Source organism: Phalacrocorax carbo, chromosome Z, assembly GCF_963921805.1.
Source record: "Phalacrocorax carbo chromosome Z, bPhaCar2.1, whole genome shotgun sequence".
In the NCBI taxonomy this organism is placed as follows: Eukaryota; Metazoa; Chordata; class Aves; order Suliformes; family Phalacrocoracidae; genus Phalacrocorax; species Phalacrocorax carbo.
Window position 1 is genome coordinate 16,380,495 of NC_087548.1, and position 276,524 is coordinate 16,657,018.

The following is a 276,524-nucleotide window of genomic DNA, read 5'->3' on the forward strand; positions in this document are numbered from 1 at the left end:
AAAGAGCATGAGTGACAAACAGCAAAAATCAGAACGGATGTTTCTGGGTGTGTGAGCAGTACAACTGCAGTTTCTCTTTAGAAACACATCCATCAGAGGCTCATTTACCATAAGCTGAGCCAGCCAATTGGAAATCTCTATAATAATTCATTTTTGTTTTTCTCATGAAGTGGACAATACAGGACAACCTCCAAACTTATATGTTTTTTCAAAAGATTCCCTTCAGTTTTTCAGTCTGAGGTGACTGGATCACAACTTTTGAAGAAAGTGTGTTTTCTGAAACAAGAGATAAACCAAAGGCCATTCAGAATCCTTTTCTTCATGGAAACCATTCTATTTCTGTTAAATTTGATAACAGCTTGTTTTTACAAAATAAGACATTGATGCCAAATTGGAGCTAGCAATATCATTTAAAGAAGTGTCACTCTGGATATAAACAGGAAATGTTTAGAGTGCTGATCCAGTGATTAATGAATGTTTCCACGTCTATATAGCAGCCAATTTTCCCTTTCCTTGGAGATTACTCTATTACATAAGCTACAGAAGGGCCAGAACTTTGGTCCCACGTATTGAAGTATATGAAAAATAGCTTTTCTGTGCAAATGCTGGCATGGTTTTCTCTCTTTGAAATCAATTACAGGCATTCTCACTTACTCCAGTGGGAGTGGGAAGGAAGCCAATGTCTGAAAGGTTTTTTGCTCACACCTTTTTTTTAGGACCAAAGCAGTTTTCTTTTGTAAGAATTCTCAGCCTTCCCTAAATTCATTCATAGACACCACTCCTTAATAGTCTGGCTATAGCTTAGTGAGAAACCCCTTACTTTCCTCTCTCTCAGACACCCTAATATTTTTTCTGGCTGGGGAAAGAAGGTGAATTTGGCTGAGTAGCTCTGAACCCTATTGTATGGATCTAGCCAGACATCCACAGTAGTCTTTTTCAGCTGCCCATAATCTAAATACATGTTAAAAGGGAGCCTAACAACACAGCCCTCTAATTGTCTCATCTAATTGTCTGACCAAAAAGTACCAATTTATGATAACAATAGCACAGGACAGAACTTGTTAGCTAGTACATGCTGTCCCCAGATCAGCAAACCATTGAAAAGAGAAAAATAAAGGAGTGTGTATTTATGTCGCCTTCTCTATTCTTTTTGCAAGGACATAGAAACCTCAGGGACCTAAGGGAGACCAAGACCTTCAGGACAGCTGCTTAACTTGGCACTTTAAGTTGCAAGCCAAGCGTATCAGCATTTGTTTGGTGGAGTTTCTGAGAAACAGAAACTGCACTGACCAGAGCCTGTCTAGGCAAACTGAGAAGAAAAATCAGGTGGAAAAAGAAAAACATGCTAGTGCTTTTCTAGTGAACTCATAGACAAGTTTAGACTTACCCTTGAGAGCCAGCCATCTATTCCTGAGCTTCTGCAAGGTGTCAAGAGATCTCTGCTTTAGCTGGAAGCAGCAGGAGTGAGGAGGACTCCAGAGGAGACAGGTTTACAATTCAGCATTTGGTTTCCTTTCCTCTGTTCTTTTTGGAGAGGTTTTTCTTTAGTTTTATCAAGCACAAGGCTTCCTTCTTCCTGCATTTGCCATATGCTGGGCATCCAAGCCTTCCAGTAGCCCTTCGTTGTGTGAGGAGGAGAAATCTCTGTAAAAACATTCACCTATAACATAAAGACCATCTGAGGTAATAACTTGGCAGAAAGACTCTCTTATGTAAGAGGAGTTGCCCCAACCTAAAATGTCTTTACCACATAGCTTTCACAAATGAAGGGTGTTTAAAGTTAATAACTCACTGTGTAATAGTTAACTTGCAAAAACGGGATTGTTCATATCTGAAACAGGTTGCCTTAGGGGAAAAAAAATAAAAGGTGTGGCATACTTAACCTTCTTACCTAATGTTTAGTAGACAGGGAAAAGCAATATGTAATATATAGCTTTATTCTGTGGAAATACGTGATCATGTATATATTGTGTATTTATTGTGTATATGTACATATCAACTAAATACTTTCATTAAGGATATGATCTCAAGTTTGCTAAAGTCCATGAAACTGCTATTGACCTAAATGACTTTGGATAATTACTAGACCCAAACACTTAAATTTAGAAGTCTCTAGTAATGCCCATACTATAAGGACTTAATTAAGGCTTCAGGCTTAAGTGAGGCACAAGCACTCTGAAAGTCTGGCTTATTTCTTAAGACTCATTGTCTCAAACCACTACTTCTCTTCTAGTTCTAACCAAAAGAGTACCTCACCTATTTGAAAACAATCCAAGGCCTATGTTGTTCTTTGCTGTGACACTGACTTTCATTCACAACCAAGTAAATAAACTGAACTCAGTGTTTACCCCCTTCTTTTTTCCCTCATTCTGCTTGTGTGTGTGTGGAATGTGTGTGTTTTTAATTTCTTTACTTATTTTCTGATCACTTTGTACTCCCTGAAGCCACAGCTTTCAGACACAAACCTGTGTATTTCCATTATAGTCAGACACTATACAGGGAACAGGCAAACTTTTGCTCTCCCTGTTCAAAGAGATTAGCTATGTTGTCATGTTCTGTATCATAATATGTTTTTGAAGTACAGACAGTAGTTTGCTCAACCACTTGCCAGTAGATAGCCAACAGTTTAATCTTGCCCTTCTCATTTGAGCAACTTGTGCTATCCTGCCAGCATAGTTCTTAGTATCACAGATGTAGGAAAGACTACAACTGTAAGAGTCTGACTATAAGAATATGGCTGCATTACTCTATATACAGACACACATAGAGTAATATATTTGGAAAAAACAATAAAGATAAGTCTAGACATCTGTGCAAAATTTACAACCAAGCCCCAACATCTCAATATAATTAGGTATTTAGGTATCAGTTATTTCCTTAATAGTGCCAAATATGGGCAAATGATATATATATATTAAGATTGGATGCATTTATTTGGGTCCTTTCACAGTCTAATTGTAGCTTGATGAAACTTGAAGCATAGACTATAGAGGAATGGCATAGACTGTAATGGAAACAATTTTATTTTTGAAAATCAAAACACTACAAACTGTCTGCAGTCCCAGAAGTCTGTTTGAGGTCTAATCGAACTTAAGAAGGTCTTTATCCTGTCATTCCTTAAAACAATGCTAAAGTGGATTTTGGGTTTTTTTCAGGCCTCTGATTCAACTATTTAACTTTCCTTTCTTACAAGAGGTTTTGGAAATCTTTCTCCATTAACAGATCTAACTTTTAACGTGAACAGAGGCAATAATGTCTCTAAAGTTACATTCTTTGGGAGAAATGAATGAAATTTCCATTCACTCATGAGGAGTGAACGAGGATCATTCATTCACAACCCACACTTCATGAAGATCTATGCAGGTCACTCTTCACTGCAGGAAGTCATTCATGTACAACTCTACATCAGATCTGTTAGCAAAGAACGTACATCTCAGCAAGTACGTCCTCCCTGTGACTGCCTTTGGTAAACACATGCATTAATATAACTGTGTAGAGAGATCTTCACACTAAAATACTGATCTGACACCTATATCTATTTGTAATATGGAAGACCTGGGATGTCGAGTTTGCCTAATGCAACATACTGCTAGAGACCTAAGCTAGTTCCATTGAGCTGATACATGAAGTCTATGTAAAATCATTTTGGGAAACAGATTTGCCAATTTCATACCTCCTAGCAGAGTACTCAGCCCAAGTTGGGATGTACTGGTTTTAGCTCCATACGAGTTAATAAAAATACAGAAGTATTCTGTGTTGGAGTATTTGAATATATTACGAAGCATTAAAATATTCCACAATTAAGTCTTTACAGTACTTTATGCAGAAAAGAGATTGAAAGCACATCCTTTTAGAGGGTCTTTGAAATGTATTATAGGTATTTTGAGCTTTCCTGTAATTTGAACAGTAATTTAGAAAAGCAAAGTGGTAACAGTGCTTTGGACATATTTTTCAGGGTACAGTGAGGGTTGCCTGATCCCTAAGGGAAGGGGATTCAGGACCTGAGCACAATAAAAGGATGACAGAGCAGAGGCCTCATTAGCCAGAGCCCAGACCCTACATTGCAAGCTGAGCAGGAGAGGCTCAGGGATGGTAACCAACTTCAACAAAAGATCCAGATTGTCACGTGAGTTCATGGTGATATGGAAGATCTGAGGTTAAGCCAGGAAGTAAATCCACAGGTCAGGACCAGGATTGGACGTGCTGAAGGCAACCCAAGGCAAGACACAGATCACAGAGCAGGTCCACAGTGACAAGACAGGTCTGAGAACAAACAAGGGAGTCAATCTGCAGATCAGGATCAATGGGATCCACTGCTAGGCTGGGCTGTGGCTGAGTCAGTATTCCTGCAACATACCTCCAGCAGGGACTAAATCCCTGACATTAGCTTAAATGAGGCACTTGGTTCCAAGGGCAGGGTGTGGGTGGACGCCCCAGGTGAGGCAATTAAGGCCTATGAGTACACCCTGAGGACTGACAAGATCCAGTCTCTGTAGCCACAGCCTTGAAGATTAACTGAGTAATTCAGTCTGTTACTCCTGAATCTGCATGTATGAAGAGATGGTTCCTCCTAAATCCACCATCTGCTAGTATGGTATATATTATATGTATAATATTTAAAATCTGTATATTATCAGTACTTATATAAAGAAATTATAATGTAATTTTAATATAATAAAGGCCTAATCTAATTTTTCCTTAATTGTTTTTGTACTGAAGCTTTACTAACTGCTGCTCACTCTGCCTTCTCCTCAGCCTTCATTCACTCTCATACTGACACTATTGGAAGACAATTAATTTTCAGTAGCAAAAGAAAACATTTTTTTCTCTGTGCCCTTAGAACACTGTTCTTAGACCATACCATTGTTACCAGTGCATTAAGCTTATCTGATATATTACTGTTCATGGTCAATCAGCCATGCATCGCACAAGAAAGCTCTTCCATCAGTGAATACTTGGATGGAGGCTCCAGCCAAAAACCGTTTCAGAAATAGAGGTGGTACAACTGGTCACAGCTATTGCATGCTCTGGTTTTGCTGTATGCTCTAAAGAAGTGGGTTATGAAGGTATTCAGCCATGACCCCGATAATGAAACAGGTTCTCCAAGACAGAAGCACCACATGTAACACTACAGCATGGATGAACAGACAAGAAAATGAAGGCTCAGAAATAAAAAATTTCAATGAAATATTATTTTAGCTTTCTCTAAAGTTCAAAGAATTTAAGAACATGTTTTGTGTGTATACAGCTTTGTAACCCTTGGTCCTGTGTTCTTTCTAGCATGTCTGGTTTGAGTCTCCAAATAATTAAACACCCTGCTACTTCACAGTAGGATTTACAGTCAGCACTCTCATTTCAGGCTCTCTTTCAGATTTAAACTGAGTACCACGAATGTAGAGTCCTACTTTGGAACTGTTAGAAAGATTCCATATATATTGACATACAGATACACACCAAGATGCTTCCAGTTATACCAAGCACCATCTCTCTTTAGGCCACGTGTTTCTCTGATACACACACATTAGTCTAGAAGGCTCTGTGCCATGCCAGTATGCACGCAGGCTGAAGGTTCTAGGAATAGGAAAACTTGCAGATTTATAACACTAAGAAAACTTTTTCACAAGATAAATGGTGGAATTGAGGAACTACTATATTCTTCTGCATGCTAAACCACTCAGAAGGGGCACTGCGGAAAGGTTACTGACCTAAATACCTATAATAGTGTTGATTTCCACTTACACCACAAACAGCTGAAGAAGGATAAGCAGAATAGTGTAAGTGCACCTTTGTTAGCTATAGTCACCCATTTTTCCTGCTGAATAGGACCATCATTTTCAGTGGATGGTTTCAACTCTGGAAGCTGGTGGCATTTTGTATGACACGGAGATCACAGCAGCCTTCTGTTGTTAATATGTCTCTGAAGTAAAATGATATTCCTGATTCCTTGTTAGGAAATGATCCAGAAAGCTTGTTTGTTCTGGCAGTGCTTTGCATGCAAGTTAAAACTTAGCTACCCATCTCCTCACCTTCCTGTCTCAGCAGATTTGGTATCTGGAAAGAACAATAGACCATCAGTGGCTACAGTCTGACGCTCTTTTCTGATCTGGAGAAATTAGACTTAAACCCACCAGCAGAATGCTTTTGCCACAGTTATGCCTTTTATTTCTGTACTTGGTTAGTCTGGTGATTACGTTTTGAGCATGCCCAATTTTATTAAGTACAGTTAGTCATGCTTTGTCTGTGCTTAGTACCCCAAAGTTATGTGAACAGTTTCATCTATGTGTATACCTCAGTTTCCTATCAGTATAAAATAAAAAGGAATTAGACAAAGACAGGTTGTCAGCTAACACCTATACTCCACATAGAGGTTAAAAAAGAGACCAAATACTTATGCTTCTTTGCATTTCTATGAAACAAGTGGAGAGGAGAAAAGTTAAGTTTTTCCTGTATATGCTGTTGAGAAAACCACTACTGTTCCATACTCTGAGAGCGGAAGACTACAGAGGCAGTAATAATGGACTTTAAATTGCAGCTGCAACAATGAAGCTTAAATCTTAAGGAAAACTTTCCTCTAAGAAAAACAGTGAAGCTCTAGCATGACTTGGTTACAGAATCCAAAAGTGGAATCTCCACCTTTGTAGGCTTGTAAAAACAGGCTATGCAAATATCTGTTAGGAATGATAAATGTTCTGTCTTGAGGAGGAGATGATCTTACCCTGGGAAAAGGAGAGGGACTAAACAACCTCTAAGGGTCTTTTTGCAGGTTTATTTTCTGATTCTTTGTATTTCAGCAGAGATTATTCATGTCCTGGAAAATATGGTGTATTAATGGAGATTAAAAAGAAGTTGATCTACTAAATTTGTGAAAGAGATTAGAAACTCCACAGGGTCACTGTCTTTTAGGATATAGCACAAGGAGGAGAGTTCACATTTACCTAACTGTCGGTTTAATCTATCAAGGGTCCTGGCAAGTATTTGTAGTGGGAAGATATACGTAGAAAAAATTAAAGATAAAATGTGGTATGGAAACATTAGTCATTAGAGAGCTGATGGCATATCTCCACACCAGCACTTAGGGTGGCATTTACTTTACTATTATTCCATATGAAAATCTGACCTCAGCTGATGTGTAGGTCCCCTCTATAGCCAGTGGGAGAAACAGATGGCTCTTGGGGGTGACAGAGACCATCATTCTTAGACATGTCACACTGCTATGACTACTCCTCTGTTGACTGGAGAGGAAACCGACAGAAACACCGACGACTATAGCCGAAATTATGTAAGACGAATTTCACCCTTGAGTTCTTTACATTGATGTGTTTTCTGAAGATCAGGGTATAGTTAACTGCAGCGAAGAGTCTTTGTCCTTCTTTAACTGTATGAATCAAAATAAATTCCCCCTGGTCTTGGAGAGCTCCATGTATCAGTCAGTCTTCTCCAAAATATCAGATTAAATAATTACCGTGGTCCCATCCAGACTTGAATTCTATTAATAAAAAAAATTTGCAGAGGCCAATTAGGTCTCATAGTTTCTACAAATGGGAACTAATGCACAGAGATATTAAAGATCAGATTTTCAAATGTAAGGGCATACATTGGCAGTAAAATATTTTTCATAACCTTATAATTTGTGTGTGGTAATACATACACAAAAGACTGAATGTATATTCAAATTTCCGGGGGTTGATTCAGATAACACATTCTTTGAAAGACTTGTTATTCGTACTGCCTTCTTGTACAGATAATAAGCTGAGCAGGGATGCAAGATATTATAAATTTACAGGAAGAACTTAAAGTGGCTAAAAATGCCCAAAAGATAAAATTAAAGAATATAGAGCATTCATATTAAAAAAAAAAATTCTATTAAAATAAGCTCATGAGGAGAAGTCTCAGCTTTTTTTCATTAAACAAATGATCCAAAAGGCATTTAGGGAAGAGCTGCTGTAATGGTTCTGACTTACAAACACATGAAAATTAACTTAAACTTTGCATGTTCATTTATGACTTCCATTTGTTCCATTTTGCTTGTTTCTTTGCTTGTGGGTATTGATATGTAAGCTTGGAAACAAATGCTTTTAAAATAAACTTTTGTCATTTTTTATGGACTACAATCATAGCACTGGAAGGAGGATAGAAAGAACTAAAATGATACAAATCCCATGCAGAAAGCTGCTGAGAAATGCTCTGTGATAGTGAACTCCAGCACCTTTGGCTCCCTCTTTCTGTATTAATGAGTTACATGAGATTGTAAGTACAGCCAGTGCCTGTAAGCCACTGACAGTAAGCTGTCGGTGAACCCTCTCTCATCATTCTTCACATCCCTGTCTCACAAGTGCACCAGCTAATGATTTATGAGATTAAATCAGCTGAGACTGAAAAGATGTCTACCCCCAAGAAGAATCTAGCAGGTACTTGGCTGAAGTTAGTATCACCAGCTTGACTGGCCAGAATGTGTTTGTTTAAAAGTATATTTGAAAAGACCTAATATGCAGCTCACCATTTTGTAGCATCTGAATGAAAAAGACTTCATACACTATGTTTTGTCCTCTCAGAGCCAGATGTGCTGTAGTTATGATTAAAACCCATCTGGAATTAAATGCTACCCAAGACAATACGGCAGTGACACAGAAGTGGATGCCTTTGTAAAAACCCTACCAAAACACTGCTCATATGTTCTAAGTAATGCCTCCAAAGTAACAAACACTTTTGCCTCTAGGTTGGTATTGTCTACACGTTTCCTGGCCCTGAAGATGCAGGTATCTGGATAGGGAGTACAACACAGTGGAGGCTGTGGGCATAAGGCCAGAGTGGAGGAAGCTTCCCAACATTTCCCAGCCAGCTAGCCTCAATTGACATTTCCAGTGCCAGGCCACAACGCTGCCTTTCATTCACCCTATGAGCAATAGTTTGTTCAGAGTACAGTTTCCTTTTTGCACTGTTTGAGGCCAGCACAGGACAGAATTGGCAGAACGTACTGTCTGTATGGGTGGACAGGCTGCCTTTACAACCTGTCCACCCAGGCACACTGAGAATAACTAGAAACAGCAAGGCACACGTGCTATAGTGTGCCAGGAGGTCAACAGAAGTTCACGTGATACAATGCAGAAACAGGACAGATTTCTTGTGAATCATGCTTTTATTTCCCTTCATGGTGTGGCACATGCCTTACTAGAATGTGGACTGCTTCCCTTCCAGCAACCAGTGCTTCTTTAGACTTGCTGATGAGAGCAAGTTTCTGTTGCTTTGGAAGAAATGGGTAAGAAAGATGACAAGGTAGCATGTTAACTTATCTCAGCATTTTATTTGGCTTCATTTTCCATGGGAGACCTGTTGTACTCAAACATTCAGAGATGAAAATGAAGTGCCTTGCTTTTTTGTTGTTGTTGTTGTTGTTAATTGTGGTATCTCAAGAGAGCTGCACTACAGACAGAAACCAGCTAGCAAAGGGCAGAGACAGCAATCAGGAATGATTACACCATACAGAAATGTCCGTGGCATAACATGACTTAACTGTGATTCCACAAATTACAGATGAATACAGAGGCAGAAAAATCAAAAGCAGAAAATACACTGTACCCTTTATACTCAAATCCCCCAAATTTTACCAAATTCCTCAGACCAATTCCAGATGTTTACAGAAACTAGCTGCTGCTTTTTGCACTTCATCCCCTGAGAAATGGGTTTAGGGTAGAAAAGCTGACTGGAGAACTTGAGATTAAACATACACTCGCCTTAAAAGTTCAGATAGGTCATATTTACTGAGACTCAGAAACCAGATTCCTACACCAAATGTGCTGATGGAAACAGGTTGGCAGGTGTGTGTAATGAAGAACAGAACATTTCAAAGGATGTACAGAACATTGAGGTTCAAAGGGCTGGAACAAAATGACCTCTAAAACTCTGCTCCTACTGAAAAGGGTCATGTATGCAAAGGCCTGGAGGAGGAAAAGGGAGGCAGGGAATTTTGCTCTCAGTGTTTTATTAGCTGACTCTTCTTAGTGATGGACTATCAGCATGTGCTTGACCTGAGACCCACCCGAGTGCTAGACACAGTACCAGAAATACAGGGTGTCCTGCACCTTCATGCATTTCCCAAAGGCTAGGGAGAGCTGGAGGCTCTCTGCCTTTGCTGTGAAGCAAGCTTATGTAAGACAGGAAAAAAGTTTGCTCTTGAATTAATGAAAAGAGCATCCAGACACAACTTGCCTAGTCTGTTGTACATGTCGGACACAGTTTCTGTTTGGAGAAAAAATCCTGGAGGTTTCATCATTTGTGTTTGATCCATCTAAGAAGGAGAACTAGACTGTCATATTTTTCTTATAAAAATAATCAAAACCAGCAAACAGCCCAACTGAAACACTAGTGAATTTGCTTTACCTCCTCATTTTGCTTTAACTTTCCTGATAGATTTGCTTTATGTTAGTTCTGCAAGCAAAGCAAGAACATGCCTGGACACCTCACGGCCTGGGGTAGGGTGCTGAGGTGGGAGCCCACAGTGCACACCCATAGTCAAAGTCAGGCAAGACAAGCAAATGCTCTCTCAGGCTTTCCCTGTTTCAGGTTAGGATTGTGCCTGGCTTCAACCTGGACTGTGGCAGTTTTGTCAGTTCAGAAAAAAGGCAATCTTTGCCTTTAAACCCTGCTATTGCCCATCCAAAACCATTTACTACTGCTTGAGAGAGCCAAGAGTCAATCCTGTTTTAACATTTTCCCAGGATCCTGCACTGGCATGTTGCAAAGCATTTACGTAAAAGGAACAGATGATTCTTCATACTATTGAAAGGTAGAAAAGCATTGCAAACTTTTGTGTACAGACAGTGAAGGATGGGGTATCTCAAGTAGTAGCATCACTCTAGAGTATATACACATCTAGAGTATATACATATCACCTCTAGAGTATACACATTAGGTACTACAAGAGGCTTAGAAATCTTGCTCTGAGGGCAGCTGGGTACTACTGCTGCAAGTATCTTCCTATACACCATCTCATGTAAGTGTTGACACTCAGAGGTACGTTGCCTCCTTCACCTTCTCCATGTCTTACTGAAACCAGCCTAAGTACAAAGTCACGTCCTTGCCAGAAAACTCTCCAAGCTCAAGGGCTTGAGGTTCTCATGTAAAGGACAAATCCCAGACAAATCTGGTCCCTGAAAGGTAGTTGCAGGTTTCTTTCAACTCTGTTTTGTTATGGAAACAATTCTGAAATTGTACTTCTGGAATTCCCCAGAAAATGAAGAAAGCTGTTCCCACTCAACAGCAGGGCACATAGAACGTCTAGTAAAATACTTTGCAATCCCTCACAGCCTACACAAAAAGCAAATACATGATGTGTCTCTCAACAACTGGTAAGGAGCATAACATGAAAACATATTATGATTACACAGCTGGACATGACAGGGCCATAGTTTCCTAAGCAAGCTATTAAAATTGTAAGGTCAATGCTTCTCTCTTCATCCTGTCATACTGTTCTTACACCCCAGTGTTTTGTCAACTGAGCCTTTTTTTTCTCTTGAATAATCTTATTGAAAATAAAATGCAATAAATCTAGGTGTAGCCTTGTCTGCAGTTTAAGAAAACCTTTGAAGAGGTCACAGAATCGTATCTGCTTAAGAACTGCATGAAGTATCAAGACCAAAAAACCTTGGCCAGCCCAACAAACCCTGCAAACAAGCCCGATGCCACCTGCCAGGAAATACATAGTGGCCAATTAGGTTGCTACAGTAACTGCTGGATTTTCAGCACTTGGCTCCCATACTTGTTTTCAAAACAACCACAGCAACTGCATGACACTGTTAGTCTCCCCAGTGACACATAAACTTCTCTCAGTCTGCAAATCCCGCAGTTTTTCCTCAGAGGTTCAGAGCTGATTGTAACTGGGCCCTTTCAGCAGCAGCAGGGTGTGATAGACAAATGGCCTAATTCTCACTTATACCAAAGTGCTTATGCTGATATAGGCCCTAATATAAGTGTGATGATAAAGCTACTTACAATGGTATAACATTGCCCTCTTCTAATACTGAAACAAGCCTTAATGATACAGCTGCATTCACACTACAGCAGTCTAAACTTGGAAGTTTTACTGGCAGAGACATGCTGGTTAAGAGAGTGGGGAAAAATCATCACACACCTCTCTGAGAACTGTGCTGGCAGACACCCCAGAGGTGTCCCTAGAGAGACGAAACAAGTTTCTGCAGGATAACTGTAGCTGCCTGTGTATGCTCTCCCCACATGAGAAGCCAGGTAGTTGAGTTTAGCTCACTTTCACTGAGATTCACCCAAGGCCTGAAGCCACAGTCGTACCAGCCTAAAAGTCAGTAAAGCTATTGAATTCCAGGAACCGGGAAAGGCAGTAACAGCAGAACAACTCTTGCCAGTGTACATGTCTTTTCCCCAAGGAAGGAAGCGTACCACTATACTATAAATAAGGCCTGAAGACCCTGGGTTATACCTCTTTGATTATAACAGGAAAGTTAAAATAGTCCAGAAGTTGGGGTAGTCTGTCGCTTTACTCTCTGAGTAAAAGTGATTGCAGTAAGAGGTGCAGTAAAAGATCAAAAAGATCAAAACAGTTGTTAAGCAGATCACTTGGATATATTAAGCCATAGGGATTTATTAGGTGGTAGCAACAACACTATTGTAGGAGAGAGTAAAATTTCAGATTCAGGCCATGTCAGGGAACCTGTCCTCGAACAAGGAAGGGGACTTTGAAAATTGGAAAATTTGGACACCCCTTTGTGACTCAGAATCTGGGGAGGCTGCAAAAGCCTCCCTACTGCCTCACGTACAATACTCTGTCATGTACATTTTTCCTCCCTTTGTTTTACAGGGCTAAAATTAGTGCAGAGAGTGACTGTGGAAAACATGTATGGAAATAAGGAAACTTGGCTGAATATGAACAAGTTGTTTGCCCACTTGTCTGTTGCACTCTCAATGAAACAAAATCAGAAACCATTAACTTTAGGCTTTGATCATCCTACTAGACACTCTATTTCTGCAGTATCTCTTGGCACAGAGGAGGGATAACTTTTACCGACCAAAGTCAGGCAAATAAGACGTCCAGTGTGGAATAGCCATAAACTTTATGGTGGTGTTTCATTTAGTATTTCACTGATGCTTTTTTATAACAAGAAGTTGAGCATCTGAAGATTGCAAGATCTCAGCATAGGATTATGTTTTCCACCCAGTTCCCCCTTGTCTTCCTACTGCCTGCCCTCCACAGCACTTCCCAAACACATCACTTTCCTCTCTTCCCAACTCACTCTTTGCCTTCACTGCTGCAACAGTCTTGCATGGCTCCTTTCTCTTCAGCACTCCCTATTACCATAATATTCCTAGAGAGCTTTCAGGGCCATGAGTGCACAAATAGGCCTTAATTAGCCTGATCAAGGCTTTATTCACTTCCTAACAGATATTTTCTTCCCTTCCACTCCACCTTTTCTGTTCCTCTGAAATGGTCTTCATCATCAGATCCCTTCTTTTTCCACCTATCCCAGTGTCCTCAAATTCAATGTTTCCTTCTCCTTCCCAATCCCAGAGCATCCAAAAGCTGAAAAGCCATGTTTTCCCCACAAATGCATGCAGCTTAGATTGCCTGGCCAACCTTGGGCTAAAGTTAAGACTCTTAAGATCTTTTGTGGACTTCAGAAGCACTACTTGGAAGACACTTGCTGTTGCATACTCCCACAGTAACAGCTGTACTACCATTTGCTTCTTTTTTTCTCTGTCTTGGCAGATCTTATAAAACCTGCAGACAGGAGCAGCTTAGTTCTTCCTACTTATTTTTTCCTCACATACATCAGAATGATAATAGAGCAGGCCAGCTTTCTTTCAGCTGCCTCTGGCATTAAACACAGCAGCAATCTATGACAGCATTTGTCATTGAAGACACCTGTGCAACTAGAAACACATGAGAAGCAGGTATGAGAAGACAGCCATCACAGAGCATTTATTCAGAGGATTGGAATCTTGCCTTCTTCTAGAAGTGCCTAGACTATATACAGGGTGCTCTACCCTGTCTTCAGTAGAACAGAGTTGAACGTAAATTTCTGATCAAAACCAACCAAACAAAAACTGAGTAGTACCTTTGCAACAAACATTTTTGTTTTTGAAATTTGCCAGGTTTAAAGCTACCAAACTGACTATTACCAAAAAAGCTGGAGGGTTAGAGGAGGAGATATGGTTACTGAAATGCTCTCTGGCACCAGCAAAAGAGGGGAAAATCCCTACATTGTTGGTTTTACTTTCCTCCTCCTTAGTCAGTTCCTTCTTGCTTTCCACAATGAGAAAAAAAGGAATTTATTTGGTGGTCTCTTATCAGGACTGGGATAAAAAATAAAAACAAGAGCTGAATAGTCTAACTAATATACTGCAAGCCATTCTTGGACAACCTAGGTATGGCAGTCCAACAGTAGCCTACAATATACTAGTTCTTGGGAACTCTTCTACAGTTCACAAGAAAGTGACAGGACAATGCTCTTAGTGATATGAGTTAGTTTTAGGTAGTCTTGAGAGGTGCAGGGAGTTGGACTCAATGATCCTTATGGGCCCTTTCCAACTTGAGATCTGCTATGATTCTATGAAACATAGGAGCCTAGAAGTTAAACACTACATTACAGAAACCACATAGGCTAAAAGGCTTTGTGCAGCCTCTTATCAGTTCTGGTACTTGTGGATTGGGAAAAGAAAAGGAGGAAATTAATGACTGCACAATCAATCAAAAGGTGCCAGACAAGGTTTCAGGGCAAATACACGTCTGTGTTACAGCTCTGGGCACACAAACCAGTGGAGACAGGGAATGTTTGTGCAGTGTTTCACTCCCCACCAGCCCACAGCTCCCAAAGGCAAGCTCCACTGGGGAAAAGCTGTTTAACAAAGGACACGGATTGACCCTGTTTCAGCACAGATTTCCGTGAAACTGTCTGCAGCAGTCAAAGGAAAAACATGCAAGGCAGAAGCCCAGGAAAAGAATGCAAAGCCAACATGTGGGTTAATTTACTGGGGGGTGGAATGGGTGGTTTATGAAGTCCCAATATACTGAAGTTTGCACTTAACTGCTCAACAAACACAGCAGTGCAGTGCTTTTGCATGCTTGTTTGCCAGTAAGTGTCACAACCAGGATGCCATATCTCAGAAGGGAGGCTGAATATATATTCTTTTCTTTATATCTAGCTGATGGCTCTCCTGCAAATTACGAGAAATGCGGCACTTTCCTTTAAAAGCAAAGATGGAAATAGGCTTCTTGTCAGCAGAGAGACACTAGAACTCCCATTAATCTCACTTTCTTGCCACTAAAAAGCAGAGTTCAAACATCCTGCAACCTCTACTGATAGCTAATAACTTGGCTTTCAGAGAGCTGAGAATAAAAAAAAATAGAATTCTTACTGGAAAAATCAATGTGGCCCTTCCCCTTGATTGTAGCTTCTGTGCAGTGTATATATTGAATGTAAAGACTTGCACCCTATTTTGACAGCACTCTATAAATTAAAAAGCCCACTATAGGCATTTGCAGTATCTACTGCTTAGAAAGTAGACAAGATTCTATTTTTCTGTACTGCAAGTTCTTAGAGAAGAGTGTCTCTACTGCTCCATACATAACAGTGCTTTATTAAAAAAAAAAAAAAGAATAGCGTATATATTACATAACATTATATATAAAGAATATATACAAAACTATGTTATGTATATGAAACTATAAAACTATAAAAAGCTATAAATAGCTTTCATGTGCCTGTCCAGTTGTTGAACATTAGTCATTCACACTGAGTATTTGCGAAACTGATCCAGTGACAGAAGAAAATCCTTCAGTCCCACTGTTAAAAGTGTTCCTGATTACTTTTGTATGTACTTTCTCTAACACGAAATCATGTCAGTTAACCTGAAAAATGCACTTCTGCTCTAATTATGTAGGAAGAGAAACTATACCAGTAATTATTTATAATTCATATAGTATGTTTAGCTTTACAAGTGTAACACAGCACTCTAAATACACACATAATTCTTCAAAAAATAGATCAAAGGATGATGGTAGTGATACATGAGAACAATAATAAATGTAAATGCTGACAACTACATCTATAAAAACAAGTGGTGAAATGCTCATAGGAAACAAGCATAAAAGTCATGGGAAGGTGGCCTGACCAAAGCAAAATTATTACAACCTGGAAAACCCTGGATTTTTGTTAATTATTCTTTAAGCCTTACTGTCAGTTCAGAAAAGGCGGGTTTTTTGAAAGCATGATTTGATACTGACTTGTAATATGTGCTGTGACCCACAGGGTAAAGATTGATTTATAACTCTGGCTTCAATTTTGCTAGCCCTTCACAGAGGAATAGGTCTGACTGCCACCAGTGGGACAATAGCATTCAGTCAGGAACACCCCAAAAAAGGTCTGTACACCCAGAGCATCAGATCCACTGATCTGTGTCTGTGGTAGCTTTCATTCCTGCCAGATGGGAATAAAGTGCATTTGCTGAACAGGATCGATAATCTTTCAAATACACACACCTGTATGTGCTTACACACATTTACCATGCTTTCTCCAAGGTATCAAATCTGAGCCTTGAACTGAAGGCAGCTACAAAGAACCAAAATAAATATCAGAAATTAAATTTGTGGCATTTATACAAAAGCATTAACACCTCTGGCCCAGAGTACAGTCAGCTTCTCCATGCTACACAATGCACCCTTTCCATATGATCTCCTACAGCCCCACAGCTGCCTGGTCCATTAGCTTAGGCATGTTGTTTCCCCATCACACAGCCACTGGTCATAGGGTGTTTCTGGAGGAGCAACATTTGCATCAGCTCTACACTTGACCTGGATTGAAGAAGTGCTCCTGGTACCATGCTAAATCCTTTCAACCTCCTGGCTGTCATCTGCATAGCTTGAGAGGACACCTTTTTTAGAGGCACACCCTGGAAATCCCACCCGGGCACAAGCTGCCAAAGCAGGTCCTAGCCCCTCAGTGGGAACCATGGGGCTGGACGGGGCCAGCTGGTTCAGGTCTCCAGAAGGTACATTGGGACCCTTTAGAGGGTCACAGAATAATTCCACATTTGGAACATATTCCATAAATACTAGGAAAACAAAATTATTTTCCTTTATTTCTAGGCTGCTGTGGTACCTTGTGCATCCTCTTGCCAGTGTACACTGAACGGCCCTACCCGACTGCTCTAGTGGTTGGATTATGTAAAAAGGGTTATGCAAATTCTTAGCCTGAGCCATTGCCTCACCATCCATTTAAAATTGGGGTTTAAAATTTTTTCCTTTTAGCCAGACTTACCTAAAAATCAAAGTCATGTTGATGCAAGTTTGATTTTGGAAACCTGCCTTATTATCAGACATCTTTTTCATGCAGACAGCTGTAAACTTTAATGTAAATGTCAATGGAAAGTTCATTCTGGTGCATAGTTACTTGTTTCATGTACTTTTAATTTTATTTATCTGCATAAGGTTCATATTTTCCTTTATGCACTTAAGAAATAGGCATTTCCTTGTTTTCTTTCCCTTCACACGAAGTTATACATACATTTGTACAAATAATTTTTTTTGTAATAGCTCTTCTTTTTCCCATAAAATTCAATGATTTCCACTTTAAAAATTAGGGAAAAAAAACCCACTGAAAACAAGCTTTAAAATATTTGGAAATAAGTGATTCTTTTATTAGGTAAAAGCATTAGGGTGTCTCCAAGGTACTACAAATAAAATAATTTATAGTAAATGAGATTATTATTGCTGGGAAAAGGACCACTTAATGCCATTCTTCTGTGGGAAAAACCAAATCAGAGTAACCCAATAGGGGTGCTCAGAAACATACAGCAAATACTTAAAAGCATCAAGGATCCAAAACAACAAGTGAAAAATACATGGTGAGGCAGCATTTTGGAACAGGATATGTGTGTTCAACCTTATCTTAAGGAGGTAGTCTCAGTGTCCTGAAAAATGACAATGGGAAGCCTGTTTTATCATTGGGTTCTTCCAGTTTTATACCAACTTGTCCAAAGGAGTTCTACTAGCATAAATGTGGAGTAATGCAGTGTTGAGCTAAGCCTGGATACACAGACCTGAAATAGAAAGTATTCAGCATTAGGAGGATGTGAATTGCTGTCTGGAAATCCCATAAACAGACCTGTGTGGCTGCCCTGAGCAAAGCAGTTGTGTCAGGGTAAATTTGGCTCAACATACTTCTGTAGCAATCAGCTAGTGATTGCTCACCTTCCAAAGATAGCACTACTACAAAATTAGTAACTCAGCTATACAGCCACATAGCTGAACTGTTAAAAATCCAAAATGAGCCTTGAAAATTACAAACAGGTGCATAATATTCACTAGATACAGACATCAAGGAATAAGGTTGATCGGTATTCCCTTTCCTTTTTGCTTTCAAAGTATGACAGTCTCCTCCTCCCACATATGTCCTCTTGATGCCCTGCCAAATGTCTCAGCTGCAGTTCTCAAGTCAAAGGGGATGATGGCATTTGGAATTTGCAAGATCAATAGTGCAATAGGTTCTGTCCCCTGGACGTTGAGGACCAGTCCCTACCTATTACAAAGTACATTCAGTCTGAACTCAGTCCCATCTCATATCTGTGCTTTCATGTGCTCTCTTCTGGCTGTCTTGGATGGTTCATGAGGCACTGTGTAGATTCAGGCTATTTATTACAAAAAACTACAGATCTGTCAAGCTTCACACATCTGAGGTTCATGCTTCCTTGCCATTGCTCCTCTGTCTCACCTACTGAAGCATTAGATGGAAACTTCTCTGGTTTTGACTTTCCACATGCTTGTTAGTGCAGAACAAACTGATCAAAGCACAAGAACATGGAGGTGGAGAAGTCTGAATGGGTTCTGCTGGATCTCTTCTATTATTCAGCTTATATTGTGTGAATACCTATTCTAATGTTAGGATTAGCATAAAAGTTTCAGTTTGCAGAAATTTTTGCTCTTTGCATGCAATACAGAAGTGAGCTAACTAATCCCCATGAGAACACCATCTTAAAGACAACAAAGCTAAGAGACAGAGGGATTAAAACTAAAATGCAATACAAACATTCGCTGACTAAATAAATGGCCTTACTGACTTCAGGGATGCGCTTGAAAGCTTCTCAGGTGTCTAACAGCTAAGTATCATTTGCACTTATAGCTGGGTTTCTAAAGTCATTTAAACAGATCATTCGATTCTAATTTTGAGGTTAGGTAGGGTAAGGATTAGATGGAACAGTTGAAAAATCTGGCACTAAGAAATTAATCCAAGACCACACTATCAGGACTGTGAGTGTACAAACAGGTCTTAATTGCTCTGACCAGGCTCACCTGGGACCTCTACCCTTTGCCCAAGACCCAGGAGCTCCATGTAAGCTCAGACCTGGGCCTTTCACTCCCTGCCTGAGCTATGATGTTAGTGTACCTACCTTCAGCCCTACCTCCTAGATGACTCTTGGACCTATGCTGTAGCCTGGTTTACAGTCTTGTCTCTGGTTCTATCTCCTGCAGCTCCTGACTTGACTCCCTGGATGGACCCTGGGGGTCCACCCCCACTGTGGAGCTGTGTTGAGCTGCTGATGGAACCAGTTATCAGCAGCCTTATTCTGCCCAGCCTGTTCATCTGTGATGGACCTGTGCTCTGGTGAGAGCACAGTCTGTGTTGTGGTTGCTCTTGGTTTGTCCTACCTTGCAGAGTGGCCTACTCTTCACAGAATCACAGAATGGCAGGGGTTGGAAGGGACCTCTGGAGATCATCTCATACAACCCCCCTGCTTGAGCAGGCACACCCAGAGCAGGGGGCACAGGAACGTGTCCAGGTGGGTTTTGAATGTCTCCGGGGAAGGGACTACACAATCTCCCTGGGCAGCCTGTTCCGCTGCTCTGTCACCCTCTGTCTTGCTGATCCTTGACACACAAGACAGAGCCAGATTTTAGGGATCCTTCCCCTACTAAAACAAGTGCATGTAAGATCAAAACCAAGACTAGTCTTTTTTATAAATGTTTGCTCATTTCTGTTCAATGCATTGGGCCAAACTGCAATCTCAGCATCTGCATTGTAAAAGCAGAGAAATTTCCTGAAATTCTCCTGTATGTAATGATACTCACATGAAGTCAGAATTTGTCCAGAATAGCATATAATCTTATGTAAATAATTAAATGAACAAGGAATATGTCACTGATAAAATAAAAAGTAACAGCTCTATTTTGAAGGCCTGTGATATGGCTTCCCCACACATTTTTTTCAGGTAAAAAGAATTGATACAAGCTTTGGGAACATGCAGGCCACTAAAATATAATGAGAAAATACTCTCTGTTGGTTATACAGTTGAGAAGAAAATCAAGATAGTACGTAGAAAGGAGGGAAAAGAAAAGAACTTACAGAAAACCAAGATGCAAAAGATGATCAGAAAAAGTGAAGGCAGTAAGTAAATTAATAGAACCTGCCACAAATTAACAAAGTCAGGATCTGATTTGGCAGGTGGAGACAGTAGTGGAGATCAACGCAGTATGATAACACTTTCTGCCCTGTGCATCAGAGCATGCAGAGTAATTGTGCTGAAATTCAGCTGATGAAGAAAAACACACAGAATATGTGGACATAGTGACTGCAAAACATGCAAATTGTGCCACAGTTCTTTCCAACATAAAAGGTAAAAAACTTATAGAGAAAAGCAAGTTTAAACACTATTAGAAGTACATTTTCAGCTGAGGGCATGTGGGAATTCAGCTATAGAACTTTCATTAAGTTTAATTGGTGTCATGGTGTTAAGTCTTTGTGCATCAGGTTACTAATGCACTCTATGAAGAGTGGATTTATGCTTCTGAAGGTGCATTGAGGAAGAGAGTAAAACCAGTGAATTCACCAGTAAATTCATATCATAGGCTCTGAACACCTAAAATCTTTTTTCTTGGAGCATATATTATTACTGTCACTCAGCTTTGACCTACATGTTACCAAATGCCATTTACAAGACAGAAACATATTCTGTATGTTGTTAATAACTCTGAACCAGGAAATTAGTCAAGAAGAAAATTCTGTTGTTTTCCCCTTTCATTTTTTACTCAGAGGATTCTTTTTGCCTTTTCTTGTCATGCTCATGAATTTTATTAATGTTCTCCCAATGAATATTCCCCATGTGGAGTAAGAACTCAGCTGAACACTTCAAATTAGGCCCCAGTTTGTCTAGCTAAGTTCAATATGTTGACTCCTCCACTGTGACAACCTAGGGGGCTAGTGATTTACTGGCTCCAGAGGATGCCAGTGGAAAAAAAGGAACCTTCCCAAGTTAGCATTCCATTTCATTCTCCACAACAAATTGATGAAGTGTTGGAAAGCACTTTGACAGGGTTGTAGCTTCAGAGAAAGAGCCATCTGAAGTGATTTATAGGGTGAATATATTTAGCACCATCAAGACTTCTTGTTTTTCTCAGGTTACATATCTGTCTTTATCCTGGCTGTCTTCATCTATCCTTTGCAGGAAGGAAGTGTCTACTGAGCAGATGAACGAGAAAGTGTGAATATGCGTTATGCATATGCCCAATATGCAGTGTTTTCAGCAAATGTCTCTTCTCCTTTTAAATGCTTGTATGTTTCTTGTGTTCTGATCTGAATATTTCCTTTTAAAAAGCTGAGAAGTCAACTTTTATGAAATGAATTATGAAACAAAGTATGTGAATTCAGTGACAGAAGACCATATTGTTACAGGAATCTGTCTGCTGAGAGATAACTTTTCCATTTCCAGAAAAAACATCTTCAGATTTCTGAAAACAAGAAACTGTGAAAAACAACATAATTTTAACCACATGTAGTTAGTGCTAGCCAGTGGGAACAGTCTGGAAGATATGTAGTTAAATTCAGTGTGTCAGACTGAGTTGTCTGAAAATGGTACTTGGCACAGCTCGGTTGAATCAGGATTATGATGAGAGATAATTTGGAAGATCAATGCCCTTTTGAGGAGAAATTTATGCAAGCCCCTTTATGGTTGATATACCATCAGCCTTCAAGACTGCATTACTGAGGTTGTGTGGCACAGACACTATTGCCGAGGCCCATGCTATATAAGTTTAATGATGACTAAAAAGAAGTAGTATAGATGACAATTTACACACAGGAGACACTGTAAAATTTTACTGATAATTATTTTCTGTGGGACAAGGTGAATGTCCTGTTCAGGATTGCTGAAATGTAGAGCTCAAATCAGTGTTTTATGAGCGTGTCAGAGCAAGGGTCTAATGGAGACTTCAAGATGCCTCTGTGGAGGCTTCAGGAGTTTGAGTTTGGCTAAGCTTTAACATTTTTAAGATGAAAGGACATAAACTAGGAGAATAAAATTGTTTTAAAGTAGATAACATCATATTGATACAGAATAGTTATTAAGAAGGTTTATAAGCCTTCTAATTATCTTGATGTTGGATTCAGGCTTACTGTTACTCCAGCAGCGTAGTGGATTTCTGACATGCAACCAGTTCCACACAACTCCTCAGATTCATAAAAATGCACTCTCTCTACCATCTGTGAGGTCTAGCTGGGGGTGTGCTTCCTCCTTTTGTCATCAGCTTTCTAGTCTCTCTGGATCCCTTTGTTCTGTAGTGACATAAGGGCAGGAACTGGTCCCATGCCCTGGGCCAAATGGCAGTGTCCACACTGTACAGAGCTGGCTCTGGGTCTCCTTTGTGTTCCATGTGGTGATTATGTGGTTCTACAACATTTTCTGCATGTTTTTTCTTTCAATTTAAGATATCTAAGAATAGAAAAAGGTCTGTGTTTAGGGGTAGGGCTTCAGCATACAAATGCCTATTGAGAATAGCCTGGCACATGCTGTCGCCTGAACCATAGCCAGGCACTATTTCAGAGGTGGCTAGCTGGCACAGGCCAAAACTGTACCAGAGTGTGCTAGCAACTAAGCAGCAGCTCAGTGTTTGAGCTCCTCTCCTAAGCCTGTCTCGTTTAGAACAGAAATACAGTCTTAAACCCTCTCTTTTGCCTGCTCCACCCCATACTGCACTATTTCCCCACCTTTCTGTCCTGCTCCTGGCAAGCACATTCAGGTGCTTTTTGAGGGGGGGGGGCCATCAAAAGCAGACGTTATTTCTGTTACCTGACCTACTTCTCCCAGGAGAATGCTCTGACAAGACATAGTAACTGCAACCCATGTAGGCTCAAGAATGGACTGAAGTATATTACATTGAATCTGTCAGTGGCTGTTAGGCACTGTCCAGATGCAATGACAGGCTCAGGAAGTCATTAAGCTGCCAAAGACCAACAAATAGGACAGTATACCAGGCAGCAAGTCACGTTGTTCTAGCTCTTGCTAGGCATCTGTTACCAGCCCCTGTCAGAGACAGGATACTGGGCAAGAGGTCTTGTCTGCTTAACAGGCTTGTCAGCATGACAGTTTGTATTGAGAAGTCAGAGTAATGATTTGACCTTCAAGGGAGGAGGAAGAATGGGAAAATATATTCTTCATCTCGCATACCACGTTGGTTTTGGGTAGCAGAATGCTGAAGAGATGTCTTGGGAAAGCTTGGCTCCCAATTTCACCCAGTGGATAAAAAATTAAGCTTTTTAAGTCTTATTATCAGGCACATTCTTGGGATTTTCATATGTTTATAGACACTGGCCTCTTAGGAAACAAAAGGGTTTTAAATACATGAGAGCCGTAATCTTAAATTCTCTGTTATAATCTAATTATTTCTAGGTGTTTTGCATACAAAGGATGACTAATTTCTAGAAAATCATAACCTTTTTACAGACAATCCTTCCCCAAAGGCAAAATACATCAAAGAAATTACATGTCATAATTTTTTACTTGCATGCACTCATGCAATGATTCTAAGATATTCACTTGGTACTGGGGCACAGCAGAAAAGTGTGCATACAATAATCTTTCACCTTATAATAATCTATGCATTTATATTTCTGCAGAAATAATCTACATTTTTTACCTGAGATATTTAAAAAAAACTTGTCACTTAAAAAAAAAGACATGAGATCCACCCAAAGTGACATATTGCTATTAATTTATAATAATTTTGCCAATACAGACTTAAGAAAACCTACATGAGAGTAAGCTGAGGTTTATTTATTCTTCACTAGGTAGTTGTACTTCTTTAGCTGCATAACGTCAGGCTGCAGAGCCACAAGTAACATATGTGGCTGACATGGCCCATGAAGCTCATATTTAATATGGGAACTTAGCCCAATATACAACTGACTTTGCAAAGTCAGATACTGGTCTTATTTTAAACTGTCTGAGAAAAGAAAGGAAAGACTCAATATTTAAGAAAAACAGCTGTTCATTATAGGCCATTTGCAGACCTTGCAGGTGACTTTATCTTCAATATTGACAAATGGAGGCATGCTATGACACATGATGGGGAGTATTTACTTTAAAAACAGGGGTCAACATGTGGCACAGTGGGACAGGGACTGGGTGCAGACCTGGAGTGTGCCTCTGGCAGGGCTCTGTTATTTCAAAGGCAATGCTATGAGGTACAAATACTCCCTTCTTGCCCTGGCTGCAATAATGTAGGATGACCACTATCCTGCTCAGGGCCACATGTGCAGATGCTGGTGATTAAGGGAGCACAAATGAGACCAACTGGCTGTGTGTGGTGTGTGGAGCAGGAGAGAGGCCACAGTGCTAAGCCCAGTTTTATGAGAATCTGTTGTATAAAACTCATGTATTTCTGTAGTTGGGGGACAGAAAGGTAACTGTGTCCTTGATGGGACTAGATAGCCTTGATCCTGCAGTGTAAACCAAAAATGGAAGAAACTGGGGCTAGATTTTTAAAAACATTTTGGTGTCTTACTTTCATGGTCTTCTGTATTTTTCAGAAGGCATCCATGCACTGAAGGTATTTACCATGCTCCAATTCTTGTGCATTTTAAGAGTCTAGCAGCAAATGTCACTGTCCCTTTGGTTTACACTCTTTCCTTCTTTCCCATCTCTGAGTCACATTGTCATAGGAGTTGCTTTAGGTTTTGAATTACCAGCTGCAAAAAAGGTAAAAGGAACTGCACTTAACCTTTTCCTTTAACTAAATTCTTAACAGGGCTAATGATTAGGGAGGAATAAAAAGCAAGTTAGAACCACAAATAGTATAGGCAGGTGTTTGCTGGATATCGTGCCTGTCTATCTCCAACACTGCCAGCTACCCTGCTCTTGTCCCCAGATTATCAGCCAGAGGTCTCCAAGCGTGCCAGCTATTTAATTCCCTAAGAATGTATGCAGGAGAGAGCCAACTGATAACACACTGCACACCACTTGTCAGCCCAGAACTAGAACAATGTTTCCAAATACTTTGTTATTAATAACTTGGGGTTACCTGGCTGTTATAAGAAATGCAAAGGTCACACAATGTTCAGAGCTTAGTTTTCAACAAAGCAAGATTTAAACTTCAAGTTAAAAGTTATCAACTTTTCTAACACCCAGAAATTGATTGATTCATCACTGTCTTTTCTCTATGAAATAAAGATGATAAATGATACTGATCATAAGCAAGATATCTGGCAATTTTAAGTTGTTTCAGTTAAACTATTACACACCTTCATTTTCATTTGCTGAACATTAACCATTCAAGGAGTGTTGCCACACCGCTGTGGTTTGTTCCTAGTTTTGGCGAAATGCCACCTCCATTCCTGAGAGTAAAATAAGGGGAAAGCAAATTCTATTACATTCAATAACTAATTTCAAAAACTTCAAGATTTGGACTAAATCTTGCAATATGATAGTGGGACAATCCTAGAATATGAGACCTTCTATTGCTTGCGTGAAAATCTGTCCAGATTTGGCCAAATTACAAACTAATAGAAATACCATATATAGGAAAGTTTAGGAACATTTAAGCCAGGTCTGAACACAATGCAGTACCACGCAAACACAGTTATTTGGATCCCAGTGCAGACTCTGAGTGGCACTGCATTTGCTGGCACCCTTTGATTATTGCTGCCTCCATTTCTGCACAAGCTATGTAAAGCAAGCAAGCACCATCTTGTTGTCCACCTTCAAGCATTTTGCCTAATCAGTGCTGGCAGAAAGCCTCGTTCTTCAGCAAAAAGACACACCATTGATTTAAAAAGTTTCATAAACATGCATCAGAGGTTCAGAAGGGAAATGGAGAGACAGTGCCACTTGAAAGACCAGCTCAGTACTGGAGGAGGAAAAGACTACAGGGAACAGTTGAGAGAGCTATTTCTCTCTACTAAAACACTAATAAGTAGTGATAAGTAAGCTGTCTGTTCTGTACTGTTGGTATGTTACTTTACTACAGAATTAGACAGCTCTTTGGCTTCCTCACCACTCTGCTCCCTGTGAACCTCTACACATTTGGACTAGCTGCCCTTGGCTGCGCTTAGGCAAGACTTGACTATAGTAATGGCATGTTTGTTTATCACATACAGTCCTGAGAATTGGGAAAAAAAAAAATCCTTATGAACAAACTGCAGCCTATGATATGGTGTGATGAACAGCTGTCAATGTTTTACAAAGTTTATTCTGACTCTAGCTTCTCTGCTTTGAACATGGTGACAATGCAAGTTAACAAAACAAACTCAAGAGACTGGAAACAGAAGGAGGGAAACAAAACAATAAACCTCTTATCATGAGTACTAAAATTGCAAAGAGCTGCCCTCAAATATGGGACATTGAAAAAAGGTTGAGAGGGGAAAACACCGTTTTTCTGTGCAAAATGTTCAGTGCAGCTCTCTAAAATCAAGCAGCCCTAAAGATTAGGAGAGGCCCTTCACAAACAGCTTCTAAAGTACACAGCCTTCTGTGTATTTTAAGTACACAGAGATACCACAAAAATTACTGAAACTACTGCCAGAAGAAGGCATGAGGTCATCTAGGCCATTTCCCTGCCCATCTACAGTATATATGTCACTCAGTGATACTTGTCTAATTCTTTCTTCGTTTCATTGATAGGGATTCAACAGTGTCCTAAGCAACTTAATCCAGAGACAGACAAACAAAATTTTACCTAATGCTTTGTCGTGGTTTAGTGGCAGCTCAGCCCCACACAGCCGCTTGCTCACTCCCCCATCAGTAGATGGAGGAGAGAATCAGAAGGGTAACGCTCATGGGTTGGGATAAGAACAGTTTAATAATTAAAATTAAAAGAAACAACAACAGAAATGCAATGTAAAGGAGAACAACAAGAGGCGCAAAGCCCCGGGGGAGGGGGAAGGGAGGGGGGGGGGGGAGGGGGAATGAACCGCCGGAACAAACCGCACACGCCTCAGCCACCCAACTCCCCTCCCCCAGCCGCCACTGCCCCCCCTCAATATACTGGTCATGGTGTCACGTGGTATGGAATGAACCTGCCATTGGCCAGTCGGGGTCAGCCGCCCCCGCCATGGCCCCGCCCCTCCCAGCCCCCCCCCCCCCCCCCCCCCCCCCCGCCACGCTGGAAAGGCAGCCGCCCCCCCGCGGTGGGGAGAATTAACCCCTTCTCAGCCAAAACCAGCACATGCTTCTAGCACATACCTCCATTGTTGCAATTCATACCCACTACTTCACGTCCTCTGTGCAACATTTTATTCCTTTCCTCTTTTCTGCAAATTTGAAGCTGTAGCATGTCTCCCCAGAGTCTTTTCTCCTCCAGACCAAACAACCACCTTTCCTCCCATCTTTCCTAACAGGTCATGTTTCAGACCTTTTGACCTATAACTTTACTGCAGTACTAATTACTCCAGGACAATATTCCCTGAAATGATGCAACTCAGATACAAGGTTAGGCAGGTTGCCCAGTGGAAGCAACTAGTCATTACGTTAAAACCATGCTCATGTGCTGCTGACTGTCATCCCCAGCCTGCCAGTTTATTTGTTTTAGTCATCTATTGCATCTCATCAAGAACTTCTCAATCCTCAATAGATCTGAGCAGCACGTAGTATTGAGGGGCCACACACCTCCTACTGGGACTTCCCATGGTCCTTTGTGTAGACTTCTAACAGCACTCAGTTGCAGATGAAGCACTTTGCAGGCTTGACAGGTACCTAGTACATTCTGACTTTCAATGGACCTGGGTTCATATGCTGTTTGTGTAAAAGTGCTCAGCAGCAGTAAGGTGGAAAAGCTGATCAAAGGATGTGTTGTTTGTTTGGGTTTTTTTTTCATAATTTCTCCCTGACATCTTCCCAGCTCCCCAAGAGAAGAGTTGAACCTCACTGTTGTGGTTTGTCAAGTTCAACAGCTTTTCTTGCAGTCTTTGTCCTTTTCCATATTAGCACACTGACATTTTTCATTATGGACAGAGATCAGGAATGATCACTACTATAGTCTTAGGTAGTTCCAGTCATGCAAGCAATGAGTTCAAATGGGTTGAAGAGGGGAAGGAGAAACACACAGAGTTATGAGAATGAAGCATAGGTAGTGCCATGTGATAATGAAAGTAACGGATTTATGGGACATGTTGGATTTAGCCCTTTGGTTGGTCTAACAGACCAAATAGTAGAAACTATGTGCACAGAGTAGAACCAGGACCAAAACACGTGGGGGCTTTCTGCTGTTTCAAGCACCGCCTTCTGATTCATGCATTTTAGGCTGCCTGTGCATTCAGAAAATGGGAAAGCTTCTTCTGACTTCAGTGGCGGAAGACTTTGAGATCATTGGAAGAGCAGGTGGATAGAAGATATTTTTTGTTGCACAGGTGAGATCTTACTTGTGCACTTCTGTGGTCCAGTACATAACTGCAATACAAAGACAAACAAAACTGCTCTGAGACAGTCAGCTTCTTTTTCTTACCACTCAGCTGCAGTGAAACATTTTCTAGAGGGAAGCCAGACCAAAGGAAAGGAAACATGTTATTATACATTAAAACAGAGTTTGTTTTCAGTGGCTGGAACAAGTCTTTCCCAGGAGACCTTCCCACAACCTCTCTTCTCTTTTACCACACTCATTTCTTCATGACTTTCACTTGCTTTGTGTTGGAATTTCTAAGCAAATTATTACTTTCAATTTTTCAGAAAAGAAAAATTGTTTCCAAAGGTGATGCTACTTGAACCCTCAGACTCAGTTCTCTGTTAGTCCAGATGCAGAACAAAATCAGAAAACTCTAGTTATCCTAAAGGTAAATGAAGATGTTCCCATATGGTGGCTACAATGTATTAAGGATACTTAATCATATATTGTAAGGTTTCTGCACAGCAGAAAATACCCAATGTTTTATGGGCGATTTCTCCTAGAACAACAACCTATGTGTCTGAGCTTTCCAGAGGAAGGAAAGGGTATTGAGAATCTCTAGATATCCTGAGGTCAAAACTCGTCCAAGATTTACCGTGTGACAGCTCTGACAATCTTGCTTGAGAACAGTTCTGCATGTGTGGGAAAACTCCCCAAGCTTTGAGCTTTTGGAGGGGGGAATATGCTCACGGAATTGAAACAATTTTGAAGAACTGTTTCATTCTCTGAAACTTTTGAAGCTTTCTGAGGCTGGGCTGGGAGTTATGTGTCTTCTAAGCATGATCTGAATCTCTCAATTGTGGTCAGAAGTGATAAATTTAATGTTCAAGTGGGAACAAGGCAGCAATGCTTAAGGGCATTCCATTTGGGAAACAGCAAAGGTCCGAAATAGATTAGGAATCAAGTAGAGCAGAGAATTGGTACTGGAAACTGTTGGAATGTAATGCACATTTTTACTTCTAAAATAAAAATGGAAATATTGCAGGGTTAACTTTTATAGCTTCTTACTGTCTCACTCCTCAGAGTCTGTAGGAAAAGAATTTGTGAGTGTGTGAGAATCAACCGCTTTGCCTCCACCCACTGAGTGGAAAAAAGCAAGAAATATGGCTTACAGAAAACACCAGGACAAGGAAGTGAAACCTGTATTAGTAGCTGATGGGAGGGCTCTGATGTACCTTGGAGGAACCATGAAATACTACCTTTCTGTAGGATTTTCTCAGAAAGCTTCAACTCCTCCTAGGTGTTTTCTGGCCTGGGGAGAAACCTGTAGCGATAAAAGCTATGCAGGTGCCTACATGCAATGGGAGGACATGGTCCTAATTATACCTCTTCCCTGAATTTGTATGCAGGCTAGCTTCACTAGCATTATCTGGTCTGTGGTTTCCCTCTTATCGTGCACTAGGATGGAAAGTGGAATCCAACAGAAGACAAAACAGGCTCTGTTCTACGTGTCTCCCTGCAGTGAGGCATCACAAGCTCCAAACTTTTCCAAAAACAAAAAGTCCTTTAAACAAAGCCATCTCACAACAACAAAGGACTTTGATTCCTTGTTGTGACAAATTTCCTGGGATGAGTTAGTTAATGTTAGTGCCAGAGCAGCAAGAAAAAGAAAATTGTGTGGGTACCTGCACTTATCAGCTGTAGTTTAATATTCTGCAACAGTAATTGAAGAGCCTTTGACTATCTACAGCCAAAAAAGTGCTCCAAGACATAAGTATAATAATGTGATGTTTCTTTCACTTTTCAAAGGCAATATATAAAGGCTTGCATTAGTTATACTCTAACATGGGATCAGGGCTGTCATTTTGGAACAGAGTGCTCAGAAGTACTTAAGATTTGTCAACTTATACTTCAGATGTTTGAAAGATGGAAAAGGTAGTTATCCCTAAACTTTGCATTATGAAACTATCATTTAGCAAATTAAAAGTCCTCCTTCTCACATCAAACATTTAGAGAGAGATTAAGGCACTGTTATTTCACTATATCAACAGTAGCATTACTGTTAGTCACAGCAGTGCAAAACAGATTCTTCAAAGTCTCCTAATATTCCTAAAAGTGCTTAACAATCTCTCAGAAACCAAATATTCTGTGCCATCTCCTCCCTAGATTGTGCTGGTTAGCCATAACTTAGCAGGCCTGGACAATAGAGACACAGAATTGGTGTTTAGTCCACCAACTAAAAAGTCATGAGCTGAGCTCCTAGGAGTTTTGGAAGGTAAGCTGCATGGCAAACAACAGGTGTTCAATAAACTCTGAACACTCAGATGGCAGTCATGACTGTGAATATGTGGGTTCCTCCTGGCAGAATATCACACATAAGGACTCCATCCCTAGAAACATTATGTGGGAAGGCAGAAAGCATTTCTAAGCCACCAGCCTAAAAGAAAAGACTCAGTTCAGCTCTAGAACCAAATGAAATATAGACCTCAAGGTTTGTTTTAGCAAAGTCTCTGGATACAGCTTCTCAATACAGCTTCAATGGTTGATATACCTGGGCTGGTACAGTACTCTCTGCATTTCTGTGCAGGAAAAATCAGATTTCAGAAGTAATTCACATGGATATTTCTTCAATGTGCTCCACAGAACTGTGGAGCTGAAAGCCCACAGAAATCCCATGTGTATGTTGAGAACTAGCCCAATCCATAAAATGTCCCACAGAAGTCAATGGGACAAAATGGCTTCTACGTTACTGTAGCATCCTCACTGATGGCATTACTTCCCCCTGTTTATATGGGAGGCCTTCTGAATTTCAGATTGGCATCAATGGATATGGATTGTATAAACCTGGAGGTAATAGAAATGCAAGTATATTCAAAGCTCCTCAAAGCTCTAAATGAGGCCCAGGGATTTCAAGAAAACATTTAATCCTGTGTTAAAAACCTGAACTCCACCTTTTCTAAACAGCTGGGGAAATAAATTACATTCCTGCACGAAATCACTCCCTTCAAAGCCAGTCAACATTAGCCCCAAAACAGCTGAGGGATTTCAGCAGGTCCCGCTGCCATAACACTCCCTTCACTGCTTCTTCTTGGGGAAATCTAGTCAAACTCCCCCACATTTACCAGATTAGCCTTTTTTTTTTGTTGGTTTGTGTGTCTTTTTTTTTTTGTAGGCTAGTGCATAATACTTATCCTCAAATGCTCAAACAATCCTGAAGTGAACAGTAGTGTAATTTTACACTGAAATCTTAAATTGGTCCTGGTGGACAGGAAGCTCAACATGAGCGAACATTGTGCTGCTGCAGCCAGGAAGGCCAACAGGATGCTGGGTTGCATCAAAAAGGGCATTGCCAGCAGAGAGAAAGAAATCATTATCCGTCTCTACTCAGCGCTTGTCAGGCCACACCTGGAGTCCTGTGTACAGTTCTGGTCCCTGCTGTACAAAAAGGATGTGGACAGGCTGGAAGGGGTCTAGAGAAGGGCCACCAAGATGATCAAAGGACTGGGAAGCTGCCATATGAGGATAGGCTGGGAGAGCTGGGTTTGTTCAGCCTTGAGAAAAGGAGGCTTAGCGGGGATCTCATCACCATGTACCAGTACTTAAGGGGTAGCTACAAAGAAGATGGAGACTCCCTTTTTACATGGAGTCCCATGGAGAGGACAAGGGGGAATGGACACAAGTTGCTCCTGGGGAGATTTGACTGGATACCAGAGGGGAATTTTTCACAGTGAGGACAGTCAACCATTGGAATAATCTCCCCAGGGAAGTGGTTGACTCGGCCACGTTGGACACCTTCAAGAGTCGTCCAGACAGGGTGCTGGGCCATCTTGTCTAGACTCTGCTCTTCCTAGAAAGGTTGGACTAGATGATCCCTGAGGTCCTTTCCAACCTGTGATTCTGTGATTCTGTGATTATCCCCTTGTGAAGACCCAGTCTAAAGCATGAACCACTAGGTGACTGTGCCCAAAAGGCATGTCTGCTCTCATTCACAACTTTGAGGCTGATGACATTACTTCAGTTCCCAAGTAGGGCAGCCACAGCCTCCAACAAAAGACCAAGAAAAGGATAATTTTCTTCAACACTAAATAAATTTGCCACAATTAAAGAGAATTCTTATCTTTATGGACAAGAAATTTTTTGCTTCTGGATGCCAAGGCCAAATGATGAGTTATCTTACTGCCTGCAAAAGTAAAACTCCACTCACTATCACTTGCAGCCTAGCTTTGGTATCAGAACTAAGCTGTTGTATCTTCTAGATCATTTTCCCTTTTCCCCTTTGCATATCATATCCCATTCAATACTCTTCAATTCAAAATATACCATCTTCAAAGAATATCAGTAGAACTGCCTATTTTAAGTAGCATTGCTTCACTGGACACAGGCTGAGCTTCTGAAGGTCTGAAATATGGCATGTTTTACTGCCATTCAGCTAAGGCTCTACAAAAGTGATGTATGTCCTATTTCGGGCTAGCAGAGCCAATGTCAGGGATCCCACCAACCTCAGGCAGAAAAGGCACTTAGAGAACTCCCTGTTCTACCCCAGCTGTTTGCTGTACATGTACGGTACAAGCAGACTGCTCTCAGGTCCTGGAGAAGCTACACATCCCACATACAGGCTTTGCTCCTTTCCCAGGGAATCCACTGGAGTTTCTACTATCTTTCCCTAGGTCATCACTTTCTACCCACCTGTAGGGAGATCTGTGCCCAGTACGAGGCAGTGTTTTTAGCTCTGTTTAGATACATCCAGGATTCTGACCACCCCACCCCACCCCATCCCACCCCACCCCACCCCACCCCACCCCATCCCATCCCATGCATTTTTTCTACCCGTTGCCTTCTTATATGTGACAGTAAACTGTTTCTCGTCACTTCAAAGGCTGTTGCCTCCTTATTTATCATTCCTTCTCCAGAATCTAAAGGCTGACTAGTTTGAAATACCAGTTTCCATACATCTTACTCCATTTTCAGATGAGTGTTCTGAACTTACATGTGCAACTATGCAAGTCTGTTACTTTAACATCCTTTCAAATCCCTTTTAGCAAGGTCATCTGCTGCTGATGTGTTGTGAGTACTGTTCACCAGTATGGCAGAGCTTTTCAAGGGATAAGAAATCATCCATAACTATTGTGTTAGCTTATTTTACTGCTGAAAATTATATTTAATTGTCAGCAATGCAAAACTAACCCAGCTACAGAAAAAAACATTGAATTCTGTTCTGCCTCATATGTCATCAATAAAGCTGTCATCTAAAGCTTCCCTTTTTGATTTTCGTCCCTGGAGATCCTGGCTGACCTAGAAGGAACTCAGCTTGGCTTTTAGAAATACTGGTATGTTTGAAGTTGTGAAGAAGGGCAGATGGAATGAGAAGAAAATCCCACAGAGCTCTTTTTATAAAGACTTTTCTAGTGACAGCTGGATTTAAAGCAAGCCATTGTCCCTGTTTCTGAATGTTGACAGCAGCAACACTTAGCACGTACCTGTATCTGCTCAGATGATAATCTGCAGAACAAATGCTATTAAATTCAGATTCAGGATCAGAAAAAATACTGTTAGGTAGTTATTACTCCTTTTTGAGACTAATGTCTGTGCTTCACTTCAGCAACAAAATAAAAAACATATTAGAAAAAAATAAAGCTGTATTTGAAGGAAAGAATGTAGGGAAAGGAGGATGTGCTCATGATGTAAACACAAGAGACTATTCTATAAAGAAGATTTTGTTATAAAGGAATGTTACAAAGAAGATGAGATTTTGTTTAAAACCTACATTTTCAACACTTATTTATAGACACTTGGCTACTCCCATGCAGGCATCTTTCCTGCTGCCTTCATATGAAAGGAACAAGGCTTGGGTCAGGCAACGTCTAAATTTATTTTTTTCTTTTGGAATCACAAGCATTCTTAATCTCTTCAGACTTGAATGGCTTTGTCTTTGGAGCCATTTTCCCTCCTCTTCCCTACTAATGAGTGCCCTCCTGCTTTTAGATTTTGCAATAGATTTTTCAGGTCTCCTCTCCTCTCTATGCTTCTTATCAGAATGCAAAGTGTAAATCTCACTTGCTGCCAACTGAAATTTCAATTAAGCCACAGTTGGGCTTTTCTTTGAACAATTTTCTTGTATTTCTTTTCCCAAAGAGTCTCTTACCAAAAAAAAGCAGGGGATAGGATAAGGATTAAGAAACATTAGGATCTCTGCTGCTGCCCCTACATTTCATTGACTCTTTGTCCTTTGCTTGAGCCTTGTGTGTTACTCTTCAGGAGAGTGCTGGTTCCTTGAAATCAGTCCAAACTGAGAGATACAAGAACACTATCAGAGTGTCTGTGGAAAGCTATTTTGTCAAGATCTTTGTATAAACTTCATTTTCATTATATTATTTAGATGTCCTGAGTGTTATAAAAGATCTTTAAAAAACCTAAGGATCTCAGGAACCTCATTTATTTCAGTTGGGTTTCTCCTGGTTGTCTCTTTGGACAACGAGAATGATTTGATTTTGCTGTTCCATAGAAAGTTTGTAGCCATTTAAAGGTGTTCCCACATTTCTTTTTTGCAATTACACTGATGAATAAGGAAGGCCATCTCCTTCACAGAACAATTTGAGAAAAACGGAACTATGACACAGTCTGAACAAGTCTACCCAGCTCTAGTTAAGAGGAAACTGAATGGTGCTCATTATATCAAGAGTAAATTGGCAAGACTACAGCAAAGTAGTTCCATTAACGAGTTTAGCCTTGCAACACAGTTAAGCTGCTGGAATGTGCATTTGTGCTATGTTGCCAAAACAAATTACACTCTGGTATAAAAGTGACTATTGTTTTTTCTGGTACTGAAAAAGATTTAAAGACTTCAAAGCTTAATGATCACAGTCCTTTTCAGATAAACCTGTCTTACAACAAAAGAGAGAGAACGAACTTGGTTGCTGGTCAGAGAAAAGGTCCGGATCAATCAACAACTTTCTTTGAAACCTGTACTAAGTCATTTGATCTCTTCCAGTGAATTTGACTGCAAAAACCAAATGGCTAAAGCCTGGTATTTAGAATATTTCTAAATCCTGGCTGCTCCAGTGTAGCAAAGTTTCTTCAGTATAAATAGAAGATTAATTTGTAAATTTGTAAGAATCAGAAGCTGGAGGCTATTTGTCAGAAATAAACATTTCTCATGCTGAGAAGAACATAACTGAGCCTTCATGTTCATAATACAGACAGCCAGTGAAGGAATGCTGAAGAAAGCAGAGCTTGCAGAGACATTCATTAGCTGGAAGCTCAATGTCAGGTCTTGCAGTAAAACCTACACTCAGTGCTTGTCTGATCTGGTATGAATGTTGTTTTCCAAGAACCTTAGGTCCCACAGACCTTAGTACTTTATAGAGATTTTGTTGGTAAGTTACAAAAACTTCTTATCTACAAAGATTAAAATTGAGAAGGAAGGCAACTTGCTCAGGGTCATGTAAGAAAGCCTAGAGTTCTCCTAGAGTTGAAGCAAATCCAAAAACCATCAATCCTTAAATATAACCCTGATTTCTCCCTCTATCCATAAGAAAACACAGGCAATAAGGTGAAAATCAAAACACCTGCACAAGGATAATTGAAATTAGACCATATTTGCTTATTCAAATATCAGAAAGGTATTGTGTATAGTAGTCAGCACTCAAAAAGGGTTAATAGGTACATTAAAGGAATGATAGAAATATTTGGTGAATGAAGACCACGATTCCACTGCAGAGAGATTTATGCTGCATACTTAGGTGTATTATTTTCATGTTGGTACAGGCAAGGAAATTAAGACCTAGGAAAAGGGAAAGTTTTAGTAATGCTGACTACCAAAAAAGGTTATATTTGTATGGTTAAAAATAAAATATGAAAAAAATGCTTTTAGAATGAAGATACAAAAGAAACTCATGTTTCTAAGGAAAAAATGGAAAATAAACATGACAGACTTGTATCTTTATAATGGGGCAAGGAAGTTATATGGCTTTACCTAATACATAGGCCTTACTGCATAGAAATAGTGTCTGCCTAATGCTGTAAAATTAGAAATAAACTTCAAGTCAATTTCTTACAGGAAGCATTTTTAAAAGTAAATGCTGGCAGTATAATTTAAAAATTAGCTTACCTTTTGCCTTCTCCTATAGATTAAAATATTTCCTATATGTATTTTCTGTTTTTTTCCAGAAAAAAAAACATGAAAAGAAAAACAAACACTTGTCATCAGTATGTTTGCACTTTTCTCATTCAAGCCCCACATACTAGTCCTGAGCCTCCTAGCTGAATGCCATGTACTGCCCTTCAGGAGTGCTCACTTATGACTGGCTTACAAGTACTAGCGCAAAACCAGGAAATTAATTCATTCTACTATGGTTTGATGTGTAAATGACTTTCCTTTTTTCTTTAAAAATCTCACACTTACTCTTTTATCAGGTTTTAAGAGGTTCATAGCATCATAAATCTCTTCTACTCTATGGCAAGTGGGGAGAGTGGCTAGCAGAAGGATTTTGTGACTAATTAAACAAAAGCAGATAATGCCACACCAGCCAAAGTTTGTCTTGGGTTCTGCTGCTTTAAAGACAGCCCGTGGTTATAACAAGGCTGCAGGCTGCATTTCTTAAATAGTGGCATTGACTCATGCTGAAAAAAATCTCCATTCTCAGCTCAGCCTCAGAAGAGAGAACAATGGAGTGATCTCACATCTGTTTATGGCAAGAAATTCTGCATCTTAGTGTGCAGCATGCTTAGAAGCAAAAGCAAGCTCAGTAACTATAAGGCTACCATCAGAACAGGGCTTTGAGAAGACTTTGCCCCACTGCAACCTCAGATCTGACACACAAGTCCCAACTATTACATGTATTTCTCTTCCACATGCTCCTAAAAGAGAGGTCCAGGTACTACAGTGAAGAAAAAGTCTTTACAGAAATCATAATTCTCAAAGCTATTTTCCAAGCATAAAGATTGGACCAATTAAGAACAAGACAAAGCTGGGTCTATGCCACATGGGACTTTGAGAACTTGGGCAGTTTCTCCCTGTTCCACCTTAACCATCCCTGGACCTGGCAAGACCTGATTATGTAGAAAGAGGCTGCAACCATTTTGTCTTGTGCTGAAAATAGATGACAGCAGATATATCTTTCATGGCTGTACATTGGCCTTCTACCTCTGGCTTTCCTGTCTGCCTGTGACTGAACCTTGCAAGGAAAAATTGTGTAGGCTTCTGCCTATTTCTAGAGAGTTTTGTGCTGCCCTACATATGAAACTGTGATTTCATGTGTACAAATGCATTTTCTCATAAAGCAGAAATTCTAAATTTGGGTAGATGCTGAGCTAGGTAGCCAAAGAGCTGCTGTGAAGGTGCAAAGTCTGAGAGTTACTGAGGAAATCTTATTGCAGAGGGCAAGGGATCCATTCCTGCTTGATCTTGATTCTTGTGTGACTGCATTGAGTTGCATTTTTCTTAGATAAAAGGAGAGAAAGGCTACATTGTCCCTGTTGGACTGAGATAAAGACCTGAACACAATTGTCAGAAGGCTTCAGAAGCTTGGTCAAATGCACAGAAATCCTGCTGTGACTGGACAATTTGTGACAACTCTGCTGAATACACAAATGTCATGCAAGATCCACAACTTTTGGCAGCACTGCTCTTCTCTCTTAATGTTTTCAGTTTAGAAACAGTCATATCCTGTAGCGTCTTCAGGTTCATTTTTATCTCTCCTACTCACTCAGGCACGTGCAGATAAAGATGAGACTTGACATTTGTGTAGAGGAGTTTTACTGCAGACAGAAAATTCAATCATTTCTGGCAGGCCTTACTATTCCTAGCTTCTCATAAGATTTGCAGGTGACCTGTTACACTTCCTTCAACCCTACTGTGGCAAATAAACTGATACAATACTTCCCGCTTTAGCCTGGGATTACTAAATGCTTGCAGTGCTGATTTGTGGAGACAGACCTGCAGTTATTAAAGTTCAAATTAATACCTTTTTTGAGAAGCACGATCAACATGCTCTCTGTATAGGTTTGGATTTTCAACTCTTAAAGAAAGCTGATCAGCTCTAGTATCACTTTCCTTCACTATTACCAAGCTGCGTCTGTGTCAAAGCACAATATGGCCATTGGAAAACTCTGCTTGCCTTGTCACTTCATCTGTGTACTAACAGGAAGAAACTGCAGTGTCTTTTGCAATTTAGCATCTCTAATCTCACACAGTACAATCAGACTATTGTTTATACAGTTTTGACTGTGGGTATTTTTTGTTCGTGCTTGAGTTTATAATTACAGACAGAACTGGCTTCCCTGTGCTTTAATGTTCCAAATGCCTTCAATGAAATCCAAACACAGCTGCCTTGTTCCAGTGTGCTTAAAAATCCTTCTGGTCCAAACTGCTGGTAGCATCTGATACATTTGTTAAGCACTGAAAAGGGCAGAGATATGGAGAATGGGGAAAGAGAATCAGGTGCTGTACAAGCTAAAAATCCTTATTTAATAGGCTGAATCTATGTGGAAAATTATATAAAGGAAGTCCTTTATTGCTCACATGATAAAGCAGGCACTCCAGGTAACTAATAAACAGGACTGGAAATTCTCCTGGATAAGAGGGAACAATCCAATCTCTGATGTTCATTCATAAAACTGAAATATAAAATGACCCTATAACTGGTAGAGCAAATTGAAAAGGCCTGTGCAGAAGAGATCAGCCACTCTGGAATTATTGAAACCTCACACACCAAGGAAAAGACATATGAGAACATTCACTATATAACACCATAGAAGGTACTAGTGAAGGTCCATAAGGAGTACTCATCTTGGAAAATTATAATGAAACACTTTGTAAACATTCAACCTAATAAGAGATTATTTTAATGGTTAGGAGATGTATTCTGTGTTAGAAGTTACACGCTGGATGCCTTTTGCAGATGCAGAGAAAACATTGTCAGAATTTCCAAAACTTACACCAAATTGTTTTCACCATGAACTAAGTCCTTTTATTTTAAACAACAGAGAAGATTAATCACTAAATTAGAAGCAGAAAATACAAGCCTTTATCGGACCTGCTTATTTTCCAGTATGACAAGCATTTGTCTGTCAAGATGAGTTTTATACCTATAGACATACATAGAGCAATACATCACAAGTACTATTTTACCAAACTTAAAGAAGTTATTATTAGAAAAAGAATATAGAAGACTAAAGATTAGAATGCAAATGATAAAGTTTCCAGGAGCTATTTATTATGTAGCAAAACCCCCCATGCTCCCATAACGATGAAGGATGAACTACTTTGCTAAAAGTCTGGTTTAACACAAGAAATAAATGAAGAATGATAATAAACTTTAAAAGGGGACTAATTAATATCAATTAGAAGTTAGCAAATACATACAACTGATAAGGAAAGCAGAAGACTATAGAGATATCTGTAGCTACCAGGATGAATAACATGGAAAAGAATTCATAACTGTATTTGAAAGAGAAGAAACTCTCTCAGTGTAATAGTTCTAGTTCTGGAGACTGGTTGAGGAGAAATCCTGCCTCCTGGTACTTGTTTCTAATAAAGCTTGGAAGAATAGGGGAATTTCAGAAACTGGAAGAGAGACAATGTTGAGCCAAAACCACCAATAAAATACATACTTACTAGAGATAAGAACTAGCCACTTCCTAGGTTTCTAAAAGCTGCAGTCAATAGGAATCATAACTGGTTGAGGACTTTTTGATGGAAAATCGTCAGTCATCAGTTTTCCAGGACTGGATGCTATCTCCTACTTTCAGAAAGAGTTTTCATTTAAAAATAAATATAAAATCACCTTTGTGGGTTACACAGAATTAGGGGTGTGGCAAGTAAAAATGAAGGTAAGCAGAGAACAGCCACAAATCACTTGGGTGAGCTGTATTCCTTCAAACAAGAAATAGAAGTGGGTTCAGATGAAGAAAAGCAGGGAGAGTTTCTTAGAAACAGCAAGTTTGAAATGAACACGGGGACAAGTAGACAAGGAACTCCATAGAAATGTCAGAGTCATATAGTGACAGGGCAGTAAAGCTGATGTGACAAGGAGAAGAAATTCAAACAGAGGGAAGTAAATAGTAGTACTGCCTCTAGGTGCAAACTGCTGAGATCAATGTCAAAATAATACAGTTCTACTGTCCACATTTTCAAGAGATTTTGAGGGACTGACAGGCTATAGAAAGGTAGCTCAAAAAGCCTTTGACTGGTGGTGGAAATACCTCATACTGAGGGAGTTATTACACCATGATAGGGCAATTCAAAGCAGCCCAGAGCATGGATCCGTTCACTTCTTACTCCCAAAGGATTTGAATGTAGCGTACAAGTCATTTACAGATGTCCTGAATACCCATGGTCATAATTACAGCCTAATGGTTCATTCGCACTGAAGGGGATTAAAATGACATAGAAAAAGAAACAGAGATGACATCTTTTAATATCCTAAATTTGTGATTGGTGATTGTGACAGCTGAAGACGTATTTTAGCCAAAATACAAATCATGCAACAGCGAAACCTGGATCACACAAAATTAAGAAATTTAAGATTTTTTAACCCATTAGTTAATACATATTTTGAAGTTTGAATATAATCCTGCAGATTAAAATCTTTCCTGATATAATGATACTCTTTACAATTGTTAGTTCAGATACCCCAGATGTTGTTCTCACTGTTTGCTGGTCATCTTAAAACATCTTTATTTCTCCTGTCTCTCATCCATAGCTTCCTCCTTGTCCAACATTCACACAACTACACTCCATTTTCACTGCTATATGGTGAAACATCCACCATTAGGTATGCCATTGGGCAAATTTCATAGTAGCTTTCAAGGCATTTGATTACTGCACATTACCACAAAGAAAATGTGCAGCCATGGGCAACCACAACAGAGTTATCATGATCCTCTGATCCCTTCCTGTGAGTCAAAATGAGCCAAACCCAGTGCAACCACAAAATCTTCAAAGTACATCTAAGCATCTAATAGATGCTCAAAGGATTAACAACATCAACTACACAAGAAAGAAATAATTTGTCTCTCACCATTTCTTTTCTCCTCTCACATAGGATGCTTGGGATAGCTACAGGATAACATGCACCGAGGCCAAAACAGAAAACTGATATCATCAAGTTGTCACTCATGTATTTTCATGTTGGATTTCTGCATCCTTCAGAAGATTTTTTGGTGAACAGAATTGTGTGAAATCAGATGAAGTGGCATTATGGTCAGAAACAGTAGATAACACAGGTTTACCGAGCAGTACTTTCCTTTTATGTGGACTGATCAAATGAGGAGTTCTCATTTCTCCTTCTGGGATAATGCCTCACAAGCATGAGTAAGCAAAAGACACATTTTTTGTGTGGTTTTTTTTAATTTATTTTTTTGCTGTTGTTCTGTTTTTTTTAATACAAAAGCTATCACTTGCAATGGTGTAAAAAGGAAATTACATGAATTTGAGGGTACTTCTTGTTTTCTTTTCTATGGCTGCTAGGAATAAGAACAAACTATTATACATATAAAGTTATAAGCTGGTAATTGGAAGGTCATTCAGTGTCTGGGACAGGAGACAGAAGTTGATAGTGAAGCAGTGGATCAGTAATAATACACAAAGGATTGCCTAGCTGATCAGAAAATCATATGGAGTATCAAAGAAAAGAGGGGGAAGATGTTGAGGAGAAATGAAAGAAGAGCATCTTCCACATGGTTGTGTCATCAGTGAGTAAGACTTGGTGTTTCAGTGATATCAATGGGTTTAACAGGTAAGTTTTGAGTCATAAACCACGGTAGCAGCAATCATGAGCTCCTTGGCACAATCTTGATGCTACCATGTACCACAGAATATGAACAATTTCTAGTGGAGATAAAGACCCACTACCCAATCAGTAAAAACAAGCTCACTGTGTGACCCATTCAGTAGAAAAAACTCAGCTAAACTAGTAATTTGTCCAGTTCTTTTAACTGATATTTAATTCACCATATTACTCATACATTTTCCCAACCTTAAAACATTTGTTGGTAAATTTGATGGCACTCTTAACCTTCTCAGAAATTCACTACACTTGCCATACTCTCTTTTTCTGAGATAACATCACCTAGTCTTTCAAGTCAATGACCTACGAATTATCATTGACTACATTCTCCTATTTCTTTACCTGGAGGTTATGTCTAAATTTTAAGCATCATCTCCACATGACATTTCTACAACTTAGCCTATTCTAGCTAAAACTCTTCTGAAGACTGCTGTCTCCCATGTTAGCCACTAAGAAATTCCCTTTCCAGCCTTGCCCAGCTTGGCCTGCTCATATCTATGCAGTACACTATTGCCAGCATTTTGTCTTTGTCTTTCATTTTGACTGGTTACCTTTCTTTCTGTATCACAGCACTGACTTCCCTTCTTTGTGATATCAAATATCTTTTCTTTCAAGGCCTTTCAGGGACTAACCCAAGCATAGACAACCTTGCTGACCCTTAAACTAGAGGGCTAGGAACCACAAGACACTTACCATATCCCTCAGAGAGCTAAGTGGAGAAAGAGTATAGTTCTAAAAGATGACAGTGGCTCCCAAGGAGATCCACTATTCTGTCTGTGGTTTGGGGTTAAGTTGGGTCCTAGTATTATCTCACAGTGCCAGCTTCAGAAACCCTTGCTGGCTTTCTTTCTCCCACACAGAGGAGCCAAGACTACTCAGCAGCCTGTTTCAGCCCAACCCTGATGACATGATATAGACCGAGAATGGAAGCCACGCTTGAGCAGCTTGAGAAATGCATCTGGTGTGTTTACTTCCCCAGAGCACCTTTACACTCAATATCATAAGATCGTTGACATTTCAACCATAGCTAGACTGTCATATAATCCTGCTACTGCTATTTATCATGTAACAAATATTGTTTCTTCATGCTTCCCTTTCTGCATATACTCATCAGCTGTCTTTCACTTTAAATTTCCATGGCTCTTTGGAGTTTACATTTATTTTGTCTAATATTTGTGCAGGACCTGGCTTAGAGGAGATTGAGGTTCCAGGAGAGAGATTCCACAATAATTTAAATACTTACCTATTGCTGACTTTTTCATCAGGGTGTCTTACCACTCAAACTCCAGAGTACTTCCTTATGCAGCTTTCTGCATGCATCTCTTGTGATTACACTGCACAACATGTGTGGACACTGGCTCAGTAAAACTGGCTTAATAAAAAAGCTGAAGTAGGAGTTATTTGCTGTTCTAAAGCAACATCATCTTGGTTCACACTGGTATATCCACCCAGTTCCTTTCAGTTGCCATTACTTTCTTGCGGAATACTACTGTTACCTTTCTTCTGGTCTAAACATACCAGGAACAGTTTTGTAGGGGTTGAAAACACCATAAAAAGCTGGCATAGCTCTGGCAATTTTAAGAGTAGGAACCCTAACAGAACACTACCAAAGTAGATCTAAACCAGCTCCTTGCTTAACCCCGTGATGGGACAAGCAGATTATCCTGGAACAAGTTACACATATGAGCTGTGAATGCTGATATGAGCTGTGTGCTGTGATTCTTGGGATTTGGGCAGAATGAGCTTGCTAAGCGATTGCACTTCTAGCTCAGGGCAGAGCCTGGCAGCAGCAAGCTAACACAAACGTTCCTGCACACAAAGGAGTAGGCTGCATCACACTGAGATGCCTGAAGCTGCCCTTCACTATAGAAATAGATTGTAGTAAAGGGCTTAAATCTACTACATAAAGGTTTTCATGGCCTCTCACTCTCTTCAATTTCCCTCTGTTGTCTTCAGCTTTTGTGCTTACCCTGTGTCTCAGAGCAGACAGGAGGTGTTTCGCTTGCAGGCACTCAGCTCTCAGCTGGTGTTTACAGAGCACTGGTAACTTCTGCAAGCCATTCAAGGAGTCGAAATCTACAAAAAAATAAAAAATTAAATAATTGAAAGAAGGAAATGGATTTTTCCTACTATCCATTACTGCCTGGATGCTAATAGCTTTATTCTGCCAGTGGCTGAGAATCTCCTGGAAGGAAGTGAGTTCCCTCATTATTTTAATGTAATTTGAGTGCACTCAGTGCTTTGCAAAGGCACTTGACACCTCACAGGAGCAGATGCTAAATGCTCAGTACATTAACCATCTGACTGTTACCCTCAACCTTTTTGATAATTGGGGTTATTTAAAATGGCACATCCTGCTGCCCAAATATTGATAACTCCTCTCCTGACCTCTTCTAAAGAATATAAATAACTTATTAATCATCACTTAGTTATCTTCTGCAAATAACAATACATGAGACAGACACTTATCTTGAGCTTTTTATGTAAACAATGTTCTCTGTCTGAGAAACTAGCAGTCTGCTACAACCTAATTTGGTAACAAGAAATTATTCCATTTAACACTTACTAAGTAGCTTCACAAAATTGTCCAGGTAGTTCTGAGTTTTTCCAAGTGGAACAGCAATTTTTCACTACTAGACTCAGCTTTCTTTTTTATGGTAGATGGAAGAAGGAATGAGGGCACATTAATCATGTATTTTCAGAAATTTTTCTTTTTCCATGGAAGAAAAAAGCTGACGTTGAGGATTTCTTTAATGTTTGGTAAGTATTTGGAGACAGTGGTTTATTGGTATACAAAACATCTATAAACACACCCCTGTGGTATTCAAGAGTGCAGTAAGAATGAAATAAACTCTAATTTTCCCAAATTAGAAGCAGCCAAACTCTGTTTACCCTCAGCTACGCTTCTGAGGGCAAGGCAATGTACAAAAAATAAGAAAAGTATTTATGTTGTTTTGTCCAGAAAGTACCTTGGAAGCTTTTCTATGTTGACTTTTACTTGGTTGAGTATGAAAAGTCATGAATCGGAAAAGCCACAAAAAGCAATGAGATTTTCCCACATTAATCAATGCATCAATGTGTCAATAAACATATGAGGCTGTGGAAATTTACAGGAATTTGCAGACCTCAAAGTCTGAAAAACTTTGATGTATTAACCTACTGCGCCACCTAGCCTTGCCTGGAGGACATTATCCCCTGGAATCTGTTGTCATGGAATAGTGTATCAAGTGTATTTAAATATTGGTTATGCACTGAAATACTGCCCTGGTTAAAACACTCTAGTATGAGGGTGACATTTTTCTAGCTTGTGTTTCTTGTCTTGGAAAGCTTTATAGCTGAATCAGAAAAGCTACCCTTGTAGAAAAAGACTTGATCTGCAAGCTGCTTATATCAGCAGAGAAAAAAAACTTCATACTGCTAGGTGATACAAGTCCAACCTTGTGTGTGGCCTACAGCCCAGGGCAGGCACACCCTACATCAGCAGAAAAGCCACCGGTTGGCAGCACTTATTTTCCTCAGGGAAGCAGTGTGCACAGTGAAGACGACAGACCTTTCTCTAGTATAACTTGTATCATCATCAGAGGCTTGCAGATACAACACTAGGGCTGGAAGAGCTGGTGTATAAATACCCATAATCCCCTGAAGCATGGAAAATGCTTGTGAGTATGCTGACAAACAGCCCTAATGACGTATTTTTTTGGCTGTTCCTTCCACAGAATGCCTCCTCCCTAGATAATGGTCATTATCTGGCACTATCAGCCACAGAGATCCCAACTGCTGGCACTCCACAGAGCATCTGATTGCTGGGTGCTCTCAGTCAACTACTACAGAATGTGCTTCTAATGCCTCCCTTCCACAAGATAGCCTTCCTCAGCCTTGCCTAGATGCACTGCTCAATGCAACACTGGCTTTGCCACGGGGATTCTTTTATTCAGCATGGCAAGTAGGAAACACTGCCCTAAACGTCAGTCATCAAACCACTGAGCCTAATGGTCCAAAGAATCCAAGCTACAATCATCTTTAAGTAATATAGTCAATCTTTTATACTTTACATCGTGCATTCACATTATATTCACCCTGAAAATGTGTGCAAACCAAATAATTCTTTTATGGGTTAGAATAGCATAACAATAATTTGGGAAAGTGGAAGACCTGTGGAAAGACTACTTTTTTTTTTTTTTTTAGGAAGCCAACTCATCCTGTGGGAAACAGTCCTTTGCCTCAGTCTCATTTGTGTAACATTCTGGCAGAAAAGCACGCCTGTATGCTATTATGTCCTGTTGGTGGCTTATTGTGTCCCAGAACTCAGGAATGGCCTTAGGCTAGTCCCATGCCACAAGAGGGACTTTTGTAGACGGGTAACCTATGTGTCAGCTCTTGCTATCTGCTATCTCCAACTGGAATGCTGGATTTTGCACCTGGAAGTGTTACTGTCCATACACTGATATGGCCCCAGAGTTCATTCTTACATTCTTGATTTTTGCTCTGCAAATGCTGGGCAAAAGGAACCTCATCCTACTCTATTACTGTATTCTTGCACTAGTGCCTTGTCTGGTTCTCCTCTGGTTACCTCAGTTTCATCTGTGATGAATAATAATAGGTATAAGCTAGAGGTCCTTTACTGTTAATGACTTCAGTGGGAAATACCCATGATTTCTCCATCAGATACTTGACAGAAGAGTTTACATCTGCTCTTACACCAGAGTGAAGGTCCATAGCACAGCAAGAATCCACAGGCAACCTCCTTCTTCTGGATATGCCAAATTCCCTTATACAGCCACTCAAAACAGGCTCCTGTATCTGGACATGAGAGACAGTGTTGTATATATGGCTGGAATAAGTGCAATCTTTATGTAACCATAAAGGTCACCAAGTAGCCTCGCTACCATTATAGCTGATGTTCTGATCACACAGACAGAAATCCTGAGCCCCTTTTTTCATCCTAGCAAACTTTCTCACAGAAAAAAAGCACGTATCCAGGATATTTGAGCACAAATCTCAGTGTGTGACAGTGGAACAACTACTTTGTTCCAGCACACTGGAACTGTGTTCCATCCTATCCTAGGATGTCCCACCACACTCTCAATATTTTATTAGTCCAACACTCGAAATACGGAATGAATTTTAACCTGTGATTCCCACGTAAGTAAAAATGTTTGCTCTTACTGTCTCTTCCTCCAGTTTACCACAAGAGGGTAGCAGAGAGTTTCTCGTAAGTAAAACTAATCCGAAACTAAACCCCAAACTGTCTCAAATTTGGGACCCAAAGAGTGGATGTTTTTGACCTTAATCTCTATGGGATGAGCCAGTAAATCACACATTCATCTAAAGAAGCTCTTAGGCAGAAACTAATTCCCCCTCTGGATTCCCATCTAGCTATCCATTAATCTGAAAGACTGAATAGACTTGGCATCTCTTCAAATTCCCTGAGCACCTAGACTTCATATGCACAGAATTGTTTCAGTGTGATGAGCATACAGCCTGCACAAATGCTTCTGAGGTCAAAAACTGGGTGGGTGAATTGCCTGGAAGTTCATTTCTCAGGGTACGACCACTGCATGTTGCACATATTTTTCCCTCATGGGAAGATGTTGAAGACACCCTCTTTTAAAATATGAAGCCACACAATCCTTTTACAGCCTAGTGACCAGAGTGCTCAATCCTAAAGTAAAGAGAAGGATTCAATTCTCTCTTCAGCTGAAACAAGTTCAAATGCATGCTTGGAACCACCCCAAAGAATGACTAAAGGCACAGATTTAAGGACGGCGTAAACGGACACAGCCAGAGTTAAGACTATGTCATTGTACAGAAAGACACAGGAGCTCATGAGAGTTGGAGTGGCAGCCTTCTTGCGCCTTGTGCAATCTGGCAGGAAAGAATAGTTCTGGGAGATGAGCAGGTCAGAATTTATCTATTCAGAGGAGAAACTAGGACTTTTAAATGTATTTGGAAGACGCTGGTCTCTAGATGCCAAACCACCTCACAGGTTAAGTGCCTAAATGGCGTAAGCAGTCATTAGAGATTAATTTATTACTGTGCTCAGCTGAACCCAACTGCATTTCTAATACCACTAGAAAATTTTGGTAGCATTGGCATCTTTAGTTTCCAAGTAATTTAGGTGGGGGAAAGAAGAGAGATTGTTATTAAGATTAAATTGATGTACATAAATTTGGATTATATGACATCATGGATAAGGACCATAAGCAAAAAGATTATAGAGAAAAAATTTGCTAGCTTCTGAGCTGGACTTGAATACTGCAGAAAAACTAAGCAGCCTTTCCACTTGATAACTGGGAGAAAATAAATATAGATGATCTACAGAAAAAGTGAACTTTCATGTATCTCAGTGTTCACTGGGGAAATGGGCCTTGTGAATAAAACCAAACTGAAATAATGAAGCGCTACATAACAGTGTATATAAATTAAAAAGTGACTTGAAGTTACATATTATTCCTAATGTTGATATTTCCTTACATTTCACTGCTTTTTCATCTTAGTAATAATTGTTTAACATTTGGATTTCTATGCAATTATTAGTTAATGGCAAATAACCAATAACTTTTTCTTCAGTTATCCCATAATTTATTTATGCTACTGTGCTTTTAATTGTCTAGAATGAACCTACACTGTTATATATTAGGCGAGATCATATCAGATTATACATATACAACACCTGCACCATCTCTTCTTAGGAACTACAATTATTTCTTGATCAAAGAGATATGCCTGGAGAAGAGACTGTTGCTGGAACCACACAAGTTTGTGTACAATACAGTGCAATTCAATACAAGCTCAAGCCTTGCCCTTTACAGTGACCTACCACAGGCACAACAGAAATGTCTAGAAAAAACTCAAAGCTTATTTGTGTAGGACATTCAGGATGCACCCACAAAACAAGTGTGGACAATTATGCCATTCCTCCCTCCTACATTTCATGAGACATTTTAGGCTGGCAGTGAGGAATCCTTGCTTGACTCCAAGCTGAGAAGCCTATTGAGAAGCAAAGGATTTTAGCTCAGTGCAACACTAACATGGCTGTACATTTTCAATTATTTTCCTCTGCAGCTGTGGGATGACCAAAAGTATTCTGAGAGGAACTCTATGGATACTGCTGAAAACCTCTTGTCATTCTGGTTGCACTAAAAAGTACACCTGAAATTGTTCAGTCCAGTGCAGTTCAGCTCAAGAACACTTGACTATCCTTTGCTCTGAAAGAGTATTTCTGCAACTACTGACTCTAAATAAAAATTGTTCCTGGCTGGAAATTAAATCTTGCATGAGGAACACTGTTTTTGGAAAACAATGGTTTGCTTTACTTTGGGTTTGGAAGTTGCCACTGTGCAGTCAGAAAGCAGTTTGAGTTAAGAAGGCGCAATATCTTGAGTGGAGTTGGAAAGATCTGTCCTGGCTGCTAGCAGTCAACGATCTGTCTGAAAGAACAGAAGATGCCTAGGATTTCCAAATTACATGAAGCTTGAGAGACAGCACATCAGAAAACAGGATTAAGATTGAAAAGCATCTTGACAAATTAGAGAAATGGTGTCTTAATAGGGAAAGTACAAGGCTGTTATCTTAAGCAGAAATAATTGAATACGCAGGAAAGAGAAGAGCTGGCAAGATAAAATGATCTGTGGCTTGCAGTCCATCACAGGTGGATCTGAAATAATGTTCTGCTTCTGAGGAGATGGCAAATACACAGACCAGTAAGAACAGAAGTGTCATCTGTAAATAAATAAAGGCTCCTGTTGGGAGTGCCGTGTCCTCCATTTCTTTAAACGACTGAGAGAATTGAGCTTGTTTAGCCTAGAGAGAGCTGACCGGGTCCTGTTATTAACCTTCAATATTTCAAAGGCTACTGCAAGACAGAAAAGAATAATTTGGTCTCAATTAGTTTGTAGGCAGACAGTAGTGGGTACAAAAAGCTAGTAAGTATTTTTTGTTTACATATGAGCAAACTTTTTACCACTAGGGATAGTTAGTTAGGTCCTAGCCAGAGACTGCCTTAGAAGGCAGTGGAAGTTTTTCAGAAAAAAATCTGAGAATCAGGATATGGATGTGATTCATCCTGCTATGGGAGTAAGGATGGCCTCTTTCACACTATGTTAAATATAAATTTACGACTGAAAGGACTTCAGGCTTTTTAATACAAATTATTGTCTTTTAATAAAAGAGTCAACATCTCTGGACAAACTGTCCAGAAACTAATGCGTATGATGACTAACTGGTACCCGAATCTCTTGAAATACAGAATAATACTTCTGCTTCTACTTTAAATAACATAGTAAAGGAAAGTCTTTCATTGCATTGGTTAATGAGTAACTTTTAACTACCCCATTTCTGTTGTTTCAAGTCTTTAATTCAGTGCCCGACAATGGGAATTCCCTTTCGTACACTGTTTCCAGATTTTTTTTGTTTTCCTTTGAAATGGTCCTGTTAATGTAGATTGCATTGTTCCAATGGCTTAGTTTCTTCCTGGAAGGATGGAGAAAACAGAAAATTACCCTTTTATTACACATAAGGGACACATTTATTGCAACACATAAGTCAGTATGGGTAAAAATTACTAGTATACCAACATCAGTGGTAGATTTTCTAAATGCTGGAAGTAGATTATGTAATGTTACAAGCATATGGTTGAATACAGATCTCAATAGAGAGAAATTAGTTTTATATGCCAAGAGGCTACAAAAACCTGACCTGTGAAAGGAGAAATATTCTATTTTATGTACAGGTGACACTAAAATATTGAAAATATGTAATTTAAATAACTTCTAAAATTAGTATGGCTAAAATGGAGAAAATTTAAATATAACTTCAAGCTTAACATTACAAGCAGCAGCCTCTCTCTTCTCTGCTAGTCAATTTTTTAATTCATTTATCCCTTATTTATTTAAAATAAACAAATAAATTAATTAATAAAGTTGGGACTAAAATATCCTACTGGGTTTCATGTCCAGTTATATTATATAGCGCAGCAGCAAAAGCTAGAGACAGTCTTTGGTCTGAAAACTGACAAGAAAAAATAGAAAAAAGCAAAAAGGAAACATTATTACTTCCAATTAATGAAGGAAAACTGGCTCACAGAGATTACGTGACATGACTTTTCTTCCATTCAGAACACTAACCAAGCTATTCCTCCCTCTTAGGCCAGGTTATTTTCTCTGTCTAGCCAAGTATCAGCAAATAGGATTTGCAAAATATGCAAAAAATCTTAATATTTTCCCAACTTGTTTAATTTTTTTATCCCAGAATTCTGCACATGTGAATTCTTAGTGAGTATAATCCTACTGAATTGTTGCCTGAATTATAGGCTCCAGCTGATGATGGAGGATGCTATGGAGAGGCCTAGTTTAGTGTAGCTTACCAGAACGCCAAGATTCTACAGATACAGAAGCTTGAAACCACAACTGTGCTGAAGCGGGAACACTGGGTTGGGAAATGGAGAATCCCATGATAGTGAAGGCTGGAATTTTGTGAATTCTGCTACCAGGAGCATGCCTCCTTCTCTGCCTGCAGATCTGCAACTACAGAGTAGATTCTCTGTCCTGGAAGCAGATGAGGGCCTGGGAACTGTTTAACAAAGCATCAAAAGAGCCAGCTAAGCCTAAGCATGCAGATGGTAAATCATACTGGGAGGGTCCCTGTTATGGGGGACAAAGGCTCTTATCCACTGACCTACTGCCTAGGAAGGTCTTCTGCTTGCTGGGGACTTGGATCCAGGGTATTGTGGAGAGACTACTTAGGCTTGCCTGCCACTAAGACTAGTATCCCACGCTGATCTTCCATGTGGGCACCAATGATACTGTGAGGGGAGACCCTGAACATATTACATGTGACCACCTGGCTCTGGAGGTTAGATCCAAGGGCAAGGGAGCTCAGGTGGACTCTTCTCAATCCTGCCAGTGAAGGGGAAAGGTGCTCTCAGTGAGTGGAGAATTTTGTGGGTCAATACATGTTTGCACAGCTAGTGTCAAAGTAAGGAATCAGCTTTCATGACCAAGGGGCACTTGCTGAGCATTGACTGCTAGGAGGAGATGAGAGCAACCTGACTAAGTGGAGCAAAAGAATCTTTGCCAACAGGTTGGCCATTCTGACAAGGGCTTTAAACTAGGAATGATGAGGAGAGAGATGATGACTGACAATGAAGTGAGGGAAGGTGGACTGGGTTGGCAATCAAAGGGTGCCCACCCCAAGCTTATGCACATGAATAAGGCAGCTGAAAGGACAGCGTTAGAGGGGAACCTCTCATATTTTGGGGGGGTAGTTTTCACACCCAGTGTCCACCTGAAGTGATGCTATGCTAATGAACAAACAGGAGGCATTAGAGAGCTCTGATTGCTGATGCAGCACTGTGATACTGCCTTTAATTAGCAGCAAGGAGACCGTAATACTGTGTCTAGTTTTGGGCACCCCAGTTTAAGAGAGGTGTTGAGAAACAGAAGATACAGCAAAGGGGTACCAAGATTGTCAGTGGCCTAGAGAACATGAACCAGAAGCCTGGTTAATTTTTGAAAGAGGAGGTCAAGGGACCACCTAAGGGCAACCTACAGCTACCTGAAAGACAGTTACAAAGCAGACAGGCAACTCTTCTTGGTAGTGGCAGATGGCACAGGATAACATGAGGCAACAGTCACAAATTGTGGTTTGGGATGCTCAGGCTGGCTATTAGGAAAGCTTTTCCCCTAGGAAGGAAGTGCAGCACTAAAACAGGTCACCTAGGAAGCTTCTGAGATTGCCTTTCTTGGAGGGTCTCAAGACTTACCAGACAGGTTAAGTCCTCCTTTGGATGGGAGGTCTGTTATGGCCCCTCTTTGTGTTGCGGATGGATGATTCAGACCACTTAAAGAACCACCCTCAAAAGTATCAGCAAAAGTGGATTACTGAAATATGATGTTGTAAAAGTGAAACTTAAAATTCAATGGCCAGGTTCATTCTACCACTTCCTGCACAGAGGACAAAACAATGATTCAAAGTTACCACGACAGAATTAAAGTTACCAATATAAAAATCTTCGTGCACTACAATACCAGGTTATGCACAGTACTGGTCACTCACCAAAGATCTGCAGTTGGTGGGAGGTCTCTCTGCCCAGAGGAGCAACCTTGAAAGGTGTCCTAGCTTGAGGGGAGATTGCCATGCAGTCATCTACTTAGCAGGGAGAGCTCAAAGAAAGCTCACCTAGGCTGTCCTACTTATGGCATAAAGCGGGTGGCTTGTAGTCAAATTACACAGATGGGGAAAATTACACGAGACTCCTTGTACGCAAAACTTTCTTTGTTCCATGATAAATGAGTCTTGGAAAAGTTACTTACTATTCATGTGTTAATCACATGATCAGTGTTCTGAGTTCCCATGCATTGATACTCACCATGTCACTCTGTTCCTTTGTGGGTTTTCAGAGAACAGATTGGAACTAGAGAAGTTCTTGGCCTAATTACAGCTTAGGCCTTCACCTCATCTGGAGCCTGTACCCAGCTACCACTAGTTTGGTTAAGGAGTTGAGTGCTCTGCCACACTTGGTCATTTTGTTCAGGTACTTCTAGCCAGGCACAGAGACTCTGCAAGAATATACATAATTCAAAATAAAGCAGTTAATTATTGTTTAACCCACAGAGGAGCTAGCTAGGGTTTAATGAGCTATTAGGCTAAGTATTAGTATACTTGCCACTCATGTTAAGCTACTCAACAAGTATTTGCTGGGCAGGCAGGCATGAGTCAAAAGGGTAAGGGTCACTTCCCATGGATCTCTGGAAAGGATTCCCAGCACCACCAAGTTGCCATCCTTGACCAGCTCCACCACACTGATAACATGACACAGCGATTCCCAGCTAGTCCCCAACTAGACTGGCTAGCTAAGCTTCCCCAGGTGATTTTTTCCTTTAGGATTTTGTAGCTTTATATGCTGGTACTTTCCCTCTGAAATCCTCGAACTACCAATGGTTCATGTCAACAGCCCTACTGTCTGTATGTTCGACTTTCTTATCTCTCTAGAGATGTTCTCACAGCTCTCACAGCAGTCTGGATCAAAGTTATGCAGCTGTGCCTTGGATATATGTACACAGACAACTAAGCACATAGGAGAGGTAGAGCAAAATTCAGAGCTATGGTTACAGAGAAAAAGGGTCTCAGGTTGGATTAGATGTCTTCTTCTAGGCCTTTCCAATCTACATTGCTATGATTTGGTATATCATAGAATCATAGAATGTCCTAAGTTGGAAGGAACCCACAAGGATCATCAAGTCCAACTCCTGTCCCTGTACAGGACAACCCTAAAATTCACACCACGTCTCTGATGGTGTTGTCCAAGTGCTTCTTGAATATTGCCAGGCTTGACGCTGTGACTGCCTCCCTGGGCAGCCTGTCCCAGTGCTCCACCACCCTCTGGGTGAAGAACCTTTTTTCCCCAATATCCAACCTAACCCTCCCCTGACACAACTTCCTGCCATTCCCGCAGGTCCTATCATTGGTCACCAGAGAGGAGACATCAGCGCCTGCCCCTCCTCCTCCCCTTGTGAGGAAGCTGCAGACCGCAGTGAGGTCTGTCCTCAGTCTCTTCTCCAGGCTGAGCAAACCAAGTGACTTCAGCTGCTCCTCATACAGTTTTCTCCTCTAAACTCTTCACCAACTTCATGGCCCTCCTTTGGACACTCTCTAGAAGCTTTATATCCTTAATGTACTGTGGAGCCCCAAACTGAACACAGGTGAGGCTGCACCAGTGCAGAGCAGAGCAGGACAATCCCCTCTCTTGACTGGCTGCAATGCAGGGCTTGATGCACCCCAGGACATGGTTGGCCCTCTTGGCTGCCAGGGCACGCTGTTGGCTCATGTTCAACTTGCCGTTGACCAGAACTCCCAGGTCCTTCTCCACGGGGCTGCTCTCCAGCCTCTCATTGCCCAGTCTGTCTGTACATTTAGGGTTGCTGGGCCCAGGTGTAAAATCCAGCATGTGCCCTTGTTAAACTTCATGCAGTTGGTGATTGCCCAGCTCTCCAGTTTGTCTAGAGAGTGTCAACAGCTCCTCCCAGCTTTGTGTCACCAGTAAACTTAATTAGTATTCCTTCCAGTCCTGCATCCAAGTCATTTATGAGGACATTAAAGAGTACTGGCCTTAAGATGGATCCCTGCAGAACCGAACTTTCGCACCTGACTTAGGACTTTAATTTCTGTAGACACTGTGACACTCAATACATTGCAGTGCCAAATTTTTTTTGTGGATTTACCTTTGTTCTTTTCTTTCTGTTTCAGTTCTCCTGCCTCAAATGAGAAATCTTATAATTTGCTTTTTGAAACCCCTTCTGACTAGGTATGAAAATTCCTTCTAGACATTATGCAGTACCTTGTTAGGTTTTTGGGTATTAATTAGTAACCTGAACATTTTTTCTAGATAGCAGTGCTAGCACACTAGCTAGATACCACACTTCATCATATGTTCTTAAATCTGGAGCATTCAAAGGATAAGCTATTACATTGTTCACTCTGGAACTTCTGGATTATGTGGATCAGCGTGCAAAAGCAGCGTCAGAGATTATTGCTGCTACCCAAATAGAGAGGCAAGAGAGGGCTAAACATCTATAATCCACAGCCAAGTTGAAATGATTCAGAAAATGTTAAATATATTGACAGATTTTAACAGGTATCTCCAGTAGAGGCCTAAAAGAAGAAGCATTTTCAAACACAGATGAGGGAGCTTAAAGTAGAAAAAAGACTTAATATATTACCTTTAAAATAGTATATGCAAAAAGTTTCCACCTCTACATTAAAAGTCAAAAAGGAATGCAATGACACCCGTTCAAAATTTTAAAAGTGCTAGAACTAAGCTGTCTTAATTTATTCCCTTTAGTTTTCATTACATTATATGACATTTTTCCTGTCAGATCCCTTAATGTACAACCCCCCTTGTTTAATTTATTGCATATTATTCAAATTCCACTCTCAAACATAAAATTGATAAATTTCCAGTAAGCTTTTCTAATTATACTGTCTAAAAAAATTAGAGGTAAGAACTTATCAGCCTATTAAAGAGAACTGTTAATAAGCATAGGGGGGAGAAAAAAACCCAAAACAACAAAAAAACACTATGCCAAAATTTTGGCATCCAATTTTAGATATCTGTGATTTGCATTTTCAGTAAAAGCAAGCAGTTAGATGACGTTTCATGTACATACTCCTCTGAGTTCTGACACAACACTAAACATCTGGTTCTAGTGCCTACAGACTGGCGTGCAGGCAATGAAAAATGAGTAACTGGTGACCCTTTGTGAAAAGTTCAGTTTACATGACTCACAAAACATGCACAGGAACTCTGTGGAAGAAACAGATGTAATTCTCAGAATAAGGTCTCGAAGAATAAAATTATCCTTTGACTAGAAATTGTTTGCTTGACTAGAAAGCAAAAGCATCATAAGAAAATGGAAAACCTGACTAAAGAAGCAGGATGTTACTCAACACTGGGAAGCATGAGATACCACTGCAATACAAAGAGGCAGGGAACAACTGGCTAGACAGCAATTCAGAAGAAAAGGATCAAGGCACTGAAGGGGATCACAGGCAAAGTGAAAGTCAGCAACACTATGCTGTTACAACAAAAAGCAAACTATATATCATAAGGTATAAAAAGTAACATAGCCTGTAAGACAGAACACTTCCCAGCCCACATTCTTTCGAGGAAAAGCAAACAAGCTTTGATAATTTGAGAAAATCCAAAGGACAGCAAGGGAAACAGTGTCTTAATAGATATGCTAAATTTAACCTACACATGTAGCTTAGGAGAAAGACAAGAGGCAGAAGACCTCTTTCATGTAAAAGTGCTATAAACTGGAGAAACCTTAGCCACAAACACCCTGAAAAGAATAAGTAACAGTTCAAACCAAACTTTGTCACAGCTTCTGATGGAAGCAGTGACTGAGGCAGAGCTTGCAGCACATGGCACCTCTCTGAATGTCTCACCGAGGCCTGTCAGATGGGGCCCCACAAGCCTGCAGGGCAGGGCAACAGACGCAGCGAACTCCTCATCTCCCTTCCTGCCTTACGGTCCTACGACTTTGGGAGCGGAGAGTTTGACTTTGTGAACCATAACCTTCCTTAACATAGTTTCTGAGTGGGATTTCGTTGGACAGCTGCATCAGAGATGCTGGTGCAGCACCAGGCCGGTTATGGCCTTGACCCTGAGCCCTCCTGCAAGCAGCAGGCCATGTCCTCGCTGCGTCTGCCTTGGTGGCCAGAGCGACCCTCCCGTCCCCCAGAGCCACGCCGAGGAGAGGCGGGAACCCCGGGGCCACAGCACCAGGCGGAGAGGCGTCTTGGAGACATCACGCCTAGGTGCTCTTTTTGACCAGCGTGGGACTGGGAGGAACGGGAAAGCGTCTGTTTGAACAAAGTGCCCGTTCTCTGCTCCTCACGGTCCTCTCAGGCAAACCCTGACTGTCCTCCCTGCTTGGCCACCCCAGGGTCGCCCCCTCTCCCCGGCTGATCCCCGGCCCCGCAGCCCCTTCTCGCCCTGGGAGCACCGAACCGGCCCGGCCTCTGCCGCCAGATCCCTCCTCGGCGGGCACCGGCTCCTCCTCAGACGGGGCAGATGGCGGCAAGAGCCGCGGGAGGGCGGAGAGGCAGCCCGCGCCCTGCCTTCGGGAGGGCTGCCAAGGGAGCCGGCCACGCTTCCCGGAGCTGGGGAGAACGAAATTCCCGAGACGCTGCTCCGCGAGGTGGGAGGAGGCACCGCCCTGCCCGGGGAAGAGACGGCCGAGGAGCAGCTGTAGCTCTTCCCGGCACTGGCGGCAAGTCCCGCTGGCCGCCAGGCGGGACCCGTTTCCCTCCTGTTCCTGAGGGAGCTCCCTGCTCGGCGGCTGCAGGTGAGTTACGCCCGTCTCTCCCCGTCGCGGCAGCCCCTCGTTCCCTCAGTAATCCCCCCTTCCCCTATCCTCCCGCGGGGGAACCCCGGCCGCCCTCCCCGAGAGGAGCTTAGCCTGCTCCGCTGCGGAAAAGCCCTCTCCTCCACCCCGGCGCCTTTTCTGAAACGCTCTGTGGAGTTTTTACTTTGCATTTATGCCTTCTGGCGCCCGTAAAGCCCTCCTCACCCTTTGCCTGCCCTTCAACCCCTTTTTTTTGCAGGCATCCGTCGGCACGGCGGGTGCGGGAGCGCTGCGGGAGGGGAAAGAGCCGGCGCCTCAGCACCGGCGTCCTCGTACTACTCCCTCACGCTGCAGAAACAGATTGCCGCGGCAGCGCCATCACTTACTGTTGAATTTAGCGCGTTTTATGACACACCCACACGCCTACACACACACCCACACCCCCCCAACCTTCCCTGCTATCAGGGTGTCACTGCTTAACTACAGCGTAAAAGCTGCTGGTTTGACCTGAGCAAAAATTACCGAGGTGAGGTACATCGTGGGATGAGGATGCTGCTCCTGCCAGTGATTAGGTTTAGTTTTAATGTCTCCTGTTCATGCTACTTCGAGAGGTGTTGACTTGCTCTGAAATGCAAGCCCAGACCTTTAAATCCAGCATCATAGAGAGAAAAAGTGTCACTCTTGCTTTCTTTTAAGAAGTTGAAATCTGTTTTTTAATCTCAAAACCGTTGGAGTAAATGAGAAAACATGGTAAGTTCCAGCGTGGTTCCTGCATTCTTTGGAGTTTGACTGGTTTTTTTTGGCATAACCTTTTAATCTCTCTTTTCATCTAAATATTGCATGCCTGGACCAGTCCCTACTCCAGCGGAGTAAACCAAATCCTAACAGCATTACAAATAGATCATGCCTGAAAACATGGTAAGATTGTTCTTCCTGTTGGAATGAGTCATGCCACCATGCTATGTGATTCCTTCCCTACAATGGTTAGCATTTGCTTTCAGATGGAACAGGAGTAGTCTTACACAGTTTGTTGAGTACTTCACATTTTTAGACCCCATTTTTTTTGTTTAATTGCTTTTTTGTTTGGACTGCAGCCTTCATGGGGCCATGAAATGAATGTTTTCCTGTTTTGGCAAAGCTTTTTAGAAAACCAACAGCATGCATCAAAGAGCTTTCTATTTATCAAAAAAAAAAAAAAAAAAAAAAGGATAAAGCTATCCCTAAGTGATCAAATGATTACATGCCTATCAGACCTTAATTATAGAAATTCCTTTCTTCCATGTGCAGCTTTTTAAACTTGTTGCTCACCCATTAGATCGTAAAGGCTTATTAGGAGCTTTCAGTGTTTTATATATACAGACTTATTTTTTGTGCTAAGTGTAATTGAAACTATCTTTAAAACTGCTTGGGAGAAGAAGGCCTGAGTACAAGGACTGGAGGAAGGGTGCATCCGCTTTAGAATTTGGTGTCTCAGCTATTCATTTTTTTCAGAATTCAGAATTGTTGCAAATTAAATTTTCTATAAGGTGTGATGTTATTTTAAAGAGGGATATATTTAGGTGTAGGATGCTTTGACAGATGCTACTTTACCAACATTCAATAGATTTCCGATGGCTTGGTGCTGTTCCTTGTTTCAAGTAAAGCTGCCTCAGTTGGATGTCAGCTCTGCAAGGTGATTTTGCAAGGGATGTCATATCGGGAACTGCATTAATCAGGAGAATGGAGGCACGCTTCAGTGCAGAGGTTTTGTACAAATCATTGACTTAGGGCATCCTAGCTCATTTTGGCACTTACCTAGTTATCTGTTTGCTTAAGAGATAAAAACACCTCCAGAGGATGAATTAGTCCACCTATGGTCTGGCTTACCTTCTAGGGGTGCCTCTTTCACGTTGGTGGCTGTGGAAGGGGTTTATTAGGTTTTGACACCAAACACAGCAGTTATGTTAGCGAACTTGTACTGTGTGGTATAAACTTGAATTGTGATTACTACCCTCAGTCTGTCTATGAAGCAGAGGGCATGAGAACATAGGATGAAAGATGTGATATAGTAGTATTATTACTGCACTTGCCTCTCTGACAGTCCGCTTCCACATTTGGTTTAGGAAAACTGGTTCAGTCAGAAATGTTTATGATTTGGTGTCCTACGTAATACTCTGCTTTAAATGGATAAAGTCATCTGCATCCTAGCAGCTGAAAAAAATTCTTTTCTTAGCCTGTGTACAGGCTCTCACTCATTTGAGGATGTGGATTGCAACTGGCAGTTGTTTTAAATAAGCAAAGCAAAGGGCACTGAGAAAGGAAAGTTGTATGAAGTATGATTTGAAATATGTTGCTTTAGGAGGGTTGATACAAAACAGATTGACTCTGTGGTCAACTAATTCTAGATGTTCATAGCAAGGGCTTTTGTTATTTTTTTTTTTTTTAGTATTCCAGGTACTGCAGCAGTATGTGCACTGTATAGCTCCAGCTCCCAGTCAATGACTCCTGAATACTGTGAGCCTGATCTTGAAATAGGTTTCAGTTGAATTTTGGTGCTTTAATGCCTTTGAAGAGATGTTGTATGAAAAGTTTATCTTAGGCATATTTAACAGATGAATAATGGGATTTTCTTTTTCCTCTCATCTACGGCGTCACAAATGCATTGGCCTGGATGGGACTTCAGAGATCATCTAAGCCAGCCTTTAGCTCTGCAGGAGAAATAGTTTACCTGGAGATATTTATTTAGACTATTCACAAACTACCTACTAAAGGAGATTTCATCTCTTCCCAAGGTAATTTGCTCCTGTGATGTCTCCACTGCTTGAGTAATTGCTTTTAATTGTCATGTCTCTGAACAATTCCTGTTGCTGCTGAATATTATTGCAATTGCTGTCATGTGTCTAAAATGGTCTGTTCTATTGATGTATCTATCAGTACTGATTAATTTCAAGTTAGGTTTGGGAATCCACTTGTATGTGTTTTGTCATACCCCAGGTTACATTTTTCCAACAGGAAGAATTACAGGTAGACTATATATTAATGAATTAAAAAAATCCTATCAGTGATTCATGCTACAGACTGACAAGAGTAAGCAAGTCTAATTTATTTCCCCCATAGATGCTGAATTTTTAGAAGGGGGAAGAATATAGGGAAAAATGAAAAACTGCTTGCTTAGCTAAATTCTGTAGCTCTGACAGATCATTTTGTGTCCAATCATCCTCAATTTGCTGCTTAGTATTATCCTCCATTTTATAGATCGTTTCACAGTGTGCCCTAATAACCAGATTCATCCCAGAAATTAGAACTGTAACTACTGTTGTTAATGATGGCAAAGAACTAGTGCTTAGGGGAGCGATTATTTCCTTCTATTTGGCACTTATGAGGCCAAATCTAAATTACTGTGTCCAGTTTGGGCTCACAGTATAAAGAACGCTGTCAGACTGGACTGATTCCAGCAGAAAGACACCAGGAGGCTTTGGATGCTGGAGCACATGTAAGAGTCACTGAAGGAGCTAAGTTTGCTTAGCCTTGAAAACAGAAAGGTAAGAGCAGCTTTAACTGCAATCCTTACCTGACTAATGGGAAGTAACTGAGAAGACAGAGCTAAGCTTTTTGCAGAGGTGTACAGGAAAAAGGGCAAAAGGAAATGGGTGCAAATTATAGCAAGGAAAATATAAGAGAATAATATAAGGCAAAAAAAGAATATATTCATATAAGGAGAATATAAGGAGAAAAAAACCTTCACAGTGAAGATGGTTAAGCACTGGAACAAGTTGCCTAGAGAAGGTGTGGAATCTCTATCCTTGGAGTTCTTCAGAACTCAGGTGGGCAGACGGCTCTGTGATTCTGTGATAGACCAGAGAAATGCCACTGCAAAATTATCTTAATGACAAAAGTAACTAGAAACGGAAAAGTACTCAAATTACATGTCTGCAGTCCATATTCAAAATCACTGGCACAAGAGCCTCTTGTTCTTACCTGCAATTCATGGAAACAAAGTACACAAGTGTTCCAGGCTAGAGCATGGTGACAAAACATGACTTCTCTTAGGCTTAAAAAAAGAGCAGGGATTCATCCTCAGATAAAGAATTTTGGCATATCTAAACCAAGCTATTCACCAGAGCAACGGTCGCGATTGTCACTTTTCTTGTGGCATTTGATGGTTGCTTACTATTTTACAGAGGTAGTACTTTGCCTCTTTTGGGTCATGAATTATTTAGATACCTAAAAACCTTCTCTGGCTTCCTGTCTTTGATCCCTTTGTTGTTCAATTATTTCACTTTTGGCAAAGCTATAATTAATCTATTACCATCATGGGATTTTTTTTTAGATTAAATTGATATTGTATTTTGTACAACTGTTTTGATTCTCTTTTAATCTTTGTAACCAAGACAGAGATTTTTAAATTATGATTTTACAAAAGTACTTAATTATTGATAATACAGCATAAGTGCTTGATGTTAGTTGGTAGTAATTACTCTATGTGATTAATTTGTTAGTCATAGGCAGACATTTCTGCATAAGGATGATTTAAGTAAAAATATTACTTGTGTATTAAGGACAGTATTTTTTTTTTATACAATGTTTCATTAATTTAAGTTTACTTTATATTCTCTTTTATTAGAGAATTCCAGAACTTTTCCCATGAAAACTGGTTCGATGCAGTTGTGATACATTTATCACAGTTTATTTTACAGTATTAAACTAGATCATTAACATACTGAATAATGAAAAGCTTTGTAGCTGTCCAAAATATGTTTCTATTCTGATGGTCATTTATTATATTATACTGCCCTTTAGTAGCCACGTCATTTGTACTGTGCATCAATAAAAATTATCTAGGCTGTGCCATTAGTGAGTTGACAATGTAAATGACTAGAGAGAGAGAATTAAGTTAGACTTTTTTTTCAATACAATAGTTGAAATTGCCTCTTTGGAGCAGTAGAGAGTTTAGATTTGTTTTCCAAATAGGAAGTAATTTAAACAAAGTCATGACTTCCACAATACTTTCCCACTGTATTTAATGTTGGATTTAAGTGATACATGACAAATGAGGCAAATAGCTTTGTGTCCAACCCCAAAGATGTTTACAAACTCAGGAGTCCTGTGGGACCAGGTTTTCATCACGCTGATATAATTAAGTCAGGAGGTATTCCACTGAACCTAACTGGCCACCCTTGTATTAAATTGGTGTTAGAGAGTCAACTCCTTTGACTTTAAAGGCAGTTTTATTTTAACTTTTTTTTTCTGAAAAAGGGTATGCAAGATTTGGCTTTGTGTCTCAATATTAATTTCATATCATTCAAAAGAATAACAGTCTACTAAAGAGTTACCAGAAGTTTTAACATAATCTGCGTTCGAAGGATGTCTTTTTGTGACACTCACTTGCCACTCGCTGCTCTACAACAAAGAGCCATTCTATCATGTTTGTTCCAGACAAAATATATAAAATTATTTTCACTTTTAGATATTAAATTTGATTGGGTGATTTAAAAAGTATAAACTTAGAAAATCTATAAAGAAGCAGGTTTCGCCAAGTCAGTTCTTGGAACAGTCTATTAGTTGCATGTGAATTATGCCTAGGTTCTCAAAAATATTTTGATTCTTTATTCATGTTGATTTTAGTGTTCTCCAGATACTTTTGAGGATATTGGTCTAATGGCAAGGAAGACTGCAGAAGCCTATGTTAGGCAAGGCAATGCTTACCTTCTAAATACGGGGCCCTCCATGTGAAGCATTGGTGCTCACAAGGAAAGAGTTGGTATACACTGCCACAAGGGTAGTTGTTGTGAGCGTTGAACCCTGGGTTGCAGTGCTGTACGCAGGACTTTTCTACATTTCCCATGTGACCTTTAGAAACATGAAAAAAGAAAAGGTTGAAATATTATCTTTTGAAATTTCATTGGAGAAATTCAGAGCTTCTGAAACCCAATGAATTTAAGGCAGAGTCATTCAACTTACACATCTGTAGCTCTGAGGTATTATATTTGAGGCTTTCTGCTAGGAATAAATTCTGGAGTGAATTCCTGGCCCTTCTGAAATCAGTAAATGTTCTGTCCTTGGCTTTAGTGGGGACAGAAGGTCATCCTGGTTATCTGTCCTGCTAAGCAGTTTCAACTTCTGTTTTTGAAGCAGTAGAAGACTCCCTTTGTCAGTATTCCACACGATCTGCAAATTTAAAAAGTGGAAATTAAAAGTTAAAGCTAGTTTTATCAATAGTCCTTTTCCTGTTGTTTGGACTCTTGTACCCTCTGTGCCTGAGTGCTTTTAAACATTCTGCTGCTGAATGTTTAGGTTTCCCGTCTACACAGAGGAGTTTGCAGGTGATTCCTGTCTTATGAGATCTGACATAGGATCAGCCCCTTGGGACTAGGCTGTTAAGTCAAATGGAGTTTTATCCTGTGACAATGTGAGTGTAAAAGCTGTAAAAGGAATGCTACATAGAGCTATGTCGTGCTTGAAATGACAGTCCTAGGAATGGAACTTGCTAAGACTTCGATATGTGTATTTCAACTCCAGTCTAACTAAAGCCCTCCATCCATATAGCTTCCTGAGTGCTGGCAAAGGGCAAGACCATGCTTGCCAAAGTTTGCTGGATTAGTCAGTCAGGCTCCAGGTGGAGCAGAAACCACAATGCCTTTTGCATCTTCAATGCTTCCCCCCCCCCCCCCCCCCCCACCTTGTTAGGATGGATATCGAGTTACTTGAGCAGGAGGAAAGCCAAAATATATCAAGACAAACTTTTGTTTAAATATTCCTAACTTTTGTTAAAATATTCCTTAGAAATAAGTGGAGGGAGAACTTTAAAGACAATGTGTGTTGTTTAGATTAAACTGAACTTTTTAAGTGTGGTGTATTTTTCGCTATGCTGTATTCAGGTCCTAAAAACAAAAGAGTTTTTTCATTCCTTATCTTTCTTTGTCTGTTCTTCCTGAATTTCTCTTAAACTGCCTGGAGTCTCTGTGGTTGGGTTTTTATTTATTAATTCTTCAATACAGTAATATTATCTGGACTATTGTCTGACATGCATTTCTCATAAAAGAAACAAATAAATAGAAATGTCTTCTTTCCTGGTAAGTCTTGTGCAGGAAAAGGCGGACGAATGATGAATCACCTCATGCTTCTGGCAGTACTGCTTCTCCTGAGGACTTGCTACACTACATACTCACAGCAAGGTAAATGTCTGAATATTTGCTTTTTTATTTGGAAGCAATCTACAACAACTGAAGCTTTGGACTTGCTCATTTATAAGTCTCCTGTGATTAAGCAACATGTTACACTCTTAATCAAATGATTCTCTTTGGTAAGGTGATGAAGCAACTTGTATAATTACCTTTTGTAACCCCATCATGCAAAATTGCCTATTGAATCAATAACTTGCAATGATGTGAAGCCAGAGTGTGTTTATTTATCTGCTCCCCCTCTGTCTCATATGTTTTTGATCTATAATCTGTTGTCTTCAACTGGTTTATTTCTTCTTTGATAACTTTTATGCTTTTCTACCTCTTCCCTTCACTTTCTCTTTTTTGTCTCATCTATGAAAACTTTAGCACTTCAGTTGTCTCTTCTGGAACCACAAGGTTCCAGGACCAGTTTTCTATTTCTTACACTTCACATATGTATCCAATATAAAGAAAAAAGCAAATATGCATACTTGGAAGGATCAAAGTTGAATATAAGGATAACTTTCCAGAAGGCTGTGTATTTCAAGGTGAATGTACTGCTTGCGCGCTTGCTGCTCGCAATAGCATTGGGCATGACTCCATTAAAAGAAAAAAAAGGAATTAATTTTTTAAATTTACTTTTCTGTGACCACTGTTAAGAAGGCAGAATTTACTGGACTATAGTCTGTGTTATAGAAGTTGTATTGCCTTAATTAAATTGGTGAGGGAAGGAGAGGGGTGGCGTTTTGTATAAATGTGCTTGTTACCATACTGAAGGTATATCTGTTTCAGACTTTTTTGCCTCTCTTCAACCTTGAAATTAATGTATTGACACTCTGTTGCCTCAAGGTGCCTGTTCCTGAGTTTTGAGACTCTATATACCAATGCCCCTAGAGTGGCAAAACTTTCTAATGCAGGCAAGTCCGAACAGTTACTGCTTTACAGTAACTTGGTCACTTGTTTTCACATGCAGTTGTTCAGGAATAAAATTAGTTTCTCTTGAGTTAGCTTTCAAGTTAAAACAAGTCTTGAGATGCCTTGATTATTTAACTTTGCTAGGAGCAGAAGATTTCTACATTAGGAAATTATACTATATTGTTTCTTCTGTTTGTTGATACTGTGTGTAAGCCTTAACTGGTAATCAAGACTGTCTTATGCCAGGCTGTGAGGAAAACAAAATTGTGTGAGTTGTGAAGTGATATGTCATTCAAGTAAAAGGAGATAGTGGAGGGCCACTTGTACAGATGGAGAAAAAACAGAAACTAATGAGATCTTTGGGTTTTTTGTCACGTTAATTAAATGTAGCAGGAGAAACATTCTCCATGGTGGGAAAAGGGATGAGATTTTAGCTTGGACAAAAAGAGGTAGATGTAGAGAAGAGAAACAAGTTCATCACCAATGCAACAGGCATAGTAGTGACACTTGCAATTAGAATTGGCTAGGGAAGGAGCAGAAAAGAGGATAGGGAAATTTGGAAGATACACGGGGGTTTCTTCTAATGATGCACCCTGAAAAAGGAATGGGTTTCTGACAACTGGCTGGCTTTTCTTTTAGGCTTATTTATTTCCTTTCCCTGGGACTCTTACTTTGTGCCTGTGAGTTTCTTTGAGAGACTAGCTGGGTCCCTTCCTTTAGGTTTGTTTATTTGTGATGGGCCCATCTGTCTCCCCCAGTTGCTTCAGCACTGTAGAAGGAAAACAGAAGAACGGCAAGGGTCAGAGCTTTAGATCAGCCACCTATTTGCATATGTGAAATGAGATCCCCTCAGAGGCTTGATACATGGTGCTTCAGGTAAAAGGATGGAACATACAGGTAAGGTTGACCAGAAAATGAGCAGCTAAGATTAGATACTGGAGAGGAACAACAATACAGTCAATTCCTTAGCATAACTGGGATTTTAACAGCCTTTATCATGTTGTGTTGGTGAAAGTTGGTAGAATGTGGGGAGATGAAGTGTGTCTTACCTTCCCAAAATAACATGAGGTACTCAGCTGGCACATTTAATTTTATGGCTCACTTTGTTGCTTTGGTTGTTCTGGCTCCTTGCCAGGTCAGTCCTTGGCAGTGAAGCTAACAATATTTCTGTTTTCCAGTAAAACCTAAAATTGCTTCTCCCTCATCGTTTACGCAAGTGAAATTTATCCCAGGCCTCCCACTTTGTTTATTCAGTTCCAGACATCTACTAGTTGTCATAGGTACTGGATTTCTTTCTGGTAGTATAAAACTGATGGCCATTATTTTTCAAAAGCAGCAGGTATGGTTTTTAAGGACCATGTCATAACCATAGTTAAAAAGGAAATTTTACTTCTGCACTTGAAACATTTTTCCATTTACCTTACAGAAGACACTAACACTGTCAAATTCTGCTTTCATGTAATTTACACATGAAGGTGATTTTCTGAAAGAGAAAACAATCCTTTCTTTTAGCAGTTTTTTGTAAGTTGTTATTAATGGTATGATATGTACTTTCCTCCATTTATTCTTTAATAGGTTGGACTTGTATAAACAACTAAGCTGCTCATAATTAATAAATATGCTTATAAAGTATTATTTGCTTCCTTTGATCAGGGATTGTTATAACTGCTGCTTATCTTGAGCCTTTCATTTCCTACAGTTAATATAAAGATTCATGCATAGGGAAACTGCTGCACAGAAGTTAGTGAAGAGTAGGAACCATAGGATAAATTGCAAAACGGTTTGGATATCTGATTGGTGCCAGAAGCATCAATCAAAATGTAGACTCTCAAACTGAATTTCCTGAATGCTTGCATTCTGCCAGTAATATTCTGTAAAAGTCGCATATAATCATTGGGTCAGTGGGTGAAGCACATCTGGGAGAAATGACTGGAGGTAGCAGTGTTGTGAGAAGGAGGTGCTGAGGTATCTTAATCCAGAATGTCCCTGAGGACTGTGGCTGTAGTGGGGCTGGAATGCCCAGAATGAGTTCTGTGTTATTAGAACATTCAGTTATTTCTGTGATTTCTATATTCTGCTCAGTGTAAGCATTCTGGCCATTTAACAAGCAGAAGCATCTTGGAAAGCAACTGTGGCAAAAGCAAAAGCCTCAGTAGTTGGCCATTTCAGTTCCCTGACTTCATTAACAACCAGACAAGTTTAAGGCATTTTCTGTTGTTTGTTTGTTTATTTTTAGGAGAGAGAGAAGGTACAGATCAGCGAGTGACATATTTCACCTCTTCCAATAGTTAGTTTTTTTCTGAGAGGGGTGACAGCTAACATCTGAAACGAGGGACCACTTGTAAGGTGGTCTGTAGTTTTCAGCAGGCTAGTCTTCTTAAGGGGCCTTTCCTTTCCTGACACCAAAATGGACTTCAGTCTGACTTTTAATTTTATTTTGAGTATTAACTCCAGACACACAAAAGGATGGAGGTGCCATTAAAACTAGGTGTCTAATTCCAGAAGAATCCACAGCCCTGACTAAAGTACCTAAGCTGTGTAGAGCAACCAGAAATGTGCATAATACTAGACTGTCTTCTGAGCCAGCTAGTGGAGGGAAACTACTAACCTATCCTGTTCAAATATGTAATTTGCATTAACTAATTTAATCTTAATTAGGTGATTTGCATTAACTAATTTAATCTTAATTAGGTCAGAGAGCAAAACTGATCCAAGATTTTTCTGCCTTGATGATGAGGCAGCTTGCTGGGGTAGGGGTTTCTTGGGATTCAGTCTCTGTTAATACATTATGTTGTCCCTCTTCATAAGACTATGAAGGGATGGATCAATATTCACATAAAGTAGCTAGCAAATTGAGGGCGTAAAGAAATTAAATAGCATACCCAATGTCATGGTGGGGTGCTATTGAGTAGATACAGGAACCTCATTTTAGCCTGCTGATGCCTTAAGATGAAAGATTGTCTTTACTTTTGATATCAACAGCATGGGTCTTGATTGCTTTTTTTTTCCCCCTTCAGAACTGTCTGGTGTGGAACCTATCATACCTCTAACCACTGTTGTTTCAGATCTGCTTTGTAGCTTCACTAAACATTAATATTTTTGTGTCCTTTTTGTGCTCCTAGAATCCACTGTGTTTCCAGTAACATACCTTAACATTACCAAGGATTTGGCTCTTCAGCGGCTACTGGTGGAATGGGATGTTGGCAAGCCAGCACATGATGCTGGGCTGGCAATGTCTTTTGAAATACAAGTCCGTCGAACAGATGAAAATACTACTGTGTGGACAGTAAGTGTATCTTAAAAAAAAGTATATTAGTTATTCACAGTATAAAGGAAGCTAAAGGAAAAGAAAATATTCAAATGGATATGCATCTTTGCTGTATAGGCTTACGACGTACAACATAGGCTTTACAAAACTATGATAGAAATACCTCTGTATTTCGCCATATGCCGGACTTGGTCTAATGTTATGCCCAGTTTTTGTGCAAAAAAAATATTGGCTCAGATGAAGTAATTTCTACCCATGCAGAATGTAGATATGCCTTGCATATCCTTATTGAGGGATTGTGGTGGGCAGACTTAAGAGATCTGATTTTGAAGGCCTGTTTCCCTTTCAAGGTGCAGGTCCCCTAAGCAGCGTCCCAGAAACATCCCTTCCATTGCACCTAAAGGCAGTCTTTTTTGTAGCACGATTACTGCGCTTCACTAAGCATGAGTCATGTTGCTGCAACTCCTCTCACCTTATTGTCTCATTGTGACTGAACCCTTTTAAGCCCTGTGCTTGGCCCTTGTTAACAGTTACCTTATACCCACCTCTTCCAGTTAAAAAAGAAGTGATGACTCTTTTGCAAAGTGCCTATCCTGTTAGTTTTCCTTAATACCTAAACCAGGCAAATTTTCTGAAGAGGTGGAGATTAACTAAACCATAGACTTAGGCCTGCTCTTGATGTTTTCATCAGTTTGTGACTTCAGTGTGAGAACTTTTGTCTCTAAAGAAGTCTCCAAATACTCCTTTGGGTCTGACAAAATCTTTTGGGAACTAAATGCATGTTTTAGGCATATTATAACTTATTCTGAGTCATCTGCTGATTGAACTATGGAAGACTGTGAAATTCACATGCTAAAACTTAGTAAAACTGGAAAACTTCTCTAGCTCATTTAAAGCTGCTATTTGTGAAAAACACATAAAGCACAGAAAGGCTTACTTTTCTCAAACCAGAAGTCAATAAAATAAGATGGGTACTGTTAAGAATCGCAACTTACTCTGATCAGCCAAGTAGACATTATTTTGTCTCTAAGTTTGAAGAACTGTGTCTTCACTGCAGATGAGGTCTATGTGTTCAGATTTTGACCACTTCAATATGTGGGGTAGGATTTTTAGCACTCCATGGGTAGACCTAACACTGAAGTCAGAAACAGGGGCCATATAGCTAGAAATAATTAAGTTGTTTTTTGCAGTATCCTTCTAACAACCTCTTACTAACTTGTTGGAAGAGAGGAGGTGTTTCTTGAATCCAAGGATATAGTCTGTCCTGTTACTCATAGTAAACACAACAAGGAAAACAAACAGGGTACTTGGGATGCCACTACCACACAGGAATGTATTTGCTTCTGTGTTTTTCTGAAGAATGTGTACTATTACAGAAACTCTGTGAGTCTGCTCATACCAAAGCACGGATTATATAACTTGCAAAGCAGGGCATGATCAGTTGCTATAAGTAAGAAATTAAACTGTAAACTGATTGCAAAGATTTTGTTAGAGTGGTGGTATTATGAAAGTGCAGGTGCTGCTGATGGAAAGCAGTAATAGAGAGCAGTTCTCCGGTTGTCAGTGTGAGCCAGGGCTCTGGTACAGCTCATACAAGCAGCATGGATCTATATGCTAAGAACCTGGTACAGTTGCTTTAAGTAGTACTGAAATATATGTTCTGATCTAAAATGTATTCATAATTACAGGTCATTAACAGAATTTTTTGAGCCATTTTTTTTCCTGCTCCTTACAGACCCTCAAGCCAGGGGGTGTTCACACATAGGGTACACTTTCATCTGTCTGTCTGTGTGACTACATGGTACCCTAGTTAGTTTGAGCTGCTGTGCCTTGTATTGCTGCAGCTCATTTAGTGCCCAGGTGGGCCTTAGTAGGTATATGTTGAGGGAAATTTGTAGGGTATCTTCTCTTAGAAAGCAGCAGAACACTTCCTATTTTTTGCTGTTTGTCTGCATTTATATAATTCAATATAAAAATATCTGCCAAATTACAGAGCATTTAGGTCTGTATTTAGCATTTTTGAACTCCATTTTATATTTTAGGCTGTCCTTCCATTACCTTCCTGGAGCTTTAACAATTTTGGATGTATTTTTTCATGTTTCTTCCATGTGCATATTACAGCAGTCAAGCATTTTTGGGAAATCAGCAGATATTTCCTACTATGCCTGTCACTAATGGTAGTACTGTCCTCAGATGCTGTGCCTCAGAGCTACAATGAGATATCTGCATAAATCCTTACTGTCCAGTGCAGATTCTTGCTGTAACTCAGAGCCAGGGATAGGTAACCCAGACCGTTAGGCAAGGTGCACTGGCAGGCAGCAGCAGCTCTGCATGCTATTACTCATGTAATAGCAGGCAAAATAACCCACTGAAACTCTCTGAGAGGGAATCCATTTCATGAGAGGCAGGGCCTGACTCACAGATATGTGGTCAGAATCAAGTAGTCTTGCCAGCACATCAGTCACTCCACCACTGCTAATACAGATTGGTAAGCAGTTACTTAGCTTTTTTACTTACTGTGAGATCACATGTATCCTGTAGGATTTCAGTGATTCATTTTTCAAAAGCATTTTCCTCCTTTGAGCTTTCTCTCTCACTTGCTGCTTTTGATTGTACTTTCAAAAAGACTACACATCGCTGTGTTTTCAATACTTTGCCTTACTGGCCTTTGTTTGTAGGGGTTTCATAATGTGACACTTGGTAAATCAGCAAAACCTCTTCATTGGATATGGGATTCAGACTTACCTTTGGAGTGTATGTCACACTTGGTGAGAATCAGGAGCAAAGCAGAAGTGTCAAAAATCTGGAGTCAGTGGAGTCTGTGGGAGGCTGTCCTGGGTAAGCAAAACAAGACTTTGCAATATTGGTTTTATTTTTGCCAGTACAAAGCTAGATTGTAATTCACCGGTGACTGTAATAGTGAAGTCCAGTTCAGGAGAGATGGCATCAAATCAAGAATCCATTTTGAACTCTCTCATCTCTAAGCACTAACCAACTCTTTTTTTTTTTTTGTTCTGACAGTAATAGCAATGCTTCAGCCATTGTTTTAATTTGCAGACCACCTTCCTAAGCTAGTAGATCAAAAGTTTTAGAGGTTTTCTTGCTCACACATTAAAACAATGGAGTACACAGAGTGGCATGGGATTTTAGATGGGCTCTAGCACAGACTATCACCAGGTCAGATGCAGCCCTGGCACAGACTTGGGGAGAGGAGGGGAAGTGCATAGCTATGGCTACATCATCCAACACATGTGTTGTTTTTGTCTGGGGTTCAGAGCTTTGGTTACTATTAAAGAAGCAGAAAGAGAGAAGCAGGTCAGCTCCTTATCTCACTTGGAATGAACTTATGTGAATTGTATGAGAGTAAACAGGGAGTAAATCAATAATGTAATTAATGATATCACAAAAACCTTTTCTTTTTTTTAGGTTACAATGTCTTACTAGAACAGTTTGGTTTCCAGATAATTTGGTTTAAACAAAATATGTAACTGCTTTAACAAAAATTACTACAGGGGTTTTGTAAAGAAACACTTTTCTTGTTTGGAGCAGCAAGTGCTTTTAGTTATGGGAGATATAATGGGTTCTGGGAGAAGTATCACAGGTCTGTGTACTTCGATTGTGGCACATAAATTTCTCAAGCCCCCACATTATGTAATGGGAGATGGGTGCAAGACTCTCTTCCTCACTAACATCACTTTTGGAGATTTTTTTTTCAACTGAAATTGAATAGGGATCAAAGATATTTCTGTGTCCAAACTGATCCTGCATTACAGACCTGATGTAGAGCTCTCTGAAAGATAGTGACTCTAGATTTTTGGATCAGATTCTTGAAAGCAGTTTTTATCCAACCTATCCAAAAGCCTGTGAGCCACTTAAATCCCACTAATTTTTGCATCAGGCAAGGAGTCCAACATTGAAAGCCATAGGGGTGTCATTCCAAGCTGAGTATCCCCTTACTGATCTGATTCATTCAATGTTGACTCCTCTTAGCAAAGCTCCGCATGAACTTCAGAACATGGCTTTTTTAGCCCCCTGCTCATAATCTTCAAGAGCAGGCATTTTGGCTGTAAGCATCAACCTGTTCATAGGTGCAGGAGGTAGTGTTAACCTGTAAAGGCAGTTCTTGAATGCACACTCTTTGTTTCCCTTAAGTGAAAGGCAGTGAGGTGGATTTAGTCTCTTAGGTAGTTCATTGGACTGCATTATATGATTCTGGGTTTAAAAGAAATATAGGTATGATTATATGTGAAGTTGATCTGTGTATGGGGAAAAATACCAGAAAAAAGTCCAGGAATGGAAAATGTAATGTTAGCAGATTCTTCTATAAATGCTTAGTCATGTGTTCTGGTTGAAGACTGCTGCCATGAGCAGATTTGGAATGTTTTATTATGTATTAATTTGCAGGCATGGACACTTCAAATAACAGTGAACCACAGATCTTTCCAAATGAAAAAATTGTAGAGGAAGGCTCTGACATTACTCTTTGTTGCATTGGAAGAAAAGGTCGAATCATAAAGGAATTCTTTCTAGTCCCAGCTGTTCATGTTTTCAGTCACACAAACAGTCAAGTTGGACTTCTCACTGTGAAAAATGTGTCACATCAAGGGGTGCCTCACATCAGTGTGTACTGTCAAGAGTCTTGCAATGAAGAGCAATGCTATGCTCATTCAGTTTTCTTTGTGGGTAGTAAGTGAATGATTTCTTACGGTTCTATTTTTCCTGTTGTTATGAAGTCAAGAATGGCTGTGGGGAATGGGGGGAGAAAAAACCAAAAGCTTGCTGTAAATTGTCATCGTCCTGTTACATCCAGCTGAACTCTGTTTAATATCTGACTTCAGATCTGTACACTTGCATATACAAAGCATTAAAGAATAACATTAAATATGTTCAGATTAGTTTCATTAATTGATCCTAGGACAAGTGACTCATTTTTTAAATATACCTACTCATTTAGGAATTCAGCTTCATTGGTAAAATTCATGTGGTAAAAACTCAGCACAGTCCTTCTTTTGAAGGCTAGTAGCAATTTTTACAGATATAAAACAACACAGATTAAATTAATGAATGTAGGAATACAACAAAAAATAAAAACATACAGAAGTGTTTGGTTTGCAATTAATTTATGGTGTTATCCTGATTTTATCTGCAGGGTGGTCATTGAATAAGTATAATTGAAATAATATCTGTAGTAAACCAGACTTTGTACATATCCATTATTTCTAGTTTGTTAACCTAGTAAAATGTTGATGACTTTTGTCTTCACTGCTATGCTGTTGGTGTTTTTTTGTTGTTTGTTTTCTCTGACAAGAACAACCTGATACACCTAATGATTTTTCCTGCCAAACTCAAGACATGAGAATAGTAACGTGTACTTGGAGCAAAGGAGGAGAGACCTATCTTTATGGACATCGTTTACCAAAATACACATTGTTTGAAGAGTAAGTCTCCTCATTGTTATATTAACTCTGCCCTGTGCTGTACAGAACAGTCAAGTTCTTTCCTTTAAAATCTGTGGAAATGTTTTTTTATCCTTGTTGCAATTAGCTGCCTGCCTCTTTCCAGTTTACTGGTCAGCTTATTTAACAAAGTTTAAGCAGTGCATAACTGCTCTGAATTAGACTACCTATAACAAAGTTGTGGGTCCATCAGACCAGGTTCTGCTTGATAAAGCTTGTTCTAACCATTCTTTTGGGTTAATTTGTTTGGATAGCTTTAGTAGGTGTGAAGACACCTTGGCAATCAGGGTTTAGGTAACTTAAAAGTATCATGTAATTAATGGGTAACACACACAACAGATAACTAGGATTTAATCAGCTGGTAGGCTGAGCATTAGTGTGTTCACAATCCATTGACACTAATGCTGACTAGAACTGATGATTCCCTGCTAACCCTCCATTAGCATGATTAACCTCCCCAGTTCTTTTTTTTCGGGTTTTATAAATTTACATGCTGGTGTTTTTCCTTCTTGAGTCCTGGAGCTACTGAATCCTATCTCAAAAATCCTACTTCTGTCTATAGTTTCTATAATTTCAGCTTTTTTTTTTTTCTTTTTCATAAAATCTCTCTGAAGACTTTCGCACAGCTTTTTCTTGGCAGTCTGAGCCATGGTTACACAACTGCGGCATATCAGATCTGGCCCTGGACTCCTTGCTACAGAGGCATCTAAATGGAAAGGAGAGGGGCTTTATGGCAGGGCCTGCAGAGAAGGGGGAACTCATAAAACATGACAGATGCCTCATCTTCACAACAAACTTTCATCGAAAGATCTCAGCAGAAGGCAGATTATTGTTGTGTATACCGTTATGGTCTCTGCATCATTCACTTCCATTAAGACATTATGATGGTGATTTAAAAATGGAAGGTTAGAAGATGCACTTGAAGTTACTGCTTCATTTAAAAGCATAATGGTAGACATGTGAATGGCTTAATTCTCGGCAAATAAGTCCCTAGTTTAGAGTTTCCATGAGGAAATCACTAAAAGCACTTTATCTGTATCTTGAAAGGATAAAGTAAACTTAGACTTTGAAGAAAACTTTCTTCTAATTTTAGAATGCCTATATTCATCCTACTTCAGACTAGGGGAAAGAACTGGTTGGCTTCTTATAGTCCCCCTCAACCTTATTTTTTATGAGGCTTTATTGTAGTTGGCCATCAAAAATTTCTACATCTATGTCAATTGTACTTTATGGAAAAATGTAATTTGCTCTTTTTTCCCCTCTTCTCCCCCCTCTTCTTTGACAGGTTTTCCCAAAAAATGGTTCCATGCACAGTAAGTTGTTCTGAGCAGTGCTCGTGTTCTTGGAATATAGGCCAGCAGAGGATATATAATATCACAGTGACTGTGGAAAACCCACTGGGAAAGAAAACTGCCATGGATGTTTTTGATGTAACTCACAGAAGTAAGGTCTTTTCTATGTCTTTGTTGAGAGTTTTTGTTGCAGGCCTTGTCCTCCTTTTGATCTTAATACTTGAGTGCCCCAGTTTAAAGTATGGAAGTCCTTGATTTTTACCTTCACAGTTGGTATTAGTTATCTGTCCCAGTGCTATAGTTATCTGCTGTCTCTTCAGTTTCAGCTTTGCAAAGTTGTATTAATGGCATAAAACTGCTCCACTCTAAAGGTCAGATTTGGTCATTGAAATGACCCCTTAACGTTTCAAAATCTGCTGCTTTGCTGAAGCTGGTTCCCGTATAGGAAGCAACATGATACAAGGATATAAAATGGGGCATTCAACAAAAAGGTTGTAGGTTACTTGGGAATTCAGTCCTTTCTCCAAAATATTATTGCTGATGTTACTGTCTTTCCAAAATAAAATAGAAATGCACATTTTGAAAAGTGGGTAAATAAAACTATTAACACCACTCCAAATGAGATGTGATACAGGAAGAGTAGTTCATCATCAGTGAAATAAAACAGGTTATTCTGTGAGCAGTAACTGATGGCTGTGGTTCCTTCTTCCCTATTAGTTGTGTCCTTTATCACAGTGTGCCCCAGGTCCCGTAAGTTCCTACCTACTCCTGCCTCAAAACACCTGGGTATTTCCTGTGTCTCCAACAGTATTTCCAGTTCTCCGTGTGCCCTCTAGCCCCACCACATCCTGTTCCCAAGGTCCTGTGACCACCTTACCTGTTTGAAGAAGCAAGAGATAATATGTGCTTCACATATTTCTGAAGCTGACAGGCTGATGGACAGGGAGGCTGCTGGTGTAACTGCTGCGTTCTGGCAGCGCCTCCTTCCTCAGAGGCACCGATTACAGTTTTGCTAGACATGCTTTTTCATATGACTTGTAGGAGCATATGTTAAATGTCTGTCTCTGTTAAATTTGTCCCAGAGAGGCATGAGAGATCAAAAAGTTGATTATTTGATTGTTTGGTGGTGGAAGAAACAGAGCAGGAAGAAAGTGGAGGAGTAAACTGACAGGTTGTAGTGAGATGACACAATATTATAAATGAAGTTTCATGGGAAATGAGGCTAAAGTAGGTTACATTCAATGTGCCAAGTACAGTGAAGTTTTACTACAATTTTCTTTTTCCAGTTCTAGTGATCGTTACAATTTAAAGAAATGATACATAATATTTATGACAAGTTAACCTTTTAAATAGTGATTGCTGTAAAGTCCTTTATGTTTTCTCTGATCCTGGACATACCTGAGATAGAATTTTCCTTCCTTTAATGGATGTTAGCAAGTAAAGGACAGTTGAAGTCCATCATTTCCAATTCTGCTTGTGGAGCTGGGACCTTCTGTATCAAAAACACTCCTTTGAGTCTGGAAGTCTTCAAATTGTAACTCATGGTTCATGAAGTTCTAGGATAATGGCCAAAGCTGTGAACATACCACTCACTTGCACTGCCATGTCTTTATTCCTTACAATTGGACTGATAGTATGGGAGAGTTTGAGTTCTGCTGCTCTTGCTTAACACTGCTTATGTAGCAGTAATGATCTCAGAAATCTTTTGGAAGTAGCAGCATTGGTACTGTTTAGCAGAGAGTAGCTACTGGCAGGAGTTAATGTGAGAGTTGTGAATAAAATTTTTGGTGAAGAAGCTGGATTCTGGGGTGTAGAAATGTGGCAATCGTTACTCACTGTGCTACATCAGGATCCTCCACCAGGCCCTGAATTAGAGAATTTTACTGCATTTGCAATAAAAGCCTCTGACTCTTTCTTTTGTTCTTGCTGTTCTAAAATATTTCCAAGTCAGTACAAGGGGTTTTTTTAAAATCATGTGTAACAATTACTTACATTTACATTCTGAAATTAATGTTTTACTAATTTATATCTTCTTCAAGCCCAGGTCGGATGGTGCTTTGAGCAGCCTGGTCTAGTGGAAGGTGGCCCTGCCCATGGCAGGGAGGTTGGAACTAGATGATCTTTGAGGTCCTTTCCAACCCAAACCATTCTATGATTCTATGATTCTCCTAGACTGGCAGAAATATCTGTATTTCTGATTTGCTTTTACTACTCAGCTAAAATACCTTAAAATACTTTTGCATATATTTTATGTTTTACAAGAGCTAACTCAGATTTTCCATTGGCAGTTTATCCTGCTGCACCTTTCCAGCTGTGGGAAGAATGCACAGATACAGAAATCACATTATATTGGAAACATCGAAACAAAGGAATTGAACTCTTTTGTCAGACTGAAGTGCTCCAACCCAATGGGAAAGTAGAACTGGTATGAAACCTGAATTTCATACACAAAAACATAGTGAGCATCTTTTTGACATGAGATTAAAAAATAAGTCCCCATCAGTATGAATACACTATAAATCTTTGAGCATGTTGATGTGTCTGCTGGATTTGTTTGCTCCCAAGCTCTACACTGATGATGTAGGTCATGTGGGCAGCCATTGCTGGCACGAATTCATACTCCCAACCCTTCCTATACTGATGGCTGAAGTGTACAGTGTGACTGGTCTGCATATGTGGCTCTGTCCTCTGCTGGATGGCTTCTGAGACTTGCTGAAGTAAATTAAAATACTTATGGGTCTTATCAATACTGTTAGCTATTCCTATTTTGATTTGTCATGTTTTAATACTCATAATCTTACGCACAAATGGTGAGAGGTGTATTGAGAGCCTTTTTTATATTAGTCCAGAAGGCTTCTGCATACTGTTGACTGTACTTGATGGTAGTATGTCTGGTTTCTAGTCAGGGAATCCTGAAACAGTTTTTCTTCCCATCCTCTTCCATCTCCTTGAAGATTATTTGAGTAGACTCCTTGTCTTGTTCTGCCTCTTTCACAAACGGTGAGGCTGACTAACTCTTTGCATGCACACTATAGTTTCTCTGTAGCCCTTTTCTTATGAAGGCACCACGCCTGTAGCATATTAAAAAGCATTTTGAAGGTCAGGGTCAAGCTGCATTCTGTCTTAAGTATTGCTCAAGAGCTGTTAGATCAAATGGCTGCACAGTTGACCACTGCAGGAGGCAGTTCAGAGGAGATGTTTAAAAGCATGCTACTTTTTGCCTATTACCAGAATTCACCCTGTCTCTTAGCACAGAGTGGGAGAAAGGTTGGGGAAAAATATGCACAGATCTGGAACAGCATCCTACTTACATGAACTGAGTAAGAGATCCAGACTGTAAGGAAAAGATCTCAGTAAATTCCTTCCTTGATGTAAAGAGTAGTCAGTTGACAGGTTGTGAGTGATTCCTACTCAGACTTTTATACAACAGCAGCTTGCAGACCTGCTTTTGGATCTCCCAGTCTTTTGATCTTGTGCATATCTTTTCTTTCTTTCTTTCTTTTTTTTTTTTTTTTTTGGACTGTTGTTCCATGATTATATTTTCCAAGTCAAGCTTAACTAGCTTTCATAGAATCTAGGGGAAGAACTGGTTTTTTCAGACAAAAACCTCTTGCTAACAAAGCTGAACTGAGTTCTGATTGTTCTGTTTTTGGTCTTTCAGCATAATAGTTCAGACACGCATCTCCATTATGCCAGCATCACCCTGGGTGGACTGCAGCCCTACACCGAATACACAGTTAGGGTACGCTGTGGCGCAGCTAAGCATTTCTGGAGGTGGAGTGAATGGAGCGAAGCCCTGACCATCAGAACAAAGGAAGCAAGTATGACTAGCCTATTGAGAAGGGAAGCCTGAAGCATGTTCTTTGCTTGCCACCTCTGTTTGCTATTTGTTGCTACCTATCTGCTGTGTAGCTAAAGCAGATGCCTGTTACATGCATGAAAGTAGAAATGGGCTAAGGGAACTTTAAGAAGGTGGCCTCTTAACTCTTATCCTACCTGCCAGGCTCTGCCATTTCAACCAGTGGATGCAGTGGGAAATCCAGATGAGTGGGAGGATGGACAGACATAGTTACAGTGGTCTGTGAGGGCTGGAGGAATGGTGCAGAGGTGGCAATAAACACCTGAGAACTGCAAGCAAAGGAAGATTTTCTAGAGAAATGAACCAGACATTCATTCAGAAAAAAAGAATGAAGGGAGAAAGAAGTTAAAGGATAATGTTTTGACATGACCTGGGAGTGATGGAGAAAAAGGGCTTTTGGTAGCAGAATTTCTTCAACTGGGAGGAAGCAATTAAATGTTTGTTCCTTTCTGCACCTAGAGCATCTTTGTTTTGCTATATTTATTGCAGCTCCATCAGGGAAACTGGACATTTGGAGGGAAATTACACCAGTTCTGGGGGGCCGGAATGTGACCTTGTTCTGGAAGGTAAGACAAAGGTACAGAAATTGGAACAAAACCTTTCATAAGGGGGTTGGAAGCTTCTCCTATGAACTTTGCCAAGTTTGTGGGCACTTAACAGCAATTCAGTATGAAAATGTCTTTTAAGAATCTAAGACAATTATGTATAATGTATTTCAGAATGTATGTAGCTGTATGATGGTGTGCTGTCCTGGCGTTTCAGACATATACTTCTGTTTTTCTAAGTATCGTAACAAGACAAATGCTCTTACTAAGATTTCTGCATTTCTATTTCAACCAGTGTATGTATCTGTGTATGGAAACAATTGTTTCTATTCTTACAGAAATAATATATCCAATTAATTATTTAAAGTTCTAAATGCTCTTTTCATATTTTTTTTTGCAAAATTCAATAAGTAATTGGTGTCTACCCCCATAACTTTTTCCCCAGCAAGCACCAAGTTTTCGAGCAAATGGAAAAAGTGTTTCATATGAAGTAACCTGGGAAAAAGTAGAAGGTGGCTCTAAGCGTGAAAGTATCTCCTTTTCACCAGTCCACAACAGCACAAGGATTTCCATTGATAACGATTCCTACAGAATCAGTATCATGGCAAAGAACAATGTTAATTATTCACTTCCTTCAGTAATGATCATCCCTAGAGCTACAGGTAACAGTAGGAGTATTTTCAATTAGATTTCCATTATGAGAATTTTGTTTCTATTTAATTTAAGTAAAGTGATAATTTATCATTTTGGGGGAACAAATTAACCTGGCCTGGTAACTCACATCACTGATATCTGGAAATTATTACTGTATTTTTGCCTACAGGGTTATAACTGTATGTATGTTAAGCTTAAGTGCCTTGAACCATCCCTTACAAGGGAAAGTCTGTTTTGCACAGAGTCTCTGCAGAGCAAAACACATTTAGCCTTAAATTAGGGCCTCAGACCTGCGGCAGGTGCTGTGAAGGTGCAGCTAGTACCTCACAGGGAACTCCTGTGTGTGATTAGCCTCTTGTGACTTCCTGTGTTTGACTCCAGGTTTCTGCAGCTGAGTCCTTTTTATGAATTTATAGTAATAATTACTGGATGTTTTTTGAGTTGTCAGCTTTCAGCATACAAAGAGATCAGCTTTCAGCACATGGAAGATCCCATACCTCTGATAATGAAGGAACGCAACTATTTTATTATTGTTTTAACAGCTTAGCATAGCAACTATATTGATCTTCATTTATGGATCTGAGGTCTCATGCCGGAAAATGATAGAGATTCTGTTTTGTTCATTCCTAGGCACTGAAGAGCTTAAAGAAGAACAGGTCAATGGTACAGATGATGGCATTTTTATTTCCTGGGAGCCCAGACATACATATGACAGTTATATTATCGAGTGGTGTAAAGTTCCGATGTTGCAGCCATGTGATTTGCAGTGGAAGAGATTTGGACCCAACATTTCCAGTGCTCTGATCAACTCAGGTGAAAGTCAAACAATTTTTCTTTCTGATGTATGTGCAGCAGTCTTTCCTGATGTGGGCATAAACTGAATTTAGGAAACAAATCCTATGGAATATTGAAGTCTGTGCAGTGCAGGTGTAATTCTTCAAAGGCATGTGGCATCATGTTTTGCCTAGCAAATGAATTGAAACTACAGATGTGCCAGCACCATTAAGCCTTGGAGGTCAGCATAGTATTGTAGGAAAAAACTTTTCTGAGTAGCTTGTAGTAACATCTTGAAGGAGGATGGTGACGTTAATGAAGTTAAAAATCTTTTAGCAGGAGAGATGCAAAATGGAATTCTGCCTTATCTATAACATGGGTCAGAAGTTTGGACTCAGGCTGTTTAAAGACCCACTGTCCACTGAGAGATTTAGTGCTGTTAGGGTGCCACAAATAACATGTCTCGGCACCAGTCCTTGCTTAGGACCAGTGACCAGTTGTATGATTTTTGTCCCAGTGGTGGACATTAGACTTAAATCCTTTCTGGCTCTGTGAAATTTGCTCTGATACACTTCCACAGCTGCAAGAATATAGCCTTCTTAGAGTCTCTCAAGCCAAGAGTTCACTTTGGAATGAAACATGTCTGAACAAAATGTGACTGAATGCATTTCAATATGCAGTAATAGAACTGCACTTCAATTCACACAAACACATGGGAGCCTGCGTTCTTACTGAAGGAGAGCGTGGTAACACATGGAAAAAATGTTGTCCGATTCTTCAGTGGGTGACACTTGGTTAATCCGAATGGGAGTGGATGTCAGTGAGGATAAAGTGGAATCCTGATGCATGGGTATGTGTCTACATTAAATGGCCCAAAACACAACCTTTGCCTGTACCAGGAATGGAAATGAAATTATCTTGCTCTTTGATGCATTTGGAGTCTATTGTGCAGTCATCTTGAATACTTTAGGGCAACAAAAATATATTAAAACCCATCTTTGTTTGTCTCTTTCAGACAGTAGTGTTCAGTTCACATTATGCACACTAAGAATTGGTTTACCCTGTGTCTCCTTCAGTTGCTTTAATAGCACAATAGCATACAAAGATGATTTCTAATGGATAATAGACCTCTGTAGAAAGCAGTTAAGTAAAATCAAAACCAAAAGACAAACCATAGCCTATTTTTGTAATCATTTCCACTATTTTCTAGCTGCTTTTGTTCCGGGGGTGAGATACAACTTCCACGTCTATGGATCTGTTGCTAATAGAGCCTCCTTACTGGAGAAGAAGACTGGTTATCTCAGGGAGCTACGTAAGTTGGCAACATATTTAGGGCTTGTGTATTTGCTAAATTCATCTGTCACAAACAGAAGAATGCCACAGCCTTCCTCCTGCAACTAGCTAAAAAGGTATTTTTCTGTGTTGTTTCTGTATCATTGGTGAAGCATTTAAAAGTTGTACAACAATGTACACGGCCCTACATCAGGGATGTTTGACTAGTGCAGTGACCAGGTAGAGTCCATGTTAATTAGAAGACCTAACTAAAGCTGTGATTAGCAGTCAGGGCTTTGTGTATAACGTGGGCTGTGTGAAGGCTCTGTGAAGTTGATAGTTTTTGTGGAGTTCTTTGGCTTTGTTCGGCTTTTAAATACCAATGAGATATGAACAGAAACACCACGTGGGAATTTAGACATTTTTCAAGTGAGATGATGAACACTTGTGAAGAATAATGGCATGTTTAACTTGAATTTCCTTTCTTTCAGCTCCTCTGCTTGACCCTATTGTGGAAAAAGTTGAACTCACTTTGAATGCGGTAACACTGTCTTGGGATTCTTATCCCACAGATGAGTCACAACCTGGTTTTGTAAGAGGCTACCATGTTTATGTGTCGCCTATACAAGAAGACTGCCTTTTGAAAGGATCCAAAAAACATGTTCTTCCAGGTAACTGAGCTCTGGGATTTAGGAAGTGCTGTCCCTGAGACAGGTGAAAGACTTGGTGCTGATATTGCAGCCCCTTAGAAAGCGCACATTAGGCGGGCAATTGGCTTATTAGGCAATATATAGATTTCAACACCTGCTGCTTTTGATTCCTCTCTAATGCTTGAGGTGCTAATGGGCAGAAGTGGGTCCTGGCTTTACACAGCTTTACAGCCCCTGTCCTGTTGTCTGTAGCTCCTTTAAACTCCAGCGTGAGCTCCAGAAAAGATTCTTGCAGTACTGTGGGAGGAGTCAGGTTTCTGCCTCTTGTGATCTGAGTTCTGGAAGAATTTTGAAAACATCTGTTTGTGGTCTATTTGGATGGGAGTCATAGGAAGCATGTTAGTTTTGCAAGGATTTGGGGTATTTTAGAAACAGATGGGATACAATTTATTTCCTTCAGAATTGGAGTATTGTGTAAGTTCCCCATTTGAATTCTTTTATAGTGAAAGTATTTGTGGCTGTGCTCTACAGTGGAGTTTGTTCAGCAAAACCGAGCTGTGGGGTGGCACAAAGCCATGTTTAAACTTTCATATCTGATTTTCCTGCTCCATACTCAAAACTGCTCCAGATGATTTTGCTCCATTATAATTTTCAGGTGTTTCTAACACATACAAGGATATACATTTTTTTTTTTCCCTTGCCTCTTCTTCCAGCTGGGTCACATCCTGTATCAGATCATTCTGCTGATTACACTATTACCAGGCTGAAAACCTTAATTAGAACTGAAGGAGGCTTATGTAGGAGTTCCTGTCAGAACTAAACTAACCATAGAAGCACCATAATTCTGCAAGTAATCCCAGTTAGACTTTAAAATGTTTAAATAAATACCTATAAATATCTAAAGGGTGGGTGTCAGGACGATGGGACTGGACTCTTTTCAGTGGTGCCCAACGACAGGACACGGGGCAATGGGCACAAGTTGGAACACAGGAAGCTCCAGCTAAACATGAGAAAATATCTCCATTCCTGTGCGGGTGCCAGAGCAGTGGCACAGGCTGCCCAGGGAGGCTGTGGAGTCCCTTCCCTGGAGACATTCAAAACCCGCTTGGACGTGTTCCTGTGCCCCCTGCTCTGGGTGTGCCTGCTCAAGCAGGGGGGTTGGACGAGATGATCTCTAGAGGTCCCTTCCAACCCCTGCCATTCTGTGAAATCGAAGATTTCCTGCTCCCCAGTTTGAGCTAGCAGACAAGGGGTGTGGCTGGGAACAGGAGGAATAAGTGAACCCTTTTCTCCTTGCGGTCTGGGAATTGCACAATAGAGAGGCAAAAGAGGAGTTTTTCTGGCAGAGATTTCTTGCTTTCAATTATTTTCAAAGAACTTGACCTAAGCTCAAGGGCTACACGATTCTGGTGAAAAAGGAAATGGCAAAATCCAATAATTCTGGTTAAAAAGCTCTAGTAAAAGGAAATTAAAATAAACAGTTGCAGCTTTTAACACCAAGTTGTTAGGTGGTCTGCCAGAGGGTGGGCAATGCTGTGGACATTCCAGTTAGAAGGGATGTGAGTTCAGCCCAGTGGCAATGAGTCAAGATGCATCATCCTTCTCAGAAGAAAGTATGCAAATTACAAAGAAGGCGGGTTGCAAATGTTCTGTTATTTCAGTGATCTAGCAGTCTCAATTAAGCTGATTTTTAACATTTTGAGGACACCTTTCAATTCTTAGAGGGGGTTTATAAAGGTGGAGAGAGACTTTTTACAAAGGCCTGTAGTGACATGACAAGGGGTAGCCATTTTAAATTGAAAGACGGTAGATTGAGATTAGAGATAAGGAAGAAATTTTTTTACTGTGGGGATGGTGAGGTACTGGAACAGGTTGCCCAGAGAAACTGTGGATGCCCCATCCCTGGAAGGGTTCGAGGCCAGGTTGGATGAGGCTTTGAGCAGCCTGGTCTAGTGGAAGGTGTCCCTGCCCACGGCAGGGGGGTTGGAACTAGATGGTCTTTCAGGTCCTTTCCAACCCAAACCATCTGTGGTTCTGTGATTCTATCTTATCTGTTTCATTTTAGATGATTCAGTGCTATGTAAATACACAATTGAAGACCCAGAAGAAAAGAGATACACCGTCAAACACCTGTTGTCAAACACAAAATACAAACTAGCAGTTAAAGCATACACAGGTGGAGGAGAGACTCCCATTGTTAACTTCATATACATAGATACACCATTTAACTGTGAGTATTGGCTGTGGAAAAACTCTCTTCTAGCAGAAAGATGGGATGATTTAAAGGGTTAGACTAATATTCCTTTCTCAAGGGAGAACATTTAATTCAATGTTACACACACTGGAGAAAGGATCCAACTGAGAAACGAAATGTGCATACCAACATGGCATTTTGATGCTTTTAAGTAGCTATGTGTTTTTTATTTTAGAATGAAAATAATTTTACATCCTTATTTAAGTCTTACTTCTTTCTGGGAAATAGCTTAATATATGCACATTTGCATGACTAGTGAGTCCTGTTTGCTAGAATGCGTTGTAGAATTGCATTTGGATTTAACTAGTTTTCTAATATGGGAAGAACTACAGACCTCTGTGCAAATGGGTAATTTCTGTATGGACTCTTGAACTTCTAATGTTGATTCTTATTCTCATCAGTCTTTAAATCCATTGGCAAGTTAACTCCTTCATAAGTCAGTAAGAAGGGGTTGCTGGTTTGAGCATTGTAGTTTGCTAACTGGGCAGATTTGATCATCAAAGCAGAACAGGAAATCGCTTGCCTTAGTTCTGTTCCCTTGAAAATACCACTCAGCAGTTGTGAAACTTTCAATGCAAATTGGAGGTGCTTGAAAAATGTTGGGACTGGAGATGAAGGGGGAGGAGTAGGAAGGGGTGAAGCATTGGTTCATGTAAGGAGACTCATGTTTTAGACTAACTAGCAGAACAATGTCTAAACCCTCATGCTACCCTCACAGAGGCAATTCTGCCTCTTACACTTGTGTTCCAGCTCCCACTAGCCAGCATTCTCTTGTGCAGGCACAGACATTTGTACAGCCATGCAGAGAAACAAAATTGAGGCTTCATTAACCCAGAAAAGATAAAAGGAGAATGTAACATGTGCCCCTTCCCTGCTGTTCTGTGTGGTGGGGACACAGAAACTCGCTGGCACAGGGCAAAATGGCACTGGCCAGGGCTGAGGGAGAGCGAGTACTAATTAGTGCTCCCCCTTGGCCTTGTTATAGCCTCAACTGTTTGCGAAAAAATGTAGCCCAAGGCTGTGCCTTCCAACTAGAAGTAAATGCTGAGATTCTTGTGTCAGCATAAATCCTTGGAGGGCATGAACACTTGTGTAGTGTCCCTCTCACTGTAGTCCATCCTTACTGGAGGTACAGATGTTCTGTCGAAGTCTCATGGTAAAAATCTGTTGTCTTTGGGGATCTGAGAGAAAATGTAAAACAAATAGTTAAGTAAGGTTATCATTGTCTTAACTTTGGGAAATTTGCTGTGGTAGTTAAGGTGCCAGTATGAGGGCAAATGAAAAACAATCTAGTAATAATTCAATTTTGGTAAAGGAAATGAAGGTCCAAAGACTTACAGCTACATCCCAGAGCTTCCAGCAAAACTGTCTTGCAACCATAGACTACACAGATTTACTGCTGAGTTGGTGGCAGGTGTCCCACATAGGCCTGATGTTATTTTCATACCAGAAGCTCAGGCTGTATTGACTTTAATGGGTGAGGAGTTGAAAACAAATTTTTAAAGTATTTTTCTTTCACAGCAAACTTAATGTACCTTCTAGTCCTTCTAGTGATAGTACCAGCAGTAATAGCAGCTATATGCCACTGGAAGATGAAATGGTAAGTTATAATCTATTTTTCTGTTGTAGACAGAGAACATAACTAGCGTAATTCACAAGCCACAGCTGCAGCTTGTTGCTTCCAGCCTGTTGTAAGGCCTCATTCATTTTTTTCCCTTTGGCTGTCCAGCTGTGTGGATATGTTGTAAGTATTTGGCTTGCAGCATTTCTGAGACACTCATCATCTGCTGCTGTTTCTGTACACATCTACGTGTGGCTTCTGCTGGTAGCTAATGCTTTGATGAGAGAACAAAAACATTATTTGTTTTGCTCTTTTATTTCCAGGGTGAAGGAGCGCTGCTGTCCTGTAATACCTAGTCCTAGCAAGAGCAAAGTACTGTCATTCAAAGCGTTTAAGGTAAGATCACTGAAAATCTAGTATTTTTAATTTTTCCATTCTTTGATTAGTAAAGTTTCAGAAAAATATTTTTCTTGTGTGGACTACATTTAAAAATGAGTGACACTCATTATACAGATATTAAAAAAATTTAATATCATTTAGTTGAAAATTCTCCTTTGGACATTCACCACTCTGCTGTGGTCAGTTTGTGTTTTGCAGTCTGTTACTGAAAAAAGTGAAAGCATAATCGGAGAATAAATGAAATCTTTCGATACAGTAGCTGATTCTTCCAGTATTACTGTTCAAAACCCAGCACCATCTAAACACCACAGACCAGACAATACTGCACTTCACTGCAGCCTGTGAATGGTATCCACCCATTCCTCCTGCCCCACTAGCCTCTCTGCTGTAGGGCACAGCAGAGTGATCGCTTGCTGGCCCTTGGGAGGAGGCAGGGGGTTCTGCCAGGCCTGGCTGGGAGGAACGGATTGGCAAAAGGCCTTTCACTTCTTCTGTAGGCCCTTTGACCTGTGAGCTGCTGCTTCGGTGCTGCGTGCAAGGGGGTCACAAAACTAGGAGCGTATCTTTACCCTGGCACACGTGGGGCTGCTGCTGTTTTTGCTGCTCGTGTTCACTGAACACTGGTACCAGAGGGAGGGGTCCGTACAATCTAACAGGCCATGCCGCTGCCTTCCAGATGCTAGCGGTTCAGACTAAAAACTGCACGCATCAAAAACCCAGCGAAGTCTGTAATTAGAGGGAGATGGTTCCTTCTTCAAATGTAGTGATATTGAACTTACTTTCTTAACAAAGCAAACTCAAATAGTTGGATAAATTCCACATAAAATACAGCTTCCATTGAACATTCTGTACATATGTTTTCCTTCAAATTCTGTTCACGTATTTGAAAAATCCAAACTGAAAAAAATTATATGACAACATTAAAAGTGCTTGAAGCACTCACTCCCTTTCCTTTACTCTGGACTTCTTTCATTGAGTAATTTTTTTGTTTTGTGATTCTCCTGTAGAGCGGTTCTGAGAAAGTATTGAAATTAAGTGACTGCATTCCTGACATGCTAGCCGTGGACACTAAGGCCGAAGCCCAGAAATTACATCCATGGAGCCAGTTGCCTTCAACACCAACAGAAAATAAGACTGATGATGGTCACAATTCTTCCCAGATTTGCCCTGATGAAAAAGAAGAGAGAGACTTTACACCTACACCTACAGCTCAGACTCATACTTGCTTTGAAAATTTTTCTTATTCTTCTCATCTTGCTGTTACATTTGATTCCTATCAAAGACCGGAGATGCTAGAAGCAAGCACGCCAGAAGTGTCAGTAGTGCTGTACCAGCCACACTACTACTTTGATATTTTTAATGAAGATGCTGCCTCAGCACCCAGAGAAACAGCTGGCAGAAAGGCCAGTCTGAGATACATTTCACAAACAGATGTGCATGCCTAGGGGAGAGGCTTTGGTGGACTCTTCTCCATTGAGTCCATCCAGTGTTTGGTTACACAATATAAATAAGAATTTCTAAAACCACAACAACTTCTCCTTTAGACGAAGGCTTCCACAAGCCCAGCTGCCCTACTTCTGTTAACACTGAAAAGCTCTTGCTTCAGGACTAGTTTAAAAATACTGAGTTGTGCACAGGAATGATGCTTGCTATGGTTTCATCACAACTTACTGGCATTAAATGAGATTTACAGGCTGTTTTGTGGCCTGTATTATGTAGGAGGTTAGATCACAATAGTTTCTCATAGCCTGACACAAAAAACTACCATATTTTGCAGAGATCAGAAATTTATTCAAGAAGTAGAGAAGCAAGTGTCTGCGCCACTGTGTGCTCTGGCTCCCCCAGCAGCTGTGGATGGAGCGTTACCCAGCTTCGGAGCCTGCCTCAGCTCAGCGCCCCTCAGTGGAGCGGGTGGTATTTTCTCTCTCACATGGTGTGAGGAACCCAGATGGAAGCGTTAACTGCATTCAATGTAGAGCATTACAGAAAGATTGGAAGGAACCCTCGGAGTGTAGCCTTTGCACCAAAAGCCAACCATTGCCCTGCTTTTACTTCATCTGTCTTCTAACTACTCGTGGTGGGTGAAAGCACAGAAAACAGACTGTTATAGTCCAGGCCCCTGTTGGTGGCCGGTACTGTTACCCCGTCGGTGGGCTGCCACTCCCACTTCTAGTAACTGGGGCTCCTCACACTTCTGCCTTCTCTGCCTGGAAGACTGAATAACCCTTTAAAATCTTAAACAAAATCCTCTTAACTAAACAAAAACACAGGGAGTTAAGTGGAGAGGAGTTAAGTGGAAGGCAACTGTTTTTCCAGCAGGGCAGCTGTTTGCAGTGGTGTTGCCACGGCAGCGTGTCTCAGCTTGAGTGCATGAACTTTTTTTGGCATTAACCCCTGCGCTTACGTAGCAAGCTCCAAAGAGCCAGGTAAGCAGGCAGGGTGGTCAGATGGGTAGATGGATGAATCCCTTTTTGTGAAGAACATCATATTCAGGCTGCATATCAGCTAGAGCTTCAAACAATAGTTTTGCATGTATTTAAAAAAAAAAATAATTATTGCAACACTCAGAATCCCAACTTTAGGCAGCGGTGAATTTAGCCTTCCATTTCGATTTTTAAAAATTGTACATTTGTAATGAAGCAGAAGTTGGAATTGTTTCTGAAAAAATCTCATCGGATTAACCTTAGTGCACAAGGAACCCTTTGGTTTTACCTGATTATGATGCCATCTGGAATCTTTCACAAAAAACTTCAGCTTAAGAGCATAGAATAAGCAGTTCCCAAAAGCGAAAAATGAAGTTTTTTGGGTTTTTTTTACAATTTGATATTCAGCTGATTTGTTAAAATGCAGTTAGTCATCTTCCCTATGTTTAACTAGCTGATCACACTTCTAAAAACTAAGCAACTGCAGGCAGAAATGAGTTTTGATACTGGAGTACCACATCTAGGTTTTATACTGCTGCTTACGGATAGCGTTATAATGTCTATGAGCTGCGCTGCAGCCGGAAGACCCACAAGACCGTAGGCAGACTTTGGCTGAGACAAGCATTGATTGTAGACAGAGGGAGAGCTCGTGGGGCAGGCAAAGGTGGAGCGCAGACCCTGTACTGATGAAACTTCGTTGCCCGGAAGCAAGCAAACGCTTTACCAGGTACCAGACCGCTTGGCGAGGTGATGAGAAGTTACCTCCTCTCTATCTATAAACCCTTCTGCTTGCTGGCTTTGGTGGGTGGAGTTTCATGAAGCTACCTCTGTTTTAAAAGCACACAAACAGGATTCCAAGGAGGATAACATCTTTGTGACAGTCTGGGCACTAGAACCGAAGGTTAGAAAAGTATTTTCACATGGGTGGGGAGGCATGTATGATTTTTATATATTTTTAAGTATTTTTCCATCTCCCATTAATGGTTGAATGAGTTCAAAACTGTAAAAGTTCTATCATTTTTTTGTTTATAATTCAACTTTCACAGCTGCTGTTAAAATGCTAGTACTTAAACCATCACATAATGGAAAATTATTAATTCTCAGTATCAATATGCTAAATTTTAAAAATAAAAATGGTGTACCAACTATTAAGGGGTGCCCTTCTATTTTTATAAGGCATCTTACAAAGCATTAATGTAAAATATATTTTTGACAAAGAATGCTTCAGGTTGTTTGTTCTAGTTAATTAGTAACTTATAAATAGAATTCCAACCCAGTTCTAGTGCCAAGAGGTACAGATGAGACCAGAACTACTATAAGAAGTTTAAGTACATTTTATTAACAATGCATCCCTTTGATAAGATTACGCTTCAGGAGGCTTTTAATGCCCATTGACATGAACTGTACACACTATACAAAAAAAGAAAAAAAACACACACAAAAAATCAAGGTGGGCAATACCATTTTGGGACAAGCCTCTTTAAATTATACACAGCTCAATGCAATATTCTTACGGAAAATATATAAATACTTTTTTCTTTCTATGTTACAGGTATACAATATAAATCAGATTTCAATGTCTGTTCAGTGACCTACAAACACTAGAACCTCCAAATATGTAGCAGCGTTTTACCAAATAAAAAAAGACCACGTGGGACAGGGAGAATAAGTCTTGAGATTTTCCTTGATCCCTTCCCTCCTCAGAATTATTAATTTAGATCACCTCTTGTAATGCAGTTTTAGGGATGCTGACAGCCCAGTATTGGAACAATTTTTCAATTAAATCTACAAAATGCCTGTCTTTCCCTCACCAAGACATTGCATCTTCTGCTAAAACACCCTATTCAGTGGCAAAATGGCATGTTACGCTTTTTGGCATAAATTACATGTCTCAAAACAAATAGTGTATTTTACAAAGCAACTCAAGCGAAATGTGCAATTTCTGCATGCTGTGGCATTGCTATCCATTTATGTTACAAAAATAGTCCAAATAAAATCACCATTCTTTAATGAACATACAAATCTCTTGAAAACAAAAACTATCCATAGAACCAGAGAATCAGGAGTTAAACTAAAACCAAGGAGATGGGGGGCTTCTAGTGAAATGCAGACATGGCTCCTGGCATGTTCCTGAAGCTCTTTTGCAGTTCTCAGATTTTACTCTCACCTAGCATACCTTTAATAAGCACATGATGACAGAAGCATAACTTGAAGAAAATTACAGGACCTGCTTTCAGCTGGCCCCAGTGAAGCTCCGAGTAAGTTGCCTTCTGTGCAGCACTTCCAGGAGGTGCGCAAAAACCTCAGAGATGCTCCAAAGCCTGGCAAGAATTCTACTGCGACTGCTCAGCTGGAGCTCAGGTTCACTTACAAGGTAACACCAGCTTCCTGCAGTCCAAAAAGCCAAATACCAAGTCCGGCACACAGAGTAAGAAAAAGCAACAATATCATCTCTCACTAGGCTTTGATTATTGCCTGTTTCTCAAATAGCTACCTCTTTCTCTTCAGGCACCTAGTAAAGGTCATACAGGTTTTTTCAGTCTCTCTCTGCAAATTACAACTCTCATTCAAGACTATGACATATGTTTCAAAATCAAATAATAACAAAACACAAGCAGGATTCTCACTGACACCTTTTTAAATGTTCGTAAGGGCAGTTTCCCTCAGCGTGCCACGCCACTGTGCCCTGAACTACTGAATACTTCAGCACTTCACTGGGTCTTGGGAAAAAACAACAAAACCCCATGACAGCACACTTAGGGTAAGTCTGTCAGGTAAAAGACCTGTCAGATGAGGAAAAGTGACTGTGGTTTCAAATAAAGCATGCCGAGGGCCCAACATACAGGTCAGGCACCTCAAACCTGGCCATCTCCAGCTCCAAGTGATGCCTACAACAGCTGCCAGCATTCAGCATCTCTGAATTTTACACAACTGAAAAGGCCTCTCTGACTACAAAAGGACACTCACAGCACCCAGCTTTTTCCTCCTCCCCACTCAGTGGAGAGAAACAGGCCTTCAGGGAAGTAACTGGGAGCCCTTCAGTTAGCTCTCTGCCCTCTGAGGAGGGCTATCCCCATCCACTGACTGTAAAAGCAGACTAAGAAAGTTAGCCAGCTAAGGTAGTGGACTAAATGTGATTGGCTTCACAGCTAGCCTCTCCTTCCCACACATGCTTTCACCCCAGAGGCGGTATTTTGTGTTAGCATGCTGAATCATTCAGTCTTCCTTGCCACAACAACCAAACTGTATTTGTATATAGTGTAAGTGAACCCTATCAGCTTTAGCAGTTATTCGACAGTACCGCCAGTCATTGGGACTGGAAAAATTCTAAGCAGCTGGTCTGTCAGCTTCCCTTGAAAGCCCTTCTAGGAGAACTGGAAGGATTCTTTATTAGGGTTAATATAAGCACAATTTTTATTCGCTACTGTTTTCTTTTGAAGTTTTATCATGAAGCAAAAAACCCACCAAACCCAAAATAAGAACTTTGTCTGGGGTATTAAAAAAAAAAAAAAAAGAAATTGATAGAATTAGAAATTCACAGTTTATATCTAGGCCAATATAAAACTCTTTCAGTAACAGTATCCCCTTCACTTGCCTACTAAAACAAAACATTAATGTGAGCTTTATGTAAATTAATTCTAGAAACATTGTTATGTACAGTAGACTTTACATCCTTGATGCATATTTGTTGAAATCTACTGACACTCAAACTTTCAGAATAGAAATCAGGTTTTATAACTGATTTTGCAGCCCTAATCAGTACATCAAGTTTCTGCTGTCATGGATCCCCACACAAGCAAGTCCTTCAGGACGCATACGCATTTCAGGATGGAGATTCTTTCAAAAGTATATTGACATAGTTTTTGCTTACCATTCTGTAATCAGAGGTCTTCCTATGGTGCTTTCTACATTAAGTGCTATGGGTTAAACCAGTAACAAATGAACAAAGGTGTTTTTTTTTTTTAAATACAGGTGATAAAACTTGTTTATTTTGCTTTAACTGCAGAAAAATGACATGGAGTTGTCTGAGGTAACCCCATCTAGTTATTAAAACAAATCTCCTATACTCTAGCCTAACTGAGGTAGTGTTTGAAGCTATTGTATGAGATATGCTAGCCCCATTTTTGGGAAAACTACATTATTTCCTTTGGAGTTTATACCACTATTTGGTCTACTGTGATTGACATTTTGGTTTTACAGAAGCATTTATTTCTTATGACCAGAGAAGTCCAATAGTTACTGGTGTGGTATGTTTTCAGAGCATTTCAAACATGCCTTGACACATAGATATATTATTTGTATCGCTGACCATAGAAGAGTAGAATTGGTTTCTTTTTGCTCCTTCTTTCAGTGGGAACTCATGAAAAGATGATCTTAGGAACTAAATTTGACTATGAGCGGTGACTTGCAATCTGTTTTATGAGAATCTGATGGTATGCAGTGCACACAAGAACTCAGTGAAGTGATAGCTGCAAAGCAGTGCTCATGTAGCAAGATGAAATTTTGGCTAAGAACAAATAAATTCTACTTTTCACTAGGAATCGCATTTCACTGTTCACAGGACTACTTAATGAAATCTCCAGTAGCATAGCTAGTAAGAACAGAGTTATGAGCATCAGGATAAATTTCACTTATCTTCACTTAAGTATTAATCTGACAATTATAAAAAATGGTAGAATTGAATGGATAAAAATACGTTCTACTTAGTACAGTCCAGCTGAATTATTCACCTATATCAAAATCAAAGGGTAACCCCTTCTATTACAGGCATTCTAACAAAGGTGGCCATGCTACTGTATGTACACATTTGCATATATTTGTATTACCTTTGTATAAAGGCTTCTGAATCTTTAGGTCCATGATTAAAGGTGATGGGGATTCTTGCTTTTTTCTTTTAAGCTTGCACTCATTAATCTAGAAACCTCACTAGTAAGGTGACAGAGGCAACTATTTCAGTCATTAACAGTCACTGTATCATTCAACTTTTGCAACACATCTTAAATACCAGTAGAAAATTATAGTACTGCTGCTCCAAAACTTGGTACTTAAGGCTTTTCACTACAATTATTAGTACTATCTGATGCTTGATCACTCATCCACTGGAAATTCAAATAAACCTTTGCTTTTATAAAAGGCTGTTTCCACAGAACCTGGAAAACACTCATATTATGTCTTCTCACAAAAGCAGCAATGATTAAATGTCTTCAAGTTTAGTTTATACGATATTCACTTATCTGATACAAATCATGCTTTTTAAAGGATTTTAGTTAAGAGTAAGACCAACATTTGTACTACATGAGCATGAGCGTAGAAACTGCAAACACATGCATATCATTCAGGGAAAAGAGTCTGATTTCAGCATTTTAAGTTTAAATGATTTGTTATTTTTAAAAGCAAAAACTGTAGTGAAAATCCTTAACTGGTTCAGATAAGATACATAAACATAAGTGTAATGAGATTGGAGAGACTGCTAATAGAATGACTCAATAACTACAGCAATATTAAAATAACTTAAAAGAAACCTCAGATTCAAAGAGGCTTTTCTTTCTGTCTGAAGTTACAAACCCCAAAGTAGTGTTATAAACAGTACAAAAACCAACAGAGAAGGGCTAACATTAATCCCCTGGTGCCCATGATTACAGCATGGCTCCCCATTGCTGGCAATGGAATGCACCCCCATCTCTGATTCCTGGTATCCAGGGTTTAAAAAGCAAGGCATCATTCTGCTTCTCTGGAACAGAATCGAAGTCAATCAAAAAAGATGTCTCTGCATGTTGTCCTGGCTTTTTTTTTTTTCTTTTTCTTTAATTTATGGTAGAAAATGAAATGAAAACTTGTGGAGGTGTTCAGTGCTTGGCTCTTGCATATACTGGTAATTACTATTATTAAAAGTATGGTAATGTTTCATATCTTCCCAAAGGGCTCAAAAGACTGGGGCAGTAACTGGTTGAGGAAGAAAAAGTTTTCAGTTCGGTCTTCAGGTACCAGTAGCTTCTGGAACGGTCTAGATCATGATGCTCCAAGCTTTTTATCCAGTCAGTCTGAGGTTGTCCGAGGACTTCAGAAAGTATATATGCAATGTACTGCATGAGACAGAGGTCAGGATTCAGCTGATGTATCGATTACAGGCTGTTTTGTTGGTGTTGCTAAAATAGCCTCTGCTTCTTCATGCATCTAAAAGAAAAAGACAGATTAAGTATTAACATTGTTACAGTTTCTACTAGATAGACATCACAAAATGGTTTCAAGACATAGCTGAAAGCATCTTTTATTCAGAATACGAAAGCTGCACCCAACTGGCACATTTTGGTGCATTCAACCCATCTGAGCCCTTCACTTACTTGTAAGAACTGTACATCTTGAAATAGCTCCTGAATGAACCTTCGAGATGGAAGTCGAAATGTACAATGTGCTAACAAATAGGACACCTCAGAGTAAAGGCATATGTCATCAAATGCTTGGGGATACTTCTCCTTAATTCTGAAAAACAGAAAAAAAAAATTTATAAGTCTGAACAGATTTCCATCGTATTTTAAAAAACTGTTCAATTATATTTTGTTTATCATCATAAAGTAGAACTCTTCAGTATATGCATTATAAATTCTGGATCTGACGAAGCAAAAAAAGAGTGCACTATTTATTTTGTACCAAACTGGAAGAAATCTGTATTAATGAGATGAAACAGAATTATTATTTGAAAGTTGTACAGAATTGCTGAGATCACCTTCCTAAAATAACAGATGTAGGGAGAGAACAGTATATCAAAGCATTGGCATCCACATGTATAGCAGTAATAAAAAATATGGAAAAGCTAACCTAAATAAGCATTTTTGAAACTAAAGAGCATTTCTGCATTTTCTTTTAGCAGTTGCATGTCAGTTTCCAGTATCGGTAGCCCAGAAACCTACAGGTTTTACCATAACATTTGGTCCTTGGATTTATATAAATTCCTATATTTTCACATGATTTTTTAATAAATTAATTCCAGTAGTTGTACTCTTGCTCAAAGCAGATTTGTGTTTCTCAAGAAGTTACTTTCAGTTTCTTGTTGTGTTTATCTGATATATTTGGCACAAATAACAAAAAATAATTATAATTTCTTTTTAAAAGATGCATGATATACTGGGTATGTAATGAAATATCACTACAGTTGAATTACTGATTTTAAAAAGACTGCGGAGAAGTAAGAAATTGAAGACAGAGCAAAAATATTAAAAGGAGAGTTCTTTGCTTAGCTTATACATTACATTCAATCATATCTGCTTGACAACTTCTGGAGATGTCAGAAATAAGGTTAGTCACTATCCTAGAAATCTTAGGGAATACATACAACTACATGTTTCTAAAACATCTAAATGTATTGAACTTACGTCAGGAGTCCAGTTTCATGGCCCTTAGTTCCTACTGAACTACTCAAATTGATCACTAAACGTAAGACCTCTTTCCGAAGAAGTATTCTGCACACTGGTGTATCATCTGGGATTGATTTTACTCCTGGAAAAACAAATTATGCAATATGGATTTTAAACAGTCTTTGATTGTGCTGATCTTATTCTACATAAGTCTGGTTTAGCATTCCATAAACACACACGCACATGCCTGCACATGTATTTATGTACGTGATCTGAACTATCAACAAACAATTCCACTGAAATTAAAACTTAAAACCCCACTATTTTCAAGAATTTTAACAGAAATTTAAAAAATGTAAACTACCATTTAATTGTACAGGAAAAACCTGTACAATTCAATTACAGTGCTGTCTCTACCAATAAATTATGTTGCAAAATGGGCGAGTGAATACCTGCCCTGTTTCTATCAGATGCTGAAGAAGTTATCAACCAGCTACTTTGTGATAAATTATGAAAATTCAAAATGTGAAACACAAGCCCAAAAAAGAAGTGTCTTTCTCTTTACAGAAATTTACTGATTTTTTTTAAATTTTTTTTTTAAACCAACACCAGTGTGGAAAAAAAGGCAATCGATTTGCTTGTAATGTCAGATACAGAGCTATTTAATTACCTGCAGAAATGCTGTAAAGCAAAAAAGAAGAGAGTTTAAAAGTTGTTCTCTCATCTGGAAATGGTTATTGGTTTTACTTTGTTTTTTAAATAAAGAGCATTACTTTGTTGCAGTATGTATAAATGAAGTATTATCTTTCCACAATACCTAAAAAATACTCTAAGAGTTATAGTCTTTAATAATCATAAGGCTTTCAAACTTACCTAGTACAAGCTCTGTACTCTTGGTGCTGCTAGCTGAACCATGGGATACTGCATCACTACAGCCTGAAATTCCAGAAAATTTGGAGGAATGCACATCTAAGTGGTTGTGTATGGTCTGCCCACACCAGTCAGTATATGGAATGTCTGAAAAATCTGACAAACAAGATGTTGCATCTTTGTTATTCACTATTTTCCTCACTTCAGATGCTTTTCTTATTTTTCAACGATGGCAAGCATGCAAGACACGATGCACTAAGTACTGTGCATATAAACCACCTGGAAACTAGATGTTGGATTTTGGAAAAAATCATACTCAAAATGTCTGAAAATCAGGTTTTTTTAATCTCAAAAATACTTGAGTGAAAATAAGCAACTCCTTTGGACAGTGCCGGAAGCCTGAAACCTGTCATCACACATTAGCTCTTATTGGTATGTCTGTGCTCTATTTTATATAACTTAATGAAGATGCTCTTGCATATGGGTTTTTGTTTTGTTTTGTTTTGTTTTTTCATAAAATTATCACAGGCATTGCAGAAAGGGCTCTGATTTCATCAATAGAAAGATGTGACAAGCAAGATACTTCTGGGAGGTTTCACTATCCACAGCCTTTGGCATTTTTTATTTAAAGAGAGAAATATAAAATGCAAGTTTTTAATTGCTGCACAGTTAACACAATCACAGAACAACATAGGTCTGAAGGGACTCCTGGAAATCACCTTGCTCAAAGAGAGATTAGGTTACCTGAAGAGGAAGCTAGGTTACACGGCGAAGAGTTTCCTCTTATGTTCAACTGGAATTTCTAGTCTTACAGCATATGTTTGTGGCCTCCGTTCCTTTGGCTGTGTGCCTCTGACAAAAGCTTGGCTCTGCCACACCTGTAATCCCCTTTTGCTGTTTGAAGTCTACAGCTGGGGTTTCATTCACCATCCCTTCTCGATACCGAACTCAAGCTCCAACTCTGCTCTCTAGACCATTCATTACATTTTGTGCACCACCCCCCCGCCAACAGTACTCTGTGTGTTACTACCTGTATGTAACACTGTTGTAAAATGGTGCAGATTCCTACTAAGCATCCATTATCTTGAGTTATCTTTTTATTACAGACACTGCAAAAAGGCATGTAAAACTGCAAGCTCTACAGAGGAGGTTAGTTAAAAATAATTCTGAATCTGATCTGAATCTCAAAGTATGAAGGAAGATTATTAAATCCCAGAAATTACAGCTCAACTTCAATGGACTCCTCAGATTTCCTTTGTTTGGTTTATAGTACAGACTTCCTTTGAAGTCAGACTTCTCATTAGTTTGACAGCAAGCAACAGTTTTCAGGATGTGGATTTTAAGTACTAAATAAGGTTTCAAATTTTATATTTTTATAAGCTCTCAGAAATATTAAAAAAAAAAACATGCAGGCACCTAGTCATACTAGCACCACTAGAAATCAGAAAGATGGAAACGACCAGAGAAATACCACTGGGGTGTTCAGTGAGCTTATTATGGAGAATTAATTTCAAGGTCAACAGTCAGTAAGAAAAAACCCTTACATGTTTAACAATTTTAAAGATTAACAAAATTCAATATTTTCATTCAGTTTTATCACACTTCCCCACAAGGATCACTAACCTGTACAACTATATGAAGAGTTCATTTTGTTGTTAGGCTGATAACCCAGTATTTGAACGCAGACACAGTAAAGGCAGTTCTCATCTGTGTGCTCCTGTAGCCCTGTATCCTCTGTATTTTCTAAAAACTGAGAGGCATCTGAGCGGCTGGTATTCATTATTTCTGTGAGACTGATCTGCTGTCGGAGCATCTGAAAAGGGCTTTTGACAACATCACCTGTACCTGATGGAAGACCCGTAGATAAGCGATTAGACATCAGGAAAAAACCAAACCAACAAAAAACCACAACAACCAACCAACATTATTTCAATTAAATTTCCCCTTTTAACCTTTCCAAGGCTGGGGAGGGTGCATGTGTGAAGATCTAGAAGTTTTTCTGAGTAGTTAAGCTCCCAAGGTTGTTCGCATTCAGGAAGCATACATCACTTTTTAGTCTCGGCTTATCATATTTAACAAAACATTGCAAAGGACAGAATTCAACCTCCAAACACACATACTGAAGGAAGATATGTGGTAAAACCTGGCATTATATCAACGTTAGTAATAGCAATACACATGTAACACTAATACTGTACCAATTTTCATAGTGTCAGACAAGATCAGTACAACAATATATCAGATGTTTAAATGACACATGCACCAATGCACAGAGAAACACAATTTAAAAAACTGTAACTTAGTGCCTTTAATAGGTATAAACTAGGCTCAACAATGCAGAATCAAGCTGGAGACGCTTTAGAGGCACGCTCCTCCCTCAGTGGAAAATATCAGTGAATACAATTTTGAACACAAGTTACTTCACACTGAAACTTCGTAAACTACAGAAACACACTTTCAGAAAAATCAGATTTATGTATTAGATTAACAACACAAAGGAAAAAAAGTAAAATCAGTAAGGTGTGCCTATTTGCATGTTCAAAGTGCTCGTAATAAAGTTCCAGTTAACTAGGAGGCAAGACAACAGCTACCCTCTACTACTTTAGGACCAGTTTCAATGCTGCTTTTTCAGTTGTCCTACCGGAAAGGCACATATTGGCACCCTACAGATGTCTGACTGCTCTGGAGTAAAAAGGAAGCTCATTCCAGAACAAGCCAGGCATTACAAAGCACTTGAAGCAATTCTCTTGTACTGATCAACTGTCATGGAAACATCACAGAAGACAAAATTTGTTTTCTGAAGTACACACTTAACTCCTTTATAGGTTCCTATAAGGGAAGTCAAAATATAATAGCTCAGCATGTGGCATACATATTATCTTAGCTTAAATTTTGTTACTTTCTTTAATGCATTATCACTACCAGTCATTGATTAGTGTTAGCTCATATTCTAATAAAAGAGATGTAGACTTTCCTCCTTCATTTATCAGAGCAGGAGCAAGCTTATGTTGCTTTGAAGCAACATCACATTATGTCAGAACAAATAAGACAGGGAATTAATGGTCTGCTATCTCTATCCTGAATCCAGAACATAGCTGTCAATAGTTAAAAAGCTAAAAATAACCTTTTCTATAAAGGAAGAAAATATTTTTTTTAAAAATCAACAAATAATCCAACACCTCACCCAATGTACAAATAAACAACTGAAAGGTACAGGAGAAGAACAAAATCAGTACCACCTGCATCAGGTGCAAAGACCCTAGATCCACGATCATCAAATGGAGGCGTGGTTTTCTTCTGGAAATACGGAGTTTCCTTTACCTGGAATATTCAAGTGAAAATTAAAATCAGCACAGATGATAATCATACACAAAGGAAAAACAGATTTTATGAGGAAATAAAATGTTGTCCATTTTGTACTTCAGGAAAAAGATCTAATTAGAGGATGAAATTAAGAATGGGGTCCTGAATGCTAAAGAAAAGCCAATGAGAAAAACATACATTTGTGAATGAACACTTATTAAGCAAGGCCTATGAACAGTAAGTAAATGCCAAAACGATGGTGACAGGCTGTAAGGAAACCAGTGACCCAGAAATGGCTATTAATGATCTGTCCATGATCACTATATACCACTGGAGATCTCAGGAGACATCTAAAATGTTGCCTGTAAGATATCGTAGAGTTAAGAGGTGTCTCAACTCTACAAAAAGAGTTGAGAGAGAAGAAGTGAGGCAACATAAGTATGCCACCAACACTGAATAAGGAAGAAAAAGTAGTAATTTCATAAAGGGGGAACAGAAGCAGGTATGATGGAAAAATCTCGCCTTTGTAATTTTTTGAGATTAGCAAGAAAGTACTTCAAGTTTGAAAGGCAAAAATTAAGTAAAGATAAGGTAGCCCACTTATTTACCTTTGACACAGACCATGTCCTGTTTCTGATAATTAAGCAACAGAATATTAAACCCTGTGATGCATCAGTTTGTTAGAAGGGAATGTGTTTTAACCAGGTAGAAAGATGAAGGCAATTGGTAAGACAATTAAAATAATCTGTTTTAACTTAAATATATATATCTGTGAGGCTAAGTAAAGACAATATAATTTAATGCTATGATGATATATATACAAATAAACTAGTAGTTATTCAAGATAATGGTAGCAGGGAATTAACTGTGCAATTATGCACATCATTTATGGTTGACCAATGAACACATCAATTAGTTGGCTAAAGAGGTATTAACAAATGTCCACAGGCTATGCTAATTTTAGTATAAAAAATAACTGTTAACTAAAAATCTTAGAACAGCATATTTATGCTACCATTGTTTAACACTCGCCTTACCTGGTCTGTGTCATTACTACCCTAATCATACAAAACAGACTAGCTATTTTCTGTAAAAAAGGTTAGAAAAGAAACTCTTGTTCTCTAAAATGCATTCATTGGAAGTACATCTGTTTTTTCTCATTTTTCTAATTTATTTGGATGAAAATGCAATAGCTGACTAGCTTTCATTATGAAAAATGCAAATGAACCCAATAAGTTATCACACACATACCTGAAATATTTCATTGATATCCACTGGGAGAGCAAGACCAATGTAATCATCAGAGCTACCATATGTAGCATTAGAAACCATGGAGCGAACAGAAGAGGAACGCTGAAGTGTGTTTTGGTTAATAGGACTTAATAAATCTTCTTTATCTAATGAAACATAACTTAAAGCTTTCATGAACCTGTAACATTGAAATAAAAAATCACAATCTTTGTAAAACTCTCATTCTGTCATATTAAAAGTAAAAATGACTTCTGACACAGACTATCCTCATCTTCCCATTGCAGACCCAGAGCTTTTTACTCTGTCAAATTACAGCTGTAGGCTCATTGCTTTTTTCTGTCTCATATTGTATCTTTTGCCAGTTCCTCAGGTAAAAATTTTTTATTTTCAAGTCCTGGGACAGGGAAAGGATGGAATGTCTGCTTGAAGGACTGCCAACTCTGCAAAACCACAAACTTTCTCCAACGTATCAGTCTTTGAACACTTAAAACCTAGACATGGTCAGTAAAGATTTAGGCTTTTAAACTACTAACTGCCTCATTTTGAAACGTACCTATACACTGAACATACCTTCTCTGGATATTCACAAACTCTGAGCTGAGCAGGCACATCCCTGCAAACGCAAAGCTTGAGCCTGCTAAGGTACCAGTGATGCTAGCAAGGAATATATTTTTTTTTCCTGTAATCTAAAGGAGCCACCCATTAGGTCACCCAAGAACAAAGCAAGAATTTGCTCAATGTAAATGCACAAACAACAAACCTGAACCTGCATGGTGAGCAGAGCTGACTGTGACTAGCAGCCCGAGAACAAAGAAAGAAACAGGCTGGAAAAATGAGACAGGAGAGAGGAGGCTGCAGAATAAGGCCTACGTGCTGATCAGAGTCCTGATGATGGAAATTTCACATTTGGCCAGCTGTCATTTTACCTTACATTGAAGATAAAACCCTATAAATTCTTATGTAGATGGTCTATATGCAGTAGATTAAAGCTTCCTAGTAAAAAGAGACATCGCAGGAACAGTAAATTATGTTACTGCGAATTATTATATATTGGGAGGAAAAGTACAGTAAACATGATTTCTAAAATAAAAGTCAAGAAATAAATTTCCTATCATTTTTTGATTTAGACGGGCAATTAAAATTTCTTCTTATCCACCACAGGTTAACAGGTATATACTGAGATAAATTAAATTATCAAGGTTTGACCATGTATGATTCAAGACATTATTATGCAATGGGAATGGGCAGAACACAAGTTACAGGTTGTCATTAGTTTTCTTGTTATAACTAATTCTGACCAATATTAGTGACAGAAACAGTGGTCTTAAAATAAATGTCAAGCCATACTTCAAAAGCTTGTGCCTAGGGAGGATTAGGGTGAATATTAGGAATGATTTCTTCACCAGAAGTGTTATCAAGCATTGGAACAGGCTGCCCAGTGAAGTGGTGGAGTCACTGTCCCTGGAGGTGCTCTAGGTGGTGCTCTAGGGACACGGTCTAGTGGTGGACTTGGTAGCTCTGTAGAGCTGCTCTCCCACCTCTTGTTCCCTAGTCTGTACATCCAGGGTTGCCGGGCCCCAGGTGTAAAATCTGGCACTTGCTCTTGTTAAAGTTCATGCGGCTGGTGATTGGTCAGCTCTTCAGTTTGTCTAGATTTCTCTGCCCTCAAGAGTGTCAACAGCTAGTTGCTATGAACACAACTTTGCCAATGAAGCATGAATCAAAGAACTTTTTCCAAAGACTGATAGAAAAATAGCCTTTGCAGACAAAAGGGACAGTGTATTTCCAATTTATTACTTAAAGAGCAGTTAAGGACAATATTAATCTGGAAGAGTAACATACTCTGATATTAAAAGGACCACAGTTACAGACACTCAGCTGTAATATGTTTTCTATGAAAAACGTATATACTAGTAACTTTGTAGTCTTTCCAATCAACTATATTGGTACCAACACAATCTGTAATATATACTCTTGTAATATATACTTCTGCAATTTTTTAACCTTCTCAGAGATACGAGCACTCCAGCCATTTCAGTTCAATGTTAAAGAGGTCAGCTCAAATACCTGAGCCTAACCACTGATACAAGAGACCATGACCAACTAAGCACCAGGAATACTGTTAGTATTACGTTGTACGCAGAGTCTCAGGATGCAAGTCCACTGCAGCAAGGCTGCTTTACATATCAAGGGATGACTGCAAGGAATGGTACAGCATGACTACAGCCACAACAGAACCTGTACTGCCACTGAAATGACACTGATTTGTTCCTGCATTAGCACAGGAAGCCAGTGACGGAGCAAGGAACTATCCAGGATAGTTCAGCTTAACTACTGAATCATCCTTAATTTAGTTTAGAACTAGTCTGACTGTGCTCATTAACTGAACAAAGGGAACAAGCCTTATCTTTTATGACATCTGTGCAGAATTGTGAAAATACCAACAAATGAATGTTGCTCTTAATCAGGACAAAAATGCATAGTAATAAACAGGCACTGTATACACTCAACTGGGTATGTGGAGTGCAGTTCAGCAACTGGGCATTTGCTGTTCTGCGCAGTAAGCAGATGACTAATGTACTGGTAGCTTCTTCCCTTTGTCTCATCTGAGAGAGGATATTTAGGTAAGAAGAGAGAAAGTGTCTTTTCCCTTTCAATAGTAATGTGAAAATTCAATACACTAGCTAAAAGGAGGAATTTGGTAGAAAAGCTTTTAAAATAAAGTTATTAAACACTGACTGCAGGGAACAGTGTCAATGTCATGAGCTAGCTATCTTATGTAACTGTCCCATTAGTCTTCAGAACATCTAATATTACTCAAAAATAAAGAGGTGACACTGCCATCTAAAAATAAACACTTTGAAAAAAAATCTCTGCTCTGTTGTAGCTAAGAAGCCAAACTCACATTCGTATCAGAGGTACCAGTATCTCACCACTAGCCTCAATGCCACAGTGAGCAGTAATATAGCATATTGGCATAAGTCCCTGCCCTAAAACCTCACAAAGTGGCATTGAGAAACTTCTCTTCTGAAATACAGCTCTGACTACATGGGCAATTTTGTGTGATTGCAACTTTAGTAATGTTAGCAGTGTAATTGCATTTCAAAAATAAAAAAGTTAAAATAGGAAGCAAATGTGATAAAAGGAAACATTCTCCTTTGTCACTAACAGCATTAAAGGGGCTGAGCAGAGCTATGAAAGGCTGGCTTCTCTGACAGCACTTAAAGACGAGAATTCTCATTCTAGTATACTATTCTCCTAATATCAATGCGGCTTTCAGTGAAGTTCTGAATCATCCTGCAACAACTGCCACTTTCAGGTGAAGCTGGAAAAATATTAGAAAGACACATTTCTTATTTAATTGCTCAAACAGCTTTGAAGTAAGAAATAATATTAATATTAATAATACTAATAATAATCTCTTACCGGCTTGGGGTTAGCCGAGAATCCAGGCTGCCAGACTTCATGGTAATAGTGTCAGTAAACAGCACGTCCTTTGCTGGAGATGCTAGGGCTTCTGAGTGAGACAGTGAAGGATGCATCCTCTGCTGTTGTAGGCGTTTTAGTGTAGCATAGCCAAAGGCATCTCGAGAACTTGTGTAGCTAAAGTTATAATCAGCAAGACTTTTTATTGTAGCAAGAGAAGGAGCTTTAAGAGACTGAGCTCTTCGAGGAAGTGTATGAGAAGACCCTGGCGGTACCAGGGATACAGAGTTGGATTTTGAGAGAGGCAGGTGGTTAGACTGTGGTGTTGAACAGTGACTTGGTTTAACTGTTTTTGTGCTTACCACAGTACTCAAACTTCCACAGTCAGTATCTACATTTGTAGTGTCCACACCTACAGTCTCCCTTGAAGGGCTAGAGCTCATTGAGCTTATGCCACTTGTTGTGGTATCTGTATTAAAACTTAAGCTACGACTCTTGAAATGTGTTTGTGTAGCACCATCTCCTATTAGCCTTTCTCTGCTTGTGTTTTCCCGGTGAATTTCATTTCCAAGACCTTTTGGCAGTTTCAGATCATTTTCTCCAATACTTGGGGTACTATCAGTATCTTCCATGTGCTTACTTCCAACAAAAGAAGTTTCTAATCGTAAAGTCTGGATTTTAGGAACTTTGAAAACGGGGTTGAATTCTTCCCCAGCAGGAAAGTCTATGCTACTGGAAGGTTCTGTTACTGTACGATTTCGCCTCAGGCCTGATTTACTGTCAGATGACGCCAGCTTTCCTCCTTTTGGATCACTGCTACTTCTGTGTTTTTTATTAGGTAGAGTAAGAGAGTTTAGAATACGATTTTTCACAAGTCTGCTAGAAGAAAAAAAGGGAAAGGGACTACGTTCTTTGTCCTTTGAAGGTCCAGGTCTGTCATAAAATATTTGTTCCGCATCCTCAGTAATATCTAGGAAGAACGTACTAGTGGATGTACTACCAAAACGGTCATCCTCCATGATGAACATACCTGAAATTATATGAGACTGTCACTGAAAATGGACATTCCTTTGAAGTCTATAAACTATGTTGCGAAAAAAGTAAGCAGTTCTATAGAAGCCAAAGTGGGACACTACAATTTACTGCAATTTTAATTCAACATTTTTTTCTGTAAATTAAATATCTTAAGGAACACCCAAGTTGAGGTGCTATTGCTTCAAAGAAAGCCATGCTATCTTATTTCAGTGCAAATATCCAGCTACTAGGATTACAACCAAAGCTATCCTTTAATGATATCTAAATACACTGTATTTCTGGATTTAAATTCCCAATATCCATAGCAAAGTTAAAATGTATTAGATACTCAAAATATACAAGAATTTAAATACAGCGATACTCTGTGTGTGCGTGTGTGTGTATACACATAGAATATGTGTATTTATAGTCTAGAATATTCCTTTGAGGACAACTAAGTATACCTACATACCTAAGCATGGATATTTCCGCAGGGTATAAAAACAAGCTGCCAGGACTTGATATAAAAAACTACTAACTTAGCCTGATGTTAAAAGTTCTTACTTCTACACCAAATGCAAACCTAAGACACTGTTACCTTCCCTCGCACTTGTCTACATCTCTCTGAACGCAACTGTCTCTTCTTTGTTGGCAATAACACCTCTATACCATTTGACTGAACTTCATCTGGCCAAAAGGTTGGTAAGAATACCAAAATGCTGTTTTGTCGTGGGTTTTGGGGGTGGAGGGTGGGGGTTGTTATTTGTTTTGTTGTTGTTGTTCTTACTTACTTGAAGGAGCAGATTCACTTTCACTGTTATGCCTAGAGCTGGTAGACTCAGAGGTCAAGCTAAGAGTGCTGGGTATAGAAGAAAGTTCATTGCACAGCTGCTCCATATCATCAGGGACCACTGGCCAAGGCTGTCTACGACTGTGTCTCACTGCATCCCAGTTGTGATGCTTCAAAATGTCACATCCTTGTTTAGTTTTGGCTATTAGACCAAGCACGTAGACACAGGTTCTGTATTTAATGTATATATAGAAAAAAGAGCAACAATAATAGCATCTCATTTAACTAAACTTATTTCTCTTTGGAAAGGAAACAGTTTCAAAACAGTTCAGCAGAAACTTCACAAAACTGCCAAGTAGCTTTTTGTTCATTTTTATTTGTAAAACAATGGAAGTTTAAGAAATGCACTAAAATATCTGAGAACAATGCACTATTCAAAACTAAAAACTAATTATTACAAGACCCTGGTTAATGAAGTAGAAAAGCCCTTTCAAAAAATAAAAAGGACAAACATTAATGCAGCAGCAATATTAGGCAAAAGAGCATCAGTTTATGCTTTTAAAGATTCAAAAAAATCATGGAATAGTAAACTGATTCCAACAGAGATGTAAGTAGCATATATTTTAAATTTTTTGTAAAGGAAGGAAAAAAGTAGTATGTATCTTTTTTCATAGGTTTAATTTGCTTACTGCATGTCCTTCCAGACTTCCTGTACAATTCTGTGATTATACAGGACTGAGATTATAGTCATCAATTATCTTAAACAAGTGATTTCCAAGTGAGTGCAAAACTATATTAATGAAATGACGTAAGGCTATTTGAAAACCTATGGCAACTACCATCTGTAAATTTTATGTAAAAATCAGATATACATACCCTCTAACAGAGAGAACCTCACAATGTTGGGCAAGTGCCATTATATCAGGAATTACATTCTCCTCTTGAAGCAAGTTAAGACCCCAATTTGATGATCCAATATTGCCCTGGAATAAAAGTTTGTCAAGTAAGTTTTGATTTTGATGTGGTCTGCAGCACTATCAGTGTAAAGCTTTCAACATTTTTGTTTGTTGGTAATAGTTTCAAGCCACATTTTCTCAAAGAAATTAGAGATTTGAGGACCCTTTTTGGCATTTCTAGTCATGCAAATGCAGAAAAGGAGTCAGCACACTATGTATAATACCTAAAACTGCTCACAGTTAACTACTATGTATTCCTCATTTTACCAATTCTACTACAGCCAGCAGTGTGATCTTGGTTACTCATTTTACATTCCTCTTACACAGGCTTTTTATTGCATACCTACAGTATCTTCCAATAATAGTCACCTTAGACAAATGTCTTCCCCAAAGTTTATTTTGGAACAAGAAAGAAGCAGATGAACAGTTGAGGTGGCAAAGCATATTTAGAAGTGTAACTTTGATACGCACAGACACGAGGTTTTTGCCGATCCCAAGTACCAGGGGTGTCATGACCATATATATTCACACATATCAATAGTGGCAGCTAATTTGAATTTGGGACTACTGCAGTAAATACATAAAAATCAGACCACAGTAACTTCTAACTACTGGTTCCACACTAACATCATTGTTACATGTGACAATCTGTTCTTTTTATTTGTTAAAAAAGAAAAAAAAAGAAAACAAAAAGAGCACAACTAATTAAAAAAACTCAGAACAAAAACAGTGCAGTGAACCATTTTCAACTGAAAGTCCAGTTAGAGTACAGAATGTGAACTTGGAAAAAATCACACACATTCTATGACAAAAAGCCTAATTAATGATTCTATGGGATTTTGCTTAGGTATGTCAGAATCAAAAGTAATAAAAGAACTCAAACAAGTGCAAAAAATTTGTAATTTATTACTAACCAAGGCCCAAAGGGCTGCTTTCAGCTGCTTAATTCCTTCCCACTTATCCAACATTGGGGAACGAACAGTGTAACTTAGATCTGTAACAATACTCTGAAGGAGAAAAACAGAAGAAAAAAAATCAGTTGAAAATGAAAAGGAGACCTCAGTTAAACAGGTTCTCTTGCATTTTTAATAAAAGTTAAAGTACTAATTTAAAGCATGCACCCTAAAATGAACAGTGGTAGTTCTGTAATAATAAGCATAAATTAACAGCAATGGTAATGCAACTAGAAAATTTTAATGTAACCACTGATTGCATAAATTCAATTCAGATTTTATAAAGATAACAGATTAATCAAACTAACACTGCAATATGTAAGCTTTCTATTGAATTTTCAGCTATCACATTCAATTCATCACATCACCTTGCAAACCAACATTAAAAGTGAATTCATTTAAGCAACCATGAACTGAATTAGGGTTTGTTTTCTTAGCTTTTCAGGATACTGGAAAGACTATTTTATTCCCTCATATCCACATTTTTGTATGCATAAAAAGACAGGTAGAGTTTTACTTGTCAGTATACAATTCACTCAGACTCAAAAATTATTTCTATTGGTGAGTTGCTTTCCATTCTAAGATTTTGCTAGCCATTTCAGAAAAATATTGCAAAGTATTTCTCTGATATTCCAGTGTCAGGAAGGAATTTCACGTGAGACTAGATGGCAAAGACTGTCTTCACAGCTTTTTGGCTCATATAACTTAAGACATAATCAACTTACTTTGCAATGACTGTTTAAATGCCATCTTTTTAAAAACATATTCAGAAAGGGTTACAGTACTCTTGAAAGATTTTAAAGTTATAAATAGTTGTTATCCTCACCTGAGACTCCAGTAAATGGCAGCCCGTTTTATGGTGCACCAGTTGGCCATAAAGGTGAACTGGCAGGTAGACATGTGGCCGCTGTAATCTGGCAGAAAGAGAAATCATATGCTTTCCCAGCAATTCTGACATTTCCTTTCAAAATAAAGTACACTGTAGTGTAATGCAATATGTTACTCTTGGTTTTTTTCAGACAAAGAGGATTCTTTTGGACAATTTAGAGTAGAATAGACTAGACTATTTCAGTTGGAAGGGACCTACAATGATCATCTAGTCCAACTCCCTGACCACTTCAGGGCTGACCAGAAGTTAAAGCATGTTAAGGGCATTATCCAAATGCCTCTTAAACCCTGACAGGCTCGGGGCCTTGACCACCCCTCTAGGAAGCCTGTTTCAGTGCTTGACCGCCCGCTCAGTAAAGAAATGCTTCCTAATGTCCAGTCTAAACCTCCCCTGGTGCAGCTTTGAACCACTCCCATGTGTCCTATCACTGGATCCCAGTGAGAAGATATCAGCATTTCCCTCTCCACTTCCCCTCCTCAGGAACCTGTAGAGAGTGTAGAGAGTCACCCCTCAGCCTCCTTTTCTCCAAACTAGACTAACCCAAAGTCCTTAGCCACTTCTCACAGGACATTCCTTCCAGCCCCTTCACCAGCTTTGTTGCTCTCCTCTGGAGGCATTCAAGGACCTTCATGTCCTTCTTAAACCGTGAGGCCCCGAACTGCCCACAGTGCTCAAGGTGAGGCCGCACCAATGCTGCATACAGCGGGATAGTCACCTCTCTTAACCAGCTGGTTATGATGTGCTTGATGCACCCCAGGATGCTGTTTGCCCTCCTGGCTGCCAGGGCACACTGCTGACTCACACTGAGCCTGCTCTCGACCAGCACCCCCAGATCCCTTTCTGCAGGGCTGCTCTCCAGCCACTCCTCTCCAATTTATACTTGGGCCTGATGTTACTCTGTCCTAGTTGCAGAATCCAGCATTTGGACTTGTTAAATAATTGCCCAATGCACCAACCTATCTTGATCCCTCTCTGCAAGGCCTCTTGTCCCTAAAGAGAATCAACAGCTACTCCCAGTTTGGTATCATCAGCAAACTTTCTAATGGTGCATTCAACTCCTGCATCCAGATTGTTGATAAATGTCTTGAACAGAACTGGCCCTGGAATTGAGCCCTGAGGAACACTGCTGGTGACCGGCTGCCAGCCAGATGTAGCCCCATTCACTACAACCCTTTGAGCTCTGCCCCTCAGCCAGTTCCGTACCCAGTGCCCTGTGAACCTACTCATCCCACAGCTGGACAACTTGTCCGGAAGGGTGCTGTGAGGGACATTATCAAAATCCTTACTAACACCCAGAACAACTACATCCACCGCCTTCCCTTCATCCCCTAGGTGGGTGACCTTATCATAGAAGGACATAAAATGAGCTAAACAGGACTTTCCCTTTCTGAATCCACGTTGACTGTGCCTGATGATTGCATTCTTTAAATGCCTTTCAATAGTACCCAGTATAATCTTCTCTACAATTTTTCCAGGAACTGAGGTTACACTAACAGGTCTGCAGTTTCCTGCATCTTACCTTATGCCCTTCATGGAAATTGGAATAACATTAGCTAGCTTGCAGTCAGCAAGGACCTCCCAGAATTCCAAGACCTTTGGTAGATGATCGAGAAGGGTCGTGCTGTAACATCTGCCTGCTCCTTCAGCACTCCAGAATGAGTCCCATCAGGCCCCATAGCTTTGCGAACATTCAGCTGATACAGCTGGTCCCTTACAACTTCAGTGTTCACAAATGAAAAGTCACTGTTCCCACACTTGTTCTCTGACTCTGGGGACTGGGCAGCCCAAGGTCTATCAGTATTATTATAGACGAAGGCAAAAAAAAAAAGCTTCTGCTTTTTCTTCATCCTTGTTAGTCAGGTGACCATCTTCAACAAGTATTGGTCTGATGTTTTATTTAGACCTCCTCTTGCTATTACATGCTTAAAAAAGCCCTTCTCATCTGACACAACACGGGCCAGTTTCAGCTCTATTTGAGCTTTGGCCTTTTGGGTCTTCTCCCTGCATATATGAACCACAGCTCTATAATCTTCCTGTGAAGCCTGGCCTTGCTTCCAGAGATCATACAATTTCTTTGTCCTCTTGAGCTCCATGAGGAGGTAGGTCCCTGTTCAGCCAAGCTGGTCTTCTGCCCTGTTTGCTTGACTTGTGGCACAATGGAATCACCTGCTCCTGTACTTTTAGAAGGTGGTTCTTCAACTGACCAGCACTTGTGGACTCTCAAGCCCTCAAAAGCAAATTCCCAGGGTTCTCTGCTAATAGCCCCCTGAGTTTGCTCTCCTGAAGTCCAGGGTAAGAACTCCGTTATCCTTTCTTCTCATTACACTGAAAATTTTAAACTCAATCATTTCATGATCACTGTCACCAAGTCAACCACCTACCATCACATCTGCCATGCATGAGTCCTCCTCTGTTCACAAAGAGCAAGTCTAGGAGGGCATCTTTCCTAGCTGGCTCACTGAGTACCTGTGACAAGAAGTTCTCCTACGAACTTCAAGAATTTCTAAAACCTGCTTGTCACAGCAGTATGGCGTTCCCAGCTGATGTCTGAGAAGTTTAAATCTCCCATAAGAACAAGGACTATTAATCCAGAAATTTCTCCTAATTGCCTACAGTATGATTCATCAGTGCTAACATCCTGGCTGAGCAATCAGACGTAGACACCCATTGCAACATATCCTTTTTTTCCATCTCCCTAATGCTCACCCAGAGGCTCTCAAACACATCACCACTAACTGTAAGGGCTGTACAATCAAACCTTTCCCCTGCATGGAGTGTGACACCTCCACCTTGCCTGCCCTGCCTATCCCTTCTGAATAGCCTGTAGCCCTCCATTCCCAGCACTCCAATCATGCGACTCAATCCACCAAGTCTCGCCGATACCAATGGTATCATAGCTGTGGGAACTGACCAAAGCTTCCAGATCATCCTGTTTATTTTTCATACTGTGTGCATTGGTGTACAAGCATTGCAGATATGGTCCTGAGCACGCCATGCTCCCAGAACAGTGTAAGTGCTCCCACTAGCATTGCCGCCCTCAGGCAATGCCATGCCAACCCTTGGCTTACCTAATGCAATCCTGTTGGTATTGCTTTTGACCATTGCTTCTAGTTTAAAGCTCTCTTGATCAGTCCTGCCAGCTTATGCCCAGACACACAGTTTACCAAATTTACCTTTGGTTGCTCCGACGGACATAGTTATCACCATCAACAGGTTTGCGGTATGTTGTAAGCGCTTCATTAAGTTGTTCTTCAATCAGTTCAACATACTTTAAGTTATATTCCTAAAAGACAACAAAGGTAGACACAATACATTTAGTGGTTTGTGTTTTTATAGTATGGTTCTTTACCAGGAAGGAATAATTCAAGTGATCCTTAAGGAAGGCTGGATTTCTTTATGATCTGAAGGTGGGGCTCACCAAAATTGCTGCACTTCATACACACAATGAGTCTCCAGAGTTGACAATTGTTTCCATAATTATGTAAGCAAATTAGTTAAAAAGGAAAGAAAGAAGGAAATAGTTCACATCTGATAAACAATCTCAACAGACCACCAGGCATTTCAATATTCCTAGAGAAGCGACAACTTATAAGTTAGTCAAGAAGTTGCCAGCAGGAATGAGACCAAGCACTTACAATCTATTACGAAAACAAAATAACAAATGAAGAGTCTTATTCTAGTCATGACAATGATGCATCTTTCTTAATGGTCTTGTATTCCTATTTACTTCCTAACAGCATAAAGCTAATTCTATCTTCATGAGCTCTAGATTTAACTTTAATTAGCAAAAACCAAAGGTAAAAGGTATCTTAAAAAGTAGTATTCCTTTACACACTTCTCCAGCTAAGACCTTACACAACAACCTGTTTATAAAGTCACTACACTCCTGAATTATTTGCTGAAATACCAAAATTATATAAGAGGCCTGGCTAAGTCAAAAGCACACATGTACAGAGCAACTATAGACCTGTTAGTCCCTCTTGACCTTTTTCAGCAAAATCGTAAGTCGCTGACGCAATAAATGTATTGAGATTAGTAATACACATATATGGACATGCAATATTTTTAAGAATTTTTGACCTCATAAACCTGCATATTCACCCTTCCCCCTCCTAATATCAAGCACTTTTTATTCTTAGCATTACCTTTTGCCACTTTTCCATTTGTTTGGTTACATAACCTCTTTCATTGAGATATGAAAACCCCTTTGGGATGGACAGAAATCTGTAAAGTAACATCAGACAATTAGTGCTCCACATAAACAAACCAGGTAGTTGGAATAAAAACAAACATTTATTTGTTTCCACAGTGTAAGGTCAAACAGCGTGTTCAATGTTTACCTTAGGAGTAGAAGCAAACCCTTGTCTCCAAGATGAGAAAGAGCTGGTTTCATTTGGATAAGGGCATGAAGATTGGCCTAAAATATTTAAAAATGCATAAGGAGTATCTGAGCACTATATAATTCTGAAAACTACAACAGTTAAAACAATCTGCCAGCAATGAACAAGCAAGTTTTTCACAAAAGGAGGTATCCAACAGCACTAACCTCATCCCAGTATTATCCACTTTAGGTACCTTCTGTCATTAAATATATTTTTATCTATCTATATATAAAAATATATAAAATATATAAAAATGTATTTCACAAAAAGTATAATGATCTAAGTGACTGAATTAGTCTGAATTAATATTTAAAAGTAGGCATTATCCAGTAGTCTAAATTTTCTTGTCATTAATACTGCAATATTTTCAGCAAGGGGTCTATAAACTATTACGAAGTCCATCAGTGACAATCAGGAAAGGAAACCATCAGTAGCTTCTTGCATGCTTTTAGTTTGCTACTGGGGGAGGGGGTGGGGAACAGCTCACAGAGCAGCATACCAAAAAGAGGTTGAAAAGGGAAAGGATGCTCACCTTATCTTCACATGCCTCATCTAGAATATCAAGTGCCTCGGATGAAATAGTTTTATTTTTATCATGTAACTGGGTCACCAGTAACTCAATCCCCCAGTTGCTGAAGAACTCTACATTTGCTCTCAGTAATACTCGTAAGTGTTTTGTGGCGTACAACCTGCAGCTCTGCAAAAGCAAGGAAAATGCTTTTCTGAATGGAAGAAAAATAGCTGGTGTAGTTAATGATTTATCACTTTAAGAAATACATTTAAATTATAATCTTTTACAGCAGGTAGCTGTGAATGTGCACCTTATGTATTAAAACTAGCCTATTAGAGAGCTATTTCTATCTTATCAAATGAGAAATTTAAGCCTGAGATCTCAAGTAATCCAGTTACTGCAAGTCTCCTTGAAAAGCCCTTATCAATTTGTCATTCACTGTGATGGCATCACACATTCATCAGGATTAGCAGGAAAAATACCTTGTAAATGCCCAGTGCAATTGCATTTACTTTTATGTATGCAGTGTTTTGCAAAAAAACTTTAATAAGCAAATAGTAGAACCACTGGGGAATTTATTTTAATGTATTTTAAATTGTTTCCCAGAAGTATCTGATCTTCAAAGCTTCTTAGAAAACCTTCTAGATAGAAAAATGCTATTTTCTGTAATAAGACAGTTTCCCAACACTTAGTTTACTACTACAAATTTCTCCAAGTGACAGCACAATGCAGTACTTTGTCAGTGCCTGTACTGCTGATCACAATTTGCTAAATAAACAGCATAAACTGATTAACACCATTTTCTATTCAAGAAGTACACAGAAAATAGAAGCAAACAGGCTTAATCGACAAGATTTTGCAGTGTTCTGGAGTAAGCACAGAATAACCCTGACAATGTATGCTTACTAGGAAAGGTGTTATCCATACTTAGACAAGCATAGCTGGAAGAGACAAAATCAGGTGCCCACATCTTTCTTCAAGTGTTCAGTCCCTACACCTTTAAGGCTACGATAGCTATAAATCAAGTATATTTTCTATATGTTAAAACAGAAACTATCTATGTTGGGATGCATGCGAATATCTGTGCTCCAAGAGACAGGTGAATTGGTCCAGGTTGGACAGCACTACGTAGGTTAACAAGATCTTCTGGGTTGTTTTTTTACCTCCAGAAATACTTGGTAAGCAGGACTTGGAAGAAAATATGAGGAGGAAACGTGAACATGCTTGGTTCATTTCAAAAACCTTGTCTCGTTATTTCAACTTCAAATATCGTCTGCACTTTTCTACTTATTCGATATACAGACACTTCTTTTTTGGAGAGGAGCCAGGAATGAGATAACACACGTACCAAGACAGACTGTGGAACAGTGATTTGCAACTCTGATCTAGGCTGCACAGCTGTTTTGAAATGGCTTGCATCCCATTAGTGGTATGCCTTGCATGTGGAATAGACAACTAGCAGCATATTTATTAAAGATGAGAGCAAGAGCTATTATGCTGAAATGATCACATGATCTAGATGTTAAGCCTACAGAATAACACAACAAAATGCAAGCAGAATTCAGTGCCAGGTAGTTCAAGTGTTAAATTCTATCTGTGAAGAACAGTCATCACTGCTGTAACTACACTGTGATACAGAGAACAAAAGATAATAACGGTCACTATCTGAAATACTTCCTGAACATGCATTAGTCTATGCAAATAGCTTGTACAGAACAAGAGCAATTTTTATTTTCTGTTTGGAGAAGAAGGAACTCGTGAATCTGATGGGACAATAAAATGGCAAAAAAACTCACTGCAGATAAATTTGAAACAATGAGCTAAAGTGAAAAAATAATCCCGGCTTTATACACAGAACATGCTGAGACAGCTCTTTCCACCCAGGGAAAAGATGTTGGGGCTAATATTAGTTAGTTCTGTGGAAGTGTTAGATAGAAGTTCAATAGCAAACCAAAACCACTGAAGGGAAACAGAACAAAATGCATCAGTACTGTCACTAGGTAAATCCATTGGGTGCTGACATCTTGGACACTGTGTACAGATCTGGTTTTCCTACCCTGATCAGAAAAAAGACTAACAATTAAAAGGGTGTAAAGAACAGCAGAACAGGATTTTAATTAACTGAAGGTATGGAAAAGGGTCTTTGAAACAAGGAATAACTCAGAGTAAAGACATTCAAACCTCAGACCTGGGGCTGCAAAACCACTGCATGTATTTCCAACAGTTCTAAAGTCTTCAAGCAGGGCCACAACCTTTGTACAGCAAGATCACCTGTATGCATTTTCCAGATCAGAGGGGTAAAGCCCTAGAATGTTTTTATTTTTGATGAGAACTCATCTTCTACACTGGTTTTCCTATATTTGAGGAAACAGACATTCTCTTCATGCATGAACTACATGAAAACATAGATAAAGCCCTGTACTAAACCCGTCAGAATATTCTTACTTTTACTATTAAAGGTCTTTGAGATCTTTAGAAGTGAGGAAGCAAGTCAGAGGCCAGTATGCTCAGCTGACTACATACAGCTCAGCATAGATGCTAGTAGATGTACGTCTACCCCTTAGCCACCTATAAAGATAAAATTTTAGGTCATGAGCTGCAGCAGTTGAGGACACACTGGCTACTCTGCTGTTTCCACCATAAGCTGGCAGAAAGGCAGCTGAGGCAGTATTAATTTGCTTTATTAATTTGCTTTAGCATGAATGACCAAAGCACATATGGAAGTAGGTTAAGATGTGCTTCTGCTTCATTATTTTGCAAGGCTATTGCTCTGTAAATGTTTTTGTTGTATGCAGTCACCCCAAAATGCTACTCTCCCCTTCTAACACTAGACTGGCTACAGAAATTGCTTTTTCTTGTTCAGAGACACTCATTAACAAATGGCTAACAAACCTGCTTCACAGCTCTGGGTAGCTTTAAAAGATGTATGAGGCTATAAACTCAGTTAACCCAAGAAAAAGAGCATCTTCAGCTTTTGAAAAAAACATATAAGGTATTTCATTAACAAACATTTCAGGGAATTAAAATTTCTGATTGGAAGAAGATGGAGATGGTCTTTCTCCCTTACAAAATGCAGCTTTTCAGAAATTATGTCCAGTTCTGTAAATTTTTACTGCTTTTAAACAGAATTTAGAAGACAGAAGCAGCATATAGTATCAAAATATAATTTGTCTTCTGGATTATAATTAATACAAACCCCTCCAGAGGCTCTACTCATCCTACGAGGTCCTCATCAGAAGTCCTTGAAAAGAGAAGGTAGAAGGGCTTGCAAGTGCCTTATCTGAATTGAACTGCATGTTTGTTTTTAATCTTAGGAGTCATTTGTCTAAGGTGACAGAATGTCAGTTCTGTTAATATTTAAGAATATATTCCCGTTATGGGATAGAGCAGTGGGTAGTATAAACTGCACCAAGTTTCAATTTTTTCCTATCATGCTTGCTAAATACAAAAGAGTAAATTTTGTTTTGGTGTTGCCAATGATGCTGTTTCATAACTCCAGAACATAAAACCCAGGAAGTGGCAGGTATCTTCCCCCAACATCTAAACAGAGGTACTTCCAAATCACTCCTCAGTCAGTGGGGTACTGCCTGTGCCAATATCTGTCAGTTCAGTATTTCCATATTCTTTCAGTTGTGTTATCCTCTTGGATTTGAGAACTATTTCCACCTCACATGAATATTTTGATTTCTGAAAGAAACTTGTAGTTTTGCCAGTTGCAGTTGTTCAAAAATATAACTTACACCACTAAAGATACTGTTAATACCAGAATAATCAAAAGGTTTTATTCTTTGGATTAGCTTTTTACACTCTGATCTTCTCTTGGGAGCATAAACACCAGAAACACTGATGACAAACATTTTGTCCAAGAGATGATACCAGCAGTATTGTGTACACCAAGCTCTGCCAAAGGGTTCTTCAACAGAGTCAACATCTTGTCTTTTTGTCAAGTAGTGTTAGTGAAATTTTCTCTTCAAAATCCCATCAGTTTAGTTTCCACCATAAGAACGTATGTGGTTGGGCACATGGTAACAAAAGAAAATAATTTCTTAAGGAAGCAAATAAGTTTTATCCAAGTATAATCTGTGGTTGATGCAAACACAGACCCATTTCTGCTGGTTGAGACAGCCCATTCTATTTGTGATTTTCCTTTTTTAGATGAAATACACAAAATATTACCCTATGAATTCCAAGAATTCCAAGCAGGTCAACTCATTCAGGAAACAAAACAGCCTGAAGTAGTTTTATCTATCCCTCAAGGTTCCATATGTTTCACAAATGAAGTCAAGCTCTATTTAAGAGGTTCAAACAGTAAATTTTCCTTCTTTTTTGGTACCCTGATTCATTTGGTAGAAGATTAATTTAAATTTGTGATGAACAAACAAGATTTAATTTTTTAGTATTTCTTAATATATCATAAATTCTTTTAAAAAAAGAAAATATTGAAGGGATTGTCACAGTATTGCAGCACACAAAAATCAGGGTACAGTTTCACCCAGTGCAACACTGAACTCTAAACAGTAGAACTTAAGTCACAACACATCTCAGCTATGAACTTGCCTGGAGATCACTCTGGTTAGAGACCTAGTATACCTGAATACACAACACATTAAGGACTATTGACCCAGACTGTGCATGTATGAGAAAGATTACACTTACTTATAGAGCAAGCCAGTGCTCAGTTGAGAAGACAGATCCTAGTAATTTCTATTCTTTTACATTTTGGGAGACTGCCAAAACCAGTTAATCTCTGCTGTTTCCCTAGACAATGTTGCTAGATCCATACATTGATGCGAGACTGGGAAACAGAAGCATTAGAACTTGACAGCCATAGGCTACCTATGTGGGCTCAGACCATAAAGCATCATGAAAGTATGAAGGTATCAGTGTATCTGGCAAGAAAGATCTCTAATTCTAGAACTAATTATTCAGGTTGGAGCTCCAAAATTTGCGTTCTTAAGTTTCTGAGCATGTAGGATGTCCCTTAGCTTTGCTCAAAGAGTTCAACTTCAACATCTGTCAGGGTCTGGCATTAAACAGTCACAGTAATGCCAGCAATGAGATCATGATCTCTAATCCTTTTCACAACCCCAAACAGACCAGAACTGAAATGGGTAAACTGGGGGGCTCTACAAGCATTCTTAATTTCTAAGGTGCCAGAGAGTGATGTCTATCCTATTCACATCTGAAGTGCAAGTGTTTACTACCTAGTGTTCATTAAGCTGAATTACAAATAGGTGGAAATTTTACTTTTAGTTATCATCACTAAGGGCAGCAGTAGCTCTCAACTGCTTTCTGGCTTTGTATGTGCTTGGCACAGTATGTTAAGACAATATCTGCACCCCACTTCAAGCAAGCCTGCTTACAGCTAGTGATACCTGTACCAGAGTTGAATGTTGTTGTTCCCCCCTGCCCCTGTCAGCTAAGATTAAAAAAAAAAAGTAGAAAAGCAGGTCTTTCTGAAACATTTGGCAGGAGATCAACCCATTCCTACTTACATAAAGCTTCTGGTGTAAGCAATGGATGCTTGAAAACATTTGGAAGTATCGATCTCAAAATAGAATTTAAGTCTTCATACCTTAGATATCAGAATCAAGAAAACTTCCCCAAAATCTAACCCACAAACAATAATTAATAATAAAATGCCTCAGATTATTAGTGTAACTGTATACTTCATTGAGGAGATTATGACAGCATGCCTGGACTTTTTCCTAAATGTTAACTAGCTGCATTGGCAAGAAACTGAAATGCTAGAGTGCTCTTCCCCCAGGTATGGCCCTCTTTTATGAGGTAAAAATAGTTGGGAGGCTGTGGAGGGGATAGTACCCACTGACACAAAATCTTAACAGAAACAGCTCAATTGAATTCCACAATCTAAATTGCTCGTAACTAACAGTCATCTATCAGGAGCTTAGAGGTCTAATAAAGATGCAGGCATGTGTCCTCACAATAAACTAATTTCTATTTCCTTGCTAAGACTAGGCATAAAACAACTTTGGAGAAAGGGTATCAAAGTCATCACTTTATTGAAAGATTACTCAAAAATTATTCAGTAGGGAGCTTCACCCTCTTTCAATGAGGCACTCCTTCAACCTCAACTATCTTCATTACTTTTAGACTTCACTCTTTACCCATAAGAATCATGTCTTTGATAGTCTCAGAGAAATATCCTCCATTTCTTTCCTTCTCTTTCCATTTCCAAAATACAATGACACATTTAATGCTAGCATATACCTTATTCCCACTTGTGTACACTATAGAATATATTCTGCTTTATCCAGGTGATGGAGGAATAGATCTCCCTGAAGTCACAAAAGGTCCTTCCTAGTTAAGATTTCAACTTACTGTAATTTCCCCGACTTCAATGTTTGCTTGTCTACTATGTTACCGCTGATTGATTTCTCTTTTCTTAGAAGTTCAAAAGCTTCCTTTCCCAAGTCTATGTAAGTGTGTGTTTTATTTCCACTCACCTTCTTTGATTCTGAAGTACAAATCCCAACACCTATTTCTGAATCATGCCCTTGTTCTAGGAGCTATAGCTTCTACTCAGTTCCACCACAGTAACATCAATCATTAGCAAAACAGCATCTACTGCTGGAAGGTTAACCTGTGTATTACTGCTAAAAATACACATTCTGTTTGTGAAAACAATGCCCTCACAATTGATTTACTGACCTAGACAATAACATTACACTTGGTTTATGCATTTGAAGACTTTAACTGCCTTCCTACATGACAGAAACCTCTACTTGAATGACTTAATTTCTTGAGCACAAATAACAATACACTGTGTGAAGCTCACAGCAAATTCAAAAGCTACATGAGTAGGAGTTTCATTTCTCTGGATACAAAAATAAAAACCTTTCTGGATATATAATAGCTTAAAAATAAAGTTGTAAACCTTGCATAACAAAATGAATGTCTAGTGTCAAATAGCAATGGAACGTAAGTTGAATCGAACTTACATCTGTAGCTGCTGTCAGGATTTTAGAAAGGATGACTCTTGCTAACCCATCTCTGCTGTAATCCAAACTAGAAACAGTCAATTTCAACAAGTGATCCTGGTTCTTCAAAGAACAAAGGTTAAGAAGACTGAGGGGGGGGGGAAGTGGAGAAGGGGAGAGAGAAGAAAAGAAAAATTAGTATTTATTCTATCAATAATTTAAATTTAAGTACTTTGAATTGGCCTTTAATTTAATGCAGAATAGAAAGTTCCCATATGAAACTGAGTAACTTTAAGCTGTTACAGTTGTCAAATGGGGAAAAAATAATGCACTAAATTGCAAGGGAAAATCCCCAAATGAACATTTTTATAATTTTTCCATTATAATTTTATCAGCATTTTTAATTAGTGATTGTATGAAAATTACTGTTCATAAACCTCTGTGAACTATTCCTCATTGTAAAACATTCTGTGTAGAACGCTTGCCGTAAAGTTAGTCCTATTAACTGTCTAGATTATATTGTAAGCCAAATTTTATGAAGCCAATTAAAAAGTTGCATCCTAATAATGAAAGAAAACAAATAAAAAAAACAGAGTACAACAAACCACCTGATTTTTCACTTAAAGTTTACTGTATTTAAAATAAACTTGTATTAGGCAACAGCCAATTTACTCCCACAGGAAGGCAAGTTCATTTGTACCTGAAAAAAATTTTGAACGTCATAGCTTCACTCAGAAATACTGGACTGAATTTTAGGTACAACATGTATCACCATATTTCAAAAAGATTGCCAGTTTTTGGTGGTTTTTGTGGTTTTTGGTTTGGTTCCACCTCTGTCCCCCCCGTCCCCATCCTCTTCCCTCCCCAATCTTACTATTTTGTGACACAATCGCCCTTATCTGCTCAGTAATGACAGACTAAAACACTCCTTAATAAAAAAAAAACACTGAAACCCCCCACAACTGGGGACATTTACTTGTACGTAAATCAAAAGAACTTTAAAGTTTTCAGCTTCACAGATGGTGGTCTTCATGCACAGTTTACAATTTTCATAACTATTGTATCTGTAAGCACAACTCAAGCAGAACAAAAACACTCACCACTGAAACACATTACATTTTTCAAGCATTTTCACTCCATGGGGGTGACAAGACAGAGTACCAAAAAAGAGAAAGTAGTGCTGGCTAAGGGTATTTAGTAACCCATTATTTTGAAGGCTACGTTCAGGTTTCATTCCTGATGAAGAGTTGAGCCAATGTACAATATCTTTAACCAATTCCTCCAGGTAACCTTGTCCATCCTAACAAAATGAAGAGTAATAGCATTTACTAGTAATAGAACCAGGTGTCTCCTCTTTACTGAAATCCATCATTTTAAATATCTTAAAATGTGTAAACACAATACAGACACAAAATAGAAATGCTAGCTGGCAAACACAATTCAGACTAAAGAAAAAGGTTCAAGGCAAATAAAAGAAGTTTAGCTTGGAGACATCTTAGGACCAATTCTATTCTTACCAGGAAAAGGATTATTCAGTGACATTTTCCTCTGGCCTGATGCATAACACTCTTTAGCACACAAAATGAAAGGAGGTAGAGAAAGGAAGGATATACATAGCAAAAATTTAAAAAGCTCCAAACCCTAAGTTGTATTTAATAAAGCTGCATTCTGTAAAACTTCTACTTAAACACAGTCTTCCTCAGCATCTCATCTGGACAATTCAAGGTATTAAGTTTATTTTTTAATTACACTGATCAGGTTAGATTTAACAGCCAAAGTCTACATAAGTCTTACTAAAATTAGAACTTTTCCTCAAAGCGGCATACAGCAGCACTACTCATTCTGCCTCCAGTCTTGTAGCTGAAAATTTCTTACCTCTTCTGATTCAAGAAGAAATTCGGTAAACTGACAACCCACCACAGTGAGCTGCTTAGCCTTGGCATAGTCCAGATCCAGGTTGGCATACAGTTTACTGCTAGGCTTGTAGAAATATAGCAATCTCCTCACAAACCTACGGAAAGTAAAAAAGATTTTGCTGTTTTTCAGTACAACAAGGACAGTCTCACAGTATGCAATGATGCTGGTAGAAAAGGTATGTTATCACTAAACTAGCTTATTGGCAATAACTCTTCAAAAGGTATTAGAAGAGTAGCAGGTAGCAGTAGTGAGTCTGCCCAGACACAATTTCAGAGATGCAGCAGTACTGTGCATTATAAAGGATTTTCTATGCCATGACTTAAAATAAACAAAGGAACTCAAAATCTTATCAAGTTAGAAGCTATAGCTTCCTTCTCATGCTTGCAATTTATTCTGCTGTAATTTATCCTGTGGTGAGTTTCAGAGACTATACTATCTAGACTTACAGAGAGTTAAAAAGGAATCTGTGACATAAGTTTTCTTCACCTATAATAGTTAACACTGCTGTGAAAAATACATTTTTCTGTTCTGCCAGGAAAAGGCCATATTTCTTCAGCAACAGTATTTTTTCACCTCATGTAAGCATTTCTGAAGCACAACAGAGTGACTGCAAATGCAGACTCTCATTCAGACTTTTTGAAATCATGATGAGCAATATAGCTTGAGTTTTGCACTGCAGGAATAAGTCTTCAGCAAAGAGCTTCCCCTCACCAATTCTTAGCCAAAAAATAAACACGTATTTGTGCTTTCAAATAACACAGAATGTTCTGTCTGAAGGTAGTTATGTCAAGCATTATGAAAACTTATCCCAGCACTGTGCCTTTAGTTAAAAAAGTGAGAGTAAGCCACTATCCCCAACTCCAAACGCAGGACCAATTATGAAGGAAATCTGAGGGCGTCTTTAAATTTTATCAAACAGAATGTATTTTATTCTGGGTTATTAGCAATAAATGTATATTACATACGAACACACACATTTATATGTGTGTGCATATGCGTTTATACTTACATGTGTATGTATGTATGTACATGTACACAGCTATACACACACATTGCGTTAACTGTATCTCTATGAAACGAAGGAATCTCTATCAAAACTCCATCAGAAATATCTAGAATTTCAATTTAAGAGTCATAATAGCATCAGAACAACACTAACAGTAAAAAAACCCCACAACTTATGGACAAATAAATGTACTTACACTTCAGAAACAAAGGGGCTGAAAATCTTTTTATGATCAGTAGTTAAACTAGAGAGATTCAGGACTTAGCTGTAATTAAACAAGAGCAACAGCACAAAACCAGATGTCGTGGTTCAGCCCAGCTGGCAACTAAACAACACGCAGCTGCTTGCTCACTCCCCCCACCCCTCTGGGATGGGGGAGAGAATTGGAAAAGTAAAAGCAAAAAAAAAACCACTCGTGGGTTGAGGTAAGAACAGTTTAATAATTAAAATAATAATGATAATAATTATTATTATAGGAATAACAATAACAATGATATAATAAAAAGGGAAAGGGGAAAAAGGGAAAAAACCAGAAACACAAACGATACAACCACTCACCACCCGCCAACTGACACTGCCGGTTCCCGAGCCACAGTTGCTGTTTACCCCCCCTGCCAGCTCATCCCAGTTAGCATCCTGGGCATGACGTCACATGATATGGAATATCCCTTTGGCCAGTTTGAATCCGCTCTCTTAGCTGTGCTCCCTCCCCTCCCGGCTTCTTGTGCACCCGACAGAGCATGGGAAGCTAGAAATGTCCTTGACTAGTACATCTGTGTGTTATCCACACTCTTTTCATACTAAGTCCAAAGCACAGCACTATGTCAGCTACAGTGAAGAAAATTAACTCTATCCCAGTTAAAACCATGACAGTATCCACCCCTTATTCCATATCATTTACATCATACTCAGGTCCCATACTATCCAATAAAATTTCAATAACCCCTACCTGCTTTCTCATCCTTTAATAGAATATACAGATTTCATTTATCATTCCCCTAGTCTACGGACCACCCCTGTAAAATGTCTGTGAAATGTCCATTGAGTTCATTTAGTCCGTGACTTTGGGATCCATCTATTGTAGACTCTTTCAGAGAGGTGCTGTGTGTGGTGCTGGATTGTTGCATGCTTAGGTCAGTCCTTGTTCCATCGCCACTGCACTGCTAGTCCTTGTTCTATCACTGCTGCACTTTGCTCGGTTCAATGAAAGATCATTTTTATATTAATTTGGGATATTCCCACCATTATACCATTGATAGACCATATAGCAACCATACTAGTAACAACATAAAACATTATATAGCAATTAACAACATACTATCCAGTTCATTGGCTGTTTTCACCCAAAATCAAATCCCCTAGAGGCACACATTGGATTTCTCCATCCTCCGACTCCAAAACCCTAGAGGTCAACCTCGGGTCTCCCCTGGTGCTTTCTGCCAGAGGCTCTAGGCAGGGCCATTCTCCCCGGCTGTGGTGTAGAGCACATTCTTTACATCTTGTCCTGCCCAGACTGGCCCAAGAGCTACTGCATGAACTATCTCCTGTTTAATTTGTTCGAAGGCTTGTTGTTGCTCAGGGCCCCATTTGAAATCATTCTTCTTCCGGGGCACTTGATAGAGAGGGCTTACAATCAGACTGTGATCTGGAATATGCATTCTCCCAAACCCCACAACAACCAAGAAAGCTTGTGTTTCCTTTTTGCTAGTTGGTGGAGACACGGCTGCTATTTCGTTGATCACATCCATTGTGATCTGACAACGTCTCCACCCTCCGTTAGATTTCCGCACTGGCTATATGGGACTGTTAAAGGGTGAGTGGGTCTTGCTGATCGCTGCTTGGCTCTTCAGTCAGTGAATGAGCTCATGGATGGGAATCAGGGAGTCTCGGTTGGTGCAATATTGCCGCCAATGCACCGTTGTGGTGGTGATCGGCACCCGTTGTTCTTTGACCGTCAGCAGCCCCACAACAGAGGGGTCCTTCGAGAGACTGGGCAAGGTAGACAGCTGTTTAATTTCCTCCGTCTCCAAGGCAGCTACACCAAAAGCCCACTTGTACCCTTTTGGGTCCTTGAAATACCCTCTCCTGAGGTAGTCTGTGCCAAGGATGCACAGAGCCTCCGGGCCAGTCACGACGGGGTGCTTTTGCCACTCATTCCCGGTTAGGCTCACTTTGGCCTCCAGTACAGTTAGCTCTTGGGATCCCCCTGTCACTCCAGCAATGCTGATGGGTTCTGCCCCTATATAGTTTGATGGCATTAGGGTGCATTGTGTACCGGTGTCCACTAAAGCTTTATACTTCTGTGGGTTCGATGTGCCAGGCCATCGGATCCACACAGTCCAGTAAGCCCAGTTATCCCTTTCCTCCACCTGGCTGGAGGCAGGGCCCCTCTAGTCTTGATCATGGCAGTCACAACTCACTTCCTGTAAATGTGACTCAAGAGTCTCTCTGTTAAGCTCAGGAACAAAATCAGCACTTCTACTCCTCTGTCTGGGGACCTGCTCACTGGAAATTGGAGCAGCAGCTTTCCTGGAACAACCTCCCTGAGTGATTGTTCTTCCTTGCAGCTCACGTACCTGTGCCTCTAGGGTCGAGGTAGGCTTGCCATCCCACCTCCTCATGTCCTCTCCGTGGTCACGCAGGTAGAACCATAGGGTGGCCCGTGGTGTGCATCCCCTCCTTTGAGCCAAAGGATGCTTATTCCTAACAGCTGAGACACTACTCTGTAGAGGTGGGGAGCAGGACATACCTTCTTTGAGTGGCTGGACCTCTCGGGATAGTTTCTCCACAGCAGAGACTAGCGAGGAAGAGATATTTATTTCGTAATCCCAAAGTCTGTCAATCACCGCCACCACTGTTGGTGCCTCGTCCCCTCTGCAGGACACTACTGCCAACGAGTTTACATGTGATGGTGGTGCGCTCTGTACAAACTTCTGCCACATGGGTCGTGTGCACTCGGCTTCATCTGGATCTCTGAATGACTGTTGATCGTCCAGGTCACCATAAATCACCTCAAGCACAGCTAATTCCCTTAGATACTGAATGCCTTTCTCCATGGTTGTCCATTTTCCTAGGCAACACACAATATCTTCCTTGAAGGGATACCTTTCTCTCACACCAGACAGGAGCCGCATCCAGAGGCTGGGGGCTTGTTTCCCTTTTCCAATTGCTTCGTCAATGCCCTCTTCCCCAGAGAGGGATCCCAGTTTTTTGGCTTCTTTTCCCTCTAATTCCAGACTGCTGGCCCCATTATCCCAGCATTGGAGCAGGCAGGTGACAATGTGCTCACCTGAACGACGGCCGAAATCTTTTCGCGTTATCTCACAACTCACTCAAGGATTGGGTAGTTTCTGTTTCTTGTACGAGTTCTTCCTCTTCCTCCTCCTCTACTCACGATGGCCCTGCTCTTCCATCATCTCTTTCTAAACAATTTGACTTTCTCTTCCAAGGTTTCTTCTTGTGTATGGGGGCAACTGATACTGGCACAGGTTAACCCTCTGATTCAGCTGCAACGCTTGTCACCGGAGTTGGAGTAGCTGCAGTGTCTGTCATGAGGGTTTGAGTGGCCGCAGTGCTTGCTGCTTTCCTTGTCTTTGTCTTTTTAGATCCAGGGGCCTTCTCTTCCCCTTGGGGGTACTGAATAGTGTTAAACAGGGCTCAGTAGGCATGGCCCAGGCCCCAGCACATTGCAGTGGTTTGTATCTCTCTAGAATTGCCAGGGTGACAACATACTTTCTCCAAATATTCTACTAGTTTTTCAGGATTCTGCACTTGTTGAGGGGTGAAGTCCCAATACACTGGGGGTGCCCACTGTCTTAGGCATTTGCCCATATTACCCCACATACCCTGCCACGCATAGCTACTGAGCCTTGGGGCAGATCTCTGGATGATATTCTTAAATTGCTTATTAACCTTAGACGGAGCTGAAATGGTTTGCCAAAGCAATATCAACAGATTTGTCTTAACTACCCAAGGATGTTCAAGATACTGAAAATTTGTTGTAATGAAGGAGGAGGCATTATAGAAGGTGGTAGCTAAGGTATCATTCTATATTTCCTCCATAAAAAACCTCTCAGAGGAAGAGGTATAATTGCTAATTGTCTCCATGAGGTGGTAGCCGAAGTACAGTAACGGCTTCCATGCAAGCCCCAGATATCCCATAACGCTCATGGCCAGTGTTTTAATAACAAATCTCCTAGTCAAAACATCTCTAATCACTGCAGAACACAGCAAACTACAAAAACCAGCAGCAACAGTACTTCACAATCAGCATGGTATAGACTGGACAAACTAATATTCAGAACAGATGAATCAATGCTGTGACCAGCAACTGTTATTATCTCAAACCCTTCATGCCCCACGTTGGGCACCAAAAAGGACTGTTGTGGTTCAGCCTCAGTCGGCAACTAAACACCACGCAGCCACTCGCTCACTCCCCACTAAGTCCAAAGCACAGCACTGTGCCAGCTACAGTGAAGAAAATTAACTCCATGCCAGCTACAACCATGACACCAGGGAACAGGAACACTGTTCCAGTTGGTAGGTAGAAAGGCGGGTGTGGGCATCACAGCCAAGACTGCAGACACTGCTTTAGAAAAAGCTATGCTACAAATCACCAGGTTTGGAAAATAATCCTTTACCACAAAGCACAGATTGGCAATTAATGTTCAGGGAAGAAACAAAAAACCAACCAGAAAAAATACAAATGAAAAATTAGATTATGGCTATGATTACAACAGGACTACCACTTACACTGGGAACACTTATAAAAGTAGCCTGATACTTTTTAGAAAAATTTAAAATGGAGCAGTGTGAGCCTTTCAGCATATGTTTTAGCTTTAGCTTTTTACTCAGATTCATGCAGAAGTAGCTTTTCACACCTATGCATACAGAGCTACTGTTCAAAATAATCAAACCAGTTTCTTAAATGGATGTTAAAAGGGACATCCAAGAACTAATTAGTAACACTACTACCACACACATAGAAGAGTAATATTAATGCCAGACATGAAAGGTAAGAGCGCTGTATGGTTTTCTGTTCTTTTTTTTCCAAATCATACATGCTTCCCTTGCCATTAATAGCAACTAGAAATAACTTCCTCTTGATTTTTGATGAAAGCTCTAACTATATAAACTGTGTAACTGTAGACCTGTCAAAATTTGTCAAGTGCTGACATCAAACACTACTGTACAAAATATCAAAGAGGTAATACTTTCAGGTGGGTTTTTTTGCTGCTTATCTATAGATTAAGTTTTAGAACTGTAACATATCCAAGGAATAGTTTATCACAATATTAAAAACCAGTTTTTCCAAATTTCTTTCTTCAAAAGAAGTCTAAATAATTTTTACATACCTGTGCAACTGTTCATCTTTATAGTTCCTTAGATTTACATTTGGCCACTAGAAAAAAACATCAAATATAGCATTATATGAAACTTGTACATCAGTCCTTGATTAGTCACTAAAATTAACTCATTTCTATTATAGTTATATTTACCTAATAATTAGGAGCGTAAGTTTTCTTGCATCTAATGTTACCTATGAATAAACCTTTTTTTGTTGAAAAGCCCACACTTCTTGCTCGAAGAACTGTTGAATTTTTTTCTAGAGAAGGACAAGGAATGTTGGTCACATGCTATGTGTACAAGGGCACAATTCTAACGAAAACAGCAAACTACGAAGAGCTAATAAAAAAGTTTTGCTCAGTTTCTTCTCTGCAAATGGCAAAAAAGTTTTGCTATGCATAATAGGGAAATGTACTTTTTGTCCTTTTCACTATTAATCAGTTTTGTTTTAAAAATAACCATTATTCTGTTATAGCTCACTGAATACTGTTTTAAAAAGCAGTATTTAAAACTCCTCTGTTGATACTTTGTAAGATGTTTTAAGAAAGATCAGATGAAGTCATAATACTCTCTTCCGCACATATCCTTTCTTCCTATATTTTCCTCTGGTTTTACAGCCATCTGTTGTCTCTACAGTTTCAGGTTTGTTTTTGTTGCTACTAATAATTATCTTCTTGGAAGGGAGGGAAAAAAGTGTATCAAACATTCTTCTTTCTTACCAAAGTGATAGAGTTCTAAATTTCCAGTTGGTGTACTAGTATTAAGACAGACAGAGCACTAATTAATTAGTAAAACTGACTATACCAGTAACAATGCCAGATCAAGTATGAAGTTCTACTGCCAACAACAAAAAGTCCCAGTTCCTCCATCCTAACTAGTACCACTTTTGCTGCTCTTTTAGCAACGTAGACAGTAAGCTGAGCAAGTGAAAACAGCAGTAAGGGACCACATGAGATACAAGTAGCGAGTTGGTTAGAAAGCTGATGCTCGACAGCCATGATGCTGTGACAGACATAAGAGGGAGGCGAGCAACCACATGAGAGAGTGAAGTCCAAACACTGGAATCTGGATCCTGCTCATCTGAGGACTAAAGATGGACCACTCTGATAGCATTATCTCAGTTTATGCTAGTGCTGTGTAGTTTAATAGGAATGGAAGTGGTTAGAATTAAACCAGAAAACACACAAACTTCTCATTCTGAAATACAGAAGTCCCTGATTTTGAGACGTTAGCAACCATTTGACAGGACATTAGAAAATATACTGCTGTGAAGGTCTGAAATAGCGGGAAAACTCAAGAGTTTGACCTAAATTCCAGGTAGAAAATAACAGGAACAACAACAACAAAACCACAAACAACAACAAAACCAAAACACCTCAGTGGTCAACTACATAAAACTTCCATTGTCAAAGTACTACACAGACCAATTAATAGTGCGATTCTGGAAAACAGTGTCTTGATAATACCTTTAATACTGAATGAAAAGGTAAAAATATCTATGATTAATAAACATAGGCATCCAGTAACCCAGCAAATCCAGTAATTGCAGTAAAAAGCCTGTAAACCCAAGAATTTGGTGGAGCAAAGCTACTGTCATATATATATTCAGGTCTTTATACCAGACAGATTATTGCTCTCTCAAGTTTATCGGTCCCTGAAAAAAATGCACAGAATATTTAGTTTCTTTTTTTTCTTTTAAAATAATCTTGATTATGATTGTCACCATTAATCCTTTTTTGTACTTTTACCATCTCTATAACAAGACAGTAAGAAAATGTTACTTGGGGGTAACAACAGAGGGATAGCTTTGATACACAGCATGACAGGAGCTATTCTGGTTCGAAGACTATACTGAGTACTCAGAAAGTTTTCTTACTCAGAGAAAGCAAGTTTTCTGCTTAGAAAGGAAGCAGTCTCTTAAAAGTTGTGCGTTAAACATAGTGAAGATAATACCCACCCTGCCAGAGACAGTTTCTTTATTTTGTAAGAACAAATTAATTTTGTAATGAACTTGATACTATGGGAGTATTTGTATTAGTTTAACACATACTAGCACACACTACTGAAGTTTTCCTATGTGGCTCAGTCCAAGCATCTGAAGTTTCATCTATAACATATCTCCTCCAGCCTTAATATTCAGTTCACATTATATAAAAAATTCTGCTATTAAACTGAACAAGGCAGTATCCTTGTGTAGTTTGGACTGAAGTCTAAAGTATTAGCAGCTTTAAACTCATTACAGCTAATTCTGTAAAGTCTTTTTCAATACAAATAAAGCAATACAAAATCTAATACATGCTTATTATGAAATTTGTGAATTTAACTGTAGTGTAGTTTTGCATATAGTTTAAGGGCTGTATACAAAGACTATATCAGCACATTAAACCCAAGAGATGCTAATTTTCTGAAATAAAACAGATTATGGAATGTAGCATGGAATTCATATTAGAAAGTCAAAACTCGCATGTGAAATGGAGACTTTTTTTTCAAACAATTTCATAAAAATAATGCCATGCCCTTTTTAAGCTCACCTTTAGTATGGTCCCTATTAGATTCCAATTCCAGTCAAGGTTCTCTTTATGATTGAGAACTTGGCTGTCTCGAAGATTCATTACAAGCGCTTCTTCAGTATCCTTGAATACAGACGTGAAAAACTACAGTAAGTTTCATGGCATCATTTTCTTCAGTCTTGTCACACGATATACTTACTGTTTATGTAACAATCGTTAAAAGGGCTATGGCTCCATAGTAATTTGCATTTGAAGTGAATTGCATGGTTATAATACTGCATTAAGAACGTAATAGTAAGAGATCACACTTGGTCCTAAAGAGCATTAAAAGTTATTGTAATTTCAGTCAATTTCTAGAAATGCAATATAGTATCCAGAAGTATCTAGAAGACAACTTAAATGAAAAAAATACTACAAAGAAATCAAATAAATGGGTCTGAAGTAGATGAGAGAGTAAAGCTCAGGGGGTACAGGATCTAAGTTTCCAAAATATGAAGTCAAATCCAGTTTTGGAAAAAATCAATAGTGATAATACCTTTAAAATAAAGATGTCTTTCTGCACACGGTACTGATCCCTTTTTTGGTGGGTTGAGATCGCTTTCTGAATAATATGATCTAAATGGAGGCTGTGAGGTTTAGGTCCTCTTTTCTTCATCTCATGAAAACGTTTTAGGCAGTTGAGAGCAGCACTTGCTCGCCTAATAGAAAAAATACTCTAATCAGTATTTGGCAACTGTTACCCAACTAAAGAGTGCCACTACTATATCTTAAGTAAATAAACACAGTTCGCGAAAGAACTGACCAACGATTCCAAGGCAAATAAAAAGGAAGTAATTTTCCTGATACAGAGTTTCATACATCCATAGGCCTCAGTCTTGTACTGAAATTATACAGAAAATTATCTTTCAGAATTTCTAGTACTGAAGAATGAGCCTCATTGATACTTCTACTCTGTAATTAGTGATGTCTATCACAGTTCACAGAAGACACTGTAAAGTTTAAAGTTGATAAAGTATTGTGAGATGTCACAGTAGATCAACATTCTGCAGTAAAGTTGAGTTTAGAGGGCTTGCTCCAACTTTGACTAACAAAGTACTTCTTGTAAATTCTCTTCCTCCCCAGAGGGTGGCAGGAGTATCAGTAGAATATTTCCTGCTTCCTATACCTGAACAGTTCGGCAACAGAATGTAAGAAGTTTTCCTGGAAAAGATAGGAAGCAACAGAAGTGACAGTTGACAAGGGCAGAAACAGTTAATTACAAAATAGTGGTAGCAGGAAAAACAAAACAAAACAAAACAAAAACCAACCAAAAAAAGAAAACCAACCAGCCTGCTGAGCAACTAAAATACTGAAGTGTAAAAAGGAGGCAAGTATTATGTAAATTTAATCCGTAACAGGGTTTACTGTTTTTCAGAGTATGGAACAACACAGACTGTTGACCAAAACCAAGATCCCCAAATAGAAAACCAAAACTACTTCTATAAAATCACTTTCTTCCAACAAAACCAGGAATTCTTACTGCTCTATCAGGTATGTCCACAAATGCCAAAAAGCAAAAAAACCACAGGTAATCCATAAACGTATCCCTTCTGCTCTTCATCCTTCCTCTCATCCCAGAGCTTTGACCAAACAAAATATACTGCGATGGAGTTTCAGAAAGGTCTTTTTGAAAAATAACTGTGTTTTGACATATCAAAATCTTCTACTGACATAAAAAAAATCTTCAAAACTATGAAACAGAAGAGCACTACATTCCTTGAAAGCACTCCACAAGCAGCATTTATAATTTCACAGTAGCAATTCAGAAAGATTCTGTAATTTAGCACTGACAACACAATGAAAGACAAAATAGAAAGTTATGATATATTTAGCATAATACTGATCTGATAAGACAGATAAGGAATAGCAAGCGTAATGAACAAAAACATCTCCTACAATTTACCATTAGAAAAAAACCCCAACACACTCAATTTAAATGTCTTCTACAAAGAAATGCGAGTAAGAACCCTGAGCTAAAGAAACACATTTTAGACACATGAATCAATTCAAGTATTTGATTTCTTTCCTCAGGAGGTTTAAATTGTTTGAAGTACCCAGAAGATGGTATTTTATGACAAAGCACTTCAGAGCTTAAATTGCAAGATTAGAAGTACAGAGAAATTCTAAAAAATGAATAAAATAAAATAAAAAAGCCCATAGGTTTTTAAAATATCAAAACTCAGGTATTTCTAGTTCAAAGAGGAATAAAAAGATTCTATAAACATTTTTTTCAAATCAGATGACTAAACGTGCCACATTTCATTGGTAACATGGCTGCCACACAGTTCCCTAATACTGCTTAACTACATGCCACTGCAGAATGCTGCACTAAATTTAAAATTTCTGTTTATACATTCTTATGTTTAAATGGAACTGAAAGGAACTGAAACAATTATCAATGCCAACTTCAAACAAAAGCACCAGAAAGCTTTAACATAATTACTACTCTTACAATCACCATTTTCTTCTGACGAAAAAATTTAGGAAAAAAAAAAACAGAACACCAAAACAGCTCCATGCCAATATTATATCTTTTGCTCTTGCTCATGCTAATGATGACTCACTGATTTGCTCTATTACTATTTAATTAGCTATAGATAAACAACAATAGAATAAAAAAATTGGTACAGGCTTTTTTAGTTTTGAAAGCTTAATTGTATCAAAATGCCAAAAAAAGTGTGAAAGAATGGAGAGCTCAAATACATAGAACACGTCTTGAATGTTACTTGGTCAAATGGTGCCTTAGAGTTCATTTAAGAAAAAGCCTGTGTAAAAATCTTGCAATCTATGCAAAAGTGTTCTGAAATCTATCAAAACTTTCTTTCCAATTTCTAAATTGTATTACTGTATGCACTTTTGGAATGATGCACTGGAAACTACTTCCCTAGTAGGTGTGACAGAGCATTTCTGTATGCAGGCATTTGTTTGCTTTTCAATAAAGACAGCAGGGATTCTGGCCACCAGAAAACTTGTAATGTAGGTTTTCACTCAACTGTAGGGAGTAAAAGGATATTTAACTACTTCTGCTTTTAAGTGTAACTTAGGATTCTTACAGTCTTTTCTCTTTCATGATGTCAAAAGATGCTGCCATGTTCATTAGCGTTGGTAAGCAGTGCAGGTGATGGCTGTGAGAATGAGGAAGAATTGTATTTGCCTAAAGAAAAAAAAACAACAAAACAAAAACAAAGCAACCAAAAAACCCAAAAGAGCAGTTAGAATTACTTATTACAATATTTTCAGCCATCTCTTTAGCATCAAGATTTGAGACTTTCACAAATGCATGACAACAAAACTACCTTTTAACGTCAGAGCAATAGCTACACATACTGTTTTGAATATATGATCTAACTAATCAAGCTGAAATACAATTGAAAGTAATTAAAGACAATTTTACATTTCAGAGCCTTCTATTCCATATTGCTTGCATTGGTAGCTTTTTAAGTCGTAACATGGAAAAACATGAAAAGCATCAGATATCCTTAAGTCGTGTATAAAAATAATGAAAAATATCTAAAATCAGAAATATAATTTAAGCTGATTGTTTCTATTTAAAACCTTTCTGCACAAAAAAATTGATCTGATTATTTAACATAACTTCTTAAGTTACTAGGCATTTAATTACTTTTATTTTGGGAAACATAGGTAGTTCTGCAAATATCTTTGGGGATTAAAGACTAATGAAGATAAAGAAATTACTTCAATCTTTCAAAACTAAATAAAAGAACCAATACTTGTTCGGTATTCTGACAGTCATCTCTGACACATGAAGCATCTCTGCAGAAAACCAAAAATACACCTAATGCTTTGCAGCACTCAAGAGTACTCAAGAAATCAGAAAAATAGCATACTTCAGTACAGATTCCCCTTTTTAAACTACACATCTGACTGAGTAGCAATTATTAAAAAAAAAAAAATCACAGAAGAGACTAAGAGTAGATTTGTTGTGGTTGTGACCCATGCTGCTGAGCTGAGATGTTGTAAATCACTATAGTAATAAGCAATCCTATATCTGAAGATTGTGATCTTGTTTTCTGGAGCATTAAGCACCACTGAAATGAGTCGATAGTCTGAAAATGCAGACTATGTCTTATAACCCATATTCAAATTTTTATAAGACAAAGTTGTATTTCACAATCTTACCATATCTTATAAAGTAGTTTATTTGGAAAGAAGATTAAAAAATCCACAAGAACACTGATAAAGAAGTGCTCTGCTGCATATGCTGTTTTTGTCATCAGGAGAGGATGTGAAAAATAAAAGAACTGTTTTGCAAGAAAGCTAAATCATATCACTACACATATGACTAACAGCTCCTCTGGAGGCTGAAAGTTAACACTGGAGTGTATATGAAAACGATATCATCTCTATACTAAAATCATTTAGGTTAAGAGAGATAAGCTACTGTAAAAGATGTTAGGTAGGTAAGTAGAATGAAGCAAGGTCCCTTCAGCTTCTCTATAGCAGGGGCTACCCACAGCAGTGCTGATCCATCAAGCTGGGAGCTGCCTGAACGAATAGTATCAAGAGCCCCAGCAGCATTAAGCCGAACATAAAAAGTTTCATCTGCCTAGTCGATGAGGCGGATAGCTAAACATGCTGCCAGAAGGCTATCATCATTCTAACACAAGCAAAAATCAGCAATGGTCATTCTCCCAAACAGAGTAACTGATGGGTGAGTTTGCCAGACTCCAGCTTAAAAACACAACTGGCTACTGAGGCAAGGAAATGTATTGGTGAGAGTTTGACCTGAGTGTTATCCTTCGAGCAGAATCCCTAGCACTTTCAACAACTTCCTATTGATTCATACTCTTTTAAATATATGAAGTGCCAAATGATGTAATGTAAATTAACCCATTATTCTGATTAAAAGTAGATGTTCCAAGTTCGTAACACAAATTCAAAACTAAAAAAGGAAATCACAAGAATGGCAACATTTATACACACACTTAAGTTATATATATCTAAATAGCCTTATTGGCTTTCCTGGGCCTGTTCATGTATCCAAGTGACATATTTTGAAAATTCCTGTTCATGGAGGGTGTATCATTTATAGACATTACCTAAATTCACAGAATCACAGAATGGTTGGGGTTGGAAGGGACCTCTGGAGATCATCTTGTCCAACCCTCCTGCTTGAGCAGGCACACCCAGAGCAGGGGGCACAGGAACGTCTCCAGGGAAGGGACTCCACAGCCTCCCTGGGCAGCCTGTGCCACTGCTCTGGCACCCGCACAGGAAAGGAGTTTTTTTCTCATGTTTACGTGGAACTTCCTGTGTTCCAACTTGTGCCCATTGCCCCTGGTCCTGTCATTGGGCACCACTGGAAAGAGCCCAGTCCCATCATCCTGACACCCCACCCTTTAGATATTTATAGGTATTTATGAAATCCTCCCTCAGCCTTCTCTTCTCCAGGCTGAACAAACCCAGGTGTCTCAGCCTTTCCTCATAAAATACCTACTTATAACTAGCTACTAATACTACTTACTCTCAGTGATTTTTTTTTTTTTTACTTACCATGTGCAAAAGTTCTCCTAAAAGGATAGTTGCTCTAACAGATACATGGTCATCACTACTTGTGATCACTTCAACCAGACCCTTCAAAAAAGTTAAAAAAATATTACATTTGTTATAACACCTTAATTTAATGTTTATTGGAAAAAAGTAGCAAGCATCTATTGAAACTTAAGGTATTAGTTACCTCTAGAAGTCCATTGGTAATAAAAGCTGAAAGCACTAAAGCCAAATAGTTATCCATGAGGTCAGGCCTAAGGAGGAAAAAAATATTGAAACAGTTTAGAAAGTTCATTTCTTATTGTGTCTGCAAGAACTAATTGTTGACAAATATTTTGTCAACACCACACAACAAAAACAAGGGTTTTAACTAAGTTCATTAAATGCTCACCTTGACCTGGCTCGATGGGGTAATATAGTTTTAGCTTCAGCAGCTACAAAGCCATCAGAAAGTCTCCAGCAGTCCTGAAACCTGCTTGGATCTAGAGCAAGAAAATATGGACAATGGTAATTATAAACACTGGATTTCAAAACGTTATTTTAATGGCTGTCAGAAGGTAAATAATAGTTTTTGCCAACGAATGTTATTTCAGGTTTAAAGTTGTAGGAAATTTTGTGAGAAGGGATTTTTAACAAGTCATTTAACCCACACTCCTGAACAAAGCAAGCCTAACTTCAAAGACAGTATAAAGATTTTATCTAAGTATCAACCAAAATAATGGCATTTCCAATTCATAAACACATTAAACTTGTTCAACAGAGAATACTGCAACACGTACAATTTTTAAATGTACATCCATATGTCACAAACTAGCAAGTTTGCAACAAATAATGATTTATTTACTTATAAATACAGAACAAGGATGAAGCTTTTATAACAACTGCATGACAAAACATTTATAGCCAGAGTTTGGTGAAGAGAATTGCGGGAACATTAAAGGCTGAAACTTGCTCCTTTTGGGCTCATACTCTTGCACTGTGAGACAAAGCAGAGGATACTCTTGAGTTTACAAAGGAGTAATTCTAAAGATAAAAGACTAACTCTGCTAAATATAAAGACAGGAAAAAGCATACACTTGCCCTAGGGAAAGTAGGAGTCTGCTGAAGTGCAGTGGAGATAGCCAGCAGATACATAATATATAGAAAAGACTCTGCTCTACATCAGTAATGCTTCTAATACTTCAAAGAAGTCTAAGTTGCACTAATATATGTACAGTCTTGTGTAAATGCTTCATTACACTCCACTGCTGATCTTTCATCAAACTTACAACACTTAACGGTTGATAAAGAACTTTAAACAGGACTTCAGAGTACCCAAAGAATTCAGTGATGAAACAGTTAATATTGATGTAATTTACAATATAGAGGAGTAGTGAATGGTTTAAATTTGTAGAAGAGCTTAAACTGGTTCTAAATACTTACCTACACTGAGAAGTGCCTCAATAAATTCTTCTGCGATAACCGGGAGAGGAAGGCGAAATATATCATACAGAACTTCAAGCAGACCTCGCTACCAAAAAAAAACCCACAACAAGAATTTTATAGATTTATAAAAATTGTCCTTTTTTTCACTGTTAATATTGAAGTTGAGATTTCTATAGAGTACTAAAATTGGTGTATTTATTTCAGTGTTTCCTTTTTTTGATAATGTGCTTATTTTCATAAACTGAAATAATCTGCAGGAGAGAAGGAGGGAAGGGGCTTGCTCACTTTAGAACTATGCCTTACTGTAATTTCGAATTCTACAGAAGCTCAGGCTACTTTGATAACAGATTTTTAGAATAGTTACTGTTGCCACCATCAAATTCTTGTTTGAAGAGGTAACTGAGAAGGAACATTTTATTTATCTCGGATTCAGCTCCCATTATTATGCTTTAAACTCGTAATTCCAGCTACTGTGAACTTGCTTTGACTTGTGACCAGAGTAAAAATTGATTTATGTACTTCTCTCCCACATTCCTTCCTCTCAGACATACAGGTTGTGCTTCTATTCTCACATTAATTTTATAATGCAATTATGGACTTGAACTTGGGGGTCAAATGAACTGGAGCCTGTGTTTAACCACTAAATTCTTAAAATGTTAAGAATATGTTAATTAACACATTCAATATTATTCCTATATCAGTACTAAATATTTACCACCTACCCGTATTTCCATATTTGGTATACAGAGTACCCCAATAAGAGACTGAATTCCAGAATTTCCAGGTTTGCACAGGCTGATAATACCTAGAAAACATGAAATACATAATAATATTCCCTCAACCAACCACACAAAAAGCATCAGACACATTGTTAAATTTGATTTCCAGTTTTAGTACAATCGCAGTTGACAAAAATTAGTAACCATAAGTATTTTCACCTTTATGTCATCTCCTTTCCAATCAACAATATTTAACAAAACTTTCTAATCACAAAACTTTGTTTCGTCATTAAAAGCTATAGCTACTTCTGCCTTTTCTACTATGAAAAGTATTTTCAAATTATGGGCAAAAACAACATTTACATGGAATAAAAGACAAAATTGTCAATAAAGGCTGGATCTTAAACCTGAAAGACTTGCAGCATCTTGGCAGAACTGTGAGAATTTTCTCCACCAAAAGCTGTATCTTAACAAATTATTCAGCTCCTTTTACCCTTAGGTAAATTCTAAACAACAAGTTTAAACACACTTGGAATAACATTCTCTGTGTATTTTCCCCAAAGTGACCAGCGCATACTGCCGTAAGTTTCACCACAGTAGATTTAACTTTGCATAAAATCCTTTTACACTGTATTTTTACTCAATTAGTTTAATATTTCAATATTAAGAGGGAAAATCTTTAAATTGTTTCTAAAGGTTACAGAATACCACCTAAAGCTTACACTGATTTTCAGCCTCAATTTATATACAGTCTCTCCATCAAAAATGTGGCTGCAGAGATGGTAACCTTGCTCATTTCTGTGACCACTTCTCTTCATAGTTCACAAAATAAACTAAAACTTCCAGAAACATGCTATCCAAAAAACAAGTTTCTCCAAAATGCAACTTTAAATGAACAGAAAGAATCCAGGTTTGCACACCTTTCTGTCTTACATATCACCAATAAACCTAACCTGCCATTCTTTAAAAATTACTGAAAGATAAAAAAACCCCAGCTACTCCTCTATTACAAATTCAACTTTAATGACATGGGCTTTATATGAACTTGAAGGCAGTCCTCAATTTCAAAACTTCCATGTCACAAAAACTTAAGACACACCCATATGGCCACATCCCAGTTGCAGTATAGGAATAGATTTGTGTGCATGTGGGCATTGCTGCATGCCCCAATTTTATCTCTAAGAACACGACTGCACATAAGTATAAAGGACATTTAAAAGATGTGTAGACGTGGCACTTCATGGCATGGTTTAGGAGACATGGTAGTGTTGGGTTGATGGTTGGACTTGATGATCCTAGAGGTCTTTTCCAACCTTAATGATTCTATGACTCTATGACATAGTAACCATCAGTTCTGAAGAGTAACCCAGTCCAGAAGAAAAAGAAGAGCAGAGCAGCAGAACACAGCAGATAGTACGGACAGGCAAAAAACCCACCCAAAAAGCCAAAACAAAAACCAAGAACACCCTCAAGCCTGGTTTAGCTACATCACCTTCAGGAAGACACTGTAAGGACATTTCTGTAGTAAAAACACTTAAGATGTTAGTCTCCAATGTAACAAGTAATACAAAAATGAATGAACATAACAGTGAAAGTGCCATGGCAAGTAAAATGTTGCTCGACAGTTGTTTCTTCAGACACTTGAACTTTCAGGCATATGCCTTTTTTGAGAAACAGCTGTGTTTCAGCATATCAAAATCCTCTACTGACATAAAAAAGATCTTCAAAACTGAAAAGCAGAAGAGCACTGTTTCTTGGAAGCACTTTACAAACAGCATTTATAATTTGGTTTTAAGTGTCTGAGTAAGGGAAGATTCAGCAACATTCCCATCAGAAACTGCCTCCTAGAAGTTTCAAAGTTGTCACAAACTTCCCATGCTTCCTATCCACATAAAACATCTGAGAAACTATTGAAGGATACCTGGGTATCAAATTAAGCTTACTGATCATTTTCAGAACATTAAAAAATAAAGCACAGTCTTACAATGAAAAAGGCTTTCCATACAGTCTGAATCTTTCCTAAGTACAGCCTGTGAAAATCCTACCCAGAATTTTGGTAAATGATCATATAAACTGAATTAGTTTATTTGCAAGATAGTGTCTTGAAAGAGCAGCTCCTGAGGTAGTACCTTCATGTTAGATAACATATTATTTCAAAGAAAGGATTGAGAAAAATGCAAAAACCTGTTTTTTCAATCTAGAAATGTCTTCTCTGTGAATAATCCCAAACTATGTCCATCTGCAATTTCTCTTATGGCACCTGGTAAAAGCAGGTGCTAATAAAACTATTCTGTTGCTAGCTCTTCACACAGACAAAAGTATTTCTTATTTACAATGGCAGAACCATCTCAAAGGCAGATTCTTATGATAGTGTTATTTTCAACAGCCTCCCCCCATCAAATGTCAAGTAACACCATCAAGGTACGATTTACAAGTTATTCTATAAGGGGCGGGTACCCCTGGGAGGGGAAGCTGCATCTTGTCCCTAGAGTTAGTCAAAGAAAACTATGTATGCATCCTCCAGGGTTACAGTATCAAAAACACATCTTTGTAGCCTCCTTTGTAGGAAAGTATTGATAGAAATTAGACACATCACATGAGCCAGATTCTGTGCTTAAACATTCTTTTACACTAGAAAGTAAAACTCCCCTTCCAATCATCCAGCTTCAATCAAAACCAAAAAATCTTACCTGCCCATGATCGAAATGCTGCCACTATTCCCATTTTGCTAGCCAGGAACCGTGCTTCTCTGTCTTCCCTGTCATTAAAACAACAAAGGTCACAATACAGTTAATTACTATAGACCAGTGTCATTAACACAGCAAAGAAAAAGTAGTTAACTGACAGTTTAGATGAGGAAGAAAATCCAGGGTAAAAATAATAATCTTTTACATATACATACATGTGTATATATATGTATTATGCAATGTGTATACACAGACACAAAAAGATCAGAATTTTTAAATATTGTTTTCCTTTTTCAGGGGAGTTTCCATGGTAGGAGGATAACATCACAAAGTAAACACCTATACGTGGCCAGATGAATCACTTTGCGCCTCCACTGACAGTGAGTCTACAGCAGGGACCTAAAGATTTGGACCTTATTAATTTACTCAGACTTAATTATCTAATGCCATTTGATAATTAAAAAAACCTGAATAATTCAAGTCGGAAGCATTCTCGGGAGGTCTCTAGTCGAAACTCCTGCATGAAGAAGTTGTTAGCTGTGACACTAGACCAGGTCATACTCAAGGCTTTATCCACTTGGGTCTTAAAAACTCTCAAGGATGAAGGCTGCAACACTTGACTAGCCTCACAGAAAATTCTCCCTGTGCCCTTAGATCAAGTCAGAACCTCTTGTTTCAATTTCTCTGTTGCTTCTTGTTCTCCCACGTTTCACCACTATGAAGGGCCCTCACTATGTCTTCTTGATAACATCTTCAGAGGTATTAGAAAGGCTGCTATTTGGGGCAGGGTGTCCCCCAACCTTCTCTTCTCCAAGCTAAACAAGCCCTTTTAAATCTTAAACGCTGACCAGTATTTTAGGAAGTTGCATTCTAACCTACTGTATCAAACTTCAAATGTAGTTTAGTATTAAATCATTGCTTTTATTTTCACTTTCGAAAGAAAAGTAGTTTAATTCCAATAACATGAACACAACTGGTAGCACAAGTAGCAGCACTAACACTTACTTGAGTTGTCCTTCTGCTGTGTCTGGATTATGCCTGTAGTGAAAATCTGTGTAAGGAGCTAAAATTCGCTAAACAAAAGAAAGACATGCATTACTTTCACATGAGAATACAGTTAAAAGGGTCTTGCCCTTTCCTCAGTCCCACTCCAATCTGTCATGTTATTCCTGCTTTATAAATCATTACACTCTTAGCCTAAAATGTTATATTTTAAACATTTTGCACTAACCTGGAGGGTGAAATCTGAGATGAAAATTATGCATTTTTATTAGTAATACAATGTTTAATTTCTGTTACTAAACAAGTTAAACTGAACCTACCTCTAATTCTACATCTGCTCGCACATACTGTCGCGTCTTTGGATGATTAATGAGGTGCAAAACTGTAGTTATCAGAGCCTCATTTATACGACTTAGCTGACAATCAATCACATTTTTCAAGATGGTACTTAAACCACCCCGAAGAGCCACCACCTCGGGATTCTGAAGTGCTAAATAAAGAAAAACATGTCACTTTGGCTGGTGAGAGGAAAGAAAACATTTCACAGCTTCCATATATGACAAATTTGTTGTCTCTTTAGTATATAAATCTTTTTCTTCCTGAACACTGCTGAGGCACGTGTAAAGCTTTTAATAGAATAGAATGACATTAGCAAACATGATTCCAAACATTGCTGAAGTCATTTCTCATTGACTGATTTTGGAAAAAAAACTTTAAAAATCAGCACGCATATACAAGTATAGGGAGTTAGCACAAACCACTACTCAGATAGCCTTTACTTCGGCACAAATACTGACTTCCAGAAGCCAGACAACCACAGTACCCACTGCAAAAATTTTTTAAAGGAAGATGCTTTGTAGTTTCCTGAACTCTTGTACATTTGTCAGTATCTCACGTATGGAATTCTCCCTACTTCCAATCCATTAGTTTCAGAAACACCAGCTGCAGCAACAAAACTTTAAGGTAAATAAAAAATTGGCAAGTCTTAAAGGAAAAACAGGACTTGAAATCTTCAGGTACTTCACTTAAGAGATTTTGACTTTAAGTTAAAGTGATTTTGTTTTATATCAAACTAATGATTAAAACAAAAAAAAAATGACATTATGAACATTAACACTTAATTCATTATTTAAAAATACACTTAATTATTTGAATACAATCTATTTAATACGAACCCACAGAAGAGAAACTCCTAGATAACTGATGACAAATAGGCAAATTTTTTAATTAGCTTTCGTTTTTCTTACCTAGTTCACAGATAATGGCTATACACGCTCGAACCATTCTGTCTCTTTCTTGAAGACCATCGTTTCCAACTGCTATCAAAGAATTAGTAATAGAACTCGGGAACAATGAAGCATTCACAGTGATCATCTGCCAAAAATGAAAGAAAAAGCCCTCTGGTTTCTTCATGATATTTCTCTAAGTATACTCACAGATTCACCAGCATTCTGTTTCCTAGATACAATCAGACAGAGCACTCCATATATTACTTGGTTTTATCTGGCAAATCCTCAAAACTATTTCTTTTGTTCTTGAAATTCTTCATTTGTCAATTTACTTTACCATTCCCTTTCTGCTTTGGCTTTTTATTTTTATATTATTTTATCATAACAGAAAAGCATTAAAAAGATGCCTGTTGCAGAGAGAACTATGGCCACCTTTTTCATATTTTTTTCCAAGAATTTCTTTACCGACAAAAAATGCTATTCAATGACAGAGATTCCAAACTCGTCCAGAAGATTCACTGCAGCAAATTCTTCAATACCTGTTCAACTGTTCAGTTAGCCAAGACTAAATCTCAATTTTGTAGAGATATTCTTAGATTGTTCCAGACTACAAAAATGAACAGTCAACAGAAGAAGCTGCTATAGTATTTGGAAGGGAACTGTCAGTAGCACCCCTATATCCTCTTGCATTGTACCTCATCTTCCTAGAACTGCAGCGTAGTTCAACTTTATAAGCTATATAGCTATGGCACAAAACACACATACGCACCTTAAACCAAAAAGCAAAGATGAAAATGAGACCTGCACCCATTAATCAAGTCATTCTTCAATTAAACGGGGAAAAAAAAAAAAAAAAGGAAAGAAGAACATATTTTTAATAGCCAGTGCTCATTTACAGTACTGCAAGAGTCCTGCATCGCGGAAATCCTCAGCTGCTAGTTTAAGACAAGCAGATTTTCAATTAACAATATAAATTAAGGAACAAGACCCTGTCCACACATTAAAGGCAAAAAACCCCACTCCAAAACAACCTACCAATACCACCAACTCCTTGCTTTCCCTAAAATGAGGTTTGGACTACAAAGGCTGAGTAGCTGTTTGCTCTCATTATATCATAGTTTGTGAAAATTAAATATAATATCCTCTGCTATGAACACAAGCAGCACTAAACAGATGTATTACTAAGGAGGAAGTAGGGTTTTTTGTCTGACTGCTTAAAAAGGGAACAAGGTAATGTGTTATAACCCATTCAACCATGTCACTTTTTTTCTACTAATAAAAGTGAGATGTAAAAAAATACTCAATATCTAAAGACCTAAAAACTTAAGGCTAGTTTTCCAAGGTTTTGTTTAATACCCTTTTTGTTTCCAACAAAAATAGATTATCTTCACTATTTTTCCAAAACTGTTTTGTCCTATATTCATTTTACAGCACTGTTAGATGTCTTACAGGTATCTGTTCAGACAAAGCGGATTAATTGTTCTACTCTCTTTTCAGAAGATGTTAAAATGAGAAGAGAGCAACTGTTGTGACAAATACATTGGAACACTAACAGGTTTATTTTTAAGATGTGTTTTTGAGAAACTTCTTGTCATACATAATGTTGTCACCCACAAAACAGGAAGCTTTAAGATAGGACTCTAAAGAAAAAAAACACACTCTTCCCCACCCACACGGTCTTTCACTTTTATAATGGCATGAAGTAACAAGAATTAGCCATAGAATGGGTGTACCAAACCACTCTGCAAAATTATAACCTTTTTCCTACTGATATTGACGTGTACTTAGTGTAAGGACTCAAGCAGCCTCTTACAGGTGTTCTGCTTCATTGTTTTCTTTGGTTTTAAGATATGAGAAGGCAAGATTTCTTTCTTCTAATATTAAATTACAAGTACGTTAGTACAATAAATAAAAACTTTTGCATTTGCTTTCATTCTGCTCTAGGTATTGAAATGTAGTTCCAAAGACCAAGGACAGGTATGCAAGGCTACTTAGAAGCAGCTATAATGAATTAAGTTACAAAAGACTATGAACTTGGTCTTTAAAAGAGGAAGAAAGAAGGTTGTTCATATTCTATCAAACCCTGAATTCTGCTTTGAAAATAAAACATCCTGCCTATTAAATTATGACAAAAAAAAAGGTCTTACTGACTTCTATTAGATGGAAAAATGCTTTCTTAAGAAACTTTATGCCACACTTTTCATGGCTGCTAAATTGCAAAGCTCTTACTAGGAAACGTAGAGGTGATTATAGTCAAAAGAGACAGTTAGCACTTAACGCCTTCCAAAAAAATCAGAAACCAAGTTTAAAAAATTTCAAGTTGTTTTTTCTTTTCTCCTCCTATGCTACTTCAGCCTGCACATTTTTTAAACAATTTTATCATTAAGGGCCTTTTATAAATCCATAAAACAGGATATTTTATATCTTGTTCTTCTACTCTATGAAAAGGAAGAGAAGAAAGCAAGAAGACGTTTTAATGTTAAAGTTTTATGTTATTCTATTCTATTCTATAGCATTTTTGCTATTAAAGATGAGGTTAAAGAACTGCACCCAGTGTTTGAAACTGAAAGCAATGGTTCTGTGATGCTGGTGGAACCCAACCCAGTTCAGCTCTTCTGCAGTTCACAGTAAATTATCTCCTGCAGAGATGAATTAACTCTGTTTTATTTGCCATTCATTCTCTTCTTCTGGACTTTTACATAATCTTTTAGGGATCCTGGTATCAAACCGCTGAGTCTGAGATATTGAAGGAGATGGAGAGATAGGAAAAGGGCAAGAGCAGGGTAACAGAAGGCAGCGTGAAAATACAAAATGTACCATTCAGGATGTGTCTCACAATATTACTTGCTAGAGACAGTTTCTCATGTACTGACTGCTCTATGCCAATGCATGCTTAACTGCTGTAGCCCAGACAGGACATGAAAAAGGTGTTAACTTTACTGGTAGCCAGGTTGGATGACTTTGTTTGTCTGACAGTGTCTTTTAAGAAACAAGGATGTTCCAGGTAGCAAAAGATGTTAGGAAACTTCTTTCATCAACATATTTCTCAGCACTGGAGAACCACTAGCATCCTTGTACAGCATATACATCCCACGCGTAGCATCCTTGTACAATGATGGAAAAAAAAAAAGCACTGGTGGTCACCAGTATGATTTTATAAATGCTATCTTTCAGGACATTTTTTTCAAATCAAACTAATGGATTTATTTCTCTTGCTTCCTCTTGCTTCTTTCAAGCAAGACAAGTGTCTTTCCTCAACTAGGAAATGCTCAAAAAAGCCCAGGAATAGTGAGGACAAATTTCCAGTCCAAATAGAACCAATTCATTATAAATGTGTTTCCATTCCATCTTCTGATTTAAATTATTCTGGCTCTACAATGAAGCTCTTTTTTTAAAGCAGATTAGCAAAGACCTTTTATAAATTGCGACTTCCACAGGGATATATTCCTTTATAGTTGTGGGTTTTGTTTGTTTGGGTTAGGTGGTGGTGGTGATATTTAAGCTTTAAAACTTGCTTTTTTGTTGAATTGTTAATCAAGCATACTGTCTGTTCTGTAAGACAGAACCCAAGTGAGCTCATTATAAGAAAAGAAAATGCATATTTTCAACCTAATTATATATGTAAAAAATAAGTATACACACAAAACAGATTAAACACACACCGTGCTCCTGGGGAACCATTCTTCCAACTACTTCAAACTTTACTTGCGTCTTTGGTAGTTTTTCCTAAGATGCTCAGTGGAAGTAGAAGAATATAAGCATGACAAAGAATGGGGAAGTCCAGTACAAATGGAGAATACTATGTTGCCTGAAAAAAATACCTTCCATAGCTGTACATGCCTATTGCTCTACAAAGAACTTGAAAATACAAATGCACAGCTTCAGATGTCTCATATCCAGGGGTACTTGTGTATCTGAGAAAAGAACTGTGGACAGCATCAACCTCTGTGGATAAATCAATAAGGCTAGAAGCATTCCTTCAACTGATTATTCCAGCTATAGCAATTTTCCTCATTTCTCAAACAGAAAATCTCCTATCCTTGATTCACAGATGCTTAAACACACTACACAATACAGTTAAATCATTAGATGAAACTTAATAGTATGATTCTTCTATCCTTGCATCCACTATTTGGTAAGTTTTCCCCAAATCTTGTCCAGTATAATCTCTATCAAAGGAAAATTAACAGGATTTTTCTAGCCCGCTCAAGATTCTCAGTGGCAAGAGACTAAAATTAAAACAAGTCTCAGCACTACCCTTCCTCCTCTCTTTTGAGTTATCAGCTGTAATTTCTTCTCACATGAGAAAAGAAGGTAAGGTACTAGAGAGTGTGTGAAAACTGCTGATGGGGAAAACCAGGAGTCAGCACAACTGACTGGCATAGCTGGTAAGACTGTATATAGTTAGATTTTACCTTTCTGACTAATCGAAGTGCTTGTGTTCTTTCTACTTCATTACTCTGCTGTATGTCAATGCACCTAAAATAAGTTTAAAAACAAAAAAACAAAAAACAAAAAAGTTTTGTTTATAACAACATTAACTTTCACCTCTCACATTAGTATTTATGAAATTGAATACACAGAAAAAAATAATATGACTCATTGTTTTAAAATTCTGCCTTTCAGCAGGTATACTCGTTATGATTGGTCAATTAGCTTCAGTTTATATTTTTTTCAGTTATCTCCACTTTAACAAATCCCTAGAATGTTCTCAAATACACAATGGCAACTCATAAGGGCTTCAAATATTTTCTGGGCTAGCTGCATTTGTCATTGCAAATGAGACTAAACAAAGTGTTTGTAACATTTCACACCAACACATTTTGTGTGCGTTCTCAGAACAGAAAAGTCCTTTTGCTCCAACAAAATTAAACAGCACACTGAAAGGGACTATGTGTGTCTATTTCTAAACAGAAACACACATCTACATCAGTATATTAAATCCAACAAGATTTTAACAAAGGAAGCACTAGAAATGCTAATATTTATATCTACTCATCATGCTGATCATATTATGTCATTGTTAGTTTGCCCTTTGGTATTCTCTTGTGTCACGGGTTATACTTAGATTACAAATTCTTGGGCATGAACTATGTTTTAGCTCTGACTATTCTAGGGTCTCTGAAGCACCACGATATTACAAAGAATCATAACTACTCCTAAAAACAACTTAAGATATGAAAATTACTGATGTTTTAACCTTATAACACCATAGATTAATTTATGATTAGTGGCATTTATGATTGAAAAATTCAGAAATTTTTACATTACTCATAGTATATCATATGTTAGGATAGCATTTTATTGGATTAGCTGGTGTGATGTAGTATCCTTCTATTTTTAATTGACATTATTAATATTGAAGAAAAATGGCTTTCATAAAACTATGTATCAAGAATGTAAGTGCATACGAAAACACCTTCTCTCACCTACCTTAACCATGCAAGAGCAAGTGATTTACAATTGTATAACTTAAAACAAGGAAGAGAAAAATTACCTGGCTATCAAGTAGTCCACTTTCAACTTTAGCACCTTCTGGAGAATACTGGAGTCTCGAATGAGATAGCGGAGGGCTCGCAATCCTGCTGCTCGCACCTCTTTTGCTTCATTTAGTAAAGCTAACCTCAGACTACAATGAAGAAAACAAAGGGACAAACAATTATTTAGCAGCAGGTAGACTTCACCATCTGACAGGCAGCTACTACCTACTCATTTAAAATAAAAAGTCTGATTTTTAAAAAGAAATGTTCTGCATTAATTTCTGTCTTTGAGATATTCACCTGTACAGCCTAGAAGGCAAACCTTCACCCTGCCAGCAGATGTAGACAATGTATTAATCTGAAGAAGGTACAAACCAAGTTTTTTTCCCTCCTCAAAGAACAGCTTGTACATCCATGAAATGATACACGACCAAGACCTGTACACAACTTGTTATTTGACAAAACAGCTGAGCACAATATTAGTACAGGAAAATTAGCAGGTAGGGAGGATTTCCTCCACTACTAGACTGCCAACCCGTAAGCATGCATCCTCAAAACAGTATCTTGACACCTAACAGAGACAAATTTGCACCTTAAGTAACTATATGCACCATTCACTAAAGATGTTATGGCAGCATGTTATGTTTACATGAAATATGACAGTCATAACATAAGCAGCCCCACAAAGCACAGATTTCTACAGATTTCATTTTAACATATAACCAAAACTTCTCTTTAGCCAGATTTTGAAAGCATTTTGCTCACAGCAAGGTGAGCTTTCCTAAACATAACTGTCATCATAATGTAATTTCCTAAATTCACTATCTTTACAGGTAGAAAGAAACAAGACACTGAAGGCCTCCAGAGATGGAGTTTGACAGTATTAAGTGACACACTGTCCTTTTGAAGGCCCTCAATGGATTGTCCCTTTTCCTCGACTACACAAGTCAGGGAAAAGCCCCAACCTCCCAGTGACATATTTTAGCAGGCTTCTTTCCGTGGACATCTAAGACTGTAAATACTTCAACCAGTGATACTAAATTTCTACCTATACAAATGGATTTTTTTTTTCTTTTCCTATTCTAGGATCATCATACATGGTAATCAGCTACTCTAAGGCCCAAAATCTTCTGAATCTTTCTGCAGATTATATTGAATTGTGTAAAAGCCACTATAACAGGAACTTACTTCCAGGTGATATCTAGACAAAGTAGAAAGGTTACAATACTGTATGCAAATAAAGATGACATTATTATTACTTTCAGCACCAGGTAGGGAATTACTTCAGGAAGACCATCTCTGCTGTAATGTCAAATGTGCTTCTTCACATAAAGAGTCGCCACCAGTTACCTTTATTTATTTAATTTAGGCTCAGCTAGAAGCAAATAAGAAACATATTCTCAATACTGTGAGGTTAAGAAAAATTATTCCTCTAGAAAAAGCTGTACTAGAGGAGAGATTTATTTCCAAAGTCATTCAAGAAAAGCAGACAAGTAACTCTCCAATTGTGCTGCATAGATTGGTACTCTTTAGATGCATCATGCTTTGTTTCTAGTTTTGCAGCTTTGCAGAGATGGAAGTCTGAGGGATAAGCACATAAGACTCAGTTCTACTCAAGGGTATTTTTCTATTTAGACTTTTACCTCACAGTTTACAACTGGTTTGAAAATGCCAGTTTAAGACTTCACCAGAGTTTCCTTTTAGGGCAGAAGTTATCCGTTAGTCATGCAAATGGTGTTACTATCCATGACGTTTCTTATTAAGACAGTCAAATACTGAATCTGGATATTTTCCCCCCTCATCAAGTAAAGTACATTATTTTATTAGTTTATATTTGAGGGGAAAATATTTCTTGAATGGCAGACCAAAACAATCTTTAGACTTATAGTTTCTCAAAAGCAATCAATGTGTTGAAAGCTTGTTCTACAACTCACAAGAGGAGGATATTCTTAATTTGAAGATAGAAGTTAATTCAAGAATTGGCAACAGCGAAGCCAATACAAAGTACAGAACTCTCAGGAGATTAAACACCCAAAAGCAGAATGTACCAAAAAGGAGTCTGTCAGTATCTTTAAATAGTGAGAATGCAATGAAAATATAGAGATAGCCAGCAAGATAAAACCTAAAATAAAGGCCATAAAAATCCATAAAGGTCTAATGAAAGCAGTGACATACAGAAGTGTACAGGGCTGAACAAAAAAAGTCAATTAAAAACAAAAACTAAACTGAAACACTCACCAGTCAACAACTAAGCTGCAAAAACCTGGGAGAAACTTGACCTTATAAATACAATGAAGATATGCTACAGCAGGCAGAGAAAAAAAAAATTGTAGAAAACCTATATGTATGTCTACGTGTCTACATGTTCTGACTTCTCAGCTGTACTGGAAAGGGAGAACTTGAAAAATTAAAATGGGACCCACTGGATAAGCCAAAAGGAAAAGGAGAAGCAATGAAGCAAATAAGAGACTGTGCTGGTTTTGGCTGAGAAGGCATTAATTCTCCTCACTGCAGTGCCTGTGGTGGTTGGAGACTTTTCCAGCTTCCCCCACTCTGCTGCGTCAGCGGGAGGGGCAGGGCCACGGCCAGGGCGGCTGACCCCAACTAGCCAATGGCAGGTTCATTCCATACCATGTGACACCATGACCAGTATATTAAGGGGGGCAGTGGCGGCTCAGGGAGGTGAAACATCAGTTCGGCAGGCGGTGAGCAGCTGCGTTGCCTGCGGTTTGTTTCAGCAGTTCATCCGCCTCCCTCCCACCCAACTTTCGTGCCTCTCGTTGTTTTCCTTTCCATCGCATTTCTGTTGGTTTTTTTTTTTTTTAAATTTTAATTACTAAACTCTTCTTATCTCTACCCACGAGCGTTACCCTTCTGATTCTCTCCCCCATCCCACCGGTGGGGGAGTGAGCGAGCGACTGTGTGGGGCTGAGTTGCCGGCTAAACCACAACAGTCTTTTTTGGGACCCAGCGTGGGGCTCAAGGGTTGGAGATAACAACAGCTGTTGGTTCTCGTTTTTGCAGTTTGTGTTAAAGATCAGGGTTGGTTTGTTTAGTCTGCTGTGTTCTGCTGTGATTAGTGATGTTTTGCCTAAGAGATTTGTTATGCAGACACTGGTTTTCAGTTTTATCTGGTATTTGGGGTCTTTGCTGAAACAGTTACTGTACTTTGGATACCACCTTACTGAGGCAATTAGCAATTATACCTCCTCCTCTGAGAGGTTTTATATGGACGAAATAAAGAATGGTACCTTTGCAACTTTTTACTATTATGTCTCTGCCTTTATTACAACAACCTTTTTGTATCTTGAACATCCTTGCGTGGTTAAGGTGCACTTATTGTTAGTTTTTGGGCATGTTGTTCTGGGCTTGACTGAGCAACTTAAGAATATTACCCAGAAATCTGCCCCAAGGCTTGATAGTTATGAGTGGCAGGGCATTTGAGATAGCATGGGCAAATACCTAGGGCAGTGGGCACCCCCAGTGTATTGGGACTTCACCCCTCAGCAAGTGCAGAATCCTGAAAAACTAGTAGAATATTTGGACAAAGTATGTTGTTATGCTGGGAACTTCAGAGAGGCACAGATAACTGCAACATGCTGGGGCCTGGCACGCGTGCCGAGCCCTGCTCAACAGTATTCAGTGCTCCCAAGGGGAAGAGAAGGTCGCTGGCTTGAAAGGCAAACTGACAGGCACTGCAGCCACTCAAATCCCCAAAACAAGAACTGCGGCCACTCAAACCCTCATGACAAGTACTGGAGCTGGCTCAGAGAATCAACCCATGGCAGTATCAGTTGCCCCATACACAAGAAGAAACCTTGGAAGAGAAAGTCAAATTGTTTAGAACAGGATGAAGAAGCAGGGCCATCATGAAGAGAGAGGAGAAGGAAGTCATAAATGAAACAGAGACCACCCAATCCCTATCCTTGAGTGAGTTGTGAGATAACGCGAAAAGATTTCGGCCGTCGTTCAGGTGAGCACATTGTCACCTGCCTGCTCCAATGCTGGGATAATGGGGCCAGCAGTCTGGAATTAGAGGGAAAAGAAGCCAAAAAACTGGGATCCCTCTCTGGGGAAGAGGGCATTGACGAAGCAATTGGAAAAGGGAAACAAGCCCCCAGCCTCTGGATGCGGCTCCTGTCTGGTGTGAGAGAAAGGTATCCCTTCAAGGAAGATATTGTGTGTTGCCTAGGAAAATGGACAACCATGGAGAAAGGCATCCAGTATCTAAGGGAATTAGCTGTGCTTGAGGTGATTTATGGTGACCTGGACGATCAACAGTCATTCAGAGATCCAGATGAAGCCGAGTGCACACGACCCATGTGGCAGAAGTTTGTACAGAGCGCACCACCATCACATGTAAACTCGTTGGCAGTAGTGTCCTGCAGAGGGGACGAGGCACCAACAGTGGTGGCGGTGATTGACAGACTTTGGGATTACGAAATAAATATCTCTTCCTCGCTAGTCTCTGCTGTGGAGAAACTATCCCGAGAGGTCCAGCCACTCAAAGAAGGTATGTCCTGCTCCCCACCTCTACAGAGTAGTGTCTCAGCTGTTAGGAATAAGCATCCTTTGGCTCAAAGGAGGGGATGCACACCACGGGCCACCCTATGGTTCTACCTGCGTGACCACGGAGAGGACATGAGGAGGTGGGATGGCAAGCCTACCTCGACCCTAGAGGCACAGGTACGTGAGCTGCAAGGAAGAACAATCACTCAGGGAGGTTGTTCCAGGAAAGCTGCTGCTCCAATTTCCAGTGAGCAGGTCCCCAGACAGAGGAGTAGAAGTGCTGATTTTGTTCCTGAGCTTAACAGAGAGACTCTTGAGTCACATTTACAGGAAGTGAGTTGTGACTGCCATGATCAAGACTAGAGGGGCCCTGCCTCCAGCCAGGTGGAGGAAAGGGATAACTGGGCTTACTGGACTGTGTGGATCCGATGGCCTGGCACATCGAACCCACAGAAGTATAAAGCTTTAGTGGACACCGGTACACAATGCACCCTAATGCCATCAAACTATATAGGGGCAGAACCCATCAGCATTGCTGGAGTGACAGGGGGATCCCAAGAGCTAACTGTACTGGAGGCCAAAGTGAGCCTAACCGGGAATGAGTGGCAAAAGCACCCCGTCGTGACTGGCCCGGAGGCTCCGTGCATCCTTGGCACAGACTACCTCAGGAGAGGGTATTTCAAGGACCCAAAAGGGTACAAGTGGGCTTTTGGTGTAGCTGCCTTGGAGACGGAGGAAATTAAACAGCTGTCTACCTTGCCCAGTCTCTCGAAGGACCCCTCTGTTGTGGGGCTGCTGACGGTCAAAGAACAACGGGTGCCGATCACCACCACAACGGTGCATTGGCGGCAATATTGCACCAACCGAGACTCCCTGATTCCCATCCATGAGCTCATTCACTGACTGAAGAGCCAAGCAGCGATCAGCAAGACCCACTCACCCTTTAACAGTCCCATATAGCCAGTGCGGAAATCTAACGGAGGGTGGAGACGTTGTCAGATCACAATGGATGTGATCAACTTTCGTGGTTTAGCCGCAGTCAGCAACCAAACACCACACAGCCGCTCGCTCATTCCCCATTTGTGGGATGGGGGAGAGAATAGGAAGAATAAAAGTAACTCATGGTTTGCGATAAAGACACTTCAATAGGTAAAGCAAAAGCTGCGCATCGAAGAAAAGCAAAACAAGGAATTCATTCACTGCTTCCCATGGGCAGGCAGGTGTACAGCCGCCTCCAGGAGAGCAGGGCTCCATCACGCGTAACGGTTACTTGGGAAGACAAACACCATCACTCCCAATGTCCCCCCTTCCTTATTCTTCCCCCAGCTTTATATACTGAGCATGACGTCATATGGTATGGAATATACCGTTGGTCAGTTTGGGTCAGCTGTCCCGGCTGTGACCCCACCCAGCATTTTGTGCCCCTGGCAGAGCATGGGGAGCTGAAAAAGTCCTTGACCAGTGTAACAGATACTTAGCAACAACTAAAACCTCTCTGCATTATCACCACTGTTTCCAGCAAAACTCCAAAACATAGTCCCATACTAGCTACTATGAAGAAATTTAACTCTATCCCAGCTGAAACCAGGACACCAACAAAATAGCAGCCATGTCTCCACCAACTAGCAAAAAGGAACACAAGTTTTCTTGGCTGTTGCGGGTTTTTGGAGAATGCATATTCCAGTTTACAGTCTGACTGTAAGCCCTCTCTATCAAGTGACCCAGAAAAAGAATGATTTCAAATGGGGCCCTGAGCAACAACAAGCCTTCGAACAAATTAAACAGGAGATAGTTCATGCAGTAGCTCTTGGGCCAGTCTGGGCAGGACGAGATGTAAAGAATGTGCTCTACACCACAGCCGGGGAGAATGGCCCTACCTGGAGCCTCTGGCAGAAAGTACCAGGGGAGACCCAAGGTCGACCCCTAGTGTTTTGGAGTCGTGGGTACAGAGGGTCCGAAGCCCACTATACCCCAGCTGAAAAAGAGATATTGGCAGCATATGAAGGGGTTCGAGCTGCTTCAGACGTGGTTGATGCTGAAGCACAGCTGCTCCTGGCATCCTGACTGCCAGTGCTGGGCTGGATGTTCAAAGGAAACGTCCCCTCTACACACCATGCAACCGATGCTGCATTGAGTAAATGGGTTGCACTGATCACCCAGCGGGCTCAAGTAGGAAACCCCAGTCGCCCAGGAATCATGGAAGTGATCATGGACTGGCCAGAAGACAAAGACTTTGGATTATCACCAGCGGAGGAGGTGACATGTGCTGAAGAAGCCCCACTGTATAACAAACTGCCAGAAGATGAGAAGCAATATGCCCTGTTCACTGGTGGGTCCTGTCGTCTTGTGGGAGAGCACCAGAGATGGAAGGCTGCTGTATGGACTCCTACACGACAAGTTGCAGAAACTGATGAAGGAGAAGGTGAATCGAGCCAGTTTGCAGAGGCGAAGGCCATCCAGCTGGCCTTAGACATCGCTGAACGGGAAAAGTGGCCAGTGCTTTATCTCTATACTGACTCCTGGGTGGTGGCAAATGCCCTGTGGGCCTGGTTACGGCAGTGGAACCAGAGCAACTGGCAGCACAGAGGCAAACCCATCTGGGCTGCCGCATTGTGGCAAGATACTGCTGCCCCGGTAGAGAATCTGGTTGTAAAGGTGCATCATGTGGATGCTCACGTCCCCAAGAGTCGGGCCACTGAAGAACATGGAAACAACCAGCAGGTAGATCAGGCTGCCAAGATTTAAGTGGCCCAGGCAGATCTGGACTGGCAAAATAAGGGTGAACTATTTCTAGCTCGCTGGGCCGATGACACCTCAGGCCATCAAGGGAGAGATGCAACATACAGATGAGCTCGTGATCGAGGGGTGGACTTGACCACGGATGTTATTGCACAGGTTATCCATGAATGTGAAACATGCGCTGCAATCAAGCAAGCGAAGCGCGTAAAGCCTCTTGTACGGGAGACAATGGCTGAAATATAAATACAGGGAAGCCTGGCAAATTGACTATATCACACTCCCACAAACCTGCCAAGGCCAGCGCCATGTGCTTACAATGGTAGAAACAACCACCAGCTGGCTGGAAACATATCCCATGCCCCATGCCACTCCCTGGAACACTATATTGGTTCTTGAAAAACAAGTCCTATGGTGACATGGCAGCCCAGAGAGAACTGAGTCAGGCAACAGGACTCATTTCCCAAACAACCTCATAGCCACCTGGGCCAGAGAGCACGGCACTGAGTGGGTGTATCACATCCCCTATCATGCACCAGCCTCTGGGAAAATTGAACGGTACAATGGACTGTTAAAAACTACACTGAGAGCAATGGGTGGGTGGGACATTCAGGCACGCAAATACACATTTAGCAAAAGCCACCTGGTTAGTCAACACGAGGGGACCTACCAATCGAGGTGGTCCTGCCCAGTCAGAATGCTTACGTACTGTGGAAGGGAAGAGAGTTCCTGTAGTGCATGTAAAAATATGCTGGGCAAAACAGTCTGGGTTATTCCTGCCTCAGCCAAAGGCAAACCCATTTGTGGGACTGCGTTTTGTCAAGGCCCTGGGTGCACTTGGTGGGTGATGTGGGAGGATAGAGAAGTCCAATGTGTGCCTCAAGGCAATTTGATTTTGGGCAAAACAGCCAATGAACTGAATGGCATAACGTAAATTGCTATATAATATTGTGTGTCACCTCTGTGTTGTATCAATGATATCATAGTACAAGCCCCCGAATCCATGGAAGATGAACTGTGAAACAAGCAAAGTGCAGCAGCGATGGAACGATGACTGACTCAGTATGCAGCAACCCAACGCCACACACCATCTCTTCCACTCTGAAAGACTGATACAGCAGATGGAGCCCAGAGTCATGGACTGGGTGAACTCAATGGACATTTTAATGGACAATTTACAGGGAAGGTCCATAGACTAAGGGAATGATGTCTGTGTGTTATGTTAAAGGATGGGAAGGGGAGGGGTGGTGGTTGGTAAGGTTGTATTGGGTGGTATGGGACCTGGGCATGGTGTAAATGGTATGGAATAAGGGGTGGAGAATGTGCTGGTTTTGGCTGAGAAGGCGTTAATTCTCCTTACTGCAGTGCCTGTGGTGGTTGGAGACTTTTCCAGCTTCCCCCACTCTGCTGCGTCAGCGGGAGGGGCAGGGCCACGGCCAGGGCGGCTGACCCCAACTAGCCAATGGCAGGTTCATTCCATACCATGTGACACCATGACCAGTATATTAAGGGGGGCAGTGGCGGCTCAGGGAGGTGAAATATCAGTTCGGCAGGCGGTGAGCGGCTGCGTTGCCTGCGGTTTGTTTCAGCAGTTCATCCGCCTCCCTCCCACCCAACTTTCGTGCCTCTAGTTGTTTTCCTTTCCATCGCATTTCTGTTGTTTGTTTTTTTTTTTTTTAAATTTTAATTACTAAACTCTTCTTATCTCTACCCACGAGCGTTACCCTTCTGATTCTCTCCCCCATCCCACCGGTGGGGGAGTGAGCGAGCGACTGTGTGGGGCTGAGTTGCCGGCTAAACCATGACAGAGACCAACAGAGGTACCACAGAAACAAGCGTTTTCTTCATACCAAGTCACTGCTTTGGAGGTCTGCATGAAGACTGCTATCATAAAGCCTTTTTTATTACACAAAATGTAAGTTAGCGTAAGAAGTGAAAATTATGGAAGAACTGGAGGAAATCTTTCAGTAAATATTATCAGCAGCCCACCAAGTTTCACATCTAAGTGTTTGGGAAGAACATTAACACGAACTATCTGCACATATTTGCTAGGCCCTGAATTATAAACGGTAGTGGCCAAGATGGATAAAAGGATTGCAAAGAGCATCCAAAAGACTGTTTATGATCTTAAAATAAAACTACTTTAAAATAAAACTGGTTAGTGATGTGAAGCAACCATAAGAGTTTACACAGAATGTATTCTACTAATCTTTTACAAGAAGTGATTACAATAGTGTGTAAAAAGGCATAAAGTGCTGCTGAAGGTTACATTAAGGAATATAAAGAGATTATAAAGTGATGAAAAGTAGTTTCACAAATCAAATTCTGAAAAGATTAATTCAAAGAGTAGAGGTAAATGGAAGAATTTCATCCTGATAATTTTTTGGTCCTGATTTTTATCCAGATTCACAACCCCATTTTGTAGACATTCTTTAGCACGCACTTCTTGATTTGGAAGAAGCGGGGGAGCAGAAATACAGACAGCAGAATAGTGTCTATTAATGAGAATAGGATGGCATTATGAAGAACTTCAAGGGAACTTAAAAGTTATCTATAAGCATCTAGTTAACAAGATGGCGAATAAATTTTGAGATTGTTAGATGTGACAATGCACATCAACATAAAAACTGTCATAAACCCATACATGATTCTAAAATAGCCATGAAAATTATTGAAAACTATGAAAATTTTGATACGCTTACTCCACATGCATCTGTGGCTGAAAGTGCCAAAAAGACATCATGATTGTGTAAGAGAAAAGGTAAGTGCAATACTACTTGCCCCAATATTTTTAGTGTCACTGCAGAAATGAAAATAACTTCCTAAGACAGCATTAAGGCTGATAAGCATTAAGACTAATAAAAAGTCTGGAAGAACTAACAAAGGATGGAATAAGAAAGGATATTCACTATCTATTAAATGATCATTCTTGCACCTTTTTCTAAAGCATCTCATCCATTCACTACAGAAAGATAACCATGGTTTTGACAAGTCTTTGTTTGATCCAAACAGGTAACATTCTGAATTTTGCTTTAGCGGCCAAAACCCCTTGGCACGTTACTAATAGACCTCAGAAGTTTCTGAGGCCTATCAACACTCCATTTTCTTCATGGCTCAAGGCTTCCTCTCATCTGTCAATGGTATGGTGCTCTGGGAACCGGGAAGACCCATCTACACTGGGAATGGCAACAAAAGGTGTCACTTATCTCCCTATGCTGGCAGGAAGAAACTATAATCAAGCACTTGGACTAACAAAATTCTAAAAAGAGAGTGTTCTAAAGAACACATCTCTAACTTGAGAATAATTGCAATTATTACAGATTGCAACTGTCTTTGGTTTGGGAAAAAGTCTATCAAGGTTACTGACACCAAAACGTAGAACTTTACAAGAAATCTATAATTACTCTTGAAATCATTAATCAATGTTTAATGCTTTAAGGTTAGCCATTCATACTTCACAAATGCAGAAAACTCGAAGTATTTCTTGTATACAAATAATTTTTCATGTTTTCGAAGAAAAACAATTTTGTTCTGTAGAACAAAAAGGTTTCCCTATGGAAATCTAAGATCATGTTGGGAACATCAGCAAAGCAGATTACAGAACTTGCATGTTATCTCCAAAGGAATGTATGTACTTAGCCTACCTGAAGGTCATTTCCAAAATTAATTAGTAAGTTCAGTATTTGCTAGTTAGTCAGAATGGCTGTATGTTAATAGCAAAATAATCTGTGAACAGACTACTAGTGCTGAATGGCTGTAACTCTGCAGAGCAAAATTTTTAAGTTTGGCTGAAAAGTCTGTATTTCATGAAAACTATCAACCCTATAAATACTTCCAAAGAACAACCGATCAGCACAATTATGGCTGGTAAAATGTGAATACCTGAGTGGCATCCTTGACTTTGAAAATTATCACTATAGCAGAATAACCTATATATATGCATAAAAAAATTGTTTCTTATGTACATACACAGAACCGCCATTGGAATGACCAAAGTAACAACAGTAACCAAGATTATATGCCTGCTACATGTCTTTTTGGTTTTTTTGAGAAGCCATTTTTGGCTTTTTTCTAACTAGGAGGCTATTTTTCTTCATTCGTCTGCCGAGAACATTTTTCTCTCTTCCTTATCAATATCTGTAATTGTGTTTGGATTAGCAGATCTTTCTGCAAACTTCTTCTTATAAAAACAAATGCTAGTATTTGCATAACCTTTTAGACTTATATTTTAAAATATTTGGTAAAGAACTCTGAATTGTGAAGTTATACTCTTAAGTGACGTTTAGTCCCATCATATAGTACTATAATAGGTTAGATAAATAAGATCAGAAGATAACCTATTAAAGCTTACAGCAAAATATGCATTCACAAAATTATACTATTATTTTTTTAATTTTTTGTTCTAGCAAGGAAAATCAGTTTAAGAAAACAACTCACAATATTTCCACAAGAAATTACAAAAGCTTTCCCAACATTTTAAAGAGTGACTAACTTTTTAAAGCTTGGTTTCTTAAGTCAGGTAACTAAATGGAAAGAACACAAAATCATATTAAATACTAGATCTTAGTTGTTTCTGCCACCACTGCTGAGACTCAGGACAAATTTATCAATGTCTGTGTAAAAACACAGGCTTCTGGAAATGAGCATGTAGTTACTTTTAACTGTCAGAAATGGCAACAAAATGTAGGAAAATTCCACTTGAAAGTACATATACAGGGTATTTTAGTAGCAGGGGAAGCAATGCTACAAAGACACATTTACACACCAACTTAACATATATTTATCTTTAAATCCTGACTCTACATCAAGAGTACGCTCTGAATTCTGTAGATGCACGTTTTTACTAAAACTGCTTTCTGCAAGTACTGAGATATTTACAGGTATTTTTACTTCTATGAGGAATATAATAATAATGAAGAAATCCACACTTCTAACTTGGAGGGGTTTTCCCCCTCTCTTTGCCCAAAAGCAAATAATGTATTTCTGATTTTACTCATTAAAATATTTGTAACGTGTATGTTTGCACTACGAAATCTCAGACACATTAGAAATACAAAATACTAGCTCAAAAGTACAAATAAAGTTTATTTAATCACACCTAAAACAATTAAAGCACCCCAGTATTGCTCTACTGGTCCTTACTACTTACCATATTATGATGCTGTCATATGTAAAACCTAGCTTTTCTTCAGCATGGCCAGTATTAGAAAGAAGCTGGAAATAAAAGATAACATCTGTTATTTATAACTCTCTAGAAATGACTACATAAAACTGCAAATTTCTGTCAATGCTTTAAAAGAAACATGAGAAATTTCATTCATGGCAAGGGGAAGAGTACCAACTTCAAACTTCCCCGAGAATTTCTGCTGACAGTATTCTGTTCCTATGTACACCAGACATACACAAATCTGTGCCCTCTCACACTACAGAAAAGCTTGCACAATTGTGTAAGCTGCCTACCGGTCAATTTTTCAACTCCAGATTGCTCTTCTTGTTGCCTTTAAGCTCTTTTTGGAAGAGCCACTAGTTGGACAATCAGTAACCCAGCAGAGATGAAAGACTGAAGCAAAGCACATCTCCATTCAAAAAGAGGGCTTGGGTGAGAGTTTTGAAGCAAAGATTGACGCTGATGGTCCACTGTCATGTTTTGCTACAGCAGCACAGGCATGGGGAGTGGGGGAAATCAGAAGGCACTGCCAATGGTAACTGTCCAGTAACTGCCATTTAGCCTGGCCTGCAATTGGATTCTTTAGAACTTGTACCTCTGAAATATCAGTGCAAAGGTTGATTTTATGCACACAAAAAGACACCTATAAACTGTCATAAATTCTGAACATATCAGCCATATCTATCCATTTTGAACACAAGACTGAAGATTTACAAGCACAGTTTTTATGTCCAAAACCAATCTCAAAAAGAGCAATCTAGTGTTTTCCTTAAGAGGCTAAAGTGCTGGCCTACGTCTCTTTTGTAAGAAGAGCTGATGCTGCTCTCCTTTGCAAGCATAGAAACCCCTAGTAATTTCATTTACTACCCTTAGCTAAAATTATAAAATATTTTATCACATCCAAACCCCAAAGCACTTTTCCAAGCACTTCCAAAAACTCAAGTGACTAATACTGATTGCAATAGCTTTGCACTTTGTCCTCTCTTTTTGAAACAGGCTTGTCTTCAATTCTGAGCCAGAGCAGTATTAACAGTTTCTGCTCAGTAAGGAGCTCAGGAAGTGTTTGTGCTAACTAGTGAATACCCCTGCTCTGAAAGTATTAAAATACATAAAACCCTGTGCCACATTCTTTATATGCACTTACTGCTAATGTAAGAAATTTATAATAAACTAAAACAGTTAAATTAAGGCTACTGTAAGTTGAAATAGTTAAGATGTTCCATATTCCCATTCCACTGTTCCCTTCCACCTGGAAAACCACCATATTGCACAGAAACTTTGCTTTTATGTAAACCCATTTCATTAGCATGATCATTTAAATTTAAACAATACTTAGGATTATGCTCAACAAGTACAAATTCTTCCAAGGTTCACATTACATTAAGAAATTATTTTTCACATTGTGAGAAATACACATAGTGATAATGCTGAAATAATGCTGAAATCCAATCTTGTTAAATTGGCCTAGATCAGCTCCACATTTGGGCTCAAATAATCTAAGTTGATTCAAATGTTTTGGATTTTGCAATTTTCTTAACAGTGGCTATAACAAAAGATTATTATAAAACATAAGGAAAGTTATTACATAAACTCTTTTCCCCAACCTTTCCAATTTAAGTGATAATAAAACTAGACAATTGGTGCATTAACAGGTTATGACAGTATGTCACTTCCTAGCATCAATCTATTTTTATGCCACTTTGTTGGAATGCCTAAGGCTACCACTGCTGCTTTAGCATTTCTATTGACATCTTATGAACTGTAAAAATTGGCTGGCAAAGTGTAAGCAAAACAGTGTGAGAAGCTAGTGAGTAAAACCAGTTCATTGTTCAGATAAATACATCAATAGTTGTTTAGACTCATCATCAATACATCTAAACTTCTCCCCATCATACCACCCTAGACACAAATGAGAAATCCTAATTTAACACACCGGATTATCCTCAGCAGTCTTTTTTCCTGCTTAAAAAACCCCAAATAATAGAATTCTAATTCGAATATAGGAAAAACATTTGAGAAAGCTGCTATTGTGCACATTTCTGAAGCAATTCTCCTATTATTGCACTTACCATTGGTTTGCGTCCTAAGCAGTCCCGAGATGAAACTAAAGCAGATGACATGTTTTCGGAACCCACCTAACTCACTGAAATTGCTAAAGAGCATTCAGTTCACTGGACCAGCGCTAGTCTAGTTGTCAGTAACCACTCTTACCAATTACATATAATGTTGTTATTAGCTCCTCAGTACCATTTTCCTCTATACACATTCCCACTCTGCACACCCTCACTGATATAGAAAAAGCTTGACCTTTTCCTGAAACTCAACCATAGTCACGTAACCTGATGATCGTTACAACTTGATGACAGTTTAACTGCTGCGTGGATACAAATTTCTGAATGTGATAATTATCAGAGTGTTTGATGGTGTCTGTACATACATGTTAAATATTTTTCACAAAGAATGAACAGAAAAAAATGGCTAAATAACTACAAGATTAGTTACTTTTGCTATTAGCTTACTCCTGATCCAATGGGCGACCATTACTCATTTATTGGCTTTCTTTGCCATTTACACACAGTAGTGTGCTTACAGGTTTTCCAGCTAGAAAAGGTTTTAAAAGATGAACAGCAAGATCAGAATTCAAAATGTTCCAGTGATTTGAAAGGAGTGCCCAAACTCAGTAAGAAAATTCAATTAATAAAAGGAACAGTATATAATTTCCTTCAGGGTACCACATATTAACAGACACTTAAAAACTGAAAGGAGTCCAGCAGAGAAATAAAAGATGTCCAGAAAACATTCAGAATGTTAAATACAAAAACAAATTTCAAAAGGAAAGCAAGATCTATAAGTTACAGCAATCTATAAACTAAATGAGCTAATGTGATGTAATTTAAGAAAAAATCAAACAAGCAAAATTGGGATTTTTTCCCTTTGGAAGTACTAATAGGACTGCATTACGTTTGAGACAAAAAGACCTTTTTTTCCCCCCATTTCACAGGCTGTGCTCAAAACTGCATGAAGAACAAAGTTTTGTGTGCCATGTTTTAAGAGCAGACAAACAGTATAGCAGTAAAATGTATGAGACAGCTAAAAAACACACCCATGAAGGCTAAGCTATTGGATTTATTTAGTCTAAGGGGGAAAAAAAGTGGCAAAAGTATGGCAGGATTGATATATGGGTGGGGGGGGTGGGGTGGGGAGACGGGAAGTCATGGAGGCTGCTATAAAGAAGATACTGTTCAGCTGGTCTCAATGCTTGGGGTATTTGCTTAGTTATAAGTGTCTGGTCTTAAATATATTGTAGGCAAAACTTTGCTACTTTTTTGTCATTTCACCTTCAAACTACAGTAAGCAGGTCGCTGATTCTGGCCCAAATGCACTGATTTTTGTAGATGGCTAAACTTACAAAGCCAAGTAACTGTCATATGTTTGACTAACATTTAACAATTAATTCACATGTCATTGTAGTGTAAGTTTGTAGGCAAGCAGCACCAGCATACTAAAAACTGCTTTTTTTGCCTACACATTGCTACATTTCACTGAAATGGCAAAGGATTATCCTACCATGTAAATGCCTGGAATTATGTAAATACATTTTATATTTTTAGTATGTATCTCATAACGTATATATAAAAATATATACACAATAGTTTTATATATTTACATATACACAGAAACACAGAGCATACTTGCTTGTTAAAACTGCCAAGAAGTCAACTCTAAAATTCAAAATTTGTGCAGTAATAGTCAATTAATGGGAACAGCACTGATTCTTTGAGTGTATGATTTAATATAAGGACAAAACAGTACTTATGCTAGGCCAGAGAGTGACTAACTTACAGTGAAGGTTTTTTTCATGTTTACTGTCAGCTATGAGTTTTTCATGCTACTTGGATGAGTCATAGCAATATGAGTAACACATCAACATGTCTTGGAAACAGTAGTTCAAAACAACAAAACCACAGGAGGTCAACAGCATACACAAGTTGAGTGCACACTGAGACCATTCAAATTTATATTCAACAGAATAGCCACAGCAACTATTAGGTAAAAGTATGATATTATTCTATGCATGCACAGTGTAATTATTATACTGTAATTCTGGAAACACAGTTTGAACCATCACTGGTAATATTTATTAGGCGACTACTTAGTAGGTCCTAGTCTTAAGAGAAGCCCCTACTGAAACCATGGATTTCGACCCATTAGCTCTCCAGTTTGTTCCACACCTGAGTGCCCCTAAGTAGATGTTCTGTTCCTATCTGCTACTTACTTCATGAGATTTCAAGTTTTGCACATAGTGGTATAGCTATCTGGATTAACGTTACAGTCGGTCAATACTGCATTCAGATTCTAAGATACCTGGGTTTTACAAAAGACAGCTGAGACTCTAAAATGATGGACTGTAAATCAAACAGAGACTGAATCCATAAAAGCCTCTACAGCCCCAGACTCAATCCATATCGTAGTGAAATTTAGCAGCATGGTCAAAAGCTAACAGATATACAGAGCAGAACAGCAGAGCCTCATTAAATAACAACAGAATTAGTTTTGAGCAGATTGAAAATATAACTTCCCATATCACTGATGCTATTCTGTTGCTAAATTTAAGCTGAAATTAATTGTTTCATTTTGTCCTTAAACATGCACCTTTCTTCTTGAATGAAAAATATAAATTCTTGTAACAAGATCTGTGGATCTTTTTTCCTGTCCATTATTTAAATGTTTTTAGGTTTTAAAAGGTATAAGGACCTCTCAGAAGCTAACAGTGGGATAAACCACATGTAATAAAGGATTCTAAATGAATACTTCAAATCCAGAAGTTATTTTCCACTAAGGAAATGCAATCGTACAGTTCCTTCTGGTTTTCAGTAATTTATCACTTACTAGTTCTCCTGGGGGTGGGGAAAACCCCAAAGTAGTAACCATGATGTTTTGGTATTAATCAGCAGAAGCTGGGAAACTTCAAGGTGCTTGCCTTATGTAGCTGACCTTATAAAACAAAGATGGGTATTCCTACTCAGCTTACCGAAGCCAAAGACACATACCAAGCTTGTGAACTGCTGTGACAACTGAAAGTGTCACTATGTACTAGAGGTCAAATCCTCAAACATTTTGCAGGTCAAAATTCAGGTTAGCTTAAATAGTGATACAGATGGTTTGAAAGGAAGATTATTTTTGTCTAATACAGATTAGGCAGTACATCATAAACATTTCTGCCATCTTCAGACAGCTTCACTTACTAGGTGATGAGCAGAAGGTGAGGAGAAGAATTTCTAAGTCTGCCACTGCTGCAGCTCAGAACAAACATACCTTTCAATAGCCTGAGTACCACCAGACTGGGAATGCTAATTTCTTGGAGCAGAAAATTACAGCACCTCTTGGGCAAGAACAACCCACGTTCTTCAGCCAAAGAGCCAATAACATGAATATTGAAGGTTTTTACTATGAAGATGTACTAGCTAAAATTTGATGAATGAAATGCAAGCTTTTGGAAAATATCACAGCATACTTCGCACCATAAGTATGGATGCTGTGGGGACTGGAATGATATTAGTTAATATTACTCTTGAAGGAAAAGACAAATGAAAAGGGAGTTACATCTTAGGCATGCAAGCCTCAAAAATAAAACCCCCACACACCTGCTTTATGGTATTGTGCTTGCAGATGAAGTAACAAATCCTGTGTCTGCTGACCACCATTATTTTAATACTTCAAATAAAAGTATTTAGTTTCTGCATAAAATCCTGGAGTCTAGCTCAGTACTAGTTCAGTACTTTTTAAAGGGTGAATCCTTTCCTTCTCCTTAAATAAAAGGGGGTTGGGGGAACAAATCCCATCTTAAAAACCCAGTGCTTTTTCAAGGAAAGAAATCTGAACCTAACATACCTCAGATATTTGAAGTTAATTCAAAACTCAATGCCTACCATTATTTCTGTCAGGAAAGTCTATGTTAACTTACATTGCTTGTTTCCACATGAATACAAACATTTTGCTTTCCCTGACCAAAGAAGTGGAACAGTATTTCTTCCAAATGCAAGATTTGCCCAGTCTTTGAAGGAAAAATCTGGGGCAGTAAGGAGCAACTGCTTAAACTGGTGCCGACATTTTCTTTGAAGTATAATATTCCTAGCAGGCAAGTTAAATTTTTTTACAGATTTTTCTGTATTATTTTTCAGAAATATGCTATTAAAAAAATTTCAAAAGGTCCTTTTCCTGTCCATAGGACAAATTACCCAGATAACTAGTAGCCTTTCAAAAATGAATCATAAAATGCAAACATTTATAAACAAGTCAAGTTCATCTTCAATATATTTCCAAGACAGGATACAAACATCCTCAGCTCTTAGTACATCTATCTTCCCCACACACCTACCTCACAAAGGGGAAAACCAAGACTACATTAACTCACTGTAGATGACCAGAGTGCAAAACAGAAATAAAACCATCTCCCCCAAGCTCCAGGCTTTCACCCTTAACTGCTGGAATGAGACACACAGACCTGTTCCAGCCACAAGACAGGCAATACAATTTGCATCTTCTATTCTCTTTCCATAGCTGCATTTACAGTTCAAACAAAAACAGGAAGAGTTTTCAAAATCAAATGTACAAGTTATATTAACCTCCCTGGAATATCTGCTTTATACATGCATAAGAGCAAGTGCTAAATATTAAATAAAGTAGGAAATTCCCTTATATACAGTCAGTCTGATTCAGGATCAAAACCGGGTTATGAACTACAGTCTGTCTTCAAAGGTCATATTTAATTTTAGCAAGTTGCTTTTCACAAATTCATCATTTCTTGCCAGTCTTAAGTCTAATTTATGAAAGCTTTACTTGTATTTTTGTAAGTATTTTCCAATTTTAACACCAAGTAAGTATAAAGAACAAATTCGTCAAATATGGGATTACAGAATTATTCAATTTTTCAAAACTATCTTTTAAAAAGATTTTTTGGCTCATCCAATTTCAATATGCATACTTACTAATTTAACACATTTATAGGTGTTTAACATCTGATTTTCAATAGTAAAATCAACACTGTTTTAATATCCATAAATTCAAATATTGACTTTTCATTAGGAATCATGCATCTGCAAACCTAATCCAGTTCTTTAATTCTAAGGCAACTAGAGAATTTGGAAGCACTCAAATTTAAATGTTTCCAGATCAGCACAAAAAGGAAACACAGCTATGCATGGGCATTTTCTAGCAGAATAAAGGGCTTTCTTGCAACACAACTGGAATCTCAGTAAAACCAGCAGCATTTTGTCAATGGTGGATCTCTGACAAGCTGACAGACCCAATGAGGCAATGACCCAAAGAAAAGGTTTCAGTGTAAATAAATTCAGTTCCCCAGTGATTGCTATGCACCTACATGTGTTCTGAGCCAGTTCACTGACTGAAATGCATTTTCCCTTGCCTTGACAAATGGGAAGCTGGTCCAACCACAACCATTCAGTATGCTACAAACACACACCCCTTTCCTAACTCCCTGCCCACCTGTCCTCTCTGCTCCTCTCCACAGGTTCCTCATCTACCCAAAAAGTGGTACTTGCTCTCCTTCTGAAGGCCTTTCATACCCTCTTTCTTCTGCCTACAGACTCATCCTCAGTAAGTTTTTAATTCTCTCCTCCTGCCACCTCACAATGACGGCTTCCAACACATCTATCATACTTCCAGGCAAGCACCTGTCACATTCCCATGATTTGTGAGCACATATTTGGAAAAAGCACCTCAAAGATAAGCAATACAGACCATTTCTAGAAATCACCCCTTAAATCTTTTTCACTATGAAAACTACAGTGAATGTTGACAGTTGCTATTCGCTTAGTGTGCAAACCATTGCATATCACTCTTACTGATACAGTTCTCCCCCTCACCACACTTTACCAGTTTATATCCAGAGTTGGGCATTTCACATTTTTGATTCAATTCCATGGAGCAGGAACCAATCTTTAGCTCTATTTGTACAACTTAACCCATCAATTGGGAGATATTTCAGACTTCTAAGCACTAAAATACTACAAAAGTGTAGCCAGCAGGACATCTAGACAAACTTCAGCATAACCCTGCATTCCCATATTTGCTTGTCCTTATTTGCTCCTTTCCTCTCCCATAGTATGTAGATTTCAAGTACTGTTCTATGATATTAAGCTGTTTCATTAATCTCCCAGCCAGTGTTTGACAGAGCACATATAAAACATTTTGCCTGCATCATCACTTGTTCTTTGACACCATTTGAGCTCTTACCTTAGTAAAATTATTCAAGTGACCTAGTTTCCTCATATTTGAGACGCCTTGTAATTTGGCCACATTTTGAAGAATCTCTCTCATATTATCACAGGGCTCTGAAAAAGAAAACAGGTTATTAGCAGATACAGTTGAAAAAAGTCGAAACAAGCATTCCACATGCAGTGTCCTAAATATAACACATATTCTCCTGGTCTTAATTAAGGACACAGATCATTTTTTCTCACCAAATATCAATCTGATTTATGCTTAGAACCAATACCAAGCATATCTCAGTTCTCTAGAATAAATGCTGAAGACCATGGAGGAGAGACACTCCTATTTTAAAGCAGATTTTAATCAACAACTTACACTTACAGTTGACAAAGGAATCCATTTAGTGCCTGAAACTCCTAACACCTCGTAACTGAACAGCTTTATCCTTAATCCCTTTGTAATTTAAAGACAAGTAGAAAACTTAAAGACAGAGTAAAAAGACAGCATGTTACTCCCATACCACATGACTACTTTTTTCTTTCCAGACAAAGGGTTGGTGGGATTTTGGGAAGGCAGGACTCTTTTCTGCTCTCCATATTAATGTCTGTTCACAATCACCCTAAACTTACTAGAGGATTAGGACTTTCCAGCGAGATGGACAGTGACCGACAAGGTAAATAGGGGAACTAGGAATGTCTTCTCAAGGGTTCACCATCCCAACATAAAAACCTACAAATCAGGATTCAGATACCGATTGATGACCCACCCTGCATTCTGCTAGGAAATGGGAAAGGACTACCAAACATGCTGAGAAGAGACAGTATTACCCTGCGTTTCAGAGTAACGTTGGGACTTGAGGCAGAGTGGGACAAACAACACAGAGTGGGGCTGGGCACAATGCTGCACACAGAGCTGCGGTAACAGAAACTGCAGTAAGCCCTGTACGTGCCGGTGTTTCAGCAGTACATTTTTCAAAGGGAGAGAGGCTTGACTGCAGAGTTCTCATGCAGTTTTGGATTAAACGTTGCGTGATAGGCACTATAACAACACTATCAACTGCAGTGTGGTTTGAAATAAATTAAATACCAACAGGGAGCTGGAGATTTGAGCTGCTAGAAATCATTACATCACCAAAGAAAAAAATCGCATTACATAAAATGAAGTCTTTAGAACATGCCTGCAGAGTCCAAACACCAGACAACTGAAAAGCAAAAGACGGGTTGTGTGTGTGGTGCCCCACACTAACTTCAGTGAATGAAACTTGCTTCCTTCTGCAGTATGAACAGCTACAGCTGAATTTGTGGTGTACACATAGTCTTACTTCTCTGTTCATCCTGAAAGGATATTTGTATATTTTTTCATTATACAAAGGAAATCAGGTGTCAGAGATGTAAAAAACACACCTTTTCACCACCTCGCTACAAACCAAGCTGAGGTTTTTCTTTTAATCAACTTGTGTAGTTTAAAAACTTTAAAAAGCAACAGATTTGAAAAAGCAGACATAACTAGTAATCTTATCAGGATATATTCAGACCATATTTGCAAAGACACAACCCTGTACTTGCACTATGTCCTGGTTTGCTGGCTGGGACTAAACCACAACATGCTACCATCATGAATACAAGACAGCATTTAAAGATTAAGACACCTACAGGAAGGTGCCTGAATTAAGGTGTGTAAACCTAGAAATCCATTGTAGTCAATGGAGATCTCTTCTATCAGCCAATTAAGTGGAAAACAATTACCCTGACTAGTTGCAAGATGCCTACTGAAGGGTAAACTGGATCAATTGTATTGACTATGCTGCTTACAATGAAACTCCTGCACATGTACAGACATGCTACTGCCACACCACATAATTGTGTTTTCAGACAAAACAGAGATTTTTGGGAAGACAAAGCAGTCTCCTAAACATGGGCATCAATCTCAGCCATCACCAGCTTGATGTACAGTATCCTATTTCACAAACCTAAGTCACAGCATTAAGCAAAGTCAGCTGTCAGATACACAGCCACAAGTACAGACAGAGCTACCTTGCATTGCAGAACAGTATGCACAGTGAAACCAAACATCCAATAACTTTGAATTTAAGTTGGAACATATGCATGCGGCTCTTTGAACCTCCCCAACCCAGCGGGGGGCGGGGGGGAATCTTTGATATAATGACAGAAATCAGAGACAGGAAAAACTCTTATTAGATCCATCCCAAATTTAGGATTCCCTTGCATAGTTTACCTTTCCAGGGCTTAACTCAGTTTGAGAAGTTTGCAACAGAACAAGCCATAGAAACAATGAAGACAAGTAGGCTGGGATAGTTATGGCACTACAAATAGTTTACACCACAGCATGTAATTTCAAGGGAACATAACAGGAGAGGAAAGTAACTTCCTCATAATTTGGTTTCACTGAAAAATAGAGTTTGGCTGATTTCTATGCTTTGGCCTGCCTTGGGTAATGGGTCAGAATTTCCCGGGCTCACACCACTTCTGGACCCGTTACTGTACACAAGAAAGATCCCAGGTGAGCAGCCTTAGAGCTCTCCAGACTGTCCTACTTCAATTCCCTGGAGAACAAGCAGCAACAATAAGTTTCAAAAAAGACCGGAAATATGGTCGTAAGATTTAAGTTTGAAAGTGCAGATGGCTCAAAGTTAACCTCTACCAAAACTAAGCTCACTATATGGACAGGAAAGATCGCAAGAGAGCCCAGGAAACCTCTTGTATGTCACTGGTGATGACTATTTCTCTTCAGCTACCTGATAGAGTAGGCACTAACTCAGATGTGACCAAGGTGTGCTGTGCAGAAAGGCTGCCAACTTAGGTGTGAAGAAACCAGAACATGACTGTGCTACCGCTTCCCATGTTAACAATTTTGTAGCAATGGCAGACCTTTATAACAAGGCTGCTTAATAAAAGTGTGCACTGAAAACATTTTACATGTGTATGAAAAGTTGCAGTTAAAGCAACTTCTCCTCACATGCCCTCCTCCTGCTGAGGAACACTCTCATTTCTAAAGAGACAGAAAAGTTCGAGGAAAGCCATCTTTGTAGCGCTTAGCAGAGCAGCCAGGTATTTCCCAGAAGCTTCACTAGCAGCTAAGTGATTTGAAGCGAAGTGTGGACTCCAGTTTAAGATCTACAACACTGAAAAAATTAAGAACAGACATTACCACTATCCAACGATAATACGAATACAGCAAGTTAGATGACTCACACTTCCATTATATCAACAACGCTACTGCTGTAGAAAAAACAATATAGTAAAGAAATAAATACCCTCTAATAGTACACTACCTCAGAAAAGAACTAAGATTACAGAAGCCTTTTCAGTCAAACCTTGTCAGTTCAAGCCTTGCTTAAACTTCAGAACAACCTTCTTACAAAAAATCTCTTCCAAAAAAGTTAACAAAAGAATTGTGACATATTAACTTCAAGGAAAGACTGGCTATCCTGTTTTTCCTCTTCTGGGAAAGGACCATATACTAGAAAGAAGTAGAAAATTTACTTAGCTACTCAAACATGACTCATTGTTATTACAAATAAGCTGAGTAGAGAACACAGTAAGCCCTAACAGAACTTCATGTGGCAGATATAAGAGAGTTTAAACACGGTAATGTGTAACGTGACTTCACAAATGGAGATACAGTATCTTGCTAGTCTGTCCCTTACATTAAAATGGGCTTGAAAATACACTAAATGCATTCTGGATTCTACCAGCTAAGCTTTCCTGTAATCAAATATCAGACCCAGCACTGCATATCTTCCTGCCACACAATCTCATGCAACAGCATTGAAGAACATGGATTAATGCAGAAATAGAGAAATATGACACAAAATCAGAGACTGGTCTCCCAAAACAAGAAATATCATGGCCTTACATTTCATTGTCAAGCTGAACAGCTCATGTTGGTGTTGACAAGCACTTTTGGCATTTTTTTAGGTTTTGCTGGGGTTTTGATTGTGGGAGGGTGGGGTGTTTGGTTGTTTGGTTTTTTTTTTGGGGGGGGGGGGGTAGGTTGATTGGGGTTTTTTTGGGGGGGAGAGGTGTGTGAGGGTAGTTTGTCTGTCTTTTAAGGACCCCAGTTCAGACCACTGCTGCAGAGATTTCTTAACTCTGACTAACCCTTACTCTTTAGCTTTTCCTGCTTTTCTATCTGAAAAAAAGACAAGTTACTTGTTATAATTTTAAGACCCCTCAAAAGTCTATTCTTTCCTGACTTACCTCATTCATTACTGAGATGCTGACTCATCTTGAGCTGGCCCACAGTGATAACCAAATATCTTCATGTTCTTTCCCATGGTGCTTTGGACGTGGAGTTGTGCAAAATGACTGAGCTGATCTTACGGCTTTCTTCTGCCAAAAGGTGCACAACCCCTTCCCTTATCCCTGTCCCTCTATATGATACACCCTACCCTTTACACTACTCCAGCACCCATCAGTTTCACATTGAAATAATTCCATTAACTGAGTCAGAATCCTTCTCATTCTTTTGGCTATGTTAGTTTTCTGCTGTGTTACCTAGTCAAACTCAATATTAAGGTCTTACAAAAATCCACGCAAAAGTGGCTGTGCCACTGAGCCATTCACAAGTAGAGTGGTGGAAGAAGGATGTACCCCTTCCAGAAGAAACTCATTAGAGTCAAGACTTTTTTTTTAACCTACAATTTTACATGAGGAAAATTGTCCCCATTAATGTACACAAAGCCACTTTGCCTCAAATCTCATCTAAAAACTTGTTGATACATACAAAAATTTCAAGCCAGCACACTTACGTTCTGCAACAACAGCTTAACTTGCTGATATTACCATCTCATTTTCTGTGTATCTGTCTTCTTTATTTCGACAGCAAGCACTTTGAAGTATCAGATATCTTTGTTTTGTGTACTTCTGTTACACCAGTTTCTCACCCACAACTGTTTGTAGTGAATAACACACAGTACATATAATGATAATCTTTAGCACAGCGTGAAATTGCTGTTTTTAAATCCCTAGCCTTAAGAATTCTGTGATTCTCTATGTCTTGAAGTAATTAATAGATGCATGTATATCAAAAACCTTCAAAGTTGTGTTGTTTGCTTTTAAACTCTCATGACCTTTTACAGCTTGACTCACTTTTTTCACTCCTTCAGGACTGTGACATTGTTTTTACCCAGTGAGAATCATGATGCATTCTGACAGATCCCATTCTCCAGAGAGAAAGAACACCACAGAGCTCCAGCTACACAAAACAGCTAGTGCTCCATCTAATGCAGGAATGAAACAGGAAAGGAGTTGTCACTCGTGCTAATATAGCTATTGCTGGTCCTGACAGATTTAGCAGCATTGTTTGACCACATTCAGTACGCTAGCAGCATGCCAGTTCGCTATTCTGTTACGCACATGTGAATAAAAAGCAAACACAAAGAATGGTAGGCTTTAGCACACAAATAATTCAGTAACTCAGAAGTGAGGCATAATGAGTTAAACTGAGGAGTGTATATTTTGTATGCATCACTTGGTAGATGCTAGGACAGTAGCTGTACACAGTAACCAATGTACATACAGTAAGTAAACTCTCAAGTGAGAGACTGCTCTAGCAGCTGCTATCACACCTGTTAGAATCACAGTGCCAAAAAGTGAAGTAAGAGCCTAAATACACCTAAAGACGTCTCTTTAAGGGGGAAATTGTACTTCACTACAGCTAAGCATTTCATCACTGACTAAGAACACAAGACATACCTTCCTGTTACTGAAGGAAAGAATCACAATATAGATGGATGATCCTGGTAAACTTACTATACACCTCCACATTTATTAGGGTTTTTTAAAGTCTTAAGTGCTATGCAACTGTGTATTGCAAAGCTGCTCTTAGTGGCTTGTTAAACTACCTGCTGCCAAAACGAAGGAAGTTGAGTGAAACACACACCAATTAGAAACATTAATGCACTGTTCTCCGTTTCCACTTAAACAGTAATGAGTTACTGGTTATTAAAAGCAATGAAACATCAAAAATCAGTTACTTAGGTGTCTGTGTAAGCCTAGATGACAGGTAATCAGTCTGCTAAAACACTTTTAATCAACACCTTTAATAATGAAATGAAACACCAATGAGAAGGCATATCCTGCCATTATCAACTTGCTAAAAAAAAAATCAGGATAATTATGTAATCTCTCATAACATTAAGTATTCGTAATTTACATCTAATTCAAAAATGTGGAAATTGCACAGAAGAACACCACCCAGGTTCTGAGAACAACGGAAGAAGAGAAAGCTACGTAAAAAAGCAAACTGCACAGCAGAGATCACTCCTGAATTATTTGTATTGACACATCAACTCCACTCCACCAGATTCAAAGAAATCAGCGCATGAACACTTTACATTCAGCCTATAATTTTTAAAAACACAGTAATACCTGATTAGACTGAAGGTATGTCTCAATTTATAAGGTAAAAAAATATAAATAATTGTTTATAATACCACGTTTAGGTACTTACTATTAGGTTGAAAAATGTGTTATATACTAAGACAGATACACATGATCTATAATAATTTTTAAAATTCTGTTATCACACTTGAATCAGTAAGGTGCAAAATACTTTGCACTGATATAGTGTGATGTATAAGTTTTGCCAAATAATCATCATAAATTTTAGATTTAAAAAACCCACAGTGTATAAAAACCTTAAAAGTTGAGAGCATCCCCTTGAAAAGTACAGGTGACCAAAACCAGTGATTTCTGCAGAATGTACCTACAGATTTATTTAGTTTGATTCCTATAGCTTCCATTGGCAAACCATATATAAAGCATTTCTTTTTGAATACAACAGAGAAGTTTCAGTAAGTTTCAGAAGTTCCATGAAAACAGAAAGAAAATAAAAGCTGAGAACTCAAATTTTTTTCACTCTTGCTGCTTGAGAAAGCTATAAATAGATGAAAGTGGATCAATAATATTTTAAAAATAACACCTCCTCTCTTTTATGACACTCAGCAAAGAAAGTAAAAGAACTGTTCTTCTTCCTACATCAATCAAGTAGATATTAACCTTCACAGTTACAAAAATGTCTATTAACTAGAAAGCAGTGAAAAAGACAGCGTATGCAAGGTAGGATCCAGGAATCACTGGAACCTAAGAAGAGAAGATAGTCTGGTATCAGGATTACACTTAGGAGTCTAATCCTTCCTATTTTAGTTCTGTACATCTAGACTTATACACACATCCTTCTGTAAGTAAACAGAAAACAAAAATTTAAATACCTACTGTGACTGTATAGATTTATCTTCTGCAGATGTGCATAAAATATGGTAAATTAAAGGATAATTTAAAAAATATTCCTCAGTATGGATAAAGGTGGCAGGAAATACACCTTCTGCTGTTGCAGACAGCTTGAAGCACTGACCACAGTTAAAAAAAGGACCACTTTCCAAATTACTGTTTTACAACATTATTTCTAACCAAGACACTGAGATTATACATGTATAAAGGCCATCCTTAAATCCTCACTCTTGGAATTATATTAATTATTCCCAGCGTGTGATCTTGCATAGAAATTTGTAGACAAGAGTTGCTTTACTGCTAAAACATCTGAAAAACATGTTTTGTATTTGAAACGTTAACAGCTTCCCTAGCATCTAAAAACTGTAGTAATACTATATAAACAAAAGCACAGAACAAAGCTGAAGATTGGACACATAAATTATTTTGGATTGTGAGAGACCAACTCAAAACACCTTTAAACTTCGAACACAGAAGGAGAAAACTGAAGGACCATTCCAAAGGATAACTTGTCTATTCATACAGAACAAATGTTTGATTTAGTCCTCCATTTAGATTTACAGCTAGGTCATCAACTCTCAGGAAGACATTATGCTAATGCCAAGAATCTTAGCAATCATTCTCGGTATACACAGTCTTTATGTACTACATAATTATTCCCCTACCCCCTGCCCAAGAAAAACATAATGCCATCTTTCTACAACATTACACAACTATAACCACTGCACACTAGGATGACTAAAAGCAAGCTGAGGTTATAGTCTCCTAATAAAATTTCTCTCATTACCACTTCATAGTAAAACAGAAATATAAATTATTGCAGAGTACACAGTTAAAACTCTAGAAGAACTTGCTCTAAAACTTTCAAAAGTTTAGATGTTTAAAAGAAAAAGGGAAAGAAAAAAAGATGACAAAAAGAACGGAGACTCAAAACACTGGAGGCTGGGGAACGCTCCATAGCAGCATGACATGTTTGTTTGCCCTGTATTTTACTCTCTCCTCTGCACAAATTATCAGCTACTGTCAAAGACAGGACACAAGGCTGGAGTGACCCTATACACCTGTTCTTATGCTCAAAAGCCAATAAAAGGCTGAAGGATAAGCCTTTCCCAGATTCTCAATGTTCGTTATGTTGTTATACAAATCAAATTAAACCCTTATTCACAGTTGATGTTCTGGAAAGTATTATTGTAATTTTTTAGAAAATTACCTTCAATTCCTCAAACCCATTTCTTCTTTTCTGCCACCAATTCTAGAAACAGAAAACTCAGGACAGTCACAATCTTAGATGCTCTTATAAAAGATATACTGTGACTGCTTCACATCATGCAACTACCATTTGATGAGTGTTATCAGACAAATCTCCTTTCAAAACAACCCAAAAGAGTTCTGATCATGTATTTATCTGAGTATTATTGAACTGACAGGCAAGTTAATAATATCATTGACATCAGAAGATAATTTATGAAAGGGAGAAGTGTCATCCTCTCTATTTTCCCAATTAACATTCTGATTCTTCTCTGCATCATTTTAATTCATTCAAGAACCCAAAAACATTAAAGTTGTCCAGTGAAATGGCCCCTACTGATAAACTCCAAGCTGTCAGGAGGTAGCCACCGTCCCCAGAAATTCCCTGTTACATGGAGTGTCATCTAAGAAGAAAAAGCCTAGCAACATTAGCAGATGGAGGACCACCCAGTTTGCCAATGAAGAGATGAAGGGTAGTTTGGCAAGACACAGGAAGAGCAAAGTAATAATGTCCTCAAATTCAAGTATTAATAAAGGTACACAACTATAAACTACAAGTAATTCACAAACAGCAAAAAACTGCAGCAGGAAATCTCTAAACTGTGGCAAATGTGCAATGTGGTAACTACCCCCCTTAACATGATATAACCAGAAGATTTCAAAATAGCACATGCGTTGATGATGCTTGGGATCTCCAGTCCCTTGTACTAGGGACAAGACAGATCTCATCCATCTGTAGCTATGACTGTTCAAGACTTACTTCTTCTCTTGAAAAGGTCATTTTCAGAGAAGAGATGGGAAGCACCATATTTATAAGTTTCACAACAAGACCTAAGTACAATTCTTTAAACTCAGAAATCACCTAAGTCATTGGTCAATTTCAACTTGAACGAATCTATCCCTCTGAAATAACAGGCTAACCTAAAATACTGAGCTGGAAACACAATGTTTAGGGAAACATCAAAATTTTTTCCGCTTTTTTTGGTATGTCATAAAAAAAACAGTAAGTCTATCCATGAGAATCACATATGGTTTGCATAAAGAAGGGGATGAACACATTCTAAATTCTCCAGATATGAGATTGCTAAAGCTGAATTCTGACTTCACTGATAGTCAAGAAGGTAACCAAGGAAAAAGACTACTTACAGATTTAATTTTTCAGGCAACAGCTGTTCTTGATAGTCCTCTATTTTTATGCATTAATTACTTTTAAATATATATATTGTTTTATTTATAGTCTGTGTACGCTTCAAGCAGGAAGCCAATCTTTTATGCAGGGGAAGAAACTGAATAAAATCCCTGTATTGTTCACCATACATCTCATATAAAGAGATTAACGAAGTTACTCTTTGTAATCATATTTTTCCATAAATCAAGGCCGTATTGTTTTGTTTTAAATACCTTCCCTCTATGCAGAAGTATCTCCTACTAACCATTCTGCAGTCTTAATCAACAGCTGTAGTTCATTTTGCAACAAATGTAACTTATGCAAATGGCGTATAGAGATGTACCTCTTTCATTTTAACTAAACAAGTGCTAACTGACAGTAGCAATTTCAAATATAGGTGACTAACTGTCCTAGCTCATCTTTAGCACTTTCCTGCCCATTTGGTCTTAGACTCACAACATTATTCAAAGGATCACTAATAAACAGCATGACATTTCCTTAACTACCCATTACTCCAATTGAAAGGGAGTTCAGAACCTTTGTGCTTTTCATTCTATGTCTAAAACAATTCAGCATATTTAATTCCTACAGAAATAAATAAAAAAATACGAGTTTTTAAAAGTAGCTTTCTGAAGTGTTTCCAGAGCAGCTACCTGAATAAGTGGCCAGATGTAGCCAAAACTGTTGCAATAAGTAGCACTTGGACTAAAAGGAGCTTAGAGAAGTCTAGATAGTGAAAAACAAAACCAGTAAATTTAGAAATAAATTCTCCCCTTTTAGGAAGACTTTCATAAAGGTTCTATCACTTAGACAAACTTATTAATGAAAAATGTTGACTCCAAGGATATTGCTGTTCAGGCAGAATTTGGGAGAAGACACTTCCTCACAATATTTAGTTACCCAAACCTATTCAGGCCACCGTTGAGATGCAGCTTGCTATACTAGAGTAAGGACATGAGTTCTACAGAGCTTTCAGGTATGTACTAGAAGTAAATTCAGTCACATCACAAAGAAAATACAACTGTAAGGAGAATTTTTTTTTGTTCTTTGGCATTGGGTTTTTTTTTACTGGGTTTTGTGTCTTTTTTTAAACTACATTTTGTCACTTGTACATCTTTACCAGCATTTCTTCTCTTCACCAGATGCAAGGATTTGGTGAATACACTATTCACTAATCACGCTCTGAAGTTTTGTTAACTCCTACTGTTTTCCTGATGCATTCTACCCAAATTTGCCATCACCTCAACAGACGGTTGGCAAATGAAAAAAAAAAAAAAAACACACGTCTGCTGTATACATGAATGTGCTAATAATACAGATTTTTAAACCAGAATAAAGCAAAATACATTTTGTTGTGAGCGCAAAAGTTATGAGTGCTCCAGTAAAGCAATTTGTCAGATATCAGCCAGCACTTGTGTAGCAGTGTTATGGCACCTTTCCTTCTGTGTCAGAACTTATCTCAGGAGCACAGGAGTGCTGCTCAGTGTGTGCATTCACCTGCACTATGGTATAAGCATCTGCCTACCTGCATGCAGTTAAAAAACACTTCCAGTGAAGAGCAAACCCCTTATTTTATCTAGTCTCTTGTGTACTTATCAAAGCCTCAAGTCACATTCTTATGTCTTAGTTGTAAGAAGCTAGCTGGTTTTAAGGTAGATGACTCATGCCATTCATTATTCAAAATGTCTCAGGCAGGAGCCTCAATTAGTATGAAAAAGCTTATCTGATTTTTCAGTACATTCCCCCAAACTAGTCAGCCATCGTTTCAACATCAATTCTCAAGCTGTCCTGTAACCCTCTCGAACACTGATCTTCTCTGCAGCATTTGGGTTTCTGTGGATATAAATGGTTAGAAAACAGCAGTTTTTCACTCTAACTGGATATTTCACTTCTTCCCACTTTAAAGAGAGAAACTTTATCTGATGTTGAGCATCTCTTCTACATTATTAGAGAAAAGGGAGATTGCTAGTTAATTGGTAAAGTATGCATGAAGATCATGAAACTGGGCAAATAAGTGATGTATTTCTTTCTGGGAAGGCTATTGTTGACATAGCTTCCTTATTTACTGTAATTATGATGAGGGGTGCATTTCTTTAGACAGGATCTATACTGGATAGTCTCTGACAAAAAAAATCCTGAAACTAATCATTGCATTAATCTCAAAGGGAGGGGAGGGGATGAAAGGGAGAAAAAACCTGAAGAACATTTATGACAAAGACTAAAACATTTACATCAAGAAGGCGGCAGAAACTAGAAACTGCTGCAGTACAAAAATCTCTAAGATTCAAATGACAAGGGGGGGAAGCAGAATACTATAATGTTGTGGAAACATAGCACTGCTTAAACACCTAAGAAGCTATTTATACCAATCCAAATCGCAGAACAATCTCTTCTGTCAAATATAAATAGAAACCACAAGATATTAGAACAGTCATTTTATTCTCTGCCCTTCAGAAGTGCTGACATTTGTTGACCAATCTGAACCACTGTAGCAAAAACAAAAAAACAACCCATAAAAACAAATTTAGAGATGCTGTACACAAAAACTTTAAAGACAGTTATGAATACAGATCTTGACATGGTAGTGCCCAGCTCCTACAGATCGATACCTTAACACTAGGTAAGCGCGTCGTAAGGTTTTAAAGTTGCCTTTATTAATATTTTTTCCTTCATTAAAAATGCTGCTCCTGTTTTCAAGAAATATTGTATGCGCACACCATTTTCATAGTTCTGACAAGACTTAAGATTGTAAAAGCAGTAATACCTTAGGAAGCAAAGCCAAACACCAAAGTGTTATTAATCAAACCAGGCCAGTGCACTATACAACTCCAAAACAACAGTCAACTAAAGCACAAGCGCAGACAGGAAAGCTGATCATATGCCTTAATTTTGGAGCACATATACTCAGCACCTCTAACCCTCTTACTTTTAAAACCTACTAAAAGGTTACATGTTGCCCAAGAAGTTAGCAGGCTACCATCTTTGATCACTCCTCCTTTAGTGTCCCTATATAAAAAACACCCCCACATACAAGAACAAAGCAGTCTGAGAAATGTTCTACAGCAAGACAAGAGCTTTCTCCAGTTGTTTTTAAAGTTGCTCCTTTATATCTCAGAAGAACTGAAAACAAATGTTACTAATTACCTTCTCCCTCCTATTAAGGCTTCTGTAACAGAGTCACAAAGAAGGGAGCAAAAAACCAGCTATTGCTCTGTGTGACCTGCTCTAACACAAGCATCCTGCTATAGTTATCCACTGCGATGATGGCACACTGTGGAGCAAGGGTGAAAGGACCCCATGCATTTTATTTATTTAGGTATTTTTAAAATACTGTTTCTACTATGCGGTGGAACCCCACTTCTCCCTGTTTTCAAGCCAGATCATGTATCACAAGGGTACGCAAAGAACTTAAAAGGCTTTCTGTAATGGTCTTGCCATGTGGAAGAACTGCCTTTGAGTCACCAAGTATAAACCAGCTACCATCTCTGCACAGGTTCCCCACTACCTCACTGCAAGCACTCCAAAAGGGTTTTTTTCCCTCCCCCATTACTTGAGCTCTCAGTATCAGACAGGTGTGCCACATCCCTCCCTGCTTCTTCCATACTGATGAAGGAAGCTGGAAACAGCACGGTCATCACATCTCAGGCTGCATTTGGAAACAGATTTCATCCAGCCTTACTTGACTATCCTGCAAATAACCCTTAAAAATGCCTGACATTTTTGTGGGCTGTAAACAGCAAACAGCATCTTGAGATGTTTGCCCTGCATGCAATGCATTACCATTTGCCATGAGGGCACACGGAACCAAATACAACACGGTTTACAGTGATGCAAGCACAGTAAGAAAAGTAATACAGTTCAGAACTCTTGAGGTTCAATGGAACTTCTTTATCTTTTATTTTTACCTACATGATAGAAGGAAGTGATGGAGAATGAAGGCAAAAAAGGAGAAGGTATTTTTTCAGACAACACTAGCCAATTTTGTGAAACCCTCTCTCAGGGAGAGAAATAAAGCCAGTATTCTCTGCTACTTCATTCGTATCTGTCTCATGTTGTAGCTAGAGGACTCAACATTTACAAAGTACAGAGAATTGGCTGTACAAGAAAAGCTGCTAAATCAAAGCACTATCTCGTAATGAATGTTTATGAATAATAAATGGAAGTACTGATGTTGGAGATAGGTACATTTCAGTTAAAGAGTACAGTATCAGAAAGTAAAGACTGTTACCCTTGTGAGAAACTGAACTAAGGTATTGTTTATTAAGACTTATGTTAAGCTCAATGTAAAGCATGCGAAGAATACCTCCCAGGCGTGCTTATGCAAGATAACCATCAGATGTCCAAACTTATCGACAGAGATAAGACAAGCAACCCCTTATCACCAGGAAGCAGGAAACGACCCCCTAACAACAACTGAAGCATGCGAAAAGTACCTCCACTATCTCATTGAACATGGAAGTAAAGATGTATAAAGAGAGACTGTTTGAACTGCTCAGTACGGCAGTTGGCGGAGCGCAGACTCCCCTGCCGTCCAGCGCTGTATTTGCTCATATTCTACTTGCTACAATTAATAAAATTCTAATTGGATTATGATCCATTGTGGTCTCAATTTATGACAATTTGGTGCCGTGACTCGGATAAGGAACGGTGAGCTTCTGTCCTCCGGGGAGGCGCCCCGCGGCAATCCGCGGCCCCGCGACCGACAGCTTACCTCAACCTTACCGACGAACCTAAATTCTAGAATGATGAGCAAAGGAGAAACCGGTAAAATCCCATAAAAATTCTGTGCACGGGAGTCCGGACGAAGACGCAGGGCGCGTAAGTATATGGCGAATTTGTTCGCGGGTTTACCGTTCGGGCGGGATTGGGTTTCCTGGAATATAACGAGTGAGAGGTTCGCTATATTGAACCAGGCGAGTGCGGACCCTTAAGTACTGCGTTTCCCATCTCCCGCGAGGGACTGGGCCAGGAACAAGGGGAACGAGTGAGTGCACGCTTGTGGATATTCCAGAAGATGGGGGCGAAGGGCAGCAAGCCTTCGACTCCCATGGGAAAGGTACCCACTGTACCTAAGAATACCCCTCTGGCATATATCCTAGACAATTGGAGATATTTCCCTGGAACCCTAGGGAAAGATAAACAGAAAATGATAAAATATTGTACTAGGATATGGGGAGGGAAGAAGATTTCTAAAGATGTCGTTTGGCCAGTCTATGGGTCAGAAGAGGATTGGGTCAGACAACAATTAAACCTCTGGGTTAACAATAAAAAAAACCCTTAACCCAGAAGAGAGTCAGTATGCGGAAGTGTGGCTAGAAAGACCGAGAGCTAGACTTTATCCACTGAATGAAGTAAAAACTGAACAAAAGAAAAAGAAGGAAGAGTTAGACGAAACCCTTCTAACCCCCCCCTCCTTATATTTCTCCTCCTGCTCCCGCAGCCCCTTCAGAGGTCCCCAGAGTGCCCACTCCCCCACCAGAATCGGAACAAGGGTCTCCCCCTCCTCCTAGACGCGTAACTAGGAGTCAAAAAGGGGCAGCTCAGATGTATCCTTTAAGGGAAATGCCCATGGGGGGACCCCAACCTGTGATTGGATATATTTTTGTGCCCCTAAGTTCGGCTGACCTACGAGATTTTAAAAGAACCGAGATGGGAAACCTAATTGAAGACCCACTCGGAGTGGCAGAAAGATTAGATCAATTTTTGGGACCAAACCTTTATACTTGAGATGAGATGCAATCTATCCTTGGTCAATTATTTACTACCGAGGAAAGAGATATGATTAGACGAGCAGGAATGAGACTGTGGGATGCTCAGCATGCCCAGAGACCCCAAGCAGATATTAAATGGCCACTCCAAAGACCTAATTGGGATAATCAGGATCCGGTGCATAGAACTCATATGCAGGACCTGAGAACTATAGTAATTCAAGGGATTAGAGAAGCAGTACCCCGTGGCCAGAATATCAATAAAGCATTTAATGAAATACAAAAGAAAGATGAGAGCCCTACTGAGTGGCTGGAACGACTGAGGAAAGCCCTTCAGCTGTATTCTGGGGTAAATCCAGACGACCCTTTAGGGCAAGCGCTCCTCAAAACTCAGTTTGTGGCAAAATCATGGGAAGATATCAGAAAGAAGATTGAAAAGTTAGAGGACTGGCAGAATAGAGGGTTGGATGAATTATTGAGGGAAGCTCAGAAAGTCTACGTAAAGCGGGAAGAAGAGAGCAGCAAGCGACAAGTAAAAATGATGGTAGCAGCAGTCAGAGAGGATCGCAAAGGGCGGACTGGTGAACACAGATCTGCTGGAACGAAACAAGGGAACGTGGTAGTAAAGAAGGAACAGAGATGTTGTTTTTACTGTGGAAAGAAGGGACATATAAAGACGAATTGCAGAGAAAGGATCAGGGATGAGGAAATATTAAAAACGGAATAGGAGAGTCAGGGGCTCTATATCTTAGGGGACCGGAGTCATCATGAGCCCTTGATAAAATTAAAAATAGGTCCCCATAAACAAGAGTTCACCTTTTTAGTAGACACTGGGGCTGAGAAATCGACTATTAGGCAAATACCTGAGGGATGTAAAGTTTCCCCTGAAAAAGTACAAGTAATTGGGGCAAAAGGAGAATTTAAGACAATAGAATCGGGCCCCCTGAGTGCCAGCTGGTCGGCTCAAGCCTGTGAGCTGTACACATTGTGGAAAGCCTTAGTGTCACTGAAGGGAAAGGATGGAACTATATATACAGACTCACGCTATGCGTTCGGAGTAGTACATACCTTTGGGAAAATATGGGAGGAGAGAGGATTTGTTAACTCACAGGGAAAAGAACTGATACACCCAGAATTAATTCGGCGAGTTCTGGGGGCATTGAAAATACCAAATAAAATAGCAGTTGTACATATAAAGGGACACCAGCGAGGCACGAGTTATCAAGTTAGAGGAAATAATGCAGCTGATACAGAAGCAAAACGAGTAGCAGGCAATTATAGTACGATTTTGACTATGCAACAAGTACCTGTTAGTAATAATTTGAGTTTTGAGTCTGCAGAAAAGGAAAAACTAGAACAAATGGGAGCTAAGGAACAAGATGAAACAGCTGTCCGGACTGCTGAGTGTGGATGGACTCATGCTAGTCGCATTAAAGGCCCAGTGACGAGACCCCACTGGAAAGTAATCAGTACTCCAGGTGACACCAAGATAACTCTGAAAAGATAACGTAATGATAAGAACTTTAGTTGATTATTTTGCCGCATTACCTTTTGGTATAAAGTGTATATTGCTGTTTATATTTGCTATAATTATCTTTTTTTAATCTATTATATATGGAAGCGTACAAAGTGTGTTGAAGGAAATTGCTAAACTTATGTAGTAACACAATATTGAATATAGAGGAAAAGCTAATAAGCACTTTAGATATACAAATTAGATGCAATCATTTGAACTGCGATTGTTATCCATTTGCTCGTTGCAAGTGTAAGGTATGCCAGGATAAATGGTGGACACACTGTGAATATGGATACCCTCCGATAGGAGTTTGCACACAGTGTTGGAAAACCCAAAGAACTCTCACTGAGTGGAAATTAAAAACAATTAGAGTCGGAACAAGAAATTATTCGAGGATCCCACGAATGGTGGAAAGTTTTGCCAAAGGAATAAACCCTTAGTATTATTGTTACCATTCCAACGAATCAATCCCCTTTGTGGTTGAAATTTTGGCTACAAAGTGCAGAAGGGAAGTACTAGCTGTGTCTTGCTTAGTCCCATTAGTTAAAGCTGCAAAGTGGGAGGCCTATATAAACAGGCAGAAAGCCCGAAACAGCTGTTCTCCTGAAGATTTCCCTTGCTGCCGAGAAGATGGTACACCCCGTGGCTCGAAGCAACCGAGTCGACGGGCGAGGCAGAGGAGGAACAAACTGTGGAGAAAAGAACCAGAACAATGAGACGCAAAAGCAGCTATGGTCGAACTTCCCCAAGACTGGTAAAAGTGTACTTAAATTGGAAAAATTGACAGACACCCTTTTTCCTGGTATATCGTTAGTTTTATTATCGATAATAGCCCAAACTCCGGAAAAGGTTAGATCAACGTAAAAAAGATCGTGAAGCGGGCAAGTTATGGTATAAAAGCTGGTTTAATGTTTCACCTTGGCTAACCACTTTGTTGTCTGCTTTAGCAGGACCGCTTATTATGTTGATTCTGGGACTTATATTTGGACCTTGTATATTACGCTGTATTTTACATTTTATTAAAGAACGGTTTGACCCAGCTAAATTGCTTATTTTGACTACAAGGTCTGAAGCAAAATATAAGAGTGTATCTATTAATGAAGATGACGATTGTTGTGAATGCATTATGCCACATAAGAACTATGATTGTAATTGTGAGATATTACCTTGTGAGTGTTATGATAAATGTCGGAATTGTGGAAGAAGATTTGCCTGCAGTGCCGAAAATGAAAGTAGTGTCTAATAAACAATAATAGGATAAAAAGAAAAAGGGGGGATTGTGAGAAACTGAACTAAGGTATTGTTTATTAAGACTTATGTTAAGCTCAATGTAAAGCATGCGAAGAATACCTCCCAGGCGTGCTTATGCAAGATAACCATCAGATGTCCAAACTTATCGACAGAGATAAGACAAGCAACCCCTTATCACCAGGAAGCAGGAAACGACCCCCTAACAACAACTGAAGCATGCGAAAAGTACCTCCACTATCTCATTGAACATGGAAGTAAAGATGTATAAAGAGAGACTGTTTGAACTGCTCAGTACGGCAGTTGGCGGAGCGCAGACTCCCCTGCCGTCCAGCGCTGTATTTGCTCATATTCTACTTGCTACAATTAATAAAATTCTAATTGGATTATGATCCATTGTGGTCTCAATTTATGACACCCTCAAAAAGGAAAAAATGAAGACAGAGACATGAACAGCACTTGACCATCAGCAGCTGACACCCTTGTATCGCTCCAAAGCTTCAGTGAGCGAACAAGCTCTGAAAAGTTCCTAACAGCCACTGCAGGCTCAGAGCTACAGGAATCCCCTAAAGGATGGGCATGTAAAAGAGCCTGACTACAGATAAGGCCCTGTAAGACACAGCTCTCAACTACACAAGTTCTAAACTACTTTGGCCTTCACAACCCAAAAGCAACAGCTGAAACTCCAACAAAGGAAGGTGTTGGTCACCCAATAGGGTAAGGCAATTCAGTTAGACAGGAGCAAAGAATGTAGCAGCAAACAAAGTGTGGACTATACAAGCCTTTTACAGTGCCCAGAGCTTTGGGAGGTATATAAGCTTCTGTAATTCAGCTTGGAATACCTGTAGAACAGTCAGAAACAATTATGGTAAAAGCATATAATACTATATCACAGCTACGTGCACAACCATGGCTGGACTCAATGCAAGAATTCCTACCAAATGCACTAACCTGGCTGGTAACTCCAATTGTCCTTTCTGGCCTTAACAAGTTACAAGCTTGATTTCAGTAGTCTAATTAAAACAATCTGCCTCATCTCATTGCTAATTCCTTCCAGATGACTGCAGTGGGAGTCGCACTGGTGGTAAGTCTGTCCTCCTTTTCCTTGTCTGTTCTATTCTGAGCAGGTGATAGAACACAAGGCTAAAACCTGAGTATGCCGAATTCCAATTAGTAATCGCAATTTTGTAGTCAATAGAAGACACAACATGTGACCCTAAGGCGACAAAACAATGAGTCTAATCTGTATCTGAACGTTTTATCTTACTATACCAACATTATACACAACAATATTTGCTCTGGGAACAATTTTTCCAATGTTGTTTTCTTAAGGAAGTTATTGTCTCAAACAAAGATTTATCAGAATCCTCTTAAAAGATGGGGTACAGCCAGGGTCGAGTTGCCCAGAAGTTTAAAAACCAAACCAAACCAAACAAAACCCCCAAAACTAGAAATAGCAAACCAGAGACTTTAATATCTTTATCCAGGCTAATTTTGTAAGCAGAGAATTCACACACACAATGCATCACCATATAAAACCCCTTTCATAAACATTATTATATGTAATTCAAAAAGGCAGAGCACCAAGAAGCTCCAAAGACTAAAACCCTACTATACCAGCCACGGTAAAAATATGTAAGAGAACAACATGGTGTTTTCCCAGAAAACACTGGCAACCCTCAAATTACAGCTACAGAGAAAAGAGCAAACAGCGTGGAGAAAGGTAGATCACCTCTACAAGCAGCGATGCACTCCCCCAGCCTTGCTGCACAAAAAGCCACAAAGAAGTAGGACTCAAGCAGCAGAACAGGGCTAGCACTCTCTTAGTTCTGAAATACTTAGTAACAGCACTGGCCTGCTGCATGGAAAGAACACAGTTAGTATATAGTCCACGGGTACGGACTAGTGAACTTCTGACATGTATGCTAAGTCATGTTCGTCATGCCATCACTAATAGGAACCTGTTTAAAACTAGGCAATACCAATACAATTTCGTATGTTTGTAATAAAGAGGCCACTGTAACTAGAAGCCTACGGCTGAGGCGCTGTTTATGGTGATTCTCTACTTTGCCCAAATCAGATATTTCACATTAATCAACCCAAAGTTCAGTTGACAGGGTAAAAAAAAACCCAACACATTAGAATATTCTTTTAACTCAATGAAAACGTGAGGCCTGTGGAAAACTACATTATCTACTCACAGTGAATGAAAACAGTGTATTATTAATACAGAATTAGGGTAGCAATCTAAAATAAACTAATTGCTTATATAACTATTGTAACAGCTGGAAAAACAAACATTCTTTGTGTACAGGGTAGAAATTATCATCTAGCTTAGTTAATGTCCTGCTGAACCCTTTTTAACTTATTACTTTGTTTTCTCTTTAAAATGAAGTTAATACCTACAATGGATAGCTATACAGCTATACAATTACGTCAGTCAGCTCTAGTTTCTCTGACAAAAAACAACCCCCCACTTTTTGACAAGGGCTTCACAACTAAATTTAAAGCGGCTTCTTATTCAACTGCAACCACCACAACAATAACTTTTTTTTTTTAAACAGGGGCTATATCCAGTCACAGTGCAACACACCTTTTTTTCCATAGTACTAAAAATGTATTTTGCATCTTACACCCAAGAGCCTCTTTTACAACACAATACACATAAAGTAACTATACCGCCACTAGTACAGATCTTGTAGAATCAGGAGGTGGCTGAAAATACCTCATGGCAAAATCAATATCATAATGACAGTCACCTATCGAATTGAGTAAAAGATTTAAAACAGGCCATATCTAGAATTACTACTCCAGCATTTGAATTTTGTATATTGTTCTTTCACATCACAACACTTCCGTATGCTACGCAACATAAACAAGTTACTAAAGCCATTCATTAAAATCCTGATTCTGTGTATTTCATAAACAGATAACTCTGCTTGCAGTAATAATTGCGACATGTGTCTGAACTGTTAAGGCCTTTGTCCCACATTTTGTTGATGAAAGTTTCACTTGTTTTAATTTTGAAGACAATGTCTCGCTAAAGCAATCATGTCCATTTGGATATAGGGTGGGAGGAGACATAAAAGCCTGTTCCTTTAAACTGAAAAAAACCTCAGCGGTCTTCCCAGGAACTTGTCAATATGATATGTATACACAGAGATAACTTTCAGCCCATGGTAAAATTGCCTAATAAAAAAAAATCTAAACACAGATCATACTGAGAAGAAGAATTAGAGGTGCAGTTGTTGTTACAGCCTCTTACTAAGCTGAAAGCTTTACTGATGCTGCTAATATTTGTACTTCCTTTACACTTCACAGTCCACTTTTACCTCATTGGTTCTGTCATTTCCCTGCCTACTTCCTCATAAAATGGATCTATTCAGAATAGCAGCAGTCCTGGATCTCCTGAAGCAGAACAGTTATACTACAAGCACCAACTTTACTCCTTCCCCTAGACCAAGATCTTCTGCCCCCGGGGAAGATCATTGCTTCTAGCAGGCCAGCTTGTTTTCTGCATTTCATTCAGATATTTGGAAGAGCCTGACTCGTGCCTTAGCCCTCAGCAAGGCAAAATGAACTACATATTTGGCCGATGTTACTGTCGCTTCCTTCCTCTCATTCCCCCACCCCCCACCTAAGAGCAGTGCAGGATATTTGGGGCAATTTAACAAGTAAACGGGAGATGAGAGCCCTCCGGTCTCACAGCAAGCGGCTCAAGGCCAGCCTGCCCGGCACAGGCCGGGATGTACGAGCAGGGGTGAAGGCTGGAGCAGCCACCGCCTCAGCGCTCTCCAGAGCCGCAGAGCCCGACCCCCGAGTGGAGCGGCGGCCGGAGGCGGCCCCGGCAGCGAGGCCGAGGGGGCGCGGCGCCGGCGACCCCGCTGCATGACGGACGCTGTAAACAGCCTCGCCTGTAAGCGGCCGCCTCCTCCGCAAACAACCGCGGCAGGGGCCGAGGAGCCTCTGCCCGCACGCAGGGGCTTCCCTCGCCTGTGGCCGGGGGGGGGGGGGGGGGGCGGTCCCGCGCTGCCCCGGGTGCCCCCTGCTGCCCCGCAGCCGGCGGGGGCTGAGGAGAGGCTTCCACCTACGGGCGGCTCCGCTCACTGCAGGTGGCCGGGCAGCCCACCGGCGGCGGCCACCGGCACCTCGCTGCCTCCTGGCCTCCACCCGCCGAGCCACCGCGGCCGCCCCGGAGCACCAGGCCGCTCTCTGCTGCCGGCTTCCCCCGGCTCGTCCCCCCCCCCCCCCCCCGCCCAGTCTCGCTACGCCGCGGCGCGGAGCGGGCGGCGACCCCCGGTCCGTACCTCGGCTGAGATCGAGGGGGACGTTCTCCTCGCCGCTGTCGTTCCGACCTGCGGGGACGAGGGAAGAGTAGCGCGTTAGGCTGGCGGGGAGGAAGGAGCCGGAGGAGGAGGAAGGAAGGAGGAGAGAGGAAGGAGGGGAACGGAGGGGGCGGCTGGGCACCGGCGCGGAGCGGGAGCCGGCGGGTGGGACAGCCGGCGCGGCGGCCTACCCGGCAACCCCTTACCTCGGATGCGGAGGTGCCTCAGCGAGCGGGCGCGGAGGCTCACCGCCATCTTTACAGCCCGCAGTCACAACACCGGAAACCTCGCCCGTTCTCGCGAGGAGAAGCCGGCGGAGCGGCTGCCGTGGCCGGCAGCCCCTTCCCTTCCTCCGCCCCACCGCCGGGAGGAGCGCGGGGGCGGCTGAGGCGGGGCGGCTGCAGCTTAGCCACCGTCAGCGTCCCGGGTCGGGCGGTGGTTGGGGGTTCCGAGGCGGGTGTTTAAGTGCTAGAGGGCGGGTGGCAGCTGGCCCTCCTCAGCTTCCCCGGGAAGGTGGCGGACGGCTCCGCCTGCCTGGGCGCACGCCTGGGTCACTCTTCCAGCCGCTTGGGCGCCCACCCGCCGCCCCGAGCCGCTGCAAGCCTGACCGAGGGAGAAGCACCAGTCTGCTCAGGACCTAAGGCCGTTTTCAAGGGCCGGCTCCGCAGGCGGGGGTTCGCCTGCGGCGCCTCTCCTCGGGCAGCTCAGCCCCGAGAGGCCAGCGCTGAGGGGACAGGAGGGTGGCGGGAACGAAGGGGCCCCTGACGGGGCTTCCCCCTGAGGGGCGAAGTGCCTCCTTCTGAAAAGCTTGCTCTGCCGGGAACTGGCTTCCTGCATAACTGGTCTCTCGCCACATCTGAAGGTTTTGGTCTGTCAAGTGAATTTTTTTTTTTCTTTTGGTTTTGTTTTTATGAGGTTTCCCACTTAGTTTTCCTTTTTAAAGCTGCACTTGCCTTGTGATAAGATGGTAATTCACGTGGATGCGGCATGATCGTTGGCTTTGTACACCGGATGTTTTCTGCACTCCGCTTTTTAATATGTGAAGTAATTAAAAACAGGAAAAAATATTTACTGAGTGAGTCTCTCCGCAGTCCCAGTTTCTGAGCTATTTTTTACCTTGATATTTGTTAAACTTGGCTAATAAGTGTGTATATATATATAAACACCCAACCTTGAAGTCTCACTACAAGAAACAGGACACATATTTACTTGCTCTTGTCCTTTTTAGGCAAAAGTTTAAATAAGCAGGTACACCTTCCATTGTGTTCTGACACGTGAGACAGCCGTAGCTGTAGCCAAGGCAAGGGCTTGTACCCAGACTTTGAAAATTCTCAGGAGCAGAGCCAGCTAATCATAATCAAATTGAAGTGTAGAAGTTGCCAGGTGTATAAAAATACCTTCACAAGCTCAGGTAATAGTTTTCCTGTTTTGTAGTAAATAATATTCCACTCTGAGTTTTCCCTCCTCTCGAGGTCTTTCAATTAAGCTCCCGCATTACTCATAAAAATCTGGTTTTATGAAGTATTCATGAACATTCAGTTTCATCTCAAAAATTGTAAATTAGTTTTTACAGTGCAGTGATTGGTGCACTTCTAAAACATTAATACTAATTTGGGAGATTAAAAATAATTATTTGTAAAGCCAGAGTAGAAGAACTTTCTGGCATATCAGTTCATGACACACGTATAAAAATCTTGTTTGACTAGGATTGTATCAAGTATATTTATTTTAAAATACAATTTTCAACAACTTTCCTATTTTGATTTTTCCTTATTAAATATAGAGCTGATGTTCTTGAAGAACCCCACATTCTCAAACTTAAAGGTCTAAACAACAAAATCGCATCTGTCCATAACAGAGGACCAAAGGTATCAAACTTCCTTAAATAGTTTCATCAATATGCCTCTGGGCTGCCCTTTAAAATTTCATGTCCAGGGTACCCTTGACTTCCTAAAAATGCCAAATTAACTAGTGCTTGTGGTAGTAATGTTGTATCCTTCTTACTACGAATTCTGCTGGGACTAATTAATTTCACATAAGCATTGAAGGACCACTAAGTTTTGGTCCACTATTTAACTTGTGAATTGGATTAGAATTTGTAATATGCATGTGAAATGCGTTGGACTCTCATGTTAAATGCTGGTGCCATATAGCACTTATTTTTTCCCTTACAGATACAAAGTCAGAGAGACATGATATATTTAAAAGAACCAGAACATCATCTTCCAGCAAGAGAGAAGAAGAAAGGAGTAATGTTTAAACTCTGGAGTACTCTTTTGCAGCTATGTTTCTGCAGATGCCTTTTAATAATAAAAATATTTCACTTAACTCACTGGGCTCCACTTTTCTCTTTCTTTCTTTTTTTTCTTTCCCTTAGTTATATTTGAATTACACAGACAAAATTGAGGTTGTCTCTGATAATGACACACAAAATAATGCCATAATATCAGTTATAAGTTGTAATCCACAGGGCTCCATTGAAGGCAATTTGAGGTATAAGTAATATTTGCCACAACTGGGAAAAAAAGCCCAACATTACATTTTAAAGTTTTTGTTATGGTGAAATGGAAAATAGCAAGTATGCATTAGTCTTAAGCAACTGGTAGTCTTAACTACCAGTTAGATACATGGGAGCTCCCCACAAAAGAAAACCAATAAATGCATGCTGCAAATTGAGTCTGGCCCTTAAAATGTCGTGGTCAACGCTGGTATTAGGAGTCCTCACCCTGTGAGAGTAGAATATGTTTTGAGATCTATTTTTGGAGTTTTTCCCATGTTCTGTTCTCCCATTACTGTGGAGAAAGAATCACAAAAGTTTAATTTAAAAAAATAAAGGTTCCTTACCTACCTAATTTTCTACATATTTTCGTCAGCCACTGTTGCTCCTGAGTATGCAGGAGGCGAGAAACATGGAGGGGAAAAATAAAAGCTATTTTGTCCGTTTGGAGGGGGGAAATTAATACCGGAGGGAAAATTAGTTTCTTCACTGGTCTGATGGCTTGTCTGTGTCACCGATTACAGTTGATCCAGTGTAAGGCAGCCTCTTTGATTTATTGTTTTTGTCATTCAGTGTCTAAATCACTATATATCAAATTAAAGAAAAGGTATTGTAATGGCCACATGGAGAATCAGACAAGTTCAGTTTTACTTCTTAATTTATAATTTCATGGGAATATAGCTTCTCTGTATAGGTGAGTGTGTCTCCTAAAGCAGGGGACGCAGTGTGAAAGCAGAGTTTCCAATGTGAGCTGCTTGCACACTTCCTTTCCCAACTGCACAGCACAATGTATGAGCACGTAGCTACAAAACTCGAGTGTCACCTGGAGGTGTGCAGAGGCAGGTTAATTTTGAAACCGTGTTAAAATGTTTCTGCATGAAGAAGCTGCTTTGTTCCATCCTTTTCCAGTTAGAAGACAGTCCCTTTTTCCTCCTCAGACATGGGATTTTGCCAGTGGCCACCTCTTTATACGCCAAATAGGGTTTTGCAATATTTTGTAGAGAATATTACTATGTGAACTAAAAATGTCCAAGATTTAACATCTAATATGAAGATCAAAGAGAAGAGCTTTCCACTTTTGGGGAGTCAAATGAAGAAATATTGGGTATGAGGGACAGGCTAGGGGCAGGGCGTTAACTGACTTAAATTGTTTAAACTCTGTGGAAATGGATATGGATGTGCAATTTACACCAGCTGCAGCCTGCCCTTTATATTCATGTAGAAGGAGAGAAAATATAAACTTGAATCAAGCTATGCAGATGAGAAATTAATCTATTGAATTCAACTGAGCTCCAGCAATTTTGTAGTTGTTGAGCATTCTATTTTATCCAAAGGTATTTGAAACACTCTTCCTTAATTTACAATATCATAAAATAATCTTTAAATAGATGATAAATCCTGAATGATGGTGGGACAAACAGGAAGAGGAGAAAATCTAGTGAATGAGATGAAAAGGTTAAAAAAAAATCATTGCTTCTTTTGCTCTCTCTATATTGTTAGCAAGAACTTTTGTAATCTCTCTATTTGTTTAATCTTTTTCTTCACATGAAGCCCATCAAACTGCTTGGGAAAGGGTAAGACATAAGCTCTATTTTCTGCAGCCAAGAAATATTGGCAAAGGAGATATAAAAAAGGAACATATAAAGAAAACATCACTGATTGAATGTAGTATCTCAGAAGTTGATCAGTGGCCAAATACAATAGATGAACAGGTCTGCGCCACAGATTACCAGATGTTGGTTTGTCCATTTGATATTGCAGGAATCACTTGATCTGGGTTTTTAGGTCAAAAAATCTCAGACTGTAAACATGTCTAGCGTAGCAGCGTCTCAGATTCAGGTCAAGAACAGGTGCTGGTGGGTATTTGGTTTAGAAGTTCTACAGTTTGAGGCAATGAAATCCATCTCATCAGCACATTTTTAGCAGCTGGACAAATGCATAATATCAAATTGCATTATTGGCAGCTCTGTACTACCAGTGGTCACTGAAGGAACGCACGGGTACTAGAGCAGACCTGCACAATGCCTGGCCTATGGGCAGCCGCGCACGGGTATTCTCAGACCTCCAAGCGCTACACAATGGGCGTAAAGCAGTAAGAGCCTGCATGCCGCATCTCCATCCGATGATACACAGCAATCTGTGGGAGGATGCATGTGCAGCCCAGGGCTTGTGTGCCTGTTGTGCAATGGAAGGCGCTAGGATCTGCTGGGGAGAGGGTTTTGCTGCAAGATTAAAATGACTGAGTCTTTAGAGGACGTGGGAAAGGAAACAAGGGGAAAAAGGCGACCCTGCCAGCTGCAGCTTAATCTACATGAATCAAAGTCCATTAACGCACCATTCCTGAGATTTGTGTTCAGTGTCTCTATAATGCAGCAATGAGAGAAATAGGAAAGGTCCTTCCTCCTGCATATAAGATCAGTTGCCTCCTGGGAACAGTGTCTCTTTGCCCTGGACCCTGCCAGAGGATCTGGGATAATGTGAATGTGGCCAGAGCTTGGTTGAAAACCTAGAGAATTCGGGATATCAGGAAGGACAGAAGTCTTGAAACACAAGTGCATTGTGAAAGCATGGGTATTGTGTTTTACACACATCTGCTCCCTTGGGTATTCAGCTGGCTCCTGGAGTCACATGGGGAGGGCACTGGTGACAAGCAGATACTGTAAGAACATGCTGGTCCAGCTTTGGACAGCCTTGCACCAGTCCTGAGCCAAACCCATCTGGTTTGACCAGCGTGACAGCAAAGACCATCAGGGTCCAATGCCCCGTGATGTTGGTTCCCTGGCACTGCATTAAGTGACTGGCGCAGATGCAGCTCGAGTGCCTGGGCTCCACTTGATTATAGGCAAGGACGCAAGAGCTGCGTTGCCTAACTGCTCAGTCTGGGACAGCACAGGGGATAAGTCAAGCAAAGAGGACCCTAGCGTGTAACCACTAGGTTTAGGTGGATGCTGAATATTTTTAGTTGAACTTTTGAGCCATGTGTTAGTTTTTTGATTCATCGCTTTTGGTCTTGTGTTCCCCAAGCAGTTTGGGGAAAAAGCAAGGGGCAATTGGCAGTTTGCTCCCCAGGGAGGCTGTTTCCACCAGATTTGACTTTTGGGGTATGATCCTGGCTGATGTGATATAATCCTGATATATTTCTATGCTAGCCTTTTCAAATACAATCCAGTAGGTTTATTTCTACATATATTGTTATGGAAAAGGAGGTCTATAGATAATCCTATAAGTATCAGTAATACAGTTTACAAAAGCAACGTGATTTGGCTAAAGGAAAATGATTCCTAACAAAATTTTCAGCTCAGTAAATACTTTTTTTCTGGAATTGCTCTGATTTTGGAATCTAAGTTAATTAATTGATATCATACCCTTAAAGCCAGCTAGAAATAAAGACTGTTAATAAAAATCTGAATTGATTACAACTGGGTAAAATGTTAGTATTTCTTCAGTATCCAGAAATGGAAGAAATTATAAAATGAACACAGAGTGCATAGCAGAAAATTATGCAAGGGTAGCAATAAGTAGCATACTAAAGCAACAACAACCAGCTGCAAAATAACAGGGTGTCAAGTGATGCAACAAGTCCTCCTGATTAACTGGGCAGGTTGCTAACTAGATTGTTAATTAGCGCAACCTCACATTTAGGCACCTGTTCATGTAAGATTTTTCACAGCGTTCTGCACTGCATAATCCTATTGAAGCTGTGAAAAGCAACAGGTGCTGAGTTTATTATATTAATATTAATTAGACCTGAGGAAAAAACTTTAAAACGCAGCTGTTAAGGCTTCAGTCTAAATAAACTCCAGTAATAGGCCTGAAGCTGTGTGTAAGGGTAATTTATCATCATCTGAGTCAAAATCTGCGTGGCAGCAGAAACTATTTTTTTTAAGTCTTCATTGTCTGCTTTTTTAAAGCTGAAGAAGCCCATTAATGTTTTCTTTGGGCACTAGCTGACAAAGGCTGGCTAACATTTTAATAGCAATGGTGTTACGCATCATGGTATCCATACTGAAATATCTGGATATCCAAGATGCTCAGCAGTCAGTGGATGTCATTAAAACAGGCTTCAGTCTCTTATGCAGCTGATAGCAAGCAGCTTGCTGTGAACATTCCTCGCAGTGTGAAAAGGAGCAGAAAAAGGGATGGGATAGAAAAGATAGTTTTGTATTTATTTGTTTAATTTGAGCAGGTGGTAGTAAAAGTTACTTATATATGGAACCCCAAGTTAAGTACTTAAAAAAACTCCCACAAATACTGAGGGCAGAAAGAAGGTATGTTCGGCCTGATTTTAAATGCTACGGGATAAACAGCGTAGAACTCAAAATAAAAGAATTGTAAGTCTTCTCAGTGGTTGGTGAGTGATAAAACCTCTGCTGGTGTCACCCACAGAGTTAGAAATCTTGAACAAAAAATGAGCATTTAAACAGAGCAGCTTTTAAACATGGGATAAAAATGAAAGTGCCAGGGGCAGGAATGCAGAAGTAGGGGAGCAGTGTAAAAGGATGGAAAGAGAAAGGAAAAAGGAAGCAGAATAGCAAAGACCAGAACTCCATGGCCAGAGGATCAAGGAAAACAGGAATAATTGTAGGGAAGAGAAGGTAATCGAGAAAGCAAGTAGCAGTACAGAGAACATCTCAGGCAGTGAAAGGAGGCACTGACAGCCAAAAAATAAGGATTTCTTTGGATCAATACAGAAAAAGAAACTAGGCTTACCTGTGTGGGCTGGAAGGTGTGTGACAGCATCGTCCAGGGCAGGAGGACATGAAAGAAGCTGAGATGCAGGAGAGGGGAAGGGAGCTTGGTAGGGAGTCCCTTCTGTCAGAAGGAAAATGGGATGGGAGCCCTGGATTCTGTGTTTGTGTTTTGTGTACATTTTCCAAGTGAAGTGCACCCACACGCAAATGAAGGAGCAGGCAGCTTTTCCTGCTAAGAACTTGAAAATCAGGAATCAGGCCAAAAAAAGAATTAAAAGGCAGGAAAAAAAGCCAGTGCTGATTTTTCTTTTCTTTGTCTGTCTCATGATGCTTGAGCTGTAGGATTTGGTGATATTACTGAAGAAATGCAAATTGCATAATGGTTCTTAAAACCCTTGGTATCCATCTAATTCACATTTCATTCAAATTCGTGGTGACATTTTGCATACTTCCTTTCTGCCTAACACTGAACATTTTAAGATTAAGCAGTATTTATGTGTCTATGTGTTAAGAAAGAAAATAAACATACAGCTTTCCCTATTCTTTTCATCAAGACCCACAATATAAAAAGCCTTGAGCAAGAAACTTTGTATATTTAATAACATCTTAACGCTGTCTCTCAAAGTGTTTTGGACGGAGGCAAACAGAGATAATTTAATATTCTACAAATGTTCAGGAAACAGGTAGCCAGAGTGAAACACAGGGGAGAAAGGCTTTGTGACATCATTGTAATTTTGCTCCACCCGAGCAAAGAAGGGGACCTGGGGCTAACCACGCTGCTGCTCTGCATGAGGCGAAGACGTGCTGTGGAGGCATTCTGCAGTATTGTGGCTAACGTGAGTGGCACAGAGATATATTCCAGCTGGTTGGGATCCTGGAAACTGCTTAGGATGACTTCAGCTGCACTAGTAACCTGTTTATTAGCCAGGCTGAGTGGCCAAGGTGGAGGGCTTGGAGGGCTATGCCATTTTCCTGGGTTAGTGGCTTCTCATAAATAAGTTAATTCAGAATTGACTGAATTCTGAAGTTTCTGAATTCTGAAGTTTTTTCTGAAATTGAAGAACAAACAACTGAGTTTGGGTGTCCCAGCCTGCATATCCCCAGACCATATACACTTAGGAGTTTAATTCTGGCAAAAGCCGTAGACCTGACTCAAACCCATGCCACCAAACTTGCTGTCAACGTGGGATTTGGGAGACAGCAAATAATAGAAGTGGAGATAATAATGTAGACCATTCATTTCTAGATTTGTCCCCAGTTTTTATTAAGTTTCAGAATATAGTCTAGCTGGTTTAAATGAGATTTTAAGCAGTATCCCTATCTGCCCCCTTTTTATTACTGTAAACATGGTATATTTAAAATAAACATTTTGGATGCTAATACTTTTTAAACACAAGAGGTTTTCTATTTTCTTTTTATGTTTAAACACAAGTAGAGGCAAAGAAGAGGAATGGAAAATAGTGAGAGCCCTAATCTAGGAAAGTGCTACAGCCATAATTAATTTAGCTTTAGCAGTTTGGTTTTATATCCAGGATTGATGGATATGTGCCACAAATTGTCCTCTGTTTGTGCTTTCCTTTCATACATTAAAAATGGGGAAAAATATTTTCCTGTCTCACAAGATAAATTAATTACTATTCATGGGCATCTGAGATATCATTGTGATGAATGCCACGAGAAACTAATAGTTCTGGGTGCAGCATAGGCTTGGGAAGATTTGCACTAAATAAAGGAGTGGCCACAAACTGAATGAGCAGGGCCGAACAACTGCCTTTTCTGTTAACTCTCATCCAGCCCATGCGCTAAATGAGGCGGGGATCCTGTGGAAAAAAGTACTGAGCCATCATGTAATTATAGACTGCACGCACAGTTAAAGACACATCCACAAAAGGAAGCAGAACTGTGGCTGTGCAAATACAAACTCACTTCTTGCACCTCCTAGCATTTAAGTGCTTCACTCTGTAGTGAAGCTGCATGTAAAAGACTTTCCATGCAGGATGGTCTGGGGCTGCTATGCAGAAGTCATAAGGGTATCCTTTTACAGGTCCATTAGTTTCCTCAGAAGTTGTCTTGTTTGGCATAAGATACACACACACAGAGACACTCGCATGCATACACACACCCATGCTAACACCTGTATCTGTCATAAAGTAATGTAGTGGTAAGGGCAAATCTAGTGCCCACAGTGAATCTAGGTTCCTCCACTGAATTTCCTTCCCCTTACTAACGCACTGATCTTCACAGTTGAGGTGGATTATGCAAGCAGATTGCACATAGAGGGGGGTTTTGTTACCACCGTGGGAGGAGTAGCCAAGGGATCTGCAATTATGTGGATCGAGAATATAAACCTCTTACACAGGAATGCACAGGAGATCAGCTGCATTCCTGCAGTCCAGAGCCTGTGGTAACAGCAGAGAAATGCTCTAAAGCTCTTGAATTAGAGAAGTCTTTTTTGCCCTCCCAGTTTGTGTTTTGCTTAGCCTGTTTACTGGGACAGTGTAAAGGTACAACACAGATGGAAACCAGCTCTATTTACCTTAACTGGGGTATTCATGCTGAAGTCTAATTTTTATGTCAATATTTTGATGTTTTCACTGTTGAATGTTTTAGCAGGCACAGCCAAATACTCCTGGATTATAGACTGAGTTTGGAGAGGGAAAAAAATCAAGAGAGGGAACAGCTTTCCTTTTCTTTCTTTTAAAAGATAATAGAACGAATTACAGGTGAGAAACCCTTTAAATACAGTCTTTATTAAACTATAGATTTTCCCATCTAGATTTTCTGCTTACATCTCACTCTCTGGATAGTAATTACTGACAAACAAATGCCACATTGTAGCTGTGCTGCATTTGCAGCAATAATAAAGTTGGTTTTCACTCTGTCAGCCGCTCAGTGATAATTTTCAGAAGTTATTTTTCAGCTACTGTTGTTCTAGTTTGGCAGAAGATGGTGTACCCACATTTCTTGTCAGAAAGCATGCTTTTATTCAGAAGAAAGAAAAAATGCATCCAGTGAATGACATTGGTAAAATAATTAAAAGATACACAATACCAGCAATTTTTCAGAGTAGTACCTTATAAATACATTTCAACACCCTGTAACAATCACATTATATTTGACCTGTGCAAACAATGCACAGAGTTTTAGCTTAAAGTATCTTATGATTATTTCTTTTGATGATTTAATGTATCATAAGACCAATTCAGTCAGTATAATCAGTAAGGAAACACAGTACCTACAACACATCAAGGCTAAGAACATGGAAAAGCTATTTTAAATACATGACCAAAAGATCTTACAAATAGTAAAATTCACTTCTTTTTCAGGGGTTCAAAAGAGGTTTGTGTTCTACTGAAATCCTTTAACACAAGATAAACTATATTCAAAAGGAAAGTTCCTTTGTCGGTCTTACTGCAACACGTGAGGTTCTACTATCAGTCAAAACTAAGATGAGATTGGACATATATGTTAGAATTCAGCACAAACTCTTTTTGAGATAATTAACTGTAAAGTATAAAACTATCATATTGTTAACTGACAAGTGGTTGTGTATTTCTAAATGTCTGTATCCCCTCTCAGCTCTTTGGCATATCATTAATTTGATGCAAATTAGGCTAATTTGAATGCCCCTGAAAAATAAGTAAACCACCAGCAGCTATAGCCAAATGGCCAGGCACATTGATTGTACTTAATATACATGGCCATGTTTTAAGTTTGGGTGCTGGTGCTGACGTTTACACATAAAATTGGTATTTGTATGCCCGGATGCTGGTTGAATAGAAAATACAGAACAGGAAACTCAAGTTTGCATATAGCTTTTCAGTGTATTATCAGTGATTTTAAATACAGTATAAAATAGCTTATAGGCTATTATCTCTACAGTAAATTTTATGTTTGATATCCCCATAGCATTATACCTCCTCAGAGACTTACTGTGTTTTGAACTATCAGTAAAAGCCACTTGTGTAAGATCAAATCTCAGCTCCATTGAAGGTAAGACCAAAACTTACTGACTTCAACAGAGCCAAATTTTCTATGTTTATAAGCTAAACCGGCTAGCTTGCTACATTGCACTGGTTTGCACAGTGTACCTTACTTCCCTTGAGGATTACAGAAGACTTGATGATCAAGGGGAGTTCCTTGCACTGATCCAGCCACATTGGTTGTTACAGGTTTTTGATTATCTTGCACTACAGCAAAAGCATCACACATTACAAATACATGTTCTATTTTCTGCACATGCTTACCCGCTTTATTGGGAGTTCAATGTGAACAACTTTTGATTTCCAGTGAATTCTGATATATAAGTGCAAAGTGATATTTATTATTATGACTAATCCGTTCATTTTACTTTCATTTGCTACTTGCTCATTCAGATGACAGCATCACCAATGATCTTTAGGAATAAATGTTTCTACAATGGATAAGCATGGAAATGTTTAATTTCTATACTGTTATTTAGCCAAGACTAGTGCATAATATAGTACTTAGAAGAAAAAGATATTATCAAAATAGTGTGATGAATACAAATATGTATTTAATCTAGAAGTTATTTCCAACCAGTTTATTGTAAGTTTATAGGTGCATTTTAATGCCTAAATTACTATAGTGACAATAACAACATACTTTCAAACTAAACAGAAATTAAATCTTAACCTAAATGTTCTGAATATATTTTGAGCAACGCTATACTATGAAGTAGACTCTTCTATGGTTTATATCTCAGTGCTTTATGTAATATAACATCCTTACTATTTTACTATTACTATTAGTCTAAAGTACTTAGAAAATGGTCAAATAAATTTTAGAAAATGGGATTCTATAATTAGTACAATGTAGAAGAAACTTCAGCAATAATGGTATGTGGCTGTACATGTCAGTGTAGCTAGCGCTATTGCAGGTAGAATGGCAGGTCAGCAACATGTTGTCTTCTCTGATGCCCACTTTTGATTTCCTGTTTTCACAACAGGATGTTATCACCAAAGGAAGCCTTTCTTTTCAGGATGCTGCCCTCCCCGGAGTGGCAGCCTCTGCTGTTTCATAGACCAGAGCCAGAGCAAAACCTGTTGCCAGGGTTTGTTTTCCTCTGTATCCTTCATAAACCTGAGCTGGCCTCTTTGGGTATAGCTAATTGAAAAACTTTTTACATGGACTGTCACTGTGGAAAATTGTAACCTTAACCTCAGTTCATATTCGCTGAATTTTAGTTGTTCAGATAAATGACAATATGAAAGTTGTACAAATCAATGGATGACAAAACCCTGAAATCCTAAAAAAGGTTAATTATACATTTAGAAGAGTGTAACTGATTAACTTGTAATCAGCTTTAGTGACTTCTCTTGCTTTCACAATTAATTAGGAAGTCTGAAATAGATTTTGATCTTCCATGAAGCTCTTATTTGCATAGAATTCTACATCAGTCATTATCATAGATGCAATCTGAAATGGAAATAAAATGCAAAAATATTAGTATTGTGTGGTACTTCGACTCAAGGATAAAGTTATTTGGTGTAATTGAATATAGTTATTGTATTGTTTGAAATGTTCAACATACCATCACCAATATCATCATAAATCTCTCCATCACTGTAAATTAAAAAAAATATGTATTAAATATTGAGACATCAAATATATATTAGTATTTGCATGCAGATACAAAATAGTGTAGCAGTATGGTGCAGAGATGCTATCCAGTAATTTGCTAATTAGAAAAGCGCAACCTTTGTGGTAACAAAACAGTGTTGAGCAAGGTGGTCAGGTCAAAGGATTTTCAGTGAAGGGTAGAGCTGGATATATTTCTTTCTAATGTGAAAGGCTTGCTTTATTAAAAGGTTGGTTTTTTAAACTAATCTTTAAAGTAGCTATTTGAAATAACTTAGAAACATTTCCACAAAATACTTACTGATTTTTTTTAAATGAAAACCAGAAAAGATGAGTAAAAAAAATCAGTATGCCCTTGAAATTCTTATTTGTTTTTGTACTTGGCAATGCCATAATGGCTTTGGAAAAGCAGCTTTTTAGACAACTGCTTGAGCAAGTCCAGTGGGGAGCTACCAAGATGATCAGTGGGCTGGAGCATCTCCCTTATGAGGAAAGGCTGAGACACCTGGGTTTGTTCAGCCTGGGGAAGAGAAGGCTGAGGGAGGATCTCATAAATACCTATAAATAGCTGAAGGTGGGGTGTCAGGAGGATGGGACCGGAGTCTTTTCAGTGGTGCCCAACGACAGGACAAGGGGCAATGGGCACAAGGTGGAACAAAGGAAGTTCCATCGCAATATGAGCAAAAACCCCTTTCCTGTGAGGGTGCCAGAGCAGTGGCACAGGCTGCCCAGGGAGGCTGTGGAGTCCCTTCCCTGGAGACATTCAAACCCTGCCTGGAGACGTTCCTGTGCCCCCTGCTCTGGGTGTGCCTGCTCAAGGACGGGGGTTGGACAAGATGATCTCCAGAGGTCGCTTCCAACCCCTGCCATTCTGTGATTCTGTGAATTTAGGTAATGTCTATAAATAATACACCCTCCATGAATAGGAATTTTCAAAATATGTCACTTGGATACATGAACAGGCCCAGGGAAGCCAATAAGGCTATTTATATATGTAACTTAAACGTGTATAAATGTTTGCAGGCCTCAGTTCTAAAAGTGACATCTGATTTCATAAACATAAAGCCCACTGAAGGAAATGGAAAGGATTTGTCTGACAAGAGTTTTGGATTAGAACCTAAATGCTAAACTCCACGCAATTATACAGGGCAAGGCTGAGCCAAATCTGCTCAATCCCAATAAGACTGAAATAAAAATAAACCTAAAGAAAAATTGGTCTATTTTAGTTAACCATTTGGAAAAGGCATCAATACAGTTAATCACATTAATGTGCAGTTCAGTAATAGATTGTAGTACCAATAATGTGTAATTTATATAATTTTTCATGGTTTCAACCAGAGTTTATGGTTAAGCAATGAGGAAATTTTCAGCATGGATATATGTGACTAATTATTGAGAAATCTAAACTCTATAAAAATCACTCCATTTGCAGGACTAGAATGACATATTAAAATAATTACATTTCACTTCTATTTAGCAAACAGTTTAAAGCAAAATCGAGTGTTATAACAGATTTTTCAAAAACATCACTTTGTACTTACTTCTCAACTAAATTGCTTCTCAGAACGTAGCCATCTGTAAAATGAAAATAGAAAAGTATTCAAGTTAAATTTAAATATTCATGTTATTTCTTCTCTTGCTAGCTCTAGTGAAATGCAGTTTTTCTTTTCAGATATTTCAGGTGGAAAGACATAATAGATGGATAACAATGTACGACGCCTAGGTACTCAAGGAAAATTTGCTATGTCCAATTTTATTTTTAGTTATTCTTATCTACTTATTTAGTATAATATGATGCCTCAGATAGGGAATCAGAATGCTACAGTAGCTCCAAGAATAGTTAGATGTCTACTGCGCCATGTACTTTATGTATTCATAAAATGAAATTTCTCTTGTTTTGTTGCAAGTTTCCATTGTGTACAAAAACAGTGCTGAAAGGAGAAAATAGTGATACAGGTCATAGAAGATTAGGTTTTCATCTTATATTTTAGTTTCCTGGTCGCATGAGAGGGGTGTGAAACAATAGGTATTAACACAAAATATAGTACAGTTCACAAACTATAGCACAAAAATGTTGTACAATAATAACCACATAGTAACATTTATAATAATAAATAACAGAAATATGTATAGTTTCCTACAGGGGAAAAAATGTCTTTTGAGATGTATGCACCAATTAGTTATCATTAACTGTAGCTGTTTAAAAATTTTTAACTGTATCATATTAATAACAACTCTTTACATAGATAATGGAAGTACCTTAGAAAAGCTACTGACTAATGAATTATTCTATTACTCTGTTGCACTGCTAATAAAATCAGATAAAACTACACATATTCTTCTTCAACTTACTTAATCTCTTGAAAAAAATACTTGCTGTCTTTGGTAAAAGTAATCTACTGAAATACTTGTCAATCGGTATAACATATGCAAGCAAAGAGAAAACCATAAAAATAATTACATATTTGTAGGTAAAAATTAGTATGTTGGTACAAAATTAGGATGGTTGTGAAGGAGAAACAGGATATTGTGTTATATTTGAAATTACTGTGTGTTTCCTTCTTTTATTCGTTAGGAGGCTTAAATGGTCACACTAAAATGATAGTTCATTAGTAATTCATTCAAAATTCATAGGTTTTAGAATAAATTTGTTAGCTTGATTGGTAAAGTTTCTTGAGTTATTGGAGCTGTTACTACTCCATGTACAGAGAGGAACCATTATATAGTACAGAAAGTATAAATTTTCTGCTAGTCTTTCTGGTGATGATCCTTCAGGTCAGTCTAGATGAATCCCCAGATGTTACTGTTTTACCTTAAGGAATTATTTCCTCCTTCACATGAATTTTTCTTTTCTGATAAACAAGATGTGAAAGCATCTTCTTTTTTTTTTTTTTTTACCGCACAGTAATGTCCAGCTAAAGAACCTCATATTTTGTGCTAAGCTTTTTTTACATCCAAGCCCTAATTTTATTCTAACTGAAATGGCCCTTTTTAAAATCTGTAACTTTACAGGTAGGGGAAATGTTCCCTTGTAAACTGGCATCAGACAGACACAATGAGCTAGTACTGTTCCCAAAAGCTGCTGAATTATCACAGTCTTCAACTGGCCAATGTTTTGATATATAAAAATGTCCTGTGATTCCTATATGGTATACTGGGAAAGCTATCTGACAAGAATAATATCCCAAATAGGCCTGCAAATAGTAATAAGTAGCTAATTCTTATATACAGCTTTTCTTAATAAAAAAAGTTTGTGTAATTAATTTTAAGATGGCATATTTCCGTCTTAAAATAGGTAGCTATCAGATATTGCTATAAATCTCAAATGTAAATAATTTTTTTTTCCAGAATATGCTTTATTAATTGCTATATTAAAAGCAGATTAGTGATTTGCTCTGCGAAGGACATAATACGTTAAAAATGCTGCATTTTTTGAGAAAACTTCTGTCTTGTGCTAGAGCTGAAGGTTGCCTAAGAAGGCATTAATTTCATGTGATAATATTTTATGTGACACTAATCTGCTTTAGCTTCTGTTTAAGACTTAACTGTTGCATGAATTAAAAAATTGTTCAACGCATTCAATATTTGATTGCAGCTATGTGAGATGAAATTTGCTTCATTTGCCTGTATTTATATCTTCAGGGTCATGAAGATTTGATAGTTACAAAAATTCTGTTATAACTCTTGCTTACTAAAAATGTTAAACTGCAGGTAATCTTCAATAGTCAAAGAACCCAGTGCTACTGAGTTTCAGTCACCTGCTTATTCTCTGAGGCTGATTGCAAGTCAGTACATGTAGGGAAAGCTCTGTTTATTCAGGATATTCTTAGCCAGGTTGTCTTCCCTCAGAATTTATTATCTGGGATAAAGGCATGGAGATAGATTTTTTTCTTTATATTTTTAAAAATCTCTTTAAGTAGAGTCCAATAATTTCCAGGACTCCTTAAGTCTCACTGGGAATCATTTAAAATAATTTGGCTAATCTAATCTTCTCTGTTTATTCTTTTAATTTTCTCACATGAAATACATGGAAGCAAAATTTCTTCGTTTATAGTCATAGTGTACAAACACAGTGTGCTTGCAAGCCAGATGTGCATGTGCCTGTCCTTCTACTGCTGCAAAGCATAATCCAGGTTCTTCTGACAGTCCCTAGCCCCTAAATATGTGGGAGATACAGCCCCTGCTAATCTCACACTTTTTCAAAATTACTTATCCAAAATTACACATCCAAAGTTTCAGTTTCTAAATAATTTATTCATATTTCTGTGGCTTCAGTAATAGGGAACAAGGCAACAGGCCAGCACAATCCGTCTTGATTACTTAGCACCACTGAAAGCTAGGATACATCAGGCCAGCTGCTCTCTGACAGTGTAAAGGAAGCTTGGAGGGGACACAAGTCGCATTTTTAGGCACTCAAGTCCGTTTATATCCACATGTTTAAGCAAAATGTATGAACGTGAATTGAAGAGTTTTGTGTATTTCAAAAGGTATGTGGGTCACAAGGCAATAGTAAGAAGGAATTTGAGAAGGTAGAGAATCTGTTCCTTGTTTCACTTTTGAAATTTCAAATCATTTCATGACAATTAAAATAAGTGATAGCAGAATACATTCCTAATATCAGCAGCCCTTACTTAAAGGGGTGAGAAGACACTGTAATATTATTTTTTATTTTGTTTAACGGCTGGTAGAGGCATGAAGCTATGGAAGTGCTTCATAAGTTATCAATCAAATAGAAGAATTAATGTGCAAGAAAATAAGAAAAACATCTTTAATGATTCATTTTCAGTCTACCTGGCTTTCAAAAGGTAAAATCATGGATTCAGGTTATGAGGAGTTAGAGCAACTAGAGCAAATAACCAAAACTGTCGTGCACTTCACTGAAGTAGGATTCAAACTACACTAATTAATGTGAAAACTGAGAGAGATCTATTCAGATGTTTTCAGGGAGGATATTTTTGTTTTGCTCGTTTATGCATTGCAAAGCAGTTGCTCCTGTCAGTATTTGAAAGGCTTTGAAGACTATGTGAGGAAAACAGCCAACATGAACTACTTTCTACTTTGTTACTAGCTTGATTCAAAGAAATGCAGCATTGAAAGCTGCTCTTTGGAAAGTGGCTACACTAGTGCAATCCATATTTTGAAAAACATATGTGTTGTTATGCAACAAATTCTTCCTCACCCTGCAGGCCTGCCAGGAAGAAGGCTATACTCCAGACTCTTAACCGTTGAGTACAGAGGGAAAAAAAAGAAGTGACTGAATCCCCTTAAGAGGTTTATTGTATTGGACTGTCTCCTACATAGGTCAGAGGTAAAAAGTAAAGGTGGGTGGAAGGATGCTGCTACTTTGATTGTAGTCTGTTCCTACACAAAGTGACTTTCCATTAGGAGTTTTTAAAAGTGTTGTAACAGAAGCACATTAAGAAATCAAAACCAACAGTAGATGCTCCAGACTTCTTCAAAAACGCAAAATCTTCTGCCAATGCGCATCCTAGCCAAGGGTTTCAAAGAAGCACTGAAAGGCCTTGCGCAGTTCCCAAAACAGGCAGGCATGCCAATGAGGACATATGCCTTGGATCAGCTAGGGGCTGGGGGGAAGACTCCTAAGCAGTTTCCTCCCTCCTCCCTGTTGAAAAGATTAGACTCCATCTCTGGCAGTCCAAAGTAAGAATATTGCTATTGATTTTCCCTTGGCTGTGATCAACGGACAAGTGCTTCCCAGAGGTACAGCAAGGATTTTACTTTTACTAGATTCTGTAGGGCATCATAGCTATGCTCTTTTTGGCAAATAGAGGGAGACAGAAGCAACAAAAACATCTGCTAATCTTAGTTGATGCAAAACAAGTTTTACATAACTAAGATGTCCTTTTTCTCACATTTGTTATCTCTTGTCTATTGGACTTTTAGTTTTTTTAAGGCACTCATAAAACACAATAATAAAATAAAAACAATCTACGTCTTGTCAACCACCAGCCAAGGAAAAAGGCAAGGGTTAGGCTCTGTTTTAATATGACAAGAAAGAGGGTTTTTTACATGTCCTGACTCAATTATTCTCTGACAATTTGATTTGTACTACAGCTTTTTAATAGAACTTACATCTTCCGTCTTCATTCCTGCACAGGACCTTGGTATCATCTGTACTTTCTATAATTTCAAGAGTCTCCCCTGGTTTAACCTGTAAGTCTTTAGGTCCCCATCTTTTCTGGGGCAAATCCTGGACGGTGGTGGTAGAGTAAAGAACTTTAATTTCACCTTCAAACTGCAAAAATAAAATAAAGAGATGCTGGTTAAAAACCATCAACATAAAGCTTATCATCATGCATTTTTTAGACCACTATATTCCCATTTATTACTACATTTTTGAAAATTAGGCAAGTAATTTTTAATGCAATGTAGTATGTGCCCATGCTTGCAATTTGGACTTACAAAATGCTCAGACTGCAATTTTTACAAGTGGTAATACTTTACCTTTCAAAGGCAAAATAATGGATTATTTGCAAATTCGGGGATGCAAATTCGGGGTTACAAATTAGAGGACATGATAAAGGTATTATCATCTTTCGATTTTATATGAACAAAACTTACTTTGAACTTTTTCCTGAACTCTTTCTCTTCTTTTTCCCTCTTCTTAAGCTTTTGTACATCTTTTTCATCCGGTTTATGTTTTCCAAGGCTTGCTGATTTTGATGAACTAAACCAAGAGGTTACAGGAAAAAAACATGAAATTAGCAACACGTCTGAGGTGTTGACAATGCTTCTGATAATTTTAGTGAGATTTTAGTGTAAATGCATTTTCTTCATGTGTCTTCAGTATGGTTTTGTTGCTCTACAAAACTAATGTGAATAATAAAATACAGATTTGATTTAAAAAGAAATAAAAAGTTGGAGTTGTCTTTCCTATTCTCTTTTAATGAGTTCTGATGTTAATATATCTATCATGTAAGTGAATATGGAAAATTATTTGAAGTGTCTGGCTGCTACAGCAATGAAAACTTTACATCTACTGAAAATAATTTAGGTAAATGATACGCATCACTTTAGAATCTCCAGGCAAGGAGCAATTTTTGTGAAGTCTATGGATCTTTGGGCAACAGGTTGAATAACATGTCTCGCTGCAGAGGCAGCTGGAACATCTTAGCCTTTTGTACAGCAGTTGTGTTACTCCCATATTGCCATAGAAGACCTTGCTACACCAGGGAATCTGCATTACATGACCCATTTCAAGTTCTGGGTTTTTTTCCCACATCCCTAATATTGTTGACTTGTGCCAATGAGCATGTAAGAGTTTCATGCCCTAACTGCCCTTCCTGATGCTATACCTGGCAATTTAACGTCTGACTTGACTTTTTGATCCTTCCTGATCTCTGCAGGATCTGCGGATGACAGTCTCACTGATGATGAATGTGTGTGTGTGAACTAACCTAGATTTGGTTAGGAGGGCCACGACTTTTCCTTTGGTTATAAAGTTCAAAGATCTCTCCCTGTTTTACTGTCTCCGGACTACTTTATTGTAGTGCACTTTGTAGCTCCACCTGAGTGGAGTTAGTGACAACAGAATGTGACATATTGCAGTCATCTTCACAGATGCATCTGTGCTCATAACACATCTGTGCTCATAACACATCTGTGCTCCAGAGATGGCCATAACTTCCTGGTACAGGGATGAAAGTTTTCCAAGTTGAACTTTACACCTCCAGATGTGTTTTATACTTATAAACACAGGGCACTATCTCCTTTTAAAATACTACAGCAGCTGGGATCTAGTACTTGTCCTAACAGTCCCCAGATTTTGATAGGAAGCGGACTGCATGCAGAGAATCAATCTACAATGAAGTATGTTTAGGCTGTGCATTTATTTCTACATATTGTCCATCAGGGACTGAATTTGCTGAAATTCAAAGGGTGCTTATTTATTCCATGGTCTAATAATTATTTCAATCTGAAATGGACGCAGGAAGCATTCAACTACCATTGTCAACAGTAGGGTTAGGAGAATTACAAACCCTGACACTAGCAAATAAAGCATATATTAGTAGCAATATGCCTCTAGTAAATACTTTGAAAATGTTTCACAATGTATTACAGATTTCTAATCAGGGGGGTAATTCCCATTTTCACTTGCTTGAGGTCAGATGGTGGAGGAGGGAAATCTGAAGAATCTACATCATCATAGACATCATTGTCTCCATAATCTGAAACAATAGTGTTTAAAAGGATGGAAAATTATTATGCGATCTTTGAGTAGTGAATACATTGTGTTACAATCTATGGTAGTGTAGCTAAACTGAAAAGAAATTGCGGCAAGTACTGTAGCCGTTTATTGTCTATAGTAACTCTGGGTTCTCAGTTTTGCACATTGTACTGTGCAAAACAAACACCAGCCAACCTTTTCAGAATAAGACTCTTTATTAATAAAAATAGGTATTCACTGATATTTTAATCTTCTTAAGCTGAAGCAAGTTTTAGCACATGTTGGCTAATGCAATAGCCTTTAATCTTCATTTTAATTAGTCCATTTCCCACTGTGTTGCATCAAAGTATTTTTTGGGGGTTTGATGTTAAGGTACACTTGGGCAATTCTGTAGCATTCTGGTCAATGCAACATTGCTTAGAAGTGGATATGAATCACACGTATGCAGGTTTTTAGGCCATCTTGCAATGCCAAAGCCGTGAAAAGAATTCTTACCCCAATAATATACTTTGAATCACATTCAGCATATTGGTAGAGAGGAAGCAATTGCTGAACTCATCAAATCAATGGCTAGAAAAACCACAGTAGGAAATAAAAGGTTTAGAACTCAATTCAGGCAACAGCCTTAAAAATTGCTAGAACTTGCTTTTTATTCAATGGCTGAGCTGATATTTATGAGCATATATTATCTTACAAAGACACTGCAAGTGATAAAAATAACAACAAGCATCTCTCTTTATTTTTGAAGTCTTGCATTAAATGTTTCTTTCCAGGTGTATCCGTTCATACTTAATGTCATATAAAATGAACTAGTGGAAATCTTACACAGAAAAATCATGACTTCTTAAGAAATACATTAAATTGTTTTCTAGAGAGCTTTTAATGTATTTGTATCTCCTTGTCTGTAGCCAAATCAGTCACAATATTTGAAATTGTTTTGCTGGACCTGGGTAAGAAACATGAAATCCTGTTTCCTTCCTGGGATCTATTTTTGTGCCTAGCATGATACAGAGTAATACATGATATAGAAAAAGGATCAGGAATCAATATGGAGATTGAACAATATGCTATTAATTACCTTTTCCAAACTGCTTTGTTGAAGGAGACATGCTGGGGAAAAAAGATGCTCATTAAGTATTTATGTCACATTAATAGGCCTTTGCATCATTTAAATCATGTAAGAAATTTGCAACACAAGGGATCCAAGTAATCTCCAGACATTTTGAAGCTCCATTGACACCAGCAATACCCATGGACTAAATGTCTTTTTACCACTGAATCAAAGTAAACTGGTTCAGAACTGAATGAGAGAAGATGGTGGTAAAAACACCAGCTGCTGATCTAACCTCTAGGGAAGGTGGGTAGAAGATAATCTTTGCATTTTTCTGTTTGGTATATTATTCCTAAAATTTGGATTGATGGGGCTAGATTTACCAGTTCATCTCAGCTACATGTACATGTACATCTCAGCTAGATGTACTGATAAGCAAAGTACATTTTACTGAGGATAGAGCAAACTTACATCACCAGAGTGGCACAAAGATGATGGATTATTTTGATGCTCTTCATAAAAATTTTTTTGGTATATTTTAATTACCAGACTTATGCAACAAATACAGCTTGTTAGGAGAGAAATTGTATTTATGCAGGTGAAAGAAAGGAGGTCAGTGTTTTTGCAGAAAAGTATCATCCTGAGCTGCAATTCGATGCATGATTCATTAGGCTGCTGTGAGAAAGTTAGTAGCATGTGATTAATGCTTTATTAGAATTAGTTAATGTGCGCTGTGATTTCCTGGCAGACTCTTACAACAAATCTCCATTATCTTCTGCCCCATTGACTTTGGTTGTTTTTTCTCGTACACTTTTCTTTTTGTCATCTTTGACCTTTAGCCTCTTCAAGATTCCCCAGGACCAGATACCATTCTTATCTTCATCCTGTGATACAGACCTTTGGAGTATGCATGCAATTATCATAATGTAAAATATAACATTCTTTTTAAAAGCTCCAGCTGAAGTTCTCCATTGATGTACATAACTCTCCTTAATGCCAACAATATATATACCACAAAGTAAGGACACTTACCTAAATGCTAAACACTAAAATGCTAAACTAGAAATATGCATGTTAGGTCATTTGTAGATATTGATATATATATCTGTAGGTATAGATATTAATCTAGTATCTTACTGTTTTCATGTGGTTACTCAGCAAGCTAACATTTTAGTTTGTTATTTTCATTACAGAGCTATTCTGTCTAGTTGGGGATTTGGGGATTTTCATGATTGCAGCTGCTATTGCTGACATACCAGAATTAATCACAGAACAAAACTTCTCCAAAAGACCAAAGAACCTTTTTTTTAGCTTCACGAATCCATCCTGATCCTGATGTATATCCACTTGCTGATCATCCTAATACTTGTTAATCATTATGCCTAATTCGAAAATACAAAAAAACGGAGACGAAAACGCTGGTAAAGAAGCAAATTTTAAAAATTATATACGTACCTAGTTGCAGCATCTTCATCATCAATCCCATCATAAATTTCTTGATCAGAAGGAGGTGGTGGGAACATCTCTTTAACAGATCAAACAGTGAATTAATTTGTTTATATTTAATGCTGCTGAATAGGGTATTCATTACTGGTCTCTTAAGTATGTAAGGTGTGTGTGCGCAGGTTTTACAATATCCTTGCAAATGGAATCTTTCTGTAAACCGGCACAGCCTATTTATTAAAACAGTGATTTAGACTTATCCCAGTTGGGAATGCCATTGACAGCATTTAAATGTGGCACTGCCGACCACAAGAGCATGAATACTGAAAACAAATATATTTAAACTGTATTTGACGAAATTCTAAATGGCTGATTTTGGCCCAGTCATTATGATGGCTGATGAGTTCTAAGGTTTTGTGTGTGACTTGAGTGATGATTGAAGATGTCAGACAAACACTCTCAGCAAGTGACATCTTGTGTTCATCCGCAGAAGCCAAAGGCAACTGCAATGTAAGCTCCCCATTTTGGTATCAGTTCTGACCTTTGAGCCCCACCTCCACCAGTGCAGAGTTAGCTCAGTTTCCATGTCCAATTCTAGCCACTGGTCAGAGTAATCACTGAAATCTGTGCTTAGCTGGCAGCAGCTTCATTCAGCACTGCCAGGGGATGCTTCTGCCATGACTATTATCTAAACTCTAAGCTGAGAAGATGAGCTGTGCTCTTGTGATCAACAGAGAATGCTATGTAAATATATGTGCTACCAAAGGGGAAACTGAGTTTGAATGTGTGTTCTTTACAGTGTGAAACCACTGCAGTCATACTGGCTAGGACTCCAGAGAATCACTGAAACTGAAGTTCCCCTTAACTCTGTCAGCAGAATTCAGCTTTAGCTGGTAGTATTAGTGGCTATTTCAGAACTGGATTTCTCCTGCACAAAACCTCCTGGTCATATTAATATTTTGCCAATTATATTTTGGTTGACAGCTGGCTGAACACAAGCCGACAGTGTGCTCAGGCAGCCAAGAGGCCAATGGCATCCTGGCTTGTATGAGGAATAGTGCGGCCAGCAGGAGCAGGGAGGTTTTCGTGCCCCTGTACTCGGCACTGGTGAGGCCGCACCATGAATGCTGTGTTCAGTTTTGGGCCCCTCAGTACAAGAAGGTCACTGAGGTGCTGGAGCATGTCCAGAGAAGGGCAACCAAGGTGGTGAAGGGTCTAGAGAACAAGTCTTATGAGGAGCGGCTGAAGGAGCCGGGGTTGTTTAGCCTGGAGAAGAGGAGGCTGAGGGGAGACCTTATCGCTCTCTACAACTACCTGAAAGGAGGTTGTAGCGAGGTGGGGGTTGGACTCTTCTCCCTAGTAACAAACAATAGGATGAGAGGAAATGGCCTCAAGCTGCGCCAGGGGAAGTTTAGGTTGGATATTAGGATCAACTTCTTCACCAAAAGGGTTGTCAGGCATTGGAACTGGCTGCCCAGGGAGGTGGTGGAGTCTCCATCCCTGGAGGTATTTAAAAGAAGGGTAGGTGTGGTGCTTGAGGATATGGTTTAGTGATGGACTCAGCAGTGATAGGTTAGCGGTTGGACTTGATGATCTTAAGGGTCTTTTCCAACCTTAACAATTCTATGATTCTATGATAGCTGTGCTGTTTTGTGGGGTGATTTACCTTCACACACATACACAAAAAAGTTTTCCATCTTCTGGCATGCTTCTGAATCACAGTATTGAAGACAAAACTTTCTTACCCACCTTCTCATAGGTGGAAAGAAAGTTAATTTGGCCACTATCCCTCCTTGTCTGTTATCTGTTAGCTAATATTTAGCATGCTTATGGATAATTACTGCATTATTTGGAAGCTGCAGAGGTCTGGATTTGAAGGCAAGCAGTACATGGAAACAAGTCTCCCCAGAAAGTAGACGTAAAACTTACTTCCATCTCCACTTTGACCACCACTCTGACTGCAAAAGCAAGTGAGAGACATATTAGAGAAAAACAGTCATTCTTTGGAAAAAGAAAACACCATGATCACCCATCACTTTTGCTGTTGTTAGTTCTAAACTTTTTGGCTTTGTCAGTCATCTACATTGCCAGCTGAGCACTACAAACTCTTCACCGGAAGTTCAGGCACTTGCTTGTGTGTTCTATCGGGGCAACAGCTAAATGTGCCAGTTCTTTTTCCTCTTTCTTTTCACCACACACACACTGATTTCTACAGTCAAATAGTAATTGCATTCTCTAAAGAAAACATGTAACCTAATCCGTAAGTGAACTAACTCTTAGATAAGGAAAGATTAACTTTTAGTAGATTCAGGTAAAGCAGGAAAAAATACTCTTTTTTTTTTCTTTTGAAATAATTCATTACAAATCAGAAAAGAGTATTTTAAAATATCATTCACAGTAATTCAAAGTGTTATAAGAGAGACAGTTATCAATACTGTCTTTAGTTAATGTAAAAAAAAAAAGGGTAGTATTTTATAAGTAAAACTGTGAAGCAAATTCTCTATTTGCATAAATCAATGCAGATATTTTAGGCCAATGAAGGTGCACATTTTCATACAAGCAGAACATTTGGTCCTAATTTCAGTAATTGTTAGCAGCTGTTAACAATTTCCAATAAAGTGTCATTTTCAAGGAAATGCAAACTGATATCTACAGCTATGACAATTTACTATATTTAGAGTATATTTCATATTCCTGTTGATATCCTTAAACTAAAGTAGAAAATATGACTTAGGATCATGGGATAATTCATGTTGGAAGGGATCTGAGGAGGTCATGTAGTCAAACTTGATGAGAATTAAAATATAATCTGACTGAACTCTAGACAGTGCATCCACACCCTTTAGATTCATCTCTTATGAGGGGATTTGCTTGAAATGAAATGGTAAACAAATGAATTTATTGCTGAACTAGCAAAATAAATCATTGTGTGATGCTTTAAACCTCTAAATGCATCTTTCTAACATTTCAAGGATTCTATATTATCCCAGTGTTCTAACAGTAATTGGAAAAAACCTGATAGGTTCACAGTAGCTGAGATTATTTCCAGGTCAGAGCCTGACTTAAACTTATACATCAAAACAAGATACTTGTTAAACTCTTGTGCCAAGAAATCCTGAAACACAACAGCCCAAGTCACTTATTAATTTTGGAATATTAACAATAGTACTGATAATGAGATAATACTATTTGGTCAAGAGGTTTTTTTTAGTATGACATTCTTACAGTGGTTTCAAAACATGTTGGTGTATGTCAGACCTTCCAGCAATTCATGCTCATGAACTGAAGTGAATGCTATTAATCACCGCAGAAGATGAAAATGTCAAAATACAGCTTAAAGGATTTAACAAATCGGAGCCATTCATTCATCCTTCCTAGTTCCTTACACTGTTGTTTTAATATGCAACAGTTTAAGTATTCTTGTTTGCTTCTGAATGCAATAAATTTTCTAAATTCTTTGCATTGAGGTGGTTAATTGTAATGCTTGCCATAGCAAAGAGGGTTGCCCAAAGATTCTTCTGCAATGAAGTACCTAATGCTCAGATAACCTGAAACCTAGAACAAATAAAGCGACTCTTCTGGCTAGGTTACGATGCTGAGACAAATGTGCAAGGAGGAAAAATGGTATTGAGCAATCTGGGAAAAGATCAGATGCAAAACTATATTGGTTGCTTAAAGAATGCCAGCCTGAAGGCAGATCTTTCCAAGTGATGTTTCTGGAGCTTATCTGGATGTTCTAGCAGCTGAGGATCAACTGCATGCAGTGGCCAGCCAGCTGTGTTCCCTTTTTTCCAGCCTCTAAGTTAAGGTACTGGGAAGCAGTAAAATAAGGTGTAATGGCAAAGTGTTTCAAGATGATTGTCCTTCACATTGAAATTCACTACACCCATATGCCAATCTCTTATCTGAATGCTGGGATATGTGTTTCTCACATCAGGACGTGTAATGGGGAGTGAGCACTGGTTTGTTTTATCACATGACAGAAGCAGACTTTTATGTGAGGTCAGGTAACAGGGGTACCACCATCATGTTGGGCCATGTGATAGCCTTGACTTTTGTCACAAGATCACGAGGATGCTTTCTTGCCAGCAAGTCTGATATGCTGCTGGAGATGGCACTTCCTCAGCTGCAGATCTATTTGACATGAAAAATATGGCATATTGAAGTAGAGAGTCAGCAATGTAGCACTGCATTGCAAATACATGTGAGACTGTGACATCAAGGAGAAGCTTCTGATAAAGTGAAAAAAGTATAGCTCATATACTTCTCATGGGATTTTATAGGCCTGATTTTCAGGACTAAACACATTAGCCACACTGTCTTCTGAAGGACCATCCTAGCCATGCTTCCAGAGTTCCCTTCTTTTCAAAAGGAAAGAGGTAGTAAGACTCATAGTTTAAGAGCAATGAGTGTGATCAGGAGTTCCCCAGTGCAGTGAGTGTTTACATTGCTTTTAGAGTCTTTTATTCTTGCATGTTAGAAAAGGCAATATGTGACTTCAAAAGGCAGAAGAAGAAAAGAGAGGGAGGGAAGAGAATTGCACTTCCTGCAGGTGATGTTTTGCATTTTGTTCTCTTTTGGACTGCAGTGCTGTAGTTCCTCTTCCCATAGTATGGATTCCTCCTGAGTATGAATGCCTATAGATGCTGGATTCCAGAATCCATTCTTGTTTCTCTGACTACTTTAGTTTGAATAGCTTAGTTACATGTTTCTGGTATAAATGGCTGTTCTTCTGTGACAAGAGTCTGCTTTGTTGTTGTAAAACTTCCCCTAACTAAGCTGACTGGGGTGAATCATCCGTTGCTTTTCATGTATTCTTTATACATACCTGCTAATGCTGTCCTGCTCTCCAACATCATCATACACTTCTTGGTCACTCTCTAGATTTTTCACAGTAGGTCTGGTAGATGGTTGTTGTTTTCTTCTTAAAGAATCATAATCAATCTCCACAATAGTTGTTTTAATGTATCCATCTAAATGAACGAAACCATGTGATTAGGCAGAGATAGTTTTAAAGCTTATGGTAAAGGCATGAGTTTAACAGAAGTTTCAGAATCAGTGATTGAATTGTTTTGTTTGATCTTTGAAAACTTTCAGAGAAATGTCTCATTCCAAGCAGCCTCAGCCTGAGTCTACACAAATCTCAGATCTGTCTCAGATCTCCCCCCCAAACCTTCCTCAGCTGGTGGCAAGTTAACTTCACCTTTACTTGCTTCTCAGCTACGGCAGAAGAATTTGCTGTGCAGACTCCATGAATCATGGGGCAAGCTCCCTTTTTCAGCTAACCTTGGGATCACTACAGTCTCATGGCATATTTTAGGGCAGTCCATTGCATGAAGTTTCTGACACGTCATTAGGAGGGAGAAACATTTTGTTTGCATTGATTTTGCTTCAGATGGTAGACATGCTGCAGCTGCATTGCTATCCTCTTGTCTGTGGATCTTCGCTAAAAAGATCCGGTTATACCCCTGGGTGCAATGGCTCAGGAGAAACCTGCAGCAGAGCAGTTGGCCTGAGATCGGGAACTCTGTCTCTGCTGAGGGGAATTTTAGACAGGCATACTGCCTATACAGAAGAAAACAAGAAAGGATTTTCTCAAAGGTGAAAAATGCACATGGATTTCTTGGAAATGGAAAATCTCTGACTCTGCTACTTCTGAGTTAATCCAGTTTTTAGTGTGCTTCACCTCAAATCTCTAATACACTGATTTATTTCTTTTATTGAAATAATCAGAACTGATTTTCTTCTGGTGTTTGGTCTTCTTCACAGACTGTTACTGGCCTGTGAACATGTGAACACTGAGGGCTGAAGCACTGGTGAAACAAATTAGGCTGAACTGTTGACGCTTGTCAGTGAGAAGCCTTGTACGGCTTGCAGTTTTGCTGAGGCAAGAATCAGTTTATGAAAAGTAAATTAATTAAATGTAAATTAATTAATTGACTGCACATGCTCAAGAAAATAACCTTCTCTCAGTCCTCACTAAGATTTGTTTTCCTATGTACAAAATGATCCATGCAAAAGGTTTATTTAGAAACTTCAAAGTATCACAGAAAATTTGATATTGGAACCTACCTCTTGAGATCATCTTGGCCAGTCCCCCTGCCCAAGCAGGATCTAATAGACCAGGTTGCGCAGGACCATGTCCTGTCAGGTTTTGAAGATCTCCATGGAAGGAGACTCCACCATCTCTTTTGGCAACCTGTTCCCTTGCCCAGTCATCCTCACAGTAAAAAAATGTTTCCTGATGCTCAGACAGAATTTCATGTGTTTCAGTCTGTGCCCGTTGCCTCTCACACTGTCACTGGGCAGCACTGGAAAGAGCCTGGCTCCATATTCTTTACACCCTTCCATCATATATTTATGAACAATTATAAGATCCCCCCGAGCCCTCCTTTCACCAGGCTGAAGAGATCCAGCTCTTTAAGCGTCTCTTTGTATGGGACATGTTCCGGTTCCTTAATGTCTTTTTACATCCAGTGCTGCAAAGTGCTCAGCTGGTATTGCCCAGTTCTACATGTGTGAACTGTCTTACTGAACTTACCGTCGTTTTAGTCTCCTTAAAAATCAAGTAAGTACTTTTAGTAATTTTCGTTGATTTTATTGATCCATCTTTTCACGTCTTTGCTATAACCCAGGAGCCAGATCATCAACCACTTATTGTGCTCATAGATCCACTGATGATATTTATGCAGTTAGAGAAACATCTTGGATTTCAGACAAAATAAAATCTAGAAATCAGTTAGAAACTTTCCATAGGAATAGGAACAAGACAAACACTTAAAACAGGACCTTATATTCTCTGCTTCTATTTTAGGAACACCCATATTATTTTTATTACAAAGATGTGAAAAAATGCAATCCTTGTTACTTGCATGTAGCCAAGTTCTGATGCTATTTGAAGGCTGACATGGAATTATGTTTCAACAGGACCATGAAGATCCCAACATATTGTTCTTAACTTATTCTGGTGCCTGTAGATATTACATTAGGTTGTACAATAACTTCCTATGTGAGCTAAGCCTCACATGCCAGCTAAGGACAGAAGGCTGAGTTGTGATAATTATTTACTTTGGTGGCCAGTGACTCAACCTTGGTAAAGCTACTCCTTGGTGTAATGCTCACATGTTTGCTGTCATACAGTGAAAACATTCAGGAACACAGTGAAGAAACAGAACTCACAACATCCTTTTATCCTGCCCAGCCACTTTCCTTCTGGATTGTCTGTGAGGCGTATGATTTCAATCTCATCCCCCTGTTTGACAGTAAGCTCATTCTTCCCTCCCTTGTGGTCAACACAAGCTCGTGCTTGATGAAGGACTTGGATGGGTCCCATTAACTGCAGAGAAGAAGCAACAAAAGAAATCACAGCTGTGGAAAAATGGAGTTCTTTCCCAAACATTCAGACAAAAGAGAAAATAACTGCAATGATGATTATTCATTTCATTGACATTTAGAATACTCTAGGCAAATAAACAGAAAAGCATCACTCCTGTCCCCAACTACCCGATTTAAATTAACAATCAGGAATGAAAATAGAGAGCAACAGCATAATAGTAGAGCAGCTGAAGAAGTGACTGGCAAAATGACAGAAATGCAAAGACTAAAAGCAACAGGTTAACCTATGGATCCTTTCACAGGTTCACAAAACAGGCACGTATTTAATTCCAGTGGGCAGCTCCATGTTCCAGCAGAACTACTCATATGAGTATGTTAATTAATGTAAATAAGTCCACCACATAATGTTCTGTGTTTACAATTCTAATCTATAAATGGTCCTACAAGTAATCACAAGAGATGATCACACTGATTATTGGAATTCAGGATTTTCTTTGTGAGATCTTTAGTATATATTTTGGAGAAACCACTTTGGATTTTAGTATCTGTGGCTTTAAAGATATCTGTGATCTTGCAGAGGCATGTGGCTGTTGACAATTATAGGCTAGCTCAGGAATATCTGTCCTGTATAGGTGGTAAAGAAATGGGGGAAAAAATGCAGTAAAATATGTTTGTTTGCATGTAAGAATAATAACATACTTTAATGGCTGTGAGACAGCAGTCTGCAGTCTGAAAGCATTCAGTGCACTAATGCCTACAATTCACAGGAGTGGTCTGAAAAATAGACCTGGAGCCTGACAAGGGTCAGCTAACCCACTACTATTAGCTATTAGTATTTTCCTTTAATATTTGTTCCTCAACTCATGTCAGTCTCTCCACAGCAGACCAAGGCCATGGTGTGAGAGAATCACTGCGGCTTTACTGCGTACAGAGCATAAGAGGAAGGAGAACAAAGCTGCCCACTATGTACAATGACACTGAAAGAAGCACAGTGGAGCATTGTGAACAGGCATTAGTTAACAGAAAATGGCAGGTTTGTAAACTGGGGGAGCATGCTGACCACCAGCTATATAAAAATTATATAAACCAGAAAGAACTGTCTCATCATTTAGCCCCTAGGCTTTGACAGTGGCTGTAGCTCCCCTACACATGCCCTATTCCCTTCCTCCCTGTTTAGGCTAGAATTCCCTTTAGGTCTCTTCAGACCAAAACAAGGGCAATGTGTTGCAATATAATGTTGAAAACTCTTAAGGGCTGGGTACTGTTTTTTCTGACTCCAGTGAAGCAAAACCACTAAGTATATGGAATCCAATTCCTAGTTTTAGTAAGGTCTTTTGATGCTCTTCTAGTGAAATAAATGCTTTTTAAACAGAAAAGTGAAAGGAAATGTTTGTAAGGCTTTTTTTAATAGAAAAAACATGAAGGGAATTTAACAAAAATTATATAAACACTGAAAAAATGTTTTTGCCCTCAGTACAGAGCCTGAAGTCAAGCATATGCCAAAATATAAAGGGGTAGCTTAAACCTTTATTCAGAATTTATCCAGGTGCTTGAACTACTTACCATAACAAATAGCTTTGTAGCCAGCTGAAAAGTGTATTTTGAACTCAACAACGCTAAATAATGCTTCTAACATGTCTTTGGCCAGATTACAAAACAAAAAGCTTACCTTGAACTTCTTCCTTATTTCCTGCTCTTTCTTCTCTTTTTCCTTTTGTTCTTTCTTCTCTTGGTCCATTCTTCTCTTTTCTTCCTTGTCCCGCTTCTTCTCTTTTCCCCTTGATGATCTGAAAGTGCATTGCCAAGACTGAATGTAGCAGTGAAGCAAATCTCGCTAGAGCTTTCTTATCCAAGGTTAACAAAGAACTGCGTGTGGTGGAAGAAGACTTCTCCCAGCGAAATCAAAGGTACAGATTCTAAACCTATGTGTGGCTGCAACAGATAGAGTAAACAGCCCTTTCCCTTTTATTACATATATAATTTAAAGTGTCCTGAAGAAGACAGTACACCAGAAAAGGTTATTTGGAGGTAAGAGGCTGGCTCAGCATGTGCATATCCAAACATCTCTGAGCTTATTTTGTCAAGCAAGCTTAGAAACTGGTTGCAGTCTAGGTGTTGTGGCACTGGCTGCAGCTGTTAAATATTTACTCAGGCCATCAGTGGTTGATGCAGCCTAAACTGAAGCCTGAGCTACCACTGGACTGTGGTTTTAAACTTAATTACAACCTATTCCAGCAGTCTACACAAATGACAGTCCATTTTCTGCACTGTGTCATAAATGTGACTATCATGACAGGGTACACTTCCTGCTGTGCTCATACACTAGATGGTACTGGGTTCTGGGACCTGGGATGTAATAAGGACTGTAGCTACAATTCTGCTGTTAGCTGCCAACTGTTTGGCTGGAAGAGCTATGCTTTACAAACCCTATAGGACTGATTGAGTGAAGCTCTCTCCTCTTCATTTTCTTATACTTGTGCTAAACTGATATGCTCAAATCATGTTAAAAAAAAAAGACTGAGGATCACTTGTTTTGGTTATATAGTTTTAAAATTCTCTATTTGCAAAGGGAATTAAAAAATAATATTTTACTGAAAGTCATTACATCTGGAATAAGGTATTTTTGTGTAGCAACTTTAGATTGTTACTTATTCCAAGGGAATTAGAGCTTTTCTTTGGCTATTGTCATACAGTGCATCCCATATATTTAGACATTAGCAGGGCAAGAGACTCCTCAAAATAAAGGGCTAAATGGCAGAAGAATGACCAGACCTTGTATTCTGGCTCTGTAGCTCTGCCAGAGGACTCAGGCCATGAGAACTGTAAATCCAGCCTCTTGTAGGAGTTCTAAATACATCTATCTAGAAAGCAAGAACAACAAAAGGTCTATCTGGGTCCCTAGTACCTAGGGATTGAGCTTAGTTTTCCTCCTGGGCTGTAGTTCCAAACAATGATTCAGACAAGTTCCTTAGATCAGAAATCAGACTTCTGTTACCTAGATCACAATATCCACATGGTTTTATTAAGGAGTTTTCCTAGCCCAGGGCATAGCAGATCTAAGTAGGAAAGAACCTGTGAACAACCTGATGTTCTCTAGGTGAAGTGAATGAACACAGTAATGCCTGGCAGGGACTGCAGTGGAATCACACTTTTGTGCCACGTGCAGTATCTTTGTTAGCAAGCTTTTAGTAGTACAGATGCAATAGGTTATAGAGTTTAAAATTACTACCTGATATCATTTATATCTTCATACATTTCTCCATCACTTTCTTGGCCCTATAAGAAAAATTTGGTTTTCAATGGCCTACATACATTTGGAAAAACACGAAGAAACCGGGCCTGCTATGTAAGCTTCATACAAACTATATAAAAACATTTACAACAAAATGAAAATACCAAATTAATTTAATCATCCCAAACCAAGTTATTACATTATTCAAACCCACTATTTTTTTTTTTCTAACTTTGATTTTACAATACCACAACTATTAAGTCCTGGATTGTTACAATCATACTAGCACATTGCTTAGTCCCAAGTGGATTTTTTAACTGCAGTGTTAGTCCTGGAAAGCCTTTATCTGTGTTGATGATTGCACTGCCATGATGAAGGTGCCAGGGTTAGCAGTAGTTAAACTGGAATGCTGGGGATCTAAATGGGACTCACATTAGGGTCCCAGAGACTGTTTTAGTCCTAATAAGCCAGGTACTTAAAGACATGATATAAAACTGTACTTAACTAAAACAAGTAGTTTATTACTAGAATAGAACAAGGCCCTTTCTTCTGGAAAATTTCAGTGAAATGAAACGTCAGTGGAAATAGAAGGTGGTTTTGCGCTTTTTAAAATCAATTTTTGGTGTCTAGCCAGCTTTGATAATTAGTTCCAGTTTGCTCTGCTTACCCAGTTTTATTTCTGTCCTTCATAACAAGTAAGTGCTTCTACAATTTACTGTCAATATACTGGATTCATTCTGCAATTAATTTTCTAATGTGTTGAAGGGATTTTAATAATTTGTAAATTTGTGCTAGAAGGATAGGCTTATAATGGAGGATAACACTTACCCCCTCTGTATTTCCATGACCTATATGACAAAAAATAAAAACAGGGTATTTATTTTCTGCTGTACAGAAAACTATTAATTAAATATTTAGTATGTATGTTCACTTAATAGTGTAACTATTTACAAACTGCTAATAATACTAGTGATATTAACTAGAAATATGTGCAGGCTCCTGGCTTTTAATTAGGGTATGAATTAAAAAATCAGAGTTTTTTCAGGCTGCTTTTGTAGTATGCTGTAAACTAGAAATATCTACAAAATAGCATATTTCACTACATATTTTTAAAAGTGGAAAATTTCTTTTAAAGATTCTTTTGTGACATTGATGAACTTACCTATGGTATTTGTTTACAAAAATGCCTACTTATACAGGAAAGTAATTGTTAAAAACCTAATAAATCCGAACAGACCTCAAAAAACTTGCTTGCACAAGACCAATAGCTGTGTAAGAAGGCCAAAGGCTCTTTTTCTAAGCCAGCCTGTACCCTGGGCTGCAGGAAAAGAAATTGTGAATCTCCTGCTTCCTCCTTACTCTGCAGGTAATTAGGTAAGAAAAGGTTGGGCTCAGTTTCAGCTCCACAGCCCACATTGCTGTAAGCAGGGATGGCTAGCGCACTAAAAGATGCATACTGTGCCTGGCACAGACCAAGTCGTCTCAAGGAGAGATCAGAGGGCAGATTCTTTGTGCCACAATCTGCTTCTCTGGCTGCTCCTGGTACAACATAGCAGCTCACTGTCTCTTATTGAAGGCAGACCACAAAGCAACATTAAAAGCACAGTCAACAATTTTTTTTAATCAAGTATAAAACAACGACTGCTTCACAAGAGCACCCAACTTCAACTCTGAAAGAGCAGCATTCATTTTGGTTCAGATTTGAAAATCTGGTAGTTTACAGTCCCAGCATATTTCTAACCAAAAAAAGGCAGGGAGAGGGGAGATATTTAAAGCAGTTCCTGAGAGTCTGTCGTATTAATTAGGGAACTGTTAGTGTTATGAGACAACCATCTTCATCCATAAAACTGCAGAACCAGCATAATTATTTACACAAGTCCCTCATGAATACAATATGCTTTTGCTAATCCTATAAACACAATATGTTTACAGCTTGGTATAACTGCCATTAACTAAAATACATGCATCTTACCCTGTGAAACAAATTCAACATCATCATAATTTTCTTCATGGTCTGGACTTCTGTAAATACAAAAAAGTGGACATGTGAAACCCATGAAGGTGGTTTTATGATTGCATTTTCATTCACCACTGTTCTGGTGCTTTTTTCAGCTATTTTGTACAATTGCTGGGCAGCTTGTATGTAGTAGTGAAGTACCCACGAGACTCCCTGAATTGTTATTCCTGACTGTGACTTGGTTCTTCACACAGGGACACCTTGATCCGGAGTATAAAAGGAAGAAGGCACTCAGGTACCATGGAGATGAGTGTGGCATGAAAAATGTAATAGGCAGATGGGCTGACTGAATGGAAAGAATCTGTTGGGCTTTTTAACCATCTTAGCAGGTGCAGGCTTCTTACACAATGTACAAGCAGAACGCCAGACTTTTGCACAATGTTAAATATAGCTCTAAGATTTGCTCCTTGACTTGTAGAGCTTAAAGTATAAACAAGAGACAAGAGAAACAGTGATATAAGGTTAGATCAGGTAAAAGGTCTTTGGTGGTGTTAGATGTAAAAGTGCGGTAAAAATGAAAGAAGCAAGAAATTGAGAATGTAACTAATAATAACATCGGGGACTTTTAACTTTATAATACCTTCTAATAACTGAAAGAAAATTAGGGCTGAGAGTCATCATCAAAGAGGTGTAATCAAAGAAAGGGCTTAAAAGCAGAAAGTGGTATTTTAAAATTGGCTTGATGGAGAAAGCACCGAGACAGGGTGAAAGAAAACATGTCAGTACCCAGGCACACATTTTCAGCAGAGGGGAGAGTCCGGAGGACACGCAGGAACGGGAGAGCAGGACAACCTGGAGGTAAATTTCTTAGGTCCCTGAACACAAAGAGGACGCGCCTGCCTGCCGAGGATTTGGCAAGAAGGGTACCCAGGGGGCTCTGCGGGCCGGCCGCTAGATGGGGCGGTGGTGGCGGCTGCCGGTGGCCGCCCCTGGCGCGGCGGGGGGGACCTTTCCCTTCCCACTGCACAGCGGCGCCAGCACCGCTAGGCTGATGTTGTCACACCATCCGAACCGAAATACAGTATGCTGCTGAAATATACCTCTCTAATGCCCGATGTATGCTGCATGTCTGCCGCTTGTTGCTGTTTTCAGCAACTGCTGGCCAGACAGCAGCTCATTATTCAGGCTCAGCTTGTTTCCGGTCAGTTTTGACACTCGGCCAAAGTGATTTTAACTCTTTGTCGCTGGGAACTTCCCCTTTTGTTTGCAGCTCTTCGGAGAAGGATAAAGAAAGGAGCCCCATATGCAACAGAAACTTCCCAGTGTTATCACAACAGGTCATGACGCGGCTCGCTGTGCAGTTTGACAACCAGCATCGAGCTCAGTACCTCCGGCTTGCAAAGCTGCTTCCTGGGGTATCAACTGATAGGCCTGTCTCTCCTGGCCCTCTTCCCCCAGGAAAATGCAGGGAAAAGCTTCAGTTATTGACACAACTGTTTTTCTACCAGTGCGTGAATTCTTTGAACCCTTCTGGACTAAGAAACCCAGTGGGACGCTGTTCCCTCCCCTTAACAACAGGGCCGTAAGAAGTGTTGTAAGACAATTTAGGGAAACAGCTGACTAGACAGAGGGTTCAAGCTAATAAAAACTAATTCCAAACAGGCCAATGAAAAGGTAGGACAAGAAAAATGGCTTGGGACCTCACTCCCCTGGAAATGTGGGACACCTGCATCTTTAATCTGCTGCTGCATGAGCAATGTAATCGGCAGAAAAAGGTGAGAATATAAAGACTTTGGAGTTTATGTTCACTTACATGGTTTCAGAGCTGGGCTTGATGTTTCTGGGAGGTAGGCTGGGAGCTGCTGGGGGCTGCAGAGAGGGGTGAGAAGCTGGTGGAGGAGGTGGCAACTGCATAGCAGAGTGTGGTTGAGGTACAGGTGGGGAGAGTGCTGCTGAGGAAGGTGCCATCTGTTTCAAACCTTCATTTTTATTGCCTGGAAAAAAAAAAAAGCAGAACAGCTGAGGAAGGAACCTTACTGTTTACATGAGGTATTAGGATAAAATATCAGTACTGCACACACCCCAGAGCAAATATGTTCTATTGCACCTGCTTCTTAGATACACTTGGTGCCTTTTCTTACCAGAGGCTCTTCCTAGAACATACTGCCTATAGAAAGCCTTGAAAATGTTTTGTCAAGACATGAGCAAGTCACAAAACCATCACTTTATCCAAGCTTTTGTGCTTTACAACTCAATTATAATTTAATTTTGCAATTTGCTTGAAAAGACCAGCTGCAGAGTTTCACAAGCACTAGTGTGGTCTTTCTGGAGCTTTACTCGCTCAGAGACAGTTTCAAGAGAAGGGATGAGAGATGAAAAGATACTTCGACATTGATTAAGAGGTGTATAGGTCTCTGCATATCTTCAAATATGCTTGTAATGTAAGTTATAAAAGGCCGGACTTAATTTTCTAGCAAGTCCATACTAGAAAAGTTGCAGTTTGAGAAGCTACACCCTCAACAAACAGGTGCAGTCTTAAAAACAAGATGATGCAGTGCACCAGGCACGGAAGCCATAATTGCATGAGCGGGCTGTATTGCATGTGTGCTGCACTGAATTTGTGCTCCTTGTACAAGCCACAACCAAACCAGAGTAACCATTGCTTTGAGAGTTCACGTGAGGGAGAAGTTATTCAACACAGTGAAATGAAATCACTGTTTGGATGCCATGATGTTAAACACAGGATTTTGTTTCAGGTATCATTAAAAGCTACCCAGAAAGAATTGTCCTGGCTGTATGGAGAGAAGTCTAACAAAATCTAAGAAAGAGGAGAGCAGAAGGAAAAAGCAAATTCACACTTCAGTTAAAACTGACTACAATCGAAAAGAACCCCCTTTTCTTCTGGAGATCTTTTCCAAGTTCACAGCTGTATAGTGGAGATTAGAATCTTGTCAAGAAAAAGAAACTTTCACCACACTGGAAAAAAGTGGTTTAAACACAAAGCAACGACAAATATTTAGTAACACTTAATACCAGGACTGAAAGTTAAAAAACTACTAAAAGAGCTTTCTTTAGCTTCTTGGCAATCTGAAATTCTGTCCTTGGGATAGACAGGAGAAGGGGAATCAACAAGTATTAGAAGGATCTCTCATGTGTCACGTGGAAATCAAAGTGAAATTACCAAGCCTTGACAGTTTTTCTGCTTACTAACAAAGAACTAAAAAATTTCTGGATAAATCGGGCTTCAAAGCTGCTTGGAGAAACTTGTCACCATATGTGTCAACAATAGTGCATTTGAAACCTGTGAAGTACCTCCATTATTTAAACAGCAAAGTACTAAAAGTCCCAACACTGCTGATTACACAGGTGAATTCTGTGGTGTTTTTGTTAAGGAACATTCATCTAGCAGAAGCCGACCCTTACAATTTAAGATATACCAAGTAAGAGTTGTACAGTATCACATATCTTTTTATTCATATATCTTTTTATCATTTTATTCAAAAGTATAGCCCAAGAGTCAATTAAAATAATCCTCTCACTTAGTACTGAGGAGGCTACAGCAGGGTTAATGTGTGCTAGCTGGAGGGAGCCCAAATGAGAAGAGAGAATGATTAGAGGTCTAGAAAACGTGAATTCCTGGAGATATTGAACAAATCGTGGTTGTTTAGGGAAATATTATAAGATTGAGGGAGAACAAAATGAATACCTAAGGCTCTGGGAAATAAGAAAGGGATTTTTTTTTCTGCATTTCCATGGTGGAGAAGGCAAGAAGAAATGTGTTTTAGGGCTGGCAACATTTGTTAGGAGGCACTTTCTAATAGTGAAGGTGGAATTGCAGTGGCCTGAGGTCCATGTTGAAGGAGGATAAACTTACGGCACAAATAAGTTCTAGTACAGTTGCTCTTACCCTACATATAGGGATGGACCAAACAACTTCTTTATGTCCCTTCCAGTTCAATGATGACATCCTCTGTTTGTTGTCCTATATTTTACAAGACATCACATTTAAAATACTTGCCCCTATATTGAGCCCAACAGTTAGAGATCTACTGAAATATGATTTTGGCTAAGACTTGTCTTCCAGAAAGATGTGCCACTTATTTGAAGACGAGAGAAAGAATGTACCGCTGCAAAGTCTGTGTGGTTAAGTTCACTCACTGTTACAATCCGCATCTTATTGTTTTCTAAGTTCATCAGACTTCAGGTTCTATTTCTACTTTTGCTTTCTAGATCAAAAGACTTTTTATAACCACTGTTTTCTACCTGTAAGGCATTCATACCACTGAACTTAACCAATTTCTCAGATTCATTTTTGCTAACTTTAAAGACCCCACCTTTTTAATCTAATTTCAAGGCATTTTTTTTTTCCCATCTAGCAGTTAATTTGTAGCCATTTCTGTAATCTCTCCAACTTTTCCAGCATTGTAAAAAATCTGGCACTGGAATTCTACAGAGCACACACTTGTTTGCCACATGCAGTGATGAAAATTACTAGTTGTTTCTCATCTGGCCATAGCTCTACTGATTGCATCCAGGGGTTTTAGCATTTTCTCCAATTGTCATCCCTCCTCTTGTTTTGGAAGTGCAGACACCTGAATATCAAACTAAGGCCCATTAGCAAAAAACTTCTATTCAAAAACTTTGGAAGTATATGAAGATTCCTTAAGGGTAAAACTCCAAGAACTTAGGGCTACCGGCTGACAACCATTATGCATTAGACTTTTCTGTACATCATTGTCCTCACCTAACTGCAGAGTTGTTTATGATGTCTAGATTTTTTTCTGAAAGCATTACACTACCTCATTTCGCAGGTATGGCTTACATATCTTCATTCTACACGTATATTTGCATTTGAGTAAAGACAAACGTAGTTAAAATGAGCCAAGATTACACAGGATTTTGCTCTTGTTGTATCTGAGTCTTGGAGGACTGTGTGTTTGTATTTAACTCTTCACAGTCTTTATAATCCACAGTCTTTGTCAGCTATAATCTCATATTGTTCAAAAATCCCTGATAAAGATCAGTAGCACTGACAATCTAAGCATGTATCTGCAGTTGAATTCTTTTAAGCAGATTCTAACCAAATAAAGAAGCCAGGAAGAGTTTTTTTCATAGAAGCCATGTTAATTAGTATTAATTATACTCTCAAATTTTTGTGTTTTAACAGGGAATCCTGCATCAGTTTTTCTGTGGATTAATAGGCTGGGAGAACTGGGTTTGTTCAGCCTTGAGAAAAGGAGGCTCAGAGGGGATCTCATCCCTGTGTACCAGTACTTAAGGGGTAGCTACAAAGAAGATGGAGACTCCCTTTTTACACGGAGTCACATGGAGAGGACAAGGGGGAATGGACACAAGTTGCTCCTGGGGAGATTCCGATTGGACACAAGAGAAATTTTTCACAGTGAGGACAGTCAAGCATTGGAACAATCTCCCCAGGGAAGTGGTTGCCTCGGCCACGTTGGACACCTTCAAGAGTCGTCTGGACAGGGTGCTGGGCCATCTTGTCTAGACTGTGCTCTTCCTAGAAAGGTTGGAGTAGATGATCCCTGAGGTCCCTTCCAACCTGGGGTTCTGTAATTTTTGTTGCCCTAATACACTGTTGTGTTTATGCAGAACATGCACACGTTCATTATGTCATCATACAGCATTACGTCATTGTGTTTGTAGGACTAAGGTGACAATTCTGCCCAAATCTCTGTGCATAATACTTCTTACACATGATGTCTCTTGAGAGCTGAATCCAGGCAATAGGAAACTGAGCCAGGAAAGGATACCACATGTATTTTAGATTAAGTTCTTTTTTTTAAGCATAAAGGCTGAACAACCTGTCCCTTTTAATGTATGTACATTGCTGGAATCTAACAATAACTAAATGATCATCATATTACTGGAAACATTTTAAAAATTATTTTCTATCTATTAAAACTGACTCTTCCCTGCTTTAAGAACTGTAATTACCTACACTTACACTGGCTGAGACTGATGTGGGTGTAAACTGCTTTAATTCTAATGCTGAAAATAATGGGATGAGTTAGGTAGGAAGGTAACATTCAGTATGAAATGCTATTATAATCAGGCCCACAGAGCCACAGCTCTTATAATATTTCAGTACTGGTTCGTTTCCTGTTTTAATGGAGCATTGCATTTTTACGCCAGTTCCATCTTTTTGTGTCTCTGAGACACTAGTACTCTGAGGACATGGAAAGGCTCTGTGCTGGTAGTGGAACTGAAGTCACCTCCAGACACCCAGAACAAGAAATCAAACTGAAACTACATCCTGGCTTCACATGCACCCAAATCACTCTCATCACAGGAAACAGCATTAAGGACCATCACTGTGTGGTAGCTTTGACCACTTACACCTCAGTTTCCAAATAGCCTCTTGGATCTTCTTGGGACTCTCAGCTTTTTCACGTTCTGTGCACACTGAAGAAACAGATGCAGAAACTGAAGCTTTTAATAAAGAAATGAAAGAACAGTTGAAAAGGAACAAGTTCCTCAAATCCTGTGCAGCTGTATAGCAGCTAAGAGAAACTTGCCATAGAGACTGTCTATAGAAAGTACCAAATATTCCATTTTACTGCTGCTCGTGGCATTAAACTATTTTAATCATGCCCAGAGCTGCAGCACTTAGAGCAGATCTGTGCATAGAACACTGCAAACCTTTCTCTTATGTTCTTGGGGAACCTTCTCAAACAACTGCCATAGGTGCAGTGACCAAAAGACCACCTACATTCTTGGAGAATGTTGATTTATCAGGAAGTTCAAGACATTGAAATTGTTGTGTTGTAAAACTTGTGTGTTTGACCCTTTCTATTCCTGGCTTGCGAAAGAGAAATACTGATACCTCTCTGGTAGCTAACGTAACATCTAGAGAAAGATCCCATCTTCCCTTCATGTCCAGATATTCTGTGTTCAACAGCCTCAGGAGAAATCAACCTGTGTATAACAGTACTCTTTAATTTCCATGCGTCTCCTGTGTGAACTCAAAGATAAACCAGTAAAAAGCCCAAAATAAGTCCAGATTTTTGGAACCCATGTACTCTGTGTAGTTAAAAACAAGGCAGGATGAGGAAAAGGTATCAGTTCTCACCTTGCTAAATATTTAGTGCTGTCCTGAGGTGCTGTATTACTCTGTCCTAAGACGCTAATACCAGAAATATGTGGCAAACTGAAGGGAAATCCCAGCAGTGCCTGCTGTCCTTGTTGGAGTAACACATGCAACAAATACTTGGTGGGATAGGAATCTTACGGAAACCACTACTTTGGCTGGGGTCAGTTCTCCCCAGTCCTTTCCAAAATCATAAAATAAATTGGACTCCTGTGCAAGGGTGATATGGGCTCCAGTACTGACAAAACTGAAGTAACATGTCTCTGTTCATCCCATCCCTAAATACCAGGGTATGTCACTACTTGGATGAGACATTGGCACATAGATGAAGAACAGTATGTAATTATCAATGAGAGCAGATCAGAAGCAGTCAAAGAAAAAAAAATAATATTTTTTGGCACTCATACCTGCAGTTCAACATCCACTGGATGCAGATACAAACCCAGATGATCAATTCAACCTGTACTGCAATAGAATGTGATTACCTGGCACAAAGCTTTTAACTGGCAACAATGACTAATAATAATTTTGATAATGTCCCTTGAAGTAGGAACTATCCCATCCTGGCAGAGGGTGGTCTGGCTTCAGCTATTCATATTTTTCTCACACCTTGGCTGGACTGCTGCAGTAATGTATTCTTGCTCTCAAAGTCAACAGTGCTTAAAAAATTCCAGTTAGCTCAGACAGTTGTATTGCATCTTATCAACAACAAAATCTTTTGCAAACACATGAGCCTGGCCTCCAGTCGCTACACAGTCCAGACTTAACTGCAAAGACTTTTGTTTAAGGTATCAGGCTGTAGCATCTAAGCCATCCATTCCCTTGACCAAGAAATTTCTAGTCCAAGATTGTGTACTAAACAAAACTGAAACTGAACAGCAATGCATACCACACTGCCTTCTATTTCAAGTTCACTCTGATCGCACCTACTTCACCAGAAATACATAGCAATAGACATGTAAGAAACTTCTTTCCGTAACAAGGCAGTCTCTTGCACATACAGGGGAAAAACTATTTCTTCCCTTCATATCCTAAAAAACAGACCATGCCCCCTTTTTTGGCCTAGAGTATGGCCTTTGGCAAGACCTTATTCCCTTTGACCCTGATGCAGTGAGCTACTGATGAGGTGTTGACCTCTTCTGCTTTTGTTAATGTAAAGAAAACCTGACAATGATCAGCTACTGCAAGAAGATTCCAAATGTTCTGTAGGAAAAAATGCCTGGAACTTTAAATTTCTTAATTAATTTCTTCATTTTTTATAAAAAAGGACTTCAGGATTTTTCAAGCAGTTACATAGTCAAAAGTTTTGCGTTTTGAAAGAAACATCCTTTTATAAAACAAAATGCTTTTGACCTACTCTGCAAATGCAACACCTGTTTTCAGTTTTACTGCAAAACATACCACCGTTTCTACATGCAAGATCTGGGAAGCTTTTTGGGTTTTACAGAGGGTTTGCTAAGAACCTGCAACAACGTCTGCAGCAGCTGATCACCCACTTCCTACTTTATTCATGATGTGCAGAGCGCCGTTCTCTGCAACACTTCCCTAACCCACATGTTCATTTAGATACAAGCCATGGTTTCAGATTTCACAATTATGCTGCTTTGGAGCTGCTCAAAGTAAGCAGGTAAACTTACAACATTACTGAAGCTCAATGCTTTTGATTATTCTGTTGTCAGATGTACCGTAACAACAGAGACACAAAGATTATTGGAGACACTGCTCAGACCTTGAAAAAAAGACCACAGAAAGTTTTTTATTATTACCTTCCTTGAGTCCAGAGCCCACTTTAAGAAATACCCAGGTACAGTCTTTTTCTTAATTTTCTTTTCTTTTATTCTCCTCATCGCTTCTGATTCTACTTCCAGTTAGATGGTAAAGCTGCTTTTCAGCCTTGTATGAAGGAAATAACCTCCAAAAAAATGAGGGTGTTTTGGAGGAAGGGAAAAGGGGAAAATTCCATTTTAAGACCTTTGCTGATTGTTGCTCATATAACATATAAAACATAATCAGAGCAGATGGAGAATTTGTCCGGTTTTAAGCAGAACTTCTCATTGATCTCAACTGGAAAAACTTGTTTCCAGAGCAGATACACAGACTACCTCAAGGGTATTTAATGTAACGTAACACCTATATAATACCTTATAGTCTCAAAATGACATAGATGAGACATATTAATTCCCAGGCCACATATCTGGTAGAGGGTTTTTCCCATTCGATGGGAGAACGTAGAGACAAACAGATGAAGGATAAACAACACCTGAAAGTAAGCATCTAAATCTACATTTAAGGTTGCAACTGAAAAATATTAAGCATGTATGCAATCGTACTCCCAAAAGAAAAAAGCACATGTTTCATCCAAAGTACTTTGGTATGTAAAAGCTTGCATGACTGAGTCTTGCAGTGACTAAATGTGAGGTTAGATATTCGGAATGTTTTGTCTGGGCAGTGCTGACTGGCATAAAGAAAGTGATTTCAAACTACAAATGTGTAATCATATGCAGAAGCCTATCCTTATCTAAAGAGGAACACAAAATTAATTCCCAGTTGAACTGTAGGTGAAACTTTTCATTGTCTGATGAAAAGCCTTAATGATTACTTCTTTTTTAAGAAAAAATATTTATAAAACTGAGCCAGTTAATTTTATATAGCATGGTATCATTTAATAGGCAAGAAAAAAGAACAGCAATTGGAAGTATTCAGAGATGGAGGATAAGTAAGATAGCAATAGATTAAAATAGATTTTTGGTAAATCATTTATATTTAAAAGAGAGGGCAAAAGAAAATGTGTACAATGATGCAAAGGCAAGCAAAAGAAAATGGACTGGAACAAATTTACTTAAAATATTACTATTAATTTCCCCAACCAACAAATTGATGAAGGGGTTGATTATTTCTTAAACCTATTGTTCAATATGAAAAATAATTACTTCATACATAGCATGCAATTTTAGTTAAAAATTAATCATGGGAGTGTAAACACTGATATATAAAACATCAGCTGCATAAAAAATTCCCATGCAACAATGTCATGCATTCAAATAGTAGGGTTTGTACATTTTCTCTTCAGGACCTGCAAACAAGGAACACTGTTGTTCCAAATGCACACATTTTAGGAGGGTTCAGTTTTGAGTGGAAAGTGATGACCTTAGAAATGTTAATTAATAAAATGAACCTTTTAGGATAAAATTAATTGGTAGTATACTGTTTCAAAAGCTTCCTAAGATCTTTACTATGAAATGCTTAATATTTTTTGTCACTATTAGTATTGAATATTTACCTTAGTATTTAATAATCGAGATCAAAGCTTTCAGGAATGATTGGCTGTTTCCTATAATGAACGATTTGGATGACTAACTTAATTAGTCAACTAACTAACTTGTGTGTTGTTACCCATGTAATGGGTTGTTACCCAAGTGATGAAAATTCATTAAGTATTTCTTCCTGTGAACCAAAGTAGGACTAGGAAATAAAAAGATGGAAATACTTGGCCCAGGATTTATATACTGTCTCAAAGTCAAATAATTTGTGTGCTGCATAGGTTTTATACCTGTGAGCCACTAGGGAAATATTATTTAAACAGAGAATTTAAGAATTCCCACCTCAAAGAGAAATTTCAGAAAGTATCAGACTTTAAATGTATGAGAAGTATATGCCAAACATCCTTGTAATTATGAGTAAACAGACTACAAAGCATTTTTTGAGCTAGTGAAACACAAAACTTTTAGGGTTCGAGATGTCTTCTCCACTAATGGTACCAGCAACATGTCCACAACTTTGTCACAACAATAATTTTGCATATCTGGGAAAAAAGGTGGATTTTTTCTAGCTTTACCATAAAGCTGTCTATAAAGTAATATGATATGCTGGACACAATTCTTTGCTGCAATTAGTTGCAAAGTAGATTTTCAGCAAAATATGTACCAATGTAAAGAATGGGTAACTTTCACCCAGTTCATATTGTCCTTATCAAGCTCTAAATTAAAATTATTAATATAATTTGTATTCACATTATTTTCTGGGATATGGACAGGTTTCAGTATACTTGCAGCTTTGGTACAGCTGAGCTATTTGTATACTGTGACCCATGTCATGCAACCAAATGCTGAAGGTTCATCAAAACGTCTTCTTCATGTGAATCTAAATAGGTGTAGAAAATAACAAGATTTCAAAAACTAAAACAAGGAAACAGCAGAGTTACTCAGTTCCATCAGTTTTACTGTTTTCTTTCTAGCAGTTTCCTTTCTGTCACCTTCCATGATAAAGTCATAGCTGTCTTTTTTGGCCCTCCTTATAAATTATCCTTTCTAACTAATGTTCTCAACACTCTTTCACAAAGAATCCTTTTGTATATGGTATAATCCCAAAGACATTGTGTTAAACCCACCCAGCACTGACCCTGCTGGTGTGGGCACTGGTTTCCAATACAGTGTAACACGTCATGAGTTTCATTCAGTCCTTTGCAGAAGTCCAGACCTATTGAGTGAATATGTCAGGCATATACTTTGATTCAAATCAGAAGTGGCCTCAAAACAATTCAAACCGCACGTCAATGTGTATTTGGAATTTATAGCAAGTGGTCGTTTATGCTTAGTCAACAGAATTTACAAGGGCATTCGCATGGTTTATCTTCAGATATCTGCATCTTAGATTCTGAAGTCTCCACTCAGGAATGATTATAGGTGACTCAATGGGGTTTAGTGTTGTCTAGTACAGGAATGACTAGAACTCATACACAGAATATAACAAGTGTATATGTGAGAAAAATATATTTCTGTGCCACCATACTATGGCAGAAACAACTCATATCTTACTGTTAATTTTACTAGAATCAGACCATCTGGAAGGGAACAAGTGTGCCGCATAGGGTCTGACAAACAAAGATGGAGACTTTTAGGAGAAGATCTATGAATGTGCTAACTGCAGAAGCTATGACAGTTCACAACTGAGAACTGTCCTCTGGTGCTTTATTAATGCATACACTTTGTTGCTTTACAACTGAAAATATACATTAAGTTATCTGAAAGATATTGCAAACTGCTGTAGCTAAGGAAACAATGAAGGGTGATGAATTAATACTAATTTGCAAGAGGTTTTTTGTGTACTTTTGCTTCCTAATGCACAACAACAACAAGTTGTACCCAGAACAGGCTTCTGCAGGGTAATAATAAATGTTGATTTCCCTCAAGACTTGGACAGACCTTCCCTACAACTTGGATTAATTTTATCTTTTTCTTTAGGCAGATAACTGGTCTCATTCATATTTCTAACAGGATGGTTACATTCATTTTTAAATTGTAGTGATTTATCTTTTTCAGTGCTGTAAGCCATACTAGCATTTTTATTTGTAGTCTTGTCCACACATTTTAGCAGAATTATATGGCGAATCCTCGATCAATTAAAGGTAATGCTTCAAAAACTTAATTGAGGCAGGGTTTCCTCCATAGTATTAATATTCTTTGCTGTGGAGGCTCTTAAAAAATCTGAACATTTTTTCTCTGTGGCAGAAGCAGACTGAAAGCTTGTGTTCACTCTGCTTATTGAAAAATTCAGTCTTACATGCATATTCTGTAATTATGGTGCATGTAATTATAGCTGGAGAATGAAGAGGTGAGCAAAAAGACTAAGGGAAATTTAATTCAACTGGTCTTTTGGAACTTACAGGTTTAACTATTTTAAAAATGGCCAAAGAAATAATATTGAAATTAGAAAGGAATTCAAACCTCTTTTCTGAAACTGACTTTATACCAATCCCATGCAACTCGTTTGGGTCAGACCCACACAGGTGATGTCATTGCACTTGCACCAGACTATATACATTGTGTAAGTTTTCATATGGTGTGGTTTGATGTTCACGATAAATGCACACTTTGACTATATTTCATCTGAGCATCATTCTTCAGTTCTAGGAACTTCAAAAATTGATTCTCCAGTTTCTCCGAGGTGTAAAATATTTCAGTATAATGCTGCTGAATAAAGAATTGTTTGGGTTGTCTCATTTTCAGAGGAGGAGAGAAAGAAACATCTTTAAAGGAAGCTGAAGAGCTTTTACATTTGTTTCCACTAAAAACTACATACAACTACTTGTTCAGATTTTGCAGTTGCTTTCAAGCAGCTCCAGCAAAGTTAAGCTCTTGGCAGATATATGTGACCATAATTTCAATTTCAGTTCCATAGTTTTCAGGTAAATGGATAGGGGACCATTAATAATGGACATCAATACCATGAAATCTAATAAAATACTAGGTAAAAAGCCTTGATGGTCTTCAAAGTCCCACAGTCTCACTTCAGTACATTTTTTGATCTTGCTTAAAATTCAGCCGTTTAGCTATATGGAGCAAAGTCCGTGCTTTATGTTGAACATAATTATCATGCTATTCTGAAACTATCATTTTGACACTTTCTTGAGCTGCACAGGGTTTTATGGCATGCTGTGGTTCACCTGTGCAAACAGGGGCATCACATCATTACACACAGCTACCCCCACCCCACCCTGAACAATGTTGTTTGATATCATAAGCTACATTTAGTTTCATCTGTCTTAGAAACAGATTTGGCTGAAGTTACAATTCTTTTTATCCCCTTACACCTTAATACTGAGCTGTTGCATAACTTTATTGAATCAAGCACTGAGGGCAAATAAAGAAAACCTACACTGACCTTTTAAGTCCAGATTCTGCAGTGAACAGCCATGACATCCTGTGATAAAAAAAAATCCCCTGTTCTTCCTGTTCTTTTTAACTTTGGAAGCTGCTTGTTCATCTTGCCATCAAGTAAGAGCAACAACTGACTGGTTTTAAGGGGCTTGGCAAAGACATTTAAAACATTTACTGCCCTCAGGAGTGGTGATTGATAATTACTTTGCCAACAGAGTGTTGTGATAACTTTGACAATGCACCTCAATTTTCAGTTCCTCCTTTCTCTCTGGTTGTCTTACCCAGCTCAGAAAGCCAAGTCACTGTGTGCGTATACAATCCATCACAGAACAGAACCTCAACAAGGACTGCAGACATAACCATAACCCAAATTATAAATCATGAGAATTTTCTTACTATCTTCTTTTCTCCTAGATTCAGTAGTTTCCTTTTGCTTCTCCCAGTACATCTCAGAATATTCTCCCTAGCTGAAGCCCTATTGTTGATCATTCATGAGATGTTCAGAGGTGTTTAGAGTGCTAGGAACTCCAGGCCTTCAACTCACTTTCTGTGGGTGGCCATCTGTACACGCACGATACCACTGGGGTCAGTCCAGGTGCAGTTCTCCTCTGAAAGCAACAGTATGGTTGTGGACCCATATGGAAAACTGTCAGTAAAATTATTTTGCTTCTCTTCTTTTTTTCTAACAAAGCTCTGTTTGCACTTCGGGAATTTATTACGAAACAGTATCATTAGTATTATTTTCTTAATCTAGAAAGCACATGCATCTCATTGATTATAAGCTGATGTAAATATGATCTACTCTCAGGGAAAATTTCCATAATGGGAAGTAACATAGAAATTTACCAGAGTGCCATGTATTCACAGGCCCAGACAGGAATTTCTTACAGCCTGCCTTCACTGGAAATTAGTAGTGCAGCAATAGTCAAACCTTCCTCAGCAAGACACTTTATCTGCAGAGGTTTTATCACTAAAAGTTTTTCAGGACCAGGTGAAAATTTCTAATCTGAAGCAAGGCCAGCACCAAACCAGTACCCCTTAGCATTCATGCAGGCATGGTGGACAGTTTAAATCCTTCTCCCACACATGATTAGGACTGCTGCATCTAAGGTAAGTCTGTCAGCCTCTAGCATTTAAAGTTGTTTCATGCCCAGTGAATACTTGGTTACGAAAAAACAGTAAAGTAACTTTCATAAGAAAGGATAACAACCAAAGAAAAAGGGGTGAATTGATACTCCTGAGAAAGCCAAGTTCAAACTCATGGTTTAAATCAGGTGGTACGAAGTTTTCTGCATCCCAGACACATACCTCTAAGACAAGTACAAAACTGACATGTGTGGAGCTTTTCTCTTCTCAAAGGAAAACACATAGCCTAACATTTGCCCTAGTACAGATGAAAACCCCTGAAGGTTAGATCTCAGAAATCTTGGTTGGATGGGAAAACCATTTCCATTTGCTTTTTCTTCTTTTTACTCAGCACCTGAATCACAGCAGGAAATTAAACAACAATGGCAAGCTGCTGTTTGAAAGGACAAAGTAATGACCACATAGAATTTGTGCTGTGGGGGTGGCATCTTCCTGACATGACTTTGACTCTTGAAATGACAGTTAAAAAGAAAAAAAAAAAAAAGGAAAAAATTTGGTTTAACTGCCTTTCCAAAGCAGGTAGATTTTGTCATTCAAGTTTAATATTCCATGAAATCCAGCAGCAGTAAATAACTTTGTTGAGCTGAAAATGAATTTGTTCAGGATTCAGTATAGAACACCTGGTCTCTCCACCAGAACTGTTCTATGAAGAGTTCTGGCCACAAAGAAATGAGCTGCATTAAGTAAAGCCAAGCAGAACATCAGGGTCTATATGCCAGCTCTACAGAGCAAAGCTGAAGTTCTGGCCCACTATCAACAGCTTCGTATTGATGTGGTTTCTAAATCTCTCAGTCTTGCCCTGACCCAAAGACTGTGAACTAGAGAAGATCATGTCTGCTCCCTCAGTTCTACTTAGTTGGGTGTGTATTTTGCAACATGTTTGGAGAACCGCTTGTGCCACCATACTGGGCAGCCCCATCTCTCATGTTCCCAGTGCTTATGTTCTCATTCAGGCCAGTGGCTGAACTAGTGCTGTTTGGTGATAACAGGAGATCCTCCTTCTAGCAAAAATTATGGTATTTTCCCTATAGCTCTGTTCACAATATTAATTTTAAATGCATAGGGTAAATATTTCTAACCCTCAAGTTTTAAAAAGAGGATGAAAAAATGCTTCGTGTCTATAACTGCATGGGAACCAGAAAAAAGTTTAAATAATTGAATAACAAACAAACAAAATCATTCCTCCACTAATTATTTAGAAATAAACCAAAATATTTATTTTTTTAAAAATAATGGCAGGGCTTCTCGAAGTTCTAGGTAGCAAAGTTTTTATTGTTTTTGTTTAATAAAAAGATTTGCTGGTGTCATTTGCTGAATATGCTGTCTTTCCATTTTGAGACTGCTCTGGGCACTTGAGTAAAGCCAGTCATGCCGAACAGTGCTTTATGGAGAAGAGGCAGCTGCACTGACTCTTGTGTATTGGCATATTTCTTTTAAAGAGATACACAGATTTATACCATTTGAGGATCTGGTCCTGATTGTGCATTTATGAGAACACTTCCCTAACCATAGGAAAATCAGAATGTAGCAGCTGACAAGAAAGTACTTTTTATGTTACTGATACACTCATAATTTTTGAGTGGAATTAATAATAAACATATATAGTTTCATGCACACTCTCTGTTTTTGGTGTGGCTTTTTGTCTTTAGAGAAAGTCAGCTCTGAGCTTTTTCACCTGGTCATTACCCCACTGAATATCTTCTGTCTCAGGCAGACCAGTCTTATGTGCGTTCAAAACTGCTGAATTGTGAGCCATACTGCATTCTAAATATGGAAGGCACAACAACAAATTTTGTAGCAATTAAATTACATGAATGTACCTGATGTTCTGCACAGGCACAGTGTGGAGTTAGTCAGAGCATCTACCTTCAGCTACATTAGGCATCTAACTTTAATGCTCTGAATCACACCATTGGGCATCTCCTTTTCCCACTGACTACACTGAAAATTTAAGACTCTAAGTTTAATCTGTTTAATTAAATATAAGAGAGATGGTTAAGGCAGACCAATGCAGGTGAAATGCCCCTCATTATCAGAAATTACTTAGTTGTGTGTATCACCTGACACAATTAGTTGCAGAACATAACTGGTTAAAATTACTTCAGCTAAAAAAATATGTAAAGATTGAATATATTCTTTGCTTCCTGAGTTCAATGCAGACAGCAGTGCATTAATAAAAACAAAAAACAACAAAAAAGGAAAAACCTGACCCAAATACAAAAATTTAACACAAGAATAAATTTTTTTATTTCTGTCCTTGTTTCTGTCATGCAATGACAGAAACAGCTTTCATCTGGACCTATACAATCTAGAACTTTGATTTTAATATGTGATCAGAATTTCTTCTGCAGTCATAGTACCTAGCACCTGGTGCTTTAAGAAAAAAGGAGAAAGCCTCCTTCAGCTACTATAAAACTTGTATTATAAATATGTCAGTTGGCATCACCCATTGCAACTAGAGTGGCTAATTTTAACTTTTTAGAATTGTCAAAGAGTGCCTAAAAGCTTTGGAGAAAAACCTTAACCCAAAAGTTTGAAATACAGGTGATTTAAGGGAGAATTAAGGACATTCAGAACCTTCTCAAAACTGATCTCTCCTTCAAGGAGGTGACAGTGGATATGTGGGTCTAACTTTAGGAACTACATTTTTATAGGAAAGTTTCAAGGGCATACTTTGATGTTGCAACTTGTCTCACACGGTGAAAAGAACCTGTTGAAGCAGAACTCTTTGTGGGAGTGGAGTCACAGTAATTTCTTTTATTCATGGGGATTTGTGTCCTCCCAGATATTTGATATATATTTACAGAAGTTCTCATCACACACAAGACCGTCTCAAATTTTACAGAAACCTAGTGACAAGCCTTAATATTCATGCCTGGATTATGTTCATTAGAAAGTTCAGAGGCTTGGTGCTTCACAAAAAGAGTGAGGCAGAGCCTCAGGTGCTACTAACTGCCACACTACTGAAGTCATGCAAACCTACAGAAAACGCCAAATCCAGGAGATGCTTTTGGAGTCTGGGTTCAGATCTGTGTATAAAATTGATGCAGCACCACATGGGAACAATTGATTCTGTAATTTTGCATAGTTCAACTTTCTAAATAATCTTTCAAATACAGCGACTTTAGGGTCGTGCTGTGATTAATCATTGTGAAAGGCAAAAAACCCAACCAAACAAAAAAAAAAACCAACCCCAATTGTGGTTACTACAGGTTGTATTTCATTTTGCTGGCCCTCAAGCCGTGCCCAGGAAGTTACTGTCAAGAACACACATCAACACCTTATTTATAGGAAGTCAGGACTTAAATGTCTATTGAGAATAATACTTAAACTTGCTGACACCAGTTATAACTACATCTAAGTATTTTTGGAAAACAAATAAACCCAAGAAAGAAAGCATTTATCCTACATTTTATCACTAAGGGAGGAAGAACATAATTTTAATTTCTGCCTTGTATGGAGGAGACACCAGCATAGGTTAAAGCTTTAAGGGGCTGTCTGATACACAGGTCTCGTGTTATTTCTGAATAGAAGAGGAGATTCCACCTGAAATTAATTGGGTACTAAAGGCATAAAAAGCTAATACCTAAGAATGCAAGAACAGAAAGGACTCACTGTCTTTTGGGCTGCCCTTCCGGAACCTTTCCAGGTCCACGCTGGGGGGTCTGCTGGGCTTCTGCGGGGGCTGGCCCAGCTTGAACAGCGGGGGCAAGGTTTTCCGCTTGGGGGTTCCTGAGTTCCTGTCCCCATCCTCTTTCTCTTGTGATCCACCTGATGGCCTTCCTGCAGCAAGCACTGTGTTTGTCTTATGGAACTTAGTTGAAGAACCTGATTCTTCCTGGATTATTTTGTTGAGGAAGATGTTCTTGGCAGCACTCATTCCCTTTTCTTCAGTCTTTTCCTCCACAGTTTTTGGGGTGCCTTGAGGTGAGCTGGACCAGTGGCCAGTAGGCTTAAGAACCATGTTAGAAAAATGACTGCCTGCAGCTTCTGTAGCGCAGCTACTATTTTCATCCATTTCCTTTGCTGCTTTAAATGAGTGTATATTTGTTTTAGGGCCTGATAGTCCCTTTTGCAGAAAAACGTTTTTATTAGAAGTGTCTTCATTGTGGGAAATCTCATGGGTTACGGAAGGCTTCTGTGCAAGAGGTGGTTTAGAGAAAGGAGGCTTGGGCTCATTTTCTTGCGTTGCAGACATGAACTTTTCCTTAACTCCAGCTACTTTTGAAAATGCCGGTTTTGCCTCACTCTCCTGTGGTGCCAAATTTGAATTTGTTTTTGTTCCCAGAGGATTTTTTTCGTTCTCATGAGGAACAGAGTTAAGGAACTTGTTCACAGCAGATTTTGGATACAGAGGCTTTGGTTCTTCTTTTGCCAGGTCACTGGTTTTGGTGGACAGTTTAGTGATTCCAGCTTTTCCATCATTTTCTCTGTTAGTTGCCTGAAGCTGAACCCCAAATCTTTGTGCCACTGGTTTCAAATATGGAGGCTTTGGATCCTTTTCTGTTTTATCATCAGTTGAAGGCTTGACCCCCAGAGGAGGCTTAGGATGAACAGGTTTGTGAAAGGGAGTGGGTCCTGAAGGAGAACTTGTGTTCCCTTGATTTGCAAATTTCTCAAGTGCCGCTTTCCTCGTCTGTAATCCCATATGGATAGGTTGTCCTGGGCCTTTGAAGGGTCGACTGTTACCAGAAACATCCTCTGTGGGGCTGTTACCTGTGTTAAATTTCGCCATGAGTGACTTCACATCTGCCTTGCCATCCTATAAGCATAAAGAAGAGAAAAAGAAAGAGCAGCAATGAGAAAGTCCCCGCTGCAATGTTCACACATACTGTACTTTAAAGGGTTTCCTGGTCTGAGGCTTGTAGTACTGCTGATTGGCTGTAGAGATATTGTAGCACATCTTCCTGTACGGTTAGAGAAGCTGAGCATTTTGTTATATCCTTGCTGTAGTTACACAATTTTTTAAAATTCTTAGTGCAGGTACTGCCTTTAGAGAGTGATCATACAGTTCCTTTTGGGCATACTATAATTTCTGTTTATTTCTGGAATTGGGAACCGAACTAATAAATATAAGAAAATACATGCTATAAAATTAATGTATCCCTAAAAGTATGAGTGTCCTGTAGTGAGAAAGAATGTACTAGAATTTGGATTATGTACAAGACTAGCTTTATTCCTGCCAGCTCTTTGGAGAACTGCAAGTTCCTTTGTGAAAACAGAGATTCTTCTGGTTTGGAGTGTGTGTGTTAGTTTTTCTTTCCTTTCTCAGCAATTTTCTTCCCTGCTGCTCCCCCCACCCTTGCTTTGTCCTTGTTTCTCTTCTCCATTTTGTATCTGAAAAACTGTGTGTACATGGATGCAAATGAAAACATGTAGAGTAAAATAGGAAGAAATTACAATCAATACACCCAGATATTGTCAAATCTGGGGCATGGGAGGGGGGGAAGTTGAACAATTCCAAGTGGATAAAACCCAGGTCCTTAAAAAATGTTTTAATTGAAACATTTTAATTGAAATATATTCATTAGCTTTCAGGACAAGTCTTTAATATGAACTGAAAGAAAAAGCTCAATCCATTTGAGTTCAGTAAAATTAAAGCAGTGCACTGAAGGATGGGGGAAAAATGGAGTGAGCTGGTCCCACTGTGCTGGGTTCCAGAGACCCTCTGCAGCAGAGACTCTTTTCCTAGCCAGCAGCATGAGTGCAGCTGCAGCAGATATGCTGGTCTATCTGATTCACAACTTATTTAAATGGGATCTGTTTATGTGTGTGGAAGTTAAAATGTAAAACTAATGGTATAAAGCAGGGATGTTATAACTAGGGAGGGCTCTGAATCATTTGTTTGGAAAAAAAAGGAATATCACTACAAAGCACAGTAAATAAGGGGGTGAAAAAATTTTTAGAAAGAGGTTGAAGAATGAACTGTGTCTTCCCTCAGTACAGTTCAGTGGGTGTTCAGTAATTTCTTTTACTTCATTAACAAGAGCTTCTAAATTGGGGTTTTGCTCCTTTTGCCTTCCATTTGATTGTATCACATTACATGAATTGCCTGTTATGTTGGAGTAGTTTTACCTGTGACTTCTGCAACTTAAAGGTAACTTTCCCAGTCTTTCAGTATCACCAAGAAATTCAGTCTTTCCAAACTGTTTGTATTATAGTGCAAAGTTACTTACAATAACTGCAGCCAAAACAAGATTGACATATATGAAACTTATCCCCAGAGTACCATATTGTTATCTCTTTTGCACACATAGGGAAGGGAGGAAGTACACAATTACTATGGAGATTATCAGGTTTAAACGATCTACTGCTGGTTGACGCATATGCACTCAATAACACACAAAATTACACAGCAGAGATACGTATATACATATCACTAATCATTCAAGATTTCTCCCACAATACCTCACAAAGCACTGATTTTACCCACGTAAACAGAAAGTTAAGCTAATTGCAGTGCTGGGGAGAAAAGCAAGGCCTTTTGCATCTGATCTCTTTAGACTTTGTACTACTGCATGCTTTTTTTAAAACTTCTGTAACAAAATCTAAACCATCAGAAATACTACAACTTTACATCAGTGTCTGCAGTCTTCAGAAGTTATAAATTACAATCTGACTAGCTGCTTGGCCAACTCAGCAGCTCATTTCTTTTGAAAGTTATAGCAATATATTGATTCTACCTCTGCTACCTCTTCCATTGGAAATTTAAGAAAACATACTGTGCCAAACTACAGCAATGTGAGTGTTCTGGACAAGAGATGTTCAGCATGTAGACCTTTTGGAAGCTGGAAATGTGGCTTTGAAGAAACTTTTCTCGTTATGCTACACGGTTTCTGAGAAGTTTTCTGCATCTTTGCAATAGCAAGATCAATTACATTCATATGTGCTTTCAAAGGTACTGAACCATTCACTATTGCCATGTTAGGACTGCCAATGGATTTATTTTAATAAATTTCTTCCTAGTACTGTGAACAAACCTTGCACTGGTCATGCAGATTTACAAGCTCTTAATGAGTAAAAAGCTCCTGGGCATGCGGAAGGGTTTAAAATCAGTAATGTAGCCTGTCTCATTTACTTAGATTGAGTAGTAACTGGTAAAGGTAACACCAAGGATCAGAAGAGAGAAAGAAACTCGGTGAAATATTTCTGCTTCTCTTTTGTGTGCGTCACCAATTCCTGCTTTCATAAGCTCCTTATACTAGAAGCCATGTTGTGAATTCTAATGCACAACCTGACTGACCAGGTAGACAGATGGGGAACTGGGAAAAAGAAAATCTTTTATCTATGGTCCTGCTCATAGAGTAATCCCCGCAGCTTCTGTGTTCCCCTGCCCAGAAGCAACAGCAGTTACCTATTTCTTTATCACATACAATAGATTGTAAATCATGAAATGGGAACTTGAAAAGATTCTGAAGTGAGATTAAGTTCACCCTACCCTTGCCCTCTAAAGTGCAAAGTGCCTGTGGGACAGAAAAGTCTCATGCAAGATGTACTTGGCTTATTTTCTGGACTTTCTCTTTGAGCTCTATTGGGAAACTCAGTGCAAAATATTTTGGCTTTTCAGCTTCTGATCTAAACTGGAAGCAGCACATGAGGTGCATGGTAACATTTGCTTTGATACAAGATGGTTTCATTATTCAAGTGTGTTTGCTCAAATATAGAACAATACCCAGGCTTTAGTTCCCATACCATAGATTCATCACGGAGATTTGTATATACAGTGCTTTCCCAGCCTCCCGCTGCCTCCAACAGAGACTCATACAGATGCCAAGATACACTTGCACAGAATTCTTCCACAACTAGATCTTGATTACACCTCAGTGTAAACAAATGCAGTTCTCCATTTTTTACAACATAACTGTACATTTCTGTACAGATGTACAAGATGAGAACAGAAGAAATATAAAGGTTCCAACTGTATTACTCCTGAATTTACTGTGAATGTTCCAGTCTCAGGCTAGCAGCCTGATCAATAAACACTTGTTTTGTTTTGGCATAAATATACACTAATTATTTACTTTCCAGTCTTGGTGACGCCAAAAGATCATTTCACTTCAGCTTCCACTTGTGGTTGCTCTTTCTTCAAACAGCAACGCTGGATCAATGAAAGGAATAGCAGATGTGTGTGCATATGATCATTAATTAAGCAAATGAAATATATGTAACTGTTGACTGTAAAAGGAATTGTGCAGCTCTTCAAAAAACCTGCAGATCTGATTTAGAAAGGAAAAAATCTATCTTTTCACTTCTTGCCTGTAACTTTTTCCTTTCTATTCCCAAGTGCTCGGTTCTAAACAGGCCTTTTAAAAACTCATAATCTTTTAATAGAATAAGATCTTGATGAGTTTGCTAGAAAGTAATGAAATAGTGATTATAAAGCTATCCCTTTAAGAAGAAAATTTACTATACTTATGAGTTCTGCAGTGAAATAGCCAGAAAAGGTGGTAACCACTAAGAGAATTGAGCTCTAACCCATGAATAGAATATAAGGAATAAGGAACTGGACAGAAAATGCAAGGAAAATGACATATGAAAGTTATAGAAAAATACAGATCTGAAAATAATTTGGCAACATTATAACAGCCTGATTTAACTTCTACTGAAGTTAATGGACTTGAGGGAGTTTAGCTGCTTGCCGAAGATGCTAGTGCCATTCTGAATTAGTAATTAATTGTTGCTTGACTATTTCCTTTTCTAGACAGAGAGACTTCAGAATCATCATTATGCAACTTTGTTGTTTCTGGAAGAAAGAAATAATTTCCAAGTTGCTTTCTTTACCTTGATTCTAGTTATAATTTCTAGTTAAAGAAGAGTTTGTCTAATAGTGAGTGAAGCATTTGGAAAGTGGAGTTAAGATGTTGCAATACTCTGCACCTATGGATGTAAGTACTGGAAGTATGAAAAGAACGCAGAAAGACAGCATCTGCCCAAATAAAAAGACTTGCTAATACAATGGTTGGTATACAAGAGAAAAAAGTCCTCATCAGATACTAAATAATGAAGAGGCAGGCTATTCTGCTGTTTGTTTGTATTTTTTTTTGAAGGCAGACCTCTAGGATGGGGAGAATAGATTGAAATCTAAGGGATTCCATGGTGAGAGGCTGATAGCCTCCGTGTTATCGTGAGAGCATAATTTCAAACATCCCTCTAACACCAGACAGACAAAACCAGCATGCTTATGAGGACATGCAGTTGTCAAAATTAGACAAGACAATGTTCCAGCCTGATCACACTGTATTCTGTATCTTTTCTGTCGTGCATTCCTCTACACCTTTGTTGTCCCTGTCTTGTCACTTTTTCTCATCTTTTACCTAATCATAAGACCAGCTACATCATAGTGGAGGAACATGAGAGGACAATATATTTCATCCACTCCAGGTCAGTTTGAGACCAAGACAAGTGAAGGCATAGAGCTTTACCAGAACAGCCAGATGACATCCCAGCTTGGTCCCAAACTATTGGTGTCACAGGCTATGCATGAGGCCAAAGCATCTATCCATGCATGGTCATCTCTTCATCCTACGTCCTGATACGTTCAACAGAAAGTTTCACTTTTATTTTCTTGCTTCTTTTTGGTACCTGTTTACATCAAAATCAGAAAAACTACCAAACATTGGCTACTCTACTTTCAACAACAGAAGTCTGGCAGGTTTACTTTTCCACCAAGAACTTTTCAATAAAACCAGACTAATTAATATCCTTTTCTGAAAAAGGGCTATGATTTTTTTTTTTAACATGGCTTTATATAAGCACAGGGTTTAATGATAATAATTTGGGGTCTTAAAATTTTTTTTCTCTTATGCTAATCAACAGGTTTTAGAATAATGTAAATTTTCTAGCAAGTCTGCTGATAAACGAAGCAGACAGATCCCTCTTCACTCAGAACCACATTCATATATAGTGTATACAGTGGCTGCCTTCTGAACATCTTTGATTTGACTCTGGTTATTCCACTAAAGCTAATATAACATCTCCAAGTCTCAGGGAAGAAAAACTTGAGTTCCTGCCACTGAAAAGTTCCTACTATTATGTCTAGAATTTCAAGATCCCGTATGATTTTAAAGGAAATTTTGTGCAGTTTTAAGTCATTGCGTGTCATTCTGACTCACCACTGGAAAGAAAAATATCTGCCATGGCCCACTAGAAACAAAATACATACACTGATATCTCAATCCAGAGTATGGTATATTAAAAAATACCCCACCCACAAACCAACAAGCCACAAATAATGCAAAAGGAATTACCAGAAAATAATTGCCTTTAAGTGATACCATTTCTGTTATTCAAAATGCAAAGGTCACTTATATTAGGACAGCTTTTAGTAAAATTTCAGGAAACTAAACAGAAAACTTTGAGAGAGAAAAATCCATTTAATCAGCTTGGCATCTTTTCAGCTATACAGCTAATTGAAAGTAAAATCTACAATTAAAATGTCCAGTTATATGATGTTATATGTGATACCTTGTACAGATTCTATTTCTCCTGGAACTTTGCATGTTTATTTCTAAGACAAACATGTACAGCAATTTACCTGGATTCCTCAAAGCTTTCCAATATTTTGATACAGGCAGAAAAACTGTGTCCCTCAATGAGAAAATCCACGGGTGTATCACCTTAACAGCCTGGTCTGTTTGCTAAGAGGAGTTCTGCTTCTCAGTGAGCGTTTGCATAAGAATGCTGCTTGTGGGTTTCATTATCATGATCAGTAGAGAAAACTGCTCTCCTCAGGATATTAGGCAAGAAGTGGTGGGGGAAAAGGGAACTAAAATGTGTTCAGGCTTGCTGCTGCCATCAGCAGTATTCACCATGGCCTATCTAGAAGTATTGCATTTACCCCATATTGCAGAGGCCTGTGAAGCTATATTAGTGCATACAAGCTTGAGCCTTTACACAATAATGGCTAATGAAATGTGTGTGGTAGTTGCAACTGTAAAGGCAGGAGTGGATTGATCTCTTAGTTCATCAAACCAAGTCCCCTGCTACCTTTGAGAATCACTGCATACATTCCCACTCATCAGGTGGCAGCTAACGTGTTTGCTTGCTCCCTCCTTCGCAAGTAGGATCTCAAGAGATTCTGCTGGCCAGTTTTGTAAAGCTTTTGCTATGTGGAGACTTTGTTTTAAAACTATGATCATACATTTCTTCTGCACTTCTCTTTGTGAGTTCATTACACAAATCAAAGACTTTGATGGATGGTATAGGACAGGAAAACTGATATTGAGAAAACAAGCTTCACAAGAAATTCTAAACCCAAACCATGAAGATGGAACCCACTACTAAATACAGTTGAATGAAGTTTCTGGAGCTCTTCATGGGGATGAGATTGCAGAAGAAAAAATGTGTCTTTGAGCTTCATAAAAAGTTGTTTGACTTTTCCTCACTGTCTATCATTTCTCCTTCTGTACAACTTTCTTTGCATATTTTGAAACATTTTTGGGTGTCAATATAAAGCACTGAAATTAAAACATTGATATTTCTGGCTTAATTTTACAAAAAATATCTGCCTTAGCTAGTTCAGAAGCTTTTTAGAGCACTGGATGGAGCTTATTGAGTTAAAAACACTGCTACATGCTTTATATTTGCCACTTGCCAATGAGAACTATTTCTCTTACATAATGCAATATTTTTTTTTCAGTGGGAGAAATGCAGCTCTTTATGCTATTCATTCTGCTAAATACTGTATTGTCTTTATAAAATCATATATCTGTGAAAAAAAAAGACCATCACTGATGATGAAGCATTTATTATTAAGGCAGATTAGACTTTGTGACTGTTGCTATTCTCCCTGGCAGTCTTCACGATTGTTTTAAGGTGCTAACGGTAGCAATATAGCCATTTTGCATGGGTAAACACTGCTGCAAGGGTTCGCACATAGTATCAGCACTACACAAATCATGCAATGATCAAAGAATGAACTTATCTTTGCAACTCTGAATATTAGACTGTTCCGGTCGTCTTCTTTTTCATCCAATACACAGAAATAAATATATGCCTAACTGATAGAATGCTGAGAATATAAATTGCAACAAACAAAATGAAAATAATAATTTATGCTGTGGAATCGGTGAAAATTGTCCACCTGCAATGTCTACCATATGCTTCATTTTACACTTGCAGGTGCAACAACTTCCTGGATCCTCTCTGCTTTTATCACTGATTTCCGTGAATGATGTTTGTGAGAGATTTGCAGGAATTAGCTATTTCTAGGTGAAGAAAGAATCTGAAGGAATTAGTATTTTAAGGAACAGGACCTGCAAGCCTGAAAGCAGTTTATAGATATTTTGCCTTTTTTATTTTTCACAAAAAAACAGCAGCAACAACAAAATCACAAGATTATGCTCAAGAAAGACAAGAATATCAATAATCATGTATAAGCATGCCATTCCAGCCTCTGTGTAGGCCAAAACCAGCATCTAAATCCCAGCATAGCAATAGTGTGTTTCTGTCCCATAAGCAACTTTTATGACTGCAGACTTAAGTAGTTTATTTATTACCAGAGCATTTGTTCAACTTTGTGTTTCCATGTACCTTCAGGAAAAGTGGCTGCTTAGGACTTAAATTTGTCAAAAATAGAACAAAAAATAAAAGGGGGGGGGGAGAAAAAGAGCTTCACTGAGTTTATCTGCCGTAAGTGCTAGTCCATCTTTCTAAAGTATCTGCCTTCTACTGATGTTATCCTGTACTCTGAAAGCTTTGAAAGGTCAGGCACTCCCATCTGAACACCTCTGGCTTTCCAATTCAGTGGTCACAAAGGATGATACCATAGTCAGGAAATTCTTACCTCCACAGCTGTGTCAATACCATTGTTGGAGGTGGCATGAACTGAAGTGATATGATAGAAAAAAAAAATATTTTTTTTCCCATGTTGTTCTTAATCTGCTTCATTTTATTGATCTTAGTTTATTACATGATCCCAATATAGGTGAGACAGCATAATAGAATTAGTAGCTAGTGAGGGTGGGAGAAGAAAAGAAGAAAAGATTGGCTGAGGCAGTTAATACATAAACGACTTATATATAGGAAAAAAAAAAAGTACATGGGAGAGCACCTGTGGACAGGCATTGATATCATTAAAGCAAGTCTGACAATCTCCTTCCTAAGTCAGAACAGTGTTGCTCTGCATATCTGTAGTATACAACACATGCAAATACGTGGAGTCGTCAGCAAAAGAAAGTAAGTCAACGTTAGCAGATTTTTCACTGAAACTCCTCTTCCTTCCTCCTCCTCCTCCTCACTGTCGTGTGTCTTTTGCCTCCTAGTGGTGGACTAGGAGTAGCAGCAGAAATTAAATTTCTCCATCGATAATCAGTTTCTACATTCTTGTACTGATAAAGTTACAGACTACCTTGTTTCATGCTGCTCCTGGGACATAACATTTCAAGTATATGAACCTCATCAGGAAGCAAGGCAAAGAGTTAGCAGTCCTGTCTGACAATGCTGTGCCACTCCCCAGAGTCAGGAGTTCTGGGTTAAAGTGCCACCCCACCACAGCAGTGATCATGTTACAACATTACTTTGGAAAGTACCCGATTTTCAGTAAAAACTTGGTATTCCTGAACACTAGCAGGAGCTTCTGCCTGCAATTGCTACAGCATGCTATGAAAACAAATGTTTCTTGTAGCATCAGTCTACGTTATCTTTGTGTCTGCAGGAGGGCTAGGCTTCCTGAAAAATGTGCAGTTGCATTTCCATTGGGTTGCCATTTAGAGGTGGTTTTCTTATTTCTGACAGAAGTTTGAAGTGGTCATGAGCAAATTAGCAGTATTCTCTTGTGTCTAAATGCACTGTCACACTTAAGGGAAAAATTGGGCTCCCAGATACTGTTTGTGGACAGCTGAAGTTTAGAAATGCATTTCCACTATTTGTATTTTTCTATACTAAAGAAAGGTAGAATTGGCAAATTCGAGAAGGCAAACAACGCTGGCAGAGTCTCCTTACCGCGACTATGCTCTGTGAAGGACGTATTTCTGTCAGGAAGGAAAGCCCAGTGTGCTCCAAAGTGTCACAGTCAGGTACACGTTAAGCTCCTGGTTTTCTGCTTGGGTGTATGTGCAGTAATAAATCAGTTCTTCCAGAGCACAGTCCTTCCTGTGGACATCTAAAGCTGATGCAAAGCACCTGCCATACAAAACAATCTTACATGCAAAAAGCCAAAAGTCTTTCTTTCTGTGACTTGACCTTAGAAGATCTCTGTTGGCTCAAGCCTTAAGCAATTCTTCTCTGAATACAAAGCTTGTATGCAGGTATTGACTGTCACATTCCATCAAATTACTCACTTTCACTGGCCTGCACTCCCCCCTCTATGTTCTGCCTCTTTGCTGTCCCTCAGTGCCCCCTGCCATATCACAGGCAATTCCCTGCCCCTTTTGCTGCAAAGCTCACTCATACAGGGGCTCAAGTTAAATAGGTTTTGATTTAGGCTCTTTTGGCCTGCAAGGAGTGCGGGTTTTGCCGGTGTCAGTGCTCCTGTATTCTGTCTGCCTGTGTTCAGCAGCAGGAGTTCAGGGGGAACTGAAAGCAGTGCAGCAGCAGAAAACACTTCAGACCTAACGGGAACATCAGGTCTTCACTAAACCCTCCACAGGCACCATAAAAACTTCTTAGAAGTGCAGAGTTCACCATGATGGTCAAGATCCCTGATACATATAAACATGGCGCTGTGAAGCACAGGCTGGGCGGACTCACAGAGCTTGCCTCACAGCCCACAGCTTGTGCCTCATTGTCACAGCTGATCACCAGTGGTAGCTTGATTAGATGATTTAATGAGCTAAATTGCAGGCGATGTGCATGTACATTTGATGACTGAGTTTGCATCAACCAACACCTGGCCTGAGGTAAGGGAGATGTGGAAAGGATGTGTTGGTTGGCCTGGTGGCCATCTCGGTAAAGTAAGCAAGCAAGCAAGCTTGTAAGCTGGCTGGCTGGGAAGTTGCTAGAAGCTGTGTATGAGGGGAAATCAGTAGAGACTGGAGTGAGAGGGAGGGTGGAGGAGCGTGGCAGGGCTAACAGGAGCTGGGCATGAGCAGTTCATGTGGGGAAAGGAGCTCTGGCAGCTGGGGGGGGGTGGGCAGCCTTTTGCCTGCCTTTATAATAGCATGCTCCCTCAGCCCTCCTTGCCTGTGTCTCTCAGCAATATCCACGTCTGTGCCCTGCCTTCCCCAGCCGTCAGCTCACGAAGCCTTTTCTTATGATGGGGCTCAGCCTGTCATGGAGGGATTCAGGGCTGGCTGGAGCCAGGACAAGCCTGGAGGTAGCCCTCTTAGCAGCTGCTGTCAGCAGTGTCCTGGCACCCAGGGAGAGGAGAAGTAAGGGAGCCCGCTGGGGGGGCAAGGGGAGGTTGTGTGGGAAGAGAGGGAGGAAACAACTTTCTCAAGGAAGAAGTTGCTTCAGTTTCCTCCCTGTATACCCTTATGTAAATGGTTGGGCAGGGAATTATCCCCTTGCCCGACTTCCCCCTTGGCATCCCCGCCCAGCTGCTGATACCACAAGGAAGAGGAAGTAGAAAAGCAAGAGGAACAGACTGCTTTAGCAAAACACCCCTGACTTCTCTTTCTCCTCAACACGTCCTTCCCTGCCACTGCCTGGAAGGCACCAAATATGCAAGAACATGCAAATACCTTGCCAGGAGTTGTGCAAACCCTGTGGGGGAGAGAGAGAGGGATCGCTGTGGATACCCCTGCCTTCACACTCAAACTTATCGCCCTCCTTTCCTGCCCTCTTGTACATTAAACCCTCACCAGGTCTTCAAGTCTCATCTGCTTTTAGAGCAGAGAGGCAAAAGAAACTCATGTTTCCTAAAAAGCATCCCAGCTGTAGGCAAGGTCCAGCTCTCACTGTTTGCCCTTATGCACAAGCTTGTGGGGGCACAGAGGTCTCACAGCTGATGTCTGGTCTTCTTCTGGTACCACCTAGCTCAGTTATCATGAACTTTCTCTGGGAAGTAGCTGGCAAAGGGCCTTTATCCTTAAAAATCTCCTTAAACCTCTGAATAAAATGTTTCAGATGAGAGCAAATTAGACTCTGTTAATGTCATATGATTTCTTGCCATCAGCTCTGCAGCCTTTTCCTTTTAAAAAGTGGAAGATCACCCCTACTCTTGGTAACTATTGCCCAAATCATATCAGAGGTGGTAAGGCTGCTTTTGCTTTAAAGAAATGTTTGCTTAAAAAAAATATTCCAAAACAGATTTCCATTTTCACCTTTCATAAGTCAAGCAATTCCTGATAAAGTTAGGAAAAAATGTTTTTTAATGGAGTGCAATTGACACCCTTCTGTACTTTATGTGCTCTCAAGTACCTGTCACAAGTAAGGCCAAATTTGAAACCATCTGAAACAGAGAAAATGAAGGCTTAAGTTAAATTCTCAGTTGCCTTGAATCTTTCACCATTCTGCTTCTGCACCCCTTTGCGGTGCTTCTGTGACAATTACCTGCAGTTATACCAAATAATGCTAATAACTTTAGAGTCTCTTCTCATGATCTTGGATTTTAACTTTTTAGTTACCATGTCTGCTGTATTATAAGTATTTTTATGTTCTAAAACATGATGAGGGAAAGATCAAGTTAAAAAAATCAGTACTTTGCCGTTTAATCTGTTTTATATAGCAAAGATTTTATCTATGTTGCAGTGAAACCTTCCTGGCTTATTTTGTCAGGTCAGTTTTCCCAGGCAGTCACACAGCTAAAGAGTGTGTATTTTTGCTGTGTATCATTAACAGGTTTCAGAAAATAGATTGTTACTTTCTCATGCAAGTCCTGTTGGCTCCCTGAAGAGCTGGATAAGGAAGGAAAACTCTTCTTTCCAGGCTGGAACCCTTTTTCTTCTGCTCTTGCACCAGGAATAACACAAGAAGAGTCCAACAAGGAGCTGTAGAGCTCACCAAATGCCATATTCACCTGGGTGTGATATGGTATAACACTGATCTCTGATATCATTCTGGAATGTCTCTTTTTTGTAACTAGTGTAGTACTTTGCACTGGGGAGTATTTACAAAAATCTCTATTACATCCTTCATCTTTTAATAGCAAACTTCTCAACAGATGAGGAATGCACACAACAGGAATAAATTTTACCAAGGCTTCACACTTTCAAGTACAGTTAATCGAGCATCAGATATTTCTGTCTACCTCTTATGAATTTTTTTTTCAGTTTCTAATCCTATGCATTGAGAAATCGCTTGAAAAATGTTGCTGATTCTAGTAGATCCATCTCATTTACTAAGGCCAGAAAGGGAAAGGTGCTAAGCACTTTCACAGATTTTGTCTTTCAGTAGCACTTAATGACCTCTCTATAGATTCTCTGCTCTCAGAGTTCATAAGCAGTGCAAACCCATAGAAAGCAGTTGGTGATAAGTGATGTGTACTATCAAGAGTTTGTAAACTACTTCAAAATGAGATGTGGCACTAAGGGTTAGACCAGACGGTCTTTCAAGGTTCCTTCCAACTTGGGCTGTTCTGTGATTCTGTGATAGCAGTGACTCTCAGTTTTGCTTGCAGTTGGTTCTGTTGAAATACTACCTTGTCCCCACCTGAACTGTGGGATAAAGTGCCTCCATGCAGATAATTAGCCTGCTTATCACGTGGCTGAAGAGAGCCTTCACACAGGCAGTGTGCATAAGGTCCTGAGCTGTGAAAGGGAAGATGTATGATAGAAAAGTAGGGGAAGGAAGACAACACATTTCATGTCCAGCTACTGTCACTGTGCAAACAGAGTTTAGGAATCCCCTGTATAGGCCTGGCATGCATTCTTTCTTGCTGAAGACCCATTCTACTTAGTTATAAATCATCGTTTATCTGTTTGCCACATATGCTATGCACTGTTTCTGCAACTCCTCCTGCAAGTCAACAGTTTAACCACATCAGTGGAAAATTCACAATAGAAAAAATGAGCCTATGCTGTCATGGTGTTCAGTCACCTTGACTTGCTGTACCTTCTGAGGAAGTAATACATTCTCAGTGTTGATGTGGAGCATGGGACACCTAACAATTACACTTTTAAAACGTTTCCCCAAATGGCTAGAAGCCTGTGTAATGACCTCTACTATATTTCACTGCAGTTTGTAAAGGTGCCTCACCTATCTCCCCTCAGGTCTGCTGCTGTGGAAGTTGAAGGCTGTTCTATATGTGTCACTGAAATAGTACAGATTAAAAATATTCAAGGAGAGGAAAGAAAATGAGAGAAAAGGAAAGGGACTGTGTCATAGGAGGTGCTTTTCAATCCAGATCATTTCACTGGTTGAGGTTACAGGACACAGCATTTGTACCACGAACACAAAGAAACACAAGATTAGAGTAACTGCATGAGAGGAGTGCTTGGATGAGGAGTCCCTAAACCACTGTTGCAGTGGAGGAGAAGGAAGGTAGGAACATACTCTTCAAACATAGCTTCAGGACAGCTAGTTTTGGTTAGAGAGAAACAAACAAAATACAAACATAGCATTACTTCTGTGCTACACGTGAGCAGAATCCTTCTTGGTCTCATCTCCTAGCAGTGCTGTAGTGCAAGGTCTCCCGTATAAGCCTTTTTTTCTTTTTTATACTTTTCTTTCTGGACCATCTGACCAGTCACAGAACTGGTCAAACCTTGGAGTGGCTTTCATATAAGCAATCTCACATTCGCTAATGTGAATTTTCTCATGTGAACAACATATTTCCAAGGATTGTCAGACGTAAAATCAAGCATCTGGAAAAATGTTCAATCCAGAATGTTAAAGTTTAATTAAAAAGAAATGCAGCCCTGTATCTGATTTCTTAGCTTAGTACAATTTCCGACATCAGTAACAAAGACAATGATGTGGCCTAAAAGAAGAACAACAAAGAGCATCCTCCCACAGCACAAACATTTCAAAACACAAAATAACTTCAGAAATGTACTCATGTTTTAATCAAAGACAATAAAGTTTGGAAATGAAAACCCAGTTTAATCCAAATATATTTAAAATTAATGTTTTGACAAAAAATTTCCTAAACTTTTCTGCCTAGGATTTGCGTAATGCCTAACATCCTTTCTATGGCCCTATCCTTTGGACTTCTGTAAAAGTTTATTTTGAATCTCAATGAATTCTGATCCCTAATCCTTAGCAAGTGATATCAGGTTGGTCACAAAGCCTGCTGGCTTTAAAGTGACTGGTTAACCTGTGATATAAACCCATAAACAAAAGAAATGGAAAGTTAGGTTAAAAAAGAATGCATTAATCTGTGCCTCTGACAATCACAGCAGAAAATCAGGATCGGTTTTGCATCTGCTGAGGGTCCTTTTGGTAAAGTCAGCTTAGGCAAAGGCTGTGCACAAACCCCATATTCTGAAGCCTTTCTGGTACACTCAGAGTTTCTTCTTTCAAAATGAATATTTCTTCCTTCCTGTCCTAATCTCCTGTCTTTTTCCGAGACTCCCCTCTCTTCTGCTAAGCTCACTTTTCCCCTTTTTACCCCTTACTTGGAATGTGCTACCTGGGAAATGAGAGGTAACAGGGCCATGTGTCCCCTCTTCCATCATACACCCGCCCTGCAGCCAGATTTTTGGCCACTTTTTAGCTACTGAGCTCAAAGGAACCCTAATTCATGCAGCACTTTCTCTGTACAATTACTGTGTGTGTATTGTTTCTGTAGTGTAATTGCCGGGTGCTTGCAAAATAGCGACCTCTAATGGAAGAACCGCACCTGTTACAAATCATAACCTCAGCATAATTTAGGGACCTCTGAAAGTCATCTTGTCTGTCTACTCAGAGCAGGGCCAACGTCCCTAGATTGCTCAGAGCATTCTTCAGTTGGATTTTTACTAAATGAAAGGACGGAGAATCTGCAGCTCTTCTAGATGTTCCAGTATTTTATTTCCTTCACTGTGAAAATATAAACAAAAAAAGGAAACTAATTGGGATTTTCCTGTTTTGCAACTTGTTTACATTGTTTCTCATCCGATCCCTCTGCATCTCTGAGATGAGTCTGACACCTTCCCATTAGGTATTTGAAGACAGTGATAAAGTCTCTGCTCTGCCTTCTTATCTCCAGGCTGAACAGGCCCAGTTCTCTCAACCTCTTGTCTGTCATGTGTCCTAGTTCCCGGATCACGTACTGTGAGCACAATGAATTGGGTTGTTACTGTTATGTCTTCTCAGTGCCTGCCTGCTGCCTTGCCTCAGAGTCAGAGAGGTTATGCCTGCTTTCTTAACTTTAATAATGAAAATTTAGTTGCTTACCAAATCTACTGTTTGCAGGCACTTCAATCTGCTGTTTACAGGGTATGTCGGAATAAGAAGGGAAATTCAGCAGGGTCTTTTTCAGTTTTGCTGGCTCTTCACAGAGGCTACAGTACATGACAAATAAAATAAGGAGGCAGCATGTACCAGCCTTTCTCTTCCAAGGGCTAATATGTACAGGGAAAATCAAATTTTCTGTTCTGTTGTTGTGCAGGATCATACTGCCAAGTTTGTTGTCTTGCTAGACAGAAAGGTAAGGCCAGTCTGCTGGACATCCACTAAAGGATGGGCCATTGAGTAGATTACCAATTACACAGGATACTTTTACTTTTATTGTGGAGGATAGGACAGCTACTGACTGTGGTGCAGAGAAGAGCAGCAGGAAGCAGAAAGGCACCAGTGGGTGGCTAAGGGAGGTCCATATGTTGAACTCTTCAATCTTGTGGGCTAGTGCATAAATTTGAGCCCTATCAACTGCTCATAGAGGCTGAGGAAAATAGATTTGATGGAAAACTCATGTCATGTAAGGAAGACATTCAGATCAAGGGAAACCTAGTGGTGGAATAATCAATGAATTATAGACTGAGGTCCAAAAAAGGATAAGGTGGGACCAGTCGTTGAGGGAGGACCATTGGGGGATAAACTGCAGGGCCTGTAAACACTCAGAGAGATAAAAGGGATTGTCAAAAGGATTTGGAAAATAGTTTAAAAAAATCTCTAGGAGATGGAGCAGATCAATGGTTCTGGCTAAATTTTTGTTTTGAGTGGCTTTGTACAGAAGTAAGTGAGAGCCATGGACATGATTTCCAAATATTCTTCTTCTCTGAGGAGAATAAGAAAATATCCCTATGACTCATATTCAGATTGAAAATGCAGATGCCCTCAGAGGTTTAGAGAAGGGTCATGGTATTAGAGAGGTGGTGACACTTCTCCAAAAGTTTGTTGCACAAGTGACTAATGGGAAGAAAAGCAGTTAGAGATGTGTCAGCAGAAGTGAAAGGAGCCACCAGCCACAGCTGTTGACAGAAGTTGCACAAGATCCTCTGACCCCCATTTCATTCTGTGAATATATAAGCCCCCCCAAATGATTAAAAAACACTTTGCCAATATTTGTGGATTGAATTTGACAAACTCCTTGCATGCCTCATTTTTAAGCATGTGTAATAAGTTGTTCTTATGAGTTTTCCACACCTTGCAGTGATGACATTACAAGTTGGGGGCCATTGTTCACAACTTCAGTGAGAGAACATGCGTGAGACTTTTTCTTATACTTCTGTGTGATTTTTCTATTCCTATTTTTCTATGTACTACAACTTTTCAGCAGCTGCTATTTCATTTCAGAATTCTGCTGTTAAGAGTCCTGAACTCTGATGGAGAATTACTTTTATTCTTTTTTAGTTTGTTGGATTCTCTTAATTCAAATACAAAACAGTATGAATGTTCTCTTCATAAGAAAAAAGAGCTAAAAAATGTGACTTTTTGTTGAAACAAACCCACAAATCCCATCAGGTTTTTGATCCCAGACTGTTGAATGAGGTATAGATGACTTACTAATAAGTATTAAAGCTTTGCATTTACAACTTACAAAAATAAAAGTACACCTTTAGATATCCTTGTGTTATCTGTCTAAAACTATGAGGAGACATTCCCTATATACTTACATGAGACAGGTCTGGAATAAATGACTACAATAAGGTCTCATATCAATATAAATATTCAAATGAGAGTCTGTTATCAAAAGAAAAAGGATATTGGGGCAAATGTTGCTAATTCCCACATTTAAGTGTGACTGTAGAGGAAGGCAGTAGCTTTAATAAATGGTGACCAAACACAGTTTCAAGGAAGGAACCAAGGAACCAAGGTGTGGAAGATTTTTCTTGAAAGCAAAATGGTGTGGGGTTTTTTGGTGGGTGTGTTTTTGTGGTTTGTGGTTTTTATTTTTTTTTCCTCCCCCCAATTCCTTCTAACACCTTGGGTGCTTTAAAAAAGGAGATAGCTTGGCAATGCTGGAGAAAGCGAGCTGGGAGTCCTGCATTAACTTGTGTAACTTATTCTTTGTTAGAGTAGGAGAAGCTGACACATCAAATCCAACATTTTTCATGTTATAGTTCAGGTGGCAAAGAGAAACATTGGGGTAATTTTGTATCTTAGAGTGAAATAGATTAACATGGTATGTTCTGTATCAGCTTCACATTTACATTTGTTTATGACTGTGATTTACCTTTATCTAATTTACATACCTAACACATTTTCCTATCTTAGCTTCCCCACCTCTCCCCCAGGAATAGGAAAAACACAAGGGTTGTATGAAGGTTCAGCAAAGGTATTGTAGTTCTGAATTTTAGGGGTCTCTGCAAGGCTGTGTTTTGTCCAAATTGCAAAGTACAGGGGAGGGAAAGTTCAGAATTCATTCTGCTCATCTTAAAAATAGGCCAAGATGTTGCCTGATTTCTGTGTGAATGGGCTGAGCACAGACATGACTGGATGTAGAAAGTCCTGGCTTGCCAATAGTTTTCCTTAATAATGTCACGGGGCTCTCGTTAACACATTGCAATAATATAATGGTGGTGGTTGAACTTTCCATCTCTGTTTTGGTGGTGATTTGCTTTGTGTGAAGAGTGTGAGGATTCTTCAGTTCAGAGAAGGGTAAAGCATCTCTCTAGCCTAGTAATTACAGCACTCACTCAGAAGTGAGGTAGACCTAGTTTCAATGCACTGCTCCAAACGCTGCTTAGGTGTTTTATGACATGACCAGAGGTACCTTCTTCCATCATGTCTGCTTTGCTCACTGAACCATTGAACCATTGGTATGAAGGTGATGTGGCAGTCTTTTCCAAATGGTCCTGCTAAATCTGATGAGGTGGAGATTACCTCATTTGTGAACCTGAGGGAATGAGGCAGAAGCCCTCTTAAATGGGGAATGGCTTACTGATGGAATGCTACAATTTTAAAATCTGATTAGGATAATTGCAGAACGTGGGCTGCAGTAGACACTGCATTCTTAAACACACAAAATTTTATACTGCTCCTCATGGAGGTATCCAAACCCCTGGCTGTCTATTTTATAATGGATTTTTTTTCCAGTCGAGGCCTTCCCTACAATACAAGGAGAAAGGCAAAGACTGATTCTTAGAAATCAGCATCTCAGCTGGGCCACCTAACTTGGGGGAAGTGAGTTATCACTGGGAAAGTTTATAAGGAAAAGCAAGTTCAACTGACTGAAGGCTGATGTGCTCTTCCACCCTGTGCTAGATGTAGAAACCTCTCCTCTTTGGAGGAATTTCTCCATTCCTTATGTTCTGTGAAGATGTTGGCACAAGTCCTGGTCAATGTTATATCTCCAGTTTAGGGAGATTTTGATCTGATATATCTCCTCGGGTACCTCTGAGTAGCTTTGCATTGTACAGTGTGGACATTCCCTTAAGGCATGCAGAGTTAGGTGGCAGATGAGTATCAACTTTGAAAATTCTTCCTAAACAGTTGACCTAGGTGCCTAAATGATGGCCACAGATGCTGAAGGAGACACCTTTCAGCATTAGATTAACAGACTTGCTTGACAAGGAAAACATTTAAAATGTTAATAGTTAAATTGTACACAAAAATATTACAGTTGACAGTCTTAGGAAACATGTCAAGAAACAAACATCCCTAGCCCTTAATATATTTCTCACTCCTTTCTGTCACTTTATATGCCTGATTCTTGTCTAAGGATAAATGCCTTATTCCACTTCTGGCTGTGTGTACTGTGACAAAAATTTGGTCCCAAAGGATTAATGTATTTTGAGTATCCTGGAAGAAGACAAAACCCTTTCCAAGATGAATGCTACCGACCTACTGCACTGAGCCCTGGCTGAGTTATTTCAGGGCAAGTTATGGTACAATAGCTGTTCTCCAGGAATTGGCTGTTTGGAGACTTTTTGTCTATAGTCATATGAAGTGAATGGTAGTCTGCCACAACTTAAATGTGAAGTTAGTAACACTGATGAGGCAACGTGAATGTCCTCCAAACTGAGATACCTGGAAAATGGACTGTACCTCAGTTTTTAACTGCTGTTCTAGTTCCATCTGGATGTTATGACTAAATAGATCCCAGTTTTCTGGATTTTCTTTAAGGTCTTTTCTTTTTTTGTTTTCTTGTCATCTTTTTTTTTTTTTTTTTTTTTTAATCAATTGGTAGAATGAACTGGATCAACCAAATTCCTTGGTTGGCCATATCTGCATCAGAAGATTTATCTGACTTATCAAGTCTCAAAAGTTCTTTTGCTTCTTGTAGTGTATCTGAGAATTACCAGTATCACTGCAAGAAGACACGTATGTTAAGGGCTATTCCTGTAGGTCAGAAATCAACATGGCTTGTTTTGGTTTGAAGTCAAAGGAAAATGTAACCGTCCTTTGTGTTCATCAGCTTCAATCTCACATGAAGCTACACCTGCCAGCAGCTATTGCTGTAGTTCTAGTAGTAGTTCTATCTAGACATGTGATACTACATCTAAGTGTTTTGGTTTAAACTTGGCTCTATTATGATGGTCAGAAATGAAATAGTGAGCTCTCTGGTTTGGTCCTCATTTAGATCTCAGGGTTCTGCAGGCCTAGCTCTGCTCCTTCCATTTCTTCCTGTATGCAGTAAGTACAAAGCCAGCTTCAGACAGATTATACCCTATCTCAGGTTCAAAAGGTTCATTGGCCTTTTTTGTAGGAATAAATTTGTCTTCCCAACTGCTTCAACCTCTGTCTAATGTAAAACTGCCAGAAAACAAACTTCCTTACATTTCTCCTCACTCTAACTTCTTCAGTTACTTGCTGCTCTCCTCCTAATTTTTTTTTCTGTCTTCTCATATTGCTATAATATTAATTTCTACCCATACAGCTTCAAAACAAAGAGCAAAGAATGTGATTTGCTTCCCTGGTGATGCTTCTGGGTTGCCTGTGATGCAAAGATGAAAACACTTCTTTCCCTATAGTGCTATATAACACTGTCAAGGAAATATAGTAAGCGTATGAACTTATGGTCTGCATTACTTTGAATTGTCATTCATATTTGGATTCAGAGAAGACAACCTGGAGCTTAGAAAAGACTTAAACAAAAAAGTGAAACTGTTAATTGTTACTTATGTTCAAACTGCATTTGGCAACAGCAGAATGTGTTCAACATATCTGTGTATTTATGTACTGTTTCCAAACAAACCTTTTTGTGAAAGCAGCTAGACATTTGAATCATGCTAGAAGAGTAACTCTGTCTTTGGCTTGCAAATTGTAATGTAGGGTTTTGCAGATCCATAGGCTCCATGTATATTTGGAGTCCTGAATTACTAGCTCAAGTTCTGTAACAACCAGAAATCAGCAAGCAACAGCACAGCAAGGTGCTAGTTTGGTACAATGTTGGCACTAGTCAGATCCCATTTATTCATATGTAAATCCAGAGTAAGTCAAGTGACTTCAGTTAAATTATTGGTGCAAACGCACGTAGTATTTTGCCCTTTAACACTTGATTCTACACAGTGGGATTCGTTACAACAGAAATAAACAGAATAAGAAATATCTGTTTTATATTTTAAGCATAAAAAATATTGCTTATGTCAAACCTTTGAGGCCATTGCTTCAGATTCAGGAAGAATTTGATCACTGTGTAAAACAGAGGCAAACTAAACCAAAACGAGGGTGCCAGAGCAGTGGCACAGGCTGCCCAGGGAGGCTGTGGAGTCCCTTCCCTGGAGACATTCAAACCCTGCCTGGATGCGTTCCTGTGCCCCCTGCTCTGGGTGTGCCTGCTCAAGCAGGGGGGTTGGACGAAATGATCTGAGGAGGTCTCTTCTAACCCCTGCCATTCTGTGATTCTGTGAAAACCCTCCAAAGTTTGTGAAGCATTGTTAAATGTGAACTGTATTCTGTGTTCAGACCTATTTCACATTGCCATTTTTCAGGTACTAGTTGCAATGGGCAAAGTTAGACCTTTTTCCCCATGAAGATACTGAATTCAACAGCTTGGGTTCCTCTCTCAGTTTCATTAAATACCTTTTTTCTCTTGAAACAAGATTGACAGATTCAAGTGAAGAATAACTCTTTAGTAATAGTACCTTCAGGGAAAGATTACTGTATTTGGGCATATAAACCATGATAAAAGTATACAAGCTACTCTAGGACTTCTAAACTATTTCTCAGAGCAAAGATGGTCTGAAAAGCTATTCAGGCTTCACAATTTCCAACATTTATCTGTAAAACCACTCGTCTTGAAATTCGTGATTCAGCTTATTAATACAGTACTTATAAAAACAGACACATATATAGGGTTTGGAATTCTAAAGAAACTGTCTTTTTAAGGAAACGAATTCTACAGACTAGTAAAAAAACCCCAACAATACTGAAGGTTTACACATAGATGCATAAATCTTGAGTGGGTTTTTTCTTCTCTCTCTCTCTTTTTTTTTTTTTTTTACTTACAAAGTACTTCTGAATCAAAATAAGGTAGTGCAATTGCTTTCTGGAGATCTAATTAAAAGGCTTCACCCATTCCCATTTCTTGCTTGGTGTCACATTGACACTTGACTGTGAAATTCCTCTGGATACACAAATGAATTTGTCAGCTTAGCCTTGAACGAAGCTGTTTTCTCTTCCTTAATTTTGAATGCCAGAATCAGTAAGGCACATACAAACCAGTTCACATGATAAAGGAGCTAACAAAACTAAAAATTTTTTTCATGGCCTCAGAAGCAGGAAGTCAGTGGCAAGGAACTGAATTGAAAACTATTAGAAATATGTTTAAAGTTTTACAGTCACATCGACTGCAGTTTTAGTACTAAATCTTATGCATCCATGTAATAAAAAGTAAATGAATAGAGCTCTGTACTTACCATAGTTTCAGGCTCTCTGTCTCCACAAGTCTGCTAAAGACTATGTACTGTACTAGAGAGAGTCAAAAATGTTCTTTGTCCTTCACTGTGCACTTCCTTTTTTGAAAGTATATGTGGTCTATCCAGCCTTCACAGGAAAAGATATCAGCAAAATCCTTGTTTTGCATATTATCAGAGACCTAACAGAATTTTAAACAGAATTTGTTTGGGATACACTGCACCACTGAAAAGGATGAATAACAGGGAATGAACATTCATTAATTTTATGACCTCCAAGTTTATAATGAAAAACAGCTCTATGCTGATGAGAAAATTATATAGTTATGTTTTCACTAATCTTTGACTGAATTAAAACAGCCTATATATTTTGGTTTTGTCTTTCATACTTGAGGTTCCTGAATTTTCTTGTATTTAGGCTTCACTACCAACCCCAGACACATCTCCTCCTGGTTCAGATTTTTATGGATATTTAAAATCTGAAGTAATTTTCTTCCTCTAATATGCTGAACTATGTTTCTGACAATTAACCTTTGACTATTCAGCTCTTCATAGCTGATATTGTAAGAAAAATAGGGTTATCCTTGTCCAACAGGATGTTGAAGTTCTGTGCTGCTGCAGACTTCCTACACACAAAAATTGAAGGAAGAAAGAATATATGACCATAAACCCCATGGAGCAGGATCTAGCAAAGAAAGCTAAAACAGAGGGCTTAATGAAAAGAGATGAAGGAAGGAAGAAGAGTGAAGTACATGCTAAATGCAGGGGAGGGGAGGCACTGATGTATTTTGCGTGATGTCCAACTACTAAAGAAAAAATCAGTTGAGTTTTCAGTAATCAATCTTCTCTGTATGAAGTAGTGGGGGACAAATAAAAATGATGGTAAAGTAACAGAAAATATATCTGTGTCACAAGCAAGATTTAAACTGTGTTCTGCAATGAAATCAGGATTTCCCCGTATCTCAGTACTAGAACACTGAAAGATTTGCTGTATTGCCCTAGGTCCCAAATCACTGGTTTTTCATTAAACTTTCAATGCAATATATCATTATTATCCATTATATAGATAATAGCAAATACCACTACAGGTGCCTATAGTGGCAATTAGCAAACAGATTATGTATTTTCTAAAAAGCAGAAAATTACCATGTGCCGCTTCAGGCTTATTTGCTTGAGTACAGCACTATGAAAATTTAAGAACAGATTTCAAAAAACAATTTGGAAGAGAAGATACTAGGTATTAAAGATAAGTTAAGCATTAATAACTTTATATCTGTTTTACTAAGTTTAACTTTCATTTTAGGCAAAGGTAATACAATTAACTTGATCTGTCTAGATTTAAGCAGGGTATTTTATGTAATGCTCTTTGTTGAATTTTACGTGATGAGAATTGGGAAAGGATGTGACCTGTCAGAAAGACTGCAAGGTAGGTAAGGAGGTGGCTAAAGAACATCAGTTTAGAAGTTGAAGGGGAATTCGAGTTTAACTGGGATTACTAGCAGTGATTTGCAGGCATAGGTCACAGGACTGATCCTGCTCATTGCTTGGGTCAGGAGTCTGGTTCAAGATCTGGGCCTATATTGGCGGAATTGCTATCCCTGGAGGTGTTAAAAAAAATGTGTAGACGTGGCGTTTTGGGACATGGATTAGGAGGCATGGTGGTGTTGTGTTGACGGTTGGACTTGATGATCTGAGAGGTCTTTTGCAACCTTAATGATTCCATGATTCTGTGATTCTATACTGATGTTAGCTAAAGAGGTACTAAACTGAATGATTCTACTAATACTGGGGGGAATCAGGTCATTACACAGAAATAATGAGAACACTGTGTAGCGGAGTGATAGAAGTCAACAAACATTTAACAGAAGAGTCACATACTTAGGGCTAAGAACAAGAATTTTTGCTTTGAGCCCAGGAGATGGTAATTATGAGTCACTAACGTGATATTCACGTGTGAAAAGCACATATGATTCAAGTGCACAGTAAGCATATGATTTTTAGGAGATACATGAAAAGAATTTGTGCAGAGCACTGATGAGAGCTCATACAGAGTATTGTGTGGAGTTCTAGTTAACTATGTTGAGTACCCGTGAATATAAACTGACACAGGTACAGGTGAAGTATTCTAGTATGAGTAGAAGGACTGCCTGGTTTCTGAAAGGACACTAAAAGAGCTTGCCTTGTCTAACTTAAGACAGTGGAGATGAAAGAGGTTATGACAAGGTCTGTAAGTATCAAGGAAGAATGATTTTTTTAATACTAAAAAAGAAAGGATTGAAATAAAATGGGTATAAATAGTTTGTGTGTACATTTATAGTGGGAATGAGACAAAATTATGTATGCATTTATATTCATTTATATTCAATAATGAACTTCTAAAGACGGTAGAGGAGAAAGGAGTAAGGCTTCTATATGCTACACAAACAATTTATGAAAGAGACTTGATGACAGGACAGGGAGGATTCTGAAAGTAGGAAAAGAAATCTGTTTGTCAGAATGAGAATACCAACTGTACTGGAAAGATGCTTGGTCAACATGTCTGGTCACATTGAGGGTTAAATCTCATGCTATGGTAGGTTTTCCTAGGCCTATCCTTTATTTTTTTTTTTTTTAACGAGGAATAATTGCATGTGCAGCTCTTGAGAAACTGCTCTTTCTGCTAGGGATTTCCTGGTAACTCATAGCTTTGCTCCTGATGAAGATTTCTGCTGTTCCCACAGTGAGGCAGTAATACCAGGTCTTCCATCAAAAGCAGCCTTATTCCAGCTGCACAGTGCAGCAAACTATGTAAACGTTAGGTTTGAGCCTTTCAGAAATGTGCCAGGAAGACTGCAGGGATGCTACATGCATATGTTAGGTCCATTGAGAAAATCCTTTGTTTATGCTTGGGAACAGTAATTAATGGAAGCCTATCTCCACTTCTCTGGTGTGAAGGGAACTGTACATGGTGGCAGGAACCAGTGAAAGGCCTTTTTTGGTCTGCCTTTTTAGCACGGGGTATGATTCGCTTTCTTTGGTCATTAGTACACTTTGACTTTTCGAATGCTCTCCTATCACAGGGACTGGGAAACAGTTCTCTCCCCTGCTTTCTTTTCTGAGGTTTGATCTCTGATACTAAAAGCCTTCAGTGTCACTTGTGGTGGGCAGGAGACAGGTAAAGAAGGTTCCAGGGGACTCTTCCAGACCTGGACTGCAAGTATGCAAGGGACTGATCTGATGGCTTTTACCGTTCCTGTATTTCCAAAGTGCCC

At 39.1% G+C, this 276,524-nt stretch overlaps 3 protein-coding genes and 1 long non-coding RNA gene across 9 annotated transcripts; 2 read left to right on the forward strand and 2 right to left on the reverse strand.

Annotated features, from left to right (window-relative positions):
- The first annotated feature begins 58,035 nt into the window (after nt 1-58,035).
- Nucleotides 58,036-91,853, forward strand: LOC104044037 (oncostatin-M-specific receptor subunit beta). The gene is made up of 18 exons (XM_064439386.1): nt 58,036-61,012; nt 65,299-65,395; nt 69,421-69,584; nt 72,245-72,404; nt 73,971-74,252; nt 74,875-75,004; nt 76,308-76,465; nt 78,603-78,739; nt 79,976-80,135; nt 80,663-80,739; nt 81,164-81,380; nt 82,003-82,185; nt 83,357-83,458; nt 83,910-84,089; nt 86,134-86,298; nt 87,844-87,922; nt 88,207-88,279; nt 89,290-91,853. Exons 2-18 carry the CDS (start codon nt 65,323-65,325, stop codon nt 89,725-89,727), a joined length of 2,778 nt encoding a protein of 925 aa, XP_064295456.1. The 5' UTR covers nt 58,036-61,012; nt 65,299-65,322; the 3' UTR covers nt 89,728-91,853.
- A 170-nt stretch (nt 91,854-92,023) lies between these two features.
- On the reverse strand, nt 92,024-195,630 carry RICTOR (RPTOR independent companion of MTOR complex 2). 2 transcript variants are annotated; one of them, XM_064439385.1, is made up of 38 exons: nt 195,531-195,630; nt 195,307-195,354; nt 172,883-172,980; nt 164,609-164,673; nt 152,232-152,363; nt 151,150-151,213; nt 146,753-146,879; nt 145,826-145,995; nt 145,509-145,576; nt 144,507-144,574; nt 141,820-141,902; nt 141,095-141,182; nt 140,064-140,154; nt 139,860-139,926; nt 139,676-139,756; nt 137,215-137,315; nt 134,658-134,820; nt 134,144-134,245; nt 131,621-131,667; nt 125,219-125,354; nt 124,444-124,643; nt 123,365-123,491; nt 116,424-116,588; nt 115,850-115,926; nt 115,655-115,733; nt 114,683-114,792; nt 111,447-111,534; nt 110,582-110,674; nt 109,588-109,694; nt 108,713-108,942; nt 106,908-107,937; nt 103,482-103,659; nt 102,167-102,248; nt 100,551-100,772; nt 98,931-99,083; nt 98,076-98,199; nt 97,047-97,185; nt 92,024-96,879 (listed from the first exon to the last, which is right to left on the reverse strand). In XM_064439385.1, the coding sequence occupies exons 1-38, from the start codon at nt 195,577-195,579 to the stop codon at nt 96,805-96,807; spliced, it is 5,127 nt and encodes a 1,708-aa protein (XP_064295455.1). In that variant the 5' UTR covers nt 195,580-195,630; the 3' UTR covers nt 92,024-96,804. The 2 variants fall into 2 exon arrangements, with proteins under 2 accessions (XP_064295455.1, XP_064295454.1); XM_064439384.1 differs by having other exon boundaries at nt 100,551-100,782; nt 102,165-102,248.
- A 9,622-nt stretch (nt 195,631-205,252) lies between these two features.
- On the reverse strand, nt 205,253-273,366 carry FYB1 (FYN binding protein 1). Of its 5 annotated transcripts, none has more exons than XM_064438092.1 (19): nt 273,277-273,366; nt 249,848-250,994; nt 233,133-233,313; nt 231,335-231,384; nt 230,191-230,210; nt 229,360-229,406; nt 227,800-227,917; nt 225,975-226,131; nt 223,624-223,768; nt 220,725-220,753; nt 218,808-218,877; nt 218,109-218,249; nt 217,380-217,411; nt 216,233-216,302; nt 214,696-214,801; nt 214,207-214,369; nt 209,655-209,688; nt 208,067-208,098; nt 205,253-207,951 (listed from the first exon to the last, which is right to left on the reverse strand). In XM_064438092.1, the coding sequence occupies exons 1-19, from the start codon at nt 273,277-273,279 to the stop codon at nt 207,929-207,931; spliced, it is 2,568 nt and encodes an 855-aa protein (XP_064294162.1). In that variant the 5' UTR covers nt 273,280-273,366; the 3' UTR covers nt 205,253-207,928. The 5 variants fall into 5 exon arrangements, with proteins under 5 accessions (XP_064294162.1, XP_064294160.1, XP_064294161.1 ...); XM_064438090.1 differs by having other exon boundaries at nt 216,194-216,302; XM_064438091.1 differs by lacking the exon at nt 273,277-273,366 and adding an exon at nt 256,767-256,922 and having other exon boundaries at nt 216,194-216,302.
- Nucleotides 232,615-237,258, forward strand: LOC135310472 (uncharacterized). The gene is made up of 2 exons (XR_010370542.1): nt 232,615-233,094; nt 236,487-237,258. It is a non-coding gene; the product is annotated as an uncharacterized LOC135310472 (long non-coding RNA).
- Nucleotides 273,367-276,524: the final 3,158 nt, after the last annotated feature.

Excerpts from the sequence above, each read along its gene's own strand:
- LOC104044037 (XM_064439386.1), top strand. The coding sequence starts at position 65,323 with ATGATGAATCACCTCATGCTTCTGGCAGTACTGCTTCTCCTGAGGACT. Across the intron at positions 65,396-69,420 it reads CACTACATACTCACAGCAAG|AATCCACTGTGTTTCCAGTA; the intron begins GTAAATGTCTGA and ends TTGTGCTCCTAG. Across the intron at positions 76,466-78,602 it reads TTTTGATGTAACTCACAGAA|TTTATCCTGCTGCACCTTTC; the intron begins GTAAGGTCTTTT and ends TTCCATTGGCAG.
- RICTOR (XM_064439384.1), bottom strand. The coding sequence starts at position 195,579 with ATGGCGGTGAGCCTCCGCGCCCGCTCGCTGAGGCACCTCCGCATCCGA. Across the intron at positions 172,981-195,306 it reads CCCCCTCGATCTCAGCCGAG|AGCCCTGTGATAATATGAGA; the intron begins GTACGGACCGGG and ends TTTCTTTTTCAG. Across the intron at positions 137,316-139,675 it reads TAGGAGAACTTTTGCACATG|GCAAATACAATTCTTCCTCA; the intron begins GTAAGTAAAAAA and ends TTTTTTCTTTAG.
- FYB1 (XM_064438090.1), bottom strand. Across the intron at positions 220,754-223,623 it reads GAGCAGGACAGCATTAGCAG|TCAGAGTGGTGGTCAAAGTG; the intron begins GTATGTATAAAG and ends TTGCTTTTGCAG. Across the intron at positions 217,412-218,108 it reads GAAGATAATGGAGATTTGTT|CATGTCTCCTTCAACAAAGC; the intron begins GTAAGAGTCTGC and ends TTTTTTCCCCAG.